Source organism: Mobula hypostoma, chromosome 2 (genome assembly GCF_963921235.1).
Source record: "Mobula hypostoma chromosome 2, sMobHyp1.1, whole genome shotgun sequence".
Classification (NCBI taxonomy): Eukaryota; Metazoa; Chordata; class Chondrichthyes; order Myliobatiformes; family Myliobatidae; genus Mobula; species Mobula hypostoma.
The window spans coordinates 125,710,608-125,998,965 of NC_086098.1; the positions used below are offsets into that span (position 1 = coordinate 125,710,608).

A 288,358-nucleotide genomic window follows, 5' to 3' on the forward strand; every position below is an offset into this window, starting at 1 on the left:
AGCAGCGAACAGAACCGGGCAGAACTGGTCCTCGCATCGCTTCCTGTCTTGACACTGACTACTCCAATCTGGCCCAGTTTTTAAATCATCCAAACCCTGAGTCATTCGTCACTCTCGGACTGCTCGGGGGCCTCAAGCCTACCAGCATGATTCGATCTGTGCCTGATCTTTCCAATTCGGCCTGCGGCCTGGCACTTTCCTCGCTCTCGGGGATGCCACGACTCTGCTTCAACCCCACCTCCGCCTTCGCTTGCCTTGACCTAGCCTTCCCTGTGCCCGTGTCTTCACCACTGCTCACCTCCGCTTTCCTCGACCATTCCTCGTCTGCACCTCCGTCTCTGACAGTTCCACCGGCACCATTAATGTAGATTGTTATCAATGAAGTGTTATTCATGAGGTATTTCAATCACGAACAAGAGAATATCTGCAGATGCTGAAAATCCAAGCATTAATGAGGTATTTAGTAATTTTCTTTATTTTGTTGCCTATAAGTAGTTGCTGGGCATCACCGGCACTGTCTTAAACTGGCTATCAGATATTGAGACATCCTCGTTCTTTTCTTTTATCTACCCAATATCGCTCAGCATGAAAGAGCTCAGAATAGAGAGCCATCTTTGGGCATGTGCAGGACCAGGTTTGTCCAGTGCAACAAACAGACTTAGGTGAGGCTTCAAAGCCAGGGTTGCTGGCCTAGGAGAGGATGTTGATATTTGTTTGCTTAGTCCTTCAAGTGGATCGTGAGGATTTTTGCAGAATCAGTATTGATGTCCACAAGACCATAAGACATGGGAGCAGAATCAGGCCATTTGGCCCATCAAGTCTGTTCCACCATTCTATTATGGCTGATCCTTTTTCCCCTCTTCAGCCCCATTCCTTGGCCTTCTCCCCATAACCTTTGATGCCATGTCCAATCAAGAACCTATCAATCTCTGCCTTAAATACACGCAACAACCTGTCCTCCACAGTTGCCTGTAGTAACAATTTCCACAAATTCACCACCCTCTAGCTAAAGAAATTTCTCTGCATCTCTATTTTAAATGGACGCCCCTTTATCCTAAGGCTGTGCCCTCTTATCCTAGACTCTCCCACCATGGGAAACATCCTTTCCACATCTACTCTGTCTAGGCCTTTCAACATTCGAAAAGTTTCAATGAGATCCCCACCTCATCCTTCTAAATTCCAGTGAGTACTGGCCCAGAGCCATCATATGACAACCTCGTATGACAACCCTTTCATTCTGGAATCATCCTTGTGAACCTCCTCTGAACCCTCTCCAATGCCAGCACATACAGTATTTTCCCAAAACTGTTCACAATTCTCATTGTGAGGCCTCACCAGTGCCTTATAAAGCCTCAGCACCACAACCCTGCTCTTGTATCCTAGTACTCTTGAAATGAATACTAACATTGCATTTTCCTTCCTCACCACAGACTCAACCTGCAAGTTAATCTTGTGTTCTGCACAAGGACTCCCAAATCCCTTTGTATCTCAGATTTTTGGATTTTCTCCCTGTTAAGAAAATAGTCTGCACATTTATTTCTACTACCAAAGTGCATGACAATGCATTTTCCAACTTTGTATTTCATTTGCCACTCCATTTCCCATTCTCCTAATCTGCAGCCTATCTGTTTCCTCAATACCACCTGTGCTTCCACCAACCTTCATACCATCTGCAAACTTGGCAACAAAGCCGTCTATTTCATTATCTAAATCATTGATATACAGTATAAAAAGAAGAGGTTCCAACACCAACCCCTGCGGAACACCACTAGTCACTGGCAGCCAACCAGAAAAGGATCTTTTTATTCCCACTCGCTGCCTCCTTCCAATCGGCCAGTGCTCTTACCATGACAGCAACTTTCCTGTAATACCATGGGCTCTTAATTTGGTAAGTAGCCTCATATGTGGCACCTTGTCAAAGGTCTTCTGAAAGTCCAAATATACAACATCCACTGCGTCCCCTTTATCTACCCTACATGTAATCTCCTCAAAGAATTCCAACAGGTTTGTCAGGCAAGATTTTCCCTTAAGGCAACCAAGTACTCCATAAGCTCATCCTTAACAATTGACTCCAACATCTTCCCAACCACTGTGGTCTTACAGGTAGTTTGTAAGTTGTCTACATTTTAGAAGCCTGCAGGAAACAGGAATTGCTGCTGCTCACCTAATGGTGTTTGAGGTCCTGAATCTACAAATTTGGCAATGACATCACTGTTGCTGGCATGCAGGAGTGAGATAGGTCAGCTCTTTGAATGGTATCACAACAACTATGCACCCAGCATCAACAAAACCATTGGACTGACTGTGAAGTTCAGGATGGAGTAGTCAGGCAAATCAGATCCAGTCTCATTGAAAGGTCTGTGGTGGAAAGGGTGAGCACCTTCCTGGGTGTCAACATCTTGGAGGACCTAGCCTGGGCGCAGCACATGGAAGCTCTCCTACTTTCCTAGAAGCTTAAGGAGATTCAGCATAATCATCAAAGACTTAGACAAACATCTATAGTTGTACAATGGAAAGCATTCTGACTAGTTGCATCACAGCCTAGAATGGGAACTCCAATGCACAGGAACTCATGGCTGCAGAGAATTGTGGCTTCAGCCATTTCCTCCATGGGTTCAACTCTCCCATCTGCAAGAGGCAATGTCTCAGAAAGGCAATATACATCATTGAAGACCCCTCCATTTCACCCAGGACCTCTTCCCTATGCTGCCCTCATTCAGGAGATACATGTGTCTGAAAATCTACATCTCATTAACAGCTTCTTGCCCACTGCTATCAGGTTCTTGAACTGACCTGAAAACCCCTAATCCCACCACAGACTACAGTATATTCCCCTCAACTTGTATTAATATTATGTTTATTTTGATGCATCTTGTTGAATAAATTCTGCAAAATGTTTGTTCATAACTTATGTAAGTTATGTTTGTCATGTTTGAATTGTGGTTCTATGGCAATTAACTTGAACTTGATTTTCAAAAAGCTTCTTCCTCTCTTTGCCAAAGATCACGCTGGCACACTGTAGGTCTTGGAGACCTTTGTCATTGTTCTCTGCCTTCGCTGAGAGGTGGCTCAGGAGAATTTGGGTATAGTCCACATTTGTCAGGGTTGCAAGTATCCTGAAAGGAAAGGTGTTGGTCACTGCTGTATCAGTGAAAGGTATTTGAAGACACATACTGTAAGAGAGATTCATCATTCAGGGTTAGGACTGGGTAGCTCACATAGCCAACAGTGTGTTAGCAAGTAATGGGTGCTTTTCCCTGCTGGGCTGATACAGGAATAGCTGTGGCCAATCCAAACCAAGACAAAACTGAGGATGGCCAATCAGAAAATTACCCTGCCACAGCCTATCTGAACCCAGTCTCATCATGGCCAATTCAAACCTGCCAATGCAAATCTGACCTGCTAGTGACTGTCTGGAGAAGAGGGTTCTCACAAATCAGAAGGAGCTTTTTAGGTCTGCAGATGACATGAAAAGTGTTGAAATCATTGATAGAGAAGAGGATTGTTAAAAGACACTATGGATCAACTGGAAAGCTGGGCAGATTGGTGGCAGATGGAATTTAAATAGATCAAAAGTGTGAAGTAATGGACTTTGGGAGATCAAATTCTGCTAGGACATACAAAATAAATGGCTGGGCTCTAGGAGCGTTGATATACATGACAACCTTGGACAACAATGAGTCCATAGCTCACTATAAATGGATTTACAATTTACAGAATGGACCCCTGGTAAGGCAATGGGAGGAGGCATGGGCTTTATTGTAAATTCTTGTTGGTGTTTGAACTCATGTTCCCCTGACTTGGAACACTTAATGGTCAAATGCAAACCATTCTATTTACTCCAGGTGTATTCATCTGTGTTCCTGACCACAGTTTATATACCTCCAGCAGCTGACTATAAGCAAGCACTCACAACACTGCACGATGTCTTCTGCAGACAAGAAACAACACATCCCGACACATTTCAGGTTATAGTCAGAGACTTCAACCAGGCTTGTCTGAAGAAAACCCTGCCCAATAATCACCAGAACGCAACCTGGGGCACCAGAGGTCCCAACGTACTAGATCACTGCTAACTAAGATAAGGAATGCCTACTGTTCCTTGCCCAGACCACATTTTGGTAAATCAGATCACTTGGCTTCCTCCTCCTACCGGCACACAGGCAGAGGCTAAAAAGGAAGGCTCCAGAGACTAGGACAGCTAAGAGGAGGGTGCGGGAGGCAGAGGAATGATTACAGGGTTGCTTTGAGTCAGTGGACTGGTTCGTGTTCAAGCACTGATCTAGAGATCAGAATGAATACACCAGGGTTGTAACAGACTTTATTAGAACAGCTGCAGATAAGTGTGTCCCCACTAAACCATTCAGAGTCTTCCCCAGTCAGAAGCCCTGAATGAACCATGAAATCCTGAATCTGCTGAGAGCCAGATTAGAGGCATTCAAGTCTGGAGACGAAGAATGCTACAAGAGGTACAGATATGATCTCTCGAAAGCCGTAATATGGGCAAAGTAGAGATTCTGGAACAAACTGGAATCGATGAGGGATGCTTGAAAGTTGTGGCAGGGTTTGAACGAGATAACCTACAAAGCTAAATCAAGTGATATGGGGGACAGCAGAGCTTTATTTCCAGATGAGATCAGTGCCTTCTATACTTGTTTTGACTGGCAGAACATGGAGAAACCAACGCAAACCCCGACATCACTCGTTGATCCTTTGATCTCAGAATCTGAAGTTGACATGTGGGTGAATCCAAAGAAAGCATCCAGGCCTGATGGGGTAACTGGCTACATACTAAAGACCGCTGCTGACCAATTAGCTGGTGTGTTCCCTGAGATCATTTATCTCTTGCTTTGGTAGTGTGTGGTACCCACCTGCTTCAAGGAGGCTTCAATTATACTCGTGCCCAAGAAGAGCATATGACCCACCTCAATGACAATTGCCCAATTGCACTTACATCCACAGTGATGAAGTGTTTTGAGGGGTTGGTGATGAAACATTACCACGCTTGCTTGAGAAGCAACTTGGATCCACTCCAATTTGCCTACTGGAGCAACAAGTCCACAGCAGATGCCACCTCATTGGCTCTTCACTCAACTCTGGAACATCTGGACAGCAAACATGCATAAATCAGTATGCACATTATCAATATAACATCTCCTCCACACGTTTCATCAGCACAGGCAGATCACAGGACTGTGTACTTCGCCTCCTGCTCTACTTGCTTTATCACTAATGACTGTGTGGCTAAGCACAGGTCTAGTACTACATTTAAGCTTGCTGATGACACCACTGTTGTGGGCCGAATCAAAGGTGGTGATGAATCGGCGTACAGGAGGGAGATTGAAAATCTGGCTGAGTGGTGTCTTAACAACAACCTCTCACTCAGTGTCAGCCAGACCAAGGAACTGATTGTAGACTTCAGGAGAGGGAAATCAGAGGTACATGCTCTAGTATTCATTGGAGGATCAGAAATGGAGAGGGTCAGCAACTTTACGTTCTTTGGTGTTACTATTTCAGATGACCTACAAATGCAATTGCTTGGAAAGCACAACAGCACCTTAGGAGTCAATGGAGATTCGGCACATCATCAAAAACTGACAAACTTCTACAAATGAGTTTTGGAGAGTGTATTGACTGGTTGCATCACAGCCTGGTATGCAAACACCAATGCCTTTGAACAGAAAACCCTACAAAAGGTAGTGGATATGGCATAGTACATCAGGGGTAAAGCCCTCCCAACCATTGAAACGTTGTAGTAGGAAAGCAGCATCCATCATCAGAGATGGCCACCACCCAGGCCATGCTCTTTTCTCGCTGCTGCCATCAGGTAGAAGGTACAAGTGCCTCAGGACTCACACCACCAGGTTCAAGAGCAGTTACTACCCCTCAACCATCAGACTCTTGAACAAAGGGGATAGCTACACTCATTGCCCATCCATTGAGATGTTCCCATAACCAATGATCTCACTTTAAAGACTCGTCATCTTGTTATTTATTGCTCTTTAGTTATATTTGCATTTGCACAGTTTGTTGTCTTCTGCACTCTAGTTGATCTTTCACTGATCCTGGTATAGTTACTAATCTATAGATTTGCTGAGTATGCCTGCAGGAAAATGAACCTCAAGGAAAATGACCTATATGTACCTCAAGAATAAAATTTACTGTGAACTCTGAAATGGCAGGGTGGTGAATAGAGCAGTGTAAAAGGCATTTGGTATACACTGAGTATAAGAGTTGCGATGCCAGATTGCAGTTATCCAAAATATTGGTTGGACTGCACTTTAGAGTATTATGTACAGTTCAGGCCACCACATGAGAACATAGAACATAGTACAGTATAGGAACAGAACCTTTGGCCCATGACGTTTTGTCGATCTTCTTAGGATAATGACACCTAATCCCTTCTGCCTGCACATGTTTTGTTCTCTTTATATTCACATGCCTATCTAAGAGCCTTTTAAAACGCCACAATCATATCTGCCTCCACAACCACACCCTTGTCAGTGCATTCCAGGCGCCCACCACTCTGTTAAGGGACAGGAAAGGCTTTGAGTGAAAATGTAGGTAAAAGGGATTAGTGTAGATAGGTATCATGATTGGCACGGATGAGGAGGGCCAAACAGGCATGTTTCTGGTACACTTCTACGAATCCATTTCTCTGGAAATTCAAGTGCTTGCCCAGGTCCTTCTTAACTGTTGGCAGAGTCCTGGGCTGCACCACCCCCTCAGCTGTTGACAGGATCAGGAATGCTCTGTCAGGAAAGGTAAGGGAAGCAGTTTCCATACATAATTTTAAAAGAGGGTGGTGTAAAGAGGATGAGGGTAAAGCCAAAATACAGAATTGATGGATTAAGCATGAGGACGAACATCGGCACTATAGGCTAAATGACCTAGTTTTGCACAACAGTTTCAATGACTCAATAAAAGGCCTGGGAAATTGACCCAGAGGCAAGTCAACAAGCAGACAGAAACTAACCGTGCACTTTCAGCACCTGATTATGATCAAGCCTCTGTCATCTTTCAGGCAGATAGATCCCTTATATTCCCACATCATTGCCATTAAATTAAGTAACAATAACAGAGGCACAATAAAAGAGCTCATTAAGAATAGCATTTCCCACTATATATTAGATGTTAGATTGAAGGATTGGGGCTGGGGGAGGTGGTGGTGGCGGGGATGGTAGGCGGCTGTAAGGTGGGGGAAGTGTGGTTGGTGTTGGTTAGTGGTGGGGGACGTTGGGAGCTGGTGGATGTTAGTGGTGGTGGTAAGGTGGGGCTGAGAATAGAGATATAATGATTGCAGTTTACTTGGACGTCAACTTTTTAACCCCTTGTGTGGAGAGGGGGAGAGGAGAGAGGAGAGAGGGGAGACAGGGGAGGGGAGGAGAGGAGAAGAGAGGAGAGGGGAGGGGAGGGGAGGAGAGGAGAGGAGAGGGGAGGGGAGGAGAGGAGAGGAGAGGGGAGGGGAGGAGAGGGGAGGAGAGGAGAGGGGAGGGGAGGAGAGGAGAGGGGAGGGGAGGAGAGGAGAGGGGAGGGGAGGAGAGGGGAGGGGAGGAGAGGGGAGGAGAGGAGAGGGGAGGAGAGGAGAGGGGAGGAGAGGAGAGGAGAGGGGAGGGGAGGAGAGGGGAGGAGAGGAGAGGGATTACTAATTAATTGGTATTACCACTGTGCCATCCCTCTTCGACACTCAATAAACTCGACATCATACAAGACGTATAGTAGCCCACTAGATTGGCACCCAATCTACAGCCATTTATTCATTCCAACCCTGACACAACGTAGCAGCAAGTTGTACCATCTACTGGATGCACTGCAGCAACTCACCAAGATTTCTCAGGCAGCACCTTCCAAAATCACGATCTTCACCAACCAGGACAAAGGTACCAAAAGCATAGGGGCACAGCATGCATAAGATGCCACACTATCCTGACTTGGAAATGTTTCTTCAATATCATGGGATAAAACTCAGGGAGAATGTGCAAACTCCACACAGACAACCTCTGAGATTGAGATTGAACTGGGATTGCTCCAAAATGAACTTATTGTTTTTCACCTTTTACCAAAGTGGGTTGATTCACATTTAAGGTAACCCATACATTGTTTAGAAACAGGATACCATTCTGTTCCTCAGCCTGGACTGACATTGAATTTGACAATGAAAGGACTGTTTCTCATCTCCAAGTTTCTGCCTTTGATCTTCCAGAGTTGGAAGTTCTCTTTGTCTCTATTTACTGCTCCTCCACATCGCCAAAGTAGACAGTTTGTGGGAAATTGTTGGGGACAAACTGAGCACTGTATTTCGCCCATTGCAGCACAGAGTTCACGTGAGGAAGTACTTCAAAGGCAGTAAAATTCTTTGGGATTCTTCAGGAGATTCTCTGTAAAAACATAGCAACTTTCTTAAGGCAGACAGGGTGAAAGTCTGCCAACTTGGCAGAGAAGATTATACTCAGTGCATGCTGTGGACCTACAGTACATGGATCAAGTAGTACATATATTTCAAATTTATAGTCTGGGCTTGACATCAAGTCAGCCCAAAGACTGAGACCTATTATTAGAACAATGGCTAGGCAGCAGCAACTGAAATCTGCTAACTCTTTCCAGCAGTATGGTGTAGTTAGTCGAACAAGATTGCCTACCTCTACATCACAACTGGTTAAAAACCAATGGTCTCCACACGACTGCAATTACAGCTTTCTCTCTCTCTCTCTCTCTCTCTCCTTTAGTAACTGGTGTTTGTAGCCTTCAGCCCGTAGCTTATGGGGCACACAGGGTTGTTTCTGTGTATACTGTGTTGTGAAGTTACTTTACTAGCATAGCATCCTGGATAAACAACATGTGCAGTGCTGTGGACGGTTCTGGTCACTGTTCTGCAAAATAAAAGATGTGGGGACAAAAATAAAACTGCAAGAGAGGTACTAGAACTGAGGGAAGGCAAAACAAGCTGGATTCTTTTCACTCTAGAATGAATAGAAAAAACATTTAAACTTCTGAGACAGTCTGAAACAAGAGGTAATACATCATGCAGTCAGTAATAAATTCAGTCAGGGAATGCAGAACAAATTCCAACTACAGAAATGAATAGAGGGGAGGGTGATCTCTCACAAGAGGTGAAAGTACCAGTCTGGACTGGAAGTGGCAGAAAATTTGAGAGCAGCATTATAGGACTGGGAAGACTAAAAGGCCAGTCTCCATGCTTAGCTTTGTATGACTCTGTGTAAAAATATATATTCATTTTTGATTCCTTTGAGTATTTTCACTAACATACCAACCTCCTGCCACTGGATATAGAACATGCAACAGTAGAATACAGGAACAGGCACTTCAGCCCACGATATTGAGCTGAACTAATTAAACTAGCAATTAACTAATCCCTTCTGCCTGCACAATGACCATATCTCTCCTCTTTATATACACTACATTCATGTGCCTACCCAAGAGAACCTTAAACACCTCCATCATATTGTCTCCACTACCACCATAGGCAGCACTTTCTAGGCACCCACTCATCTCCATATAAAACCATACCCTACTCATCTCTTTAGAACTTATCCCCTTTCACCTTAAATGCATGCTTTTTAGTATTAGACAGTTCAACCCTGGAGAATAGATACCAGCTGTCTATCTACGCCTTTCATAATCTTAAAAACTTCCATCAGGTTTGCCCTTGGCTTCTGCCACTCTAGTGAAAAAACAATCCAAGTTTATCCAGCCTTTCCTCATAGCACATGCCTTCTCATTTAGAGAGTATCCTAGTGAATCTCTTCTGCACCCTCTCCAAAGCCTCCATGTCCTTCTTATAATGGAGTCACCTGAAAAGAATACAATACTGATGTGGCCTAACTAGAAATTCAGAAAGCTGCAACATAGTTTAGACCATAGGACAATTAGGAGCAGAATTAGTCCATTTGGCCCATTGGGTCTGCTCTGCCATTTCATCATGACTGGTCCAATTTTCCTCTCAGTCCCAATCTCTTGCCTTCTTCCCATATCCCTTCAAGCCCTGACCAATCAAGAATCTAATCTTATCTATTCTTGGACTCATTGCCTTGACTAATAAAGGCATACATGACATATTTTGACCACTGTATCGACTTGTATAACCACTTTCAGCCAGTTATAGACTTGGACCCCATGGCCTCTTCTATACATCAATACTATTAAGGGTCTTGCCATTGTTCTGAAATTGTCAGTAGATATGTAATTTTAGCTCTTTCTGTCCCACAAATGGTGTTTCAGGCATTCCCACCACCAGTAAATTCTTTCTGCCATTAGAACTCCTCATTAGACATCCACTGCTTTTGTTCTGCTCTTAAGGAGAAAAGTTTTGTTTAACTACCCTTGTGAGTCAGATCATAGAGTTCTTCATGGAAACAGGCCCCATTTGGCCACACCAACCAAGTTGCCTATCTGAGCTCATTCCATTTGTCTGTGTTTGGACTTTTTCCCTCTAAACCCTTTCTATCCATGAACCTGTCCAAATGTATTTTAAGCATTGTAGTTACTCCCCTATCTACCACTTCCCTCCCTCCACATACCCATTACCCGCTGTGTGAAAAATTTGCCCTTCAGAACTGCATTAAATCTTTTCCCTCTCACCTTACACAAACGCTAATGCTGAGTTTTAGACCTCTCTACCTCAAAAAAAAGACTGTAACCTTTCACCTACCTGTGCCCCTCTGGGAATAACTTGGCATTTAATATGTCAATCAGAAAACACAACTATATCTATTTTCAAACTTTAGAAACAAGAAAATTTCTTTCACTTTAAACTGGCATTACACACAATGGTTTAGCTAATATTAGTCTGGATTGAACCTCACAGCTTCAGAGCTGTGGGTTCAACCCAGACCTCCCTCTGGCCCTGTCTGTGTGCAGTTTGTATGTTCCCCCTATAACTGCATAGATTTCCTCTTGGTGCTCCAATTTCCTCCCACATCCCATACATGTGCAGGTTGTCAGGTCAGCTGGTCATAGTAAATTCCCCTAATGTAGGTGAATGGCAGAATCTGATTGAATTTGATTGGAAAAAAAATTGGATTAGTGTAAATGCATGTTTGGTCGATAGTTCGGACCTGGTTGGCCCAAGGGCCTGGTTCCAAGCTACATGACTTCATGACATGAAATGGTAGGTAGTAATAAGAACCTTGTTCTTGCTATTTATTTATGTTTGCATTTGCACAGTTCATTGTCTTCTGCACTCTGTTTGACCTTTCATTGATCCTGTTATATTCTATTCTACAGATTTGCTGAGTATGCCTGCAGGAAAATGAATTTCAGGGTTGTATAGAGTGACATATGTATATTTTGATAATACTTTTACTTTGAACTTTTAGAATTTTGGCCTCCAGTTAGAAATGAAACAAGTTATTACTTTGCACTTTGAAGGAAAGAACCCTCTCCTCAACCCACAGAGAGTAAGGATACTATTAGGAAACAGGAATAATTTTAAAGCATTAAGGTGTAGAAATAATACTATAACCAGAGTGGAATCAATATATAAATACATAGATGGGTTTATGACATGAGACTAGCTATGGTAGGCAATTTGGTTGGCATTAGTAAGAGGAGCCAAAGGGCCTGATTCTGTGTGGTAAAGTTCTATGACTTTATGATTCCAATACCATTAATGTTAAACATCACATCCTTTCAAAGAAGAATCTCCATGAGGTGTGATTTAAAACAGAGATTTTAATTTTATTAATAGAATGTCGGAGATCATTCTGTACATAAAAGTCCAAAACAAATCCTCTGTAGTATTGTAACACATGTCCTGGCACTTTGATATATTCCACTGCCCTCGTCCCTCACCACCCGTCTTGTGATTTATTGGATTCTCCAAGTGTGGTCTGTCTCTTACCAAGAACAGCAATGTGAAGTACTTTTGCAGGAATTAATGTTCTGTGTCTTTAGCTTAAGCTGGCTTTGATTGTTGGGTAATCCTACACTTTTTGTTTCAGTCCATCGTTCTGAGAAAGAAGGAAACCATTGTGGGTTAGGATAATCTTATACAGCAGTCTTAATCCACCTAAGCAGAGCATGTCACGGGAATCAAGTCTCTGTGTAATAAAGACAAAGCTGATGGACTAAGTAATTTTAGAGTTAAAACACACCTTTAGACTCAAGTGAGGCATGACTATGTTTGGCACCTAACTTTATTTATTAATTCCAATTCTCTTCCTCAAAAGGGCCGTGTCTATGAGTGTGTGTTTTGTGTTTTGCCAGGTGATACGGAAACAGTATGGAGGAAACATTACTTCTATGCTTGATCTGCGTCTCACACATGGGAGGAGAGGGGTCCTTCAGTTACTCTGCTGAATTTAATTTTCATTTTAATTTCCCCGAGGCTCTGAGGCTGTAGTCAAATTTACATTGCTCCCCCTCATTGAATTGTATCACCACTGAAGTGAATGTTCTTGAAGCATATAATTGAAACACATCAGGTTGAGAGGAAATGTGAAATATGACGTATGGCTCTTTTACTACAAGCCAAGAGATATCGCAAAGCATCTTAAGACCGACATCTGAAGTTTATGTGCTATTATATCATACAACGTAGGAAACAGAACAGTATAGCACAAGAACAGGCCCTTTGGCCCATGATGTTTATGCTAACCATGAAGTCAAATGAAACTAATCTCATCTCCCTGCACATGAACTCTATCCCTCCATTTGCAATGCAATATCAGATTCAACACTTGAATTTCTCCTGCTTACTTGTATAATTTGCAATAGTCCAGAATGGAATATGTCAGATGTTGTTCATCGACTATAACCCAGCACTTAATACCGTCATTCCCAAAATCCTGATTGAGAAGTTGCAGAACCTGAGCCCCAGTACCTCCCTCTGCAATTGGATCCTTGATTTCCTAACTGGAAGACGACAATCTGTGCAGACTGGTGATAAACATAGCCTCCTGGCTGATAATCAACACTGGCGCACCTCAGAGGTGTGTGCTTAGCCCACTGCTCTACTCTCTATACACACATGACTGTGTGGCTAGGCATAGCTCAAAAATCATCATCTAATTAGCTGACTATACAACCATTTTTGTAAAATCTCACATGGTGACAAGAGGGTGTACAGGAGTGAGATATGCCAACTAGTGGAATGGTGCCGCAGCAATAACCTAGCACTCAACGTCAGTAAGATGAAAGAGCTGATTGTGGACTTCAGGAAAGGTAAGACGAAGGAACGTATACCAATCCTCATAGAAGGATCCGAAGTGGAAAGAGTGAGCAGTTTCAAGTTCCTGGGTGTCAAGATCTCTGAGGATCTAATCTGGTCCCGACATATCGATGTAGTTATAAAGAAGGCAAGACAGTGGCTAGACTTCATTAGGAGTTTGAAGAGATTTGGCACGTCAACAAATACACTCAAAAACTTCTATAGATGTACAGTGCAGAGCATTCTGACGGGCTGCATCACCGTCTGGTATGGGGGGGGGGGGGCGGTGGCTACTGCACAGGACCGAAAGAAGCTGCAGAAGGTTGTAAATCTAGTCAGCTCCATCTTAGGAGTACCCAGGACATCTTCAGAGAGCAGTGTCTCAGAAAGGCAGCATCCATTATTAAAGACCCCCAGCACCCAGGGCATGCCCTTTTCTTACTGTTACCATCAGGTAGGAGGTACAGAAGCCTGAAGGCACACACTCAGCGATTTAGGTACAGCTTCTTTCCTTCTGCCATCTGATTCCTAAATGGACATTGAACCCTTGGACACTACCTCACTTTTTTTTTTAATATACAGTATTTCTGTTCTTTACACATTTTTAAAATCTATTCAATATATGTATACTGTAATTGATTTACTTACTTATTTTTTGTTTTTTTTCTCTTCTATATTATATATTGTATTGAACTGTTGCTGCTAAGTTAATAAACTTCATGACACATGCTGGTGATAATAAACCTGATTCTAGCCTGTACAGTCTATATATACCAACCATCTTATTTTATCTGAAACTTGGCACATTATTCAAGAGAACCTCCATGAGGGCTAGACTTTATGCAGATTTTCTAGAGTGGGATCTAACCCACAACCTCTGGACACAAAGGCATAGGCAACCCACTGAGCCACAGCAATGGATAATCTACACTCAAAGACAGCAGTGGTTCAAGAAAACAGCTGATCACTCCTTCCTGATGGGCAATTACATGCTGGTTCAGCTTGTGAAACCCACATCCCCTGAATAAACACTTACAAAATATTGGTGGATATTGAGTCAGATCAAGCAAGAAGAGCAGACTTCTTTTTCTGCAGAACATTAGTGACCACTAATGATAGTCCAAGATACCAGTAGCAGATTTATTTATTAATTTGAATTTAAATTGCCCAGCCACCATTCAATAGATGGATTTCAAAGTTCAAAGGAAATTTACTATCAAAGTACATATATGTCACCATATACAACCCTGAGATTTGTTTTCTTGTGGGCATAAATCCAAGAACCATAATAGAATCAATGAAAGATAGGCAGCCACTGTGCAAAAGACAATTGACTGTGCAAATATAAAAGAAAATAATAATAATAAGTAAATAAGCAATGAATATCGAGAACATGAGATGAAGAGACCTTGAAAGTGAGTCCATAGATTTTGGGATCAGTACAGTGATGGGGCAAGTGAATTTGTCTCACTGGTTCAGGAGCCTGATGGTTGAGGGGTAATAACTGTTCTTCAACCTGGTGGTGAGAGTCCTGAGGCTTCTGTACCTTCTTCCTGATGGCAGTAGCAAGAAGAGAGCATGACCAAGGAGGTGGGTTTCCTGATGATGGATGCTACTTTCCTGTGACAGCAGTTCATGCAGATGCTCTCAATGGTGGGGAGGGCTTTCCCTGTGATGGACTGGGCCGTATCCATTACTTTATGTAGGATTTTCTGTTCAAGGGTGTTGGCGTCCTTGATCATATCTGAATCAAAGGTTGAGAACTCTGGCTATCAATTCACTTACTTAACCACTATGTTCACATATTCCCTGCAGTCCTAACAGAATGGTTAAGTTGTTGGAAGCTTGAAATTAAGTCCACCACAGCAAAAATATAAGTTTAGATGTTCATCTTTAACTGAAGAAAAGAGCCCATAATCATTGTCATGAAACCATCAGACTTTTATTAAAACCCATCAAGCTTACCAATGTCCTTCAGAAGAGGAAATCTACCATCCTCACCCATTCTGACCAAAATATGATTCCAGATCCACCAATGTGGTCTGACTCTCAAATAATATATCAAGCTATTCTATTCAGAGACAGAGTAATTGCTAACAACCAGCATATCCCAAAAATAAAAGAGTATTGGGCTTGGCGCAGGCATCAAGGGCTGAAAGTTACTGTGCTGTGCTATTCTGTGTGATGTTCTACTGTGGGACAATGGCACAAATGAGCTGGTCTCTGTTCCCTGAGACTGGCAATACAGATAGATAGGCTGGTGAAGAAAGCAATATAACATGTTTACCCTCATAGGTTAGGGCAGAGAATATGAAAGTTGGAACATTATGTTGCAACCTTACAAACTACCATTAGACTGTGCTTGGTCACCATACTATAGGAAAGATATGGTTACACTGTGGAGGGTTTGAGGGAAGTTGCCTTGAGTGGAGGATTTCAATCAACAAGAGAGTTTTCATAGGTTTAGCTTATTTTTCTACAGTTAAGACCTGAGAGAGCCATATAAAATTATAAGAGGCAAGGATAGGGCAGTCAGGACTCTCTTTCCATGGTAGGAGTATCAAAAGCATGAGGAAATAGGTTTAAGATGAGAGGAATCAGCTTTAAGGTGGATTTGAGGAGAATGTTTTCTTCACAGAGTGGTTGAAATCCACAACTCTGCTGGGAAAGGTGGTGGGATCAGGTAAAAAGGTGGATGTTTGTCTCATCTTCACCACAACCACCTCTAGGGCAGTGTCCATCAGGTGTGCAGCGCTAACTGTGCAGGAATCTTTCGACCCCTCTCACTGCCACCAAGTGAAGTTCTGGTGTTTGTTTGTAAGTTCTGACATGAGGCATTCTGCAAATGGCTTTGGTAGTCCGTTTGGGAACTATTCCACAGGTTATACTGCCCCTTTCTCCTGCAGATCATGCAGAATGTTCTGTGCTACCCATCGTAAATTGGGGGGCCTCTTTGTCGAGCTCCTCTGCACCATCTTGCTGGTGGCCAAACATTTTAATTCTGATTCCCATTCCGATGTGTTGGTCCGTGGCCTTCTCTTGTGCCAATATGAGGCCAACCCCAGCGTAGAGGAGCAACACCTCATCCATTTAGATACCCTCTCCAACCTGATAGCATAAATATCAATTTCTCCTTCCTTTATTCCCCACTCTGACCTTTTACTTCTTCTCACCTGCCTATTACTTCCCTCTGGGTCCCCTCTTCCTTCTCTGGTCCACTCTCCTCTCCTATCAGATTTTTTATTGGTTCTTGATCCTCCAAAATATTCCACATGGAATTTAAACTGGAGGTGGCGGAGGGTGGCCTCAAGAAGAAAATTTTTGATGAAGAAAAGCTGCCTTAAATTTAATTGGGTTGGTTCTGTGGCTGTGTTAGGTTCTTCTCCAGCCTTTCCCACCCTCCTGGCATCACCTATCACCTTGTAGCTAGCCCCCCACCTCCTGGCATCATCTATCACCTTGTAGCTAGCCCCCCACCTCCTGGCATCATCTATCACCTTGTAGCTAGCCCCCTACCTCCTGGCATCACCTATCACCTTCCAGCTAGCCCCCCACCTCCTGGCATCACCTATCACCTTCCAGCTAGACCCCCACCTCCTGGCATCACCTATCACCTTCCAGCTAGACCCCACCTCCTGGCATCACCTATCACCTTCCAGCTAGCCCCCCACCTCCTGGCATCACCTATCACCTTCCAGCTAGACCCCACCTCCTGGCATCACCTATCACCTTCCAGCTAGCCCCCCACCTCCTGGCATCACCTATCACCTTCCAGCTAGACCCCACCTCCTGGCATCACCTATCACCTTCCAGCTAGACCCCACCTCCTGGCATCACCTATCACCTTCCAGCTAGACCCCACCTCCTGGCATCACCTATCACCTTCCAGCTAGCCCCCCACCTCCTGGCATCACCTATCACCTTCCAGCTAGACCCCACCTCCTGGCATCACCTATCACCTTCCAGCTAGCCCCCCACCTCCTGGCATCACCTATCACCTTGCAGCTAGACCCCACCTCCTGGCATCACCTATCACCTTCCAGCTAGCCCCCCACCTCCTGGCATCACCTATCACCTTCCAGCTAGACCCCCACCTCCTGGCATCACCTATCACTTTCCAGCTAGACACCACCTCCTGGCATCACCTATCACCTTCTAGTTATCCTCCTTCCCAGCATCTGTAGAATCTAACATCCAAGGATCACTAGTATAGATTTAGGATTTGATTGACGTACAATGGTGCAGGCGGAAGCGGAAGCGGAAGGGGCGGGACAGAATTGTTCGCCTACCCTTGGAAGATGGCGGTGCAATCGGCAACGCGGTTTTTGTTGCCGGTTTACCGGACACTAACGACACCGTCTCTTTGGGCTTCCGGCCGGCGGTTTTTACCAGAAATTATTAGAAGCCATCGGCCGCCGCTGACTTCATGGCTTATACCAGCCCGAGGGCTGCGGGAAAGTGAGTGCAAAGGAGGGCCGGCAACACGCGCGCACTGGGTAACGCTAAAGGGGCAGGGTCCGCTTTGATTGACGGTGGGGACGCGTGGGCTGGGAGCCGATTGGCTGAAGATTAAACTGCATTGAAGCCAATTGATTGGTGGATTGGCATGGATCGTCTGCTCCACGTTCAGTTTACAGTTACAGGAGTGCGAAGAGGGGCAGAACGGGGGGAACAATGCAAGCATACCAATGTACAGCACTCAGCTGGAGAAATACTGTCATGTTTATATGCACAAAACAAAGAAAAACTCAGCCTGCATCAGCATCACAAGCACATATCATTAGAGAAACAAGAAAACAAGAAAGAATGCAATTCAGGACTGAAAAAATAACCCATTAGGTCCATTGTGTAAAGTGCCCTTAGTGTTGCTTAATTTGTTTGTGGTTATATTACTTTATGTGTTGTGTGTGTGTGTCTTAAATGTGCAGTGTTGAGCACCTTGGTCGGAGGAATGTTGTTTCATTTGGTTGTGTACGTGTACCATTGAATGACAATAAACTGAATTTGAACTTGAGTTAGGGTTGTGCTGCCATTTGAATGAAGAGCTGAGAGGGAAGTAGCTACTCTTGAACCTGGTGGTGTGGGACTTCAGGCTTTTGTACCTCCTGCCCTGTAGTGGCTGCAAGAAGATTGCATGGCCCGGATGGAGGAATGTTTACGGTAGATGTTGCCTTTTCGAGGCAGTGCTTCATTGATCCTTTCGATGGTGGGGAAGGATGTGTCCATGATATATTGGGCTGAGTCCACTACTCTTTGCAACTTCTTATTTCCTGCACATTTGAATTGTCATGCCATTAAGCCAGTGACATTTCTGCCGAAGTAGAAAAGTGATGTACCTCAAAATCAGAATCAAATTTATTGTCATACTCAATGAAGAATTTACTTGTATCAGCATCACGGACATACATTACCTGTCAAATTATGCTTCTCAATCTTCCTTTAACTTTTCAATCTGGCTTTGTCCCCTTTCCTTTCTAGTCCAAAACAACATTCCTTCTAATTTTTTTTTCATTGCTCTGAGCAGAAAAATTTACACTGCCTGAAAATGTGCAGAGCTTTAAATATCTTTTTCGTAATGTGCATACTACGAATATTTAGAATGAAAATTGAAATGCTTTTGTTTTTATTTATTAATTGAAGGGTATAATGACATTCAGTGCAGCAAAGAAAATCTTTCACATTTTGTGAACTTTTTCTCGCTTAGCTTTATTCTATCTGCATGGCAACAAAATGGCTATGTGCATGGGAGCATTTCAGTTTGATTGTGTCACCACACAATGTAGAGGGAACAGTGCCCCAAAATGTTAACTGTTCATTCCCCTTCATAAATCCTGCCTGATTTGCTGAGTTCCTGTTTGTTTTGTCGCAAATTTCCATCAGATGCAGAATCTCTTATTTCTGTTCTTGAACCTGGTGGTGCGGGGTCTCAGACTTCTGTTCCTCTTGCCTAATTGGTAGCTGTGAAAAGATGCCATGGGTCTGGTGGTGGATGGTAGATATTGCCTTTTTGAGGAGAAGCACCTCTGTGGATCTTACTATTGGGGGGTAATACCAAAGCAAAAGACTTGTAGATATCTTGAACAGGGCACAAAGGAAACCATACGGGTTAATGCAATATTATCTTTCAGACTGTCACAGTATATTTATTGCCATTAATTAACAATCTGCTAGAGGAACTCAGTGGGTTGAGCTACATCTGTGTGTGGGAAATGTATCATTGATATTTTGGTTTGAAACCCTGAATCAGCTTTCAACTTGAAGAGTTGACAATTGCTACCCCCCCCACCTCTACCAAAGTTTTAAAAGGGACCTAAAGGAAGATTTTTTTCTCACACGGGATGGTGGGTATATGGACAAGCTGCCAGAAGAAGTGGTAGAAACAGGAGTACAATTACAGCATTCATCATACATTTGGACAACTATATGGATAGGAAGAGTCTGGAGGGATATGGGCCAAGTGCAAGCAAATGGGACTAATTCAGTTAGGCAATTTGGTCAGTATGGATGACTAGGTTGAATGCCCCGTTTCTGTGCTGTGTAGATCTATAACTATAACTCAATGCACACAATATTTGTGCAGAAGTGGTAACATGATAATTGTCTTCACCTGTCATTTTCCAGCTATCGTACTTCCCCTCCCCCACCTTTTTATTCTGTCGTCTTCCCTCTTCCTTTTAATTCCTAAACAGCCCGAAGCGTCGACCGTTTATTCATTTCCATAGATGCTGCCTGACCTTTTGAGTTCCTCCAGCATTTTGTGTATATTGGTTTGGATTTTCCGCATCATCTCATGTTTCTGATTGCCTGTTTATGTTCAGTAAGGTAGGCAAAGGAATAGAAACATCAAGTTGGGCCACTTCAGCCTCATTCTTTATGTGAAATAAGCACTTGTGGAGCTGGAAATAAAGTATCTGCAGTTCTCTGCATAGATGCTGCCTAACCTGCTGAGTTCCTCCAGCATCTCCTCTGGGTTACCAGCAAATAGCTGCTTAACTATTAGCAATGGACATAATAATAGGAGTTGAATAGAAGTCTGCACAGGATGAATAAGGTTCATTGAAAGGACAAATGAACCATTGACAGTGCCCTTTCCCAGTTCAGTATCCCTTATACTGAGGTTTTAGTTACACTCAAAAATTTGGCTATGTTAGGCAGCCCACATTGCCTAACACCAGACTCCCAAAGGATGCCCTCTGTTCTCTCTATTCTGAAGAGATTATCATGTGAACAGAGGAAAAAAATGAAAACATGATATTATAACTTCCTTGTAAAAATGCAGCATGCCCAATAATTTATGAATAATTCATCCATGACTGCACTGAATGGCGGAGGATGATTCAGGATTGTATTGAGAATCTCAATGCTGAGCATTGGGAGTACACAACAGCTTTGTGTAAGCACTGGAAGGAGTAAATCACCTCACAATTTATCCAGGCCTTTTTCCTCCTCCTGCCACTTGTGTGGCAGAGTCTCCAGTTCCCATATTGGTTCTAAGCTACCTTAGAACCAACAGGACAAAATGGAAGTAAGTCTCCTTGATCCTGAAAGATTACCTAAGAAGAAGAAATCGGAATTGTGAAAACTGACAACATGACTGCGGACTGGCCTATTCTTCACAATATTTTTAGGGCAGTTTGTAGAGCTATGTATAATTTCATTAACTTCTAGCTTAACAAGTTCTTGTAGAGTACACTAGATACCCCATTGTCTTTTAATAAAGAGTTGCTTATATTCATAAAGCCCTGACATTTCCAGAACATGGGAATAAGCACCGTTTTCATACTACTAGAGAGAGGGGTGATGATAGACAACAATATCAGCAGAAGAACCTCCAGGTTTTTGTCCTGATTATTGATGCAAATGTGGAATTTTTTCAACAATATCTGCAACATGTGAAAAAATACCCATCAATTTAATGAATTATATTTGGAGAAGTTATTTGTGCTGAATAAGTATTGATGGAATCAGACCCTTTAGCTCAAGTCCATGCTGATCAAGCACGTGTCTACACCAGTCCTGCACTAATCTTATTGTTTATTCTACCCATATTCCCTTATATTCTTGTGAGAATCCTCACATACAGTACTGTGCAAAAGTCTTAGGCATCCTATATTTTTTATATGGTTTCAGATGGTATGGCCTCAACAGAGCTCTGATATCAACACCTTCAAGGCTGTCTGGGATTAACTAGAGGTACAGAAGCAAGTGAGACTGACAAAGTCTGCAAACGAACTGTGGCAAGTTCTTCAAGATGCTTGAATAACCTACCAGCTGATTTCTTAAAAGTGGCAAAACAGTGTACCTAAGAGAACTGATGCACACCAAACATTGATTTGATTTAGTTTTTTTTCTGTTTACTCTCTTTATAGTATTTTTTTGATATTTAGAAACTTCTCATTTCATTATTTTTGAAAGCGTCTTTGCTTTACAGATTTTTTTCTACGTGTGCCTAAGACTCTTGAACAGTACTGTGCACATGAAGGCAATTTGTAGTGACCAATTAACCTAGCAACCAACAGTTGTTGGGATGTGGAAGGGAGTGCCTCACCCAGTCACAGGGAGAACGTGCAATCGCTACAAACAGCAGTGGAGATCTGGATTGAATGTGGGTTGTTGTACTAAATCAGGAGTTCCCAACCTGGGGTCCATGGCGTAAAAAGGGGTGAGAACCCCTGGGAATTTCTTAAAGGCATTTCTTAAGCCTGACGGATAGTAGTGTGATTTCAGCCATCTGACTAGTGCAGTGAAGATTTTTTTTTGAGTTCACTTGATTTTTGTTGGCATTACTTGGTTCATAAAAATCTCGGGTAACTTCTATACCACAAACGTGGTTTACAACCTCTGCCTTTTATTTGTTTTACAGTTGTCCGTGTGCAGGAGGGACAGACCATCACAGTGAGTATAGCTGACTAAGGAACTCTCTTTAAAAAATCTGCTGCAGTTGAGCCATAAACCACCATTTGCCAGAGAAAATAGCCTTTCCCTTTATTAGCTGAAGCATATTAGTACAAGTATTTATTCTGCAACTATACAAAGCATGAGACCACAGCTAGAGTACTGTGATTGTATATTTCTGTGTGTGATTTGGGTCACCACATTTTAGCAAAGATATTTTTGTGAAGGAAGTAAAAGATACTGTGAAAGATCACAAAGTTGTTGCTTGGAGTAATTAGATGGAGTTTAGTTTGGTTTTTGAATTGATGAGACTAAGGTGAAATATAATTCAGCTGCATAAAATGAAGAGGGCTTAGAGAGAGTAGATAGCTTTCCTTAGCAGTGCTCACAGTGGTTTTCCTAATCTGATCTGTTCTCTGGTAACTGTTTTATTAGTGTCACATGTATTAAGGAACAGTGGAAAAAACTTTGTATGGCATCTATACAGATCATTCCAAAACATCAGTACATTGAAGGCAGAATGTAGTGTTACAGTTTTAACTAGCTTGTAGTGGTTGAAAAGTAGCTGGGTATGCACTGACATGTTAAAAACCAACAAAATAATGGACCAAAACTAGGAATTAGGTTAGGCTAAGAGCTGATTTATGGCTAAAGTAGGGACATGTTCGGCGCAGCTTTGTGGGCCGAAGGGCCTGTATTGTGCTGTAAGTTTTCTATATTTCTATGTTTTGTTACGTACCCCGTAACTGGGTTGCCAAACCAGCAGAAATGGACCACTAGTTGGAGTCTGGTTAACAGGAACTAGTGAGGTTTTATTACAGAAATAAGCAACACAGTACTCTAATCGTAAGGATGTAAATGCAACAGGTTAGCAATGATAAAACACACATGTACTCAGAACTAGGGTAATAGGAATCAACCAAGCTCTATCGCAGTCTGGGGGTAAAATGATCAGTCTCAAGTGACGCAGAGTTCAGTTCAGCTTAGTACAGTTCGCAGTAATTGCTGTTGTGCCGTTGGAGAGAGAGAGAGCGAGATGTGCAAATCTGATTCAGCAGACCTTTGATGTTCTTCGCAGTTGGCTTTTGGGCAGACCCTTTTTTATGTCTTCTGTGGTCACCGACTGTGACCCCTCTGCTCCGGAAACGACCGTTCTTCCGCGGTGAACCCAGCACCCAGGCAAGGGCGGACACACACACCAGGTTCCCGCCGATCGTACCCTTTCACCCTGTGCATCTGTGGTCGGGTCCCGCGACCAGACCTCCAAACTTCCCCCAACTTGTGGGGGCACACCGCTCTTCCAGGGTCTCGTTATCTCGTGATCTCGTGGTGTGTGTCGTGCCTTAGCGAACCTGTTCTTTTTATCCCCCTGCTGGGGTATCGCCTGTCCATCAAACTTCAAACAGTTCAGGTTCAAAGCAACCGGTCTGTCAATATTCTGAAGTGTGTTTCTTTCTTGTTAATCTCTCTCTCTTCTCTCTTATTAGCATTTTGAATGTTTCTCCATTGTCTCTCTTATCTCTCTCATCAGCATCAATCTTCTGATAACTTGGTTTGTTGTCACACCCCTATCCTTCAAAGGATTTTTACCGGGGTAAAAATTATGGGCATGAATACATTATTAGATACACACTAATATACAGGGCCATCAGCTATTCGGCTAATACAGAGAACTTTAAGTTGTCAACACCTTACCGACAGTCAGCAATCACATTTTCCGTTCCTTTTATATGTGTTATTTTAATATCCTCTAAGACCAGGCTCCAACTTAGCAACCTCTTGTTTTTATCCTTCATAGTGACCAAAAACACTAATGGGTTGTGATCAGTGTAAATTATTAGTGGTTTCCGTCCCGGACAAATATAACAAAGGTCGTCCCACACAAACTTCGCATTCTTTGGCAAGAGCTTAGTAAGAGGGAGGGTAATATTCGCAAAGTTTTTTCAAAACTTCCGATAGTACCCCACCATCCCCAAGAACCTTCTCAGGGCTCTCTTGTCCGTCAGGGTGGGGACTTCAGAGATAGCCCGCACCTTAGCCTGCATCGGTGCCATCTACCCCTGTCTTACCACAAATCCCAGATAAGTGATCTTTCCGTGGCCGAATTCACTTTTTGCGAGGTTCACTGTCAGGCTGGCTTCAAACAGCTTTTTAAACAGCTCCTCTACTGCCACAATGTGCCCCTCCCACGTGTCACTCCAGACCACTAAATGGTCAATATTTGCTTCTGCGTTCCTTAGCCCTTTTGTCCCTGAATTAATCATCCTGTAGGGGTGTTGCTTACTAGGCTGACCTGATGTGACAACAACACTATGTCCTGGCTCCTTGCATTGCCCCGGGACATTCGGACATACGTGTGCGTGCCGGTTAATTAGCTTTATCAGCGGCTCGCTCGGTTCAGGGGTTAAGTGAGAGAACTCATCAGCAAAGTTGGCCAAAACAATAGAGTTCTCCCATCTGGTCGGCACCATACTTATCTTTTCAAAATGGGTTTTCTCCTTATCAGGTGGCACCCTAGCCTCATTAATTTTCGTGATAACACCGACTAGGTCTGCTCTCTTATCGTGGCAAGCTGTTAGCATATCACTAGGCTGTGTCGGCTCACGTCTACAATAGTCAATACCATCCTTCCTGTGCGGCCAGTAAAACTCTTTCATTATTCTATCGACTGCCTTCCTCACCCCAAAATGTCCACCGAGGGGTATCTTGTGGGCCAGGTTAAGAATCTCGCCCCTATAAATTTTCGGCACTACCACCTGGTGTACCACCCCCCCCATTCCTCATCTGCGGGCATGGTGCGTGGTCTCCATTTCCTCATTAGTACTCCCTCCTTCACATAATAGCCCACTGGCTCCCTTTTTAATTCTGCTTCAGAGAGAGCTGTCTCCGCCAAAACCATCAGCTCCTCGTCTCGCTCCTGTGTCTGTATAAATTCCTTCCTTGCTAATGATAAGTCTACCTCAACTTCCGTTTCACTACGCCCCTTCTCACTTTCTAACCCCTCCTGGTACAAGGCTGGTAAAAACGTCTCAGCTAAATTTACATTCGCTTCGGCAGCCTTTCTGGACATGCGCCGAGTCACTGCGCAAACGGGATAAATCTGTGAGTCCATGGGCGGGGCCTCAATGCTGGCAGGCTGGCTTATCAGTTTTACTGCTGAGAACACATTTCCGCCGGCGAGGTCATTACCGAGTAAGACTTCCACATCTTCCATCGGTAGTTCGGGCCTCACCCTGATCGTGACCGGTCCGGAAACCAAGTCGCTTTTTAGGTGTATCTGGTGCAAAGGTACTGCTTCAGTCCCTTTCCCAATGCCTTTTATCACCCTGACCTCCCCAGTCTGGGTCTCTGAACTAAAGTCTGACACACTCTTTAAGATCAATGACTGACAAGCACCATTGTCTCTCCAGATCCGTACTGGAACCGGGTTTAACCCCTCCTTCACTGACACCAATCCAGCTGAGATAAACTTCTCGCGCCCTTCCTGAACTTTATCAGACCTCTTCTCCCCTAATGGTTTGTTTGCCAGCTCGATACAGCCAGTCGGAGTCGTCGTTTTTCCTTTCCCCGTCTCCTTCTTTGGGGCAAGGCACCTGGACGCAAAGTGACCGGCTTTCCCACAATTATAGCATACGACCCCAGGAGACTTCCTACCAAACTGCTCCCTGTCTTCCTTATCCTTCTCACTAGTGCCTGGCTTCCTTTCTGGCTTTTCCGGCGGACTCTCTCCGCCCTCTTGACTACCCTTCTGGTAGCTTTTACTCGGGGTAAACTTCGCTTTGTGCGTTAATGCGTATTCATCCGCTAACTTAGCGGTTGCGGCTAAGGTTTCTGCCTCTCTCTCATCTAGATAAGGGCCTCATACCTTCAGAGACACAACCTTTAAACTGCTCAATCAGTATTAGCTGTAGCAGTCTGTCATAATCCCCATTGACCCCTTTCGAGGCGCACCAACGCTCACAATACATCTGCATCTCACGGGCAAACTCTAAATACGTGCGGCCCCACTGCTTCCTCACATTCCGGAACCTCTGCCGGTATGCCTCCGGGACCAACTCATAAATCCTGAGTATCGCCTCTTTCAACACATCATACCTCTGGGCATCTTCTGCGGACAATGCCGAGTAAGCTTGCTGGGCTTTTCCTTTAAGTACGCTCTGAAGTAAAACAACTCACTTATCCCTCGGCCAGTCCTGACTTGCAGCGACTTTTTCAAAATGGAGAAAGTACCGATCAACATCAGCCTCCTCAAATGGGGGAACCAGCCTAACCTCCTGGGTCACCCTGAATCCTCCACCTTGGTTCGGCATGGGCCCCTGCGCTAGCGTCATCCTTAACTTCTCCAGCTCAAATTCCCTTTCCTTCTGCTTCTCTCTCGCTTTTCGTTCTAACTCTCTGTCCCTCTCTTCTTGTTCTAACTGCCTGTCCCTTTCTTCTCGTTCCAGCTGCTTTAACCGGAACTCATGCTCGAGTCTCAATTTTTCCATCTGCAGCTGTACTGCTTCTCCACCAGGTTTGCCCATAGATACCACCTCCAGCTCCCCTTGGGGAAACACACCTTTAGATACATAGTGCTCTATGATAGCTCTGTGCATCTCCGCTCTCCTCATTGTCGACTTCCCCTGAAAAAGATTCAACCGTTTGGCCACAGTTGCCAATTCTGATTTCCTGGCATCCTCTAATGCCTCCAAGGTTGGCGCCTTTAGAAATTCCTCATCCATTTCTGCTGTTTGCCCTTTCTTTCTTTCGGGAATTTTAACCCAGTCAATTTACCCAGTCCCAAATTTGGCGTTCAGAATCCTGGATGAGCCCCCACTTATGTTACGTACCCCGTAACTGGGTTGCCAAACCAGCAGAAATGGACCACTAGTTGGAGTCTGGTTAACAGAAACTAATAAAGTTTTTTTAAAGAAATAAGCAACACAGTACTCTAATCGTAAGGATGTAAATGCAACAGGTTAGCAATGATAAAACACACATGTACACAGAACTAGGGTAATAGGAATCAACCAAGCTGTATCGCTGTCTAGGGGTAAAATGATCATTCTCAAGTGACGCAGAGTTCAGTTCAGCTTAGTACAGTTCGCAGTAATCGCTGTTGTGCCATTGGAGAGAGAGATAGAGATATGCAAATCTGATTCAGCAGACCTTTGATGTTCTTAGCAGTTGGCTTTCGGGCGGACCCTTTTTTATGTCTTCTGTGGTCACCGACTGTGACCCCTCCGCTCTGGATACGACCGTTCTTCCCGGTGAACCCGGCACGCAGGCAAGGGCGGACACACACAGCAGGTTCCCGCCGATCGTACCCTTTCACCCTGTGCGTCTATGGTCGGTCCCGCGACCAGACCTCCAAACTTCCACCAACTTGTGGGGGCACACCGCTCTTCCAGGATCTCGTTATCTCGTGATCTCGTGTGTGTCGTGCCTTAGTGAACCTGTTCTTTTTATCCCCCTGCTGGGGTATCGCCTGTCCATCAAACTTCAAACAGTTCAGGTTCAAAGCAACCGGTCTGTCAATATTCTGAAGTGTGTTTCTTTCTTGTTAATCTCTCTCTTCTCTCTTATTAGCATTGTGAATGTTTCTCCATTGTCTCTCTTATCTCTCTCATCAGCATCAATCTTCTGATAACTTGTTTTGTCGTCACAGTTTCTATAGTGGACATGATAGACTGGATTGCTAGCTTAAATGCTGTAAATTTCTGAGATTTTAAAAGAGCTTTCAGGGACGCTTCATCTCATGTTCTCGATATTTATTGCTTATTATTATTATTTCTTTCTTCCTGTATTTGCACAGTTTGTTGTCTTTTGCACACCTGTGGAATGCCCGCGTTGGTGTGGACTTTCATTGATTCTGTTATGGTTATTGTTCCATTCTGGATTTATTGAGTATGCCCACAAGAAATAAACCTCGGTGTTATATATGACGTATATGTACTTTGATAAATTTACTTTGAACTTTGAGCATAGCTGTCTTAACACCATGTTCTTTGGGAATTTGCATGTTGTGTATTTTTTTTAATTGAGAAACTAGGTGAAATGTGGTTTTATAGATTGAAAGGATTTGGAGGAACAATTAAGTGAAGGTTCAAGAACTGTTTTCCTTGTGGGTAAAATTGATATACAGATTACAATACCAACAGTTGTATAGTGGTACCAACAATGAGATTACTGAACTTCCTGGCACCAGCCAGGTCTCATCACGTATGAAGTGTTACTGTTTATATTTTAACTTGTGTCATAATGCCTTAGTATTAACTTATTTGTAGTAATATTACTGCATGTGTTGTGTGTGAGTTATATGTGCTGTTGTGCGTATCTTGGTCTGGAGGAATGCTGTTTCACGTGGTGATACACATGTGTATTGTTGAATGACAATAAACCTGAACTTGAAATTTGAAAGGGAAAAAAGCAAGTAAGCATTGTGGGTGTGAGGTTTTGGAGGAATTGAGTGGGAAGCAGTATCAACATTAGTGTGTCCAGTCAAAATCAAGAGGAAGTAGAAAGAATGGCAGTGTGAAAAAAGCTCACAAACTTTTGATAATGAATGTTGGCTAACAAATGATAAGGATTTGTTCTTGGAGACACAAGAGACTTCCAATGCTGGAAATCTGGAGCGACACAGGAAGGAGCTGGAGGAACTCCATGACCAGCCAGGGTCTGTGGAAGGAAATGGACAGTTGAATTCATCCAGCTCCTTCCTGTGTCACTCTAGATTTCCAGCATCGGAAGACTCGTGTCTCCAAGAACAAATCTGAGTTGAGACTCTTCATCAGGAATTTTCAGGCATTCCAGCTATGAGTCAGAAGGAGACTTTATAAGCTGTACATATCAATTTATGTATTATTTATTTGGAGATACAGTGTGGAACAGACCTTGTTGACCCAATGAGCTATCCTGTGCAGCAATCCACTTATTTTAATCCTAGTCTAATCATAGGACAATTTACAATGACCATTTGATCTACTAACCGGTATGTCTTTGGACTGTGAGAGAAACCCAATTCCCTGATGGTTTCTTTCTCCCCAGTCTCTTGTGTCTTGTAAAGCAAAACAAAAATGGCTAAGAGTCCAAGATCAATTTATTACCAAAGTCGCTCTATACTGCCTTGAGGTTAATTTCCTTGCAGGCATTTACACTAGAAATGTAATAGATTCACTGAAAAAAATCTACGTACAAAGAATGACAAACAACCAATGTGCAAAAGAAGATAAACTGTGCAAATAAATACACAGAGAACATGAGTGGTAGAGTTGAAAGTGAATCTATAGATTGTGGAATCTTCAGAGTTGAGTTGACCATGTTTTAAATGCTGGTTCATAACTGTTCCTGATCCTGGTGTTGTGGGACCTAAAGTTCCAGTACCTCTTTCCTGATGGCAGTAGCAAGAGAAGAGCATGGCGTGGATGGTGGGGTCCTTGATAATGCATGCTGCTTTCATGTGGTGGCGTTCCTTATAGGTGTGCTCAGTGGTGGGAATGGCTTTGCCTGTGGTGGACTGTGCTGTGTTCACCACTTTCTGAGGCTTTTTTGTTCATGGGCATTGGTGTTTCCATACTGGCCATGATGCAACCAGTCAAGATGCTCTCCAATGTACATCTATAAAAGCTGCTCAAAATTTTAGGTGACATGTTGAATCCGTGCAAACCTCTAAGACAGTAGAGGTGTTGTTGGTGGCAATTACTCGCTGGTCCCAGGACAGATCCTCTGATATGATAATGCTAAGAAATTTAAAGTTACCGATCCTCTCCACCTCCTATTTCCTAATGAGGACTGGCTCATGGCATCCAATTTCATCTTCCTGTTGTCCAGAAGGAACTACAGTCCTGGGATTTTAATCAATCAAGGTGAGGGGAAGCAGTCAAACCAATTGCCTGTGTTTTGTGGACTCTGAACTGATTCTTGCTCTGAGATAATTGAATGTGAACACAAGGAGCTTCAGGTAATGGCTTGCTAAACCTGAGTCCATTCTCAGATGAGTAACTTTATTATGTAAAGTGCCAGACCTACCAAAGAAGCAATCTGTAATCTCATTAGACTCTGTCTGGACCAGTCAAAATTGAAAGGAACAAATACACAAGGCTGGGGGTTGGGGGGGGGGGGTGGCAGAACCATGAAATAATGTTGGTTGTAGCTCCGAACTAGAATCAATATGAAGGTGATTCATTTAGGTAGGATGATTTTGAGCCAGTTGGATGGAGATCAACCAGTTCAACTGATGGAACAGTATAAGAATCAGGAGCTCCAAGAACATCGTGCTGGTAACTGTGTAGGTGATTGTGAATGTGATATGCCCTGAAATGGAACTACAAGGAACATGTGGCCAGCAGCAAAAACTCCTTTTTAATAGGTAATATCTTTTCTGTTCTTTGTTCATGGAAGGTCGGGAAAACTTAGGCTATGTCCACACTACGCCGGATAATTTCGAAAACGAAGCTTTTTCTCTTCGTTTTGACCCTCCGTCCACACTGAACCGGCGTTTTTAGCCCCCGAAAACGGAGATTTTCAGAAACAGTCTCCAGAGTGAATAAATCTGAAATCTGTACGGGGTAACTGGAGCTTTTTAAAACCGCTGTCATGACGTGCCGGAACAGATGGCGGCAGCGCAGCATTTCATTGTTTTCTTATTATTATTCTTATCCTTATTATTATTACTACCCGCTATTTCATCCTCCGTCGGATCCACGCCTGCAATCGCCGTTTTTTTGACTTTGTCATGTTAGGCAAAGATCGCAAGATCTTACATCTACGGACTCCAGAGCCTGCCGGCCCCGACGCTAGCAGGCATGAACTTTCAATTGTGGCCCCTGCCATTGATCTCGGCGGCTCCAACACCTCAGGACATATTCAAAACCCGGACTCCAGCAACGACCATGGACACATTCGAAGTGATTACGCAACCACCAACTGCAACTCCAGCCTTGAACTCCGGGCCGGGTCTTTATGTGCTGCTGTTGTGACTCCCGTCTCCCCTTCCCCCACCACCACTCCGCAGCCCCGTCTTCCTCAGATCCCACAGTCAACTCCTGGGCCCTCAGAGGCTCCATCTTCCTCTCACCCCAACCCTCCCCTCTCCATTGACACCCCCAGCCTCCCCCCTCCCTCCTCTGATCCCAGCTCTCATCCGTGCCGGGTCTTTACCATCCCCTCCGACCTTCAACTGTCGGAGGCAGAATGCTCTGTTCTCAGTAAGGGCCTCACGTTTTTCCCCGTTCGCCCACACCTCAGCGAGTTCCGTGTTCGCCATGATGCAGAACTTTTCTTCCGCCGTCTCCGTCTCCGAGCCTACTTCTTCGGCAAGGACTCTTCCACCCCCACCGATGACCCCTTCTCCCGTCTTCAACCCTCCTCTTCTTCATGGACACCCCACTCTGGTCTTCTGCCTGCTCTGGATCTCTTTATTGCCAACTGCCGACGGGACATCAAACGTCTCGACTTCACCGCACCTTGTCCCCATTCCAACCTCACTCCTTCGGAACGCTCTGCTCTCCACTCCCTCCGCACTAATCCTAACATTATTATTAAACCCGCTGATAAAGGGGGTGCTGTTGTAGTCTGGCGTACTGACCTCTACCTTGCCGAGGCACAGCGACAACTCGCGGATACCTCCTCTTATTTACCCCTCGATCGTGACCCCACTAAGGAGCACTAGGCCATTGTCTCCCACACTATCAACGACTTTATCTGCTCAGGGGATCTCCCATCCACTGCTACCAACCTTATAGTTCCCACACCCCGCACTTCCCGTTTCTACCTCCTACCCAAGATCCACAAACCTGCCTGTCCTGGCCGACCTATTGTCTCAGCTTGCTCCTGCCCCACCGAACTCGTTTCTGCATACCTCGACACTGTTTTATCACCCCTTGTTCAATCCCTTCCGACCTATGTTCGTGACACTTCTCACGCTCTTAAACTTTTCGATGATTTTAAGTTCCCTGGCCCCCACCGCTTTATTTTCACCATGGATGTCCAGTCCCTATTGTTACGTACCCCGTAACTGGGTTGCCAAACCAGCAGAAATGGATCACTCAGTTGGAGTCTGGAGTACTAGAACTAAGAAAGTTTTATTAAAGAAACAAGCAACACATTAATCGAAAGGATAATAAATGCAACAGTTCAGCGATGATAAACGCACATGTGCACAGAATTAAGATAACAGCATCAATCAAGCTCTATCGTTGTCTAGGGGTAAATGACCAATTTCAAAATGACTCAAAGTTCAGTCCAGTTAGTATTTCAGTTCGCAGTAATCGTTGCCATGGCGATGGACAAGGTGGGGGAAGAGAGACAGAGAGAACAGGAACAACTGATCATTCAGAACGGCTTCACTCACAGACCAGCGGGATGGCTCACAAGCAACTTTTGGGCGGGTCCTTGGTGATGTCACCTGAGGTCACCGACTGTGACCCCTCCTCCAGATGCGGTCGATCCTCTGCAGTGAACCCGGCACCCAGGCAAGGGCGGACACACACCGGGTTCCCGCTGATCGTACCTTTCCACCCTTGTCGTTGTCTGATGCTTCTCACCCACTCGTGAGAGGCGCACCGCTTCCAGGGTCTCGTTACCTCGGGTGGCGTGTGTCCTGCCTTAGCGAACCTGTCCCTTTTTATCCCCCTGCTGGGGTATCGCCTGTCCATCACTTCAAACAGTTCAGGGTTCAAAGGGGGGAGCCGCTCCAGACAGCTATCCCTCCCACATCCCTTCATTACACATCTCCAGACGCTGCTCCATTGTTCCTTATCTCTCCTTCCCCTGAGGGCAGGTGGCAGACCAACTGCTGGTGCCACTGATGCTAGCCCAGGCCAGCAAACATCTTAATTTTATGTGTATTCTCGTAACACTTCCCCCCTTTAAGGATTTTTACCGGGAGGTAAAAATTACAAACATGACTACATTATCTGATACATACACAATATACATCTTTATCAGCTATTTAGCTAATACAGAGAATTTGAAGCTGTCAACACCTTGACAGACAGTCATCACATTTTCTGTTCCTTTTACACGTGTTATTAATAATCCCTTAGACCAGGCTCCAACTCAGCAAACTTCATAGTGGCCAAAAACACTGATGAATTGCGACCAATGTAACCTCTCATTTGGTTTTGTCCCGGACCACAATAACAAGGGTCGTCCCATTCCGACTCAATTTTCTCTCGCAAGGGCTTAGTAGGAGGGGGACAGGTATTGACCGCAGAGTTATTGCAAAACTTCCTGCAGTACCCCACCATCTCCAAGAGCCTTCTGAGGGCCCTCTTGTCTGTCGGGGTTGGGAGGTCAGCGATAGCCTGCACTGTAGCTTGCATCACTGCCAGCTGCCCCTGTGTCACCACAATTCCCAGGTAAGTGACCCTCGTGTGGCCGAATTCATTTTTTTCAAGGTTCACTATCAAACTGGCTTCAGACAGCCGTGTTAAATTGCCAATACACACCTCTGTGTTCATCAGCCCTTTAGTCACTGAATTACTCAAAAAATATGGGTGTTGTTTACTTGGCTGCCCTATTGTAACCACAATCACCCAACGTCCCAGTTCTTTGCATTTCCTCGGGACAATCAAACACATGGGTGCGAGTCGTTTAATTACTCCTTCGGGGATTAAGGGAGAGACCTTATCAGTAGACCTGGCCAAAACAATAGCCTTCTCCCATCTGACCGATCCCATCCTAATCTTTTCAAAATGGTTTTTTCCTCTTATCAAGGGGCCCCTAGCTTCATTGATTTCCACGCTAACACCGACTAGGTTTGTTAGCATATCAAAAGCCGGTGACCGTCTCAGTTCGCGTCGGTCATGATCAATAACATTTTTCCCCCTGGGCAGCCGGTAAATCTCTTTCATGATTCCACCAACTGTTTCCTCCAGCACCGCAAAATGTCCACCGGGGGGTACCTCGTGGGCCATGTTAAAAACCTCATCCCCATAACTCTTTTGCACCACCCCCCACTCCTCATCTGCGGATGCTGTACTTGATTTCCCTTTCTTCCTTAGCACTTCCTCATCCGCACAATAGCTTGTCAAGGCTGTGTCAGAGAGAGCGGTCTCGGCAAAAACCATCAGCCCCTCGTCTCGCTCCTGCGTCTGCACAAATTCTTTCCTGGCTACTGCTACGTCTGTCCCAGCTCCCTCACTACCTCTTATCTCACTACACCCTGTCTCATACAAGGTTGGCAGAAATGTTTCAGCCAAATTCACCATCGCGGCCGGGGCCTCCATGCTGGCAGGCTGACCCGTCAATCTCACGACTGGGAACACAATTCCTCCGGCGATGTCATTACCGAGCAAGACTTCCACGTCTTTCATCGGTAATTCGGACCTCACCCCGACCGTGACTAGTCCAGAGACCAGGTTGCTCTGTAAGTGTATCTGGTGCAAAGGGACTGACTCTGTCCCTTCCCCAACACCTTTGACCTCTACCTCCCCAGTCTGGGTCTCTGAGCTAAACTCTAATACACTCTTCAGTATTAGTGACTGACACGCTCCCGTGTCTCTCCAGATCCGCACTGGAACTGGTTTTAACCCCTCCTTCACTGACACCAGTCCGGCCGAGATAAACCTCTCTGGACTTCCTGGACTTTTTCAGACCTGTCCTTCCCTAGCGGTTCGCTTAACAGCTCGATACAGCCATTCAAAATTTCCGCTTTTCCTTTCCCCGTCTCCTTTCTTGGGGCAAAGCACCTGGACGCAAAGTGTCCGACTTTCCCACAATTATAACAGACGACCCCAGGAGACTTCCTACCAGACTGCTCCCGGTCTACCTTATCCTTTTCACTAGTCCCCGGCTTACTTTCTGACTTTTCCGGTGGACTCTCCCCGCCGTCCTGACTACCCTTCTGGTAGCCTTTACTCAGGGCAACCTTCATTTTATGCGTCAACGCATACTCATCCGCTAACTTAGCAGTTGCGGCTAACGTGGCTGCCTCTTTCTCATCGAGGTAGGGTCTCATACCCTCAGGGACACAACCTTTAAACTGCTCAATCAGAATCAGCTGCAGCAGTCTGTCATAATCCCCCTCTACCCCTTTCGAGGCGCACCAACGCTCACAATATGTTTGCATCTCACGAGCAAACTCCAAATACGTGCGGTCCCACCGCTTCCTCGCATTCCGGAACCTCTGCCGGTATGCCTCCGGGACCAACTCATAAATCCTGAGGATGGCCTCTTTCACCACCTCATACCTCTGGGCATCTTCCGCGGATAAAGCTGAGTAAGCTTCTTGGGCCCTCCCTTTCAGTACACTCTGAAGTAAAACAACCCACTTATCCCTCGGCCAGTCCTGACTTATAGCCACTTTTTCGAAGTGGAGGAAGTACCGATCCACATCGGTATCGTCAAATGGGGGAACCAGCCTTACCTCCTGGGTCGCCCGGAACCCTCCACCTTGGTTCGGCATGAGCCCCTGCTCGGCCCTTATCTTTAACTTCTCCAGCTCAAATTCCCTTTCCCTCTGTTTCTCCTCTCTCTCCAACTGTCTGTCCCTCTCTTTCTCTTCTCTCTCCCTCTCTTTCTCTTCTCTCTCCATCTGTCTGTCCCTCTCTTTCTCTTCGTGTTCTAACTGCCGTACCCGGAACTCGTGCTCAAGTCTCAGTTTTTCAAGCTGTACCTGTACCGCGTCTCCAGCAGGTTTTTCAATAGACACCACCCCCAGCTCACCTTGGGGAAACACACCTTTAGATACATAGTGCTCTACAATAGCTCTGTGTATCTCCTGTCTCCTCATTGTCGACTTCACCTTAGTAAGATTCAACCATTTGGCCACAGCTATCAATTCCGATTTCCTGGCATCCTCTAATGCCTCCAAGGTCGGCGCCTTTATAAATTCCTCAACCTCCATTTCTGCTGTTTGTCTTTTCTTTCTTTCGGGAATTTTAACCCAATCAATTTACTCCGTCCCAAATTTAGCGTTCAAAATCGCGGACGAGAACCCCACTTATGTTACGTACCCCGTAACTGGGTTGCCAAACCAGCAGAAATGGATCACTCAGTTGGAGTCTGGAGTACTAGAACTAAGAAAGTTTTATTAAAGAAACAAGCAACACATTAATCGAAAGGATAATAAATGCAACAGTTCAGCGATGATAAACGCACATGTGCACAGAATTAAGATAACAGCATCAATCAAGCTCTATCGTTGTCTAGGGGTAAATGACCAATTTCAAAATGACTCAAAGTTCAGTCCAGTTAGTATTTCAGTTCGCAGTAATCGTTGCCATGGCGATGGACAAGGTGGGGGAAGAGAGACAGAGAGAACAGGAACAACTGATCATTCAGAACGGCTTCACTCACAGACCAGCGGGATGGCTCACAAGCAACTTTTGGGCGGGTCCTTGGTGATGTCACCTGAGGTCACCGACTGTGACCCCTCCTCCAGATGCGGTCGATCCTCTGCAGTGAACCCGGCACCCAGGCAAGGGCGGACACACACCGGGTTCCCGCTGATCGTACCTTTCCACCCTTGTCGTTGTCTGATGCTTCTCACCCACTCGTGAGAGGCGCACCGCTTCCAGGGTCTCGTTACCTCGGGTGGCGTGTGTCCTGCCTTAGCGAACCTGTCCCTTTTTATCCCCCTGCTGGGGTATCGCCTGTCCATCACTTCAAACAGTTCAGGGTTCAAAGGGGGGAGCCGCTCCAGACAGCTCTCCCTCCCACATCCCTTCATTACACATCTCCAGACGCTGCTCCATTGTTCCTTATCTCTCCTTCCCCTGAGGGCAGGTGGCAGACCAACTGCTGATGCCACTGATGCTAGCCCAGGCCAGCAAACATCTTAATTTTATGTGTATTCTCGTAACACTATATACTTCCATCCCCCATCAGGAAGGTCTCAAAGCTCTACGCTTCTTTTTGGATTCCAGACCTAATCAGTTCCCCTCTACCACCACTCTGATCCGTCTAGCAGAATTAGTCCTTACTCTTAATAATTTCTCCTTTTGCTCCTCCCATTTCCTCCAAACTAAAGGTGTAGCTATGGGCACCCGTATGGGTCCTAGCTATGCCTGCCTTTTTGTTGGCTTTGTGGAACAATCTATGTTCCGTGCCTATTCTGGTATCTGTCCCCCACTTTTCCTTCGCTACATCGACGACTGCATTGGCGCTGCTTCCTGCACGCATGCAGAACTCGTTGACTTTATTAACTTTGCCTCCAACTTTCACCCTGCCCTCAAGTTTACCTGGTCCATTTCCGACACCTCCCTCCCCTTTCTAGATCTTTCTGTCTCTGTCTCTGGAGACAGCTTATCCACTGATGTCTACTATAAGCCTACTGACTCTCACAGCTATCTGGACTATTCCTCTTCTCACCCTGTCTCTTGCAAAAACGCCATCCCCTTCTCGCAATTCCTCCGTCTCCGCCGCATCTGCTCTCAGGATGAGGCTTTTCATTCTAGGACGAGGGAGATGTCTTCATTTTTTAAAGAAAGGGGCTTCCCTTCCTCCACTATCAACTCTGCTCTTAAACGCATCTCCCCCATTTCACGTACATCTGCTCTCACTCCATCCTCCCACCACCCCACTAGGAATAGGGTTCCCCTGGTCCTCACCTACCACCCACCAGCCTCCGGGTCCAACATATTATTCTCCGTAACTTCCGCCACCTCCAACGGGATCCCACCACTAAGCACATCTTTCCCTCCCCCCCTCTCTCTGCATTCCGCAGGGATCGCTCCCTACACAACTCCCTTGTCCATTCGTCCCCCCCATCCCTCCCCACTGATCTCCCTCCTGGCACTTATCCGTGTAAGTGGAACAAGTGCTACACATGCCCTTACACTTCCTCCCTTACCACCATTCAGGGCCCCAAACAGTCCTTCCAGGTGAGGCATCACTTCACCTGTGAGTCGACTGGGGTGATATACTGCGTCCGGTGCTCCCGATGTGGCCTTTTATATATTGGTGAGACCCGACGCAGACTGGGAGACCGCTTTGCTGAACATCTACGCTCTGTCCGCCAGAGAAAGCAGGATCTCCCAGTGGCCACACATTTTAATTCCACATCCCATTCCCATTCTGACATGTCTATCCACGGCCTCCTCTACTGTAAAGATGAAGCCACACTCAGGTTGGAGGAACAGCATCTTATATTCCGTATGGGTAGCCTCCAACCTGATGGCATGAACATTGACTTCTCTAACTTCCGCTAGGCCCCACCTCCCCCTCGTACCCCATCTGTTACTCCTTTTTATGCACACATTCTTTCTCTCACTCTCCTTTTTCTCCCTCTGTCCCTCTGAATATACCTCTTGCCCATCCTCTGGGTCACCCCCCCCGTCTTTCTTCCCGGACTTCCTGTCCCATGATCCTCTCGTATCCCCTTTTGCCTATCACCTGTCCAGCTCTCGGCTCTATCCCTCCCCCTCCTGTCTTCTCCTATCATTTTGCATCTCCCCCTCCCCCTCCAGCTTTCAAATCCCTTACTCACTCTTTCCTTCAGTTAGTTTTGACGAAGGGTCTCGGCCTGAAACGTCGACTGCGCCTCTTCCTATAGATGCTGCCTGGCCTGCTGCGTTCACTAGCAACTTTGATGTGTGTTGCTATTATTACTACTTTATTGTTTTGAGTGTACAATCATCACAACGATATTTGATTCTGCGCTTCGCAGAGCCTAACAATTTCAGAACAGGCGGCAACGAGACTGAAGCCAGAAGAGTTAGAAATGTACTCACCAAGTACTTCGACCCATAGCTTACTGAATAAATAAGTATACTCACTTTGCCCTGTTTTCTGTCCTTGCTTGTATGAAGGTAAGGACAGAAAATACCCTCCACCACCTCCAGTTTAAATTCCATGTGGAATATTTTGGAGGATCAAGAACCAAGAACCAAGAACCAAGAACCAAGAACCAGGGTGATTTACCTATTTATGCAAGTACTTCTCTGACACTAGATGTGTAACAGCCTAATGTAACATTGTATGGAAATACAAGATAACACTGACACAGTCATGTTTTATACATTTAACAAGGTGCTTTATTAATGCAACAGAGTTAGTCAGTTTTTCAATGTTCGTCGTCAGCCGGGTCATACTGTCCATGAACTGCCAGTCGGTTGCCTCCATACGCTCCAGCATTTGTTTCTTTTTAGTTTTAAGTCCTCCTGCGCGAGAGCCAAGAGCAATTCCTTTTAAGTTTTAATACTCTGTAACTGGACAAACGCGCACCAAGTATACCGTTTCAGCTTTGCTTGTTTTCTGTGTGTCCTGCGCATGCCCAGTAGGAGGAGATTCGCTCAAATATCCGTCTAACGTGGACAGAGATATTTTGAAAAATGCTTAGTGTGGACGCCTGTCGTTTTTACTCGAAACTGGCGTTTTCAAAATTATCCGGCATAGTGTGGACGTAGCCTGAGTAGGTGTGCACACAGCTATTGATTGTGTAAGTTCACGTATTCTTCTGTTGAGACAATAAAGGTACTTATCTGTGATTACAGATCTGTCTGTGCCTCTATGATCATTATTACATCCTTGTAACATTCTTATAGTTAATTAGTGTTACGTACCCCATAACTGGGTTGCCAAACCAGCAGAAATGGAACGCTCGTTGGAGTAATAAAGTTTTATTGAAGACATAAGTAATACAGTACACTAATCATAAGGATATAAATGTAACGGGTTAGCAATGATAATACACACATATACACAGAAATAGGGTAATAGGAATCAGCCAAGCTCTATCGCAGTCTAGGGGTAAAATGATCAGTCTTAAGTGAAGCAGAATTCAGTTCAGTTTAGTGCAGTTCGAAGTAGTCGCTGTTGTGGTACCGTTGGAGAGAGAGAGTGGGAGATGCAGTTGGTTTTAGGCAGACCTTTTGATGTCTTTGCAGTTGGTTTCGGGCAGGCCTTTTGATGTCTTCTAATGTCGCTGTGGTCACCGACTGTGATCCCTCTGTTCCGGATACGATCGTTCTTCCACAGTGAACCTGGTACCCAGGCAATGGCGGACACACACCCCAGGTTCCCACTGATCATACCTTTACACCCTGTGAGCCTCTGATCGGTTTCCGCGAACTGGTCCTCCAAACTCCCACCACTTGTGGGGGCACACTGCTCTTTCCAGGGTCTCGTGGCGTGTCTCGTGCCTTAGCAAACCTGCTCCTTTTATCCCCCTGCTGGGGTATCACCTGTCCATCAAACTTCAAACAGTTCAGGTTCAAAGCAACCGGTCTGTCAATATCTGAATTGTGTTTCTTTCCCGTTAGTCCCTCTCTTCTCTCTTATTAGGATTTTGAATGTTTCTCCATTGTCTTTCGTTATCTCTCATTGGCATCATCCATCCAGTAGCTCTGCTTGGCGTCACACATGACATTAGTTAATTATCAGTTTTTATGATTTTGTTTGTTGACATTGAGTGAGAGGTTGTGGAGGCACCATTCAACCAGATTTTCATTGAATGCCAATTCATTTATACCAAAATGGTGGTCAAGATGCTGTGTGCATACAACGTTCCCTTGGTTGACATTTTCTAGATAGATCACGACACCATATATTTCACTTCTTTTATGTATTTTATGCTTGTTTTTCATCTTGGATGTTATTCTGGAATTGTTGGAGTCTTTGATTTGCTGTTTGGAGATCGTTTGGGTGCTCCAGTGCTCTGCAGTCTCCAAGAGGCAGAGGCAGTGTATGTGAACTGGCAGGCTGCAGGGCAGCTGCAAGATGTGAGCCAATGTTTGTCTCCATTTCGCAGATTAAAGCTTCCATTGTTTGCCGATTAAAGTGACGAGGGAGATTGAGACGAATGCATAAGTTTGGAAGTCATTTGGGTGCTTCAGCTCTTTGTAGTCTCAGAGAGGATTGGGAGACATTGGCAGCATGGACGAACCTCATGGTGGGCAGGCTATGGGACAGGGTATGAGCCAATGCTTGTCCATTTCACCAATTAAAGCTTACATTGTGTGCCGATTGAAATGACAAGAGAGATTGAAGCATTGAGGCGAGTGTGGAAGGTGAGCGTCGGTTGCCTGCCTTTTGATCGCTGAGCATTGTTTTGCTACACGATTGGAGAGGGGGAGGCTGCTGCTGTGCCCGGAGAATGTTGCCCAGGTTTTCTGCATTTTGGATTTGGACTTAGACTATGGACTTTTTTTGGTCTTGTAGTTTTTTTGTATTCTGTGTTTCTCGTTCAATCTTTCTTGTTTTTTTGTGCGGGGAGCGGCTTTGTGGGTCGATATGCCTATTCCGTTTTGTTTCTTTTATAAGGGAGGAGGGATTTGGGAGTTGATGTGCCTGTTCTGTTTTTGTGCGGGGAAGGGGGATTTGGAGGATGATGATTGTGCAGCTTTTCTTTTCTTTCTTTGTTTCATGGCTACCTGGAGAAGAAGAATTTCAGAGTTGTATACTTCGATAGTAAATGAATCTTTGATTCACCCAGCAACAGTATTGTTTTCAGCAAACTTGAGTATGGTAATGGAGCTATACTTAGCCACACAATCATAAGTATAAAGCAAATAGAGGAAGGGGCTAAGCACACAGTTTTGTAGTGCACCTGTGCTGATGGAGATTGTGGAGATGTTATTGCCAGTCCGAACTGCAAATGAGGAAATCAAGGATCAAGTTGCACAAAGGAGTATAGAGATCTTGGAGCTTATTGATGAGTTTTGTGGGGATTATAATAGTAAAGGCAGAGCTGTACTCAATTAAAACAATCCTGATGTATGTATCCTCATTGTCCCAATGCTTTAGCGCTGAGCAAAGAAGCAGTGAAATGGCATCTGCTGTGGACCTGTTTTGATAGTAGGCTGATCCAAGCCATTCCTCGGGTAGGAATTGATATGCTTCATGACGAGCCTCTCAAACCACTTCATCACAGTGGATGTAAGTGCTATTGGACGATAGTCATTGAGGCAGGTCACCCCATTCTTCTTGGACACCGGTATGATTGAAGCTTGCTTGAAGCATATGAGTTCCTAAGTCTGCTGAAGCACTTCAGCCAGCTAATTGGCACAGTCTTCAGTGCTCGGCTAAGTAGACTGTCTGGGCCAGACGTTTTTTGTGGACTCACCCATCTGAGTGATGCTCTCACGCCAGCCTCAGAAACTGAAATCACGGGGTTGTTGTGGGCTGCATGACTTTATGAAGGTGTCTCCATGTTCTGTCGATCAAAGTGGACATAAAAGGCATTGAGATCAACTGGGAGCAAAACCTTGTCATTTATGTTGTTGGTTTTGCTTTGTAGAAGGTGATGGCATTCAAGCCCTGCCACAGCTGTCGACATTGTTTCTAGTCATTTCCATCCTCTTCTTTGATGCTTCTGCCATAACTCAATGCCTATCAACATATCTTAAGATTTTCTCTTCTCAGTATCAGTTGAAGATTCACCAGACGGCATTTTGTTTTTGTGGTGCCATGGCCAACTGCAGTTATCATGGAACAAAGTCTGCTTCCCTGATTTGAGGAAGATGTGTGGCAGATGATATATTCCGGTGGAATGCATTCCTGCTGCTGGTCATGTTTCTTGTGAATTCCTGGATTTGACTTTTAGTCCTGACTGGAGGTGGTGGGTGTCTTGTTCTCAGAGCAAAAACATGACACTGTCTCTGGAAGGGTTCCTGTCAGTAACAATATGGACAGATGTGCCTGCATCTTGATGAGAACAGTGATTGCTCCTGATCCAACTGGGCTGAAATTGTATTAAGTTTCGTCATACATGTACTCTTCATTTCCAAAAAAGTGAACTATTTAATTGGCTTTTTATTGATCTGGCCATCAGACGTGTGTGGTCTCTATCTCATCATCTCCAGTCTAATTCCTTCAGTAATTTATATTGTAGTCTTATCTCTGTAATGACAATATTGCCACTAATCTTCAAACTTGCAGCACTTGTTCAGACTGTGTGAGCCAGGGAAATTGGCAGTGGTTCTAAAGATTCCAAGGCAGAAAATGCATTCTAAAGTCATTTTGAGAAGTTTGATTATAGTAATAATCTACCTTTGGCTCATAACAATGAGGGTCTATCAGTTCCTTTGCATTAGGGTGAATTCTGTTTTTCTTGAATTATTCTGGAGAACCCAGGAGTATTCTTGACCAATAAATACATCATAATCACGTTCTATAATGGTCACATTCATCCATTCTGCTTTCAGATTGAAGGAAAAATAGTTAAAGATTCGACAGAAGCTTCTGAACCTCCAAATCCTTCAGGACAGTGTCCAATCTGCAGGTGGAATCTGAAACATAAATATGACTATACAGTAAGTATATTATCTAAGTTATATTTCTGTATAATGTCAGTTTGTGTAGTGGTAATTTTTAATGAATGACTTTCAATAATACAGCCACAGAGAGGGTGGATAGAAGGCATCCACAAGTGATTTTGCAGATGCTGGAAATCCAGAATAACATACACAAAATGCTGGAGGAAGTAAGCAGGTCAGGCAGTATATTTGGAAAGGAATAAACAGTCAATGTTTTGGGTCAAGACCCTTCATCAAGACTCGAAAGGAAGAGGGAAGAAGTTGTACAAGCTGGAAGGTGATAGGTGAAACCAGGTGAGTGGGAAGGTAGGTAGGTGAGGGAGGGGGATGAAGTGAGAAGCTGGGAGGTGGTATGTGGAAAAGTTAAAAGGCTGATAGGAGAGGAGAGTGGACCATGGGAGAAAAGTAAGGAGGAGGGGATCAGAGGGAGGCCATAGGTAGGTGAAGAGAAGAGAAAGCGGTACGAAGGGAGCCAGAATGGGGAATGGACAAGGAGAGGTGGGGGAGAAATTATCAGAAGTTCAAGAAATCAGTGTTTATGCAGTCAGGTTGGAGATTACCCAGATGGAATATGAGGTATTGATTATCAAACCTGAGAGTGGCCTCATTGTGGCAGTAGAGGAGGCCATGGACCAACACGTTAGAATGGGAATGGGGCGTGGAATTAAAATGGTTGGCCACTGGGAAACCCTCCCTGTTGTTGATGGAGTGAGGGTGCTCGACAATGTGGTCCCCCAATCTATATTGGGTCTCACTGATGTAGGGAAGGTCACATCAGGAACACTAGATATGGTAGATGACCTCGACAGGCTTGCAGGTGAATTGTTGCCTCAAGTAACCTCCACACAGAGTGCACTGGAACTTGGATGGAAGCTGGGTTGCTGGAACCGTGAAGAGGCAGTTCTACTAACTCTGTCACTTATCACCCCTAACTTAATGCGTTGAGCAGATTTAAAGATCACGGGTTCACAGGTCAGTGATCTCAGAGTTTGGGTTGGTTGAGGCCTGAAGGTCAAACCTGTGATTTGCGAGTCCTGGGGTTGATGCCCAGAGGTTGGTGAAATCCGGAGAGCAAAGCTGATGGCGGAAGTTCAGAGTTTGGCGTGTCTGGGGATTGAATGTGTGAAAGGTTGAAGACTGGATCAGTGAGACCGGGCCAGAAGCTGGAGTTGCAGGCCCGATGTTTGTGAGTTTGAAAGTCTGGGGCCAAGGACTGGTGTCATCTTCGATACTCCTCTCTCAATTAATGTCAATTGAGGGATTATTGCTGTTGCATTTGACTGGCATAACAATTATGGCTTTGCAATCATATCTTGACATTGTGATTCTTTATACAAATGCAGTTTTAATTGGATGCGGTTCATTGACATATTTTTATTTGAATAGCTAGTGCATTTAAGACACAAGTTTAATATCCCTTGAAAATGCAGGAAACTGCATAAAAGATGCAGGGTCCAAAAGGGTTGAAAGAACATTGTGTAATTGTATTCTGTTTGATAGCAGATAAGCCAGGGGTTCCCAACCTTTTTTTATGCCATGACCAATACCATTAAGCATGGAACCCCTAATCTAAACTAAATATCTGTATCTCCGTTCCTAGTTTATATCTTACACTCCTTCTGTCATTGCATCCATTGGCAGAATAGAAATAATATTGTTTCCGCAACCATCCCCAGCGCCCCTGCCCCCACAACCTGAAATGAATCTTATATAGTTTGCTCATGGATGAGTGAGGAGGGAAAATGTGACTGGATATGGTGATTGTGTTCCAGCACAGATACGTGCTGTCCTGCACTGCGCTGTCATAGAACAGGGAGTTTATCATTCCATTTATTAGGCACCTGGGTGTGTTATTAAGGTACATCGAGTACCTCTAGTCCAAATGTTTTTTGTTTCTTAACTCAAAAATTCTTGTTAAATTTTCGCCTTCAGTGGTTCTGCACTTCACTTCACTGTTTCTTGCTGTATTACATCTCTATTCAAAGATAAAAGAATTTTTCTTCTGAGAGTATTGTAAATCTTTGGCATTCTTTACCCTACAGAGCAGGAGATGAAGAATCGTTAAGTATAATTAAGGCTGAGATAGATTTTTGGATTACAGGGGCAATCAAGGGTTATGGGGAGTGGGAAAGAACATAGAGGGGAAGCTGAAGGTCAGATCAGCCGTGGCAACACTCACAACACGCTGGAGGAACTCAGCAGGCCGAGCAGCATCCGTGGAAACGATCAGTCAACGTTTCAGGCTAGAACCCTTCGTCAGGACTGAAGAGGGAAGGGGCAGAGGCCCTATAAAGAAGGTGGGGGGATGGTGGGAAGGAGAAGGCTGGTAGGTTCCAGGTGAAAAATCAGTAAGGGGAAACATAAAGGGGTGGGGGAAGGGGAAGCGGGGAGGGGATAGGCAGGAAAGGTGAAGAAGGAATAGGGGAAAGCACAATGGGTAGTAGAAGGAGACAGAACCATGAGGGAGGTGGTAGGCAGCTGGGGGAGGGGCAGACTGAAACTGGGATAGGGGAAGGGAGAGGGAGGGAATTACTGGAAGTTGGAGCCGGGGACCGCTTCGTCGAGCACCTCCGCTCCGTCTGCCACAACAGACAGGATCTCCCGGTTGCCACCCACTTCAACTATGCTTCACATTCCCATTCGGATATATCCATATATGGCCTCCTGTACTGCCATGATGAGGCTAAACTCAGGTTGGAGGAGCAACACCTCATATACCATCTAGGTAGTCTCCAGCCCCTTGGTATGAACATAGAATTCTCCAACTTCTGGTAATTCCCTCCCCCTCCCTTCCCCTATCCCAGTTTCACTCTGCTCCCTCCCCCAGCTGCCTATCACCTCCCTCATGGTTCCGCCTCCTTCTACTACCCATTGTGTTTTCCCCTATTCTTTCTTCACCTTTCCTGCCTATCCCCTCCCTGCTTCCCCTCCCCCACCCCTTTATCTTTCCCCTTGCTGGTTTTTCGCCTGGAACCTACTAGCCTTCTCGTTCCCACCCTCCATTCACCTTCTTTATAGGGCCTCTGCCCTTTCCCTCTTCAGTCCTGATGAAGAGTTCCGGCCCGAAACGTTGACTGATCGTTTCCATGGATGCTGCTCGGCCTGCTGAGTTCCTCCAGCGTGTTGTGAGTGTTGCTTTGACCCCAGCATCTGCAGAGTATTTTGTGTTCAGATCAGCCACGGGATGGGGGTGTAGGGTAAGTTTGAGGGGCTATTTGATGCATCTCTGATCCTAATTTTGTACATTCTTTTGTGATGGTAGTATGTAATCCAAACTGAATTTTACAGTTCTGCCTTCTTTGGCCTGAGATGTTAAACCAATACTTCCCCAGGCAGGTATAAAAAGTCCTAAGACATTAATTGAAGTAAAGCAGATTATCTGGTCATTTTCACTTTGCGCAAACTGACTGCAGAATTTCTTTATTACAACAGACTATATCAGGAGTGCTTTATCGGTTGCAGAACAGTTGTGGTAGTCTGAGGTCACTATAATCCCAGTTCCACTAAGTGTGTCTTCCAAGCACATATCCTGTTAATTATGAATGTCTGCCTACAATTCTGACTCCTCCCCAGCCCTAAAGCGTGCCTGCAACTGCATCCTGTGGGCAGAGACAGACAGACAGACACACACACACACACACACACACACGTGCATACACACACTTACACCCTACCAAAGCACATCAGAATCAATACATGCTTTTGCCATTTTGCCATGTCCTGGTTAGTGTCTTTATTGAAAGTACTTCACAGAAGGTCCAATGATTTTTGTAACGCAGCGCTGTCCTGGTTAAAGTATGGAAACACAGTAGTTAAATTACTGTATGGCCTGAGCTATGATATGGAGACATACCACCATGGTGGCTAACGAATTTAAATTCACTGAATTTAGAATAAAGAGCTAACATTTTTAACAGTGGCCATGAAATTGCTGGGTTCTCATGAAAATCCACCAAATCCCCCATATCTTTTGAAATTTCCAAACCTATCATTGTTACTGATACCCGCAACCTGTGAACGATTAAAAACCTTTGTGGTGTTGCAACAGACATCTTTCAGACATGATCACTCTCTTTGTTGATAACTATTGCAAGCTCAGTGAAAGCCAAGGCACTTTGTACATGAGTCAGATTTCATCAAAAGGACCATGTATAATTTGATAATTGCTATATTTCAGCCCATGGATGTACTGAGATAGTCCCTAAAATGGGGTTTATTATCAAAACATGTTAGAAGTTACTTAAAAGACACAGGAGACTGCATATGCTAGAACTTGGAGCAACACAAAAGGTGCTGGTGGAACTCTGCAGTTCAGGCAGCATCTATAGAGGGAAATGGATCGCCGACATTGGAGGTTGAGACCCTTCATCTAGATTAGAAGTAACTTGCAAAGATTTGTATATCTTTCAATATCTCAAATATTTCCAAGTCTTTACAAGAAGTGAAGTTTTTGAAGTGCAATCATATCAGTAACAGGAAAAATAATAGGTAATTTGGACAAATTGAGATACCACAAATGGCATTCTATGAATGGCCTATAATTCTTTCAAACAACTTAATTATATTAAGTTAAACATTGGCCATGTCACTAGCATAACTTCTGTGATGAGTAATAATAGCAATGGTCATTTTAACCCTAAAAATACAGATGATGGTGCAGCCTTGTCCCATCCAGAATATGGCAAGCCTGGCAGTGCAACAAAAATCCAGTGTTTTATGCTTTCGTTCCTTGAACTCACAACCTTCTGCTTCAGATGAGAATCTTATTAACCCAGCCATGGGTGTCATGGTATCACAAATTCTAGCTGGGCAGTTGATTGTGTGTTATTACATATTAATTGAAAAGCAAAGGAGACCAGTTTGTACATTAGAAGTGAGGAGCAGGGTACTGGGTGGATAATATTCCTCAGTGTTGTTCAGTAGTTTCAAATAGTTTGGGAGCTTTGGTGACATGGTAAAGAGTGCTGAGGTAAAGACCATTACAATTTACCTATTCTGTTCAAGTTCTAATTGATTGAACTGAACCAGCAAACTTCATTCACTTTGCCTCTATGCCATTGACCAAAGTTTTTCAACCCTTGTGACTGGGATGATTTGGAACTCAGATCCCAGTAGAGGACAGAAGAGCCTGTTGATCTGAATGAGGTCATATCCTTTCATGAGTGCAGTCAATTTAGAAATACTGAACTCATTCCAGTTGGCTGTTCTTGATACAGAAGCAATTTAAGCATAATTATCCTCTTAGTATCATAAATCTGATCCTGGCATTAGGAAGAGACAATGTAAAGACAGGACTAAGCCATTCTGCCATGCAAGGTGGATATGCTTTTCATTTTAATCATTTTTGCTCTGTAACTCTACCAAGCTTGGTTTTGTAAACTTTATCTTGCCCTGTGGCATGTTTTTCTGGACTTCACCATCCGAGGAAACAGTTCCTCCTGTCATTTCATTTAATCATCTTAAATCTTCAATTAGAACATGTTTTATAGAGAAGAAAATAGTGTAAGGAGTGCCAACACGGGGCTTTGATCTTGGGTATCTGTAAAAGCAAGAGTCCAACTTGCCTATGTAACTGCTTGGCCTCAGACATGAGAGCAATGCTTGACTGGTGTGGTCCTGAAACAGGATACATTTAAAGCTCTGGGATAAGAGCACTAAATAAGTTACTTACTGCCTTATTAGCACACTACAGACTTCTTCACCTTTCAGTTATCATTCACTTCAAGAAGGTCTTAACTAGATAATCAATATTTACTTCAGATTCCAGAATTTTTGAATTCTTGGAACTAAATGTCTTTCAGCCAAGATTGGCAGACACACAAGAATGTGGCCCTATTGAATGCAAAATAAATATGTTTCATTGCAGTGAACAATAGGAGCTACTTCCTTGCACAAATATTAGGTGTTGTACTTCCCTTGGCTTTTAAATTAAATTAGTATTTTGTTGGCTGAACCCTTAGATTTTTAATTACACAAAAAGGAATGGCCAAGCTATTTCAGTGTGCTTACTGCGGAAGGTGTATGGATACAGCACAGAATATACCTTGGAGAGTTAATGCAATTTGCTCAGTTACTGATCTAAAGATAGTTGGGTCAGTTACTGTGAATGGAGAACTTCAGAATAAAGAGCAGCTTGACAAGCGTATTTAAAGACAGCAAATAGTTTCACGAAAAGTTAGCACAGTGCGTGGAACGGAGGAGAACGATTTTATGAGTAGACAACCTCATTTATTGGGCAGAAGTCTTGATAACCACAGTCAGATAGCTGCATGGTTTAGTTATTGAAAAATTAGCTCATTTGGCAAATAATTATTTCAACAAGGGAGGAAAGTGTTTGCTAAATGTTGAGAGATTGATAGTATTGATGGTTAAGGAGAAGTGTGTGTGCTTTTACATAAGGCACTGAAGCCAACATGCAGGTGCAGCAAACAATAAGGAGGGCAGATGACGTGTTAAACTTCATTAGGAAAGGATATGAATGCAAGTGGAAGGAAGATGTATAAAATCTTGATGAGACTGTACCTGGAGTAATGTATACAGTTTTGGTATCCTTACTTAAAAAGTACTTGGCATAGATGGAGTGCAACAAAGATTCGCTAGACTGGTTCCAGGGATAGAATATCTTGAGTATAATGGGACTATACTCCCTAGAATTCAGAAAATTTGTAGAAACTCACAAATTTCATCCAAGGCTTTATGAAATAGATGCAGGGATGATGTTTGCCCTGTCTGGATAATATAGGACTAGGAGGCACAGGTTGAGAATTAGGACAGGGATGAGGAAATTTTCTTCACTCATAGTGATGAACATTTGGGTTTCTCTGTCCCAAAGTCTGTGTGCATTTGATGATTTTACAGCAAGGGTATGATACAGTCCTGGTGGAGGTTTCGATCCAAAATGTTGTCTATACCTTTGCTTCCTTAGATGCTGTTTGGCCTAACGAGTTCTTCCAGCAGTTTCATTTTTGTTCCAGAAATGGAACTTTTGGCTCATCATGTCCATGCTAAATAGAAACCGGAGATTGATAGTGTTAAAGGATATGGATAGTGCTGGAAAATGGCACTGCTGTAAAAGATCAGGCCTGGTGTTGCGAAATAATGAAGTAGGCTTGAAGGATCATTTAATCATGCTTTTAGTCTTGATGTTCCTCTAGTCAAAAGTGTCTCTTCCTCAACTTAAAAAAAATTATCTTATATTGAGGTGATAGTGCCCGATGTACTTTGTCTAAGCGATCAGGTTTATTGTCACTGATGTGTATGATGTGAACTTTGTTGCTTTTGCAGTAACAGTCCAGTGCGAAAACACAACAATTGCTATCAATTACTGACTAAATAAATAGTGCAAACTAAAAGAATAATGAGGTCATGGACCAGTCAGAAATCTGATGGTGTTAGGGAAAAAAACTATTCCTAAGTCATTGAATGTGGGTCTTCAGCTCGTGAATCTCCTCCCTGATAGTAGTAATTCAAAGCGAGCATGTGCCAGATAGTGAGGGTCCTTATTTGTGGATGACAGCCCTCTCTTTTGCTTTTACTTTGGCTCTGACTTCACTTGTCAGCCATGGTAGTGTCCTACTTCCATTCGAACATTTCTTCTTATTTCGAATATGTCTATCTTACACTTCTCTCATATTTTCTTTCTTTTTCCAATATTTTTATTAAATTTTATTAAATTTCATATACACAAATACATAATTGATAAGGATACTTATTATAAATCAAAATAAGGTAGCACAAAATGCACTAAATGCACAAAATGCCCATCTTGCTAGTGTCCCTTTCCAGTCAACCTTGGCCAGTTCCCCTCTCATGCCATTGTAATTTCCTTTATTCCACTGAAATACGGACACATTGGAATTTAGTTTCTCCATTCTCAAGTTTCAAAGTGAACTGTATCGTATTGTGATCACTGCTCCCCAAGGGTTCCTTAACCTTAAGCTCTCTTATCACCTCCGGATCATTGCACAACACCCAATCCAGCACAGCTGATCTCCTAGTGGGCTTAACAACAAGCTGTTCTAAAAAGCCATCCCTTAGACATTCTACAAATTCTCTCTCGAGGTCCAGTATTGGCCTGGTTTTCCCAATCCACTTTCATGTTAAAATCCCCAGCGATTATCATGACATTGCCCTTCTGACATGCTTTTTCTATCTCCTGCTGTAATTTGTAATCCACATCCCGGCTGCTGCTTGGGGGCCTGTATACAACTGCCATTAGGGTCCTTTTACCCTTGCCATTTCATAACTCAACCCATAGAGACTCTACACCTTCCGATCCTATGTCATCTCTTTCTAATGATTTAATATTATTTCTTATACACAGAGCCACACCACTCCCTCTGCCCACTAACCTATCTTTCCAAAACACCATATATCCTTGGATGTTCAGCTCCCAATGGCAGTCATCCTTTAGCCAAGTTTCAGAGATGGCCACAACGTCATATTGCCAGTCTGTACCTGAATTTCAAGATTATCCATTTTATTTCTTCTGCTGTGTGCATTCAAATTTCACACTTTCAGTCCAGTACTTGTTGCTTTCTGTTTTAACTGAACCACGCTTCTATTGCTCATATCTCATCCCACTGGCTGGGATTATGCCTCCTACCTGTCCTTTCTATCATCTCTGTTGCACACTATCTTTGATTTATTTCTGTTTTCCCTTTTCTTAGCCCGATCACTTCAGTTCCCATCGCCCTGCCAAATTAGTTTAAACCCTCCCCAGCAGCACTATTAGACCTGCTTGCCAGGATATTGGACCCCTTTGGGTTCAGATGTAAATTGTCCTTTCTGTACAGGTCGTACCTCCCCCAGCAGAGGCCCCAGTGATTCAGGAACCCGAAGCCCTGTCCCCTACACCAGTCTCTCAGCCACGCATTAATATGCCTGATGGTGTTATTCTTGTGCTCGTTAGCACGTAGCACAGGCAGCAATCCTGAGGTTACTACCCTGGAGGTCCTGCTGTTCAGCTTCCTACCCAACTCCCTGAATTCTCTCTTCAGGACCTCCTCCCTTTTTCTACCTATGTCATTGGTACCAACGTGTACCAAGACTTCTGCCTGTTCACCCTCTCCCTTCAGAATACTCTGCACCTGATCCGAGACATCCCGTACCCTGGCACCTGGGAGGCAACACACCATGTGGGTATCTCTATGAGGCTGACAGTACCTCCTGTCTGTTCCCCTCACTATGAAATCTCCTATAACTACCACATTCCTCATCATCTTCTCTCCTCTCTGTACCACAGAACCAGGCTCAGTGCCAGAGACCTGATCGCTGTGGTTGTCCTCTGTCAGGTCACCCCCCCCCCCACCCCCTCAGCAGCACCCAAAACAAGGTAATGATTACTGAGGGGGATGGCCACAGGGGTGCTCTCTACTATCTGAGCTCTTCCCTTTCCTTCCCTGACAGTCACCCACTTATCTAACTCCTGTAGCCTCAGGGTGACTAACTCCTTGTAGCTCCTATCTATCTACTGCTTGCTTTCCCTAATAAGCAGTTGGTCATCAAGCCGCAGCTCCAGATCTCTAACACGGTCTCTCAGAAGCTGCATCTCGGTGCACCTGGTGCAGATGTGGCCATCTGGGAGACTTGAAGAATCCCAGGATTCCCACATCTGACACCCAGGGCAAAGTACTAACCCTGCAGGCATGCTCTCTATTCCTCAAAAAATGCAAGGAAAAAACAAAGTCCACTTATGCACTTACCTCGCCGAAGCCTGAATGAGCCAAAGCCCTACCACTCTGCCACAGACCACTCCGTTGATGACTGCTCCGCTAGACAGTGTCTCCCTTTTATAGCTGAACCTTCCCTGCTCTGCAGCTGACGATTGGTGCACCGGTTATAGCCACATGGCAGTGGGGCCGGATAGCATCCCTGGGTGAGTACTCAGGATGTGCATGGTACAACTGGCAGGTGTGTTTACTGACATTTTTAATCTCTCCCTCTCCCAGTCTAGAGTGCCCTCCTGCTCCAAATCATCTACCATTGTCCCTGTACCTAAAAAGGTCAAGGTAACTTGTCTGAACGACTGGCATCCTGTCACACTCACCTCAAACGCTTTGAGAGGCTGGTCAAAGAATACATCTGCAGCACGCTACCACCCACACTGGATCCCTACAATTCACCTACCGACTCAACCAATTGACAGATGACGTAATAGCCACAGCTCTACACACTGTCCTTACACATCTGGAGAAGAAGGATGCTTATGTGAGAATGCTGTTCTTGGATTACAGTTCAACATTTAGCATCTTAATTCCCCCAGGCTCAACAAGAAGCTCAGCTGGATCCAGGACTTCCTGTCAGATCGCTGGCAGATGGTAAGATTGGGTTCCCTTACCTCTGCCCCTCTGACCCTCTACACAGGAGCTCCCCAGTTCTGTGTCCTGAGCGCCCGCCTCTACTCCCCATACACCCATGACTGTGTTGTCGTGTTCAGCATCATTCTGCTGATCAAATTTGCAGATGACACGACATTTATGGGCCATTTCCAGCAATGATGAGACAGCCTACAGAGGAGAATTCAATGCCCTGACAGTAGTGCAAAAAAAAACATCTTCTCCCTCAATGTCAAAAAAACAAAGGAGTTGATCATGGATTACGGGAGGAACGGAGACAGGCTAGCCCCTATTGATATCAGTGGGACTGTAGTTGAGAGGGCCAGTAGTTTCCAGTTCCTCAGTAGACATATCACGGAGGACCTCACCTGGACTGTACATAGTGGCTATGTGGTGAAAAAAGCACAACAGCGCCTCTTCCACCTCAGATGGCTGAAGAAGTTCGGCACGAGTCCCCAAATTCTCAGGACTTTCTTCAAGAGTATCTTGACTGGCTATGTCACTGCCTGGTAGGGGAACTGTACTACTCTCAATCACAGGGCACTTCAGAGAGTGGTGCAGACAGCCCAATGCATCTACGGATGTGAACTTTCCTCTATTCAGGACATTTTACAGCAGCAGGTGCGTAAAAAGTGCTCAGAAGATCATCAGAGACTGCAGCCAATCCAACCACAAACTATTTTAGCTACTACTGTCAGACACACGATTTTGCAGTATCCAGGCCAGGACCAATAGGCTCCAGGACACCAGGCCATCAGATTTATCAATACACATTGATCTGATTGCATATCTGACTGTACATTGATCTGATTGTGTATCTGACTGTACATACATGTATACAATACAATTAAGTATACAAGCTTAGTGTTTGGGCAATATCCTCCCACATATCTCCACTTTATCGCTTGTACATTGCGACAGAGATGCAACATAAAGATTTTTACTCCCTTGGATGTAAGAAATGAAATTTAAAAAAATCTTAAAACTCCGGAGACATGTCAGGAAGCACCGTAAATTCCGGTGTATAAGCCGACCATCCCCCTCCCCATTTTCAAGGTTAGAAGAAGCGACTTTTTCATGTTGCCATTGTATAAGCCAATCCCTTTTGTAGAGCTTTTTGATTTAACCAGAAAAGATCACAAGATCTCACATGCTGGTACTCAGCTTTGTCAGATCCGGAACCCGGAAATTTTGTGAACCAGTACCTGTTAAGAAAATAGGCCTGCACATTGTAGAGTGTTATAAGCGAATTCTTAATAAATAAATCAGGGAGGAAAGTTTTGGATTAGGTTCCCAATGGTAAAGAATCCTCTGAAATGTAACCCCCCCCCCCCAAAATCATTTAGTGCCCATCGTAATCTCGTTAAAACATAACATAGGGTGGCAGGATCAGTACGTGTACTCAGTATTGAGTTTGCGACCACCATGTACAAAAGGTTAAAACGAATGCGATATGATGCTGGCTTCAAGCTGAAGGTTGTTGATTTTGCTAAAGGAAGGAATAATTCTGCAGCTGCTAAGAAGTTTAGTGTAAACGAGAAACAAGTGAGAGAGTGGAGAAAGGCAGAGGACACGCTGAGGGAAGTGCCAAAGACGAAATGTGCAAACCATGGGAAAACATGCCAGTGGCCAGAACTGGAAGAAAAAGTTTTAGAGTGGGTGAATCACCAGCGATTGTCTGGGTACATTGTTACCAGAGAAATGATTCGAGTTCAGGCGTTGAAATGAAAAACACTGTGAGGTCAGCGAAAATTTCAAAGCTACGCGAAGCTGGTGCACCCAATTTATGAATAGATGTGATCTTGTGTTGAGCCAAAAAAACAAAGATTGCTCAGCAGTTGCTGAATGACCTTGAGAATAAGATTACGGCCTTCCAATCGTTTGTAATCTAGCATCAAAAGGCACATTCTTACCCGCTCTCACTGATTGGTAACATGGACGAGACACCAATGTTTGATTTTGCTGGCAACCACACTGTCAATCAGAAGGGGGAGAAAACAGTCCTTGTCAAAACAACTGGACATAAGAAGCAACATTTTAGTGTCGTGTTAACATGTATGGCTGACGTGACCAGACTACCACCGATGGTGATTTTTAAGAGGAAAACATTCCCAAAGAAAGAAAAATTCCTACGGAGTGTTGTTGTTTACATTCAAGAATGCGGTGGATGGATGAAGCGGGTTGCTTGAAGTGGGTTAAAGAGGTGTGGCGTCGACGTCCCGAAGGTTTCAGGAAGGAAAAGTCGCTACTTGTCTGGGACATGTTCAAAGCGCACTTGTCAGGTGAGACAAAAGCAGCATTGAAAGCTGAAAATACGGACATTGCAGTCATCCCCGGTGGTTTGATGTCCGCGCTCCAGCCACTAGATGTGAGTTTAAACAAGCCATTCAAAGAATTCATGCGTCGACGTGGAACGAATGGATGATATCTGGAAATCAGTCATTCACTCCAGCGGGAGATATGAGGGCTGCATCTCTAGCTACAGTTTGCGAGAGGGTAGTGCAATCATGGGAGGAAATGAAGGCCAGGTGCATTGTGAAGACCTTCAAGAAGTGCAGCATCAGCAATGCTTTGGATGGCACTGAAGATCATTTGCTTTGGGAAAAAGATGATGGAGATTTGGCAGCCAGTAAAGCTGCAAATGATGATGTTGAAGCAGAAATTGACAATCCTTACAATGATATGGTGACTGCCGAAGAATGGGACGTGATTTTCAGAGAGTCAGATAATAAAGAGTGTGAGAGGTTCAAGCTCTGAACGTTTGAGGGCAACAGTGTGTACAAGTAAATTGAGAAACAGAATGTGTTTTGTAGATCTTTTCTTTTGTGTAGATTTTATAAGTGTTTGTATTTTCTTTTGTATTTGACTGAAAAACTGCCAATAAATACGACCTGTCTTCCATGTTTTCGTTTTTCCAAAGTTGGCACCCTCTGTATAAGCCGATCCTCTAATTTTAGGACCAAAATTAAGGGCCAGATTCTTGGCTTATACACCGGAATTTACAGTATTCACATCCTGTGGAAGAAATGTTTTCTCCAAACAGTTGTAAAATACATAATGAAAATGGCCCAAATTAAGATGTATAGATTTTTTAAAGCAAATTGTATTAAGTGCAAATGTAGTAATGCCGGTTAAGTTGTAGATCAGATGGTGAAACAGATTGACCTGTTCACTTTGAGTCCCTGTAATGCATCCAGTTAGCAGTCAGCTGGCTTCTCTTGTTGATTCTGACTAGGATGTGCTGCTGCTCAGTCAGTTCATACGATCAGATGGAGGGATGTTACCACGCCGTGTCACGGGACTCTGCTTCGAAGAGCATAAAAAGATTGAAGCCTGTGTGAAGATGGCTCATCGATCTGGTAAGTCACTCTTTTGATGTGAATGCTTGAATTGGGTGTTGAGTATTAGTTTGCTTTTTTGTTGGCAATTATGTGGATTTCCTTTGTAAACTTTGTTCAGATCTATATCTTCTCCTGATTTTTCCCCTACCTACCTTGTGGACTGCTGCCTTTTTGTTAATTCAGCTTCTGCACATAACAGGGCAGTTTATTGCATCTTGTGGCTATGGTACTGCACCTTTAGCTTGTTTCTCAGGCTAATGGTCAATGTTGTTTTTATTTGGATTGTGCTTAGCTTCAGTCTGGGCTCTTCCCAGCAGAGAGGGAGTGGATATTGGAGCCTCATCTGGTCATGTACTTGCCAGTCAGTCCTTGGTGTGAAAAAACTGTATGTTGCCAGTAATTATGCAAGTAGGGAGAAGCAACAACTTGGATTTAAAAAAAGCAATCAGGGGCCAATTTCTTCTGGAGTGTTGCCTATCCCACTGGTGTTAGTATGTTACCATTGAACAGAATAAGGTATTCCAACACTTAGAGTGGAGAGCTCTGACTGGCAGAGATGTCTTCAAGTTTAACAATGGATTCACAAAGTTTGAAAACTAGACATCCATGCCCATAGTCAATAACGAGTACATAAAGAAATTGTTTAACACAAGGGTATGTCAGAATGGGGAAAATTGACATTAAGTAAAAAAGCAGGTACTTAAAGTCTGAAGGTTGGTCGTGCTGTCCACATTAAGTGGAGAAATACATTAAATTATTTTTGTAAAAAAAAACTTGAAAGCATCTACAGAGTTTATCCTGTACTATTTTTGTGCCAGACTAACACTTGTAGGAATCTATCTGAAAAATCTGCATCATTTTAATAGTTAACAGTTTGATAGATACTTCCAAAAAATTTTAATTAATTTTTAAGGATTCTGGCATTGCCAGCAAGGCCGTAAGTTTTTGTGCATCCCTAATTACCTTTGGACAGATTGGTAGTAATGGGATGAACTTCTGTTCAGGATTTAAATCCAAACACATTGATGGAAAATAGATGCAATTACAAGTGAAGATGGTACTTAACTTGGCAAATAAGCCTAACAGTGTTGGTGTTTCTGTGCACTGATTAGCATTGGCAGTGGTGTTGAGGTCATTGGTTGGGTGATGATGTTGGAGTTGACTTGATGAAAATACAAAATCACGAGGCACTCGATAGGGTTGGTAATAGGAAAACTCTTCCAATGCGGGGGTATTGAAATCTAAAGGACACGGGGTAGGGGTAAGTTGTTTCAAGGGGTATTTGATGTATTCCAGAGTAGCCTCAGTGAGGCTTTTGACAATGTTTCACATAGGTCATCCAGTGCACTGGATGCATCAGCTAAAAAACAGGATCGAACTGGAAATGTTATTACCTGACCATTAACTATTTGCTCTCACTCACTCCTTCAGTAGGAATGGGGGTATGAATTGTAAGTTTATGGATAACATCAAAATTGGTGTGGATAGCAAGGAAGGTTGTATAAAACTACAGAAGGATAGAGCTCAGACAAAAAAATTGGACCATAGTTGGCTGATAGAATTTAATTCTGACAACATTGAGGTGATCTTAGGGTACAAAGTAACCATGAGAACAGAGGGTCATTTGGGGTTCAAGTCCATAATTCCCTTAAAGTAGCAACACGGGTGGATAGGGTGTTGCAGCATGTTTGCTTCATACATCAGGCACAAATGTTATGTTGCAACTGGTTAGACCATAGTGGGATAATTGTGCGTGGTTCGGGTCATCAGACTAGAGAAGACTGTGGTAATACTAGAAAGAGTGTAGAAGCGATTCACAAGAATTTTGTCTCGAATGAAGGGATCTGAAGGGAGAGATCGGACAGGCTGGTGTGTGGGATGATGTTGGGGACCTTAGGTAGGTTTATAAAATTATGAGGGACATGGGCATGGTAGCGATAGTCACAGTCATTTTCCCAGAGTAGAGGAAACTAAAACTAGTGACACAGGTTTAAGATAGGAGGGGAAAGATTTAAGTTAATGCTGAAGGGTAAGTGTTTCACCCCAGAGGATGGTGGGTATATGGAACAGGCTGCCAGATGATACCATTGCACTGTTTAAAAGATATTTGAGATAGGCACATGTATAGAACATAGAACATAGAATAGTACTGCACAGTACAGGCCCTTCGGCCCACAATGTTGTGCCGACCCTCAAACCCTGCCTCCCATGTAAGTCCCCAACTTAAATTCCTCCATATACCTGTCTAGTAGTCTCTTAAACTTCACTAGTGTAACTGCCTCCACCACTGACTCAGGCATTGCATTCCACGCACCAACCACTCTCTGAGTAAAAAACCTTCCTCTAATATCCCCCTTGAACTTCCCACCCCTTACCTTAAAGCCATGTCCTCTTGTATTGAGCAGTGGTGCCCTGGGGAAGAAGCACTGGCTATCCACTCTATCCATTCCTCTTAATATCTTGTACACCTCTATCATGTCTCCTCTCATCCTCCTTCTCTCCAAAGAGTAAAGCCCTAGCTCCCTTAATCTCTGATCATAATGCATACTTTCTAAACCAGGCAGCATCCTGGTGAATCTCCTCTGTACCCTTTCCAATGCTTCCACATCCTTCCTATAGTGAGGTGACCAGAACTGGACACAGTACTCCCAAGTGTGGCCTAACCAGAGTTTTATAGAGCTGCATCATTACATCGCGACTCTTAAACTCTATCCCTCGACTTATGAAGGCTAACACCCCATAAGCTTTCTTAACTACCCTATCCACCTGTGAGGCAACTTTCAGGGAATCTGTGGACATGTACCCCGAGATCCCTCTGCTCCTCCACACTACCAAGTATCCTGCCATTTACTTTGTACTCTGCCTTGGAGTTTGTCCTTCCAAAGTGTACCACTTCACACTTCTCTGGGTTGAACTCCATCTGCCACTTCTCAGCCCACTTCTGCATCCTATCAATGTCTCGCTGCAATCTTTGACAATCCTCTACATTATCTACAACACCACCAACCTTTGTGTCATCTGCAAACTTGCCAACCCACCCTTCTACCCCCACATTCAGGTCGTTAATAAAAATCATGAAAAGTAGAGGTCCCAGAACCGATCCTTGTGGGACACCACTAGTCATAATCCTCCAATCTGAATGTACTCCCTCCACTACCACACTCTGCCTTCTGCAGGCAAGCCAATTCTGAATCCACCTGGCCAAACTTCCCTGGATCCCATGCCTTCTAACTTTCTGAATAAGCCTACCGTGTGGAACCTTGTCAAATGCCTTACTAAGATCCATATAGATCACATCCACTGCACTGCCCTCATCTATATGCCTGGTCACCTCCTCAAAGAACTCTATCAGGCTTGTTAGACACGATCTGCCCTTCACAAAGCCATGCTGACCGTCTCTGATCAGACCATAATTCTCTACATGCCTATAGATCCTATCTCTAAGAATCTTTTCCAACAGTTTTCCCACTACAGACGTAAGCTCACTGGTCTATAATTACCTGGACTATCCCTACTACCTTTTTTGAACAAGGGGACAACATTTGCCTCCTTCCAATCCTCCGGTACCATTCCCATGGACAACGAGGACATAAAGATCCTAGCCAGAGGCTCAACAATCTCTTCTCTCGCCTCGTGGAGCAGCCTGGGGAATATTCCGTCAGGCCCCGTGGACTTATCTGTCCTAATGTATTTTAACAACTCCAACACTTCCTCTCCCTTAATATCAACATGCTCCAGAACATCAACCTCACTCGTATTGTCCTCACCATCATCAAGTTCCGTCTCATTGGTGAATACCGAAGAGAAGTATTCATTGAGGACCTCGCTCACTTCCACAGCGTCCAGGCACACCTTCCTACCTCTATCTCTAATCGGTCCTACCTTCACTCCTGTCATCCTTTTTTTCTTCACATAATTGAAGAATGCCTTGGGGTTTTCCTTTACCCTACTCGCCAAGGCCTTCTCATGCCCCCTTCTTGCTCTTCTCAGCCCCTTCTTAAGCTCCTTTCTTGCTTCCCTATATTCCTCAATAGATTCATCTGATCCTTGCTTCCTAAACCTAATGTATGCTGCCTTCTTCCACCTGACTAGATTTTCCACCTCACTTGTCACCCATGGTTCCTTCACCCTACCATTCTTTATCTTCCTCACCGGGACAAATTTATTCCTAACATCCCACAAGAGATCTCCAAACATTGACCACATGTCCATAGTACATTTCCCTGCAAAAATATCATCCCAATTCACACCCGCAAGTTCTAGCCTTATAGCCTCATAATTTGCCTTTCCCCAATTAAAAATTTTCCTGTCCTCTCTGATTCTATCCTTTTCCATGATAATGCTAAAGGCCAGGGAGCGGTGGTCACTGTCCCCCAGATGCTCACCCACTGAGAGGTCTGTGACCTGACCCGGTTCATTACCTAGTACTAGATCTAGTATGGCATTTCCCCTGGTCGGCCTGTCCACATACTGTGACAGGAATCCGTCCTGGACACACTTAACAAACTCTGCCCCATCTAAACCCTTGGAACTAATCAGGTGCCAATCAATATTAGGGAAATTAAAGTCACCCATGATAACAACCCTGTTATTTTTGCACCTTTCCAAAATCTGCCTCCCAATCTGCTCCTCTGTATCTCTGCTGCTACCAGGGGGCCTATAGAATACCTCCAATAGAGTAACTGCTCCCTTCCTGTTCCTGACTTCCACCCATATTGACTCAAAAGAGGATCCTGCTACATTACCCACCCTTTCTGTAGATATAGTATCCCTGACCAGTAATGCCACCCCTCCTTCCCTTTTTCTGCCCTCTCTATCTCTTTTAAAGCACTGAAATCCAGGAATATTGAGAATCCATTCCTGCCCAGGTGCCAGCCAAGTCTCTGTAATGGCCATTACATCATAATTCCATATATGTATCCAAGCTCTCAGTTCATCACCTTTGTTCCTGATGCTTCTTGCATTGAGGGACACACATTTCAGCCCTTCTACCTTACTGTCTTTACACCGTTTATTCTGCTTCTCTTTCCTCAAAGCCTCTCTGTACGTTAGATCTGGCTTTACTCCATGCACCTCTTTCACTGCTCCATCGCTCTGGGTCCCATCCCCCTTGAAAATTAATTTAAACCCTCCCGAACCATGCTAGCAAACCTATCTGCAAGGATATTGCTCCCCCTCGAGTTCAGGTGCAACCCATCCAATCTGTACAGGTCCTACCTTCCCCAGAAGAGATCCCAATCTTCTAAAAATCTAAAACCCTGCTCCCTGCCCCAACTCCTCAGCCAAGTGACATCTCCTCCAATTCTTACCATGACTGCCACGTAGCACTGGCAGCAATCCTGAGAATGCCACCCTTGAGGTCCTGTTATTCAGCCTTCTGCCTAGTTCCTGAAACTCACACTTCAGGACCTCATCCCTCTTCCTGCCTATGTCGTTGGTCCCAACATGTATCACGACTTCTGGTTGTTTTCCCCTCTCATACCAGGATGTCGTGCACCCGGTCAGAGACATCCCGGACCCTGGCACCCAGGAGGCAACAAACCATGCGAGTGTCCTTCTCACGTCCACAAAATCTCCTGCCTGCTCCCCTGACTATAGAGTCTCCAATGATGACAGCTCTCCTCTTCTCCATCCCACCCGTCTGCACCACAGGGTCAGATTCAGTGCTGGAGGCCCTGCCACCGTGGCTCACACTTGGTCGGTCGTCCCCGCCGACAGTATCCAGGACGGTAAACTTATTATTCAGGGGAATGGCTACAGGGGTGCTCTGCACTACCTGTCTGCTCACCTTCACTTTCCCCCCTCTGACTGTCACCCAACGACCTGCTTCCGACAGCCTAGGTGTGACTACCTCCCTGTAGTTCTCATCTATGACTGCCTCATTCTCCCTTATGAGTCGAAGGTCATCCAGCTGCTGCTCCAGATTCCTTACACGGGCTTCCAGATCGCCCAGCCATATGCACTTCTGGCAGATGTGACTCTACAGGAGAGGGGAGTTCCCCCAAGACTGCCACATCTCACATGAGAGGCACATCACCGTCTCAGGAGGCATTGTAAAAACTAACTGGGAGCAAGCTTGTCCTCTGCCTCTTCTTGTTGAAGCCTCTCGGATCAAAGCCTCAAAGCTCCACTCCTTCACTGGCCCACTCACGCACTGGCCGCTATTAGAATGGTTTGGAGGGATATGGAAAATAGGATTAGTGTAGATGAGTGTCTTAGGGTGTACAAGAGGGACTGAAAAGCCTTTCTATGTGCTGTATTACTTAATGAACTTGGTAGAATGAACTGTTAACAACACCATATCATGTCAGGGTCATGCTGTGAGCAAAATATGGCACCACTTGGGTAGGCACGTTGCTGGCATAGTGAGCACTTCTCCAGCTTAACAGAACAAACAAAGGACTTGGCTTTGACTTGATGTGGTGTGCTTGAACATAGAACATAGAATAGTACAGCGCAGTACAGGCCCTTCAGCCCACATTGTTGTGCCGACCCTCAAACCCTGCCTCCCATATAACCCGCCACCTTAAATTCCTCCATATACTTGTCTAGTAGTCTCTTAAATTTCACTAGTGTATCTGCCTCCAGCACTGACTCAGGCAGTGTATTCCACGCACCAACCACTCTCTGAGTAAAAATCTTCCTGTAATATCCCCCTTGAACTTTCCACCCCTTACCTTAAAGCCATGTCCTCTTGTATTGAACAGTGGTGCCCTGGGGAAGAGGCGCTGGCTATCCACTCTATCTATTCCTCTTAATATCTTGTATACCTCTATCATGTCTCCTCTCATCCTCCTTCTCTCCAAAGAGTAAAGCCCTAGCTCCCTTAATCTCTGATAATAATGCATACTCTCCAAACGAGGCAGCATCCTGGTAAATCTCCTCTGTACCCTTTCCAATGCTTCCACATCCTTCCTATAGTGAGGCGACCAGAACTGGACACAGTACTCCAAGTGTGGCCTAACCAGAGTTTTATAGAGCTGCATCATTACCTTGCGACTCTTAAACTCTATCCCTCGATTTATGAAAGCTAACACCCCATAAACTTTCTTAACTACCCTATTTACCTGTGAGGCAACTTTCACGGATCTGTGGACATGTACCCTCAGATCCCTCTGCTCCTCCACACTACCAAGTATCCTGCCATTTACTTTGTACTCTGCCTTGGAGTTTGTCCTTCCAAAGTGTACCACCTCACACTTCTCCGGGTTGAACTCCATCTGCCACTTCTCAGCCCACTTCCGCAACCTATCAATGTCTCTCTGTAGTCTGGTGATAAACAAAGACTTGTGGAGCACAATGTGCAGTTCATAAAACTGTACCGTGCATACCTGCGGTACAGAAGGTAATTTCTTGATTCCCTTCTGTAAGCATAAGGCATGTCTCATTCATAGCTTTCTCAAGAAGACGATTGGTGTAGCTCTGAAAACCTGTGGCTGTGGTTACATGGGCAACAATGCTGGCAAACAATATTTTCTGCCAGGGTAATGATAAAGGGCATTTAAATCTAAAGTGCTTCCAAAAGTATGTTTTTACTTCGGAACAAAGCAGGTGTACGTGCACACTCTTGTCCCCTTCTATTTCATTAATTTTGTTATTGCCTAGTTGTATGAGCCTCAACATGTACTTCAGTTTAAAGAGCCGTTGAAGTCATTACCTGCTGCATGTTCAGAAGTTATTTTTACCCAAAAGGTCCCCCTGGCCGAGCATTTCTGATTCCAGATGAGGCCTGTCATATGGCAGCCCATACACACATTACAGTGTGTTTCATCAGCATATTTGTGGTTACTAAGATTTTGTTCCAACATTATATACAAGAGACTGGAAACAATGTCTTCTGGAACCTGTAATACATGTCTGCATTGCCTGTTGGCATTTTCCCATCAAAGGAAGTGAAGACCTGGAGTAAAGTGCTTCAAATTCATATCATAGTTTAGAATGGATGGATGGTAGGATTCTGATGAAGTAATTATCCTTGACTTTTTTTATAGAGATGGATATGCTGCGACTTTTTGAAAGAAAGAGAAATAGGAACAGGACCAGAAGGAATGCAGCAAAGGTTCAACAGACTGATTCCTGGGAAAGCAGGACCAACAGATGAGTAAAGATTGGATTGAACAGACTTTGGAAGAATAAGAGATCTCTTTGGGGAAGGAGTGGGGAGCCCCCCGAGCATACTCCAGTCTTGACCCATCTTTGATTTCAGTAACTCACTCCCATGCTCCTTGTTGCCTTTTCGTGTATAGAAAGCTGTCTTCTTTTTAAATACATTCTGTGACTTGGCTCCCTCAGCCTTTTGTGGAAGAGAATTCCATAGTGTCACAGTAGGCTCATTGAGTATAAACACATTATTTCAGTCCTAAATGTTTTATCCTGTATCTTGAGACTATAACGCCTCATTTTAGACCACCTTCCACCTCTCCAATTCTTCCCCAGCCAGAGGAAGCAGTCTCCCTGAATTCAGCATGTCAACCCCTTTCAAAAATCTGTAAGTTTCAATGAGAACACTTATTCTTTCAAACTCAGTTCAATCTAATCTCCACTCATTTGACAGTCCTGCTCCCCTGGAATCAGTCTGTTGAACTTTTGTTACATTCCTTTTATGGCAAGTATGTTCAAAGTTCAAAGTAAGTTTATTAACAAAGTATATATATACGTCACCATATACAACCCCGAGACTCATTTTCTTGTGGGCATACTCAGTGAATCCAAAGAGCTTAATGGAATCAAATTAATGACCGCACCCAACAGGATGGACAACCAGTGTGCAAAAGACAACAAATTGCACAAACACTAAAGAAAAATAAAGAATAATAATAATAAGTAAATAAACAATAAATATTGAGAACATGAGATGAAGAGTCCTTGAAAGTGAGGCCATAGGTTCTGGGAACAGTTCACTGGTGGGGCGAGTGAAGATGAGTGATGTTATCTCCTCTGGTTCAAGAGCCTGATGTTTGAAGTGTAATAATTGTTTCTGAACCTGGTGGTGTGAGTCCTGAGGCCCTCATATCATCTTCTTGATGGCAGTAATGAATCCTGAGGCCCTCGTATCAACTTCTTGATGGCAGTAATGAGAAGAGGGTATGTCTTAGATGGTGGGGGTTTACGATGATGGATGCTGCTTTTCTGCAACAGCATTCCGTGTAGATATGCTCAGTGCTGGGGAGGCCTTTACCCGTGATTGACTGGGCTGTATCCATGACTTTTTGTAGGACTAAAACTGCATACAGAACTCCAGGGTGAGCTCACCAAAACCCTGTCTAATTTTGGTAAAACTTTCACTTGTACTCAAAACTTCAAGTGGTGAAAGTCAAGATCCATTTGCTTTCCTAACTGCTTGCTGTACTGCCACATTTGTTTTCACACCAATCAAGGACAGCCAAGTCCTTCTGTACACCAATGTTTCCCAGTCTATCACTATTTAAGTAATGCAAACACGAGGAAATCGGCAGATGCTGGAAATTCAAGCAACGCACACAAAATGCTGGTGGAACACAGCAGGCCAGGCAGCATCTATAGGAAAAAGTACAGTCAACTTTTCGGGCCAAGACCCTTCATCAAGACGAACTGAAAGAAGAGATAGTAAGAGATTTGAAAGCGGGAGGGAGAGGGGGAGATCCAAAATGATAGGAGAAGACAGGAGGGGCAGGGATGGAGCCAAGAGCTGGAAAGTTGATTGACATCTTCAAATCTCTTACTATCTCTTCTTTCAGTTAGTTAACAAAGGGTCTAGGCCCGAAATGTTGACTGTACCTCTTCCTATAGATGCTGCCTGGCCTGTTGCGTTCCACCAACATTTTGTGTGTGTTACTATCTAAATAATACTCTTTTTCTCTCGCAAGTAGATAACTTCACAGTTTTCCATGCTATTTCTACGTTTAGCATGTATTTGCCAACACTTTCCATTCTCCTCGGAACCCACAATTCACCCAGTTTTGTTTTATGAACATAGAGATATTATACTCATATAGATGATTGTCATATATCTGTGACCTATGTATTTATTCTTGTGGTGCCCATTAATCATTGACTGCTTCCCTGAAAAATATATACTCTTTTTTTCTGCAACTAAGTGTATCAAGTTTTAAAATTTACTTTTGTCCATTGAGCTTTTTCAAGTGCCTTCTGAAAATTCAAATGCACTGCATGCACTAGCTCTCCCTTACCTATTCTACCTTTTTTTTCATAAAGTGGAATTACATTTGCCAACCCCAGTCTTCATGAGCCATTCAATAATCTATAGAAGTTTGAAAGATAATGTCCAATGCGTTTACTATTTCCATAGCTACCTCTTTTAGTTCTCTGGGATGAAGATTAACAGCTGTGGGGATTTATTTATTTTCAGTCCCATTAATTTCTCCAGCATTTTGATTTCACTGATGTTTGGTCCACTGGAATTTCTGGGAAGTTACTTTTGTAGGCAGTATTAATTTATTTGCTCTGATGCCTCTGTTCTCCATTATGAATTCTCATGTTTTTGACTGTAAAGGACCAATATTTGTCTTCATTAATCTTTTCAATTTTTAGTACTTTGTAAAAGATTTTGTGCTGCCATTTTATATAGCTTGCAAGTTTACTCTCATACTGTTTTTACTCTCTTAACCGATTTCTTGTTCCACTTCTGCTGAATTTTAAGTTGTTCCCAATTCACAGGCTTGCTGTGTTTTCTGGAAACTGTGTATGCATCCCCTTTGAATCTAATGCTGTCAGTAATATTTTATTTGCCATGTTTTGCATCCTTTTCTCTTTCGCTTAAGGTTATTATAGCTGGGGGTGGTAATGAGGACAAGCTCACGCTTTCTTTTAAATGCTCCAATGGCATGCGCCTCAAATAGTCTCTGACAACCAAGACCAGCTCCTGGCCTTCATGCGTGGCTTTGCTACTAAGCCTGGTGGAACCGTTTCTACTGACAGGAGGGGCAAGGGTAGGTTACTGGTGCCTTAAAACTAGTCACTTCAGGCACATTGGGCTTGTCAGCTGTGTTTGGCAGCTCATCTAGGAGAGGGAAAGCTCTGATCTCAAACCTCCCACATAAAAGTTGCTGGTGAATGCAGCAGGCCAGGCAGCATCTCTAGGAAGAGGTACAGTCGTCGAGGTTTCGGGTTACAGTCGAAACGTCGACTGTACCTCTTCCTAGAGATGCTGCCTGGCCTGCTGCGTTCACCAGCAACTTTTATGTGTGTTGCTTGAAATTCTAGCATCTGCAGATTTCCTCGTGTTTGCAATCTCAAACCTCCGCTGCCTTGCGGCTATAAGTACTCGTGGGGAAGGCTTTGGGACTAAACCCGGAGGGATAAATCCGGAGCTGGAGTCCCTAAGGTAGTCCTACATTGAGTTCAATGCTGACTGGCAACTCCTGCGATGCTGCTGGTGCCAAAATGTATCAATCTCTGCTGTGCCTTTGGGGTCATCAGATGCATGGAGAGGGGGAGCTTGCTACGTGGGCCACAGCTTGCTCTCCATATCGTACAGACCAGGCTTGTATATCTAGTTAGCCAGGACACAATATTCATGGTCAACCCTGACCAAGGGAGGCCTCAGCCACTTTTGCACCAAAAAAGTAAGTGCAATTGCTGCAGTAACTGCATTTATTTGTTTTCTAATCTCAGGCCTCTTTCCTAAAGGTTATTGACTAATCTCTTCTCATTGCATGGAAGAAGTTATTTACTCGCCGTTCCGCTGCTGGCATTTAGAGCAGTAATGAAAGTCCTCCATCTCTGTCTGCCCTTGATCATCTTCTCTGTTGTGCCCCAGGTGAGTTCAGGGTCTTCATTTCTACCTCCACAGGAAGGTGCCAAGTTTTGTCTTTGGTTTCCCGCGTTTCCTCCGTCCTTCAGGGGTTGAATGAAGTGCTGTCTTGATGATGGAGTGGGCCTCTTCTCATCACATGCCCAATCCATCTCCAGCGTTTCCTCATGATGATTGTGGCCATGTCCTCTTGATGACACTGCAGGAACAGGGCATGGCTGGAGATCTTTCTTGGCCAGAAAATATGGAGGATTTTCCCGAGGCTTATGGTGTGGAATGACGACAACTTGGCAAGGTCACTCTCTTGTTGTGTGCCAGCATTCTGACCTGTACTAGAGTGTGCACAGAACACAGCTCTGGTACAGATTCACCTTGGGGTTAGGGTTTAATTGTATTACATTATCTTACCTAGCTGACTCCTCATCCTACCATTTGAAAAACATCACCCTGAGTATAGTCTACGAAGTTATCCTTGCATATTATTCCTAATTTGGGATGTCTATTCTAGATTAAAGTCCTTCATTATGGATATCACCAATTTCTTGTTTGATGTTATTCTCTACATCATCCCTACTTCTTGGCAGCCAGTAAACGACTGCCACCAAAATTTTACATCCCTTGGTGCTTTTTAGCTCCACCTAGATAGGTTTTGCAACTTGATTTTCCCAGCCAATATTATTTCTCCCTATTGCTCTGGTTCCATCTTGGACCTTTTAACACCACCACACCTGTTTTTCCTTTGGCCAGTCCTTGCTATTATATCAACTATCCTTGACTATGCAGCTCCCAGCCTTCGTCATACCAAAGCCATGTCCCCATGATGCATTATATCACATCTATATGCATTTGTTTGCACTTACTGTAGCTCTATCATTGACTGGCATTTATTTCTGGTAAATGTTTGTAGCTTGAGGATATTCAGTGCATCTTCTGCCCTCCGTTTGTTTTATATATTTAATGAGCTTAGTGTTATTCAAACTTTTTACCTTATTAAGGTAATTAATTGTTAAAATTTGGTTAAGTGCTATTGGTTAATTTAATTCACAGTCACTACTAATCACTTAACTTTCCCTGTGACCCTGTGATGTAACACTGTAGATTTCTGACTCTATTTTTATGGCTCTCCTAATCTTCATACTCATGCTCTTTATGCTCATGGCTTCTTGATCCGGAATTTTCTGGTTTTACTTTCTGCTGTTAATTACATTTACTGGTGCACTCATTAATCTTATTTGAGCATCACCCTCAGGCTTTCATTCTATTAGTGTGAGATCCCGTAGCAGTTTCGAGTAGCACTGAAGAGTGTCCTTGCAGTTTCTTGTTTCCTGCATGCCTTGTGGTTCCTTTGGACAGCAGACCTAAAACAGAATCAAACATTGTCAGAAATACTTGGCAGCTGAGGCAGTATTTTTTGTAAAATGGAATGGTCCCTCAGCAGAACTGGAAATGTGAGGAATCCATATTTTGCAGACAGATTTTCTTCTTGCTGAGGTGGAGTTTGATCACATTTACTTTCTGAGTTAGAGAGGTACTTCTTGACTAAACAATATTGGGGGCTTCGCAAGATTAATGCAGTGGTAACATTGATTAAGGCACTGATGAGCAATTCTCTGAATTGCTTTGGATCAGTCTATCTCCTCTCTCACATCGATGTTAAAAATCAGCTAAGAGCAGGGAAGTTATCACTAATTTATTAGTTGGTATTTATCTCTCAGTTATTAATCATTGTCATTATCAAGCACAGATTTAGAATCAGAATAAGTTATGGTCACTGACATATGACATGAAATTTGTTTTGTGGCATCAGTACAGTGCAAAGACATAAAATTTCAATAGATTACAAAATAAATAGTGCAAAAAAACCATGGGTTCATGGGTCAATCAGAAATATTATGACAAAAGGAAGGTGTTTCTGAATTACTGAATGTGAGTCTTCAGCTCCTGTATACCCTCCCCAATGGTAGAAATGAGAAGAGGGCATGTCCCTGAATGGTGAAGATTCTTAGTGATGGATGCTACCTTCCTGAGGCACCACATCTTGAGGGTAGTATCTGGGATGAAGTGGCTGAGCTTATAATCCTCTGTAGCCTCTTGCAATTCTGTGCATTCGAGCCTCCGTACCAGGCTCTGATGCAGTCAGAATGCTCTCCATTGTACATCTGTAGAAATTTGTAAGAGTCTTTGTAAGAGGCCAAATTTTCTGAAGATCCCAACAAAGTAGAGCTGTTGGTGTGCCTTCTTTGTTATTATTGTAGTGCCCTGGTTCACGTCTTTATTGTTATGCTGTAGGTATTTCATTGAGCAGCTCTGTAAGAGCTGTTTGTTCTGCTTTCAGCCTGTTTGGGTTATTGTTGAAGATTAAGGGATGATGTGGAATGTGTGCCATCCATTTAGTGGGAGGTTTTTCTTGGTGAAGGACAGTAAGGTTGGTCTCGGGTTTTTGTTCAAGAGGAGATGAGAGAGAAGTTGCTGGGGAGAACCATTCATAGCATTTGATCTGATGGGAGACCCATTTGTTTGAAATGGATTGTGAGCAACTTTCGGAAGGTGGTGTGTGCTTTCAGGTTGACCAAGGGCCCAGCGCATGAGTGGCAGAGTAGTTCAGGATGAACTCCAACTTGTGCACATTTGACTGTTTAATTAGAATGGGCCCTTTTCTTTTTGTTATTCTTTACTCACCCTTTAGTTAGATTCATAAATATAATTGCTTTAATTGTTTGCAATGTACTGCCTGTTATTTTGTGGCATTAATTTGTAACAGGGTAGCGAATTACACAGCATTCACACAAACGGGGTTTGGGGCGGAGGGGCTCGTGTCTCTATCTCACACGTTTGGCAGGGCCGGAGATTGTCTTCACTAGACATATGCAGCCGAGGAAACCAGGGTATTTCATTATGGATTGATCCTCTGAGATGTTGACAAACAGGAACTTGAAATTGTTCACCCTTTCCACCACTAACCCCTCAATGAGGACTGGTATTTGTTCTTCTGACCTCCCCTTCCTGAAGTCAACTATCAGTTCCTTGTCTTGATATTCAGTGTGAGATGTTGTTGCAATACCACTTAACCAACTGATCTATCGCACACTTGTGTGCCTCCTCATCGCCTTCTGTGATTCTACCAACAATAGTGGTATTTTTCTGTTGTTTGCGAAAGCTTTCTATACACAAATTGTCTGCAGTGTAGACTGCATTAAAGTGGTAACTCTTCTAAGTTTGGTGTTCACTTCTTTCCTCTGTGCCTGTGAAAAGTACTGCATTAAACAGGCACTTTCTTTCTCATATATGCTGGGAAATCACTAGATCCTTTTTTTCAAATACCTTTTGAATTTCTATTTCCCGAAACAATGCAGACAGTTCTTAAGATTTGTCAGGCAATGTTAAAAATTAGCATTTCTGGTAATTGTTGAAATGGTCTTAAAGCTAGTTTAACTCTGCTTTACCTGATTGTTATTAATGAATATGATATAGTTGGGATCACAGAGACATGGCTCCAGGGTGACCAAGGATGGGAGCTCAACGTTCAGGGATATTCAGTATTCAGGAGGGATAGACATGAAAGAAAAGGAGGTGGGGTAACATCGCTGGTTAGCGAGGAGATTAACGCAATAGAAAGGAAGGACATCAGCCAGGAGGATGTGGAATCGATATGGATAGAGCTGCATAGCACTAAGGGACAGAAAACGCTCTTGGGAGTTGTGTACAGGCCACCTAACAGTAGTAGTGAGGTTGGGGATGGTATTAAACAGGAAATGAGAAATACGTGCAATAAAGGAACAGCAGTTCTAATGGGTGACTTCAATCTACATATAGATTGGGTGAACCAAATTGGTAAGGGTGCTGAGGAAGAGGATTTCTTGGAATGTATGTGGGATGGTTTTTTGAACCAACATGTCGAGGAACCAACTAGGGAGCAGGCTATTCTAGACTTGGTTTTAAGCAATGAGGAAGGGTTAATTAGCAGTCTTGTCGTGAGTGTCCCCTTGGGTAAGAGTGACCATAATATGGTGGAATTGTTCATTAAGGGGAGAGTGACATAGTTAATTCAGAAACAAATGTTCTGAACTTAAAGAAGGGTAACTTTGAAGGTATGAGACGTGAATTAGCTAAGATAGACTGGCAAATAATAACTAAAGGGTTGACGGTGGATATGCAATGGCAAGCATTTAAAGATCGCATGGATGAACTACAACAATTGTTCATCCCAGTTTGGCAACAGAATAAATCAGGGAAGGTAGTGCACCCGTGGCTGACAAGGGAAATTAGGGATAGTATCAATTCCAAAGAAGAAGCATATAAATTAACCAGAAAAAGCGGCTCACCTGGGGACTGGGAGAAATTCAGAGTCCAGCAGAGGAGGGTAAAGGGTTTAATTAGGAAAGGGAAAAAAGATTATGAGAGAAAACTGGCAGGGAACATAAAAACTGACTGTAAAAGCTTTCATAGATATGTGAAAAGAAAAAGATTGGTTAAGACAAATGTAGGTCCCCTACAGACAGAAACAGGTGAATTGATTATGGGGAGCAAGGACATGGCAGACCAATTGAATAATTACTTTGGTTCTGTCTTCACTAAGGAGGACATAAATAATCTTCCAGAAATAGTAGGGGACAGAGGGTCCAGTGAGATGGAGGAACTGAGGGAAATACATGTTAGTAGGGAAGTGGTGTTAGGTAAATTAAAGGGATTAAAGGCAGATAAATCCCCAGGGTCAGATGGTCTGCATCCCAGAGTGCTTAAGGAAGTAGCCCAAGAAATAGTGGATGCATTATTGATAATTTTTCAAAACTCTTTAGATTCTGGACTAGTTCCTGAGGATTGGAGGGTGGCTAATGTAACCCCGCTTTTTAAAAAAGGAGGGAGAGAGAAACCGGGGAATTATAGACCAGTTAGCCTAACATCGGTGGTGGGGAAACTGCTAGAGTCAGTTATCAAAGATGTGATAACAGCACATTTGGAAAGCGGTGAAATGATCGGACAAAGTCAGCATGGATTTGTGAAAGGAAAATCATGTCTGACGAATCTCATAGAATTTTTTGAGGATGTAACTAGTAGAGTGGATAGGGGAGAACCAGTGGATGTGGTATATTTGGATTTTCAAAAGGCTTTTGACAAGGTCCCACACAGGAGATTAGTGTGCAAACTTAAAGCACACGGTATTGGGGGTAAAGTATTAATGTGGATAGAGAATTGGTTGGCAGACAGGAAGCAAAGAGTGGGAATAAACGGGACCTTTTCAGAATGGCAGGCAGTGACTAGTGGGGTACTGCAAGGCTCAGTGCTGGGACCCCAGTTGTTTACAATATATATTAATGACTTAGACAAGGGAATTAAATGCAGCATCTCCAAGTTTGCGGATGACACAAAGCTGGGTGACAGTGTTAGCTGTGAGGAGGATGCTAAGAGGATGCAGGGTGACTTGGATAGGTTAGGTGAGTGGGCAAATTCATGGCAGATACAATTTAATGTGGATAAATGTGAGGCTATCCACTTTGGTGGCAAAAACAGGAAAACAGATTATTATCTGAATGGTGGCCGATTTGGAAAAGGGGAGGTGCAACGAGACCTGGGTATCATTATACACCAGTCATTGAAAGTGGGCATGCAGGTACAGCAGGCGGTGAAAAAGGCGAATGGTATGCTGCCATTCATAGCAAGAGGATTCGAGTACAGGAGCAGGGAGGTACTACTGCAGTTGTACAAGGCCTTGGTGAGACCACACCTGGAGTATTGTGTGCATTTTTGGTCCCCTAATCTGAGGAAAGACATTCTTGCCATAGAGGGAGTACAAAGAAGGTTCACCAGATTGATTCCTGGGATGGCAGGACTTTCATATGATGAAAGACTGGATCGACTAGGCTTATACTGTCTGGAATTTAGAAGATTGAGGGGGGATCTTATTGAAACATATAAAATCCTAAAGGGATTGGACCGGCTAGATGCTTCCCGATGTTGGGGAAGTCCAGAGTGAGGGGTTACAGTTTGAGGATAAAGGGGAAGCCTTTTAGGACCGAGATTAGGAAAAACCTCTTTACACAGAGAGTGGTGAATCTGTGGAATTCTCTGCCACAGGAAACAGTTGAGGCCAGTTCATTGGCTATATTTAAGAGGGAGTTAGATATGGCCCTTGTGGCTAAAGGGATCAGGTGGTATGGAGGGAAGACTGGTACAGGATTCTGAGTTGGATGATCAGCCATGATCATACTGAATAGCGGTGCAGGCTCGAAGGGCCGAATGGCCTACTGCTGCACCTATTTTCTATGTTTCTATGAATATACACCATTTACATTGTTCAGTATCATAGCAGTTGTTTTTTCAAACTTGAGAAAAATAGTCGTTTGTGTATTTTCCTGCAAATGTTTGCAAGACGTGTAGAAAAGGTGAAGGTGCTTCAGTGTTACTTGGAATCTTCTGAAGTACCTTAAGACCAATAATTTTATAGAGGGAACAGAAGAAAAAGTTCTCGATTTCCATTTGGTGTTGAGTGTGTGACAAGGTAGGGGTTAATAAGAGGATGTATGGAATGTGAGGGAATATTCTGAGAAAGAGCCTGCTGACTAGTTGAGACCCTGGTTATGTGAGAGATATTGAGACCAAGATGATGACCAGGGAGTTCAAGGAATAATATACAAAGGTAAAGATGGGAGAAGCCTGTCGTAAAGATGCCAAGATTGGTTTAAATTCTGCTTGTGGAGTTATGTAAACTGGGACCAGGTCCAATTCAGAAACAATAAGTAAAGTTGATCTCTGTGGGAAATGGAGCTGAATTTTGACATTCTTCAGACTTTATGAGCATACAAACTTGTACAGCATCTAGAAGAACTGTGCTGGTGGAGGTAAGCCAGGAGAATAGAAGAGAAAAAACTGGCACGATGTTGCTCTCTACTTCCAGAATTGACTAAGCTGTGGGAGAGTTGGAATTAGGAATCAGCATGCTGGTTCTAGGGATCAGCAACAACCCCAAACCAACGATATGATGTGAAGTCTAAATCTGTTGGATGAAGAATATACTTCAAAAGCTCATGATGATAACACTGGACAACAAATTTATTCAAAAGTGTTGCTTCCTCAGAATTTTTTTTGGTTATGATAGACTGCTTGAAGATGAACACAAATATAATTTCAGACTACTTGTATCACATAGGAATTTGGAGAAACAACAAATTAACTTTTATTGAATATAATGTGTTTAATTCCATAATGGTGCTGATGCTTTGCAATAGTTCAACTAAGTTAAAAATATTTTGTTAATGATTTTCATTTGTATTCACTGTCTGAGGTTTCTTGCTTAAGTGTCCAACAATAATTTGCCAGCATTGATGGATTCCAGTTGCCCTGGTATCTTTTTTCCATGACCGCAATGTCCTGGTGAAACCTTTCACCATGCTCGTCACTGACAGCACCAAGATTTGCAGGAAAGAAGTCTAAATGGGAATGCAGAAAATGAATCTTTAGTGACATGTTGCATTTCATGGTTTTATATGCTTGAAGCATTCTTTCAACCGGTTGCATGTAGATTGGTGCTCTGTAGATGCCGAGAAAACTTTCAGCAACTTCCTTGAATGCCTTCCTTGTGATTTTCTCCAGTCCCACTAGAAATTCTTCAAATTGCCTGTCATTGATGACCTGTTTGATTTGTGGCCAACAAAAATGCTTTCCTTAATCTTGGCATCAGTTATTCTGGGAAGTACCTGTCTCAAATATCAAAATCCTTCATAGAAATTTTTGTGCCTGGTGATACCAAATTCCATCCTTACAGTCCTGAACCCAATAATTATTACTAAAACCTGTCGTGCCATGCAGCAGTCGCGCTGCCTAAGCATGCCTGGACAAGATAGGAAACTTTCCAGCTTACATTGTAGGCAACATTTTAATTGACTTGAATTATGAATTGAAATAATAAAAAAAAAGTGATCTCAAAAAATGGTCCATGATAGGGAAATTTCATGGTAATTTTCATGATCAGTAGCCCAAAATACATAAGATATATCTAAAGGTATTCAGGAAGCAAGATCTTTGTTGTCCAGTGTAATTGGAGGTAGAAAGCTTAATTAGAAAAGTGTGTCTCACTTGAAGTCTGAATTACTGATTACATTGGACAGCCAAGATTTTACTTTCTGAGTACTTTTGGGTGTACGTAATGCATTTTGGGCTGCTGATCATGAAAATCACCATGAGATTTCCCTACCATGCACCATCTTTTTGAAATTGTCTGTATTTGTTATTTCAATTCATAATTCAAATCAGAGTAACTGATGACAAGATTAAGGAAGGCATTTCAAACAGGTCATCAATGACAGACATTTCAAAGAACTTCTAGTGGGACTGGAAAAATTTGTATGGAATTATGTTGCTGAAAATTTTCTTGGCAACTACAGAGCACGAAACTATGTGCAGCTGGTTGACAATATACTTCAAGCATACAAAACCATGAAGTGCAACATGTCACTAAAGCTTCATTTTCTGCATTCCCATTTAGACTTCTTCCCTGCAAAAAATGGTGCTGTCAGTGATGAGCCTAGTGAAAAGTTTTACCAGGAATATGTGGTCATGGAGAAATGGAATCAGGGCAAATGGAATCCATCATTGCTGGCTGATTATTGTTGGATGCTTAAGTGAGAAGTGTCAGAAATTGAGTACAACTAAAAATCATTAATAAAACATTTTAGCTATGCAATTTACTGTATTATATGCATAGAATTTAATTTCTTGTTTCTCCATATTCCTACATGATTCAAGTGGTCTGAATTTATATTTGTGTTCAGTTTCAAGTGATCTATCATAAACAAAAAAATTCTGAGGAAGCAACACTTTGAAAAAAATTGTTGTCCAGTGTTATAAATTATAATGTTGCATATTGCAAGTATACTTAAGCAAGAACATTACAACACAGATAAAGCCTGTTTCAACCAGACCAGTCATCACGTTCCTTCCACTCCATGTATTTTACTGAAATGACCAATATATTCTTCTATTCCAACCCCCTCTTGTTCTTTGTACAACTGGACTAATTAATCAGTGTTTTATATGAAAGGGAACTTGGTGGGTGGGTAATTCAATGAGAGACCCCAGTGCAAAGAGAATTTCAAATCAAGAAGGCAGCACATAGCCACTAATGTACTGTAGAGGCAGCCACAACTTGGCAAAGCTCATTACGAGAACTTTTAAAGAATTATTTTCTGCATAAGTAACATTCCTCAGGTTACAATATAAAAAACTGAAAAATGAAAGCAGATCTTAGTTCCATCCCTTTGTTCAAACAGTAAAAGGAATGAGTTGCTTTCTTCTGAGATAGGAGTGACCCATGTTTCTGCAGGGTATCGTGGCAACTGAGTGACACAATGGAAAATCAAAGACAGTTGTGGTAATTGAATATATCAATATATATTTGTGTGTTTAGTCTGGTTAAATAGTCAGTGACATATCTATCTGCTCTCTATTGGGTGTGTTTTCAGGTGCAGAACTCCTCCACCTACCTACACATGCACACTGTTGCATTGTATTGCAGGATGCCCCGGGTTACAAATGCCCAGCTTATGGATATAGTACTCTTAAATACAGGCAAGACCCCATAATATAACATTCAAAAGTCTGGTATATGTTGTACACTTGTTCCCACAAACAGCAGAGCCAGTTTTCTCTCTCTCATCACTGTTAGTAAATGCTCTGTTGTAAACCTTATATGCTTTTGATGGCATTCATTACAATATTGTGGAGGTATAGTTACTACTTTGAGAGATATTTGTGAATTTTCAGACATGTACACAAAATTGACTTATAGACATCCGTAAAAACGGAACCTGTTCATTACCTGAGGGCCTGCATTTGAATCTACCGATGTCATCTTCACTATCAGGATAGATTATACTGGAACATGCCCAGTGTTCGGAAACTCACAACATTATCCCTATTCATAATACATAGGAACAGAATTAGGCCATTAGGCCCATCAAGTTTGCCTTACCCTTCAATCATGATTGATTTATTTTCTCTCAACCCTGTTCTTCTGCTGCCTTCTCCCCGATCATTACGATCCCCCCCCCCCATTCTTCTAAACTTAAACAAGTACAGGTCAAAAGTCATCAGACATTCCCCTTTCATTCCTGGGATCTTTCTCTGAAACCTCTTCTGGACCCTCCTCAGTATCAGCACATCCTTTCTTAGATATGGGACTCAAAACTGTTCACAGTACTCGAAAAGTGTTCCGACTGATGTCTTATAAAGTCTCAGCATTACATACTTTTCATATTTTAGTCCTCTTGAAAAGAATTATGACATTGCATTTGTCTTCCTTACTACTGACTCAACCTGCAAGTTTAATTTTAGGAATCCTGTGCTTGAACTCCCAAGTCCCTTATCACTTCAGATTTTTAGAAAATTCCTGAATTGCATGGGCTGGATACATGAGCCTGTGTTGTTGGCTTCCATTTGGGATAGTCATGAGCCAGGAATTTCTGCGTGATGATAGGATGCTACATGAGCAGTAGGGAAGATTTGAGGTTATCCATTTTCCCTGTCCATCTGGTAATCTTGCTGTAACAGAGCTTGGAGTTGTGTGATTGTTTTGGGATTTTGGAATGCAGCCACAGGGACATATATCCATGCCCCTGATTAATGACATTTAAATTAACATAAACATGGCTTTTGTTATGTTTATTTTTGTTTATATTGTGTGCAAGTTGTGCCTAATTTATGTTAATTTTGTGTATGTAAATTATATTTGACATGTGATCTACTGCTGCCAGAAGAAGCTAATCTTTATGCCATTTATATCCAGGCTATGTATGTTCATGAGAATAAACATGACCATGGGATATGCTCCATCCCTACTCTTCCCCACCATCATCACACTTCACCTTCAATTCCTATCCACTTCAGAATATTTATCCAAACAAAGTTGAGGACTTATCTGGGGTATGTAGATGTATTGAGGAGCAAACACAGGTAATGTAGCCAGAATGCATCTTTCTGTGAGAAATAACAGAAGAGCATGTCACAGTCTGTGCTACTTGCTCATGGATGAAGAAATGAGTGACTTGATTGTGCTGGAATGTTGTCCAATTTTTATTACCATTTGACTCCTGAAAACATTTGGAACTCAAAACGGGTTTACAGTCTGTAGAAATCAGATGCTCAACATCAGCCATAGGGAAACAACAGAAATTTGTGTAAACACCAGCATTTCTGCATCTTTTAACCGCGTGTATCGTCCAGCCTCTCTGCTTAGAGTTAAGCATATCTGGCAGATGTATGTTTCAGCTGCCCTTCAAACCCCCTCAAACTTCCTTAGAGGCCCACTGGCTTTCCCCTCCTACAGTGCATGACATGCCTGTGATAGAAAATGGGTCATTGCCAAGAACACACACAACCACTGGGTTCCAGCTAAGCAAAAACAAAAGTGATGTAACCCTAAACCATGCTGGAACTGCTGGGTCTCCACGCACCCCACCCACATTCATCTTGGATCTAGATGACATTGTTACTACAAACGTACATAGATACCCACAAGGAGCCTAACACGGTATCACTCTGCAAATTGCATGTTAAAAATATACACCAGAATATGGTCCTTGCACACCAAAAAACTTCTGATTGATTGGTGTGGCGAAGAAAATTGTCCCAAAGCTGTTTCCCTATGTGTCACATTAAACTTTACCCCTTGATAACTTCTAAACTTTAGTGATATTTGCTCCTTTGAAAGCAAAGCGAAGGAACATTTTAGGATAGAACTATTTGGAAATGTTACCCCTTCAGGAAATCATTCCACTCCCTGCATTTTCTTTCAGTTCCTAATTATTGACATTTTTTGCTTCAGTTTCTGCAGTCAGAAACCTGTGGATTTGGAGGGTCATTGATTGCAGTGGTTGTGGATTGTACTTGAGGTGGAAAGTCATCTGCTGTACAGATTGAGCTAATGCAGAGATTGGCAGAGGCCCCCAGTCAACATCTCTCAAGGTGGTGAAATCTACTTGTAAAGTGAGCCTGCTCTCTTAACTGTGATGACTGATTCAAAATCGGATGAAACATGCCACCTAGAGGAAACACAAGTCAGTGAGTGGATTTCAGCTTTCAGATCTCCTAATTAAGAGAATCAAGCAGGCTCGTAACGCAAACAACAGGAATTCTGCAGATGCTGGAAATTCAAGCAACACACATCAAAGTTGCTGGTGAACGCAGCAGGCCAAGCAGCATCTGTAGGAAGAGGTGCAGTCGACGTTTCAGGCCGAGACCCTTCGTCAGGCTCGTAACGCATTCCATTTTCTCTGGAGACAGACTGTCCACTGACATTTTCTACAAGTCCACTGACTCTCATAACTATCTCAACTATACCTCTTCCCACCTTGCCACATGCAAAAATGCCATTCTGTATTCCCAGTTCCTCCATCTCCGCCGCATCTGCTCCGAGGATGAGGTTTTCTGTTCCAGGACATCTTAAATGTCCTCTTTCTTTAAGGATTGTGGTTTCCCTTCTGCTGTCATCAATGATGCCCTCACTCGCATCTCCTCCATTTCCCGCACTTCGGCTCTCACCCTATCCTCCCGCCACCACAACAGGGACAGAGTTCCCCTTGTCCTCACCTACCACCCCACCAGCCTCCAGATCCAGCACATTATCCTCCACAACTTCTGCCACCTTCAACAGGACCCTACCACTAAACACATCTTTCCCTCTCCACCCCTCTCTGCTTTCCGCAGGGATTGGTCCCTCCGCGACTCCCTGGTCCACATGTCCCTCCCTGGCACTTACCCCTGTAAGCGTAAGTGCTACACCTATCCCTATACCTCCTCTCTTGCCTCCATTCAGGGCCCCAAACAGTCCTTCCAAGTGAGGCAACACTTCACTTGTGAGTCTGTTGGGGTCATCTATTGCATCCGGTGCTCCCGGTGCGGCCTCCTCTACATTGGTGAAACCCGACGCAGATTGGGGGACCGCTTCGTCGAGCACCTCTGCTCCATCCGCCACAACAGACAGGATCTCCCAGCAGCCACCCACTTCAACTCTGCTTCACATTCCCATTTGGATATGTCCATACATGGCCTCCTCTACTGCCATGATGAAGCTAAACTCAGGTTGGAGGAGCAACACCTTATATACCGTCTGGGTAGTCTCCAGCCCCTTGGTATGAACACTGAATTCTCCAACTTCTGGTAATTCCCTCCCCCTCCCTTCCCCTATCCCAGTTTCACTCTGCTCCCTCCCCCAGCTGCCTATCACCTCCCTCATGGTTCCGCCTCCTTCTACTACCCATTGTGTTTTCCCCTATTCCTTCTTCACCTTTCCTGCCTATCCCCTCCCTGCTTCCCCTTCCCCACCCCTTTATCTTTCCCCTTACTGGTTTTTCACCTGGAACCTACCAGCCTTCTCCTTCCCACACTCCCCCCACCTTCTTTATAGGGCCTCTGCCCCTTCCCTCTTCAGTCCTGACGAAGGGTTCCGGCCCGAAATGTCGACTGATCTTTTCCACGGATGCTGCCCGACCCACTGAGTTCCTCCAGCGTGTTGTGAGTGTTGCTTTGACCCCAGCATCTGCAGATTATTTTGTGTTCATCTGTGGGCTGCTCTTGCAATCTATTTCAGTCTACCAAGAGATCTAATGCACTCTCTCCTTGCTATGTGGCAACTCCAAAGGAAATACAGGGAGGAGAATCAACCACTGTTGGGGAGGGGGGTCCTTTGAATTGGGTCTGTGGAGCCACTCTGTCAAGTATGTCGTGAGAAATTCATTACCATTTTACATTTACTTCATGATGGCATGCATTTATGGTCTTAACTAGCAGAATCAATCTCAGTGCTGACCATTGGCCCACACCTTCCTTCAGTTTCTCTTGCTGCAGCGTTGCACATCACCTCCAATAAGTTTTCCGTTGGAGGACAGATGAGAAAATATTCTGCTTGTGTCACCTCCATTTCACAGCCAAGTTACCGTAACTTTAGTTATAGAGCTCCTTCCTGTATGCCGAGAGCACCTGTAGCATCTGTATATCTAAATTCAGAAACCAAATATGGTTGGTGTGTTTACCTTTGATAGAGAGAAAAGATCTGGATCAATCTGTTCCTCCTGCCCGGCATCACCCTCTGACAATAAGGAACCACAATGGTATCCTGCAAAGCACATAGGGTTTCATATGTCTCAGGAAACACTATTCAATGAAGGCGGCCATTGATGATTAAATTGACTGTTGCCTTCATTGCACCAGTACAGCCCTTGCCACCATGTTTGAAGACCTCAGGCTCCTCAGAAAGTTCATGTTGCATCTGATGGAATGCTTCTGAGTCATGTACAACCTAGAGCAAACACCCCAAAGCACTGGAGAGATACCACAGACTCTGTCTCTGTAAAATCTTCCAAGTCCACTGGCTTGGTAATTGAACGATATCAGTATTCTGTTCCACACAAACATACCCAACATTGAGGGTCTAATTACACACTGTCAGTTCTGATAAATAAACCATGTTTGTGTGACAGGCACCAACCAGATTTCTGAATAGGATCCCTCTTCCGAGCTCTTAAACAGCTGGCTAGAGGAAGTGATTCAAGGGAGTTTTCAAAGCTTACTTGGAGAAAAAGTGTAAATTTCCACCAGCTTGTGAGAATTGCTGTCCAGTGACCATTTAAAATGGAAAAAGAGTGTTCAGAATCACTTTGAGAAACTGACATACATTAATTGGATAAATGTGGAACTCCGGAGTCTGTGGAGGAAGGAGTGCACCAACTCCCAAATCACCCACTCACTTGCCCTAGCAAGGAGTTCCTACTCTACTTGAGTCTGTGGATCATATGTCTGTTCTGTCAACCACCTCAGGGCCCACAAAATCGGGGATTGGAAGGCCTGCCTAAGATAAAAGTGGAACTTCAGTGGAGGAATTACGGGGACTTAATTGGTCTTTCTATCACAATTTGTAGCTAACTTCAAAGTCTTATCCTTACTTCAGGATAATAAGGACTTGTATTTACATTCTGTCTTTTGTTTTCTCCAAATGTCTCAAATTGTGAACTTTCAGCATATAATTACTGTGCTGAACTCAACCCCTAACAACAGCCACAACAAAACTTCTTTATAGTAATGTTGAGAAGGAAGAAAAGGAATTAAGAACTTGTGATTCTTCTTACAAACAGTACTATTGAATTCCTTCCGTTTAATTTATGGTTAAATATTTCTTCGAAATAATTCAGTGTCTGATAGAGCAGCACTCACTCAGTAGAGCGGAGCAGTGGCAATCTGGATTATGTTCTTAACTGATAAATGGGATGCAAAGTTGTTAAATTCTTCAGAATTCTCTACTACAGAAAGTTTTATGGTACATTTGAGAAATCAGTATAGGTTTGGACACCGATAATGTTAGAAGTAAATGATCACATTGAATAGTGGAGTTAGACCCATTACTGCCATTAGACCCAAGTGATCTCCTCCCAAGGTTTTTAGGTTCTTAAGAGCAATAGTCTGATGTGAGGAATCACAGGAGACTATTTATCATATTAAATCCATGCTGACTCTCTACAAAGCAAACCATACTGTTTGTTACCTCGTTTCTTCCCCCTGGAACTTCTGGTAAGATGGCAGAGCAAATACAGCTGTCTCTCAGTGGCCAACCAAGGTGCTTTTTTCTTTGTAGAATTTGTTTTTTTACGATTCAAAAACAATTCTACTCCTAGAACATCGGGTGTTGCAGGGCTACTCCTTCAGTAAGCTGCTCATTGGATTGAGCAGCTGGACTGGTGTTGGTGACGGAGCTGGCCAAGGTGTTGAAGGGGTTGGCTGAGGTGCTGAAGGAGCCGGCTGGGATGTTGGAGGAGCCGGTCGGGATATCAGAGGAGCTCACTGGGATGTGCCAATCTGGATTTCGAAGCAGATGACCCGGCTGCAGATCATGTTGCTGCCCGCTACTTGTAAACATTAAAGTTTGTGCAGTATAATCCTGGGAGATTGTCTCGGACATTTCACTTGCGATCACAAGACTCTGTTGGACAGTGATAATGTAAGTTGCTGCAGGCCTGCTGCCCTTGTCTGGTGGTGGGATAGTCGACATGGGAGCTGTGTAGCCTCGGTTGTGAGCCTCAAGCCTCAAACTTGCCTGCTGTTACAGATCAGGTGAGTGATGTGCAAGTGCTATAGCATAATTGAGCTGAGCTGGGGCCTGGCCTTGACTGTCGGTACTGCTCTCCTGTGTTTGAATGACAGGCTGGATTGCATGCGTCTGCACACTGCCAGGAGACCGAATCATCGATTGCTGGACATTGTCACTCAGGGTCTTGGACTTAAATGTCTTTTTTTTCCATCTTCTTTGCTCAAGATTTTGAATTATGTTATTCACTATTTTTGAATGTTTTGTACCGTGGCCCAAGAGGAACACTGTCTTGTTCAGCTGTATTTATGTATGATTTGAATGATAATTAAACTTGATTTAATTTGATGGCCTTTTAAATCACTTTCCCACAAGCTGCCTGCCAGTTCATTTTTAGAAGCCCTGATATCTACCACCCTTGAAGGCAGTGCATTTCAGATCTGTAAAAAAAATCTTCGGTACTATGCACTTGTGCCACTTGTTGATCACTTTAAATCTGTAACCTTTAGACTTTGAACTGCTCTGTTTATCCATTTAAACCCAAGTGTGCTGCTACCAACTGAACCAAGACTGACATGCAGAAGATTAAAATGTGTGTTGATATTGGAAAGAAAGTGATGGAAGAACAGCAGCAGAACAAACTGGGCTTTGTGGTAGCACAGGAGCGGAGATTGGATTGAATAGCCCTGACTAAATCACTCAGAACTATAAGAATAAAATTAAGGTTCTCTGTTATTTTGGGTCTCCAGTTCATTTCTGTCTGCCACCTTCGGCAAGGGCAAACCAGGTGATCGCCAACAATTTTATACAAAAGAAAATCTGCAGATGCGGGAAATCTAAGCAACACACACAAAGTGCTGGAGGAACTCAGCAGGCCAGGCAGCATCTATAGGAAAGAGTGCACTCAATGTTCCGGGATGAGACCCTTCACAACTTAGTAACTTGGGGGCAAGGAGAAAACAGTCGAGGAGAAATGGAGTGCATTTGTGAGAGTTCTTTAATGTAAATTTGCAACATACAATGTAGTATAAAATTATTTTTCTTATTGCTATTTTCAGGGAAAATGTTAACACAGGATGATCTGTAAAACCTTGTCTTCTTTTAGTTTGGCAAAGCATTCAGTTTTCGTCCAAAGAGTGCATACACTGTAAGTTGTATTTAAAACTGAGCTATGTCTATGTTGATTTGTGTTCAGACCTGAGATGGTTTAAGGAGGATAATGTGCTCCCCAACCTGCTGCACAACCCTCATTCGAAGATCACCTTCAAACAGAACCTTCAGAATGACATTCAGAATTGGAAACCCCAGTTTCATTCAGTGTGAAAAGAGCTGATTCTAAGAACTTTGCTTATGTGTGATCGAAGGCTCAGATGCAGCAGGTCAGAAGATCATGTCGCAATCCAGAGGACAGTGGACAAAGTCTACATCAACACTTTTCGTTCTTATTCTATGGTTCTGACTCTATATAAAATTGACAAAGTCCTGATTTAATAAGGTGTTAAATGAAGTCCTCATTTTCCTAGTGACACAGATATAAAAATTCCATAGCACATTTTATGCGTGGGAGTTATGAGGGCTGGTTAACCCCCACTGGTTACCAAGGTCAGTGGTATATGTGAGACTGGAATTCAAGGTCAGACAAGATCCATGTGAGTTCAGAATTTGAGGCTGAAGGGCAGACCTGTGATCTGCGAGTCCTGGGGTCGATACCCAGTCGTTTGCCAAGTCTGGAAGGCAAAGTCGAATCTTGAAATCCAGAGCATGGCAAGTCCTGAGGAAGAAGCCCAAAGGTTGAAGACCGAATGAGTCATGATGGCCTGGGTTACCACTGTTATAGGGCCATGTGTCACGAACCCCGTGACGGGTTGAAAAGGACCAGCAGAAATGGAGCACACCTGGAGTCTGGTTTACTATAAATTAACACTATATTTATTACTACTACGAATTAATAACATTAAACTGAATACAGGTTTCCCCCGCCATCGGAAGATAGAGCGTTCCTATGAAATGGTTTGTAAGCCGAAATGTCGTAAAGCGAAGAAGCAATTACCACTTATTTATATGGGAAAATTTTGTGAGCGTTCGCAGACCCAAAAATAACCCACCACATCATGCCAAATCACACATAAAACCTAAAATAACAGTAACATATAGTAAAAGCAGGAATCATATGATAAATACACAGCCTATATCAAGTAGAAATACTTCTCTACAACGATTGCCTGCACAGATCTCCGTAGCGAAAATCTCACGCAAGCGCTGTCGGCAGAAAATTAATTAGGTGCTGCCCGGCACGTAAATGGCGGCGCAGATCAGAGGCGATTGCCAATTGCATTGCCTCTAATCTGGGCTGACAATTATGTGCTAGGCGGCACCTAATTAATTAGCATGTATATTTCGGCTTTTTTCTTAAAGATGTGCTGTGTGCCTCCCGGCTACTGCTGCGTTCTTCGTGAATCAGTACAGTATTTGTCCAGGGCCCGGGTGTTGGGGTGGTGGGACACGGGGGTGTCATCTCATCGTCGATCAGGGCAGGCAGCTCATCTTCTGCTATGACTGCCCGCCTCAATGTCGAAGGTCGAGGTTCGTTGTCTGCTGTGGCTGATGTGGAAGGCTTGCTTGACTGCTGAGCCTCGTGCATTTTTCTGTCATACAGTTGTTTGTAAGCACTCAAACCATCCTGCAAATATCCCCTAAACCTACGTACCCTTTCAAAATTAAAGTCGTACTTTATCATTGCAGCGAAAATCTCACGCAGCTGCTTCACTTTCTGCATTCGGTTTCGATTGTTATCCTTTCCTCTTCCAATTGCATCAGCTCTCCATCCATCAGTTCTTGGTCATGGGATGCCAAAACCTCTTCAACATCATGTTCGTCAGCTTCCACAAGCCAAACTCACTTTGTCCTTGCTTCGTTCACCACGATCGAAAGGCTTAATTATGTCTAGTTTTACGCTAAGTGTAACACCCTTACTCTTTCAGGCTTTTCCGACACCTTAGAACTCATCTTGCTAATGGCTGCTCAGTGCAACGTGTTAAAGCAATGCCGTTCCGAATCCGGGGGAGAGCGGCTGTTCAGGGCACGCGCTGCCTTTCTTCATAACAGTGAAAACACCTTCTGAAAGCGAAAACAGGGTACTAATGTAGGTCTTTCGTAACAGTGAGGTTTTATTATTTATATATATATATATCCGTAAATGTGTGTGTGGATACAAATAAATAATAGTCCAGGAGGTAGATATCAGTCTTACGGTGTCAGATAAGTTTAAGCAGTTCAGTTCACTTTGTGTTGCGTCGAGTTGAATTGATGGAGAGAGAGAGAGTTAATTGAGTTGATGTTCAAGTTGGCAGCTTTAGTTGTTCTTGCTTCCGAAGTCTTCAGAGTCACTTCGTGTGACTCCCACACAGACACTGATGGACAGAGCCCCTTCTAGGGAACGGTCTACTAACCCACGGCACGGGTTCACCAACAGCAGACCTCCACAGGCAAGTCCTTACCCGCACTGGTAATCAGGGGTCGAAATTAATCGGTCCGTCGCCTCCACCCTCATGGTGGTCTTAAACTCCACTAGTGGTTCCTCGGGTAGCTTCCGCAGTTCTCTCGTGTCGTGTCTCCTCTGCCGTTATCAGACCGAAGGATCAACTTTTTATAATCCCTCCAAAATTCCAGCATCCGTTATCTCAACCGCTCTGAGCTATTACCATGGTGACTTCCCAGCTCGTGTCCCAGCTTGCGACGTATTCTCTCTCTCTTTTAATTGCCCCCTTGTTCATTAGACTGCTGAACTTTCTAGCAGTTTCTCACCTGCGTGACACATGTGAGGCCGGAAGTTGAGACCCAAAAGTCAAAGCAGTGAATGGCGAGTTCTGGGGCGAAATTCAAATTCACAAACACAATGTTTGTGAGTCTGAGAGTCCAGGACAAGGACTAGAAGCCAAGAGGTAGCTTTCCTGGGGCTGAAGGCTATCTGTGTCTGTGTGACAAGGAAAATGAGAGAGATGGTGGGAAAGGGGCACGTTTTGCTGCTGTTCTCTTATTTTACTGTTGTTTGTTGTTGTTTATACTGTTGCTTGTGATCTGCTGAACATTGTGGGCATGATATGTTGGTGCAGATATGAGTGGTGTCACTTGTAGGCTTCCACAGCACATCCTCAAGTGTATTGGTGTTAACACAAGCAATGCATTTTACTGTATGTTTTGATGTGCAGTACATATAATAAATAAATCTGAATCTGAAAATTTGTAGGATGGATCCTGCTAGCTTCCCAACAAATATTTATCTCTCATATCAAATTACTTGATCTAATTATCTGATCCTTATTGTTCTTTTTATGAGCTTGCTATGTACTAATTGCTACTGAGTTTTCTACTTTAGAATGGTGAGCTCATTTATATAATTACTTAGTTGGTTGTTGGATAATTTGGGATGTCCTGAGGCAAGTAAAAGACACTACAGAGACTTTCTCAGTCCTTTTTGATATCTACCATTTTACATGGTGCTGCTATACAGTTTACTTCCACTTTCTTACCACAAATGAATTTATATTCTACTCAAATTAATTCTATCAGTTACTTTGGCTAATTATTGCTTGTGTATGAGAGTGTAAGAGACACACAGGCACACACTCACTTAGAAGCCATTGGTTTATGATCTGCAAGTTTCAGTGTAATACAAGAACTGACAACTGTGGCATTTGCAGTAATTTTCAAAGGGGAGTTGGTGTTGCTGGAGAAATTGGCTTGCTCAGGGAAAGATTCACTTCTCAATCATCCAAAACTTTGATTACTAAGATTATTGCAATTGTCAGTGATGCTGTAAGATTCTTTTTGAAAACTATGCTGGCATCAGTGTTTATGTATGTTTGTGGCTGGCTTTACAGCTGCGTTTTGTGTTTCTGTGTGTGGGAACTTTACTATTATATGCACATGCAACACTTACAGTCTATAAAATACAGCTGCTACTATAGTTACCAGTGTGGCACTAATTGCTTTCTTTAGGCTTGCTGCCAGACCACAAACCTGCCCTGCCAGAAGGTCATATTCCGAAAAAACAGAAGCCTCACTTAAACAGGTAAGTGCTTTTGCTCTGAAACTTGAAGTAAGATTTGCTTAGGATTAAAAGAAAACAAAGGATTGCACTCCACAAAATTCCCTTATTAAGCACTTTTTTTTAAAGCGAGAAAAGTAACTTGTATTCCTTTGGTACCCAGACACTTTATAAGACTATCTGGATAGTAAGCATATAACAAAGCTAATGTCAGTTTGAAAGACCAGGGAATGGTACAAAGATCAGTAAAGAATGACCTGAGAGATGTAGCCACAAGAATATAGAACCAGGTTTATGCTAGTTCATATTACAAAGGTTGGGTGAGAATGGAAAATCATGGATATGCATGTAAGTGCTCTGTGGCCTGAAAGGTTAGACCATAAGATTGTAGATCATGGGTTTCATTAGTTGGTAGTAATTTTTTGGAGAATGTAGGCACTGGACCATAGAAGGAAAAGAGGTGCTATACTGTACTTAGGATATGAAGATAGTCATATTTTTAGTATCTTTTGATTTTTAAGCAAGGAAATTTTCTATTCAGTTAAACTGAGATTTCACATGCTTACTATACAAAACACAGAGTTAGAAGAGTCCTGATCCAAGAATCTGGAATGACCAGATTTGATACCAAACTGAATTTCACGGTGTTAGCCAACACATGATTTTGAGGAATATTTATAAGCCAGCTATCAAGCATGTATTTTAAATTTTTTTATTATTGAGATAGAGGGCAGAATAGGTCCTTCTGACCCTTTGAGCCGCACTGCCCAGAAACCCCCAATTTAACCCTAGCATAATCATGGGACTATTTTCAATGACTAGTTAACCTATCAACCAGTATGTCTTTGGACTGTGGGAGGAAACTGGAGCACCCAAAGGAAACCCACACAGTCACAGAGAGAAAGAACGAGCTCTTTACAAATGTGGTGGGAATTGAACCTGGGCCGCCTATACTGTAAAGCGTTATGTTAACCTCTATGCTACCGGTGTAAAAGACTCCCTCAGAGAAGGAAGAGCTAAAACATTGAAAATTTTAGTCATTTTGTGTGTGAATGTCCTTTTCATCTACATTATCAGAGAATAGAATTAGGAATAGGAGTAGGTCACTTGGCCTTCTGAGCATGCTCTGCTTCTCAGTATGATCTTGAATGATGTTCTTTTTCATTTCTTGTTTTTGCTCACTCCTCATATCCCTTGATACGTTTTGTGTCTTTCTCTTTCTTACGTGTACTCTTTGCCTTCCACAGAGAATTCTACAGGATCTCCATCCACTGAGAAATATTCCCTCATCTCTGTCCTAAGGGTTTCATATTTTCAGCCCTCTAGTTTCAGGCTCCTTCAGCCAGGGAAAAAAATCCTTCTAGCATCCTGTTCGCCAAGTCCTGTTAGAAGTTTGTATGTTTTACTAGGATTGTCTTTCATTCTTCTAAATACCAGTGAATACAGCCTAGCTGATCCAATCTCTCTTCATATGAAGGGCCCATTATCCCAGGAATCAGCTGAAAAGGTCACCCAGAACTTTTTTTTTGTTTTCATCAAAATTTCCAAAATAACACTTTCCCTTTCCATTTTTCCTACCAACGTGAGTAACTTCATATGTATCTATGTTACACTACATTTCCCATGTATATACCTTCTCATCCTACTTGTTGAGACATCTTGAAGTCTCTTTGCATCTTCCTCACAGCTCATAATCCCACCCAGTTTCATGCATTGATGAACATAAAAATACTATGTTTAGTTCCCTCAGCCAAATCTTTGATTAATATATGGCAAACAGCTGGGGCATAAACACAATTTCACTTTGCTAGCCCAGTAGTCATCACCTGCCATCCCAACAAGCCCATCTGCACCTACTCTTAGTTTTCTGTGTGTCAACCAGGCACATATCTCAATTGTTGGTTTTAATTTTGCATATTAACCACTTCTTTGAAATTTTATCATTGGCCTTTTAAAAACCTAAATGCAAAATATCAGTGGGTTCTCCCTTATCTATTCTATCAGTTAAACCTTGAAGAACCTGTAGTAAGATTGTCAAACTCAAGATAATCCTGCTGCTATATCTCCTGGTTTTATAATGGTATAAAAGACTAACTCCTGCACGAGCAGCAACTGTTGTCTGATCAAGTGCAACATGGATAGGCACAATATAAATTCCCCACTTATCTGCACTTTAATTCTTCTATGCCTTGGCAAGGCCATTCTAATCTCTGTCACATTTCCCCTTGAAATATTAGTAATCTGGTAGTCTGTAACTATCAGTGAATTAGCAGATAGGGAGATGAATTGACTTTTAAGTCTTCCTTATTGGAATGAGTTAGCTTTGAATTCAGCCTCTGGGGTTCCTAGTACATGTCAATCAGTTGAAGGGGCCCATTGAAAATCAGATAGGTTGCACTATGTTTCTAAGTGGCCCCACAGCTTCTTCAGGAGTTAAATTGTCCAAGTGTCTATCCCTTTAGCATATAAGAATTAATTAAGTTGATGAAGTGGTTAAAAATTGGAACTTGATGCAATATGTAGTAGTAGTTGAGACATCATGGTCTTCACATGAACCTAAAGAGACCTTTTTTTTTGCTATACTTTATGGATGTTTTCTTCTGGGTCTCTGTGTACATCGTTTAGTCTGGATTACTGCATTTATTGATAGAGGAAGTTTCGATATGCCATTGTTGGCACTATATATTCAGTGACCACATTGCTCACGCTTGTTGGAACCACTTGTGTTCTTTGAGACAGATAAAGTGCACGGAGTCTTGCAACTGGGTCATACATGAGCTGTTCAGATCAGACAGTATATTTAATCAATTTGTTTTTTAAACATTGCCTGCAATTTCACTTACAGGATATTAAAGTTTTCACCAGTTAATAATACATAGTCAGTTCTCATGTTCCCAATTTGTCTCTGCAGGCAACATTGGAGTTTTTATAGTGTTGGATTCCTGAAATGAAGATCAAATGTATTACGGCCCCTGGGAAGAGTATACTTTTAAAAACACATCAGCAGGATATGTCCTCGGGTGCTTTGGGTGGCTGCCCCAATCATGTGCTGAAGTACACACCTGGAAGATGCCATTCCTGTTAAATATAAATGTTGGACTCTTTTCCCTTTGTTTAATTACTGAATGATAACAAGAATTGTGCAATCCAGTAGCTAACAGACAGGTTTCATCACATCTGTTTAGAGTTGCTGGAGGTAGCATTTGGGTTTGTGTGACTATGCACTTTGAGTTTTGCCACTGCTATTGTATGCGAGTAGGTCTAAGTAGCAAGGGGCCAGCTCTAGAGTATGACCCTTGCCTTTGCTTGTCTTATTTACTCAAAGCACTGGGAGGAAGCGATTTCTTTCTTTTTAGCAGTCAGCTGGCAGCTGAAAACTCAGTTTGGTTATTAATTTTCTTTGTCATCCCACCTTGTACTTCCATTTTTTATTCAGGTTTCCTGTCATTCTTGGCTGTTGTGGCTTAGAATACAACATCAAACTGTTGTTGCAGGAGGCCAAAGTTAATATTCTGGCAAGGATGTGGCATGACGTCTCCCATTTTATTTAGTGCCTGCTGGTCAGGATCTGTCCAGAATTCAGATCAACAGCAGCTGTTGATGAGTGTGCAATTAAGTCCTTGTTTTCCTGCCTTTTTGTTTGTGTAGGAAACATGAAGGAGTAGATATAATGATAGTATTAATGTTTTGTTTTAAGCATCAAAAGGGATATTGACTTGTTGTGGCCACATTAGTCTTATGTAGGAACTGTGACCCATATTGTAGATTTCAATATTTTTCTTAATGTTTTCAAATTCCTTTTTATAGTGCTTGATCAAATTTGCTTCAATAGCCATTTGCTGTAATTCAATCAGTATTTGTATGAAGTCAGAACATAACAAATCTGCACAGATTCACAGTCATATTGCACAGAAATAACTCCTTTGGCCTACCTGGTCCATGCTGACTTCTTTGCCTATCTACAGTAGTTTCTACTTTGGCGACACATCAAAGGAGGGAGAGAGTTACCTGAACGTTATGTTTCAGGAGACTGGCACACCCATTAGATTAGCTGCCTCAAATTTGGTCTGTGGTCAGGGACAAGTGGGTGTGACTGCGAGCAAGACAGGTGGTGGAGTCCAAGAGACAATGCTGGAGGAGCCTCAGGCCTTGAACTTGTCCAACAGGTCTGGGATTCTTGCTCCCTGTGTGGATGAGAGTGGGGGCTGTAGGAAGGATTAGCAACCTCACTGTGGCACCGTAGTTCAGGGAGCCATTCAAGCGGGGGGAGAGAAGAGACATGTTGTGGTAATTGAGGACAGTATACTCATGAGAATAGACGAAGTTTGCCGCAGAGATAGAGCATCCTGAAGGAGTGTAGCTTGCTGCTGCCAGGGTTCTGGACATCTTTTCTGACCTAAAGAGGAATTTACAGTGGGAGGGGAAAGATCCAGTTGTCGTGGTCCATGTAGGTATAAACAGCACAGGTAGAACGAGGAAAGAAGTTCTGCTGAGGGAATTTGAGCAGCTAGGGACTAAATTGAAAAACAGAACCCAAAAGATAGCAATCTCTGAATTACTACCTGAGCCCTGTGCAAATTGGTACTGGGTTAAGAAGATTAGAGAGTTAAATGCATGGCTGAAGGGTTGGTGTGGGAGAAGTGGGTTTGAATTCATGGGAAACTGGGACCCAGTATTGGGAAAGGAGGGAGCTATTCCATTAGGACGGGCTGTACCTTATTTGTGATGGGACCTGGATCCTGGCGAATCACTTAACTAGGATTGTGGATAGGGCTTTAAACTAAACAGCATGGGGGTGGGTCTTACACATTGGAGAAGTATGGATAAAGTAAAAGAGAAAAGTGTGGATAAAGGTAAAGTAAAAGCAAAAGTGAAAAAAAAGAAAAGTAAAGGTGGAGTGCAGAAAAGTCAAGTGCATAGGAGACAAAGATTACGAGATTTTAAAAGCATAATGAGTGTAAGGGCACTTTATTTGAATGCCCGTAGTATTCGTAAAAAGGTCAGTGAACTTGTGGCACAAATTAGTAGAAAGAGGTATGATTTAATGGCCATTACAGAAATGTGGTTGCAGGGTGGAGAGGATTGGGAATTAAATATCCAATATGGTAATATGGAAGGATAGGCAGGAAGGTAAGGGAGGTGGGGTGGCACTCTTAACTAAGGATGAGATCGGGGTGATAGTGGGAGATTATATAGAGTCTAGGAGACGGAATGCTGAGTCCATGTGGGTAGAGATTGGGAATTGTAAAAGGAAAAAATCACTAGTGGGAGTTGTCTATAGGCCTCCAAATATTAACATTATAGTGGCACAGGCAATAAACTGAGATATATCTGCGGTGTGTAAGAATAGAACAGCAGTTATTGTGCTGGACTTTAACTTGCACATGGATTGGGTGAATCAAGTTGGTCGAGGCAGTCTTGGGGAGGACTTCATAGAATGCATACGTGATAGCTTTCTTGAACAGCATGTTACTGAACCTACAAGGAAACATGCTATCTTGGATCTGGTCCTGTGCAATGAGACAGGCAAAATTAGCAATCTTGTAGTTAGTGATCCTCTTGGAAAGAGTGATCACAGCATGATTTGAGTTCCTCATACAAATTGAGGGTGCAATCGTTTGATCTAAAATCAGTGTATTATGCCTAAACAAGGAGACTACAACGGGATGAGGGAGGCATTGGAGACGGTACAGTGGAAGACTTTCAAAGAGATTTTTCATGGTGCTCAACAAAAGTATATTCCAGTTAAAAGAAAGGACAGTGAGTATGGGGAGAGCTAGCCTTGGGGAACTAAGGAAATAAAGGAAGGCATCAAACTAAAAGCTGATGCGTACAAAGTCACCAAGGGTAGTGGGAAACTGGAAGATTGGGAAAACTTTAAAAGGCAACAAAGAACCACAAAGCGAGCAATAAAGAAAGGGAAGATAGATTATGAAAATAAACTAGCAGAAAATATAAAGATGGATAGTAGAAGTTTTTACAATTATATAAAGTGGAAAAGGGTTGCTAAAGTGAATGTAGGTCCCTCCCTTGGAGGACAAAAAGGGGAATTGATATTGGGTAATAAGGAAATGGCTGATGGGTAATATATTGAAGAGAGTTGATATGGATGGGATGGGAGGTGAGGACCTCAATACAATAGCCATCATGAAAGAGGTAATGATCAGCAAACTTGTGGGCCTAAAGATAGACAAGTCTTCTAGTCCTGATGGAATGCATCCCAGGGTACTGAAAGAAATGGCAGAGGTTATAGTTTAGGCTTTGGTGATAATTTACCAAAATTCTCTGGAATCTGGGCAGGTCCTGGTGGATTGAAAGAAGGCAAATGTCGCTGTTCAAAAAAGGATGTAGGTAAAAGGCAGAGGGGTCAGGGGTCAGTGCTGGGCCTGCAGCTGTTCATGATATACATTAACGATCTGGAACAGGAGACTGAGTGTAGTGTATCTAAGTTAGCTGATGACACCTAAATTGAGTGGAAAGTCAAAGTGTGCGGAGGATACAGAGCATCTGCAGAGAGATATACATAGGTTAAGTGAGTGGGCGAGGGTTGGCAGATGGAGTATAATGTTGGTAAATGTGAGGTCATCCACTTTGGAGGGAAAAATCAAAGATGGGATTATTATTTAAATGTTAAGAGATTACAGCATGCTGCTGTGCAGAAGGACTTGGGAGTGCTCGTGCGTGAATTGCAAAAGGTTGGTTTGCAGGTGCAGCAGGCTATCAAGAAGGCAAATGGAATATTGGCCTTCATTGTTAGAAGGATTGAATTTAAGAGCAGGGAGGTTATGCTGCAATTGTATAGGGTACTGGTGAGGCTGCATTTGGAGTACTGCATGCAGTTCTGATCTTACTTGAGAAGGGATATAAACGACAGGAATTCTGCAGATGCCGGAAATTCAAGCAACACACATCAAAGTTGCTGGTGAACGCAGCAGGCCGGGCAGCATCTCTAGGAAGAGGTACAGTCGACATTTCAGGCCGAGACCCTTCGTTTTGATGTGAGAAGGGATATACTGGCTTAGGAGGTGGTGCAGAGGAGGTTCACCAGGTTGATTCCAGATATGAGGGGGTTAGACTATGAGGAGAGATTGAGTCACCTGGGACTGTACTCCCTGGAATTCAGAAGGATGAGAGGAGATCTTATAGAAACATATAAAATTATGGAAGGGATAGATAAGATAGAGGCAGGAAAGTTGTTTCCACTGTTAGGTGAGACTCGAGCTAGGGGACATAGCCTAAAGATTCAGGGGAGTAAATTTAGGATGGAGATGAGGGGAAACTGCATTTCTCAAAGCGTGGTGAATCTGTGGAATTATCTGCCCAATGAAGCAGTGGAGGCTACCTCAGTAAATATATTTAAGACAAGGTTGGATAGATTTTTTGCATAGTAGGGAATTAAGGTTTATGGGAGAAAAGGCAGGTAGGTGGAGATGAGTCTGTGGCTGGATTAGCCATGATCTTATTGAATGGCAGAGCAAGCTTTGTAGGCCAGATGGCCTACTCCTGCTCCTATTTCTTATTTTCTTGTGTTCTATAGCAGTTTCAACTTTTTATTTAGTTTTGTTATCCTTATTGGAATTTTTCATTTTTAGCATAATTTTTAATTGCAGCTTTAATTAAAGAAATTTAGTCTGTACCAGTTGGACATTTTATACCTTGTTTACTATAATAAAATTAGAGTGCAGGAATTAGGAAGGAACAGATAGCTGATCCAAGACAAATGTAGAGATTGGAAATGGTCTTCCTCATTATTGTTCAAGATTCAAGCAAGATTCAAGATTGTTTAGTGTCATGGTCAGTACACAAGTGTAAAGGAGAAGTCAGAGAAATGAGTCAAAGTCCATTCGGCATGATGATACTCTGTGTTTGTGTATGTGTGGTATCTATTTTCATTTGGGCCATTTTTAATTAGAGTTTTGTCATATTAAATGTTGTCAAATATTTAATGAAATCCCATGTACACTATTCCCAGTCTATGCATGATCTCATTAACGTTTAAGAACATGCGTTTTTGGCCAAATTTGAACTTGAGCAACCTCTTCGAATCACACACAATCAATCTATGGAACTGTACTTTGCCAATTCTTCACTGGGTGGTATTCTTAAAAATGTTAACCAGCAATTTTCTCAGCATAATGCTGAATATGGTGGCCTATATAACTTGATGTGTCACTATTTGAACAAAGATGCAAGGCTTACTTGCATTTAGTCCTCTGGTATTAGCGATAAATTTGGTAAACCTGTGAAGTTTATAATTAACACATGTCAGTTTCTCACCTTTTTATCTTAATTCTGTTGGATTGAAGATGTCTGGAACTGGAAATTTGAAGACCAAAATAACTGTATTTGCCAGACAGCTGAACTAAAAATAGAAAATACTGGAAACACTAAACATCCTTCTGCCTGAAATGAACTCAGGGCATAGAGAGCTACATTGGACTGTGATACTATAGGCATTACAGAAACATGGCTAGGGGAGGGATGAGCTAGCAGCTGGCTAAATGTCCCAGGATAGAGCTGGAGGGAAGGAGAGGAAGATGTTGCAGTTCTGATTAAGGCAAACATTCTAGCAGTAGTCTGAAATGAAATTACTGAAGGATTGTCCTCTGAGGCAGAATGGTTGGAGCTGAGAAATAATAATGTTGGCGCTGTACTCTTCATCCCCGAATGATCAAGGGGAATTGGAACAAATATGCAGGGAGTTGGCAGAAAATTGCAAGAGTAATAGGGTCGTCAAAATAGAGGATTTTAACTTTCCGAGTACAGACTGGAGTTGCCATAGTATTAAGGACTTAAATGAGGTGGCATTCATTAAGGGATTTTAAAGGAAAGTTTCCTCAGGCAATATATAGAAGGCACTACTAGAAAGAGGAAAAAGTTTAACCTACACCCTATCCTCGTTAAATGCGTCTTCAGACAATGCGGATTCACAGTTATGCGAGGAAGCTATTTCTACCAACGTCTCGTTTTATGCGTCCAAAACTCACAATAATGCGAGGAGCACTGCTTTCCCGCCAATACAAGTCAGGTGCGCATGCCTCACAATCTCACTCCCGCCACTCTCGCATTGGTTTTGGCAAGGTGTGGATGTGCAGTCTTAAACTTCTGTCGGTTTTACCTATGTTGCGGTGATTTTGCACTTGAAATATTTAACTGTGCCCCCTAAGCGTCCGATGTCATGTCCTGGGCCGTCAGCCGAGTGGCAGAGAACCGCTTTAACACTTGAAAAGGAGTTGGAAATTATAAACAGCGCAGCGTCAGCTGAAGGTAACACAGCTCTGGGACACTACTGACAGGAACAGGATCTTGCCTTTAAAGTTCTTTTGTTGCTTGACAATGCGCCAGCCCATCCTAAACATTTGGACAGCATTCATCCTAACATAGCAGTGTGTGTCCTGCCACCTAACACAACGTCACTGATTCAACCACTCGACCGGTGTAATCCACATTCAAGGCATACGTATTTTTTTACGGCGAACTATCTCTCAGATGCTGCAAGCAACAGACAATTTTGAAAATCCCAGGAGTTTACCAGCGGTGAGGGAATGGTGGAAGTCGGAACACTTGGCACAAGTGGCGATGGACATGGACCCACGTTTAGAACAGAATCATCATTTCAGTCGTTCCCTGCCGTCAACCCTTCTTCCCTACAAGCAAATTTAAAACAAAATGCTGCCAAGCAAACAACCCTCACCACTTTACTCAAATCGGTAACACCTTCTGCTGCCGACAGTTCTAAGAGTTCTGTGAGTCTTCCTTCACCCTTTGCTGTGCTTGATATGATCCTGATGACCACAGCCATCCACCTTATCTATGTAAAGCTGCCTGACACCACAACAACCACTCATCTCCCGGAGCAAACACACCTGCCACTGTTGGTGAGTACTGTACGCCAGAGGATGTTAACTTCCTATGATTTATTACATTGAATATTACCTTAAATTGATGAAATATAATACAAATGTTGTCTTGTAGTACTGCTTTTGTGTCATATTGGTATGAAAATGTGAATAAATTACAGATAAAACATATTTAGGAAGCCCTCTGGAATGCATCCCTATTTTCTCCATTTAAATAATTTTCACATTATGCGTCAACTTCGAGGAACGTATCCCCCGCATATAACGAGGATAGGGTGTACTCTTGGGAAAAGGGCAGGACAGGTTTCTGAGATGTCAGTGGGGGGGACTTTGGGACAAGTTCAATTAGTTTTCAATTAACTACAGAAAGGGTCTGATCTGGTCTACAAGTTAAATTTCTAAATTGAAGAAGATAGATTTTGAAGCTATTAGACCGGAATTGGGAAAAATTGATTGGAGTAGTTTGTTTGTGGGCAAGTGGGTGACTTTTAAAAGTGAGATAAAGAGAGAACACAATCTGCATAGAAGTGAAAGGCAAGGCTGGCAGAACTGGGGAGCACAGGATGATGAGGGATATTGAAGCTTTGGTCAGGAGGGAAAAGGAAGTATGGGTCATGTACGGGCAGCAGGGATCAAGGGAATCGCTGGAAGAGCATAGGGGATATGTGAGTATATACCAGAAGCAAATCAGGAAGGGCATGAAATAACCTTGGTAGACAAGATAAAGGAGATCCAAAGAGATTTTGTAAGTATATTAAAGAAAAAAGACTAACGAGGGAGAATGGGGCCCTCCAAAGACCAAAGTGGATATCTATGCATGGAGCTGCAGGAGAAGGGTGAGGTTCTCAATGCGTATTTCTTCTCTGACTTTACCATGCAGAAAGACATGAAAACTTTGGACCTTGAAATAATAAATGGGGGCATCTTGGGGATAGTCTGCATAAGAGTGGAGGAGGTTTTGGAGGTCTTAAGGTGTATGAAGATAAATAAAACTCTAGTGTCTGATCAGGTATATTCATTGAATATCAAGAACATTGTGGGAAGATAGAGAAGAAAGTGCAGGATCCTTGGCTAAGGTATATAGACATAGAAACATAGAAAATAGATGCAGGATTAGGCCATTCAGCCCTTCGAGCCTGCACCGCCATTCAGTATGATCATAGCTGATCATCCAACTCAGAACCCTGCACCAGCCTTCCCTCCATACCCCCTGATTCCTTTAGCCACAAGGGCCATATCTAACTCCCTCTTAAATATAGCCAATGAACTGGCCTCAACTGTTTCCTGTGGCAGAGAATTCCACAGATTCACCACTCTCTGTGTGAAGAAGTTTTTCCTAATCTCGGTCCTAAAAGGCTTCCCCTTTATCCTCAGACTGTGACCCCTCGTTCTGGACTTCCCCAACATCGGGAACAATCTTCCTGCATCTAGCCTGTCCATATCCCTTGTAAGGATATGCATCATTACAAGCGGTGGGTGAAGTGCTGGAAGGGTTCTAATGTTGTGCCTTTATTTAATAAGGGGTGCAGTGAAAATCCTGAGGACTTGATAGGCCTAACATCTGTGGTAGGTAAGTTACTGGAAGGGATTCTGAGGGATAAAATTTAGGGTGGTATTGTAGTGTTGCAGTTAATATAATGCTGTTACAGTGCCAGAGACTCTGTCTGCAAGGAGTTTGTACATTCTTCCCTTGATTGCGTGTGTTTACTGTGGGTGCTCCTATTTCCTCCCTCATTTCAAAAACATACAGGTTATTAGGTTAATTGGTCCCATGGATGTAATTGTGGTATGGGCTCATGGAGCTGGGAAGGCCTGTTGCTGTGCTGTATTTCTAATTGAAAAATAAAAACCCTATGGGGCTATTAGCGAACTGCAGAACGCACACTCTGATGGACTGCTTATGGTCACCGGAGATTTTAACCACGCGAACCTGAAGTCAGTGCTTCCCAGATTCCATCAGAATGTGGACTTTGCAACAGGAGGGGAGAATGCATTGGACCTTGTTTACACAAACATTCTCAACACGTACCGGGCGGAGCCCTGCCCCCACCTCGGTTACTCAGACCACATCTCTGTTATGCTAGGCCCAGCATTCAGACCGCTCGTCTGGAGCTCCAGACCAGTTCAGAAGCAGGTGAAAACCTGGCCAGCAGGAGCCATCTCTGCTCTTCAAGACTGCTTTGAGCACACTGACTGGCACATGTTCAGGGAGACTGCAACCGATGGTGACTCTACCAGCTTAGAGGAGAACACGGCATCAGTGACTAGTTACATCAGCAAGTGCATCGATGACGTCACTGTGTCCAAGACCATCACTACATGCGCTAACCAGAAGCCATGGATGAGCGTGGAGGTGCGTGAGCTGCTGAGGACCCGTGACTCCGCCTTCAGAGCAGGCGACAAGGCAGCCCTAGCAATAGCAAGGGCCAAACTGTCCCGGGCCATCAGAGAGGAAAAGGGTGCACATGCCCAGCGAATCCACAGTCACTTCCAGGACAGCGGCGACATGTGGCGCATGTGGAACAGCATTCAGGACATCACCAACTACAAGACACTACCTGCCTGTGCTTGTGATGCCTCCCTCCCAGATGCATTGAATAACTTCTACGCTCATTTTAAGGCGGAAAATGACGTGGCGGCGAGGAAGACCACCCCTCCTCCAAACGACCAGGTGCTGTGTCTTACCGTGGCCGATGTGAGGAGAACCCTGTGCAGGGTCAACCCACGGAAGGCTGCTGGACTAGACAATATTCCTGAGAGAGTGCTTAGAGGTTGTGCAGACCAGCTAGCTGAGATTCTCACTGACATCCTCAACATCTTCCTGAGCAGTGCCGTCGTTCCTACGTGCTTCAAGACCACCACCATCGTCCCCGTGCTGAAGAAGTCTTCAGTGTCCTGCCTCAACGACTACCGTCCCGTCGCACTCACATCCATCATCATGAAGTGTTTCGAGAGGCTCGTCATGAGGCACTTCAAGACCCTGCTGCCCCCCTCACTGGATCCCCTGCAGTTTGCGTACGGTCCCAACCGTTCAACAGACGATGCCATTGCCATCACCCTCCACCTGGCCCTAACCCAGCTGGACAAAAAAGACGTACATTTGAACGCTGTTCGTAGACTTCAGTTCAGCATTCAACACAATCATTCCTCAGAAACTGATTGGAAAACTGAGCGTACTGGGCCTGAACACCTCCCTCTGCAACTGGATCGTAGGCTTCCTAACTGGGAGACCTCAGTCAGTCCGGATTGGAAGCAGCATCTCCAACAGCACCATCACACTGAGCACAGGGCCCCCCAGGGCTGTGTGCTCAGTCCACTGCTGTTCACTCTGCTGACCCACGACTGTGCTGCAACACACAGCTCGAACCACATCATCAAGTTCACCGATGACACGACCATGGTGGGTCTCATCAGCAAGAACGATAAGTCAGCATACAGAGAGGAAGTGCAGCGGCTAATGGACTGGTGCAGAGCCAACAACCTGTCTCTGAATGTGAACAAAACAAAAGAGATGGTTGTTGACATCAGGAGGACATGGAGCAACCACTCTTCACTGAACATTGACTCCTCCGTAGAGATCGTAAAGAGCAACAAATTTCTTGGTGTTCACCTGGCAGAGAATCTCACCTGGTCCCTCAACACCAGCTCCATAGCAAAGAAAGCCCAGCAGTGTCTCTACTTTCTGCGAAGGCTGAGAGAAGTCCATCTCCCACTCCCCATCCTCACCACATTCTACAGAGGTTGTGTTGAGAGCATCCTGAGCAGCTGTATCACTGCCTGGTTTGGAAATTGTACCATCTCGAATCGCAAGACCCTGCAGCAGAGAGTGAGGTCAGCTGAGAAGATCATCGGGGTCTCTCTTCCCGCCATCACAGACATTTACACCACACGCTGCATCCGTAAAGCAAACGGCATTATGAAGGACCCCATGCACCCCTCATACAAACTCTTCTCCCTCCTGCCATCTGGCAAAAGGCACCGAAGTATTTGTAACAGTTTCTTCCCCCAAGCCATTAGACTCCTCAATACCCAGAGCCTGGACTGACACCAACCTACTGCCCTCTACTGTACCTATTGTCTTGTTTATTATTTATTGTATTTATTGTCTTGTTTATTATTTACTGCACTTTACGCAGTCCTGGGTAGGTCTGTAGTCTAGAGTAGTTTTGTGTTGTTTGACGTAGTTCAGTGTAGTTTTTGTATTGTTCATGTAGCACCATGGTCCTGAAAAGCGTTGTCTCATTTTTACTGTGTACTGTACCAGCAGTTGTGGTTGAAATGACAATAAAAAGTGACTTGACTTGACTTGACTTGAAATAAATATACATGCATTTGGAAAGTTTGAGGTTGGTTGGGGGGCAGGGTCAGCATGGCTTTGTGTGTGGGAGATCATGTTCCTCAAACTAGATGTTTCTTTTTGAAGAAATAACCAAGAAAGTCAATGAGGGCAGGGTGGTAAATGTAGTCCATATGGACTTCAGTAAGGCCTTTCAGATTCTACAATAGTAGAATGCTTTGAAACTTGAATTGCCGGGCATCTTCAGTTAGGGCGTTAAGTATAGATATTGTGTTGCAGTTGTACAAGACATTAGCTGCATTTGGAATATTGTGCTGAGTTTTGGTCACCCTGCTATAGAAAAGATGCTATTAAACTGGAAAGGTTTTAGAAGAGATTTAGAAGGCTGTTCCTGAAAGATAGAGACTGAGCAATCTGTGAGTTTTTTCTATAGAGCATAGAATAATGAGGGGCAATCTTATGGAGTTGTATAAAATTATTAGGGGCATAGATAAGGTGAATGAGCAGTGTTTTCCCAGGGTTGGGGAATCAAGAACTAGAATGCAAAGGTTGAAGATGAGAGAAGAGAGACTTAATCGGATACTGAGGGGCAACTTTTTCCACCCAGAAGGTGGTCACTAAATGGAATAAGCTGCCAGATAAAGTGGTTGAGGCAGCTACATTAACAACAGTTAAACAGTACATGGATAGGAAAGGTTTAAGAGAATATGGGTCAAATGTGGGCAAATCAGACTAGCTTAGATGGGAATCTTGGTTGGTATGAACCAGTTGGACTGAAGGGCCTGTTTCTGTTCTATATGACTCTACTACATCCATTGCTGCAGCCTAAAACTTTCCTCCTCACTGTACCACACAGCTATTTTTTGTATCTTCTACATTCTTGTATGACCATACATTTAAAACTAATCATGCATAATGCATAACTGATAAAATAAGATTTTGAGTACTGTGAAACCTCAATGTAATAGTCTTCCATTTACACAAACAGCCATCAATCCTGGACATTTGCTTCCTGCTACAGAGCTAAATTTAGATCCAATTTACCATTGTCCCTTCGATCCTATCTTCCACTTGGTACCTTGTGAGAATTCATTTAGATTATATGAAATGTGCTGCTGTCATCAGTATTCCTTAGTACTTTTTCAAAAAGTTACTCAACTTCCTTGCATATGATCTTCAAGTAAATCCTTATTTGGATGTTTTTCGTTAATCAGTGAAGGATGACTCGTAATTATCCCGTTGTAGAAGTTAAATTGTATTCAGAGCATTAATACCATGTTGGCAATCCTTCAACTTTTTTGGTGTTCCTCTGGTAGCGAGTGAAAGTTCGTAGCTGGAGCCTTCACAATTTCTTATTATCTTTTATTGGCCTGAGTTTTATTTCATTTGGGCCTGGTAATTTGTCTAGTTGTAGAGACACTAAACCACTTAGAACTTCTCTCTTTTGGTGGTTATCTCATTAAATATTTCACCCCTCACCCTAAGTAGAACCATTGTCTCCCTTTTTTGTGAGGCTGGTGCATACTATTCACTCAGAACAGCACAGTGACTGCTTGCACTTAAACCAACCCAGGTTCAATCTGGTGCATTTTATGTAGAATTTGCACATTTTGCTCCAGATTGTCCACTTTCCTCTCACATCTGAAGGTCGTACTTGTACGTTAATTGGCTTTTGTAAATTATCCCAACTGTAGGTAAATGGCAAAAGGAACAAAAAGTTGATGGACATGTGTGAGGTAATAAATTAGGGGAATAATGGGCTGATGGTCTGTCATAATAAGTATGTCAAAAATCTTACATTCATCCTTCACCTGTTTATATCTCTAATATGTCCTACTCTTTTATTCACTTGATAATTATGTAGATAAATCTAGCTTTGCTTTGAATTTGTATATACTTTTCAATTACCTTCTTTTCTTTTTCTCATTTCCCTTTCATTTCTCTCCTCTGTTTTCTGTGCTATTAGTTCCTTGCTTGATTTTAGCTTCCCTTTTTTAAAATCTTATCCTATCCTCTTTGCAGGGCCTTTAGATTTGCCCTGATCACTCTTCGTTTTATAGGAACATGTTTACTTTGAAATTTCATTCTTAAATACCTTCCAAGACTGATTTGTCTTTGAAATGCTTCCAGTGCACATTTACTTAAATCACTTCTCAATCTAGGAAAGTTGGCCAAACCCCCAAGCTAGAACCTATCTGACCTTATACCTTTTGCATAATAAATGCTATAGAGTATCTTATTCAATTATAGTGAGTCCCACAAAATGCTCTATCCTTAGGGCTTCATCATATAATAGTTCCTAAAACTAAATCCAGAATTACTCCCCTGTCATCCCATACCTTTTGTTGGGCCTACCTAAAAAGGCATCCATTAGTCTCGTGAGACCATGGATCTGCACTTGGAAGGTCTTCACTCTCCAGGGCGCAGGCCTGGACAAGGTTGTATGGAAGACCGGCAGTTGCCTGTGCTGCAAGTCTCCCCTCTCCACGACACCAATGTTGTCCAAGGGAAGGGCATTAGGACCCATATAGCTTGGCACTAGTGTCGGTGCAGAGCACTGTGTGATTAAGTGCCGTGCTCAAGGACACAACACGCTGCCTTGGCTGGGGCTTGAACTCACGACCTTCAGATGGCTAGTCGAATGCCTTATCCACTTGGCCACATGCCCACCTAAAAGAGTTCATCCAAGTTACTTGGTAGTGTGGAGGAGCAGAAGGATCTCGGGGTACATGTCCACAGATCCCTGAAAGTTGCCTCACAGGTGGATAGGGTAGTTAAGAAAGCTTATGGGGTGCTAGCTTTCATAAGTCGAGGGATAGAGTTTAAGAGTCGCAATGTAATGATGTAGCTCTATAAAACTCTGGTTAGGCCACACTTGGAGTACTGTGTCCAGTTCTGGTTGCCTCACTATAGGAAGGATGTGGAAGCATTGGAAAGGGTACAGAGGAGATTTACCAGGATGCTGCCTGGTTTAGAAAGTATGGATTATGATCAGAGATTAAGGGAGCTAGGGCTTTACTCTTTGGAGAGAAGGAGGATGAGAGGAGACATGATAGAGGTGTACAAGATAATAAGAGGAATAGATAAAGTGGATAGCCAGTGCCTCTTCCCCAGGGCACCACTGCTCAATACAAGAGGACATGGCTTTAAGGTAAGGGGTGGGAAGTTCAAGGGGGATATTAGAGGAAGGTTTTTTACTCAGAGCGTGGTTGGTGCGTGGAATGCACTGCCTGAGTCAGTGGTGGAGGCAGATACACTAGTGAAGTTTAAGAGACTACTAGACAGGGGGAATCTAAGGTGGGGGCTTATATGGGAGGCAAGGTTTGACGGTCGGCACAACATTGTGGGCCGAAGGGCCTGTACTGTGCTGTACTATTCTATGTTCTATGTAAGTTCATAGGAATTCTTTGCCCTTGTACCTACTACAATGAGTGTATGCCGGTTAATTTTAGGGCAAACGATATACTCCATTGTCACAGCCCTTTTGCTTCTTTATGACATAAAATTTGCTTAAAGACTTGTTCTTTTATCTCCCATGATAATGTATGGACTATATAGTAAACGATGTGTTTGCCTCCTTATCTTTTGAGTAGTTTATTGCTGGTTTGAAAATGGCCTCATTCACGGATAAAAACTGAAGATGCTTTACTTCTCAGCTTCTTTTCAAATACATGTTCCAATGGTGCTGTGTAGAATCACGAGTACCTTGCTGTTGTATTCTATGGCAGCAATTTTGATTTACATATAATTTTTAATTTAAGAGGTATAAAAAACGAAGTACTGACTGCTTTTGGATGAGGAGGCTTTGGAGAGACTGCAGAGAAGATTTACTGGGATGCTACCCCATTTGGAAGATATGCTGTGAGGAGAGGATGGATGAGCTAGGGCAGCGGAAGCTGACGGGTGATTTGATTAGAAGTTTATAAAATTATGTGATGCATAGATAAGAGTTGACAGCAGGATTAAAATTGTAATACTAGATAGCATGTATTTAAGTTGAGGGGGGAAAGTTCAAAGAAGATGTGTGAGGCAAGTGTTTACAAAGGGAATGATGAGTGCATGGAATGCACTGTTAGGGGTAGTGGTAGAGTCAGATAGCATAGGAATGGTAAGAGATTCTTAAATTGGCACATCAATATGCAGTGAAAGGAGGAATATGATCAATGTTTGCAGAAGAGGGATTAGATTACTTTGGAGTCATTGGTTTAATTTGTTCAGCATAACATCTTGGGCTGAAGGGCCTGTCCTGTGCTGCAAATAACTGAGTTATACCTGCTTTCAGTGACGAGTAAAGATGCCACCAGGTCTTGTTTAAATCTTTAATCTAAGATCAATAGGTGTTGAGAAAAAAATGTTCCTTTGTTATGACAGTGATTCCAAACGCTATTAACCACAAGATTTTTTTGCAGGTCATTTCCTTTGTTGAATCTGGCCTGGTTAGTAGGCAAAAATCCATCAAGGTGTTTTTGGAAGAACATAGAACAGTACAGCACAGTAAAGGTCATCTAGCCCATGATGTTGTGCCAACCTTTTAACCTACTACAAGATCAGTCTAACCCTTCCCTTCCACATAGCCCACCAATTTTCTTTCATCCATGTGCCTAAGAGTCTCTTAAATGTCCCTATTGTACCACCACTCAGCAGTGCATTCCACGCACCCACCACTCTCTCTGTAAGAAAAGCACCTACCTCTGATATCTCTTCTATATTTTCCTCCAATCACTTAAAAATTTTTCCTCCTTGTATTAGACATTTCTGCCTTGCAGAGAAAAAAAGTCCCTTGCTGTCCACTCTATTAGTACTGCCTCTTATCATCTTATATACCTTGATCAGGTCATCTCTCATCCTTCTTTGCTCCAAAGAGAAAAGCCTAGCTCGCATGCTCTCTAAACTAGGTATCTCCCCTGCATCCCCCCTAAATGATTAGTAACTTTTTAATAAAAGTTCAGAGAGAATACGTCAACGCCATTAGTTATGCTGATGTTAATTGCTGAAGCTCATTGATGTTAAGCAATCCAACGCCGAAGGATAAGATGCACAGCATGATTTTTACACTAGAGCTTCTGATTATAGTACATACCAAATGTAGGCAGTACCAGCCTGATGATTCCCACAGAAACTAATTGGAGTAGAATTTGGAGCAGACTGTATGAAGCTAGGGTTGATGAAGTCAAGAACATCCCTTCACCCATTCCTTTCCCATTTGCTTCTTTGAGAACAAGACGTTAATTAACAGCAACAATGATTCTCACTATGGGCATAGTTATGTACTAATATATGTTGTTTGTTGTTGACAGCTTAAATGTGCAATCAATTGTCTATTTCAGTAACTGTCTCTGTAGCTCAAGACATGGTTCTTCCTTCCGGGCCAAGAAACTATGGATTTATTTGTACTGGGCTCTATAGTCCTGAACACCATTTAACCAATAGGGTGCAGTCAGAGGTATCACCTTTCACCTTCTCCGTTAAACAGATCGTTCCACAATTCTGTTCCAGCACCTCGATGGATACAGTAACAGTATTCTCGCTTGAAGAAAAGTATGCAGTTCCCCTAATGTAAATGAAAAGTACTGCAGAGGCTAGAAAGCACATAAAAACAGTGAATACTCAATAGGTCAGGTAGCATCTGCAGAGAAAGAGAAACAGCTCCTAGAATTGGAACATTAACACTTTCATCAGAATTGGGATCATTTAGAGGTATGGGGTTTTATGATGCTGACAAAGGCAGAGAGAAAAGGGACGAGCCTGGGAGAAGTTAGAAGGCAGGAAGGATTAAATAGTAAAAGAGGTGATTGCAAGGTGAAAAACACCACACACAAATTGTTTAAAAGACCCTGCTGGGGCAATTTACCAACAAATGCAAATATATCAGGATGCTGTTTATTGACTATAGCTCAGCGTTTAACATCATCATTCCTCCATAACCTGAGCCCCTGTAGCTCCCTCTGCAACTGGATCCTCGACATCCTGACCGGAAGACCACAACCTCTGCCTGTGCAGATTGATAATAACATATCCACCTCGTTGACGTTCAACAGTAGCGCACCTCAGGAATATGTGCTTAGTCCACGGCTCTACCTTCTCTGTACCCATAACTCTGTGGCTAGGTATAGCTCAAATACCATCTATAAATTTGCTGATGATACACCCAGATGGAGGTGAGAGGCCGTACAGGATTGAGATATACTAGCTAGTTGAGTGGTGTCACAGCAATAACCTTGTATTCAACGTTAGTAAGAACAAAGAGCTAATTGTGGACTCCAGAAAGGGTAAGATGAGGGAACATGAACCAATCCTTATAGAGGGATCAGAAGTGGAGACAGTGAGTAATTTCAAGTCCCTGGGTGTCAAGATCTGTGAGGATCTAACCTGATCTCAACATATCAAAGCAACTATAAAGAAGGCAAAGAGGTGGCTATATTTCATTAGCAGTTCAAAAACTTCTACAGATGTACCCTGGAGATTATTCTGACAGGCTGCATCACTGTCTGGTATGGGGGAAGGAGGCTATCGCATAAAATCGAAAGAAGCTACAGAAAGCTGTAAAGTTAGCTCCATCATGGGTACTAGTCTCCATTGTATTCAAGACATCCTCAAGGAGCAGTGCCTCAGAAAGGCAGCACCCTTTATTAAGGACCCCCATTTCTCAGGACATGTCCTCTTCTCACTGTTACCATCAGGATGAAGGTACAGAAGTCTGAAGGCACACACTTAGCGATTCAGGAACAGCTTCTTTTCCTCTGCCATCAGATTTCAAAATGGACATTGAACCATGAACCCTATCTCACTTTTTTATTATTTCTGTTTTTGTACTACTATTCTTAACTCTTTAATATATACATATACTTACTGTAATTCTTTTTTTTTTGCTATATTTATCATATAGCCGGCTGGTGGTGTAGTGGTATCAGCACCAAACTTTGAGGCAAATGGTCCTGAGTTTGAATCAGGCTGGCTGCTTGTATGTTTTCTGTAAGTGCTGGGTTGAGCATCAAGCTAGCAACTCAGCCTTGTGAAAGACAGCCAAATGCGATGGAAATGGCAAAAATGCCACCTGATGTGCAACGAGGCATGAAAAGGAACAACAACAATCATGTGTTGTATTGTAGTTAAGTTAATAAATTTCATGACATATGCCTGTGGATATTAAACCTGATTCTGATTCTCTAACAAGATTCTTAAATCTTGTTGATTGTCTGAAGATCTTCTCAATGTGAAGTGGCATTATATAAACATCGTTTTTTGTAACTACAATGTTGGCACAGCCAGAGGCCTGTTGAGTTAGCCTCAGTTCCAGGGACCCTGGTTCAACTCTGACCTCCAGTGCTGTCTGTGCAGATTTGCACCATCTTCTAGTTAATGTGTGGGTTTTCTCGCAATTCCAAAAGATGTGTGGGTTAGTGGGTTAATTGGTCTCAGTGAATTGCTCCTAGTCTGTAGGTGAGTGATAGAATATGGGGATGGGGGACATTGATGCAGATATGAGGAAGATAAAATGGAATTAATCTAGCATTTGTGTGAATGGTTGCTTGATAGTAGAAATGGACTTGAGCTAAAGCACCTTTATGTGTGCTATATGACTGTGACAATTACCAAAACCATGGGGGTACCTGAGAGTGCAGATGCTGGAACCTAGAGCGAAAAAACAAGCTGCTTGAAGAACTCTGTAGGCCAGGCAGCTTCCATGGAGGGAAAATGAATGGTCAGCATTTCGTGTTGAAGACCCTTCATCATTTTTGGTTCTATGAAGCTTCTAAGCTTTCCTCGTATTTTCTAAAGAAAGGTATCTCCCTAAATGCCTTTCCTGCATTCTTGTCGTGTTAAGCTAGCCATCCATTGCACTGACTTCAATTCTACCTCATTGCATTTCAGAATTCCTCAGCTCTTGTTTGAAGTTAGCAGTCTTGAAAGTCCATCCAAAGCTCCTTCCTGTTTTCATCCCAAGCTCACTGGTGTCTTGCTCAATTTACCTTTCTTTTCTTGCCTAGAAATGAGCATAAGATACTTTTCCCATTCTTTTGAAATGATTTCCTGCTTACTGTTTATAAGTAAAGTTATAAAACACTTTTTTTCTGAAACTTACTTGTGATATAAACTTGAATGCTCCTTTAAATATAGTGTTGCCATCCAATCATTTTAACTTATCCTTTTCTAATGGACTATGACTATCTTATTTATCCTCAAATGTTGTATGAATCAATTCATCAAGTGTATCCATCTTTGGCAGCATCTACTTTCAGTGCCAGGATTAATTGCTGTCAATGTGTAATACGCACATAAATTCTGGGGGAACTCAGCTTTCAATGTTTCGGCTGAACGGTCTCAGCCTGCAATGCTGATTTTTTTTATCCCCCTCTATAGATGCTGCCTCACTCGCTGAATTCCTCCAGCATTTTGTGTTTACTGCTCAAGATTTTTAGCTTCTGCAGAATCTAGTGTTTATTCTATCAATGGACAGAACATTTAAAAAAATTCTGTAGGTGGGGCACTTTTCTTCGCTAGTTTTTTTTTGAAGTAAAAATATATTTTACTGCTTTCTCTGTACTACTGGGCCACATGTTTCTGTTTAGTGCATGTAATAACATCTGGCTTTTGCAATCGAGATTGGCTGTCATTCGATGTGGTACAAGAACACAATGCTCTTCCTTTGTCTCTATCTTTGGAAAACAAGTTAGTGGACTTCAAAGCAAGCCATATTGAAAACTTGACTATTCCACAGCTTGTTATTTTGTTTTGGTATGTGTTTTCAGGCCCTTCCCCTCCATTCTATGGGGAGAGATTATAGTATTACAGAGTCACGAGTCATGGCCGTACAGTGTAGAAACAGGCTCATTGGCCCAACTTGCCCATGCTGACCAAGATATCTATCCAAACTAGTTCTGTTTGACTGTGTGGGTCCCTTATCCCTCTTAACCTTTCCCATACAGGTACCTGTCCAAATGTCTTTTAAACATTGTCGTTGTACCCACTACTGTGACTTATTCAGGGAGCTCATTCCAGATGTTCCGTTTCCTGTGGAAAAATTGCCCTTCCTATCCCTTGTAAATCTTTCCTCTCGCACTTTAAATCTGTGCATTCTGGTTTTAAACACCTCTACCTTGGGAAAAGACTGTGACCATCCAGATTATTTACACCCCTCAGGTTTTTATATAAAGTGGCCTATCAGCCTCCTACACTCTGTGGGGAAAAAAAATCCCACCCTACCCTCTTTTTATCACTCAAGCCCTCCAGTCCTGGTAAAATCCTTGTGAATCTTTTCTGCACCTGTTTTCAGCTTAATGACATCTTTTCTATAGCTGAGCAACCTGACCGCAAAATTTTCCAAGTGTACCCTTACCGAGGACTTGTATAGTTGCAACATTTTATCCCAGATCCTGTATTCAATAATCTGACCGATGGCAAGTGCTGTATTTCAAGCATATTCTTCACTCTGTCGACCTGTATCGACAGCTTTGGGAAATTATGTATCTTTACTCCTGGGTCTAACAAAATGTAATATACCTTGTACTTGCCAGAGTTAAATTCCATCTGCCATTACTTAGCCTATTCCCCGGTCTATCCAGATCCTACGTAATCTTGGATCTATCACTTTGTCCTATTGTGCCACCCATTCATGCATTTAAAGCCACTGATAAGTGACAAACAGAAGTCATACGACTTAAATGTCAAGCAAATGACATAATTAATAAATGGGATCACCATTGCCCAGAAACTTCATTGAACCAGATGCATAAATACAGATCTGTTCAGAGGCTGGGTATCCTCCTCTAGGTGACTAATCTCCTGACTCCTAAAGTCTTTTTATTATCTAGAAGGCATTTCAGGAATGTGACCACATACTCCACACTTACAAAGCCAAATGTCAAAAAACATTGATAATATTCTGAACATAATAGCTGGATCAATTATGTTATTCCATCCTTAACCATTCCTCCCATCCACTGTAGTGTATACCTTTCACAAAGTGCATTGAGCAGTAGGCCTAAACAGTCTTGACCATACCTAGAAGACATACAAGTTCTCCCACCAGAAGAAGGTATGCAGATTCACTGCAGGTTCCCTCCAAATGACACAACCATCATGACTTTGACCCACCATGGCTGTGCTATTCCCATTTAAAATCAGTTAGTTTGTAGCCTATGATGCTTTGGGGATTGAAGTGCTCATCCAGATATTTGTAAAATATTGTGAAACTCACTGCCTCACTCCGCAGGCAGAATGTTCCAGATTGTTGCCATTCTCTGGGTGAAACTCACTGGGTGTTTTTTTGTTTTTCGCACCATTCTCTGCAAACTCTAGAGGTTGTTGTGAATGGAAATCCCAGGAGATTAGCAGTTTCTAAAATACTCAAACAACCCCATCTGGCACCAACAATGGTTAAAGTCACTTAGATCACATTTCTTCCCCATTCTGATGTTTGGTCTGAACAACTGAACATCTTGAGCATGTCTCCATTGTCTTATGCATTGAGTTGCTGTCACATGACTGACTGATTAGATATTTTCATTAATGAGCTTGTGTACAGTTATATTTTAATAAAGTGGCCACGGAATGTACAGTACGTCCTTTGGTCATAGATATCCCAGCCATGGGGAATGATTTCTTACTATTTACCAAACCAACACTTTCCATAATTTTGTGCAGTCTATCACGCACCCCTTCAGACTCCTCTGTCCCAAGGAAACAAACCCAGCCTGGCCTATCTTTCCTCATACCTGAGGCATTTCATTCCAAGTCACCTGAACTACTCACAACTTTCCAGCTTTTACCTAACCAATATTTTTCAATTTGTGGCAATGTCTCCCTGCTGTTATGCCCCAGATTAATGAAGGTAAGCATTCTTTATGCTTTCTGCAACTTCCTTTTAGCCATGCATTATCTGACTTACCTTCTTATCTGTAGGCTAAAGGGTTCCTGGCACTGGGTGTTATCCAGAGAATACAACTTTAATCTGCTACTTAACTTCTTAAATTCATTTTGTAGGACCTCATCATTTTCTTTATATACTAATGTGTACCACAAACACTGCTTTTCACCCTTCTTCAGATTGCCCTGCGGGTGCCCTGAAACATAACTGATCCTAACACCAGGGAGGCAGCATACCATTAGAGAGTTTCATTCGTGACCTCTCCTCCTCCTCTATAGTCAGCAATGCAACTTTGAGGCCACAAACTCAATTCCCTGAGAGGCCATCCTGTCCAACATCAAGAACATAGTTTTGGAGAGGAAGATGGCTAAAAGGGATATCCCTGTAACAATTGTGGGAGTATGTCCTTGTTCCTTCATGGTTATTGGGTCCTAATCCTGGAACTCCATACTTAACTGCTGTGGTCACACAGGCTATAACAATTCTAGAAGATGACATATCCTCACCTTGTATGCAACTAAAGATGGGCTATAATTGCTGTACTGAAAGCTGTGCCCAAATCATGAAAAGCAGTGTATTTCTTGAAATAAAGTGATAAAAGTTGATGAGGAGGGGAGAGTAGAATAAGTTGAGATTAGTTTACACTAGTAGAGGAATGATTATTCTTTGCGATGGATTGATGCCATGCTAGTAAATGCAACATAATTGTAATTCAATTATTGTATTTGATGTATTTTTCCTCTTTGTATTCTGTTTGCTATTTTACCTCTTTTCTACAAAGCTGAAGAGGTAGTGGCGAGACAAATATTTGAGGGAAGAATCCTCCCAAAGCTTATTCCTCTGCCATGTCTACATATTTGCAATATTTTTGAACTCTGCAAATCAATTTTTTGCCCATTTATTTGATTTGTTGCTGTGGAGTCAAGAGAAATGGCTGGCATACAAGGATTGTTCTTGACATGTCTTGTGGTTCATGGTTTGCGTCAGAATGGTACAAAGGTGGTTGGTGAACAAGACTCTGCTTTCAGTTGTAGTCTGCAACCATATCCTATTAATTGCAATATAACTGCAGATTAAGTCCTATTACACAAATTTCTGCCTCTGCATTGAATGGCCTAATTATGTACTTTAATCTTCCCTTTGCTAACTTAAATGCTTTCAGTCATATCGAATACCTTAGATCTTTGATGTCTGTGTGTAATGACTTGCCCTGCCTAGATATTCTTAGCACTGCAAAGATCCAACTAGCCGGATAGAATTTTACAATTACTTGCAATGATTGGTAAGTGTAATGGTGTACGGTTGTAAAGTTTGAGAATACTTGAATCAGCACATCTTGTATTTTCAGTAAAACATTCTGGAATTTTATCTGGTCCCCCTTTCCCACCTTGTTTGTTACACCAAGTGTTCCTAAATTTGAGGATTGAAACATTTCTTATTTCCTTATTGGATGATAAGCACCAGTGTGGATGTAAACAGATTACATATCTGTGTAACATAAAACTTCCTCTGCTTCGCCCAGTAACAATCGTTTCACCGCAAACTTGCAAGAATACCAACTGTTAGAATGATGTATTGTTGTATCTAAATTATCTCTGGTTACCATTGTGCTTTTTCTGAAGGAGAATAATTTAAATGCTGTGAAATATGGGTAATGTAGCTGTAGCGTGATAGCTAGCAGGGACTGTCTTGAGGCTGCTATTTCATTTATTTTTATACCTTTGGATCAGGTGATGCAAAGTCTGGCTAGATCTGTTTCCAAATCCAGACATAAATTTGAGATTTCCAGTAGTGTAGAAAGCTGTACACTTAAGAAAACCAGTAAAGGCAATCTTGGACTTCATTGCCATTAGAGATCTTCCCTCCACAGTTTCCAGTCTTGTAGTATCCTACCCCTTACAGTCTGCTTCTGTCATCTGTCCCAAATTTACAGGCAAGATAGTTTGGATAGAGGCATTGTTTTACTCTTCTTCTGTTCCACTGAACTTATTACTCCCTACCTTGACTCCGTTCTTTCCCCTCTGCTCAGTCTCTTCCCAGATACTTCATTTAAATATCTGATGTCCTTTTGCACTTTGTCAGTTTCCCATTCCCTGGTCCAAGGTGACTCATCTTCACTATGGATATACAGTCCCCCTATATTTCCATCTCACAGCAGGATAGTTTGAAGGCTTCAGCTTTTTCTTTAAGATCAACCAGTTCTCTTCCACCAACACATGAAGATACCTGGCTGAGCAGATTCTGGACTGAATAACTTTTTCTTTAACTCCTCCAATTTTATCCAGATCAAGTGTGTAGATCTGATAAGTTGCGTAAACTCTGCACTTCTTGCCTGCTGCTATTCTTGCTGTTTGTGGGATGCATGAGACAATTTTTGTTTTTGCCCTACATGGACTCTCTCCCTCAACTCTTCTTCCTACAACTGCATTCATTCAGGCACAGAAAACATCATTACATTTTCTGCCAATTTTCAGCCAGCTCTCACTTTCACATAATCTATCTTTAGAGTCATAATGTTACACAGCATGGAATCAAAACATTTGGACCAACTTATCCTTCCTACCCTCCCATTTCAGAGTCCGGTTCCCCATCAGTAGGTTACATCTAATACAAACCCACAGACACCAACAGGTAACTCTTCCTCCTGAATCATGTCTTCCTCTTTACGATAGTTGTTTGAATATCTCATCTCCTCCTTGGCAGTGCAAGGATAGAGTTACCCTATTTCTTACTTTTAAACCCCATCAGCATCCACATTCGGTTACCTTAAAATAAGGGTCTCGGCCTGAAACGTCGACTGCGCCTCTTCCTATAGATGCTGCCTGGCCTGCTGCGTTCACCAGCAACTTTGATGTATGTCACACATATCTTCCCTGGTTGTTTCAGCATTCTAGAGAAACTGTTCTATCCATGACTCTCTGGTCTGTTTGCCCATCTTCACCAATTATTCAACTTCTTGCTGCACTTTTCCAGGCATCTGCAAGATAGTCAACCCCTGTCCTTTTACCTCTTCCCTTTCCACCACCAGTAGACTCAAATATTCCTTCTGGTGTTGTCTACACTGTTCACAGTGTAGTCTTGTATATAGTGGAGAAACCAAATGTAGATTGGGTAACCACTTTGCAGAGCATCTGCATTTAGTCTTTAGGGGCAACCCCAAATTTTAAGTTACCAGTCACCTTGATTGCAATAGGTACATGGGAAGCAGTGGTACAAGATAGCTGGCATGGATTCAAAGGGACTGTATCCATATTGGAGTACTCTTTTAGCTGTTGGTTCAATAATGGCTTGGATTAGTTGCTTCCAATCTAGTTGCTACTTCGAAGTGGAAAGATGGAAAGCCTTTAAATCTGGTCACAAATTCTGTTGTGTAGCTATCAATTCCATTGCTGCTTGGCCCAGTATCTAAAGTTGGTACTGATTTATTATTGTGATATGTATCAAGATACAATGAAAAACTTTGTTTTGCATGCTGTCCATGTAGATCATTTTATTATATCAGTGCATTAAGATAGTACAAGATGAGCCAGAGAGTCTGTAAATTTCCTCTCCTTTTTGCCCCTGATCTGAGCTTCCAAACCCTTCACCAAATGATGTGATACTCCTTGCATCAGTCTCTCTGGTGCTCAGACCCCCATCCAGGCTTTAGTCTTAGTTATGTCAATACTCTTCATACTGGCCTCCTTTCCTGTATCCTGGAACGTTAATTTATGTCAAATCTCTTTCACTTGTTGCTACTGCCTATCAACCTGCTTTAGCTTCAAAGTCTTGAGTTGAACATGTCCAAGGTTTTGTCTCTCCCTCAGCCTTTGAGGTTTTGGTACACTGGTTCTGTACATCCTCTTGTTTTCTTTGCTGTCTCATTGTTGACTTTCACCTGCCAAGGTATAAAACTTCGTAAATCTCTGGTTCTCTCTGCTACTTGAAGTGCACCTAAACGTGTATTCATAGCTCCCTGAAAGTAGTAACACATGTAGTCAGGGTGGTAGAGAAAGCATTTTGGCATGATTGCCTTCATCAGTTGGGATGTTGAGTATGAGAGTGACGAAGTCATGTTGCAGCAAAATAAAACTTTGGTTAGACTGCATTTGGAGTATTGTGTACAGTTCTTGTCACCTCGTTACAAAGTGGATGTGGAGATTTGGGAGAGGGTGCAGAAGAGATTCGCCAAGATGTTGCTTGGATTAGAGAGTATTAGCTATAGGGAGAATTTGAACAAACTAGAGATTGTTTTCACCAGAGCGTTGAAGGCTGAGGGAAGGCCTGCTAGAAGTTTAGAAACCTTAAGAGAGGCATCGAGAAAGTACAGGCAGGGCCTTTTTCCAAGAGTAGAGATGTGAAATCCTAGAGGTTATAGCTTTATCAGAACTAACTGAAAGAAGTTAGTTCTTTCAGTTAGTCCTGACAAAGGGTCTCGGCCCGAAACGTCGACTGTACCTCTTCCTATAGATGCTGCCTGGCCTGCTGCGTTCACCAGCATTTTCTGTGTGTGTTGTTGGTCATAGCCTTATCGTGAGAGGGGGCAAAGTTTATAGGGTGTGTGTGGACAAGATTTTTTACACAGTGCTAGGTGACTGTATTGCAGTGCCAATGGGGTTGGTGGAGGCAGATCCAATAGCAGAGTTACAGTGGAGATATGTTGGTGGAAGCAGATTTGAACAGAGGCATTTAGACAGACACATGCAAGGAATGGAGGGATACAGATAATAGAAAACATAGAAAACCTACAGCACAATACAGGCCCTTCGGCCCACAATGCTGTGCTGAACATGTACTTTAGAAATTACCTAGGGTTATCCATAACCCTCTATTTTGCTAAGCTCCATGGACCTATCCAAGAGTCTCTTAGTAGACCCTATTGTATCCACTTCCACCACAGTCGCCGGCAACCCATTCCACACACTCACCACTCTCTGCATTAAAAAAAACATACCGTTGGCATCTCTGTACCTACTTCCAAGCACCTTAAAATTCTGCCCTCTCATGTTAGCCACTTCAGCCCTGGGAAGAAGCCTCTGACTATCCACACGATTAATGTGTCTCATCATCTTATACACCACTATCAGTTCACCTCTCACCCTTCATCGCTCCAAGGAGAAAAGGCCAAGTTCACTCAAACTATTCTCATAAGAGATGCTCCCCAATCCAGGCAACATCCTTGTAAGTCTCCTCTGCACCCTTTCTATAGTTCATGTGCACGCAGATGGGATAGTTTAATTTGGCATCGTGGATTTTTGGAGTTGGACAGCAACCAATCACCAAGTGGGAGTACTTGAAGAGAGCTACCTTTTCATTCAGGTCCACACTGAAGATTAAAAAAACCAGAACATCATGGCAGTTTCTGGGAGTTACACTGTGACCAGTCTCTGAGTGGGATCAAAGAAAGGGCAAATAAAAATAATGCAAGCACAAGTGGAGCAGCCATTGTGAATGGATCAGTGTTTGGAATGGCTTTGGCTCATTGGGCTTGGAAGAGATAAAATACCTGGTAAGTTTCTCACTTTGTTCTTAATTCTTTATTCTTTGTCTGTTAGAGCACAGTGGTGCAGAAATAATGGCTCCAGGGCAATGTGAGATGTGGGAATTTTGGGAGACCTCTAGTCTTCCAGATAACCACATCTGCACCAGATGCACCAAGCTGTAGCTCCTCAGAGAACGTGTTAAGGAACTAGAGCTGCAGCTGGATGACCTTTGGCTCATACGGGAGGATGAGGAAGTGAAGACAGGTAACTGGGTGACTGTCAGAAGAAGGAAGGGAAAAGGACTGCCAATGCAGAGTACCCCTGTGGCTGTTCCCCTCATTAAGTATACCACATTAGATGCTGTTGAGGGGGATGACCTACTAGTGGGGAGCTGCAGTGACTGGGCCTCTGGCATTGAGTCTGTTGCTGGGCTCAGAAGAGAGGATGGTCAAGAGGACTGCAATGATGATAGGAGATTCCATAGTCAGAGGAACAGAGATGACATTCTGTGGGAGTGATAGAGACATCTGGATAGTATGTTGTCTCCCAGGTGCCAAGATCAGGGGTGTCTCAGATTGGGTCCATGGCATTCCAAAGGAGGAGGGTGAACAGCCAGAAGTCTTAGTACATATTCACACCAATGACAGATAGAAAAGGTGAGGAGGTCCTGAAGCGAGATTTTAGGGAGCTAGGTAGAAAGCTAAAAAACAGGATCTCCAGGGTAGTGGTCTCTGGATTGCTGGCTGTGTCACATGTCAGTGAAGGTAAGAATAGGATGATTTGGCAGGTGAATATGTGGCTGAGGACCTAGTGCAGGATGCAGGGGTTCAGATTTATAGATCATTGTTTTCTCTTCTAGGGAAGGTTCAACGTGTACAAAATGGATGGGTTACACCTGAAGCCGAAGGGGCCAATATTGTTGTGGGCAGGTTTGCTAGAGTCGTTCGATAGGGTTTAAAATAATTTGGCAGGGTGCTGGGAACCAGGGTGATAGTACTGAGGTAGTTAGTTTAGAATCAGGCAGTGTGAGTGAGGCTGCAGGCAAGGAGCCTCACTCACACTGCCTGATTCTAAACTTACTACCTCAGTACTATCACCCTGGTGATAGGGCAAAATTGCAGTCAACAGAATGTGTTGCAAAGTAAAAGGCAAACAAAACTGAAAAAGGTGAATACAGGACTGAAGGTGTTATATTTGAATGTGCACAGAATCCAGAATAAGGAAAATGAGCTTGTAGCACAGTTACAGATTGGTATGATGTTGTGGGCATCACTGAATTGTGATTGAAAGAAGATTTTAGCTGGGAGCTTAACGTCCAAGTGTACACATTGTAACGAAAGGACAGGCAGGTAGATAGAGGGGGTGATGTGGCTCTATTGGGAAAAAGGAAATTAAATCATGAGAAAGAGGGTTGGAAAGGTTTGAATTGTTGTGGGTAGTGCTAAGGAACTGCAAGGATAAAAAGACTGTGATGGGAGTTATATATAGACGCCAAACAGTAGCAAGGATGTGGTCTACAAATTATAACAAGAGATAGAAAATGCATGCCAAAAGGGCAATGTTACAACAGTCATGGAGGACTTCAGTATGCAGGTAGATTGGAAAATCAGGTTGGTGCTGGATCCCAAGGGGGGAATTTCTAGAATGCTACCAGATAGCTTTTTAGAGCATCTCCTGGTTGAACCCACTCACAGGTCAGCTATAATGGATTGGGCATTGTGCAATGAACCAGAATTGATTAGAGAGCTTAATGTAAAGGTACCCTTAAGGGTAACTGATCATAATATGATCAAATTCACTCTGAATTTTGAGGGAGAGAAGCTAAAATCAGATGTATGAGTATTATAGTGAAGAAAAGGGAATTACAGGGGTGTGTGAGAGGACCTGGCCAAAATTGATTGGAAAAGAACACTGACAGGGATGTTGGTAGAGCAGCAATGTCTGGAATTTCTGGAAACAATTCAGAAAAGACTGGATATATACATCTCAAAGAAGAAATATTTTAAAAGCAGGATGACACAACCGTGGCTAACAAGAGAAATCAAAGCCAACAAGAGGGCATATAATACAGCAAAAATTAGTGGAATGTTAAGAGTATTGTGATGCTTTCAAAAATCAACGGAAGCCACTAAAAAGTCATTAAGAAGGAAAAGATGGAATACAGAGGCAAGCTAGCCAGTAATCTTAAAGAGGATATCAAAAGTTTCTTTAGATACATGAAGTGTAAAAGAGAGGCAAGGGTGGATTAGGGCTGCAGGAAGATGATGCTGGAGAGGTAGTGATGGGGGACAGAGAAATGATGGATGAACTGAATAAGTGTTTTGCATCAGTCTTCATTATGGAAGACATTAGCAGTATGCCAGAAGTTCATCAGGATGTGTGTGAAGTTGCCATTACTTCAGAGTCTCCCACGTGCCTTCTGGCAAACTCTAGCTGAGATTTCATGTGAGTTTTTTTTACAACAGTAGCTTTCTCTTTGCTACTGTCCCATAAAACTGCGACTGGCGAAGCATCTGGGCAACAGTTGTTGTATGCGCCATCTCTCCCATGTCAGTCACTGAAGCTTGTAACTCCTCCATAGTTGTCATCAGTCTCTTGGTGGCCTCCCTCATTCGCCCCTTTCTTGGATAGTCACTCAGTTTTTGAGGACAGTCTGCTCTAGGAAGATTTACAGCTGTGCCATATTCTTCCCATTTCTTGATGATTGACTTAACTGTACTCCAAGGGATATTCAGTGACTTGGAAATTTATTTGTACCGATTTTCCGGACTTGTGCTTTTCAATAACCTTTTTGCAGAGTTGCTTGGAATGTTCTTTTGTCTTCATGGTGCAGTCAGGATACTGACTCACCAGCAGTTGGACCTTCCAGATACAGGTCTCCAAAAACAGATCTCTATGTAACTAATTATGTGATTTCTGAAACCAGTTGATTACACCAGTAAACAACAGGATTTCTGCAGATGCTGGAAATTCAAGCAACACACATAAAAGTTGCTGGTGAACGCAGCAGGCCAGGCAGCAGGAAGAGGTGCAGTCGACGTTTCAGGCTGAGACCCTTCGTCAAGACTCTCCAGTCTATAGTTCCCATGATTACACCAGTGATGATTTGGTGTGTCATAGTAGAGTGGAGGGGGGTGAATACTTCAGCAATCAATTACTTTGTGTTTTATGTTTGTAATTAATTTAGATCCCTTTGTAGAGATCTGTTTTCACTTTGACACCGAAGAGTCTTTTTCTCTTGATCAATGTCAAAAAAGCCAAATTAAATCCACTGTGATTCAATGTTGTAAAACCATAAAACATGAAAACTACCACGGGAGGGTGAATCCTTTTTATAGGCACTGTAACAAGCCCGTGGTATTACAGGAAAGATTCTAGCATGGATAAAGCAGAGGCTGATTGACAGGAGGCAAAGAATGGGATAAAGGGAGCCTTCTTTGATTGGCTGCCGGTGACTAGTGGTGTTGGGTTTGCTTCTTTTTACATTATACATCAATTACTTGGGTGGTAGAATTGATGGCGTTGTGGCAGAGTTTGTGGGCGATATAAAGATAGGTGGAGGGGCAGGTAGTTTTGAGGAAGTAGAGAGGCTACAGAAGGACTTAGACAGATTAGGAGAATAACCAAAGAAGTGGCAGATGGTATACAATATTGGGAAGTGTATGGTCTTGCATTTTGATGGAAGAAATAAAAAGGTAGACTATTTTCTAAATGGAAAGAAAATACAAAAACCTGAGGTACAAAGGGATTTTGGAGTTCTTATGCAGGATTCCTTAAAGGTTCATTTGCAGGTTGTGTCGGTGGTGAGGAAAGCACATGCAATATTTCATTAATTTCAAGAGGACTAGGATATAAAAACAAGGACGTAATGTTGAGGCTTTATAAAGCACTGGTGAGGCCTCACTTGGAGTGTTATGAGTAGTTTTGGGTCCCTTATCTAAGAGAGGATGTGCTGACATTAGAGAGGGTTCAAAGGAGCTTCACAAAAATGATTCTGAGATTGACTGGCTTGGCTTGGCATATGAAGAGTGTTTGATGACTCTGGGCCTCCTCATTGGAATTCAAAAGAATGAGAGGTGACCTCATTGAAACCTATCGAACATTGAAAGGTCTCGATAGAGTGGATGTAGAGAGCAGGTTTCCTATAGTGGGAGAGTCTACGTCCAGAGGACATAGCCTCAGAATAGAGGGACATTCTTTTAGAACTGAGATGAAGAGGAATTTCTTTCGCGAAAGAGTGATGAATCTATGGAATTTGTTGCCTCAGGCAGCTGTGGAGGCCAAGCCATTGGGTATCTTTAAGATAGAGGTTGATAGTTTCTTGTTTAATCAGGGCATGAAAGGATATAGGGAGAAGGCAGGAGATTGGGCTGAGAGGATAAATGGATCAGCCATGATGAAGTGGCGGTGTAGGCTTGATGGGCCAAATAGCCTAATTCTGTTCCTATATCTTATGTCTTACGTTCTGTACTGTATGTTCATTGGCTAAAACCTTGGTCGCTTCTGCTAATATCTCCACATGGCTCGGTAGCAAATTTATTATAATGACCCTTTAAAACATTTGGGATGTTTTTACTGCATTGAAGATACCAGAGATATACAAGCTGATAAATTGTGAACCCTAGTGAGTCTGCTGCCACAGCTCATGAACCTTCTGAATGAATCTAAACCATGTATTTCCTCACTTAGAAGGAATGGTTGGAGCCAAGCCTTTATTTTTCAACATATGATTAAATCTCTGCTGTGAGGCTTGAACTCATAACTTTCTGGCACAGAGATAAGAGTGCTATGACTACCTAATGCTGGCATCCAAGCAGTTTTGTTTTCTTGAAAGTTAATAAATTTATGATTGAAAGCTGGATCACACACAAAACACAGTTTATCTTCAATCTCACCAGAAATAAATAGTGAAGTCCAGAATAAAATTCAAATTGGGTTGCATTAAAAGATTGATCAGGAAAGGTCATGATGGTCTTATGGTCTTATGGCTTACATCAAGTCATTTGGTTGAATTGGCCCATGCGTGACTGGTGTGGAGACCAAGTTATTTAAGTATAGATGGATGTGATATATAAACAACAGGCTAAGGAATTTTATTGACAATATTTTTTACTTAGATTGAAGTATTGTGGAATCTTTTGTGTAGTCCCATCTAAAATGGAAACCAAAGGTTTTGGGTGCATGCGGAGGTATACCTTATCCTCTAGAAGCTTTCTCCCAAACTCCATCAACAGTCCCTCCCTCTGATCCTTGAATGTGCCCATACTGTTGTTTCAGCTATTTGTGTGACAGTGTATTCTGTATTCTCACCACTCTAAATTTTTCTTTTAAAGTTTTGGACTTTTTGGTGATCGCCTTATTTTCCATTAAGATGGTGGTGCATTCAGATGCAGCTGCCTCTCTGGGTCTAAACAAAGGTGTGATTATTCATCCTTTACATTCTCTTTACGGTCGCAAGACACTGCTGGTTATTAAGAACATCGAGTACTGTGGGTCTACCCCACTAGTGAGCTGGACTTGTGCGACATCATGTTACAGCTTGCTTCAGCCACCCAGGGAAGAAGGTGTCATTCGGTAGTGGTGCATGGAGGATGGTGTGGGTGAATGTCATGGATGTTATTGCTGTGATTACAAGACCCTGTTAGGCATGCTAATGTAGAATATTGTGAGTGGGATTCACCGTTTCATTGGAAAGACTGGCGGTGGGGGAGCTATGTGGCCTCGATTGTGGTGAAGACCAGGCTCTCATTCATGACCCGGGGTCGCCTTTTATGGCTGCCGAGGGAGTAGATGCCGGACTTGGCTGTGAGCCACTGAATTCCACGTTGGGTTGAGGGCTGGCCCTTCCTCTCAGTACTGCCCTCCGGTGTTTCCTTGGTCAGAGACAACTAGATTACCTCTGTCTGCTGCTGCGCTGCACGATATGAGAAACTGCTGCGGTTTGTTCTTACAGAAACATGGCTCCAGGGCAACATCTATGCACCATCATTCTACAGGTTTGACCCTCAAGGACTTGGGCTGCATTATTTTTTTTAAACTACTTTTTATTTTGTAACCATGTTTTCTGCTATCATAATTATATGTACTGTACTGTACGTTCTGCATTTTGCTCCTTGGCCCCGGAGGAACGCTATTTCATTCGGCTGTTTTCATATGTATGATTGAATGACAATTAAATTTGAACTTATCTCCCCATTAGTTCTGAGGACTTGGAATCATCTTCTGTAACCCCAACTTGTCAAATTATTTCATAACCTTGAAGTCTGAGATATTCCCTCAGAATTGATTAAGGATTATCCATATTTTGTCTATGCAAAAGCATGTCTCCCGATTTTAACTGAGGTTTTTGAAAAGGGAATAAAGAAAATTGGCATGGGCAGGGCAGTAGACGCTTTTCCGCATGGATTTTAGCAAGGCAAATGCTGATTCAAAAAGTAGTTATTTTTGATAATTTTATTTTTTTATTTTGACTTTAAAATACTTCAGACACTTGCTAGTGCCTACATAGAATGCCAGAATTTATTGTTGGAGTACAACACTATTTCATGCAGGAAGGAAATGAAGGCAGTCCACTATCTGCACTAGGTGTCTGTGCTGATTTTGTTCATTTATAGTCAATCAAATATACATGGCAATGTACACTGAAGAAATTCCTCTGACGATAACTATTAGGAACTGATACACAATTTTATAGTACTGTATTAGTATTGGCAGTGTTCTAACTTTATCTGTTTTTCATTTAAATACATAAATTGTTACATGGTTAAATAGTAGTTTGCCTTTTTTATACCTTTTCAACTATTTCCATAAAACTTCTGCTAATTGGGCCAAAATGTACTGGTCCCAATGTGTCCCAAATAATCACAATTCACTGTATATTGATGATTTAGTTGAGAATGTAGGTGGGATGATTAATAAATTTGCAGATGATACCAAATTAGAAGGTTGGTGGACAATGAAGTAGGTTAACTAGGGTTACAACAGGATCTGTATCAACTGCAAAAGTAGGCAAAGGAATAGCAGAAGGAACCTAACTCAAACAAGTATGATGTGATGCATTGTGACCAGTTAAACTGGAGCTGGATTTGCACTGTAGAATGATGGGGCTCTTGAGAGTTTTGAAGAGCAGAGGCAACTGGGGTAAAAGTACATAGTTCTCTGAAGGTGGCAACTATAGGTAGACAGAGTGGGGAAGAGGCATTTGGCACACTTGCCTTCATTGGACAGAACATTGGCGGAGCCGACTCGATGGGCTGAATGACTTAATTCTGTTCCTATGTTTTATTGAGTACATGAATTGGAACATCATGTTTCAGCTATATAAGACATGTGCATGGAGCATTGTGGGATAATATGATTCAGGTCGAGAAGGTGCAGAAAAGATTCACAAGGATGTTGCTGGATTGGAAGGTTTGAGCAATAAGAAGAAACTGGATGTTTTCTCTAGAGCAAAGGAGGCAGGGGTGTGGCCTTACAGAGGTGTATACAATTTTGAGGGGCATCGATAAGGTGAAAGATTACAGTCTTCATTCCAAGTTAGAGGAGTATAAATCTAGAGGACATAGTTTTAAGGTGAGAGGGGAAAGGTGTAAAGAACATTCAAGGGGCAGCCCTTTCATACTGATTGTGCTAGTTATATAAGAACAAGCTGCCAAAGGAAGAGGTAGAGGCAGGTTTAGTTATATTTAAAAGGCATTTGGGGCAGGTCCATGGATAGAAAGGGTTGATGCAGGAAAATGGGACTAGATCAGGAAGGTACCTTGGTCAGATTTGGCAGGTTAGACTGACTTTATTCTAGAGAACAAATCCCAAACTGCTGAATCTTTCCTGATAGGTATCTTGAGTTACTTCAGTAAACTTGTTTTTACCTTTCACCTTTCCAAAACCTGTATAACCTTTGAATAAAATAAGTTGGCAGAACTGTTCATTGTGCAATCAGTTCGTGTTGCCTGATGAAGATTAATATATAGTACCCCACCATTTGCAAAGTTATTGGTTGATTTGCTTCTGGGCTTTTAAGGCTTCAGTGAGTAGCTATCTTTAATATTCTTGGATGATTGACCTGTTCTTTACAAAGGCAAATTTTATCCCTCATTGCAGCCTATCCTACCCTTGTGTCAAATAATCAGTTCAAAAAGCCAAATTTGTGCTATTTTATTTCCCTGTGGTTTAGCATACAGAATTAACTTACGTGTAGAGTTGCTAGTAGACTGTAGAAACTAATCCCCTGTTGGGTTCAAGAAATAGCCACACCAGCCATGCTTCAGTTGATCTTGGCAGAAAGGATTAAAACAATTTATAGCACACAGGAACAGAAACATGTCCCATCTGTTTTTAACCTCATTCTTTACATACTACTGATATTTCAACGATAGGTGCACCCGGTTGATATATTAAGTAATTTCAGTGCAGATGGTTCAGAGTTTTATCGGGGAAGAGGAGGTAGTGTAAGGAAAGTAAGCCACGAATATATAAGATGTTAAATTGCTTTGCTGCTGATGGGAGCAACTTGTCCTTATAACTTCTTTGCTTTGACTTGAGTTTTCTTTGGGCCTGATCCATCTATTCCACTCTGCTTCTAAAACCCTCCATCCATCAGGTCTCTGTATTTATAAAGCAGACATCTTGTCTGAATTATTGTGCACCATGCCAGCAGCAATGCATAGGCAGACTGATCCTCAGCTAGCAAGAGGATGGGCCAGTTGTTTCTTGGATGACGAGCTCAGCATGTCACCTTGAGAGATGCAAGGTTGCTCAGTAACAATTCTACATGAAGCTCAGAGAGATTTCTTTATCCGGAGAATTATTAGAATCTGAAGCATGTTATTGGTGGAATAGTTAATTCAGGTGCACTTAGTGGAATGCTGAGTGGAGCCATTTGAGTCAAAGAATCATACGGTGCAGAAACAGACCCTGTGGCTCACCAGTTCATTATGACCAAAAGCATTCAAAAATAAAGTGCATTTCATAGCCAATGCAGAAATAGGCCCTTCGTGCACCATTCGTCCATGCTGACTTTTTATTTAGTTAGTTTTTATTTAACGATACAGTGTAGAGTAGGCCGTAATACCACAAGATCACAAGACATAGGAGCAGAATTACGCCATTCAGCCCATCAAGTCTCCTCTGCCATTCCACCATGGCTGACCGCAGATCCCACTCAACCCCATGCACCTGCCTTCTCGCAATATCATTTGATGATGCGATCAACTTCCACGTTAAATATACATTCGGACTTGGCCTCCACCACAGTTTGTGGCAGAGTGTTCCACAGATTCACTACTCTCTGTCTAAAAAATTCCTCCTTACCTATGTTCTAAAGGGTTGCCCCTCAATTTTGAGGCAATGTCCTCTAGTTCTGGATACCCCTACCACAGGAAACGTCCTCTTCTTATCCACCCTATCTCATCCTTTCAACATTCTGTAGGTTTCATTGAGATGCCAGCATTCTTCTAAATTCCAGTGAGTACCGGCCCAAAGCTGCCAAATGCTTCTCATATGTTAACCCCTTCATTCCTGAAATCGTCCTTGTAAATCGGGGGTTGGCAACCTTTTTGCCTCTGTGGGCTGGATCACGTATTACTGAGTGGATGGTGGGCCAGATAAATGCCATAAAAAACTTGAAATATGGAAATTATCCATTTAAATACATCTATTTATGTTTTGCCTCAATGAATAACGCATGCTAGAAAATCATTTGTGCTTAAGGTTGCCTACCCCTGTTGTAAATCTTCTCTGGACTCTCTCCATTGACAACACATCCTTTCTGAGATATGGGGCCCAAAACTTTTGACAATACTCGAAGTGTGGCCTGACACTTATAAAGGCTCAGCATTATCCCTTTGCTTTTATTTTCTATTCCCCTTGAAATAAATGACTTCTTCACCTCAGACTCAACCTGTAAATTAACCTTGCTTGAGGGTTCCTAAGACCCTTTGCACCTCTGATGTTCCTTCTCCCCATTTAGATGATGGTCTGCACTATTGTTCCTTTTACCAAAATGCATTATTGTACATCTCCTAATACTGTGTTTCATCTGCCACTTTTTTCCTAATCATCCAATTTGTCTAAGTCCTGATGCAATTGCATTGCTTCTTCAGCACTACCTACCCCTCCACCTATCTTTGTATCGTCCGCAAACTTTGCCACAAAGCCAACAATTCCATGATCTAAATCATTGGCAAACAATATGAAAAGCAGTGGTCCCAATGTTGACCCCAGAGTAACACCCCTGGCAGCCAACCAGAAAAGGCCCATTTTATTCCCACTCTCTGCCTCCTGCCTGTCAGCTATTAAGCTATCCATGCCAGTATCTTTCCTGTAACACCATCAGGTTTTATTTTGTTAAGCAGCCTCATGTGTGGCATCTTATCAAATGCCTTCTGAAAATCTAAATGAATGACATCCACTGCCTCTCCTTTGTCCACCCTGCTTGTGACTTTTCGAAGAACTCTAACAAATTTGTCAGGCAAGATTTCCCTTGACAGAAACCAAGCTGACTGACTTATTTTATCATTAGTCTCTGAGTACCTCGAAAGTTCATCCTTGATAATAAACTCCAACATTATCCTAACCACTGAGGTTAGGCTAACTAAATTTCCTCTCTTTTGCTTAAAGAGTGGAGTGATATTTGCAAACTTCCAGTCCTCCAGGACCATGCCAGAATCAGATGATTCTTGAAAGATCATGACCAATGCATTTGTTATCTCTTCGGCAACCTCTCTCAGAACTCTGGGATATAGTCTATCTGACCCAGGTGTCTTATCCACCTTAAGACCTTTGAGTTTGCCTAGCACTTCTTCCTTGGTAATAGCAATGGCACTCACTCCTGCTCCCTGACACTCATGGATCTCTGGCACACTGCCAGTGTCTTCCATAGTGAAGACAGATGCAAAGTACCAACTAAGTTAATCTGCCATTTCTTTGTCCCCCATTACTACCTCACCAGCATCATTTTCCAGTGGTCCAATATCAACTCTCACTGCCCTTTTTCTCTTTATATAACTGGAAAAAGCTTTTGTATCCTGCTTTATATTAGCTAGTCTGCCTTCATATTTAATCTTTTCTCTTCTTATAGCTTTTTTAGTTGTCTTTTGTTGGATTTTAAAAACTTCCCAATCATCTAACTTCCCACTCACTTTTACTACCTATATACCTATTAGCTTTTATGCACTCCTTAAGTTCGTTTGTCAGCCATGGTTGCCTACCCCTACCATTTGAGACCTTCTTCCTCTGTGAGATATATCTATCCTGTGCCTTGTGAACTATTCCCAGAAACTTCAGCCATCCCTGCTGTGCCATCATCCTCGCCAATATCCTCCTCCAATCCACCTGGGCAAGCTACTCTCTGTTCCGGTCCCTCAAACCACACTGCCCAGCAACCCCAGAACCCCAATTAACCCTATCCTACAATAATCAGTTAACCTATTCAGTATGTCTTCAGACTGTGGGAAGCAACCGGTGCATCCAAGGAAAGCCCATGCATTCCATGGGGAGGATGTACAGACTCCTTACAGAATGGCGCTAGATATTAACACCAAGCTGTGGTACACCCCAAGCTACACTGCTGTGGCGCCCAATGTTTTAGTCCATCGACCTAGTCCCATCAGCCCACGTTTGGCCCTTTTCCCTCTAAACCTCTAAACCTCTCATGTCCATGTACTTAATTAAATGTATTTTAAATGTTGCTAATATACCCATCTCAACTACTTTGTGTAGCAGTTCATTTCAAATACACACCACCCTTAACACGAAGAAATTGCCCCTGACAGAGGTCTGTACGGGTGGGAGTCACAAGACCAGACAGGTTACTGGAAGTCGAGGTCCATGCGCGTCTAGAAAGCAAGGCCCAAGAGTCAAACGTGGTGCAATCTGGAGGGCAAAGCTGAAGAGTGAAATACAAAGCACGGAGAGTCCGGAGGTAGAAATTTGATGGTCGAAGACCTGAAGGAATCATAAGGGTCTGAGTCACTCGGGTTGATGGTCTGTGTGAGTCTCGAAATTAAGGCCTAAATTTCAAATCCATGATTGGCAAGTGCTGGGGTCTAGTCCTGAAAGTCAAACCTGTGATCAGTGAATCCTGGGGAGATCAGTTGGAGGCTTAATGTCTGAGAATTTTGGTCTAAGGAATGGAGGCCCGCAAACAGTCTTTCCTAGAGTTGGAAGCCTTTCTGACTTTGACTGAGTAGGTGGGAGGAAAGGGAAAGGGGCTTGTTTTGCTGGTTATTGTCTTGTTTTGTTATTGTTGTTGCTGATGCTTGTGTTGTCCTGCAGAACACTGGGGCATCCAGTGTTGGCACTAGAATGTGTAGTGACACTTGCAAGCTGCCCCAGCACATCCTTGGGTGTGTTGGTTGTTAAAGCAAACAACACATTTCATTGTAAGTTTTGATGTACATGTAATAAATAAATCTGAATATGATGTCCTTTTTAAAATCTTTTGCCTCTGATCCTAAATCCTAAACCTAAGCCGTATTGTTTTTAACAACCCCTCCCTGAGAAAAAAGTTTGTTTTCACCCTGCCTGTGCTCCTCATGATCTTGTTTATCTCTTCTATCAGGTCATTTCTCATTCTGCTTTCAAGTTCGACTTTCCAAAGTGAAACGCTTTATACTTTTCAGGATTGAACACCTACCACTTCTCAGCTCTATCATTGTCCCGTTGTAAACTATGACAACTTTCCACAACACCAAGCTTTGCACTCTCTACAAACTTACTAACTCACCCTTCCACTTCCTCATCGAAGCCATTTATAAAAATCACAAGGCGTAAGGAATCCTACAACAGATCCCTATGGAATGCTAGTAGTCACGGATCTCTGGATGCAATACACTCCATCTACTATTACCCTCGGCTTTCTGTGGGCAAGCCAGTTCTGAATGCACGCAGTTAAGTTTCCATGGCTTTCTGTATGAGCTTACCTTTTGGGAAGTTTGTCAAGTGCCTTACTAAAATCCATATACATTGCTTATTCTACTCTACCTTCATCAGTTTGTTTTGTCACTTCCTCAAGGAATTCAATCAGGCATGTGAGGCATGACCTGCACCTCACAAAGCCATGCTGACTATCCCTAATCACTCTATGCTTCTCTAATGCTTGTAAATTCTGTCTTTAAGAATTCTCTCCAATAGTTTGCCCATCACTGGCATGACATGGTCTATAATTCTCAGGATTATCCCAGTTACCTTTCTTGAACAAAGGATTAACATTTGCCATTCTCCAGTCTTCTGGTATTACTTATGTGACTGGTAAGGATGCAGACATTATCACCAATGACAACAATCTCATCCCTCACTTGGCATGGCAACTTGGAGTATATCCTGTCTGCTGTCAGGGACTTCTCTATCCTAATATTTTCAGAAGTTCCAGTACATCCTATTTCTTAATGTTGATTTTTTTTTTGTGTGTGCCATACTCTGGCAGAGCCTTGGCGACCACTTTTCAAGTGGTTGTCCTGGAGGAAAGATTCTGTGAGTGGTCCCACACGTCCTTCTCACACACAGTTTTTTTTAACGAGGCCGAGTTGCGAGCTCGACATTCAACCCGGCACGGATGGAAAACGTGCCCGGGAGCGGCCCGACTGGATTCGAACTTGGGAACCTTCGCTCCGGAGTCCAGCGCTGATGTCACTGTGCCACCAGCCGGTTTATGTTGATATGCTCCAGCATATTAGCCTGTTCTACACTGTCCTCACATTTGTCAAAGTCCTTGCACTGGTGAATACTGAAGCAAGGTATTCATTAAGGACCTCTTCTCCTTACTCTGACACCAGGGACATGATTCCTTCTTTTCCCTGATCAGTCTTTCCTCACTCTAGTCATCCCGCTGTTCTTCACATACATGTAGTATGCTTTGAGCATTCCTGAATCCTACTCGCCAAGGCCTTCTCATATTCCCTTCTAGCACTCCTTAAGTCTTCTAACTGGCTATCTTTTAACTCTCAAGAACCCTGTCTGATCTTTACTCCAAACCTTAAGTATGCTAATATCTTCCTCGACTGAATATTCCACATGTCTATGCATCCGACCATCCTTTCCTTATTTCAATGGGTCAAACCATTCCAGAACCCCATGCAAGTGCTGCCTAATCAACCTCTGCATTCCTTGTGTGCATTTCCCTGAATAATGTTCCCAATTTACGCTCTCAAGTTCCTGCCTAATAGCACCATAATTCACTCTTCCCCCATTAAATACTTTCACATATTGTCTGCTCCGATCTCTGTCCAAGGCTGTTGTAAGGTCAAGCAGTTGTACTCACTACCTTGAGCTGCTTATCTACGGAGAGATCTCGACCAGGTTCATTGTTCAGGATAAGTTGACTGAAGGGCTTGTTTGATGCTCTACATCTTATGACTGAAGGTCTGTACCGATGGCTGGTATAAAGTTAGTTGATCTGACTAACTTGAAATTACAGGACACCTTTCATCTTCTCAACTTCACATAAATAAATCCTATCATCTGTTGTTACACACAGGAGTCAGTAAGTGACTTAAAATATACAACCAGTTAAATAGTGTGGAAATACGAAGAAAGAAGGGGTTATGAACGCATTGGACTTGTTTCCGTACTGAGTCTGATCATGGGGGTCTGAACCAAATCAATTTTTCTGTTTCTGTTATGTCGTCGTTTTTAACTAACAAACCTATATTTTAAGCCTACAGATTTTCAATCAACCAAACACCCACTGACTTATGCAAGGAAAAAAAAGAATTTGAGGATTTTGTAATCTATTTAATCAAAAATTTTCAAAGTTGCATCTCTCCTGAAGAGCTTAGCACTAATTTTACCGTGATGCTTGTTCATTGCTTATCAATGAGAAATTGGTTCTTTGTAACTGTCTTATCAAAGCCCTTAATTATGTTGGTTGTTAGTTACTAAATTATGTTATCTTCACATTTCAAATTTATATAAACCAAATAATAGCAAGATTTGCTACCCTCCCAATTTGAAGTTCTGGTATGCTTCAATGTTAGCGTAAGTGTCTTGGACTTTGGAACTTAGCACTTAGGTAGGCCACCAGAAGAGAGCCAAACTAGACTTTGAGCAGCATGTACATCACCTCTACACCTTTGTATTCTAATTCTCTTGACATCAAGAAAACTGTTCCTTCGTCAAAGAAAAACAAAATCTCTGTAAGTTTCTGGGATTGGGTGAAATAAATTACATGGTTAAATAATATTGGTGAATAAGATCACCCCCTTTACTGGGGAGCGGCTCACCAGAAATTGGTAAATTCAGTATTTGTGCCATTGGGCTGTAGATAATTCAGTTAGAATATAAGGTACTGTTCCTCTTGTTTGTGTCTGGCCTCACACTGGCAATGGAGAAAGCTGAAGACAGACAGGTTGGCGTAGTTATGGGAAGAGAAGTTGAAATGACATGCAACCAGAAGTACAGGATGTCCATTGTAGATAGATGCGCTGCAAAATAGTTGCCTCGTCTATGCTTGGTCTTTCCATTGTTCATGAGGCCACATCATCAGTAGATCAATTTGGAATACAGTAGATTAGTTTGGTGCAGGTGCATGTGAATCTCTGCCTCACTTGATAAGGCTTGTTCTATCTCTGGGAAGAGGTAGACATGTTGATAGACGTAATAACCTTGACGATCTTCAAGGAAAGAGACAAAACTGACAGCAGTAACCACATAGAGGTCTCCCAGCTACTTGCCATAGGGAAAGTCATCACAAAGGATTTTCTAGTTTAAACAGCAGAAAGAGCAGACTATCTCTCATTGACCTGCCCTGTCAAGAATCTTCGGACCCCCAGATGACTGAGTCTACAGTCACACTTTGACCTCATCAGCTATCTCAAGACACTAGAACAGGTGTGAAAGCCCGTCATTCTTGGCAGCAGGAGACTGGTGAAGGAGATAAGCAGATGACTTAAATTCAGTTAAGCTTGCAGAAGATTTGGGACTTTTTTTCTTCATCCCATCTCCACAGTCATGCACCCTTTCTGAATCAATGAGCTGCAACTTTAAACCTCTCTTTTCCCAAAGTGTTCCAGCCTATTATGCTGCTCTTTTCCAGTCTCACTGCACTGAGCAATGGATGTAACACTCATTTTCAGATCCAAAAAAGGGACTAGTATTGATTCAGACTGAATTTTAGCTGTTTCCATAAGACACCAGTTGAGCTTGTAGTTCACATGACCATGACATTTACAGCATTGTTACCATAAGAGCAGTGTTGAGTTCTTTTTTCCAATCCTGTTTAATCTTAGATAGAGGATGCTTATCCCATTGTAATAATAAATTATAAATTCTTCCAGTAGAACCCTTCGTTGAAGGGTTCATTCTCATAATAGTATCTAACAGATCAGTCTCCAATATATAAGGAAAATTACTTAAATATTTTTGTAAGAAATGTCTAACTTGAAGGTATTGCAAAAAGTGTGAATATGAAAGAGAATATTTATCAATTAATTGTTCAAAAGACAATTGTCCAAAAAAGAATTAATACCTTTATTTTTCCAAAGTAAAAAAATTGGATCACTCAAAGAAGGTTTAAAAAAGTAATTTCAATAAATTAAACTGCAAAGTTTAAATTTTTTAAGATTAAAAAATTACGGAACTGGAGCCAAATTTGTCAAGAATGCTTAGTCATAGGGTTTAGGTTTAAACAGAGGATTGGATGCGGATTTTGAAGTTGGTTAACTCTCCTAAAATTTGTGCTAGTCATTCACTGATTCAATTTAATATTGTAGATCATTTCCATTTGGCGAAGGAGACACTTTCTAAAATATTTTCTAATGTTGATAGTTATTGTGATAGATGTAAAACTGAGATAGCTACACCGACACGTATGTTTTGGTCTTGTTCTATATTGGAATAGTTCTGAAAGTCCATTTTTTGAACAATTTCTAAAGCACTTAAAATTAATCTACAACCTAATAAATTAACTGTGCTTTTTGGAATAATTCCTCAAACTATTCATGGTATTTCTGTGTCTGACCAACATGTTATTGCATTTGTTACATTGATAGCTAGGAGGGCCATTTTGCTGAAGTGGAAGGATACATCAGCTCCCATTTTGTCACAATGGTTCTCTCAAGTGATGCTATGTCTTAGTTTGGAGAAAATTAGAAGTTGGACCTTTGAATCTTTATTTGATTTTGAGAAAAGACAGGGTTCATTTGCTCATTATTATCATTTGAGCTAATTGATAGATTTTCTCCACGATCTAATTGTAAATTTTTTGGTATATTTTTCTTTCTTGCTGGTGGTTTGATGTTTATTTTCAGAAGCTTTTTGTATGACGCATGGCTCCGGGGTTGTACACCTAATGGGTTCTTTTTTCCCCACTTTTTCCGCTTGGTAGGGTTTTTTTTATTACCACAAAAATTTTTTTCAATCTTTAGGATAATGTTTTTTTCTTTGAGACATCATAAGTGTTGTTTCTTCAATGTACTCATATTATTTATTTTGTATAATACAACAGTAAAAAGATTTGAAAAGAATAAGAGCAGTGTTGTAGTCTGAGAGCTGGTAAAAGGGAAAGTGAGCACACTCAGTAGCTTGTCCATGGAGTGATTGCTTTGAGCAATATGTGTTAATGCACAATATGCCAAAAGTGGAGTGTTGGAGCCAATACTAAGTGATAATTAAAGTATAATTACATATAGTAGATGAGGGGTAGAGCCAGGTTTCATTTGTAGAGTCCTACATGGAAACAGATCCTTCAACTCAACTTATCCATGCCGACCAGGTGTTCATCTGAGCTAGTCCCATTTGCCCACTTCGACCTATAACCCTTTAAATCTTTCCTGTTGATGTACTTAGCCAGCTGTCTTTTAAATATTGTTATTGTACTTGTATCAGCCACTTCCTTTGGCATCTTGTCTATAAATTGACTATCACGTATTGCCCTGGTCTCCCATTTAAATCTTTCCCCGTCGACTTAAATCTTGCTATCTAGAACATAGAACAGCACTACACTGGACAGGCCATTCAGTCCATGATATGCCAACTATGATGCCAATTTCTACTAAATGCCCTCCTGTTTGTTTATCATCCATTTCTCTCCATTCCCCTCACATTCATGTATCTTATCTAAAGCCTCATGAATTCCACCAAATTGCCTGCTTCCATTTCTACTCCAGCAGCTGATTCCAGCAGGCACTTACCAATTGTTGTGTAAAATAATTGTCTCTCATATCGCCTTTATGCTGCATCTGCCACCCCGCCCCCCTCCATTCCCCACGACCTTAAAAAATGTGCTCTGGTATTTGACATTTCTGCCCTGGAGAAAAAAAAAATCTGACTTTCTCATAATTCGGAAAACCTCTATCATGCCTCCCTTAGCCTCTGACTGGGGAGAATCAGCTAAGTTTGTCCAACCTCTCCTTATGCCTCATACACTCCAATCCAGGCAACATCCTGGTAGATGTCTGCCGCACCCTTTCGACTGTCTCTATATCCTTCCTACAATGGGGTGACGAGAACTGCACACAAGATGGTCTGAGTAACCTTTTCTGTAGATGCAGCATGACTTTGTTACTCTTACACTAAGCATCCCAATAAGTATTCCACATGCCCCTTTAACCACCTTCTCTGCTTGCCTACTCACTTTTAGTGAACTGTGGACTTGGATCATAAGTTCCCTCTGCACTTCAACACTATTAGTTAACTATGTGCTTTGTCCTTTCGTTTGACCTCCATCATGCAACATGACACAATTGCCTAGATTAAACTTCATTTGCCACTTCTCTGTCCACATCTGTAACTGACCTATATCCTGCTGTATTCCTTGATGGTCCTTCACACTGTCCATTACTCCACCAAACTTAGTTCTATCCAATAACTTGCTAATCCAAGTCTAGTTCTTGATTCAAGTTTTCTACATTCTTCTCTAGTTTTTGATCCATTTTCCCTGGGAAAAAGGCTGTGTGCATTCACCTGATCTATGCTCTTCATGAATTTATACACCTCTAATATGTCACTCCAAAGTCTCCTATATTTCAAGGAATAAAGTCCCAGCCTGGCCAAACTCTCCCTATAACTCAGGCCTTCGTGTCCTGGCAACATTTTCATAATAAACACAAAATTGTCTTCTTCCCCATCTGTAGATATTCTGTGAGCAACCCAGCAACCAAAGGGGAGAGTAGGAAAAGTTTGTTCAAAGTAGTTGGTTTTATCTATGAATTGTACTTGCTTTAATTTAGCTAAAATTGGTGCACTTTTTACATAATGAGTTTCCCAAACTGTGCCCAACTCATTTTATGGCCATGTACAAGTTGATGACTCCGTCCACTTTGTTAATACTGGGAGTTACCTAACACTGCTCTGAAGCTGTGGGTACTTGTTCACCAGATGCTGGCATCACTACTCGCTTCAATGTTCACTGCCAGGATTATCAGAGGAAAGAGTCTAGAGTGTGAGACTGGAATTACCAAAGGGCCAGAACCCAGAGGGGACATTTTTCTGCTGAAGGAAGGATGCCAGTAAACCAGATGAGCTGCAGACAGTCTGCAGGAGGAAAGCAGCAGGTCAAGGAGCATCGATGGGGGAAAGGATTTGTTGATGTTTTATGTGAAAACATTGCATCAGGACTGAGTTCCTCCAGCAGGTGGTTGGTTACCCCAGATTTCAGCATCTGCAGTCTGTTGAGTCTGCAATAAAGCAGATGAGTTGTGACACCGTTGTTAAAAGTCAAAACAACCTGCAGATGTTAGAAATCTGAAATAAAAGCAAAAAATGCTGGAAACACTCAGCAGACCAGGAGGCAGCATCTGTGGAATACTAATACTTAATACTACAGTTTTGTATAATAAAAATCTGATGAATGATCTTCAACCTGAATTGTTAACTCCGGTTTGCTTCCACAGATCCTGCCAACCTGCTGAATATTAATTTTTATTTCATTCCTTAAAATGAAATTCCATTTGCAGTTTGGAAATTAATATTAATTCCCGATTCCACACTGAGGTTGGGATTTTGGATTCACGTCTGTGATTATAAATCCTACACACCCTTCCAGGACTTCAGTCAAGTGACCATTCTTTACTTTTATGTTAGTAAATCTGGCCGTGGTCCTGTCCCACCTTCATACTCTGCAGCAAGAATCAATGATCAGCACTGGGGAGTGACAGTGCAGTGTGTCTTATTTATTCATAGTTTTGTCATTTTTAATTTATGGAAAATGTGATCAACTGCGGTATCCGCCAGTTGTTTCTTTTGAAATGGCGCGTTTGCAAAGTTTTACAAAAGACGATCAAACAGCATAGGAGAGACTCAGCCCACTGTGTCCATGTCATTTGATGGATAATTACTTCCCATTAGCTTTTTTTTTGGAGTTGTGGAGTAAAATTTGATTATACTCCCTTCAGTGATCCTTTTTGGCTTAAGCATTTGAGGAAACATGAAAAAAGACGAATCTTCGTTCAGGTGAGGTGCCGGAGGACTGAAGGGGAGCTTATATTATTCCATTGTTTAAGAAAGGCTCTGAGACTAAGCCAGGAAATTATTGGCTGGTGGGACTGCCACCAGTAGTGGGTAATTTATTGGATGGTATTCTCAAGTAACAGATCTATAAATATTTGGATAGACAGGGATTAATTAGATATAGTCAGTGTTGCTTTGTGCATGTTAAGTCATGTCTAACCAATCTTAGAGAGTTTTTCATCAAAGTTAACCAGGAAATTTGATGAAGGCACAGCAGCGGATGTTGTCTGCATGGACTCTAGCAAGGCCTTGGACAAGGCCCTGCATGTTAGGTTGGTTCATTCGCTCAGCATTCACGATGAGATAGTAAATTGGATTAGGCATTGGCTTTGCGGGAGAAGCCAGAGTGTGGGCATAGTTGGTTACCTCTCTGACTGGAGGCCTGTGCCTAGTGGAGTGCCGCAGAGATCGGTGCTAGGGCCATTGTTATGTGTCATCTGTATCAATGATCTGGATGATAATGTGGTCAACTGGATCAACAAATTTGCAGGTGCCACCAAGAATGGGGGTGAAGTGGACAGCGAGGAAGATTATTAAAGCTTGCAGAGGGATCTGGTCCAGCTGGAAAAATAGTTTGAGAAATGGCAGATGGAATTTAATGCAGACAAGTGTGAAGTGTTGCTCTTTGGGAGGACAAACCAGGTTAGATATTACACAGTGAACACTAGGGCACTGAGGAGTGCAGTAGAACAGAGGGATCTAGGAATACAGGTCCATAGTGCCTTGAATGTGGCATCACAGGTAGATAGTGTTATAAAGAAAGTTTTTCGAAAATTGGCCTTCATAAATCAAAGTATTGAGTACAGGATTTGGAATGTTATGCTGAAGTTTTATGAAACATTAGTGAGGCCTAATTTGGAGTATTGTGTGCAGTTTTGATCACCTGCTTGCAGGAAAGATGTCAATAAGATTGTAAGAGTGCAGAGAAAATCTACAAGGATGTTGCCAGGATTTGAGAACCTGAGTTATAGAAAAAGTTTAATAGGCTAGGACTTTATTCCCTCGACTGTAGAAGAATAAGGGGAGAATTGAAAGTGGTATACAAAACTATGAGGATATAGATAGGGTAAAAGCAAGCAGGCTTTTTCCACTGAGGTTGGGTGAGACTAGAACTAGAGGCCATGGGTTAAGGATGAAAGATGAAATATTTAAGGAGAAAATGAGGGGGATCATCTTCACTCAGAAGGGTTGTGAATGTGGAACGAGTTGCCAGCAGAAGTGGTGGATGCGGGTTTGATTTCAACATCTAAGAGAAATTTGGATAGGTGCATGGATGGGAGGGGTATAGATGGGTGTATGTTGATGAGACTAGGCAGATTAATAGTTTGACACGGACTAGATAGGCCGAGGGGCCTATTTTTGTGTCGTTGTGTTCTATGACTCTTTTTCATATTTTGTGTGAACAGTGAACCTTATCACTTGCTCATGAGAATCCATTTGAAATATATCTTCATTAACACTTTCTCTTGCCTCTAAAGAATGTAGCACATTTGAAGAACTGCCCTCTGGAGTTTTCAGTGGTTTGGAGAAATATGTCAGCAGCCATTGAGCATGTCAGTTCCACCTAATGATGCAAAAGGAGTTTTTCTATAAACACATTATTGCAGCATTTTCTAAACTGTAACTTGTTAACTTTGAAAAACAAACAACCTTTGGTTTTGACATCATTTAGAGCTGCTTATGTGTGCGGCAGCCCAGAGCAAACTTGAAGCTCCTTGTAATCTTTGTGTCTGGAGAGATGTTGAACTTTAAAGCTGTTAGTGGTGAGGTTTTGAATGTATGAATTGAGCAACTGGCAAATTGCATGAATTTGCATGCCAGTAACTGGTGAATCCACTGAAATGGCAAACTCGCTGAGCTTTACATTTAAGAATAAAATAGCACAGAAGAGGTCATTTAACCTATTGTTCTTGTGCTGGTAAGTTAAAATTGGTAGAATTGGTTTATTATTGTCACAAATTGAGGTACAGTAAAAAACTTATCTTGCATGTTATCTATACAGATCCTTACGTCTGCATGGAGATAGTACAAGGATAAACAGCAACAGAAAGTTATAATTACAGAGAAAATGTAGTACAGGAGGACAATAAGGTGCAAGGCCATGATGCGGTAAATATTACAAAACATAGAAAACTTACAGCACAATACAGGCCCTTTGGCCCACAAAGTTGTGCTGAACATGTCCCTACCTTAGAAATTACTAGACTTCCCCATAGCCCTCTATTTTTCTAAGCTCCATGTACCTATCCAAAAGTCTCTTAAAAGACCTTATTATATCCGCCTCCACCACAATTGCTGGCAGCCCATTCCACGCACTCACCACTCTCTGAGTAAAAAAACTTACCCCGACATCTCCTCTGTACCTACTCCCCAGCACCTTAAACCTGTGTCCTCTTGTGGCAACCATTTCAGCCCTGGGAAAAAGCCTCTGACTATCCACACAATCAATTCCTCTCATCACCTTATACACCTCTATCAGGTCACCTCTCATCCTCTGTCGCTCCAAGGAGAAAAAGCTGAGTTCACTCAACCTGTTTTCATTAGGCATGCTCCCCAATCCAGGCGACATCCTTGTAAATCTCCTCTGCACCCTTTCTATGGCTTCCACATTCTTCCCATAGTGAGGTGACCAGAACTGAGCACAGTACTCCAAGTGGGGTCTGACCAGGGCCCTACATATCTGCAACATTACCTCTAGGCTCCTAAATTCAGTTCCACGATTACTGAAGACCAATACACTGTATCCCTTCTTAACCACAGAGTCAACCTGCGCAGCTGCTTTGAGTGTCCTATGGACTCGGACCCCAAGATCTCCTCTGATCCTCCACACTGCCAAGAGCCTTACCATTAATACTATATTCTGCCATCATATTTGACCTACCAAAATGAACCACTTCACACTTATCTGGGTTGAACTCCATCTGCCATTTCTCAGCCCAGTTTTGCATCCTATCAATGTCCCTCTGTAACCTCTGACAGCCCTTCAGACTATTCACAACACCTCCAACCTTTACCTCCAATATTGAGCTAAAGAGTCTATCTTATTATACTGGAGACCATTTGATAGTCTTATAACAGTGGGATAAGAAACTGTCTTTGAACCTGGTGGTATATGCTTTTTGGTTTTTCTATCCTCTGCTGGTGGAAAGGGGAAAAGAATAAAGGACCGGAGTGGGTGGGCTCTTTGATTATGCTAGCTGCTTTACCAGGATCCTGTTTCCATGCTGTGCTGAGCTGTGGCCACAACTCTCTGGAGTTTCTTGAGATCAAATGCAGAGTAGTTGTCATCCACGTAGGATGCTTTCTGTGGTGAACAACATTGATTTGAAGTAACACAGAATCAGACCAGTCCCATTCATCCCAAGATCATTGAATATGTTGCAGTCGCAAGGCAGTAATCGCTGGTAATGTTACCACTTCTGATAAAAGGAGTGAAAGACTGAGCAGTACTCATAGGAATGACACACTTGCCATTTTCACATGGGTTGGGAATGAATAGAATTGTAGAGACCCTTGGACTCAGTTCTGTTTGGATTGATTGTGGCCAGGTTAAGTTTTAATTTGATACTTGAGCAGAATGTACTCTTTGACCAAGCTTCTCTTCATCAGTCATAATACCTCCTGAAGTGCCAGTGCCATATTTTTTTTGACATTAGTCCTACAAAGTCCCTTTTTACTAAATTAAATGAGCTGCAAGAACTGATCCAAATTCCATTGCAGAACTTGCCTGTCACCTAGACTAGAGAATGCCAAATTGCTCAGTGGTAGTCAGTTCAGACGGTAAACCAAGGCTTTGTTTGGCTTTCCATGGTGTAAAAGATCCTGTGGCCAATATTCCTACTGATGATAGAATCTTGATGTGGGTGTCTGGTTTCCACTTTCCACAGCGATCACACTGTGTAAATCTACCAGACAATTTGATCTGAGCTTCAGAAGCCCTGTATATCCAAAGCCTGGTCTGCTTGATGAACTAATCTCACACAGCAGGGTGGGAGGCAGCTATTCATTAGTACCCCCAGCTGGAGTGAGGAACTCTTTACAGGCAATCTGTTGCTGAGTCCCGGTGGGCTTCATCTGCACAAGGGAAAGGCACAGTGGTAGAACAGTTGTCTCACTGCAGGTTCAATCCTGACCTCGGGTGATGACTGTGTGGAGATTACGTATTCTCCTTCTGACTGCATGGGTTTTCCCTTGGGTGCTTCAGTTTCCTCCCACATCTCAAAGACATGCAGGTTGGTAGGTTAATTGGCAGCTATAAATTGCCTCTAGTGTGTGAGTGTGAGGGGTAGTATCTGGGGGAACTTGATGGGAATGTAGAGAGAATAAAATTAAACAGGTGTTTGAATCTGCTAAGTGGAGATGTGATAGATTAAAGGGGGAATAGATTAATGTTAAATTAGTCTAAATAGGTGGTTGATGGTAATTGTAATTGGTTTATTATTGTCATATGTACTCACAGTGAAAACCTTGTTTTACTTGTAAACCGTATGGATCATTTCACCACATCAGTACGCGGTGGTAGTAAATGGGAAAAGCAGTAGCAGAGTACAGAATATAGCATTACAGTTGCAGAAAAAGCGAAGTGTAGGCAGACTGTAAGGTGCAAGGTCATGGCAGGGTAGATTGTGAAGTCAAGATTCCATTTTATTGGACTAGGGGAATTATATGAATGGTATAGAAGCTGTCCTTGAGCCTGGTCGGTGCACAGTCAATGGATACCATGATCTGAGGTATCCTGGAGATGAGAGGCAGTATCACAGTTCACTGTCACAATGCTCTCAGTAGCTGTGTAGTTTGTCAGTGCCCAATGTGCAGACACACTGTATATAATGAAGGAATGAATAACATGCTGGTTATCAGTTTTGGGAAACTTTGAGGAAAACAAAGACTCATTTGACGAGCTCCCTTGCAGAGGTCAACAATCTAGATGCACTGCAGAAACACACGAACACCAGCCAGAAAGTCGAGAGCAGCAATTACTTGGAACAATCATGGTCTGTGCTTGCACACTATCCTGACCTATAAATACATGGTTGCTCCTTCAGTGTCACTGGGTCCCAGAACTCACTGGGAGTAAGCTCTTTAACAGACTGCAACAATTTGAAAAGGCATCTCAACCTCATTCTCTCAAGGGCAATTAGGGATGAGCAATAAATGCTGGCCTTGCCAGTGATGCACACATCACACAAAAACAAACACACAATCTATTTTGGCACAGCTTTGCTCAGCAAATTAGAATGATTGCTGCTTCCTGACGCAAATGATTTGTTAAAGTATTTTCCAGTACATTTAACAATGCGACTAAACATACTATTAACTCATTTTGTGAAAATGGGATTTGAGCTTTCAAAATATTGTGAGAAAAGGAAAATGTTAGGTTGTTTATTATTCTATGAAGGCAACATGCCCCTGCAGTCTAATTTCGGTGCAAGCTTGAGCTACTTTCAGGCTCTTCCAGCTCAGTTAAAGGGAAAGGGACACTAGGAATTTGATGGTTCTTTCTTGGACTGTGTGAAAAGAGGCAAGTTCAGCCATTTAATATACGATTTCCTCAGTTGTTGCACTCCCATGCCTAGAAAAGGCACCTAGAGTCGTAGAGCAATATAGCAGTAAAAACAGGTCCTCAGCCCAACCCATCCACGCTGACCAAATTACCTGAGCTAGTCCCATTTGTCCATGTTTGATCTATCCCTCTAAAACCCCACTATCCATGTATCTGTCCAAATCTCTTTTAAATGTTTCAGTTCTATATTCTTCAACCATTTCCTTTAGCAGCTTGTTCCATATACCCACAAGAGAAAATTTGCAGATGATTGAAATCCAAGCAACACACATAAAATTCTGGAGAAACTCAGCAGGCCAGGCAGCATCTGTGGCAAAGAGTACAGTCGACGTTTCAGGCTGACATACCCACCACTGTACATGTGAAAATTACATCCCTAAGGTCCTCCTTTTAAGTTTTTTTCTTCTCACCTTTATAACCTGTTCCCTCTAGTTTTATACTTCCCTGTGTTGAGACAAAGTCAGACCATTAACACTATTTGTGTTCCTTCATGATTTTGTACAGTATATCTCAATAAGGTCATTCCTCAGCCTCCTATTTTGCGGGGGAAAAAGCCCCAATCTATGTAGTCTCTCCTTGTAATTCAAACCCTTCAGTCTTGGTGATATCATAGTGAATCTTTTTTACATACTTTTCAGCTCAAAGTATGTAAAAAGCTCCTTCCTATAGCTCAATAACCATATTTTAAACAAGACCTTATAACTTCACACAGTGTAGAGTTGCTTCAGAAAGCTGCTGGGGTTTGATGGTTGTTGGCCCTGTTAATGAAACACTTGTCTATTTCAAGCACAGCACTGAGCATTTATATTGCTTAGTTTCTAGGCCAGAATTTACTGCTCATCCCTGAATAGTCTGGATTGATCAGGCATCCTTAGAGGGCATTATAACGTTAGGGCTAATCCAGAGTGATAAATACACAAGATAGGATAAGGATGGCAGATTTCCTGCTCTCGATCAAATTGGTGAACTAAATTTGCTTATTATTTTAACTGCAATCTGTTAGTTTGTCTTGTGGTATCATTATTAGGAGTGTTTCCTAGAACTCCAGATTACTAACTGAATTAAAATTCAGCAGCTACTGTGATGGGCTTTAAATTCTGGGTAACTTAACTGCTGCACCATCAGTAAAAGAGTACAGGATAACAGTCGGGTTCCGTTTTTATGTACATCCATAAGATAATTTTGTCTCTAAGAAAATATATAGAAATTAATCTGTGATAACAATACCTCCACAGCATTTTAAAAGCACGTTAAACTGAATGGAAAGAATAATTTCTAAAACTAGAGAGAGAGAGGAAACCAGTTCTATTGTTGCACATTGGACTTTGAAATTAATATTAAGGGAGCTTGTTTATTTGTAGGAATGTTCGGGTGATGTATCCTGGGGTAGATCTGTACTGTGTGGGAAGGGAGGAGGATGATGGTGATGCCTTCTCTACCTCAGCATTCTGCTTAAAAACTGAACTCCCAAGAGAATCTCACCCTCTGTGCAAGTGACATCTATGGTTTGTTAACAGAAGTTGCTTCCACATGGAGATGTTGGCATCTCTGACGTCTAGAAATCATTACCCTTCTTAATTTCTCTTCAGAATGTGTGTGCATTTGCTCCCACAAGATTGCTAAATAGGGAATTCTATTTTAACATAGCAGTAGTGAAGGAGGACTTCTTTGTTTCCAAGAGATGTTTGTCAGGGGGGATATATTTGAAGGTATTTTAAAAGAGGTTATAATAGTATAGAAATCAAGATATTGTGGTTTTGGTGAAAGGGTCATTACTCTTAACTAATAGGTTGGAGTTCTCTTGAAGAAGTAACATGTTCTGTAAATAATAGGGGGATGAAATAAATCTGAAAGATTTTCAATTGTATTATTTGATGAAGTGTTGCATCAAAGGTTATTCTACTACACCTTGTCCAAGGGTGACCTGCAGGCCAGTGGAGGGAAAGAGCGCTTTATACTTCCTTTGGTAGAGACTTACCTCCTCCCTGCCACCCATTAAAATGGTTAGAACAGTTACATAAAGATAATGAGAGGATTTACAGAGAACAGCTTGCAACGAGTCTCCATGCTCCACCACAACAGCTGAGTTTGAGAATCAGAATCAGGATTAATATCACTGGCATATGATGTGAAATTTGTGTGTGTGTGTGTGTGTGTGTATGTATATATGTGTGTACACACACAGACACACACACACATATATATAAAATAAAATTAAAACAATAGAGCAAAACCAGAAATAAAAAAAGTGAGGGAGTGTTCATGGGTTCAGTGTTCATTTAGAAATCGAATGGCAAAGGGGAAGAAACTTCCTGAATCACGGAGTGTGTGCCTTCAGGCTTCTGTACCTTCTTCCTGATAGTAGCAATGAGAAGAGGGCATATCCTGGGTGATGGGGTCCTTAATAATGGACACCACCTTTCTGAGATATTGCACCTTGAAGATGTCTTGATTACTATGGAGGCTAGTACCCTTGATGGAGAACTAAAATACTCTTTATTTTAAAGTATTTTCTCTCAAAGCCTGAATATATACTCACCAACATAAATATTATCAGCAAATCTGAAAATTAATATTAATTTACACATTTATAAAGAAAAATGGATGTGTAAATTAATTCTTAGTTATATTTTATACAGGTTTGGGAGTTAAAAATAAACTTCAGTGTAGATATTAAACTTACAGAGGCATTAGAGAATATAAGTATATTTTTCTAGTTTATAATTGCAAACATATGGAGGAGATTATCCATGAAAGGAAGTTAGTCATACCTCAGATGAATAGCTGAATGATTATTTAGTAAAGAATAAACATAAATTCAGGCAGCTAAAATAAATTGGAGAGTAGATAAGGAGGAAAAAATGAATTAAAGAAGTAAAGTAAACAGTGCAAAGGAGCACTTTGTTAAACAGCAGTTATATTAAATTTCATGATTAGATGCTAGTTGGTTCAAAAGCACATTGGCTCATTACTGAAAAGGGTTTTTAAATATTTCAAGCAAATTATGCTGTAACAAGAATGCACTGCATTTTAATCAGAATATCATGACTTCTGGTTTGGTAACAATCTCAACAAAAAATGGGCTGTTAATAAACTATAACATTTTTGGTTTCACGAACATGACTAAAAATACCAGGAGATTTATATTGTTAAAGTGAAATAAATTTCATATGAATGTCTGTTTGCCTCCACTCTCACATAAAAGGTTATGTGCTATTGAATTAAGTGAATGACGCAAAATCTATTCAGGCTGGAGTTATTTCTGGAGTTATTTTTAACCACATTTGACATCTTGCTTATGAGATACAGGTAATTAGAAATTAAGATTAATTCAAATCTACTAATGCAAGAAAGCTGAAATAAAAACAGAAAATACTGGAAACACTCATCAGATCAGGCAGCAGCTGTGAATAAATAAACATGGTTAAAACATTTCACGTTGATGAACTGGGAATGTAAGGTGTTACCTTTAAGTTCCAGAGAAGATGAGGAAGGGGTTGATAGGACAAAGGGTATATGGATGGGTGGAACAAAGATGAACCACAGTTCACCTTATGGGTGATATTCTCTTTGCCCCCTCCTTCCCATTACCACCATCGTCCTGCAACCTGAAACTACCTTGTTATTTCTTCCCTAGATCTGATGAAGGGTCCCAAATCTGAAACAACCATTTCTCTTTCCATTGTTATTTTCAACACCGCACTCTCTGTTATCTGTTATGCAGATAGGTTGTGAGGAGGTGCAGTCAGAGAGTTTGACGAGCTTAAAAACTTTCCGGGGTGTATATGAGCCATACATTTGTCTAATAGTACCATTTGTCTAAATGATCAGCAACATCATTGCAGCAGTGTTATAAAGAATGATGCCTCCAAACTGCAGGATTCATTCAATCCTCCATGTTGGACAGCATAATATATTGTTCGTTCAGCAAACTGAGACTCATATAACTAATGTTAGTAATATCGTGGATGGATGGGAAATTAACACAAAACAGAATTCAGTGGCTGCTCTCTGGAGGATGGTAGATGGTGGTGTTCGTCAGAGGTCACTGCTGGGGCTATGCTTCTTGTTAATAAAAACTAATAACTTAGAGATGGACATACCAAGTTTATTTTTCAGATTTATGGAAGACAGGAAGTTTGGAAGTTTATACTGTAAGAAGATGCAGATTGGCAGATTGCACGAACAAGCGTGAGATGAAATTTAGTGTGGAGAAGAGTGATGGTGTATACTTCAGCAGAGAATAACACGTGGCACAGTTCTGAAGTGTGTTCAGCAACTGTGGGTATACAGACGCGTAGACTTCCGCCACAGCATGTTGAGGGCATGGTTGGAAAAGCAATTTGGGTCCTAGTATTCATAAATACAAAAGCAGAAAAGTTGTGTAGAACCTGGTTAAGGCAAAAGTTAGGCCACTGCTATAGTATTGTGGCCAGTTATGGTCACCTTAACAGTTGTGGAGAGAATGCAGAAGAGATTGGTTCTAAGAATGGGGATTTCATACTGGAGAGGCTGCCGATTTTCTTGGAGCAAAGCGGATTGAGAGGAGATCAGATGAAATGTTTAACTGTTGTAAAGTAGGGTAGCTGTAGCCATTAGCAAGCAGATTGAAGAACCTGGGAGCACAAATTTAAAATCTTGAGTAGATTATAGAGGAAGATTCAACAAAAATGTATTATTTTAAAACATAAAGTAATCATACTCAAGAATTGACTGCTTGTAAGGATGCTGGAGTTAGGGCCTTTACATGGGAATAGAATAGACATGACAGGGAGAGAGAGAGAGTATTGTAGGGCTTTGGGGAAAAGTTGGAGGAATGGGATTAAGAGCTGGCATAGAGGAGAGACTGAATGGCCTGTGAGTTCCAAGATTCTATTGTACACATGGCTTCTTTAGCAAGAAGATGATAAGCTGGGAATGAGATCAATTTAGTCTGACAGACTCAAGCAGACAACAGCATTGCAGTAGAAACAAATCTTGACTTGACGATGCGTCCATACCAGTTTGTTTGTACTTTAATAAAATTGACAGCGGTATACATTTTCTTCTTTGTTATGATATATGAGCTATGTCAGGCTTTGGTGTGTATTAACAATATTTCATTGAAAATGTGAGTAACCAGCTGCTTCTATGTTATTCTTAATTTATTTTTATAGACCTTTTATAAGTGCCATTAATGATCTGCTAAAGGTCATCTACATTTTAAAAGTAAAATAAGCTATTTTCACAAGTTATTAATGACTGATTTAGCTGTGAAGTTGAAGCTATTTTGAAAAACAGTCATTAATTTCAGTAATTTAACTCAGTGTACCAAACCATTGCTGACTCACTGATTTATTAGCCATTTAGGTACATCTTGCCTGGTACTCAATAAAGCTCCTGGGATAACTATCCCCTTCTGTGGATCCTTTGATGGTGGTTGAAGACATACGTCTTTCTGCTCATCTCTGCAGCCTTCTACCTGGTAGAGTGCTCATGGGTGTCACATTTTTCTTCATTAACTCACCTTATTGTTCTTGATATAATTCCAGTTCAATTTCTCTTTTCGCTTTTCCCACGTTCTCTAAACCCACAGAATAGCCATGGGCTCCAGCTGTACCTGCCTTTTCATTGGCTACATGGAATAGTCCATGTTCCAAGCCTTCCCTGGTAATGCTCCTCAATTCTTTCTGTGTAACATTGGCGACTGCATTGGTGCTGCTTCATCTACCCATGGTGAGCTCGTTAGTTTCATCAACTTTGTCTCCCAACTTCCACTGTACTTAAATTCACTTGGTCCGTTTCTGACATTTCTCTCCCCTTTCTCAATTTCTTCATCTCCATCTCTGGGGACAAACGGTTTACCAATATTATTTATAAACCTACTGATTACCATGGCTATCTTGACTATACCTCTTCGTACCCTGTCTCCTGTAATAACACTTTATCCTTTTATGAGTTCCTTGGTGTCCGCTGCATTTATTCCCAGAAAGAGGCTTTCCAGGACATCAAAGATGTCATCTTTCTTCAAGGAACAGGGTTTCCCTTCCTCTACCATTGATGCTGCCCTTAGATGCATTTCCTCCATTTCCTGGACATCCGCACTCACCCTATTTTCTCACTGCCTTAAGAGGGATAGAGTTCCTCTTGTCCTCACCTACCACCCCACAAGCCTCCACATCTGACACATCATTCTGTGTAACTGCCACCATCTTCAATGGGATACTACCACCAAACACGTCTTTACCTCACTGCCCCCCCCCGCTAGCAGAAGTGCTACTACACCTACCCACTCACCTCCTCCACCTCCTCCCTCACCTCCATTTAGGACCCCAAGCAGTCCTTCCAGGTAAGGCAACACTTCACCTATGAATTTGTTGGTTGTCTGCTGTGTCTGGAGCTCCCTATGCAGTCTCCTCTACATTGGTGAGACCCAACGTAGATTGAGGGACCGCTTTGTCGAGCACCTCAGCTACATAGGTAAAAAGTGGAATTTCCTAGTGGCCAACCGTTTAAACTCCTATCCCTATTCCCGACCCAACGTGTCAGTCCATGGCCTCCTCTTCCGCCATGATGAGGCCACTGTCAGGTTGAAAGAGCAATACCTCGTAATCCGTCTGGGTAGTCTCCAACCTGATGACATGAACATTGATTTCTCCAACTTCTGGTATTTTTTTTCTTCCCCTTCCCTCATCTTCACTCTGATCTTTAGCTCTTCTCCTCACCTGCCTATCACCTCCCCTATGTGCATCTCCTCTTCCCTTGCTCCAATGATCCACTCTCCTAACAGATTTCTTCTTCTCCAGCCCTTTATCTTTTCCACTTTATCACCTCTCAGCTTCTTACTTCATCCCCCTCCCCCCCCCGCCCCCGGCCTGGCTTCACCTATCACCTTCTAGCATGTACACTTTCCCCTCCCCTCACCTTTTTATTCTGGCTTCTTTCCCCCTTTTTTTTAGTCCTGAAGAAGGGTGTTGGCCAGAAACATCGATTGTTTGTTCACTTCCATAGATGCTGCCTGATTTGCAGCGTGTTGTGTGTGTTGCTGTAGTTAAGAGTTGCTGCTGAACCATTCTCCAGCTTCTCCCCCTTCTCCTGCACCCAGATGGCAAAGTCATTCAACAGTTACACACCTATGTACTAGTGATATGTAGTTCCACAGAAAGCATATTTCCTACCTGCACTACCTTTCAATCCCAAGCACACATGGTTTAAGCAGCATTCAGGCACTTTTATTGGAGGTTGGTTATCCAGGTGACAAACCACATCCTGCCAACTTGTATCTCTCTCATGTGCATTGATAAGCAGAAATCAAATAATTATAACCATATAACATTTACTGCATGGAAGCAGGCCATCTTGTCCTTCTAGTCCATGCCGAACTCTTACTCTCACCTAGTCCCATCGACCTGCACTCGGCCCATAACCCTCCATTCCTTTCCTGTCCATATATCTATCCAATTTAACTTTAAACAAATTCCAAAGAAAGCGCATCACCTACCCCCCCCCAACTCCAATCCTTACCCCCGAAGATACCTGGATTGTGAATTGCTTTTTTACCTTTTCCAAAGGAGGTTTATTCAGTAATTACAGGATCACATTATTCCACATATTGCACTATTTTTAAGTCAATAGCTTTATTAGTTTCAAATTACAACACAATCTGGTACACACTCAAGCCCCTGTGGCACCCACTTGTCCACCTGTCCCAGAAAGTTCCTAATGTATCCCTGGAAACTTTGTGCTCCTTCTCCATGGGCACACAAGAACGTACATAACCCTAAAAGAGGGGCAGGCAGTCAGCTTAAGCACAACCCTCGATGATTGCCACTGCTTGGACCTTTGAATGGCCTCCTTAGCCAGTCCCAAGAGCAATCGAACCAACTGATTTCCCCCGCCTCACTGGTTTTCGGCTGACTGAAGATCAGAAGCGTGAAGCTGAGAGCTATCTCCTATACCTAATTAAGTGGCCACTGAGTGTATGTTTGTGGGTTTCCACTGTAGCCCATTCGCTTCAAAGTTCGACGTGTTGTGCGTTTAGAGATGTTCTTCTGCACACCACTGTTGTAACAGGTGGTTATTTGAGTTTCTGTCAGCTTGAACCAGTCTGGCCATTCTTCTCTTACTTCTACCATTAACAAGGTATCTTTCCCTTAGAATTGGCTGATTAGATATTTGCATTAATGAACAGGTGTACATGATACACTGACTCCGCTTAGCTGCAGAAATGGCAGACAGCTAGGGAGCCTGTAAACTGACCTAGGAGTTTGTTACACGGTACAGCTCCGTGCAACACTCATCAACCCAGGTCACCAGTGTAAAGAGGCTTAGGTGTGGACAATAACCATGTGTGACATTCAACTATTGCAGTGGGTTAAGTTGCAAATCCAGCATTTTTCACATTTATTAGGATTGGCATTGATTTGCCATCCTTTAAAGATGGTGATGAGTTGCCTCCTTGTTCCAATGTGTCTGAAACCTTTGTCCTTGTTAGTGGTGAAGGGTGCAGGTTTGGGAGTAACTGCAGTGGATTTTGTAGATGGCACGCACTACAATTGGCGTAACAGGCAGTACTAACTACTCACTACAATTATTGTGTGCCACAGGCGGAGAGAAATTATGTTTCATTTCAAGTGATTATCGAAATGCTAATCAATAAGATTAGATGATAAGACCATAAGATTATAGGACCATAGGAGCAGAATTAGGCAATTTGCCCCATCGAGTCTTCTCTGCCATTCAATCATGGCTGATTCTTTTTGCCCCTCCTCAACCCCATTCTCCAGCCTTCTCCCCATAATCTTTGATGCTGTGTCCAATCAAGAACCTATCAATCTTTGCCTTAAATACACCCAATGACCTGTCCTCCATGGCTGCATGTAGTAACAATTTTGGGGAAGGCCCCAAATCCTCGGCTTTGCCTATTGCCTGTTGCCGGGGCCGGGGTTGAAGTGCTCGGCAGAGCTGGTGCTCGGTGTCGGAGGGCTGGTCAGAGGCTCTAAGTTTTCGGACGGACTCAGAGTCGGACTGTGGTTGGGTGCTTCCAGATGCTGCATCGGCAAGTTTGCAGCGCTGGAAGCTCATGGCAGGGAGAGTTTCTCCCTTCAACCGTTTGCGTGAGATGATGGGACTTTCGAGAGACTTTAAGACTTTTTTTTACCGTTCCCATGGTCTGTTCTTCATCAAATTATGGTAGTGCTTTGCACTGTTGTAACTATTTGTTATAATTATGTGGTTTTTGTCAGTTTTTTTTAGTCTTGGTTTGTCTTGTGTTTTTGTGATATCATTCTGGAGGAACAAATTGTATCATTTCTCAATGCATGCATTACTAAATGACAATAAAAAAGTCCTCATAATCTAATCTAATCTAATCCACAAATTCACCACCTTCTGGCTAAAGAAATTTCTCTGCATCCTGAGGCTGTACCCTCTTGTCCTAGACTCCTCCACCATGGGAAACATCCTTTCCTCATCTATTCTGTCTAGGCCTTCCAATATTTGAAAGGTTTCAATGGGATTCCCCCTCATCCTTCTAAATTCCAGCGAGTACAGACCCAGAGCCATCAAACGTTCCTTGTATGATAACCCTTTCGTTCCCTGAATCATCTGTGTGAACAGCCTCTGGACCCTCTCCAATGCCAGCACATCTTTTCTTAGATGAGGATCCCAAAACTGTTCACAATACTCAAGGTGAGGCCTCACCAGTGCCTTATAAAACCTCAGCATCACATCCCTGCTGTTGTATTCTAGACCTCTTGAAATGAATGCTAACATTGCATTTCCCTTTCTCACCACAGACTCAACCTGCAAGTTAACCTTTAGGGTGCTCTGCACAAATACTTGCAAGTCCCTTTGCATCTCAGATTTTTGGATTTTCTCTCCATTTAGAAAATAGTCTGAACATTCATTTCTACTACCAAAGTGTATGATCATGTATATTCCAACATTGTATTTCATTTGCCACTTTCTTGCGCATTCTCCTAATCTGTCTTAGTCCTCCTGCATCCTATGTTTCCTCAACACCTGCCCCTCCACCAATCTTCGTATCATCTGCAAACTGGCAACAAAGCCAAATATTCCATCATCTAAGTCATTTATATACAGCATAAAAAGGAGCGGTCCCAGCACTGATCCTTTGCGGAACACCACTAGTCACTGGCAGCCAACCAGACAAGGATCCTTTTATTCCCACTTACTGGCTCCTACCAATCAACCAATGCTCTAACCATGTTAGTAACTTTCCTGTAATACCATGGGCTCTTAACTTGGTAAGCAGCCTTATGTGTGGCACCTTGTCAAAAGCCTTATTAAAGTCCAAATACACAACATCTATTGCATCCCCTTTACCTATCCTACTTGTAATCTCCTCAAAGAATTCCAACAGGTTTGTCAGGCAAGATTTTCCGTTAAAGAAACCATGCAAACTTTGCCCTATCTTGTCCCGTGTCACTAAGTACTCCCTAATCTCATCCTCAACAATTGACTCCAAAATCTTTCCAACTGCTGAGGTCAAGCTAACTGGTCTATAATTTCCTTTCTGCTGTCTTCCACCTTTCTTAAAGAGTGGAGTGATATTTGCTATTTTCCAGCCCTCTGGCACCATGCCAGAGTCAAACTGTTTTTGGAAGATCATTTCTAATGCCTCCACAATCTCTAATGCTACTTCTTCAGAACCCTAAGGTACAGTTCATCTGGTCTGGGTGACTTATGTACCCCTCGGTCTTTCAGCTTGTTGAGCACCTTCTCCCTTGTAATAGTAACTGTACTCACTTCTCTTCCTTCACACGCTACAACTGGCACACTGCTAGTGTCTTTCACAGTGAAGACTGATGCAAAATACTCATTTAGTTCATCTGCCATTAGGCTGTTTTGTTGGATAGCATCAAATTGTGTGAATTGTGAGAGCTCTGCTCATCCAAGCAAGAGAGAATTCCATTATGTTTGTAACTTAGACCTTGATGCTGGGAAGGCTTAGGTTGTCAGGAGGTGTATCACTCATTGGAGGGTGTCCAATCTCTGTTTTTATAACCACAGTATGGGGCTGATCCAGTTGAGTTTCTGGTCAGTGGTGACACTAGCAGAGTTGTTGACTCTGATGGTAACATCATTGAATATTAAAATTAGTGATTAGATTCTAATGGTTTTGAGGTGCAAATGGATTTGCCACCTATCATCCAATGAATATTGTCTAGGTCTTACCGTACTCATCAGTGAACATCTCCAGTCCTTATGATGGAAGGACAGTCATTGATGAAGTAGCTGAAGATAGTTTGGCCTAGGACACTGCCCTGAGGAACTCTGGCAATGATGTCCTGAGGCTGAGGTGATTACTCTTCAACAACGTGACTCTAACTTGCAGAATGTTCTTCCCTTTATGTCCATTGATAGCAGTTTTATCAGGGTCCCTAGAACCTTCCTGGAGCAAGTACTGCCTGAGTGTCAGTGACACTCTCACCTCACTGCTGGAATTTAGCTCTGTAGTCTGTACCTGTAACAAGACTATAATAAGGCCAAGTGTCCAATGGGCATTTTGCACCTGTGAGCATGTTATGAATGAATAAAGGCCACGTAATAGCACTGTCAATAACACCTTCCATCTATCATTTTGTTAACAGATCTTAGCTGGGCAGTTTTCCACATTGTTCAGGTATATGCTAGTATTGTAATTGTACAGGAATGGTTTGGCTGGAGGTCCAGCTAGTTCCAGTATATAGCTCTTAAATACCTCAGCTGGTTGTCTGGTGAATTGGCAGAATATGATTGCTACTGCTTTAGTCTTTAGTCTCTAGTACTTCCTTGCTGGGCCCTGCCATAAATAGGGATAGGAACGTTTTTGGAATGTCCTCCTCCAGAAATGCCATCACTATTCGCAACTCAAAATGTCTAAATTCGATGTACGGGTTGATGTTCTATCTCATGCTACATCTGAGAACTTGGTTGGACAGGTAAGAATGAATTGGATCTGGAGTTACTTCTCAGCCGTCTGTTAAAGGATGAGAAATTTTGGTTTCAACAAGTAGCTTATAAGTTTTTTTTTAATTTTGTGGTTATCATTATTAATGACTGTTTTTTCATAATACAACTGCCATGGCTTTAACTCAGGCCTTGGGATTCCTAGTCTAGATTTATGGATTAGTTACCCAAGGTATACAAACTCAGCATAGACTGGGAATTGAAGCTAGTCTTCCTGCTTAAGCAGCTGCATTGTCAGAATACTTAGCTGACCCAATCATGAAATATCTATTTTAGTAAGCATTGTACAGTTCTTGTAGATGTCACACTTAAGCTGCCACGCTGAAGGCTACACACTTCAATCTATATCCAGTACATCACTGTAACATTTTTTAAAAATGTGTTTTTGCAGATACCTAACTCGATGGTCAGTCAAGTCCGTGAAGCCCATTTGGAAGAAAGGCCTTAAGTGGTGTAAGGTACGCATGCCTGTCGGAGACCCAATAATGAAGAATAACATTGTCTATGGGAAGAAACCCTACTATATGAAGCACTGATGTGGATGCTGGCAACTTTAAGCTCCTGGGCATTTTTTTGAATCCAATATTCAGAAGGGTATTCAGATAAGATTTATTTAGATACAGAGATTTCTTTGCTATTAATGTGTACATAATAATTCTGTGGATATCATCTATAATTTGACGATGCAGATTAAAGCAATAGAGGCTCAACTAAACCAAGTGTCATTGATTTTTGCTGTGGTGTGAATTCACTGGACTATCATATCATGAAAGGAAAATCCATGTTCTTCTCGCCCAGGCCCATGTAAAGGTAGCCAAACTGAGTGGTTTCCGGCACGTGGAAGAAAATGAAGCCAGGCCAGAGGAGGTTTTGGAGAATGACCAGCTTGTTGCCTCTCTCATACTGTAGAGTCCAAAACACTGAAACATAAAAAAAGCAGTCTTCAGTCTTCCATTCAAATCAGAACTCAGGCTCCTATATGCCTGCTCTAAAGGTTAATTCATTGTCATTGAAGTGCAGGGACAGAAAGTTTAAATGATAGAAATTTGATTGTGTTGAACAGTCCCTGGGATAGAAACACTTTTTGGATGGAGGAACTGTAACAGAACACCCTTTCCAGATAATGATAAATCCCGCTCGTCAGCCTATACCCAGACAGTGTTCTTCATATAGGGAAGGGAAGAGGGAGGAGGGTTAGATACAAGTTGTAATTTGAAGCTGCTTGAGACATCATCCAAGCAATATATTGAGATAGTACTGGGGTGAAAGACTTCACCTACAAGTGAGTCCAAAGGAAGTAGGGTTGTTGTTTGTCTTAGTGCATTGGTTTAAAAAGAGTTTTGATAATTGTATATAAGGAGAAACAATTCCTAGTGGCAAAAGATACTTTATTTAAAGTGATTTCAAAAGAATAAAATTCAATATGTTAACAACAGGAATTCTGCAGATGCTAGAAATTCAAGCAACACACATAAAAGTTGCTGGTGAACGCAGCAGGCCAGGCAGCATCTCTAGGAAGAGGTGCAGTCGATGTTTCAGGCCGAGACCCTTTGTCAGGACTAACTGAAGGAAGAGTAAGGGATTTGAAAGTCTTCCTTCAGTTAGTCCTGACGAAGGGTCTCGGCCTGAAAAGTCGACTTCACCTCTTCCTAGAGATGCTGCCTGGCCTGCTGCGTTCACCAGCAACTTCAATATGTTAAGATGTTTTACGCAGGAAGCAGTGACCATTAATGTAGATCTTTGGAAGCCATTTAAAAATATATTTCAAAAGGAAGCTGAATAAGTAGCTACAATGGCAGTATTTTCAGGGCTATCAAAAAAACAGGGGAGTGCGCAAACTGTATAGCTCTTTCGTAAGTTACATTGTGGGTGCAATGAACCTCTGTGGGCAAAGGCATCTTGTTGCTTTATTAATAAAGCAACAAGACCTCCTGTAGGAATGAGACAATTAGCAGCCTGTTTTTTGAGGGAAGAATGTTGGCTTGGGTACCAACCTGCTTTACAAATGGGCAGGGTGGAGGAGAATGCCCTGGTATATGCTTTCATGCAGATCACTAACATTGATGTGCATAAATAATAGAAAAGGCACTCAAACAGAGGCACTAATGTAGAGAACTGGCGTCCTTTACGTCTCAGGTCTACAGCTTAACTCAAAAGCCAGAACTTCTAGCATGTGAAAATCTTGTGCAACGTGTTTTGATTCCCTTGGGACTTGCCAGCCAAATGGCCTTGATTAAATTAAAGCTTCATTTGTACTTAGCTTAAAGGAAGAATTTAAGACTTGAAACCTTCAGAGTTGCACCTGCCACTTTATCTAATAAAACCTTGGTAATACAAAACTCTTAATTGCATAGAGAACTCCTGTCTTGTTCAGGAGACGTTCTGAAATAATTCCTACTAAAACAGATAGTCTTTTCAAATCCTGTGGCTGAAATTAAAATATATACAGGTCCCATAAAATTATACCTTTGCCATCAGCTTGCATATTAAGAGTTTTATTTTTCTGTGGGAAAGATGCTACACCTGAGTATATCATGCACAGGCTATTTATTGTGTTGCTGTAAAACAGAATATTGATTGAAGGATGATGCACCAGCAGTGGATTTATTTAATCAGCTCAAGGCTTCTTATTTCCAGTCTCAAACATAATGGATTATTGCCATTAGCAGATGCACATGTTGATAATAAGCCTTTTATATGGAAAATGTTCTGCAAAGCACTCCCTTTTGGGAACAACCTGACATTTAGAGCTGAAAATAAAAGCACTAGTACAACTTTATTTGCCAGACCCTTTACATTGATAGATATTGCTAGTGGGGTAACAAATGGAAGAAGCCACAGATGGCTTTTACTACATGTTAAACACTGGCTCAATTTCCATGCACAGTCTCTTAATATACTGAAGTTCCTGAAAGGTGGACGATGATAGGGGCAGGATGGGGAGGTGAATTTAGGAGTCCTGAAAAAAGAAGACAAAATTAATTTGTACAGAGAATAAAAGGCCATCTGTTAGAGTCAATGTGGTAAGGATGATATATCTGGCAATAAGGCCTGGGAGTTTACTTGCACTGCCAGACTAATGGTCAGTGATCCTGCTTCCGTATGTTATGCTGCAATTCTACAGGATCTTGGTGAGATGTACATACTTCTGGGTTTGTTTTTCGTGAAATCCAACATGCTTCAAATCTTTCCACCCTTGCAAAGGTATCTATGATCAGAGACTATAATTTTACGGTAAGAATAGGCTATTTAGAGGGGATCTGAGGAAGAATTCTTTCAGTTGTTGAAATCTGGCACATATTGTCGTAATGCATGATGAAGGCAGAGACTCACGATATTTAAAAAGTAAACATTTAGATAAGTAGCTGATATACTATAGCATGGAAACTTATGGGTCAAATGGTGGAAATTAGGATTAGTTTAAGGCTGGTGAGGCATAGTGGGTCAAAGAACTGTTTCTGTACTCTGTGACTCACCATAGAGTGCAGGGAAATGCGCTAGACAGATTCGCTTATGATAGGATACTGAGCAGACTAAACACATGCTTTATTCAATTAACTGAAAAGAGATATATTAACAAAATTTTCTAAAATCTTACATGGGTTGAAAGGCTGATGGTTGGGAGGTTTCCCCTTCAGCCCATCTAGTCTATATTGATCAAATTGTCTATTTGAGCTGGATCCATTTGTCTGCCTTTGGCCCATATGCCTCTAAACTCTTTCTCTCCATGTACCTATCTAAATAGAGTTGTAGTCATACAACAAAGAAACAGACTCTGTGACTGAACTTGTCCATGCTGACCAAGATGTTCATCTGAGCTAGTCCTATTTGTCTCATATCCCTCTATAAGCCAGGGGTTCCCAACCATTTTTATGCCTTGGATCAATACCATTAAGTAAGGGGTCCATGAACCACAGGCCTGAACCTTTTCTGTCTATCTACCTATCCAAATGTCTTATAAACATTGTTAGTGTACCCACTTCTCCCAGTTACTTTGGCAGCTCCATATACCCATTACACTATGGAAAAACATACTTTGCAATTGGATCTTCACTCTTCTGACCAATGGACCCCAATCATTTAGGGCAGGCAACAACACCTCTGCCATGATTTTTCTCAGCACTAGTGCCCTACAAGGCTACGTCCTCAGCCCTCTGCTCTACTTTTCAAACACTGTACCGTACTCTCTACTCCCTATGACTGTGTGGTCAGATTCTGCTCTAACTCCATCTACAAGTTTGCAGATCACACTACCACAGTGAGTCAAAGCTCCAATGACAATGATTGAATGGTTCAAGTTCCCAGAATGATCATCACTATTACCCTGCCCTGGCCCAACCACATAGATGTGATGGTCAAGAAAGTGCATCTCTGCCTCAACTTCCTCAGGAGGCTAATGAAAGTTGGCACATTCCCATTGACCCTCACCGTTTTTTATAAATGTACCATAGAAAGCATCCTATGTAGTTTTATCATGACTTGGTGTGGCAACTGCACTGCCTATGACTGCAAGAAACTCCAGAAAGTTGTAAACAGCTCAGCCTGTTATGAATACCAGTTTTTAATCCCCTTTCCCAGGAAAACTGACTATGCATTAATCCTATCTATGCCCTTCATGAATTTATACATCTTTATTAAGTTACCCTTCAGTATCCAACACCTCGAAACATAAAGCCCCAGCCTGCCGAACCCCTCCCTACGACTCAGGCCCCTGAATCCTGACAATGTTCATGTATATCTTTTCTGCACTCTTTTGAATTTTACGACGTCTTTCCTATAAGAGTGTAACCAAAACTATGCGCAGTAATCCAGGTGTGGCCTTAACATATTGGAAGCAAAGCAGGTTAATTGCACATTGAATGACAGTATTAATGGCAAATTCAGTTGCCCTAGCAGTGTGGTCAATAGTACTTGACCCTGCTGTATTTACATTCTGTGAGAACAGCTGAGAAACCACTGCACTGCCCCCCAACAACCCCAGCAAAATGGCTGGGGTTATTCTGAATGTTTAAGTGGTGCAGCTTTTGGATCCAGGCTCAAACTGCATCCACATGGGAACATGTTTCACCTTTCAATTGCAGAATTGCTTGCAGCTGAATGACTAATTATTGTCAAATTATTTTTATAGGCTTTTTTTAAGTAGTGAAAATTTAGGTAGTTAATGTTGGTTGATATATTTAGTAATGCAAAGGAGCCTGCATTTATTTGGTAGATTTTGTGTTTATCAGGGGAAAGCAAGGGAGACAGCAGATCAAAGTGCCTTTGAAATATCATCACCACCATTCAGCCACTCTTTGTTTTCCCTGTTGTTTCTTTGATAGTCTCTGAGTGAAATCTTTACTTATGACTGATTTTTACTCATGGTTCCACAGCTACATGTCCTCCATGCTGGTGGATGTGAGTTGATTTTCACTACTGTATTTTTTCATCCAACACCATCAGCACTGCTTTCAACCTGTATTTATCCAGCATTCATGGGATGTCAGGTTTCACAGAACATATATTTGGACCACAATTAATTCATGGGAAGCTCTCATCACCAGCAAAAAGTCTCCTGTTACCCTGCCAACTGGCTAATCCAGTGTATTTTAATTTTTATTTTGGCACCTTAGGTAAAGATTTACGTAGCCAAGACTTTTGCACAGTACTGTATTTGTCAACATGGAGTGTGTTTGTAAATCTGGAGAGAGCAAAGGATGTTGGGATGGTGAAGGTAGAGTGCTGTGGGAGGGTTGTGGGACAGGTGGCAGAGGATTGCTAGGAGCAGGGGTGGCGCAGGTGCAGACACACTCAGCCCTTAGAGAGTAGGTAAGTCATTTGATTCCAAACAATTGGTTTATTGATCATTACAGAATGTCTCTCTGGTTCTTCCCGCTCCCTCCTCTCTTGTTCCCTTCCCCTTTTCCCAACCATGATTCGCCTCCCACTCTCAATCCACAGTACAGACCCATATCAGAATCAGGTTTATCATTACTCATACGCCTCATGAAATTTGGTTTTTTTTGCAGTAGCAGTAGCAGTGCAATGCAATACATAATATTTCTGCAGTTATGTGCAAAAGTCCTGGGCATGTATATATAAGACTTTTGCATAGTACTGTTTAAAGTTTAAAGTGAGAGGAGAAAGAATTAAAAGGGACCAGAGGGAAAAGTTTTAAACATAGGGGGTTGTGTATCCACCTCTACTACTGCCAGAAGAAGTTATAGAGCTGGGTACCATTACAACATTCAGAAGACATTTGGATACATTCACAAACAGGAGAGGTTTATAAGGATGTGGGTGTTAGGAATCTTGGTCAGGATGGACAAATCATATAAAGAACCTGTTTTCCATGCTGTCAGGTTTCACTCCATTAACGATCTTGTATTTTTTCCCCTTTTATCATAGGAAGAGGAATTTTGGTCCAATCAATCGACACTGGTTCAGAGCAGTGTCCTAACTTCAATTTTTCCCACTTATTTCATTATAAACTCATCTGTCTCACATGCCTATCATCTCCACTCTAACTCTCTTAAGCTTTTGGCACCTTTATCATAAACCCCATTAATTTTAAGGTATCAGTTTTAGCTTATAGTCATAAACACCAAGGTGCAGGGAAATACCTTGCTCAATAGAAGCTCATAGAGTTAACAGTGTACATGGTAATAATAGGGTCAGAAGGTGGTGTAAAGTCCTGATGACTGATTTCTGTTTCAAAGTGCTACATCCCTCTGGACACAGGTGGAAAGGCACTTGCTGCCTGTGGGTTCTGACGTGGTTTTCCTTTAGTTATTCTTTCACAGGATGGGGATGCCACTGGCAATTTATTGTTCACTCCCAAATGTTCCAAAAGAGAGATAACCACATTGGTGGACCTGAAGTCACATAGGAGGGTTAGAATGGCAGATTTCCCTTCCTGGAGGCTACTGGTGAACCAGGTTAGTTTGTAAAGCATTGCAACAATTGTATGGCTACCATCACTGAGTCTGTATTTCTCAGCTACCATCATGGCATTTCAACTCATGTCTCTGAATTGATGGGCCAGAACTCTGCAGCTAGTCAAATAACTTAATCATTACACCAGTGTGGACATCAAGCATGTCACAGTGCAGGGCAGGAGGCCATCCATGCCCAGAAGTGTCCAGATGATCACAAACCTTCAAATTATCTACCAGGCTATAGCACTCTGTTTATATTCTCCCCTACCCCAGCCCAGGCTTTCTCATGCCTCCAACTGTATCTTCCAGCCTCACTAAAATTATTATGTGGGGCATTAGCAACCAGCACATTAACATAATCATATTACTGATTGGGTATTAGCATATTAATGTCATAAAAAATGTCCTGGTGAAATGGAGAAAATTTTTTCAATGCACAACCCTTGGCAGAAAAGCAGGATAGTGCAGATGTCGCATATCCAAAGTCAAAACTTGAAAATGTTGGAAATACTCAGCTTGCCAAATGAATTAGTGCAGAGAAACAGCTTCAGGTTAATCATTTCATGCATATAATCATACAGCATGAAAACAGGGCATTTGACCCAAATGATCTGTCAATCTAAGCTAGTCCCATTTGCCCAGGTTGGGCCCATAATCCTCTAAGCCTTTCCTGTCTATGTACCTGTCCAAGTACTTTTTAATGTTGTTAGTGTATCTGTTTCAACCACTTCCTCTGGCAGATCATTCCACATTCCAACCAACATCTAGGTGAAAAAGTTGCCTCTCAGGTTCTTGTTAAATATCTCCCCTCTCACCTTAAACCTATGCCCTCTAATTCTTAATTCCCCTACTCTAGGAGAAAGATTGAGGGTATTCAGCCTGTATATGCCTCATCTGATTGTAAACACCTCTCTAAAATCAACCCCTTTTCACCTATGCTCCAATTAATAAAGTCCTAGCCCGCTCAGCCTCTTGGTATAACTCAGTTCCTCAAGTGCTGGAACTTCCTCATGAATCTTATACATTTTCCAGCTTAATATCATGTTTCCTATAGTAGGATGACCAAAACTGAACTCAGTACTCTAAATGTGGCCACACCAGTGACATTATTTCAAATGTGGTTTCACCGATGTGAGAAAACAGAGGGAAAAAAAAAACAGGCAAGACCTGTCAAAGCAACACACACAAAATGTTGAGGAATCCAGCAGGTCAGGCAGCATCTATGGAAATGAATAAAGAGTCAACCTTTTGGGCCAAGACCCTTCTTCAGGACTGAAATTGAAGGGGAAGATGCTAGAATAAGAAGGTGCAGGGGAAGGGAAGGAGGCTAACTAACAAGTGATATGTGAAGCCAAGTGAGTGGGAAAGGTAAAGGACTGGAGGAGAAGGAATCTGATAGGAGAGGAGAGTAGACCACAGGAGAAAGGGAAGGAGGAGGGGACCCAAGGGCAGGTGAGGAGAGGTAAAAGGCTAGAGTGGGGATTAAAAGAAGAGGGGATGGGGAGGGAAAAAAACTTCTTAGCGGAAAGAGAAATCAATATTCATGCCATCAGGTTGGAGGCTACCCAAACAGAATATAAGGTGTTGCTCTTCCACCCTGAGGGTGGCCTCATGTTGGCACAAGAGGAGGCAGTGGACCGACATGTCAGAACCAGAATGGAAATCGGAATTACAATGTTTGGCCACCAGGAAGTTCCACTTTTGGCTGATGGAGCAGAGGTGCTCAACAAAGCGGTCCACAATTTACAAGGGGTCTCACCAGAGCAGAGGAGACCACATTGGGAGCATGAGCCCAGCAGATTTGCAGATGAAGTGCACCTCATGTAGAAGGATTGCTGGGAGCCATGTATGAGGTGAGGAGAGGAGGTAATATGCAAGTGTAGCACTTGGGCCGGGGCCACTTGCAGGAATAAGTGCCTGGAGGGAGATCAGTGGGGAGGGACGAATGGACAAGGGAATTGTGGAGGCAGCGTTCCCTGCAGAAAGTGGGTGGGGTGGCGGGTAAAGATATGTTTAGTGGTAGGAGGTGTCAAAGGTTGGCAGATAGGAGATATAAAGTGAATATAGGTGTGGGAGTGAAAATTTAGAATGATAGTGCATTCTAAAGGGAGTTTAAATGGAATACTTGAAATATGGATTAAAAGTGATGCAAATACTCAATCAGCTGCATAGAAAGGAAATATTTGTAGGGCTCTGAGTAAAGGCAGAGACTAATTGGGAAACTTTAATTCCACAGACTTGATGGGCTGATTAGGATCATGAGCTAGGATGCTAGTTCTAATGTAATGTTGCCACTGTTCAATCTAGATAATTCTTTTAAAAATGTCTCATATAATGTGCCAGTGAATTTACTTCATTAGGAGTTTGCAAAGATTCAGTATGTCATCAAAGACTCTTTACAAATTTCTATACTTGTTTAATGGTGAGCATTCTGACTGGTTGCATCATGCCCTGGTGTTGTGGGGTTCAATACACAGAATCACAAAAGGATTGTAGACTCAACCAGCTCCATTACAAGCACAACACTCCCCACTATCAAAGTAATCTTCAAAAGGCAGTGCCTCATGACCATAACCATCTACAACATGAAATCATTAACTCATTACTACCATCTTCCATCAGGGAGGATGTGCAGGAGCATGAAGACCCACATTCAATGATTCAGAAACAGCTTCTTTCCTGCTGGCAATAGATGTCCTCATGACCCATGAATACTACCTTGTTACTTTTTTTTACACTACTTATTTTTTAATTTGTTTTTTTTACTTATTGAGATGCAGCAAGGGATGGGCCCTTCTGGGCCTTTGAGCCACTCCGCCAAGTAATCCCCTGATTTAACTCTAGCCTAATCACAGGACAATTTGCAATTTGCAATGACCAATTATCCTACAAACCAGTATGTCTTTGGATTGTGGGAGGAAACCAACACTGTCATGGGGAGAATATACAAACTCCTTACAGACAGCAGCAGGAATTGAACCCGGGTCGCTAGTACTTTAAAGTGTTGTGCTAACCACTATGTTATTTAGTCATTTATGACTTGTGCACTATGCTGCCACAAAGTAAAAACATTCATGTAATTTAAGTTTGATAATTAATTTGATTCTGATTCTGATACTGAAAATAAATACTTTGGTACATTGCATATTAATATTACAGGGCACAAATTTATCACAAGGTACAGTGATAGACACACATGTTTTCTGTGAATAATCAGATTTTACTGCTCCCCTTTAAATAATAATTCTTCTGTAGTCATCTTCCACAGTGCCCTGCCCTGAACTTGCTTTTTTTTATTAATAAAGGACACGGTTGTTTGCAAGCTGAAATTAATCAAGCGTCCACAGAGTCCTTCAATTTTGGGCTTAGATTTCCCTTGGCATTTCAGCCCAAATTTAATCAAGCCACTTTACTGGAGTGCTTATGCTCTAAAAACCCCTTGTAGTATAAAAAAAAGTGTCCTGCCAAGAAAAGATTCCCAGCACTGTTACTAAGTTCTAGTCAGTCATAGCCTTTTAAATCCTGCCCAGAAAGATTATTGTCCTCCATAGTCCAAACATCTGGATAACAAAGCAAAATTTTAGAAAACAGGTCATTATTAATAAATAAAAGCTCATCAATCCAGAGATGTCCTGGAAATCTATTTTGACAGCCAACTGTTTCAGTTCATGGAAAGGTTTGATTCTCAATCAACCAATATTTCCTTAGAAGCCTCATAGATTCTACAGCACTACACGAGAAAAAGAAACCTAAAACCACATTTTTCTGCTCCCTTTCCGTTCAGCACTCGTCAGCTATATAAGTACAGGGAATTAGGAGAGGTGGAAGTTCCATTTTCTTCAACAATCACTCAGTTGAGTCATGAACTGTTTCTTAATATGTATAGGATCACATCTAGGGTGAAAATGTGTGAGTGTGGGATTGAGGCAGTGGTGATGGTGTGTACCAAAACCTCCAAGAACACTGGTTACATAGGTAGTTCATGTACAGAATATAAGGGAAGAGGAGAAGTAACCTACAGGAGTGGAACGTTCCTTTATCGCAAATTCCAAGTCAACAATGAAAACTTGCTGTGCATCGTCATGCACTTCAGATGCAGGTGCGTTCTCAAGTGTTATCAGCACAACTGGGACTTATTGTACTCACTGCCTGTTGGTATCCACTGCAAAGCCTGGGGGCCCACAATCTCATATCTTTTCAAAATCAAAATCAAGTTTATTGTCAATGCACGTATGCCATGCAAAGTTAAAAAGTTACTTACAGCAGCAGCAAAACAAGCATATAGCATCACTCACAAGAAAATACAAGCTCAAATTATACCCATCTTTCACAAGAAAGAAAACAGCAAAAAAAAAATGGCAAAGGCCATAAAGTGGTCATGGTGTTGCTATACTGTAGTGATTAAGGTTGTGCGAGAACTGGTTGAAGGGAAGTTGCTGTTCTTGAACCTGGTGATGTGGGACTTCAGGCTTCTGTACCTTCTGCTTAACAGTAGCTGCAAGAGGTTGGGATGACCCAGATGATGCGGATCTTGGATGATAGCTGTTGCCTTCTTGAGGCAACACCTCATGTAGATACTAGCAATGTTGGGGAGGCACATGCCCAACAATATATTGGGCTGAGTCCAATACTTTCTGCAGCTTCTAACATCCCTTCATATTCAAATTGCCACACCAAATCATGGTACAAACTCTAGGCGTTGAAGTTGACCTCAAGAATATTTCTCCTGATACAGTGCATACTAGACATTGTGCAGGATGTGTGGAAGAATGGGATTACATATTGGACCAGAAATCAACAGTCCTAGACTAATCCAGTGGTACCAATTGAAATTTATCCCAGCAGCCAAATAGGTGGTTTGTTTAAATGAACAGGAATAAAGAGACTAACATCAGTTATGATGGCTAAGAAAGTATGAAGTTGTCATAAAACCCCATGCAGTTCACTGCTATCCTTTTGAAAAGGAATTCTGCCTCCCGTTCGTGTCTGGCCTTTATTTCATTCCATGTCCACAGATTCGTAACTGCCTTCTGAAATATCTCAGCTTATAACCGTTGTGCCAGACTTATGAAGAGTAATAAGAGAAAAACAATTCTCAGGTCAATTTGGGAATGGTCTTACTCATGAGACCCACTATCCATGAATGACTACAAAAATATTGTGTAAGTTGGAAGTGGAGGATTAAAGCCACTTCACTCTCTTCAGGTGTTTATTGCTGGAGAGCCAGATAAAGATAACAAAACCTTCAGACAAAGAATAAATACAGAAATGTCGCAAGTATCCAATTTGTATGTCACTCTATAAATTAAAGCAAAGAAAGTTCAGAAGTTCATAGATAAGGATGAAGAAAAGTTCAAAGGTAGTGATCCTAGCTGTCAGGATGTCTGATCTGAAGTTTATCCAGACAACTCCAGTCCTCCCACTTTTCCCCAACTAGCTGAGTTATGTATGGCAACGTGACTATTGTATCCAGCAGAACCAGAAAGGAGACCCATACTACAATCAAGAAATGAAGCACACCACCTTTTTCACACAGAGGGTGATGTTCGTATGGAACCAGCTGCTGGAGGAAGTAGATGAGGCAGGTATAATTACAACATTTAAAACATTTAGACAAGTGCATGGAAAGTTTAGAGTTCAAAGAACATTTATTATCGAAGTACATATATGTCACCATGGACTATCTTGAGATTCATTTCTTTGTCAGCATTCACAGTAGAACAAATAAATACAATAGAATCAATGGAAAACCACGCACAAAGAATAACAAATGACCAATGCACAAAAGAAGACAAACTGCAAACAAGAAATAATAATAATAAATAAGTAGAAAATAAGTAATACTGAGAACATGATTTGTAGAGTCCTTGACAGTGAGCCCATAGGTTGTGGAATCAGTTCAGTGTTGAGGTGAGTGAAGTTATCCACACTGGTACAGGAGCCGGATGGTTGAAGGTAGGTTGAAAATTCTGTACTTTGTATTGTTGTACACTTCTATAAAAATTGCAGTGACACAGGAAAAAAAAAACAATGTGAGAGTCAGGGTGAAGCCAAATGGGCATCAATAATTCTTCCAGTTGGCCATGGAAAGGCAATGTACAAAGGTGCTGGAAAACAGGGGTTAGTGTGGAGCAGTTTGAGAGGAGGTCATGTCATGAATCCCCCAGACCTGACAACAGGTAGCACTGAGGCACAGACCATACAGTAATTGATGAACAGCAGCTCCTTTCAGAGTTAGCAAGACAGTTGCATCTGTTTGAAGATTTTTCTCAAGGTGTTTCAAAGAGAAACAAGCTTGCTTTGAAAAATAGCCCAGATTTGCCCACTGTCAAACAATTCAGAAAACAATAACATAACCTAGACAGTCACAGGCAGAGCAGGATTGCACACTATTATCTTTGGAAACAGAAGCCCCCAGCAAAACATTAATGTTGATAATTATTAGTGGTATATTCAAAATGTCTGATGTCTGGATTGAATGGCTCTTGCAGGAGCAATTTTGTAGTCAAGATTGTGCTATAGGATCACAGGATAACAGATAGGAGGCCAAATGACCCATTGTGTTTGTGCCAGCTTTCTGAAAGCAGTGTTCAAATTCTAACCCAGTCTTTCCTCTACGTTCAACAAAACATTTCTCTTTAGTCATTCACCTGCCTTTTGAAAATTCTTATTGAAGTTGCTTCCATCACCTTTTCAGGTAGTTAACTGATCTGTAAAAAAAAGCTAAAGAAAAATTTCTTCTTGTTCCTTGGTGAATTCACTTAGATATATGATAGGAATAGATTGGGAAAAAATAAATCAGGGTCAGAGTCATCTCCCAGTCCAATATTCTGAGCGTTGATGTCCCACTAAGCAGGCCATATGATTTGCAAGCCTGACCTAAATACCCAAAGTAGACACTCCAATTCGAGCTTTGTGGAGAGCCTCAATGCTGTGCTCAAAGCATCCTTGAAAAATTGCTACATTTCCATTGACTCCAAGAAATTCCTCACACATGAATAATATTCGGGGTGGTACCATTCTATTTAGAGACACACGCCAGCAACAGACCCTTCCAGTCCAAAGAGCCCATGCCGCCAATTACACGCACATGATCTATGGACCTGTATCCGTATGTCTTTGTGTGAGGAAACTGAAGCACCCAGAGGAAACTTACACAGTCACAGGGAGAATGTACAAACTCCTTACAGACCTGGTTCACTGGCACTATAATAGTGTTACACTACATATAATTGGGAACTAGAGGTCCATGTGTACTAAAATGTGAAAGGAAACTCCCACTCCATTCAGCTGTGGAAGAATTATAGAGACACATATCATAAAAACAGACACTTACGGCTCACTTCATCCATCCTGATCATGATGCCTTTCTACAAATATAGAACAGTATAGTATAGGAATAGACCTTATGACCCATGATGTTGTGACAAACTAACTAAGCTAATGATTCCTGATTTTATTGATCTCATCTGCCTGCACATGGTCCATTTTCCTCCATTCTCTGCATATTTATGTGCCTATCTAAGAGCCTCTTAAATGCATCTCTATGTTGTCTCCACCACCCCTGGCAACTCATTCCAGGCATGCATCACTCTCTGTGTAAAAACTTGACCCACCCATCTCCTTTGAATATTCTCCCTCATCTAGTACTAGGTATTTTGACCATGGGAAAAAGATACTGCTGACTACCTATGCCTCATAATTTTATAAACTTCAGTCAGGTCTCCCTCAGACTCCACTGCTCCAGAGAAATAACCCTAGCTTGTCCAACCTCTGCTAAGTCTGCAGTTATCACACCCCCATATCGGCTGCCTCAGAATCCACAAAAGCAGAGTGGAATCAAGTCATCCATGATCCCAAAGCACAGTAAAAGAAGAAAAATAAAGCGTGGACACTAAAATCTGAAGACCTTGAGTTACTTACTGGTTTGATGAATTAATTTAAGGTAGGGTTTTCCTGTTCACATTAAAAGATTTAAAAGAATAAATCCCACTGCTCTATGTGCTACCCTGTCCGCCGTGCAGAAAAACCTGCAGTCCCTATTTCAGTGTCTGCCACAGCTTCGGGCGTCATTTTCCACTGCCTACCATGGACTTCTCTGACATTTCATCCTCTGCCAGATCCACACCTTCAACCACTGGTTCTTCTCCTTCCTCATGTCCAGGAAAGATCGAAAGATCACCTGTTCCCAGACTTCAGCCACTGCCGTGAACCATTTGGACATCGATTCCATCGGACACCTCCAGACCAAAGATCTCACCTCCACCTCTGATTCTGACAACCCTGGATGGCTCTAGACCATGGATCCCACCATTGCCAACTCCATTTCCAACAACCCTAAATGCCTTCAGACCATGAATTATGTATCGCTCAGCTCCAGCTTCAGCCCCAAACTCAGCCAACTCCACCTCCAGACCAAGATATTTCGCACAGTTGCTAGGCCCATGGGCTCCCCTTCCCTCACCAACCCCAAGCTCCCTGTTATTTTTTTGGGTCCGCAGAGCCTCTAGCTTGCTCTTATCCTTCCTTCCCTGAACTCCAACCCTCCACTCTCCTATGACACCACCAACTCTCTTACCCCCTCTGATGCCAACTCTAATCCCTGTAGTGTCTTTATCAATCCCTCCAACCTTCTCCTCTCTGAAGCAGAATCTCTGCCCTTAGCAATGGGCTTAATTTACCAACACATCATTGAGTTCCATGCCCACCACAACGTTGAGCTCTTTTACTATCTCCAAGCCCAGTTCTTTGGCAAGGATTCCCCACCCCACATAGGTGACTCCTCAAATCTCCAACCTTCCAACTCTTCTTGGATACTTCACTCTGGTTTTCTGCCTGCTGTCGATGTTTTGATCTCTAATTTCTGACATCAACTGTCTTGACTTCAGCACTCCTCTCCTATTCGAACCTTACCCCTTCTGACCACCTTGCCCTCCACTCTCTCCACACCAGTCCCAATCTTATCATCAAACTAACAGACAAAGGGAGTGCTGTTGTAGTCTGGCAGAGTGACTTCTACCTCGTTGAAGCCGGGCAGCAACTCTCAGACACTTCCTCTTACCATTTGAAAAGGACCCCATCCACAACCATCAGGACATTGTCTCAGGCACCATCACAGATTTCATCATCTCTGGAGATGTCCAATCCACTCATAGTTCCCTTACCCAGCACTACCCGTTACTAGCTCATACCCAAGATCCACAAAACTGACTGTGCAGATAAGCCCATTGCTTCTGGCTGCTTCTGCCCTCAATGAACTTTGGCCCACATACCTTGACCCCATTTTATTCCCCTTGGTTCAGTCCCTTTCCACCTACATCTACAATACTTCTCATACTCTTGATCTCCTCAACAACTTTCAATTCCCTGGCCCTGCTCGCTTCATTTTCACCATGGATGTCCAGTCCCTAAACATTTCTATTCCCCATCAATAAGCCCTCCACTTCTTCCTCAACAGTAGACCCGAACAGTTCCCCTCAATCTGGCGGAACTGGTCCCCACACTCAACAACTTCACTTTTAAGCTCTTCCCACTTACTCCAAACTCAAGGTGTAGCTATGAGTACCTACATGGGTCCCAGCTATGCCAGCCTTTTCATTTGCTATGTGGAATGGTCCATGTTCCAAGCCCTCCCAGATAATGGTCTCCAACTCTTTCTGCTCCACGTTGACCACTGCATTAGTGCTGCTTCATACGCCCATGATGAGCTCATCAATTTAATCAATTTTGCCTCCAGCTTTCACCCTGCCCTTAATTTCACATGGTCCCTTTCTGACATCTCTCTCTCCTTGATCTCTCTGTCTCCATCTCTGGAGACAAACTGTTTACAAATATCATCTAAAAACCTACTGATTCTCATGCTATCTTGACTATACCATTTCCTATCCTTCCTCCTGTAATAATGCCATTCCCTTTTCTCAGTTCCTTGGTATCTGCTGCATCTGTTTCCAGAAGGATGCTTTCCAGGACTTCCGAGATGTCCTCCTTCTTTAAAGAACGGGATTTTTCTTCTTCCTCCATTGATGCTGCCCTCACCCACATCTCCTCCATTTCCCGGACAACTGCGCTCTCCCCAGCTTCCTGTTGCCTTAACAGAGGTAGAGTTTTGCTTGTCCTTACCACCATTTCATGAGCCTCTGTATTCAACACATCATTCTCTACAACACCTGCCACCTTCAGTGGATCTCTACCACCAAGTACATCTTTAACTGCCCCTCCCCCCCCCCCAACCTGTGCTTTCTACAGGGATTTCTCTCTCCATGATTCCCTTGGCCATTCATCCCTCCCCACTAATCTCCCTCCTGGCACTTGTCTCTGCAAGCAGAAGTGCTACACCTTCCCATTTATCTCTTCCCTCGCCTCCATTCAGGGCCCCAAACAGTCCTTGCAGGTGAGGGAACACTTTACCTGCAAATCTGTTGGGACTGTCTACTGTATCCAGTGCTCTGAATGTGGTCTCTTCTGCATTGGAGAGACCCAATGTAGATTGAGGAACCATTTTGTTGAGCACCTTTGCTCCATCCACAAAAAGCAGGATTTCCACGTGGCCAACCATTTAAATTCCAATCCCCATTCACATTCAGACACATCAGATCATGGCCTCCTCTTCTGGCACGGTGAGGTCACTCTCAGGTTTGAGGAGCAACACCTCATGTTCCATCTAGGTAGCCTCCAACCAACCTAATGGCTTGAATTTTTGATTTCTCTAACTTTCTTACTGGGAAAGGTTGGGCAAGTTGGGGTGTTATTCCATGAAATTTGGAAGACTGAATGGTGACCCTACATAGGTGTGTAACATCAGGAATCCCGATGAAGGGTCTTGGTCCGAAATGTCAACTGCTTATTCGTTTCCATAGAAACTGTCTGACCTGCTGAATCTACAGCATTTTGTGTGCATTGCCAATACAATTGTAGGTAATTTATCACCAATTAAGACTCATTAGCAATTGCTTCAGATAAACATTTTCCAACTGATGTGTGGAGTAAACAGTGGGAAGTGTGTGAAATTATCTTCAGGTATGGTGTGTAATGGTAGCAAAGGCACAGTGAGGGGTGGTGGTGAAGACAGCAGGTAATTGAAAGCCAGGAATAGAAGAGAGGAATAAGAGTATAAATGCTCTTTAATTTATTTCCAAGTTTTTCTTTCCTGTTTTTTTCCTTTTCCTATTTGCAGAAGTCTAACCTGTGTAATGGTAATATGGTGGGATTTAGCTGACTAGTTATTCTAGCATTTTCCATTTTCTTTCTTTTTTCTTAAGCTACACACATAAATCTACCCTTGTTGGACAAGTCCTACCACCTTGCCATGAACAATTTATTATTCAGGCCTGGTAGCTTAATCTGCTGATAACTGTACCCATTAGGCCACCCTCTGCACTGAAAACTCTCTCTTCTAGTTCTGATGAAGGGTCACAGACCCAGAACATTGCTGTTTCTCTTTCCTCTGATTGGCTGATCACTCCCAGCATTTCATTTTTCTTTCAGATTTCCAGCATTTACAGCTTTTCAACTTCATTGTTTTTATTTTCTCTGACTCACACTGACAGATTATGAGAATGTTCAGTGATCTAGCAGTGGTCTACTCTCAGTTTCATTGACAATTGAAACAATCAAGCAAGAGGAAGATAAGAAGTTAAACCCGGGTAGGCCTTATGTAGGAAGTCAACTCTGGTAGCACTGACATTTGGGGGAGTGTTGTGGAGCAGAGGGGCTTAAGAGTACATGTACATAGTTTGCTGAAACAGGTAGAAAGGGTGGCGAAAAAGATATTTGGCACATTGGCTCACTGGCCTTCATAAGTCAAGCATTAAGTTAGGGGCTGAAGTGTTACGTTGCATTGGTGAGGTCACAAGAGTACAGTTTTGACTACCTGGTTAGAGGGCAGACGTCATTAAGCTGGAAAGAGTGCCTTGAAAATTTATGAGAATGTTGCCAGGACTCAAGGACCTGTGTTACTGGGTAACATTGGGCAAGCTAGTTCTTTTTTTCCCCAAGAAACTTAGAGGACTGAATGGTGACCTGACATAGGTGTACAAAATCATGAGAGGCATAGTTAGGGTGAATGCACACAGTCTTTTTCCCATGCAAAGAGAATTAAGAAAGGGCTAGAGATGGGAAACAATGAAATGGGAACTGAGGGAAATTTTCTTCTTTAATGTATATCTGGAATGAGCTGCTAAATAAATTAGTTGAGGCAGGTACATTTAAAGGGCATTTGGCTATGGATAGTAAAGGTTTAAAAGGCCATGAGCCAAATGCAGGTACATGAGACTAGCTTGGATGGACATCTTGGTTGGCATGGATGAGCTGGTCTGAGGGCCCCTTTCTGTGTTGTATGACTCTACGCCTCTACAGGTTTCCCCCGCCATCCGAAGGTAGAGCGTTCCTATGAAACGGTTCGTAAGCCGAAATGTTGTAAAGCGAAGAAGCGATTACCATTTATTTATATGGGAAAATTTTGTGAGCGTTCGCAGACCCAAAAATAACCTACCAAATCATGCCAAATAACACATAAAACCTAAAATAACAGGAACATATAGTAAAAGCAGGAATGATATGATAAATACACAGCCTATATAAAGTAGAAATACTTTTCCACAATCATTACTGAACTGTTCTCCGCAGCGAAAATCTCACGCAAGCGCTGTTGGCAAGAACACTCTCTCCAGTAACCTTTAAGCTATGAAGCTGCCAAATCATACCAAATAACACGTAAAAATACACGGCCGATATAAAGTAGAAATAATGTATGTACAGTGTAGTATCACTTACCGGAATTGGGACAGCGCCAAGCACACAGATGATGGTGTGTTAGGCTGAGTCGGAGTTTGGGTGGTGCAGTGGCCCCCCACCCTCCAGGCCGCCGAGTGATACATTGCCGCGAAGCGTGCAGGGGTCCAGCGGTAGCTGGGAGGCACACAGCACATCTTTAAGAAAAAAGCCGAAATAAACAAGCTAATTAATTAGGTGCTGCCCGACACTTAACTGTTGGCCCAGATCAGTGTCGATTTCCGATAGTGTCGTCTCTGATCTGGGCCGACAATTACGTGTCGGTGGCACCTAATTAATTAGCATGTTTATTTCGACTTTTTTCTTAAAGATGTGCTGCGTGCGTCCCGGCTACTGTTGCATTTTCTGCGAATCGGTATCAGTCCATGGCCTGGGGGTTGGGGTGGTGGGACACTTGGGTGTCATCTTGTCGTCTCTTTCCATTAGAGCAGGCAGCTCATCTTCTTCTATCTCTGCCCGCTTCGATGTCGAAGGTCGAGGTTCGTCATCTGCTGTGGCTGAGGTGGAAGGCTTGCTTGACTGCTGACCCTCGTGCATTTTTCTATCACATGGTTCTTTAATAAGGACTCAAACCATCCTGCAACTATCTCCTAAACCGATGTACCCTTTCAAAATTAAAGTCGTACTTTATCATTACTCATTCGGTTTCGATTGTTATCCTTTTTTTCTTCCAATTGCATCAGCTCTTCATCTGTCAGTTCTTAGTGATGGGATGCCAAAACCTCTTCAACATCATGTTCGTCAGCTTCCACAAGCCAAACTCACGTTTTCCTTACTTCGTTCACCACGATCAAAATGCTTAATTATGTCTAGTTTTACAGTAAGTGTAACACCTTTACGAGCTCTTTCAGGCTTTTCCGATACCTTAGAACTCATCTTGCAAACGGCTGCTCACAGGCACGTGTTTCAGCAATGCTGGCGAGAATGCAGTTCCGAATCCGGGGGAGAGCGGCTGCTCGGGGCGCGCTCTGCCTTTTATCGCGCGCTGATTTTTTTCACGCACTGATTTTTTATTGCGCGCTGTATTTTTTTTTGTAACAGTGAAAACACCTTCTGAAAGTGAAAACAGGGTACTAATGTAGGTCTTTCGTAACAGTGAGGTTTCGTAAAGCAAATGTTCGAAAAGCGGGGACACCTGATATATGTGTATTGGTACCACACTATATGAAGGACATGATTAAGCTGGACAGGGTGCAGAAAAGATTCAAAAGGACTGGCTGACTTGAGTTATAAGGAGAGATTGGATAGGCTTAGTTTGTTTTCCTTTAAGTTAAGGAGACTATTAAGATTATTAGAGGCATAGATAGGGTATACAGAAAAACAAGAATATCGTCGCAAGAATCAGCCATCTGGCCCTTTAAGCCTGCCCAACTATTTAATATGATCGTAACAGGTGTATGCTGGCCACTGTGTCTCCATGGCAGGGGTGTACATAACTAGGCAGCATTGGCTTAAGGTGAGAAAGGAGAAGTTTAAATGAGATCTGAAGGGTAAATCTTCTCCACATGAAGGGTAGCTGGTATCTGAAATGAAGTACCAGATGAGGTGGTGGTGGTGGCAGGAACAGCAGCAATATTTAAGAGGCATCTGCACAGGGCATAGAGGGACATGGAACAGATGCAGGCTACTGAGATTAGAATACTGTCGATGTTTTACCTTGGAGAGATTACCATCTTGGAGGTCCTACTGTTCAGTCCCTTTCCTAACTCCCTAGCTCACAGCGCAGGATCATTTCCCACTTTCTACCTGTGGCATTGGTGCTAACCTGCTGCTCACCCTCCCTCTTATGAGAATATTCTGAGTCTCTCGGAGATATGCTTGACCCTGGCACCTGGGAGGCAACACACCATCCTGGCGTCTCTTTCACGGCCACAGAATCCCATGTCCATCTCCCTAACTACTGAGTCTCTTATCACTATCACTCTGTGTGACTTTACCCTTCTCCGCTGAGCCACACTGCAACTAAGCTGGTTGTTGTTCCTGTCCCCTGCTAGGTCATCTCCCCCAGCAATATCCAAAGAGCTGTACTTGCTGCTGAGAGGAATGGCCACAGGGAAACCCTGCACCAGCTGACTCCCCTGCTGGTCACCCACCCAATCTGACGCCTCCACTTGGGTGTGACCACCTCAGTAAAAGCTTCAGCTATGAGGTTTTCAGCTTTCTGGATGGACCCGAGTACATCCAGCTCCAGTTCCTTGACGTCGTCAGTCAGGGCTGAAGTTGAATACACTTCTAGTCATCAGGGAGACCTGTTAAGTACCCTACAATCTTACATTTTACAGGAGTAGCATTAAGCTATCTCAACTACCATCCTGCCTACACTCATTATACAAACGAGAGAAAATCTGCAGATGCTGGAAATCCAAACAACACACACACACACACACACACAAACACACACACAAAATGCTAGAGGGACTCAGCAGGCCAGGCAGCATCTATGGAAAAGAGTACAGTTGACGTTTCAGGCTGAGACCCTTCAGCAGGACTGGAGAAAAAAAAGAGAGAATATTCTGAGTCGCATCGAGACATCCTTGACCCTAGCATATGGGAGGCAACACACCTTCCTGGCTCTCTTTCGTAGCCACAGAATCTCATGACAGGACTTTTTCTCTCCAGTGCTGCTGAAGGGTATTGGCCCGAAATGTTGACGACACTTGTTTCCATAGGTGCCGCCTGACCTGCTGAGTTCCTCCAACGTTCCGTGTGTACACACGTTATACCTTTGCTTTTAACTTCTTAAGCTTAAACCCTACAAACAACTAATTCTACAAAGATCTGATTTTAAATGAATCAGCACCCTTAGCTTTGCCTGTTCTCACCAAAGCCTGTTGAGCCACAGTCTCCCACTCTAAACCTGGCCTATCCACACACAGTTGGTCACACCAAAAATGGTCACTCTACTTAAACCTCACTTTTTTTTTTATTAACCTTTGCAAAGTTACTATTAATGCAATCAATCTCCCTTTCTGCAGACAAGCTCCAACAGGTTTTGGTCACTTTTAAACCTGGCACGTAAAGTACACAAGGTTATTAAATGTCTGTAGCTCACTCCATTATCTTCCGCTCAACAGAAAAGATCCAACAGGCTCTGGATACTTTTTAAACTTGACAATATGATAAACTAGCACAGAAGAATCCAGCATAACCAACCAACCATAACCATATTGAATGGCGGGACCAAGTGGTGTCATCCCTCTCCTATGTTCTCTGACAGTAAATATTACATTTACTGAGGCTTTATAAGGCACAGGTGAGGCCTCACCCCGAGTATTGTGAACAATTTTGGGCTCCTCATCTTAGAAAAGATGTGCTGGCATTGGAGAGGGTTCAGAGGAGGTTCACAAGGATGATTCCAGGAATGAAAGGGTTATCATATGAGGAATGTTCGATGGCTCTGGGTCTGTACTCGCTGCAATTCATAAGGATGAGGGGGCATCTCATTGTAACCTTTCGAATGTTGAAAGGCCTAGACAGAGTAGATGTGGAAAGGATGTTTCCCATGGTGGGAGAGTCTAGGACAAGAGGGCACAGCCTCAGGATAGAGGGGCACCCTTTCTAAACAGAGATGCAGAGAAATTTCTTCAGCCAAAGGGTGGTGAATTTGTGGGAGCCACGTCGTTGGGTGTATTTAAGGCAGAGATTGATAGGTTCCTGATTGGACCATGTCATCAAAGGTTACGGGGAGAAGGTGGGAACTGGGGCTAAGGAGGAGATAGGAAAAAAGGATCAGCCATGATTGAATGGCTGAGCAGACTCGATGGGCCAGATGCCCTAATTCTGCTCCTATGTCTTAGGTCTTAATTAAGTAGTATTTTAGATGAGCATTTGAAATGATATTGCATAGAAAAGCTATGGGTCGAGTGATGGTAATGAAATTAGCAGATAGATACAATGGGTGGCATAGGCATAGTCAATTGAAGGACTTAATACACTTTGTCAGAACTGGGAAAAAGAGAAAGAAGTAGTTTTTAAGTTAAAAGAGGTTTGCATTTTTCTGTTCTTTTGTATTTTCTCCATCTAGCTGTCATTGTTAACTTATCAAATGGATAGCTTCATCTATGACTGTACCAGTCATAGTATCATACAGCATGGAAACACATTGTTCGGCCAACAAGTCCATGCTGACCATTGCGCCATTCCCAGTTGCCAAGGTTTGTGTCAGATCCCTCTAAACCTTTCCAGTACCTTTTAATTGTTATTAATATATATAGAAACATAAAAAAACTACAGCACAATACAGGCCCTTTGGCCCACAATGCTGTGCAGAACATGTACTTACTTTAGAAATTACCTAAGGTTACCCCTAGCCCTCTATTTTGCTAAGCTCCATGTACCTATCCAGGAGTCTCTTAAAAGACCCTATCGTATCCACCTCCACCACCATCGCTGGCAGCCCATTCGACGCACTCACCACTCTGCATAAAAAAAACCTACCCCCGACATCTCTGTACCTTCTTCCAAGCACCTTAAAACTGTGCCCTCTCGTGCTAGCCACTTCAGCCCTGGGAAAAAGCCTCTGACTATCCACATGATCAATGCCTGTCATCAACTTATATACCTCTATCAGGTCACCTCTCATCCTCCACTGCTCCAAGGAGAAAAGGCCAGGTTCACACAACCTATTCTCGAAAGGCATGCTCCCCAAACCAGGCAACATCCTTGTAAATCTCCTCTACACCCTTTCTATAATTTCCACATCCTTCCTGTAGTGAAGTGACCAGAATAGGTGACCAGAACTGAGCATAGTACTGCAACTGGGGTCCAATCAGGGTCTTATATAGCTGTAACATTACCTCTCAAACTTAATCCCATGGTTGATGAAGGCCAATGCACCGTATGCCTTCTTAACCACAGAGTCAACCTGCGCAGCAGCTTTGAGTGTCCTATGGACTCGGACCCCAAGATCCCTCTGATTCTCCACACTGCCAAGAGCCTTACCATTAATACTATATTCTGCCATCATATTTGACCTACCAAAATGAACCACCTCACACTTATTTGGTTTGAACTCCATCTACCACATCTCAGCCCAGTTTTGCATCCTATTGATGTCCCGCTGTAACCTCTGACAGCCCTCCACACTATCCAGAACACCCCGAATCTTGGTGTCATCAGCAAATTTACTAACCCATCCCTTCACTTCCTCATCCTCATAAAAATCACAAACAGAAGGAGTCCCAGAGCAGGTCCCTGAGGCACACCACTGGTCACCAATCTGCATGCAGAATATGACCCCTCTACAACCACTCTTTACCTTCTGTGGGTAATTCTGGATCCACAAAGCAAGGTCCCTTTACTTTCTCAATAAGCCTTGCATGGGGTACCTTATCAAATGCCTTGCTGAAATCCATATACACTACATCTACTGCTCTACATTCATCAACGTGTTTCGTCACATATTCAAGAAATTCAATCAGGCTCATAAGGCATGACCTGCCTTTGACAAAGCCATGCTGACTATTCTTAATCATATTATGCCTCTCCAAATGTTCATAAATCCTGCCTCTCAGGATCTTTTTCATCAACTTATCAAACACTGAAGTAACACTCACCGGTCTATAATCTCCCGGACTAGCCCCATTCCCCTTCTTGAACAAAGGAACAACATCTGCAACCCTCCAATCCTCTGAAACTTCCCCCTTCCCCATGAAGATCATTGCCAAAGGCTCAGGAATCTCCTCCCTTGCCTCTCATAGTAGGCTGCATTACATCTTGTCCGGTCCCGGAGACTTATCCAACTTGATGCTTTCCAAAAGCTCCAGCACATCCTCTTTCTTAAAATCTAAATGCTCAAGCTTTTCAATCTGTTGTAAGTCATCCCTACAATCACCTACAGCCTCTCATAGTAGGCTGCATTACATCTCGTCCGGTCCCGGAGACTTATCCAACTTGATGCTTTCCAAAAGCTCCAGCACATCCTCTTTCTTAATATCTATATGCTCAAGCTTTTCAATCTGCTGTAAGTCATCCCTACAATCGCCAAGATCCTTTTCCTGAAGCAAAGTATTTATTAAGTACCTCAGCTATCTCCTCCGGTTCCATACACACTTTTCCACTGTCACACTTGATTGGTCCTATTCTCTCACGTCTTATCCTCTTGCTCTTCACATACTTGTAGAACGCCTTGGGGTTTTCTTTAATCCTGCTCGCCAAGGCTTTCTCATGGCCCCTTCTGGCTCTCCTAATTTTATTCTTAAGCACCTTCCTGCTAGCCTTATAATCTTCTAGATCTCTATCATTACCTAATTTTTCGAACCTTTCATAAGCTTTTCTTCTGTTCTTGACTGGATTTTCAACAGCCTTTGTACACCACAGTTCCTGTACCCTACCATCCTTTCCCTGTCTCATTGGAACATACCTATGCAGAACGCCACACAAACATCCCCTGAATATTTGCCACATTTCTGCCGTACATTTCCCTGAGAACTTCTATTACCAATTTACGCTTCCAAGTTCCTGCCTGATAGCCTCGTATTTCCCCTTACTCCAAATAAATGCTTTCCTGACTCTCCAATGCTATGGTAAAGGAGATAGAATTGTGATCACTATCTCCAAAATGCTCTCCCACTGAGAGACCTGATACCTGACCAGGTTCATTTCCCAATACCAGATCAAGTATTGTACAGCCTCTCCTCTTGTAGGCTTATCTGCATATTGTGTCAGGAAGCCTTCCCGAACACACCTAACAAACTCCACCCCATCTAAACCCCTCACTCTAGGGAGATGCCAATCAATATTTGGGAAATTACGATCTCCCACCATGACAACCCTGTTATTATTACACCTTTCCAGGATCTGTTTCCCTATCTACTCTTTGATATCCCTGTTACTATTGGGTGGTCTATAAAAAGTACCCAGTAGAGTTATTGACCCCTTCCTGTCTCTAACTTCCAGTAGACAAACCCTCCATGACTTCTGTGACACTATCTCTGATAAGCAGTACCACACCCCCAACTCTTTTGCCTTCCTCCCTGTCCTACCTGCCCAGTCACTTCTTCTTGCAGCCTATTCTGTATATTGACTATTCTCTGGATGAAAAAGTTGCCCCTCGGTTTCCTATTAAATCGTCCCCCAAACATATACACCTTATAATAACCCTGCGGTTCTTGATTCACCAGCTCTGGGAAATAGTGTACACATTCAACCCATCAATGACCCTCAAAATTTTATACTCCTCTATAAGTTCACACTCATTTTTTTTTACACTCCAATTCTCACTCAACCTCTCTCCATAACTAAGTCTTCTGAGTTCTGGCAACGTCCTCTAAAATCTCCTATGCACTCTTTCCAGCTTAAGCGTTTTCCCTACAACATGTATTACTTCAGCACTTGCTGATGGCAGTATTCTAGGCCCAACTATCTTGAGGGCACATCAATGACCTGTCTTTAAATTCAAAGTTACGCTTATTATTATATGCACAAGAACATGTCTGCACAGGTGCGATGAAAACTTGCAGCAGCATCACAGGCACCTGACATCACAAGAAATATATAAACATAAATTGTACACAACTTTTGCAAGAAAACACTGAACAAAAAAAAAATAGTTTTAGTTCCAGTGTTGTTAAACTATACTGATTAGAGTTTTGTTGATTTGTTGAAGTTCAGAATGAACCTGGTAGTAAGGGTTCCTCCACCATAAAGTCAGGGAACATATTACATAGAAAAAAAACAGCATAGGGATATGAAGCAACACATGTTGAGGACCTCAGCAAGTCAGGCAGCGTCTATGGGAAAGAGTAGACAGTCGACATTTCGGGCTGAGACCCTTCTTCAGGACTCACAGGAATGTGTCTTTCAGCCCCAATGCCAATAGAAACATGGTCTTTTATCACTCATTTCCCTACTTCACTTTTTTTTTGTAGTGATGTTTGATGATGTTCAGTTTTGTTCAAACATTAACTCCTCAGCAAATGAAGCAACCCATGCCTACATGTAGCAAGAACAGGTTTTATTTACATCACTAACTTGCTGGGCAATGACCATTTCCAATCAGAAAGGGTCTCATCATCTATCCTAACCATTCCACGGTATTATCACTGCATTTGAATTCCCCACATGAATATTCAGGGGAATCACCAGTGTCCAGAAGCTCAACCAGCTAAATAAATATCATGGTTACCATGGCAGGTTAGGGTTAGGGTTTGGTTTGCTACAGTGAGTGACTTGCATTTTCAATTCCCTTGAATTCCCATTCACAAGATACAAATTACGAGGACAATTGAATTGTCTCCACCTCGCCTGAATGACTGCATCTGGAACAATTTCAAGATGCTCAACATCAACCTGGAAAAAGAATCCCATTAATTACCCAAGTATTCATTCCCTCCACCACTAATACATAATGGCTATAGTGTATAGCATTCACAAAATGCACTGTAGTTACTCATCAAAGCTACTCTGACAACAGCTGCCCATAGCTATGACCTTTACAATGCAGGTTCCATTCCAAGATCCCTCCTTGCTGACTTTGGAATATCAACAGTCTTTCATTGCCGCTGGGTCTAAAGGCTGAAGCTCCCTCCCCAACGGCACTGTGGGAGCAACTTCAGCAGAAGAACAACAGAGTTTCAAGAAGGTGAATCAGCCCTACCTTCTCCAGAGCATTTAGAGACATGCAATAAATGCTGACAATACCTGCAATGCCCAGGTCCTAAGAATGAGGTTAAAAGTTTTAAACAGTTGGGAGAAACTGTAATATAAGTAAAAGCCTGGAACACCCAGAAGCAGCTTGCAGTTGATCAGCCAGAGAAATCTGGGATACCAGTTATTAAATAGTCTGTGAAATAAGAAATTGTTTTGGAAACATTTCCTAACAACCTGAGCTTAAAGTTGCGAAAGCAAAATAGTGTAGATGCTCAAAGTTTGAAAATGAAAATAAGAACACCGAAAATACTCAGCAGGTAAGACAGGTGTCAGAATGCAATTAAAATGTTTGAACATAATAAAAGGAATCTACAGCTGAAGGAAAGAAATTTTTTATTGACAGGGTAAACACACACACTAGCAAGTGTTGAAAGTAAGGACATTAGATATAAGGGAGGCTTCAACCTGTTTCTCTCTCCACAAATGCCTGGTTTAGCATTTTCTATTTTTAAGGATTTTGAGGAATAGAAACAGAAAGTTTCAACAAGAGAATAATGGAACTGTGGGATAGGTGATCAAGATGAATCACTGAAGCAACATGTGGCTCCAAAGACTATAAATTTCTCATAACGTAACAAGTAAGAAACTCCTTCAGGTTTAGCACTTGGACTTAAAATAGCAGAGAATTAAACATACTAGAGTCTGCAATGAAACAAAAATCAATGGTGCAATGCCTTCTATCAGCTTGATCCAGGATGAAGATGACATGAGCAAAGGGAATACTTCAGAGCAGAGCTTAAGTTACTGCAGTGACAGAAGGAGGAAACATTGAAAAAACATCTGCTTGCTCCTATCAATCACAAAGATCCAGAATTTGAGTAATTGGGAAACATTCCTCTCCAAACCCACCAGCAATGAAAAAATAAACACACACTTGCCTTCTTGGTATTCACAATGGCCACCCTAGCTCTGCCTACCAATCCTTTTACGGGAGTGATCCCATGAAATTACACGTTTTGCTTTTTAAATAATATATCCAGCAAGCATTACTTACAATCCCCTAAAAAGAGCTGGATAAACTGTGCTTCTTTTGACTGATATAAAAATCCTACAAATGCAAGGTCTGTGTGTGCTCCCAGAGGGAGACAGTACATAATGTGCCAAAGTTCAGTCGGCAGCTCCCCTGACATTTGACTGTGAACAGTTCCATTATGACTGGGTTATCTCCTGAGTAACAAAGCTGAGAATGGAGCAAAACTGTATTCAATGATTAATGAGTTCCTGTGATTTGAACTGACAATTCATGTAATTCCTGTCAGTGAATTAAAGTAAATCACTTCCACTGTCAATGACAACCCCATATATGCATCCCACAGGAATGCTCTCCTTTTAGAGTAAAAAAAATGGAAATAAAGTTTGAAATTGTGCTATGACAAGAGGATTTGCAAAAAATGTTGATTTCCATTGTTTTCGCTTTGATAAATATAAACATTACAGAAAAGTGGAAGATGCAAATAAAAAGCAACAATCTTCTCCTCCCATAAATGTTGGTTGACCCACTGAGTTCACCCAGCAGATTATTTGTTGCTCCAGATTCTAGCTTCTGCAGTTTTTTATGGCTCCTCTGCAAATAAAGGGAACTGGAAATGTGCTAATGAACAAAACATAAGTTGTGCTGTCTTCTTTTGTAGGTATCTCCTGCTTCAACAACAATCTTCATTTATGCAACACCTTCAATGTATTATAACTAACATACAATTTGAATGTTAGAGAGGAGTGAATTGGTAGTACCTCAGCTTTTGACCATTGGGAACAAAATTGATTAACCAAGGGGACGCTGTGTGCTGATTAATGGAAATATGGTACACACCTCCTTCACCAGACTGTCCATACAACCTGAGGTCTTCTTAATTCACAGGATGGACCTTATGACATCCTCAGGCAAAATTAGAGGTAGAGAACACACACAAAATGTTGGAGGAACTCAGAAGTTTCGGGCCGAAACATCAACTGTACTCTTTTCCTAGATGCTGTCTGGCCTGCTGAGTTTCTCCAGCATTTTGTGTGTTGCTCGGATTTCCAGCATCTGTGGATTTTCTCTTGTTTGTGAATAGAGATAGAGAGGTCTCTTCTATATCAGCTCTTTTTGGTGCTCAGACATGACTGTTCTGGTGACAATCTAGTTGTTCCCAAACTGGATACCATGGAGGAACTGGGAGATTCTTTCCCTACTGAAGTCGAAGAATGCAGCATTCAAATCAGGTGACCTTGACCTTTAGAAGAAATCGAGATACTCGCTTCCATAAAGCAATGAAGGTGCCAACACCAGTCCATAATGGAGGCCCAGGCCAGCCATCAGTTGTGGTTGGGCTTACTTACTATAATGGGTTACTAAACAAAGTCAGGCAATATCACCAACAACAGCACATCCATTGTCAATTACCTTAACACATTCTATGCACATTTTGAACAGAGGGGGATCGGTATGTCATCACCCACCCTGAGAGCCTCCAATGCACCTAAACCCACAGTCATCATTGTGGACATAAGATCAGTCTTTTGGAGAATGAAGTTGCGGAAAGCATATGGCTTGAATGATGTCCCTGGCATGTCCTTACATCCTGTTCTTGCTCAATCTGAGGTTCCCACCTGATTTACGAAGTCCACTATCATCTCAGTACCAAAGAAGAACAAGGTAACATGCCTTAATGACAACACCAAATGGCTCTGACATCTGCTGTCATGAAGTGTTTTGAGAGGATGGTCTTGGCACCCATTAATTCCAGCCTCTCAGATAACCTTGACCCACTGCAATTTGTTATTGCCAAAAGAGCTCTCCCTTCTCTGGCCCTAAATTCCTCTCTCGATCATTTAGATAGTAAAAACACCTATGGTAAACTATTACTTATTGACTACAGCTCCAACTTTAATACTATCATTCAAAGCAAATCCATGGCCAAGCTCCAAGACGTAACACACGACACTTTACAGCCCAATCCTTGACTTCCTGACCAACAGACTGTAAGTGGTATGAATTGTCAGCAATATCCTGGCCACTATTATCCTTGACACTGGTGCTCCAAAAGGTTGTGTCCTCAGCTCCCTGTACACTCATGACTGCGTAGCCAGATTCTGCTCTAATCTATCTACATGTCTGCAGATGATACCACTGTAGTGGGTCTTACCACAAATAACAATGATACAGAGTACAGGAAGTAGACAGAGAGCTTAGTAAACCAGCCTTCCTTTCATGGACTCTGTCTACACCTCTTGTTGCCTCAGTAAAGCAACCAGCATAATCAGATACTATCTATCCCAGACATTCTCTCTTCTCCCCTTTCCAATCAGGCAGAAGGTACAAAAGACAAAGTACATGCCACCAGGTTCCAGAACCACTTCTATTCTGCTGTCATAAGACTACTGAATGGCTCCTTAGTAAGAATAGATGGACTCTGGACTTCACAATCTACATTGTTATGACCTTACATCTTATTGTCTACATCCTCTGTAGCTGTTATACTTTATTCTGCATTTTGTTATTAACTTACTTGGTACTACCTCAGTCCACTGTGTAGTGAACTGGTCTATACGAACAGTGCAAGACAAGCTTTTCACTATACCTGTACACTAGTACATGTAACAATAATAAACCAATTCCAATTGAGGGTGAATGGACCAATGAGATTCCTCTACTATGAACTCACATGGACATGGGCCGAATAGTATTGTGTTAGAAGGTTCCCGGTTCTGTCCCATTCCAGAGCCAAGAACATGGAAATCTGGCCTTTTAGAAGTTTAATATAGAAGGATATGGGTGACTTCTAAAAAAAATCCACAGGGTGGTAATCAGTTGGAAGGGTGATGGAAATAAGAGTTAATCAGGCCTCTGAAAAAGGGAGTGGGATATTGGAGAGCTACAAAGATATAGTGGGAAAATGAAATGATGGGATGAATTACTACTAAAGCTGTCTCTAAAGAGGTGCACACTAGTTGGCTTAAAGGTAGCTAAGTCCCCTGGTCCTGATGGAATGCATCCCAGGCGACTGAAAGAAATGGCAGAACTTATAGTAGAGGCATTTGTGATAACTTACCAAAATTCCCTGGGTTCTGAGCAGGACCCAACAGACTGGAAGATAGTGAATGTCACCCTACTGCTTAAAAACAAAGGATGTAGGCAAAAGGCAAATAACTATAGGCTAGTTGGCTTAATGTCTGTAGTCAGAAAATGCTTGAAGCTATCACTTAGGAAGAAATATCATGATGTCTGGATAGAAATGGTTCCATTATGCAGATATAGCTTGTATTCATGAAGGTCCTGTTAGACAAACTTGAGTTTTTTTATGAGTGTATAATGAGCACAGTAGATAAGAGAGGATCAGGTGGATTTTCAAAAGGCATTCAATAAAGCACAACATGAAAGACTTATTCATTAAGGATGCATTTAATTGGGGGTAACGTATTAGCACGGATAAAGGATTGGTTAACCATTAGAAAGCCGAGAGTTGAGATAAATGAGGGTTTCTCTGGTTGGCAATCAGTGATGACCAGGGTACCAGAGGGGTTGGGGCAGGGCCTGCAATTGTTCACAATATACATTAATAACCTAAATGAGGGGACTGAGTTTAGCATATCTGATGCCACTAAATTGAGTGGAAAAGACGCCATGGATGAGAGCTTGCAGAGAGATATAGATAGTTTAAGTGAGTAGGCAAGGGTCCACCGATGAAAAATAATGGTGGTAAATGTGAGAACATAGAAACATAGAAAATAAGTGCAGGAGTAGGCCATTCGGCCCTTTGAGCCTGCACCGCCATTCAGTATGATCATGGCTGATCATCCAACTCAGAACCCTGTACCAGCCTTCCCCCATACACCCTGATCCCTTTAGCCACAAGGGCCATATCTAACTCCCTCTTAAATATAGCCAATGAACTGGCCTCAACTGTTTCCTGTGGCAGAGAATTCCACAGACTCACCAGTCTCTGTGTGAAGAAGTTTTTCCTAATCTCGGTCCTAAAAGGCTTCCCCTTTATCCTCAAACTGTGACCCCTCGTTCTGGACTTCCCTAACATCGGGAACAATCTTCCTGCATCTAGCCTGTCCAATCCCTTTAGGATTTTATATGTTTCAATAAGATCTCCCCTCAATCTTCTAAACTCCAACGAGTATAAGCCTATTCGATCCAGTCTTTCGTCATATGAAAGTCCTGCCATCCCAGGAATCAACTTGGTGAACCTTCTTTGTACTCCCTCTATGGCAAGGATGTCTAGGGGACCAAAACTGCACACAATACGTCCACTTTGGAAGGAAAAATAACAGATCAGATTATTATTTAAATTGTGAACGATTGCAGCATGCTGTTGTGAAGAGGGACATGGGAGTACTTGGGCATGAAATACAAAAGGTTATCAAGTGCAACAGGTTATCAAGGCGGCAAATAAAATATCAGCCTTTATTACTAGAAGGATGGAGGGAGATCATGATACTGTATACAAGGTACTGGTGAAGCCAGACCTCAAGTTCAAGTTTAATTGTCATTCAACCATACACATGAATACAGCCAAATGAAACAAAACTGGGTGCAAGGAGTTGTACCAGAGAATGATAAATGTTGTTCCTTTGTTCAAGAAAGTTAATAGGGATAATCTTAGGCATTGTAGACTAGTGAGTCTTACGTCAGTCGTGGGCAAATTAATTGAGAGGAGTTTTAGCTACAGGATTTGCTAGCATTTGGAGAAGCATAGTCTTAGTAGTAATGGTTAATGTGGCTTTATGAGAGGCATGCAATGCCTCACGAGCCTGATTGAATTTTTCAAGGAAGTGCCAAAACAAATTAATGAAGATTGAGTGGAAGTTGTGGTGCATATAGATTTTAGTAAAGCATTTGACAAGGTTCCAATGGAAGGCTCATCCAGAAAGTCATGAGACATGGATCCATGGGAATTTGGCAGAGTGGATTCAGGATTGGCTTGCCCACAGAAGGCAGAGTGTTGTAGCACATGGAGCGTATTCAGCCTGATCAATTGTGTAGTTCAGAGAGCCAGCATGGGGATGATGACTTAAAAAGACTGATTTTTATGCTGCACTAGGGGAAGAGGTGGTTGCAATGGTAGCTGCCAGTCAGGAATTTCCATTTCAAAAACATTGAAACATCATAAGTGCATCAAGATCCCAAAACACCTGAAAGAACAGGTTCCTGTTCCTTGTGCAGCCAGCTTTTGCAGCAGTTACAGCCTGGGGCTTTATATATGAAGCATTAAACTGACACAATTTCCCACCCAAACTTTGGCTCCAGCCTCCTGTACTGTTACAATGTAAGCTCGAGGAACAGTATCTTATTATCCCTCCTGTCACTTTACAGCTTGCAAGACTCAAAATCAGACTCTCTAACTTTAGATAACTTGCTCTTTCTTTCTGTTGTGTTGACACTGGCCATTTCTACCTGCCTTCCCCATCCTTTTTTTTCCACATTTGTATAATCCATCCTTAGACCAGACCATACATCACCCATACCAGAACATTAGCAACAAAATACACAGGCAAGGGACCTTAACTAACCCTTCATGGTTACATTATTCCACCTCATCAGAGAAATTTCTCATATACCATCCATTGCCCTCCTCTGTATTCTCTGCTATTGAGACAGAGCTGCCTTTCCTTCTCAGTTCTGATGGCAGATCTTGACCTGAAACATTCATCTGTTCTCTTTCTACTGATGCTCCCTAATCCACTGCGTCTTCCCAGCATTTTGATTTTACATTTCAAGCATTTGCAGTAAAACAAATCATTAAATTGATTGCTTTCTTTGATAACCTTGACTGATCCGTGGCATTAGCAATTTTGCTGGCAGATATTCTAGCAATTAGGCTTTGGAGCCCTCTTCCGCAGCACTTCCAGCATTACTGTTGACAGCAAACTTCCAGCTAGCCCATCAGTCAATGTTGCTGGGTTAAATTAGGCAACTTAGCTGTTAAATTAAAAGGCAAATAGCATAATGACCTTTATTGCTAGGGAGTTGGCATTTAAAAATAGAGTTCTATTGTTACAATTGAACAGGGAGTTGGTGAGACCACACCTGGGGTACCGTGTCCTGTTTTGCTCGCTTTATTTAATAAATGATATAATAGCACTGGAGATAATCCAGAACAGTTTCACTTGGCTAGTTCTGGGATGAGACAGTTGTCCAATCGCAAATGGCTAAAAGGGTGAGACCTGCATTCTTTGTCACTTAGAAGAGGAATGATCTTATTGAGATTCTAACAGGGGATTACAATAGAGGTGCTGAGATGTTTCCATTAGTGGGAGAGTCTCTACAAGGAGACATTCTTACAAGATAACATGGTTATTTGAAACTGAGGTGCATGGGAATTTCTTCTTGCAGAAGGGCAGTCAAGTTTATTGTCACATGTTGGAAGTATTGTGAAAAACTTGCAGCAGTGTTACAGGGACATCCTGTTCTTTTCCTTTGGAATTCTCTACCACAGAGGGCTATGAAGCATACTTAATCCGATACCTATAGTAAAGGTAGATATTTTTTGAGAAATTGGTGAGTTAAGAGCAATGTGGAACTGGCACAGGAGATGTATTGAGGCCCGGGAAAGATTTGCCTTGATCAGAAAGAATGGTGAAACAGGCTTGACTGGACAAGTGGCCCTAGCAGAGATATTTAAAACATCCTTAGCGACAGGAAAAGTACCAGAGGATTGGAGGGTAGCCAATGTTGTTCCGGTCTTTAAAAAAAGCTCTAAACATATAAGCTGGTAAGCCTGACATTAGTGGGAAAGTTATTGGAAAGGATGTAAAGCTGGTAAATGGCTCTGGCAAGCTTGAGTTATAAGGAAAGAATGAGTAGGCTGGGGTTGTTTTCCCTGTAGGATAGGATGCTGAGGGGAGATGTAATAGAAGCATATAAAATCACACAAGGCATAGATAAGGTGAATAGTCTGGGTCTTTTCTGAGGGTAGGTGAGTCTAATACTAGACAGCATAGGTTTAAGGTGAGAAGGGACTTAAGGGGCAACTTTTTTTTTTGACACAGAGGTTGGTGAGTATATGGAATGAGTTGCCAAAGGAAATGGTAGAGGCATGTACAATTACAAGGTTTAAAGGACATTTAGACTGGTACGTGGATAGGATAAGTTTAGGGAGATATGACCAAAATCAGGTATTGGGAACTAGGTCTGGCAGACACCTTGATTGACATTTTCAAGTTGGTAAGAAAGGCCTATTTCCATGCTGTATGACGCCAAATAGAAACTTCACACTAGCCCAGCATTCCAGTGGAGATGCCCTAACCTGCATAATCTTTACCTGTCCTATTAATTTCTGTAATTAAGTCACATGAGAACATATCAAAGAGCAGCAGGGCAAGCCATCTGGCCCATTATGTCTGATTTCCCATTAAGTAAGCTGGCTGGTGGCGTAGTGGCATCAGCGCCGGACTTCAGAGCGAAGGCTCCCGAGTTCGAATCCAGCCACTCCCTTGCACGCTTTCCATCCGTGCTGGGTTGAGCGTCGAGCTAGCAACTTGGCCTTGTAAAAATAAGAAAGCCTGCTAAGAAAACGCCATCATGACGGCGTCCCGATGACTCTACTTGGAGTTAAGGGCTTTCTTCTTCTTCTTCCCATTAAGTAAAGTCATAGCTGTTCCTTTGTCTCAGCACCACTTTCCTAAATTAATCCCATAACCCCTCCATTTAAGAGATCAATGATAATCTATGCTCACCATTTAATCCCCATAGCCACTGAACTCTGCAAATGGTGACCTACCTTTTAATTCGTCATCTTCAAGAGAATTGAGAAAATCAATAGACTCTTCCAAATTGGCCTGCAACAGCAATGACTTCTTCTTCAGCACAGCTGGTTTAGTAAAGTGAAGGTAGGACTTCAGCTTCCCGGCTTCAGTCACTGATAAACCTGGGATCAAATACAGTTGGGAGACAACCATCAAACCAAGGTGACGAATCTAACAAGTTGCTCCTCCAATAAATAGGCATTATATGACAGAAAATGGACCTTGAAATTTTGTAAAAGCCTTTCACACCTTCCAGGTATACAGGCAATGAATCATATTTTGAAGGACAGTGACTGCTATAATGGTAACAAGCTGCACAAACCAAATTGCAATGAAATAAATAAGCAAATAATAGAAATACAAAAAATCTGCAAAAGGTGGAAATAGAGAAACAAAATAAACAGAAAATGCTGGAAATACTCAGTAAATTAATCAGCATCTGTTGAGAGAGAATCAATACCATATGACTGTTTTCTGAGAAAATAAACAGGAGGTTGCTTAATCGAAAGATAGTGCCTCTCTTAATGTAGCATTCATTCAGGTACCTGTACTGGGGCGTTATACGACCATAAGGTATAGGAACAGAATTAGATCATTTGGGCCATCAAGTCTGCTCCATCATTTCATTATGCTTGATCCATTTTTCCTCTCAGCCCCAATCTTCTGCCTTCTTCCTGTATCCCTTCATGCACTGACAATCAAGAATCTATCAACCTCTGCCTTAAATATACATAAAGACTTGGCCTCCACAGCTGCCTGTGGCAACAAATTTCACAGATTCACGACTCTCTGGCTCAAGAAATTCCTCCACATCTCCATTCTAAAAGGACGCTCCTCTATTTTGAGGTTGAGTCCTCTGGTCTTAGGCTCTCCCACCATAGGAAACATCCTCTCCACATCCACTCTATCAAGGCCTTTCACCATTCGATAGGTTTCCATTATGTCACCACTTATTCTTCTAAATTCCAGTGAATACAGGTCCAGAGCAATCAAACACTCTTCATATGACAAGCCATTTAATTCTGGAATTATTTTTTGAACCTCTTTTGAATCCTCACTAATCTCAGCACACCTTTTCTAAGGAGCCCAAAACAGCTCACATACTCCGAGTGAGGCTTCACCAGGGCTTTATAAAATCTCATCACTACATGCTTGCTTTTATAGCCTAATCCTCTTGAAATGAATGCTAGCATTGCATATGTCTTCCTTGCCCCAGACGCAACCTACAAATTAACCTTTAGGGAATTCTGCATAAGAACTCCCAAATCCCTTTGATGCCTCAGATTTTTGTATTTTCATTCCATTTAGAAAATAGTCAACCCTTTCATTTCTTCTACCAAAGTGCATGACAATACACTTCCTGACATTGTATTACATCGGCACTTCTTTGCCTATTCTCCTAATCTAAGTCCCCTGCTTCCTCAAAACTACCTGCCCCTCTACCTATCTGCATATCATCAGCAAACTTTGCAACAAAGCCATCAATTCCATCATCTAAATCATTGGCATGTAAAACAATAATTGATTCCAACACAGACCTTTGTGGAACACCACTAGTCACTGGCAGCTAGCCAGAAAAGGCTCCCTTCATCCCCACTCTTTGCCTCCTGTCAATCAGCCACTGCTTTATCCATGCTAGATTCTTTCCTGTAATATTTGCAGCTTGTAGCTTGTTATGCAGCCTCAAGTGTGGCACCTTGTTAAAGGCCTTCTGAAAATCCAAGTACACATCAATTGATTTTCCTTTGTCTATTCTGCTTGTTATGTCTTCAATGAATTCCAACAGATTGGTCAGGCAAAATTTTCCCTTGAGGAAACCAGGTTGACTATGGTCTATTTTATCATGTGCCTCCAAGTACCCTGAAACCACATCCTTAACAATCGACTCCAACATCTTCCCTGCCACTGAGGCCGGACTAACCGACTAACTGGCCTATAGTTTCTTTTTTTCTGCCTTTCTCCCTTCTTGAAGAGTGGAGTGACATTTGCTATTTTCCAGTCTTCCAGAATCATTCCAGAATCTAGTGTTTCTTGAAAGATCATTACTAATGCCTCCACAATCTCTTCAGCCACCTCTTTAGAACCCTGGGGTGTAGTCCATCTGGTCCAGATGACTTAACCACCTTCAGACCTTTTGGTACCTCAAGAACTTTCTTTCTAGTAATGTTAAGTTCACAAACTTTATGCCCCTGACACCTGGAACATCTACCATACTGCTAATGTTTTCCATAGAGAAGACTGATGCAAAATACTTATTCAATTCATCCACCATTTCCTTGTCCCCATTACTACCTCTCCAGCATCGCTTTCCAGTGGTTCGATATCCACTCTTGCCTCTCTTTTACACTTTATGTATCAGAAGGAACTTTTGGTATCCTCTTTAATATTATTGGCTTCCTTACTTTTGTATTCTATCTCTACCTTCTTAATTACTTTTTTAGTTGTCTTCTGTTAGTATTTGAAAGCTTCCCAATCCTCTAACTTCCCACTAATTTTTGTTCTATTATATGCTGTCTCTTTGGCTTTTATGTTGGCTTTGGCTCCTCTTGTTAATCATGGTTGTGTCACCCTGCCTTTAAGACATTTCTTCCTCTTTAGGATGTATATATCCTGTGCCTTCTGAACTGCTACCTGAAACTCCAGCCATTGCTGCTCCACTGTCATCCCTGCCAGTGTTCTTCTCCCAATCAATTCCGGCCAACTCCTCTCTCATCCCTCTGTAATTTCCTTTACTCCACTGTAATACTAATACAACTGACTTTAGCTTCCCCTTCTCAAATTTCAGGGTGAATTTGATCATATGATGATCACTTGCCCCTAAGTGTTCTTTCATCTTAAGCTCGCTAATCAATTCCAGTTCATTGCACAACACCCAATCCAGAATGGCTGATCCTTAGAATACCTTATCAGAGCTAAGGGTTCAGGCCTTGAGTTGGACCTGAAACCCCAACTTTGTTACTCACTTAGCCAATGCTGATAGATAAACATGCCACAGCCTTAAAAGTCTGGTTGTACTGTATAGTGTCCAGAATGGATACACTGAAAAGTATTCACTAAATACTTGAAAAAGTATTCAGCCCCTACAACTATATTGAAGTAGAATTTTTGACCTAATCTACAAAACATTGTGCATCATGTCAAACCAAAAGAAAAATTTAAAACCTGTCAACAATTTACTAAAAATTAAAAATCAAAATTGTGAGGCTGAAAATGTATTCATCCCCTTTGTAATTACTAAACTAACTTTCCTCAGTTGCAACAAATTAACTTACCAACTCACCCAGTTTGTTGGTGTAGAAAATTGGAGCATCTCCTGTTTTCAATAAATTCATAAGAATAAATACACTCTCTCTGTAAGGTCCAATGGTATGGTAGAATTTCAACAGACCAAACCAAAATGAAGACAAAAGAGCATTCAAAACAAATCAGAGAAATTATAATAGAGACGCACAAATCTGAGGAAGGGTACAAGACTATATCAAAGCCACTCAACGTAACTCAGATCTCAGTACAGTCCATCATGAAAAAGTGGAAACAACATGAAACCACAGCCACACTGTCTAGGTCAGGCCACTTAGTTGCCACAAAAGAATGGCTCTTATAAAGGAGGCCACTATGGTGCCAACAGTCACTCTAGGTGAGCGGCCAAAGTCTGAGGCTACAAATGGATTTGAAGTTCATGGCTCCACAATCTCTAAAGCCTTGCAGAACAGGGATATTTATGGAAGAGTGGCAAGGAAGAAGCCCTGGCTAAAAAAAAACAACCTATCCTTATTCGTAACGTCTTTGCAAAGCACCACTTAGAAGATGTGGTGTAAAGATGTGGAAGCAGGTCTTGTGGTCAGATGAGACTAAAGTACTGAGCAAATGGAGGGTGAATACTTTCGAGATACTGACATTTCAGTTTTTGAATTTTTTTAGGTTTTAATGCTTCATAATTTCTTTGAACTCTGCTGTGAAAAAAGGAGCATGTGGTTAACAAATACAAAATCTCAGTCAATTTGATCAACATCTCCAGTTGTAATACTTATTTACGTGAACAAAGGGTTGAGGACTGAATACCTTTAAAAGGCACAGTAAGTAATTTACTAGGACTGAAATTTTCTGGATAATTTGCATCACTCCTTGTGCAGAAGTCACTAAATCAAACTAATGATAAGTCTGCATGAGTGGTTTTAGTTTGTTTAATCATGTACTGCAGAGTCAGGAGAATAGAGGAAAAATCCAAGGCAATGCGAACATGACATCAGGAGATCTAAATTCAAACACGATTGGAGTACTGTTAATAACTCTAGTTATGAGAGAAATGGTATTCAGTTACTGGAGACATTGTAGAAAGAAGCCAGCAAGATAACACCCAAATGAGTATACTTTCTCACTTGCTGAGTGATTCAACATTCGCTGTTCTTGCCTGTGGATGGTGATGAAGTTTTAATTGTCTTGAATCAATTTGTGTCCAACAACTTGTGTTGCAAAGATTTGTGATTTAGAGGCTCAATAATAGTTATGGAGTGTTTTTCTTTGTTCTACCAAGTGAAGCCTCAACATAAAAGAGTCTTTACCTTCAAAGCTCCTGTTCATGTGGACCTCACCTCGAGGAGTCATAATAAATGCACCCCTGGGAATGATTGCAGCTTCTCTGTTTATTAGCTCAATTGTGGATGTCAAGCGTTCTTCTTCCTTCATCTTGAACTTGAACAAAAAATTTAGATACTGTATAATTTCAAAGCTCCAAATCAACAACTATAATTTTAACCTGACCTTAACTTGTCCTTACTGAGCTGTGCTGATCTTCAACAACTAGCACAATCTTCATTCTCATTTCCCAGTCTCTCACCTCCGAGCCTACCTTTCAAGCTATGCGTCATAGCTTGAAGTACACCAATTGATTCTGAGAAGGTGCAGAAGAGTTTGACTAACACTGGAGAGTTCAATTGTGTGAACAGACTGGAGAAGCTGGGGTTTTCCTCCTTGGGAAAGTGACTTAAAGTATTTAACATAATGAAAAGTATTACAAAGAGTATCGAGGACCTGTTCCCATTGGCAGCAGAACTAAGGGGCATAGAATTATGATGATGATTGAAAAAAGGACCGAGTGGGATAAGAAGAAAAACTTTATTGCATTTGAGTGCCTAGAATTTGAAATAAATTTCTGGAGAGTTGAAGAGGGAAATTGCAGCATAAAAGATGGAAGAAAAATAATCACAAGGTTATGAGGATATGGTAGTAAAGAGGGACCAACCAAATTGCTTTTGCACAGACCATGATGAATTGAATGTGCCAATGGCTTCACTGTATGCTATATAACCTTTCAATGATTTTATGAGGCAGAAGATCACACAGTTTTGGACATTCCTTACCTATAGCCTAAGCAGCTGAGCTGCCAAACTTAGAATACTTTCCCAAAAAGATCTGTTGCGAATGTTTAGTTAAATTTTATTTGTTACATGTTCCACTCAGCCCGACTACAGAGACATATGTTGTTAACCTTACACTTTACTAAATGTTTTAAGTCATTTATAAATTCAGGAACTGAGCCCTGTACATTCAACTGTAAGTTAATTCAAAAAAAATCAGAGTTATCCTAGTACCTATCTCTGGCGAATGTCATTGCACACTTCGTTTAATTTGTAAAACAACTATTTACTGCTACCCAGTTTCCTGTTTCTTAGGCAATGATATACCCTTGTTGATACTGTCTCTCCTCTTCCGTGACTTCAATCTCAATGACACCAATTATATTGCACTCTTCATTTTGTCTTTTTTTTAAAGAAGTCCATTTATTGTACATTGCATCAGCTATACTTCCTGCGTCAAAATAAAATTTTAAAAAGTCTGCAGTTCTGAAATAAATGCAAAATCAATACTGGAAGCACACAGCAGGTCAGGTAACATCTGTAGAAAGAGAAGCAGAGTTAATTTTTCAGACGGCAGACTCTTCCTCTGAACTTCTGATGACCTCAGTGACCCCCTCCCCGATTTCATTATCAAAAAACTGTATTATTCATTCACACTAATCTAATTAAAAAGATAATAAATAGAAGCAGGAGTGGGCTACTTGGACCATCAGGCCTACTTCACCTTTGCAATGATCATGGTTGATCATCCATTTCAGGGCCTGTTCATTGTTCAATCAGTTTTGTTCACTAATTTGTAATTCTAATTTTGCAGGCTAGATCCATTTGTAACTCATGGAAATTCTTCTTCTTCTAGTTGACAAATTTTACCCTTGAGTAATCCATATCCCTTTTCCACAGCTATTCTAACTTCTATGATAATGCGATCATTATTTCCCAAATGTGCCACCACTGATACTCTCTCCGGTTGGTCCATCTCACTTCCCAAAACCAATTTACAACATATACCAATGTACAGTAAAAAAAATGTCTCCTTCCTTATTCCACTAGAATCTTTGAGTTCTCAGAAATACTTCTGGACATTTCAAAAGTTCCTCCTCCTCACTGACACTAATATTATTATTACTCCAATCTACATTAGTCTTGTTAAAGCTGCCCATTATCATCACCCTTATGGCTTTTCACCTCTGTTACTTCCTGTAAAATTGTCTTTAATTGCTTTTACTCTTTAGTGGCCAAGAAAATACATTCAGTAATGTAATCAGATCTCTGTTGCATATGCACTCCAGTCATATAGATTCTGTACTGATTGTTACAGAATCTTCTCTCTTAGCATTGCAGTATTCTCCTTATGCCAGCCAACCTTCTTAAATTTCCTGAACATCTGGCATCCATGAACATTTAGTAATTGCTATTAAAAAACAGGTCTCTGGTTGTTGTCACAACATCACAATCACCTATAACTCTTCAACCTTATTTAACATACATTATACATTTACATATAAGCATCATAAACCTATCCTATCCTTTCTTGTGCCCTTCATTATCCAATTCACTCTATACCTGTACTACCTCTTGCACTTGAGATCCCTCTCTCAAACATTTGTGCAGCATTTTTCTGCTTTTCAGTGCTAAATTCGAGCCTTCATGTCCTTGGCAAGTAAATCTGTGGCATCCCTCTGCCACTGTTATCCTTAGTGCCTTTACTTTTCAGCAATTTCCATCGATTATAAACATTTGCTTCTGGTCAGAAGTCTTACATCAATGTCCTGATCAGTCTGTTCTTCATTGACCTTCTTAACTACTGTTTTCTCGTATTCATGAGAAGGGTCACCCATGAAGCGACCTTTAATGAGCATAGATCTCACTATCATTTCATCTGTGGCTGGGGGAAGTAGCTTCCAGTCCATGCAGTTAAAACTGTAAAAAAAAAACAAAACAGTCAACAGATGTTATTTTAATCGTATTGTGGAGGAGGGTCACTAACTAAGAGCAACGTTACTGAAGAAGTAGTGAATTTGTGGTATTTATTGACACAGATGCCTGTGGAAGCCAAGCTATTTGGTATTTTTAAAATGGAGGTTAATAGGTTCTTAATTAGTATGGGTGTTAAAGGTTATGGAGAGAAGGAGAATGGGATTGAGAGATAAAATAAATCTGTCATGCTCAAATGGTGGAGCTGACTTGATGGGCTGAAAAGCCTAATTCTATGTCTTACAGTTTTATGGACAAGGCAGATCTCACAAAGAAGGCTGCATTCAAAATACTTTTACTGTGTTTATATGGGTGATAAGAGACCTGCTACATATTTACAGGATTCACAATATTCCATGTTAGAATTGCATACCCTTGTATAGCAATCCATCATCTCCCTTCTCCACCAATCACTGCCATTCTGAATCTTTGCCCTGGGCAATACAATCCCACTGCTAGGAAATGTCTTCGCATTTATCGTTTATAAGACAAGCATGCACTAAACACAGAAAAACAGTAAATTGCTAAGATCAATTAATTGCATTATCTGTATACTTTGGATAAGATTAGGGGCTAGATTAGCCTTATTAAAAGCTTTAAAAATAACCACAAAAATAGTACAAAATAATTCTAAAAAATGGTAAAATATCAAATGAACACAGGAATTTTATATGAGGCTACAATTTTACAAATAAAAATAACATTTTCAATGAGATCTATCTACATTCCAGAGTGGGACAGTATGCAAGATTTTGAAACAGTACAAGTAAAAACACTGAGTGTTGCTTTCTTATTAAATCACTGGAGTCTCATATTATGCATAATAGTCAAAATTAATGTGAAGTTTTCAAGCATGGATAGAAGCTGAGGATTGTTGGTGAAAGGGAAAAAGCAGACAAAGGCATGATGGCAGGAGCCAAGAATGAGGTGGTGGTGTATAGAATAGGGAGGAGGAGCCTATGTAAAAAAAAGGGGACAATTAATTCAGAATGAACAGAAAGAAGAAAGAAGAGCGAGGGCTGATGGTAGGTCTCATCTGGATCTATCAGTCTCTCTTTAGTCTGCCTCCAGCATATCCTTAGGTTGTGTTGGTTGTTAACGCAAATGACACATTTTACTGTATATGTGATAAAAAAATCTGAATCAATTTTATACCTTTTTGATAAACTTCCACCTCTTATAAACAATCCTCTTTTTGGCGTAATGTAATAATCTGATTTTGCACTTCCACTGCATCACAGGCCTGCAAATGATACAGAACTCTGGAATGACGTAGAATGGTAGCAAACAGAGTGAAAATAGGCATACTGGTGAATTGGGCAATCACAGATTAGATTTAATGCGGAGCAATGTGAAATATCTCCTATTGGAAGAAAGAACGCAACAGGAAATAAGTAAATAGGATAATTTTAAAGCAGGCAGGGCAAGTTGAAAAGTCTGTTTATGAACAAAGTATCTGGAATCATGGCTGAGTAAGTCTTCCTGACAGTGCATTGGGCTTTGTCAAGATTGTACAATGTGCTTATCAGCAGAATTCTTCACCATGCGCAGTGACCCCTTTCACATGTTCATGATACACTACAACTCTTTCCTCTGGCCTCTTGTCCTTTACCAATCACATATTGCTCATACGGCACAGCCACCTCACTTTTCCCGTTTTCCCTTACCACTCTAATTAACATACGGGATGGTGTACACTAGATACATGTTGGTTTAGTCTTCATCACCATTAAAATAGATAATGAAAGGGTATAGAGGGAGGAAATTAAAACAAGATGAAAAAAGGTACTAAAATCCATTATAGCATTCAGGACGTGACAGTAGGGCACTTAGAAGATCAAAAGGCAATAAAGCAGAGTCAACATGTTTTTATGATAGGAAATATTGTATACTTGACGATATAGGGTATAACAAACAGGGTGATGAAAGAGAAACAAGTTAATGCAAGGTATTTGGATTTCCATAAACTATTTGATAAGGTGCTGCAGAAAAGGTTATTGCATGAGATAAGAGTTCATGGGGTTGATAATAATACACTAATATGGATAGGTAAATAGCTAACAACCGATTGGGTGCTACAGATATCAGTGAAACTCATAAGCTATAATTATTGACTTAGATCAAGGAACCTAGTACACTGCAGTCAAATTTGCTGATGATATTCAGATGGGCGGTTTAGCAAGTCATGAAGAGAGCACAAATAAACTGTACAGAGATATAGACAGATTATGTGTGTGGTTAAGAAGTTGTCAGATGAAGTATGATGTGGGAAAATTCAAATATTGAAAAACAAATTATTGTTTAAACAAAGTTGCAGTACAAAAGGTTTAAAAAAAACACAAAAGATAGCATTTAGGTCGGGCAAGTAATTAGGAAGGTTAATAAATGGTGGACTTAATCGAAGGCATATGGAGTATAATACTAATAGACTTTGATGCAACTTTAGAGGGTGCTGATGAAACAGTAGCTGGAGTGCTGCGCAGCACTCTATGTCTATATTGATTGCAGTACTGTGCAGACGCAACAGGAGTGTTCCTGTGCAGGTCCAACAAAGATTTTCGACAGGAAATCCAGTCTCTATAAAGGAGAGGCACTGCTGAGCAGAACGGTCATCATGGGAGCGGCCGGCATTGCAGTAGTCTGAGGCAGAGTAGCAAGGCTTTGGCTCAACGGGGCTTCGACAAGAACAGGTGAAGGCAAGGTAAGTAGGTAAGTTCATTCCTTATTTCTTATTTGAATCTTGAGAGGATAGTGGGTATGTCTTCAGAGTCACTGTTTTGCTCTGCATGTCAAATGTGGGATTTCCAGGAGACTTCCAGCATCCCTGATGGCCACATCTGCACCAGGTACATCAAGATACAGCTCCTTAGAGACTGTGTTAGGGAACTGGATCTGCAGCTTGATGGCCTTTGGATTGTTAGGGAAAGTGTAGCAGTGACAGACAGGAGCTACAGGGAGGTAGTCACCCCAAGGCTACAGCAGACAGATAAATGGGTGACGGTCAGGAGAGAGAAGGCAGAACATCAGATGGTGGAGAGCACCTCTATGGTCGTCCACCTCTACAATGTACTCAATTTTGAGTGCTGTTGGAAGCGATGACCTACCTGGGGGAAGCAACAGCAGCCATGCCTCTGGCACTGAGTCTGGCCCTGTGGCTCAGTAGGGTAGGGAACTGAAGAGGATGGCAGCAATAACAGGGGACTTTATAGTCAGGGGGACAGACAGGCAATTCTGTGGATACAAAGAGGAAACACAGATGGTAGTTTGCCTCCAGGTCCCAGGGTCCAAGATGTTTCTGGACACATCCATGATATCCTGAAAAGGGAAGGAGAGCAGCCAGAAGACCTAGTACAAATTGGTACCAATGACATAGGAAGAAAAAGGGAGGAGGTCCTGAAAAACGAATATAGGGAGTTAGGAAGGAAGCTGAGAAGCAGGACCTCAGGGTACTAATCTTGGGACTGCTGCCTGTGCCACAATGAAAGCATGGCTGGAGAATTGGAGCAGGGAGCAGGAATTCAGATTTCTGGATAATTGGGACCTCTTCTGGGGCAGGTGGGACATGTACAAAAAGAACAGGTTGCACTTAAATCCGAGGGGACCAATATTCTTGAGAACAGATTTACTAGAGCTGTTGGGATTGGTTTAAACTAGTATGACAGGATGATAGAGCTGAGGATGAGTCAGCAGATTTACAAGTAGATGATGGATGTAACATGAACATAAGGAAGGACAAGCCAGTGATTGAGTACAAATGCAGACAGAGCAAAGAGTTAAATTGTCTCACAGAGGCAAAATCAAAAGGGCAAAGAATGCAGGACTGAAGGTGCTGTATTTAAATGGATGTAACATTCAAAATAAGGGGGACAAACTCGTGGTACAATTAGAGATTGGTCGGTATGACGTAGTGGGCATCACTGAGTCGTCGTGGAAAGAAGGCCATAGTTGGGAGCTTAACATCAAAGGATCAAGAGGACAGGCAGGAAGGCATAGGCGGTGGTAAGAGATGACATCTTTAGATAGAGGTGACATAGGGTCAGAGAACGTTGAATCTTTGTCGGTGGAGTTAAGAAATTGCAAGGATAAAAAAAACATTACGGAAATCATATATGGGACTGCAAATAGTAGCCAAGATGTGGGATTGAGATTGAGATTGCAAAGGGAGCTGGAAAAGGCATGTAATAAGGGTAATGATACAATTGTACTGGGGGACTTCAATATGCAAGGAGATTGGGAAAATCGGGTTGGTATCGAATTGCAAGATAGGGAATTTTTTGAATGCATACAAGATGGCTTTTTAGAGCAGCTTGTGCTTGAGCCTACTTGGGGAAAAGTTAGTTTCAATTGGGTGTTGTGTAATATCCTAGAACTTATTAGCGAGCTTAACGTAAAGGAATCCTTAGGAGGCAGTGATCATAATGTGATTGAATTCATCCTGCAATTTGAGAGGGAGAAGCATAGCTCACATGTACCAGTATCACAATAGAATAAAGGGAATTACAGAGGCATGAGAGAGAAGCTTGCCCAGGTGGATTGGAGGAGGATACTGACGGGGATGATGGCAGAGCAGAGATAGCTGCAGTTTCTGGAAATAGTTCACAACGCGCAGGATAGATATGTCCCACAGAGGAAGAAGTTATCAAATGGCAGGGGTAGGCAACTGTGCCTGACAAAGGAGCTTAAGGACTGCATAAAAGCCAAGGAAAGGGCATATAAGGTAGAAAAAATGAGTGGGAAGTTGGATGATTGAGAAGCTTTTAAAATCCAACAAAATGCAACTTAAAAAGCTATAAATAGGGAAAAGATGAAATCTGAGGGCAGACTAGCCAATAATATAAAGCCGGATACCAATAGTTTTTTTCAGTTATATAAAGAGTAAAACGGAGATGAGAGTTGATATTGGACTGCTGGAAAATGACACTGGTGAGGTCATAATGGGGGACAAAGAAATGGCAGATTAACTTAATGGGTACTTTGCATCTGTCTTCACTCTAGAAGACACTAGCAGTGTGCCAGAAGTCCGTGAGTGTCAGGAAGCAGGAGTGAATGCCATTGCTATTACAAAGGAAAAAGTGCTAGACAAACTCAAAGGTCTTAAGGTGGATAAGTCACCTGGGCCAAATGGACTACATCCCAGCCTGAAAGAGGTTCCGGAAGAGATAACAGATGCATTGGTCATGCTCTTCAAGAATCACTTGATTCTGTCATGATTCCAGAGGACTGAAAGTTTGCAAATGTCACTCCACTCTTTAAGAACAGAGTAAGGCAAAAGAAAGAAAATTATAGGCCAGTTAACCTAACCTCAGTGGTTGGGAAAGTGTTGGAGTCTATTATTAGATGAGCTTTCAAGGTACTTGGAGACTAATGATATAAATAAGTCAAAGTCAGCATGGTTTCTATGAAGGGAAATCTTGCCTGACTAATCTGTTAGAGTTCTTCGAGGAAGTAACAAGCAGGGTGACAAAGAAGCAGCAGTGGATGTCATTTACTTGGATTTTCAGAAGGCATTTGATAAGGTGCCTGACAAGGTAAAATCCTATGGCGTTACAGAAAAGATACTGGCTTGGATAGCAGAATGGCTGGCAGACAGGAGGCAGCGAATGGGAATAAAAGGGGCCTTTTCTGGTTGGCTGCCAGTGACTAGAGGTGTTCCTCAGGGGTCAGTTTTGGGACTGCTACTTTTCACATTGTTTGTCAATGATTTAGATAATGAAATTGATGGCTTTGTGGCAGAGTTTGCAGATGATACAAAGATAAGTGCAGGGGTAGGCAGTGTTGAGGAAGCAATGCAACTGCAGTAGAACTCAGACAAATAGAAAAATGAGCAAAAAAGTGGCAGATGGTTGGGAAAAGGATGATAATGCATTTTGGTATAGGCACAATAGTGCAGACTATTATCTAAATGGGGAGAATGTTCAAACTTCAGAGATGCAGTGGGACTTTGGAATACTTGTATAAGACTCCCAGAAGATTAATTTACAGGACGTGTCTGTAGTAAAGAAGGCAAATGCAATGTTGGCATGATTCCAAGAATGAAGGGGTTAACATATGAGGAGCGTTTGGCAGATTTTGGGCCTGTACTCAATGGAAATTAGAAGAATGCAGTGGTGGGGGTGACCCCATTGAAACCTACCAAATGTTGAGAGGACTTGACTGGGTGGCTTTGGAGAGGATGTTTCCTCTGGTGGGGGTATCCAGAACTAGAGGGCAGAGTCTCAAAATTGAGGGGTGACCCTTTAGAACAGAGGCAAGGAGGAATTTTTTTAGCCAGAGAGTAGTGAATCTCTGGAATGCTCGGCCACAGACTGCGGTAGAGGCCACGTCTGTGCGTACTTGTACGGTGGAAGGTAATCATTTCCTGATTGGTCAGGGCACCAAAGGATATGACGAGAAGGCAGGTGTATGGGGTTGAGTGGGATCCAGGGTTTTATGCTATTTTATGGACAGCTGCAATTCTATTGTGACCTAAGCTGCCTTTCCTGTTTTGCACTTTGTTCAAACATTTTAAAAAATATTGTTTTTGTTATTTGTTGTGCACTTGTTGCTTGTGGCTTCCTTTCAGCATTTACTACTGGTAGTCACCAATGTCCCTCCTGAAGGTAATCAAGAAGTTGTGGAGAAAACAGTGGAGAAGTCTGCCATTACTGTCTATTTCCCTCTCATTTCCACTGCAACTTTTCTTTTTATAGGACAAGGTGGTAGATTTGTGTTTAACACCCAACTTGGAGGATTGGGGTATTTATTTCATCTGCATCTCCTACTCCACAGACCAATCTGATGAAAACCCCTCCCAGCCCTCCTGGGCAATCATTCAAAAATGCACACTGTTACACCACAGCAAGGCAGAGACACCAGGTGACAAGCCAGCCAACCAATTACCTGGCTTAATATCATCCTCCATTGCTACCTCATTGAAAGGACAGTATTGCTGTCTCCAGTACTCCAGCTGCCTGGTGTAATGTCACCCTCCCCCATTAACTAGTTTAATGGTCAGTGTTGCTGTCATGCAGATAATTTCATCACATCAGTTAAATTATTAACTGACTTATTGGCCCAGCACCCCAATATCAGCTTTGTTCAGAGCTGCTCCATTCAATATCCTCAACCACCCCCATCCACTGTTCTCAGACATCATTCCCGCCTCATCAACCATCCTCATCCCCACATTCTGCACCCAGCCACTGTCTTCAGCTCCTACCCATGTACCATCTTCACACCCCATCCTCACCCCAGTCACTCTCCTCTGCCCCCATTCCCTGCCCCATCCACCTTCACACCCCATAGTCACCCACCATCCTATCCCAGCCCCATCCACCGTTCTCACCCCTCAACCCATCCGCAATCCTTATTCCTCCCCCTCTGGTTACCTATAAAGGGTTTTCCTGCTCTTAAGCTCATTCAGATCGACACCGTGTATGATGAAGTAGTCGGCGCTCAGGCCCAGCACCTTGCCCCAGAAGTAAACCTGGTGGAACTTGTAGTTTCTGCGGACAAGCTCCAGCGAGACCTGAAGTGCAGCTTTATGTTCGGGGCTCAGCACTAGTCCCTGACTTGATACATAGTCCAGGTGCTGCTGCAGGTTGTCGGCCTGCATGACTGCGTCGCTCCGAGGCTCCAATTTACCGTAGTGTCCCAGGCCTGGTTACCGGGGCAACCACTGCTCCGCGCTGGCGTCGCTTCCTTGGTTACTGTTGTCAGGCAGGATGAGAACACAGAATACTCTGCAGATGCTGGGGTCAAAGCAACACTCGCAACACGCTGGAGGAACTCCGCAGGTCGGGCAGCATCCGTGGAAACGATCAGTCAACGTTTCGGGACGGAACCCTTCGTCAGGACTGTAGGGGGATGGGGCAGAGGCCCTATAAAGAAGGTGGGGGGAGGGTGGGAAGGAGAAGGCTGGTAGGTTCCAGGTGAAAAACCAGTGAAGAAGGAATAGGGGAAAACACAATGGGTAGTAGAAGGAGGCGGAACCATGAGGGAGGTGATAGGCAGCTGGGGGAGGGGGCAGAGTGAAACTGGGATAGGGGAAAGGAGGGGGAGGGAATTACCGGAAGTTGGAGTATTCTATGTTCATACCAAGGGGCTGGAGACTACCCAGACGGTATATGAGGTGTTGCTCCTCCAGCCTGAGTTTAGCCTCATGTAGAGGAGGCCATGTATGGACATATCTGAATGGGAATGGGAAGCAGAGCTGAAGTGGGTGGCAACCGGGAGATCCTGTCTGTTGTGGCGGATGGAGCGGAGGTGTTCGACGAAGCGTTCCCCCCCAGTCTGCGTCGGCTCTCACCGATTCAGGATGAGAGGTCAGGCCCGTGAAATATTCCGTATTTTCATTGTTTCTGCTAAATTCTTCTCGTTATATTGAGAAATTGTCCAGTATTTTGTAAAATTAAAACTTTTATTTGAACTTTTATTTTCGCCTCCTTGGTTTTTGTCACTTTGCTTCATAATCCCAGTTTGAATTTAATTTTCCGTTCCCTTAAATCTTATTACTCAACATTTAGATCAACACTTTTAGATCATTCGTTTTCCAGTTTTATTTTAATTTCAAAGAATCATAACAATGTACAGCGCTGAAACGAACTCTTTTAGCCCATCTTGGCCATGTCCACTGAGGCGTCCTCCTGAGTTAGTCCCATTTGCCCATATCTGTTAAACATTGTAGCTGTATCTGCCTTAACCACTCATCCTTTCTATATAACCACAACCCTCTGAGTGAGAAAATTTGCCCCTTTAATTCCCCCCCCCCAGCACAGTAAACCTGTGCCCTCTAGTTCTGCCCGTGGAGAACACATGCTGACAATTTCACCTATGATATTATTTCATAAATCTTTGTAAGATCACCCCTCTACCTCTTGCATTCCAATGAGAATAAACCCAGCCTACCCAATCTCTCCTCATAACAGCATTCCTCCATTCCAGACAATATTTTAGCGAATCTCTTCAGCACTTTCTCTATTCAGAGTCTAAACTCCATAGTTCTTAGTAATTGCACGTAACTTTGTGTTGATCTTTTTATGGGTCAAGAGGATCATGCAGTCATACAGCATGGGATCATGCCCCTCGACACATTGCCTTTCTGCTGACCAACAGCAACCCATTTATGCTAATCCTTCATTAATCCTGTTTGTACTCTGTCACATCTATCATTGTCCAGCCATCCATTTAGACCATGGGCAACTTACAGTACCAATTAACCTTATAACACACGTGTCTTTGGCATGTGGAGGCACCCAAGGGGAATCCCATGATTAAGGGGAGCGTGTGCAAAATCCACACAGGCAACACCCAAATTGGGACCAAACCCAGGTCAAAGGAGATGTGAAGCAGCAGTGCCAACCATTTGCACACCTCTGCCACTATCATTCTACCTGTTGTTACCTTGAACCATAACCCCTTCTGTCATTCTCTCCTGCCTTCCACAGATGTTTTTGAAAATAAAATCTGAAACTGCTGGAAACAATCATCAGATCGGCTCAGGAGAAAGGAGTTCTCCTTTTCAGGTTCAGGCTGTTCAAGCTGTTCAGGTTGAAAACTCTTTATGAACGCTGGAAAAGAGGGAGAACAAACAAGTTAATTTTAAGTTGAAGGCCGCGTGAGATAGGGATGATAAGACATGTCTGAATATATCTGATAGGAAGAGGCCAAGATTAGCAAGGGGATAAGTTGGTATAATTGGTAGTGGTTTATCATTGTCACATGTACTGAGAAACAGCAAAAAACTATACGTATGTGATTGTACAGATATATCAAAACTATATGTATGACATCATTCCAGACATAAAACATATTGAGGTCTTACAAAGGGAAAACCTGTAACAGAATGCAGAGTAAAGCGTTACAGTTACAGGGAAACTGCAGTGCAGGTACATAAATACGATGCACAAGCTACAATGAGATAGATTGAGAGATAAAGAGTTCATTGTTGTACAAGAAGTTCATTGAAGTGCCGTATAACAGTGAGATAGAAGTTGTCCTTGAGCCCGGTGGTGTATGTTTTCAAGCTTTTGTATCCTCTGGCTGATGTGAAGACAGAAAGAACACGGACAAATGAACATGAAGTCTGGACAATGAAGACGTATAGTTCATGTCCGGCAAGTCTGACTATACTGGTGGACGGTAGGATATCTGAGTCAGTATTACAAATGGATGGAACTAGCCATTGTGATGAAAAGGGAGTTACTCGAAGTTGTAGACTTCGATATTGAATGTGAAAGGCTGCAATATGCCCAAACAGATGATGTGGCACTACTCTTTAAACTTATGTTGGGCCTCATTATAACAGTACAGGAGGCTACAGGCAGACCACTTAGAATAAAAGTAGAATTAAAGTGATCGGCAACAGGAACCTTGCCCCTGTGGAGTGTGTGCACATGTGTCTCCATGTCTTTGGCTCTCTGCCAGATTTTGGATTTTGTGTTTTGCTTGTCAATGACCTATCAGGTCATTAAAGGGCAATAGATATGCAAGCTGCCGACAACACGTTGTTGAATTAGCCAGGCAATTGTAGGAGGAGTCTTCAGCAACATTCCCATCTTTAATTGTAGTAATGCTGAAGAAAAACAAGCATCTATCTTTAACCTGAAGTGCCAAGTGGCTATTCCAACTCTATTTCTGATCAATACCAAAGCCAGTCCTCAGCTTTTTTGATGCAAACCATATAATATCAATAAAAGCCTGCATGAGCTGTGCAGGTTACAGGTGGTGACAACATTTAAGGAAAATCAATTTATTATTATCATATTTACCAAGGTACAGTGAAAAGCTTGTCTTGCATACCATTCATACAAATTCATTGCAAGTGCTTTGAGGCAGTACAAAGTAAACAGTAAAAACTCTAATATTTACAGAGAGAGTGCAGTGCAGGTAGGCAATAAGGTGTAAGGTCATAACGAGATAGATCATGAGTCAAGAGTCTGTTATTATACTAGGGGACTGTTCAATAGTCATATAACAGGAATTGACGCTTTCATGCTTTCCAGCTTTTGTATTTTCTGCCCGCTATGGGTGGGGGGGAGGGGAGAAGAGAGAATGACTAGTATGTGTGGGGTCTCTGATTATGCAGCAAGAAGTGTAGACAGAAATCTTGGAGGGGAGGTTGATTTCCATGACATTCTAAGCTATGTCCATAAGCAGGTCCCTGTGGTCACGGGCAGAGCAGTTGCCATACCAAGCCGTAATGCATCAGATAGGATGCTTTCTTTGGTGTACTAGTAAAAACAGGTGAAGGTCAAGGGAACAGGCCATATTTCGTTTGCCTTCTGAGGAGGTAGAGGTGCTGGTGAGCTTTCTTGGCAGTAGCATCTTCATGGTTGGACCAGGCAGGCTATTGCTGATGTTTACTTCTAAGAATTTGAAACTCTCTGTCACAATCACAGTTTCGGCAGCACAGCAGATATGGCAATTGCACTTGTGAATATGCATGTGTCAGCTAATTATTATTTCATTGTGATTGTGTTTAACCCCATAAATTTCACATTTCACATTTAGACAGAGACATAACATAAAGATTTTTACTCATGTACGCGAAGGATGTAAAAAATAAAGTCAATTCAATTCAAAAATTCAAATTCATTCTTTTCATCGTAGTGCTTGTCGAAACTTGAGCAAAGCACAGCAACATTTCTGTGCCTGCTTGCATTCGGCCTTGCCTGAGAAATTGGTCTGTCGTGTCAGCTAACTCTGAAGACTAGTGATAATCATTTTGTATTTAGTTATTCCTTTCAGCCGCAGTGTTGGCTTCGTTTTCCATTTGAGAGTCTTAGTTAATGGCCTTGTTAGCCCTAATGTTTATTGTTTTCTTTTCCCTCGAACTCTGTTCGCATTAAAGTCTGTGAACTATTGACCCACTTCAGTGTCTCTCACTCTGTACTTGGGCCATATCTGAACGTAGTGACACTATTAACACTTTCGACCTCAGCATCACTGATGTAAAGAGGGTGATATGCATAATCCCAATGACCAGCTCTTTTGTTTTTCTAACATGAAGAGAAAGGTTGCTCTCATGACATCATGACACTAGGCTCTCTTTCTCCTTCCTAAACTCTAACTCATAATTATTTGGGATATGGCCCACTAAGGGCGGTAACACCTGCAAACTTGTAGAGCAGAATCTGACCACATAATTACGAGTGTACAAGGAGTAGAGTAGGGGCTTGAGGACATAGCCTTGTGGGGCACCAGTGTTCAGAATAATTGTGGCAGAGGTTTGCTGATTTTCCTTACTGATTGCAATCTGTTGGTCAGGAAGTCAATAATCCAGTTGCAAAGGAAGAAGTGGGGGAGATTCAAACAAGAGGACATGAGTTGAGAGTTAAAGAGCAAAAGTTTAGGGGTAACTTGAGGGGGAACTTCTTTACTCAGAGAGTAGTAGTTGTGTGGAACGAGCTTCCAGCAGAAGTGGTTGAGGCAGGTTCGATGTTGTCATTTAAAGTTAAATTGGACGGATATTGGGCAGGAAAGGAATGGAGGGTTATGGGCTGAGTGCAGGTAGGTGGGACTAGGTGAGAGTAAGAGTTCGGGATGGACTAGAAGGGCCGAGATGGCCTGTTTCCGTGCTGTAATTGTTATATGGTTATACGTTGAATCTCAGGTCTAGGAGTCTGGAGATGAATTTGCTTGGAATTATAGTATTGAAGATGGAGTAATCATCTGAATCAGTAAGTCAATAATCAATAGTTTAATGCTGGTGTCTTTACTGTCCAGATGCTCCAGAAATGAGAGTTTTAGGCCAGAGGAATCTTGCTCACTGTAGAACATAGTGATAAGCTAATTGCAATGAGTTGAGGTTGTCTGGGAAGCTGAAGTTAATGGATTCCATGACCAGGCTCTTGAAGCACTTCACATTGGTGGATGATAGAGCCAAGTGTGGAAGTCGTTAAGGTATGTTACTTGTTGCTCTTGGGTACCAGCATGACAGTGGGCTTCTTAAAGCAGGTGGGAACCTCAGACTGAAACAGGGAGAGGTTGGAAATTTGGCAAATACGCTGCCAGCTGATCTGCACAAGCCAGATGCTTTCCATGGGCTCACTCTCCGGAAGACTGATTTTATGTTCGCAATGGTGACTGTGGGTTCAGGTGCAATGGAGGCTGTCAGGGTGGGAGGTGAAAATAAAATGGTATAATAGGTTTCCATTCACATGTTATCTGGGGCATTTTCAATGTTCTAACAGCAATTATACTGAAACAACTTTACATTGCTTTGGAATGTCTTCAAAGGGAGATCTCTGATCTCTTAATATGTTAGTTTTTTGCTTGAGTTGCAAATAAAAGCTGTGTTTTTTCAAAGAATGTTTTAAAATCTATACTTTTCTTGAGGCAAGCAAAACTAACAAAAGAACGCCATGCTGGTTGTGTAAGATAGTGGTTTAATAAAAAAGTCAGTGGTTTGTATTGTGGTTGGGCTGCAACGTCAGTTCATCTCAGGTGACCATTTATTCCCCCCACCTCCATTAGATCCCAGTCTGTAATCACTCCCAGGTAGCCATTAGTCCACATATAAACTCCTTGAACAGCTGATTCAATTCCAGTTGTATTAACTCCTAGCTGTCCATTATTCTATATATACAGTAAATCATCTGAGCTGCTCAATTAGATTTTGGTTGTAACCACTCCTATAATTCTCTTTATAAACTTCTTGCACTCCTTGGTTTGATCCCCAGCTGTTATCACCCTGGGTATCTGTATATGTTCTATATGTAAATCATTCAGACTCTTTATGTAGATCCCTGGAGTAAATATTATTATGTCATCTATTAAATATCTGAATTATTAGTGCTAATTACTGTGCCCCAAATTAAATCAATCCTTTTCAACTAAGTTCTCCATATTTTTCAGATACATGTAACCCCAAGGGAATGATATTTGTTTTTTAAGTGAGGTTTGGAGATTGTGCACAGTGGTAAGTCAGGTGCGGAAACATACTGGAGTCGCGTCAGAGCACCACAACTCTGCCTTCAGGTTTGTTTGGTCTAGGCAATGGTTTATAGTTCAATATGACATAGTGTTTTCCAGCATCTGCAGATTTTCTCTTGTTACTGTTCTCTAATTCATTTTTGCAAACCTGTTATACAGCCAATTAAATGATTTTTTAAATGAAAGAACATTTGTACTGTAGAAAATGCAATGGTCATTTTCTCATATGGCATTAATGAGTTGCTATTTTTAACTGGCTTTGAGTAATGAGTAAATATTGGTCTTATACTGGTGTGCCTCCGTTGTTGTTCTTGAAAATGGTGTTGTGGGATCTTTTATATCTTCTTGCAAAATGACGCCAAGCCTCAGTTTAACACCTTCACTCAGCCTCTGAGAGTACAACACACAATAGACTTCCTGTCCTGTTTATTTTCTGTTTGTCTGTGCAGTGGGAATAGCTCAGCACTCTCTAAAGAAAATTCGGAAAATCCTCCCAGATTTGTGACAAGCCATCTGTTGGAGGAATTCAGCAGATTAAGCAACATTCTATAGGAGGATGGTTGGGGTTGACCATGCATGTTGGGTCCTTCCTGTGATCAAACCCTCTCTACACAGCTGATGAATCCAAAGGAGGGGCAGAGACCGATATGGTTCGGCACCAGTGGCATTGCAGGAGTTGCCAGTCAGCGTTGAACTTAATGTAGGACTGTCTTTGAGGCTCCAGCTCTGGATTTTTCCTCAGGGTTTACTCCTGAAACTTTCCCCATGCGTGGGTACAGCCACAAGGCAGTGGAGATTTGAGATCAAAGTTTTTCTTCTCCTAAATGAGCTGCCAACCACAGCTGACAGGCGCCATCTGCCCGAAGCAACTGGTTTTAAGACAATAGTAATCCACCTTTGCCCCTTCTCCTGTCAGTTGACAGTTCCACCGGGTTTAGTAGCTCAGCCACATGAGAAAGCCAGGAGCTGGTCTTGGTTGTTAGAGGGTATTTCAGATGTATGCCATTGGGAGCATTTATAGGTAGTGGGAACTTCTCCCCTTTACCCCACTCTCCCAGCTATGACAACCTTAAGGATCCTGTGGGAGGAAAGGAGTTATTAATTTTTCAGATTTTTTTTCTGCTTTAAATTCCAGCATCTGCACTCTCCAGTGTCTCCATTTTGTTAAGGAAGTTTGGACTGCTGCATTAGAAATCATATTCATTCTTCTCATTGTTTCCGACTGTATTCTCTCTACTTCTTCCCCCTAGATCCCAACGCAGGCTCTAATTTAAACCCTGAACCATCAGCACAGACCTCTCCAATCTTGTAGTAAACATGTCGCATTGTCTGCTTTTATGTGACCTGTTTTTTGAAGAAGTGGTGCAGGTCCCCTATATCTCCAGTTTCCCAACTCCACACGTTACTTTCTCAGTGTATTGGATGTCTCAAACTCACACACCTCTTTGAACCCTTCAGGGACAGTCAATGCATCCAATCAACACCTACCATCTTGATCCCCATCACATGCCCGCATCATGCCCCTTCCATTAGAAGGCCTCATTTACTTTCTTGAACAAATTAATAACATCTGTTCTACAGTTACCACTTCAAAGCAATGACAGTCAGCTCCTCCCACTTCATTTTGCTACCTTTTCTCCCTTATCCATTTCTCAATCTGGAAGGCTGTGAATGCACTTGCCTCTGCTGCTTGTCAACAAGCTGACTACCAGTATTGCTAATTTGATTGTTATCAGCTCTTAGACCCACTTAATTTGTGTTCAAAATATCTCCAAAAGAAATACAAGCCTTTCAACCTATACAATATCACGCCAAAAAATTAAAACAGTCTCAACTATCTAAGTTTTGCATCAGACAAATTTATATCTGTACTGAAGCTACGGACTTTCAAATGATGGGGATTGCGTGTATGTGGTTTAAGATATGATTCAGCCCTCCAGCTGGCTTGCATTGTCCATTGTCTAAATCCCTGCAACTCAATGCACAGGTATATGACCATTCCCCTCAATATACCGTTTTGGATACTGTTGAGGGGGGATGTCTCCATCTCATAGCAAGAGGGGAGACATAAAAAACAACTTGCTAGTTTACGATGTTAAAAGTCTGTTGCATCACTTTTTCCGAGCTCTGTGCCCAAAGATCTCGCGTCTCTGGGCACATAGCCTTAGATTTTTCATCTCCAACGACACACCGGTCTTTCTGTTCAGACACCGACTTCCGATTCTCACCCTCCCCCCCGCCCCGGTCTCCAGGGCCATGAAAACTTGGTCCTCCAAAGGTGAGTGGAGCTCTTACGCCAAGCCCTTGGCATGCCGAACAACGGCCAGTTGTGAAACCCCAAGAGCGGGTCCCATTCCTGCAAAGAACCGTAGTCAGCGTATAACTGCAGGTCAGGGTTTTCAAAAGAACCCTGAAAGGGAAAAATAGAGATATTAAAATAGAGCTGTTTCCGAAGATACAAACAAAGGAGTCACTGCTACGTGCAACCAACCCTCCAAATCTCTGCCTTCATAAGTTCAGAGACCCGGTTACTGCCACTGAGATTGGGCTTGTGGTGCAGAAGGGAAAGAGGGAGAAGAGGGGTGCAGTAGTGGCAGCAGACTCAATAGTCAGAGGTACAAACAGGAGATCCTGTGGATGGGAACAGAACACCCGGATGGTACGTTGCCTCCCAGGTGCCAGGGTCTGGAACGTCTCGGATCACGTCCACAGCATTTTGGAGGGGAAGGGCGGGCAGCCGGATGTTTCGGTACATTTTGGTACTAACGATATAGGAAGGAAAAGCAAAGATGTCCTAAAGGGAGAATTTAGAGAGCCAATCTGAATGCTGAGAAGTAAGACCTCCAGGGTAGTAATTTCTCGATTACTGCCTGTGCCAGGCACCAGTGAGGGTAGAAACAGGATGATTTGGCAGATAAATGCATTGTTGAGAAGCTGGTGCAGGGAGCATGGCTTCAGGTTCTTGGATCATTGGGATCTCTTCTGGGGGAGGTATGACTGGTATAAAAGGGACAGGTTGCACCTGAACACAAGGGAAAACAATATTCCTGTGAGAAAGTTTGTTAGAGCTGTTGGGGAGGGTTTAAGTGAATTTGGTAGGAGGATGGGAACTGGAGTGAAGGGACTCAGGATAGGATGGATGGTAAAAGAGCAAAGGTAGCGTCCAGTCAGACTGTCAGGAGGGGTAGGCAGTTGATGGAACAAAAATGCAGCCAGCAGGGTTAGTATCAGTGTGTTAGGGCTACAGAATCAAAAAGGGTAGCAAATACAGTACTCAAAATGCTACATCTCAATGCATGGAATATAAGAAGTAAGTGGATAATCTTGTTGCACTAGTACAGATTGTCAGGTATGATATTGTGGCCATCACTGAATCATGGCTGAAGGACAGTTGCTATTGAGAGCTGAATGTCCAAAGTTACACATTGTATCGGCGGCATAGGAAAGTAGGCGGGGTGTTGGGGGGCGGTGGTAGAATGGCATCATATCATTAGAAAGATGTGATATAAGATCAGAAAATTAGAAAGATGTGGGCTGAGTTAAGAAACTGCAAGGGTACAAGGACCCTGATGGCAGTTATACACAAGCCTCCAAACAGTAGTTGGGATGTAGACTACAGATTACAGCAGGAAATAGAAAAGGTGCGTCAAAAGGGCAATGTTACAATAGTCATGGGAGATTTTAACATGCAGGTGTATTGGGAAAATCAAGTTGGTAATCAATCTCATGAGAGTGAATTTGTTGAATGCCTATGAGATGTTTGAGCAGTTTGTCATTGAGACTACTAGGGGATCAGCTATACTGGATTGGGTGTTATGTAATGAACAAGAGGCGATTAGGGAGCTTAAGGAAAAAGGAACCTTTGGGAGAGTGATCACAATATGTTCAACTTTAAATTTGACAGGGAGAAAGTAAAGTCTGACATTGCAGTATTTCAGTGGAGTAAAGGAAATTACAGTGCTACGAGAGAGGAGCTGGCCAAAGTAGACTGGGAGGAGATACTGGCAGGGATGACAGCAGAGCAGCAATGGCTTGAGTTTCTGGGAAGAATGAGGAAAGTGCAGAATACATGTATTCCAAAAACAAACAAACACTCACTTACTAAGACAACTGTGCTGTTCCAAAGAGCACTATATGAGGTCATTCATATCATTAGGCTCTAAAATGAGTCAATCTATAGCCGGGGAAGTGATGAACCCGCCTATTAAAATGTTTGAAGCAGCTTAATTTTTATACTTTCTTACTTTTCTTCTAATATTTGTATATCTGTGCACTTATAATGCTACTGTGACACCATAATTTCTTTTGGGACCAATAAAGTACCTATCTATCTATTTATCAATCTAAATGGAAAAAATAGTACAACTGGTGCTGACAAAGGAAATCAAAGCTAAGCTAATGTAAAAGCAAAAAAGAGGGCATAAAACAAAGCAAAAATTAGAGGGAACACTGAGGATTTAGAAGCTTTTAAAATCCTACAGAAAGCAACTAAAAGAATCATTGGGAGGGAAAAAATGAAGTATGAAAGTAAGCTAAGAAACATTATAAAGGCAAATAGAAAAAACTTTTTCAAGTATATAAAAAATAAAAGAGAGATGAGAATGGATATTGAGGGAAAATGAGGCCAGGGAAATAATAATGGGGGACAAGAAGATGGCAGCTGAACTAAATGAGTATTTTGCACCATTCTTTACTGTGGAAGCCACTAGCAATGTGGCAGGTGTTGAAGGAAGTGAGGGAAGAGAAGTGAGTGCAGTTGTTATTATTACAAGGGAGAAGGTGCTCAAAAAGCTGAAAGACTTAAAGTACATAAGACACCTGGACCAGAAGAACTGCACTTGAGAGTTCTGAAAGATGTGGTGGTAGAGATTGTGGAGGTAGTAGCAATGATTTTTCAAGACTCATTGGACTCTGGTATGGTTCCGGAGGACTGGAAAATTGCAAATGTCACTCCACTCTTTAAGAAAGGAGGGAGGCAGCAGAAATGAAATTAGTCAGCATGGTTTCCTTAAGGGAAGTTATTGCCTGATGAACCTGTTGGAATTCTTTGAGAAGATTACAAGTAGTATAGATAAAGGGGTATGCAGTGGATGTTGCATATTTGAATTTTCAGAAGAGCTTTGACAAGGCGCCTCTCATGAGGCTGCTTACCAAGTTAAGAGCCCATGGTATTACAGGAAAGTTACTAGAATGGTTAGAGCATTGGCTGATTGGTAGGAGGCAGCAAATGGGAATAAAAGGATCCTTTTCTGGTTGGCTGCCAGTGACTAGTGGTGTTCTGCAGGGGGGTCGGTGTTGGAAGCGCTTCTTTTTATGCTGTATATCAATGATTTAGATGATGGAATAGATGGTTTTGTTGCCAAGTTTGCAGATGATATGAAGAATGGTGGAGCGGCAGGTAGTGTTGAGGAAACAGGTCGGATGCAGAAGGTCAATGGCCAAGAAAATGGCAAATGAAATATAATGTTGGAAAATGCATGGTTATGCACTTTGGTAGAAGAAATAAATAGCAGACTATTTTCCAAACGGGCAAAAAATCCAAAAATCTGTTATGCAAAGGGCCTTGGGAGTCCTTATGCAGAACACCCTAAAGGTTAATTTGCCTTGAGTCAGTGGTAAGGAAGGTAAATGCAATGTTAGCATTCATTTCAAGAGGTCTAGAACATAAAAGCAGGGATGTGATGCATGAGGCTTTATTGGGCACTAGCGAGGCCTCACCTTGAGTATTGTGATTGGTTTTGGGCTCCTTATCTAAGAAAAGAAGAAAAGATGTGCTGACATTGAAGAAGGTCCAGAGGAGGTTCACAAGGATGATTCTGGAAATGGAAGGGTTACCATATGAGGAACTTTTGATGATTCTGGGTCTGTACTCACTGGAATTTAGAAGGATGGGGAGGGATCTCATTGAAACCTTTTGAATGTTGAAAGGTCTAGTCAGAGTAGATGTGGAAAGGATGTTTCCCATGGTGGGAGAGTCTCAGACAAGAGGGTACGACCTCAGGATAGATTTATAACAGACATGTGGAGAAATTTCTTTAGCCAGAGGGCGGTGAATCTGTGTAATTTGTTTTTTTTTAATTTTTTTAATTATGTGCAATCGTGAACAATAGCCAGATCAGAAATACTGATCAAATCAACTAGTTCCCAAAGAGAACTCTGATAGGCCAATTAGATGGTTCACTGCTGCTCAGCGATAGAACACAAAAAAAAATCATTTGTACAATTAAGAAACATTAAAAAAATAGTAGAAATACTGCAGTCATGATGATCATGATGAAGTCTGCTGGAGAGAGACGTTTATACACATGCATAATTCAAAAGAGATTGAAGGATAAGGTTGCAGGGTGACAAAACGTGGTAGGAGCACTTGGAACTAAAAACTAATCCCTGCTGGGAGAGAACAGCACCTGTTCTTTCTACACTGTTCTCCAGCAGTTTAAGGACTAAGTCCAGCCGGAACATAACTCACAAGTGCTCTTGAAAGTCAGGTATTAACCCTACCTACCAACAACCAAGCATTTCTCTCCTGATCCCCTTCACGATAGCTTATGAAGAAGCATGTGACTTCCCTCCCAGAGATGATGGGTGTTTGTGCACTCCACTCTTGAAGGCTTGGACCCCATCGTCGCAGATGTTTCCAACCACAGCATCTGGAAGGCTGTTCCAAACTCTGATAGCACAGTGAAGGAAGCTTCTATCCAGTGTGTAGGTTCTCACATCAGGCATAGAAACAGCATGAACAGGCATAGATAAACTTGATCGTGTGGTGCGCCGTCTCTCATAAGATGAAGGCAGCATGGCGCGAAGGTCTGCAGGGCTGTGGCTGGTGTGCATTTTGTATAGCACAGTAGCTGCAGCAACCTGTCGTCTGTGGTGTAAGCTACTGATGGCAGCTTCTCACGAGCTGTGGCTTCATCTACACCTATAATCCTGAGAGCCTTTCTTTGAATGGAAACAAGCTGGCTGAGGACGCTGTGAGGCATTCATCCATGATAAGCAGGCATACTCCATGATACTTCGTACCTGGGCTTTGTAAACCGTGGCTCTGCCCTCTTTGTCTAGTTTGGATGCTACTTTCTGCAGAGCTTCAAGCCTTTGTCCAGCCTTGTTTGAAATGGTGGAAAGGTGTTTATCCCACACCAACTTGCTGTCATATTAACTCCAAGGATTACTAGCTCCTTCTTTAAATCCGGTTTGCAGTTCCCAAAATACAGATTGGTGTTAGATGGATTCCTCTTCCTAGACATCACCATCGCCTTGCACTGAGTAGGCTCAAAGGTGACATTCCAGTCGTCTGCCCAGGCTTTCATCCTGTCAAGATCCCTATTCAGGCCTGCTGCCACTGTATTACTCTCTCCTGCTCTAATTGGTGCAAATAGTGTGGAGTCATCAGCGTAAAGGGATAGCTCGTTACTGCGTGCATCAACCAAGTCGTCAATAAAGAGGGAAAACAGAAGCGGCCCAAGTATTGAACCCTGTGGTACAGATGCATTGATGGTTGAAGAATCAGAAGCCTGACCAGAGATAACAACTGATGGTCCGTCTATGAAGGTAGCTCTGCAGCCATCTAAGCAGCTTTCCAGATATTCCTTTGGATCTCAGCTTAACACAGAGTCCATTATGCCAGACCTTGTCAAATGCTCCTGTGATATCCAGGGCTATGACACACTTCTCCACCTTTGTCTAAGAAGGTGTTCCACGTTTGAGATAAGGTGGTGAGGAGATCGGCTGTACTGTGATCAGGTCTAAATCCATACTACCTACTTGAAATTAAGTTGTTACGGAGTAGGTAGTTCTGAACTTGTTTGTGGACTGCTGCTTCCATTACCTTGCTGATGACACTGAGTAAGGATATGGGGTGGTAATTTGTAGGATCAGCTCTGGAATCCCACTTGTGTACTGGTGTTACTGATGCTATTTTCCATTGTTCTGGGAATGCACCACTCGAGAAGAATAGCTGGAAGAGGTGGCAGAGAGGACTTGCAAGTTCTGCACTGCATTCCTTTGAGACCCTAGCTGGAATCTGGTCAGGGCCAGATGCTTTATCAGGCTGAAGCTGTTGCATAATTTTCCTGATGTCTTTAGGTTTGAAGATGATTTTGTTTAGCGAGGTGGTAGTAACTTGCTTGACATCTGGTGGTTGGTCATTAGCATTTGTGAGCTGACATTTATCTGCAAAAGCCCAACAGGAAACATTGGCCTTATCCTTTGCTGTTGTATGTACAGACCCATTGTGCTCAATGACAGGGATGTCAGAGTGGCCTGTTCTTCCGGAGAGGGAGTACACAACATTCCACCACTTCTTGCTGCTAAGGTTACCACTGGTTAAGTTATTTTTGAGTTTGATGTTATGATTTCTTCTGGCCTGTCTCTCTGCTCGATTGTATGACTGCCTAGCCTGTGCAAACTTCTCCTTATTAGCAAGGGCGTTGCACTTCTTTAGGTGGTGGTAGAGATGACGTTTCTTCTTTGCTGCTCGTCTGCACTTGTCATCAAACCATACTTTATCGCCGGTTTCTTAGTAGCAATTTTGCTGGGAATGTGAATGTCCATGGCCTCACATATAACTTCTGTAGGCTTGGTGCAAGCCTTCTCAGGGTCCTTGTCTTTGAGAATGCTAGACCAGTCAGATGATGAAAGATGACCACGCATATCCCAAAAGCTGGCTTTGTTGTAACACCAAATTTTCCTGTTGTATGGCTGGTCACGGTAAACTGGAACATCCAACTTCACTAGCACGGGGTTACGGTCTGAAGAACCCACTTGAGCCATTGCTGTTGTCTTCACGGGTGGGTCCGTCATAACAAGATCAAGGATATACTCCCCCCTTGTTGGGTCTGACACAATCTGCAGCAGACCAAGACTATCAGCTAGTTGTAGTGTGCGCTGGCCAGCATTGTCAGTTGTTCGGCTGCCCAGCCAGTCTTGGTGATGGACGTTGAAGTCCCCTATAAGTATCACAGACTGTGCACTGAACTCCGTCAACTTGGGGAAGGTGTTACTGTCCAGGTATTCGAGGACGTCATTGTTGGCACTAGGAGGTCGGTAGACAGCACCAATTAGTAGTTTCTGTGATTGAAGAGCCACGGTGAACCACATGAGTTCTAGGTCTTTCGGGTCTCTCCTGGGGTTATGGTGTATCGCAATACCACCTCCTGATATTCCCTCCTGATCTCTGCGGCAACACATTGAGTAGCCAGGGATGGTAACCTGGGACTGATGAGTCGAGAAATGTTTCAACAACAATAATGTTGGAAGGTTTCTCTTCAGTGCACAGGTTGGCAAGTTCACCTATATTTGATCAGAGTCCACATATGTTTACCTTCATGGTTCGCAGTTCCTTATCACATTGTCGATGGGTAGGCGTAGGTCATTTCTGTTTAGATCCGTCCGTTTGAGGCTTAGATTTATAACTCGTAGCAAGTACATAGAACAGGCACCAGGGTTGCTAGCCCCTGTACCCCAGAAACACACCTGAGCGGTGTGGCGGAGGTATGAGCTATGCATGACCTGATCTGAAAGCATCATGTTGAGTCATAACAGATCATGTTCATGGTGGAACAGCTTAGTCAAGGATGGGGTGATCAGCACAGATGGACAAAATTATACCTTCACTACCCCAAGCTGTGGAGCTGTGGAGGCCAGGTTGTTAGGCATACTTAAGGTGGAGTTTGATATTTTCGTGATTGGACGTAGCATCAAAGGTTACGGGAAGAAGGCCGGAGAGTGGGGCTGAAGAGGGTTAAAAAAGGATCAGCCATGAATGAATGGTGGAGCAGACTCGATGGGCCAAATGTCCTTATTCTGTTCCTATGTCTTATGATCTTATGGTATATTTACTCCAACTGTTTAATTAAAGGGATACGTAAGACTGTTCTTCACACAGTTCTGCTGTCGTCCTTTTGCATGTTTATTTTGCAGCCTCCTAGAGGCCCTTTTCAACTCATTCATGTTGAAGACAGCATTTGGATTATTTGCAATTGCACAGTCTTGTAGGGAGAAGAATATGTTGCTTGTACTGCTACCATGTAAGTAAGCAAGATTCCCCTCTTCTCCTTCATTTCAAAAGGCCTATTTATTTCTGTTCTGTTCAAATGTTTCTATTTTTTTCCAACAACCTCCATTAGTGCTGCTAGCATGAACCTAAATGATGTGAGCAGCTCATTTTAGAGATGATTAGAACTGTTATGTGGGCTAGGTAAGGGAGGCACAGAATCAGAGAATTTGCACAACAGATTCACTGTGCTTAAGTCCAAAACGGGTTTCCTTCCACAATGAAACCCACCGAGGCTTTTGGAAATCTGCAAATTTCCTTGCTAATTTCTTTGTTGATGGTTCACAAATTTATTGGGTTCATACTTTGGGACTTAAACTTTGAAGCACTGGATTGCTAGAGCTGGCTGTGGCTTTGTTGGTAGCATTCTTGCTGACAATTCAGATGGTTGTGGGTTCAAATCCTGATCCAGCTTCAAACAGATATTCTGGAATGTTGGTGAGAGAGTGTGTAGATCAGATGTGATGTTGAGATGAGGGTCTTCAAGATTTTTCACATCTTCCCTTGGTTTGATATGAAAGATCTCGAAAAACAGGGGCTTCATCCTGGCAAAGTTGTTTCTTTGACCAACGTTATTTGCCAATGCCATCATATCCTTTATGAGTGCTGGCTGCGTGCAGATTGGATGGTGAACCTTCTATGTTAAACCACCTACTTCTCATTCACTGCATAGATGCCATAGAATAAATTATAAAAGGTGTCTTATAAATCAAAGGTATTATTTATTTTTTTCATTTTGACTACTATCTATATTCACAGAATCAAATACAGAGTAGAGATTCTACGCTTGAACAGTTCACTGAAAGACTAACAAAAAAAAATCTCTGAGATCTGTATCAAAAGCTTTAATGTAGAATAAATTGCTGGAGGTGGTGCAGACATTCATTGGCAGTATGTGTGCAAACAGAACAAGCTTCGTTTAGGTTGCAGAATTTTTGATTTTATGAGTGATATTCAAGAAGCATGAGCTAAATGGAAGTAAACTGGTTCAACTCCTGAGTTCACTTCTACTTAAGGGAATCCAATTGTTATTTGAGGAAATTCCATTGCACACAAGGAGTCATGTTCTGTCTGACGAAATTTTATTGTCCTTGAGGGAATCTTATTTCCTGAGAGAATGCCATTATATATAAGGGATAGTTATATTTCTGTATTTTATATATGAGAGGTTCTTTGATTGCTGCTCTAAAATTGATGGTTTTCTTGTTCTAATTGTGTTCTTTCTCATAAAAATAGCATATAATTTATACCTAATCTATGTTTTTCTTGGGAGTGTTGCTTATCTGATGCTAAGAGCCTATGATGCTGCTGCAAATAAGTTTTTCATTACTTCTCTGCATACATGTACTGGTGCATATGACAAAACACTCAATTTTCATTTTCAGTCATGTTCTATCAGAGATGGCAGTTTGTTAGAAATCCCTTTCTACCTAAGGGGCTTAGAGTCTTCTCAAGAGAATTCTGTTTTACTGGATTGTCTTTTGATTTTGTATGGGTATCTAACCAGACTTCATTAACATTCATGCAACAAATAGAAGGTATTTTTTTTATATATTATATTTATTATTATATTTATAGGTGCAGGAGTAGGCCATTCGGCCCTTCGAGCCTGCACTGCCATTTATTATGATCATGGCTGATCCTCCAACTCAGAGCCCCGCCCCAGCCTTCCCTCCATACCCCCTGACCCCCGTAGCCACAAGGGCCATATCTAACTCCCTCTTAAATATAGCCAATGAACTGGCCTCAACTGTTTCCTGTGGCAGAGAATTCCACAGATTCACCACTCTCTTTATATCAATATTATATCAATATTAGGGAGTGTATAAATGTTTCATGTAAATTCACTTTTAGGGGTTCTGAATAAAGCAGTAGGCAGCTCTCTTACTTGATTAAAATGTTCACATATGTAATCAGATGTATTGATCCATCAAATTCACAGGATTGAATACAGGATATTCCATACAAGGACCTGAACCACATTACAATATATTGTCATTACATCAATATTCTTTGAGCAATTAGTCCAAGTTTTTTTTACATGGGCTCCGTCCCCTAAATGTGCACTGGTGGCAATGCCTTAAACTGTAGCTTTAAACAACAGATACTTTATGGCAGCTACACAAAGCAATAGTACATCCTTTATAATGAACTCAGCAGATCGGGCAGCATCCGTGGAAATGATCAGTCAACGTTTCGGGCCGGAACCCTTCGTCAGGACTGAAGAGGGAAGGGACAGAGGCCCTGTAAAGAAGAGGGTGGGAAGGAGAAGGCTGGTAGGTTCCAGGTGAAAAACCAGTAAGGGGAAAGATAAAGGGCTGGGGGAGGGGAAGCAGGGAGGGGTTAGGCAGGAAAGGTGAAGAAGGAATAGGGGAAAGCACAATGGGTAGTAGAAGGAGGCGGAACCAAGAGGGAGGTGGTAGGCAGCTGGGGGAGGGGGCAGAGTGAAATAGGGATAGGGGAATAGAGGGGGAAGGGAATTACCGGAAGTTGAAGAATTCAATGTTCATATCAAGGGGCTGGAGACTACCCAGATGGTATATGAGGTGTTACCACCCACTTCAACTCTGCTTCACATTCCCATTCGGATATGTCCATACATGGCCCCCTGTACTGCCATGATGAGGCTAAACTCAGGCTGGAGTAGCAACACCTCTTCAGTCCTGACGAAGGGTTCCGGCCTGAAATGTTGACTGTTCGTTTCCACGGATGCTGCCAGACCTGCTGAGTTCCTCCAGCGTGTTGTGAGTGTTGCTTTAACCCTAGCATCTGTAGAGTATTTTGTGTTTAGTGCAGCCTTTATCATTTGTACTGGACTGTGCATTGCGTCGTTCTGCAGGGTTGGGTTATGGACAGCTCCTTGCACTGGTAGACCAACAACATTCAGACAGACCTCGGCAAGTTGATAACCTTACAGCAGCTAGCCGTTGGTCTTTGTCTTAGTGCTCACCCTTACTGAACACTAAGACAAAGATCAACAGCTGGCTGCTGTAAAAACTCTGAGTCTTCTGTTACCCAGCTGCATGGGATGAACCATAGCAAAGACCAATGCTTCTCTTCTCCAACTCAATGTCAAATGAATAGATGGCCATCTCACCCCACAACACAGCCAATGAAGGCAGGGTGCATTGGTGCTGATACTCAAGCATTGCCTGAAAGAGTCAATAGCCAAGCAAGGTCATTGAAAATATTCACTGCATGTAAGGATGTTGCAGGCTGACACTCTAAGAAATTGGTTGACATAATCAATACAGTCAGTTTCAGTGAATGGCCACAGTCTTTTCCCCAAGTTAGGGAGTCCAAAACTAGTACAATCACAACATTTAGACAAGTGCATGGATGGGAAAGATTGGGCTGAGTACAGGCAGAGTTCTTTACATACTGCAGTGCAGTCTGAGTCTGAAGTTTAGCACTCAGACTTTGCAATAGGCCTCTGACACAGAATCTTGTGATTGAAAGACTACCAGCTAAACCAGAGCTGACGGAGCGAAGGCAAGACACAGTGAAATCAGATGGCTCAGTCATGTGTTTGGGAGCATCTACATGTTCTTTCTCTTTCACACAAACACCTCTCTCTGGAATGCCTCTAACTTAACCTGCCTCTGAATTGCACAGCATATAATAAAAGTTTTCATTAACCAAAGGTTTAAAGCTTTGCTTCTCCCAATAGAAAGACACACACAAGGGCATCCATGGGAGAATGCAATGGTTCATTATAATTTACAAAAACATTCTGGCATTTCTGATTTCTTATGGATATTTCTTAATGCATTCCATGGAATTACAGTATACCCTCCCTTGAGGCCTGCCCTCATATCCCTTCCTTTCATTGCAACAAGTCTGCTGAAAACATTACTGTTGTTTAGACTGCATCTTTCCTTTCCAGATGTTTGAGTTGTGGAAGGCGCTGCTACTGTTTAGTGGAGGGGTTGAAAGGCTGTGAAAGCATGAAGACAGGGAGTTCTTTAATAAATTCCACCAAACCCACAATCCCCAGAGTACTTCTGCTGGGGTTAGCATTTGGGCGAGCTCCAAACCAGTGAGCAAGGTGGAATATTGCACAATCATCAACTTTATTCATTATTATCATCCCACTTGTTGAAAAGACAACGAGATGGAAACTGGTGTCAGTGATATTTGTTTAAGAGACTTAGTGGGGTGGACAGGTGTTAGTGTTAGCATATTGAGTCCCACTCTTCACTTTGAGTCATAGAGAGAGCATCATTCTGACAATTGTGGAATGTAGGCAAACAGTCAACTGGAGGGCTACACAGGTGAAGGAACAGTCTTTTGGAATGAAACCTCGAAACTGTCCTGTCAAGTGGATGAAAAGTACTCCCATGTTACTATATTATATTTCCTTTCTCCCAAGAACAACTGGTTAACTACTCCTTTGTCACATTCTGTTGGAGGAACTCAACAGGTTGAGGAGCCTCTGTGGGGGAAATGTGGGAATGGGTGATCAATGGTTAGTGCAGGCTAATTTGCTGACTGTTCCTTCCCTCCACAGATGCTGCTTGATTTGCTGAGTTTCTCCAGCAGATTGTTTAAAGTTCCAGATTCCAGCAACTGCAGTTTCTTGTGTCTCCTTTTCATTATGCTGATCACAGTAAATTGTTGCAAATATACACCGAAGACACTTCACTGTTAAAGAGCATAGAAGGTTGACTATCCTCTGTTCACACCCGAAGAATGGTTTTCTTAGTCCAGGGGGAGACTGGCACAGAAGATTTCAGCGATCAGCTTGGTAGTCATGTACATCTCATCTCAGGCTGGTGAAAAACAGGCTGTGGATGAACTGAGCAACAGTTCAAATGGATTTTGAACATTACCTCACTACTTTTTTATTTCTATTTGTTGCACTACTTATTTAATTTAATTATCTTGTTTATCTATTCACAGTTTTTTTCTCCTTTATTATGTATTGCATTGTACTGTTGCTGCAAAGTCACCAAATTTCACGACATATGCCGGTGATATTAAACCTGATTCTGATGTGTAAAACCTGCTGTCCCATGGGTTGAAGGAGAGACAGTATCAGCAGTAGGTATTCATGAAATGATTGTTAATTGACTTATTATTGTTACGTTTACCAAAATACACTGAAAAACTTTTGTTTGTGTGTCATCCGGGCAGATCATAAGTACATCAATGCAGTGCAAGAGGAAAACCGAATGCTTAATATTGTGTTACAGTCAGAGAGAAAGTGCAGTGCAGGTACAGGAAATGGATACATTGATTTATTATTGTCACAAACACATATAGATCATTTCATTACAATAGAGCATTGAGGTAGTATAAGGAAAGCACTAACAAAATCCGGAATGAAGTGTTATAGTTACAGAAAAAATCCAATAGACAATAAGCTGCAAGGCCATGGTGACTTTGACTACGTTAGCAGTCAGATAGCCAGCTGATACTCCTGACCAATGCTCACGCGTAAAGAATTTTCCATTTGGCTATTAGAGGCGACCTTTACCAACCTGCCCAGTCCCATAGCACACTTCCCCAAAACAGACAGTTTAAGTGGGGAAAGTTACAGAAACAAAAATCAGGGACAAAATTAGCTGCCACTTGGGCAAGTGAGGATTGATTGGAAAAGGCTGGAATGTACTTATGCAGTATACAGTAAACTGTGTCTAACCAACTTGATAGAGATTTTTCAAAATAAAGTGACAGGAAGAGCCATTGAGGGAAATGCTATTGATGTGTTAAAATGTTTCTAGAAGGCATTGGATAGAATGCTAGTTAACAAGCTTGTTGGCATGATTGAAGCCCATGGAATAAAACAGAAGTGAATGTTTTAGAGAGACAATTGATTAATTGGTTGTTTTTGGACTAAAGGGAGTATGCAGTGGAGTTAGAGTGTGGCGGTAATGCACCATTAAGCTGGATGCCAACCGCCGTAAAACAAGATACAGACAGACAGAATAAAGATTTGTACTAGGACCACTGCTTTTCACAACAACATTAGTATTCAGTCCACAACTCCCAGATTTGTAGAGTTCGAAACGTTGAGGTGCAGTCAACTGTGAGGATAATTATAAAGAGATATAGACAGGCTGGTGGGATGGCAGATAGGTGGCCGATGAAATTTGATACTGGCAAAACTGAGTGTCTCTATTTGCTAGGAGGAAGGAAAATAGACAATAAAAACTGGAGGGTGTAATTTTAGAAGGGATAACAGAATGAGGAGTATTGGGGGTATATGTCAGCGTGGTCTGTAGAAGGAAAAGTTAAAGAAACAGGTCTTTGGGATCCTTGGCTTTATAGTAGAAGCACAGAATACAAGAGCAAGAAAGTCAGAAGGAACCGTTATAAAAGATTGGTTCATTGGGAATATTGTGCTTGATTTAGGGAGCTTCATTTTTAGGAAAAATAAAAAGGTCTTAGAGAAGGTGGGGAAGCAATTTACTGAAATGATCCAAGGATCAGGCATTTTAGATGTATTCACTTTAGAAAAGAAATTGTAGCAAGGGGAGCTAATAGAGGTATGTAAAATCATGAGGGATGTAGACAGAATGGACAGGTCTATGGGACATTGAAGGTAAGTGACTGGCAGAAGAACCAAGGATAATCCAGCTCCCTCGGGGTGTTGGTGGTGTCAGACTGAAGGATTTTCTGTGCTATTGGATATTATGATTAATGTGCCAATATATATTTAATTTATCTAACTTTTAGCTAGTTTATGCTGCAGTTTTTTATAGTTATTAAACTACAAAACGAAACACATATTTTACACACCTTAAACATTTTACACATCAGATTTGCTCGGGTTGTTCTGTTAAATGGGCAGATGTAAACCTCAACACAGCTATAACAAGAATATCTGTATAAAATTGTGAATCTGTAAACTGCTTAAACAGGGAGCCCAGTGATGGGTTTTCACCTCTTCCAAATTATCCGTCTTGTTACATATTTTATTGTTGGTTTGTGGGGGGAAGGGAAATGGAAGGAGGGAGAAAGTTAAAAGTTACATCAAGTCCCAGGCTTCAACTTGGATGGTTAAAATGTTAATTATTTTTCCGATGAACATGGCATGTAGGAAAGTGAATGTGGGAGGTGACTTTGGTGTGTTTAGAGAGACTGTGAAAACGAGCTCCCGGTGTGTTAGATTGTGGTATAGGAGTCAGTATGAAAATGAGGCCTTGTTGAATTGGATGCTGAGTCATCAGGATTCCAAAGGGACAGCAGATTATCAGAGTCTTACTAGCAAGGTTTAGTAGAGGCAGATCCCATTGCAGAGTTAGAAAGAGAGCTGGGAAAAATACGGGGCAATGGATAAAAGGAAATGGTGGATTGCTTTTACACAGACCTAGAACAGACTATTGGGCTGAGTTGCCTCCTATACCATAACAATTCTCTCAGCAGGGTAACCACTCATTACTGACTTGATAAACTATTAAATGTATAATTCAAATTTAGATCCTCATGTTACCACAATGGAAGCAGAGTACATCCACGATCTCCTCTACTGTCAAGAGGAAGCCACACTCAGGTTGGAGGAACAACACCTTATATTCTGTCTGGGTAGCCTCTAACCTGATGGCATGAACATTGACTTCCCTAACTTCCGTTAATGCCCCACTCCCCTTTGTACCCCATCCATTATTTATTTATTATTATTATAATATATTTTTTTTCTCTCTTTTTTTCTCCCTCTGTCCGTCTCACTATACTCTTTACCCATCCTCTGGGATTTCCGCCCTCCCCCTTTCTTTCTCCCTAGGTCTCCCATGATCCTTTCATATCCCCTTTGCCAATCAACTTTCCAGCTCTTGGCTTCATCCCTCCCCCTCCCCATCCCACTTTCAAATCTCTTACTATCTCTTCTTTCAGTTAGTCCTGACGAAGGGTCTCGGCCTGAAACGTCGACTGTACCTCTTCTTAGAGATGCTGCCTGGCCTGCTGCATTCACCAGTAACTTTTATGTGGGTTACATCTCTGGTTCAGCAGCCTAGACCTTGGAATCACTAATCCAGATATTTAGGCACTATGCTACAAAGAAGTGGCAGAGGGCAGAGGAGGGGGGAAGTGAAGTGAGAAGAATGAACTTTCAGATACTCCCTACACTCATTACAACATCCGTAGACTGGATGCACCCAGCCTTGAAGCCTATCATTAAAAATGTTAATCAGTTTACAAGAACACAGCATGATGAGAAAGGTCACCTCTCCATTCCACTGTAAAGATATGAGGATTTAAATCTTAAATATTACCTTTATTTGTCACATGTACTTTGAAATATAGCTAAATGCTAATGCAAATAGCTTTTCTACTTCTTTTGCAAACTTTCCTTGTACTGTGATGTGGCTTGCTTAGCAGATTTGCGCATTTTGTCGGAAGTCTCAACCTCATAGCAGCCTGTGTCAATGAATTTGCTAATTTTGCAAGACATCAGATTTACAAGTGTTTTGTAAGACAGCTGAATTCTGTCTTAATGTGACGCACCATGCTGAATGCCCTTTCTACACAATTAGAATTTGGCAGCACCAAAAGCAGCTTCATCAACTGGCAGAGCTCTTTGAATCTCAACTGCCCTGTGCTCAGAGATTTTACTTTGGACAGCTTCCCCCGGAACTCAACTGGCAAAGTTTTGTAGTTTGGCACCAGTCTTTCAAGGTTAGTTGAGACATAATCCAGGACTTCCAAGTGGAGATGCTCTCTCTGTCATTCTCTTGCTACGTCTGTCACTCGTCCTCTGTGTATATGTGTCTATCTTTCTCCCTCTCGCTCGCTTGCTCTCAAAAAAATCGATTTCCGGGATACTGTATATAATTTGCAGGTGTTAGGGAGCCGCTATCAATATGCAGGAGACTCCCGGATCTTCCGGGAGAGGTGGGATGTTTGGAATATACCGTGGAATCAGAATCAGAATCAAGTTTATTATCACCGGCATGTGCTGTGAAACTGGTTAACCTAGCAGCAGCAGTTCAATGCAATACATAATATAGAGGAAGAAGAAAACAAATAAAATAATAATGATAATAATAAATAAATTAATTAATTAATGACAGTATACATATATTGAATAGATTAAAAATTGTGCAAAAACCAGAAATAATATATATTAAAAAAGACAGGTAGTGTTCAAGGGTTCAATGTCCATTTAGGAATCGGATGGCAGAGGGGAAGAAGCTGTTCCTGAATAGCTGAGTGTGTGCCTTCAGGCTTCTGTACCTCCACAGTACCTCCTCACCAACACAATCCGAGGATATGCTGGGGGCAACTCACAAGGATCACCAATTTTCCGGCGCCAATGTATTAAACCTTACTAACCTGTACAGCTTCATAAAACATGAAGAATCCGGAGTAGCTGGAAGAAACCCACATGATCACGGAGAGAATGTACAAAGTTTTTGCGGACAGTGGCAGGAATTGAACCCCAATCATTAGCATTGTAAAATATTATGATACTGTACCAGTTAGTCTAATTTAATCCTCTAAAAGTTAAACAAAATGCCTTACACTTCAAACAACATCTTTCACAAACATGGGGCAGGCTTTATAACCAATGCTGTGATTTTGTAGTGTAATACAACCACTCTGTGAGCTATCTCATTACTGATAATGTAGTCTGCAACAATACTATGCCTTTCCAGTCTGCAATGTATTATGATGGATTAAAATAAGCAGCGTGCATCGAAAAATCTGCTTTTGTTTTTTTCTCCCATGGCCTTTGCCCTGCAGACCAAGAGCATGTTTTAACATTTTAACCTTTTCCAGAGCTAATACTGAAGGATTAATGCAAAGAGTATTGCTCCTATAGTGGCTTTAGTCAATGAAGAAAACATCTGATGTAGCCCTTCTGATGTAGCAATAAGTCAGAGGAATGAGATATGTCTCAGGGTTGACGAGAATTCTCTGTTGTCCACCAGAAATCTTGACTTGACCTGTTCATTAATATCAGCACATTAGAGGGGAAAGTGGCATATTTTCAAAGAGTCTTCCCTATTTTCCTGATCATCATCATCTTATTGAATGGCTTATTCCTGTTGAAATTCCATAAGTGTGTTGGGCAGGAACATAAGGTGGAGGATCCGACATCAATTATTGAAAAATGAGCAAATAGCAAGGGCTCAGTGACCTTGGATACTTAAATCACTGTCACCAAAATGGGCGTAAAACAGATTACATCCAATTTATAACAGGTGATTAGATTGCCTGAGGAATCTTCTTGACCATGGTTGAAAGAGTGCAGGAAACCAAAAGGCAGGAAAGAATGAAGTGGGGTGGGGTAGGTAGCAACTTTTACCCATGATCCTTCAGGTAAGTGATAGAATATCTGCAATGATTACTGAAGTGAAGAAGTTAGCACAGACAAGGCATACTAGGGAGAATTGCACAATCCATGTTTACCTAGCAGTATTGTAATTTTCCTATCATTTCTAAATGTAAGCTGATCTCGAACATAAATTATACATTATTCTGATAACAATATAGAGGGTGGCTTATTCTTGTATGTTGTGTGTTATTTTCCATAATTTATATTGTGTGTCTAAGTCTCCAAAACATATAAAGACTTAAGTGACTTAGTTGTTACAGTATAGATAGTGCTTATTACTTCCTATAACATATCCTTGTGTATTTTTGTCTATAATACAGGGTATTATAAGTTTAGAGCTGTCAAAATGGTTGTTGTGATGTGTCTAGTGTGGTAGTGTAGTGGGTAGTACTAGTCACTCTCACCTTTAGCTTCTGGCACTGGCTAGCAGTCTTGCAAAAAGGAGAGCTGAATGTGTAAGTCTCTCCCTGCCAGTACATAGCCTCTCCGACAGCAAGCCTCATATGATTCCTCCTCACTGGCGGCACACGAAAACTGAACTCCTTTCAAATTCAAGCTGAAGTACAGAGGACAGGAAGGAAATCTGGTCCCTGTACACGTAGCAAGCAGGCCCACCAGTGTGTAGGCACGGTCTAGTGCTCATGAACCAGATCCCCAGCTGTAGGTAAATAGCCCCACTGCCTTGTGGGAGCCTTGGGACAGACAAAGGCTATGGGAGTAAACCCAGACAACAAATCCAGAGTGGAGCCCCTAGGGCGGCTGGACGTCATTGAACATTCTTCTGGCAGCTCCTGCAGCCAAGCTCGTGCCAAACATACCGCTTCAAGGCCGAGAGGGGGTTCTTGACGACTGGGCATCAAAAGATCTCCATATCTTCTGCCTAGATGATCATTGTTCATTGTCTTCGAGACAGATGGATGCCAACCATCAACCACATAAGTGTAGATATACATGCCATGTAATTCTCTATTGCATACAGAGTACAGTATTGTCCATAGTATATATAGAATATTTAAAATTCTATCCTATGTATCTCTATAACATACACATAGTATGTTAGTCATTATAACCTATACAAACATTATTTCATATAAAATATGTTGTTTTTGTCTATGATATAGAATGTAGAAAGGTACTGCATAGGAAGAGGCTCTTCAGCTCACGATGTCTATGCCAGCCATGATACAAAATTGAACTAAACCTAACCGTCTGTATGTGATCCAAGTACCAAACGATACCATTGTGTCTGCTTTCACTCTCACCCTTGGCAGTGTTTTACAGGTACCTACCACTTTCTGTGCAAAGAATTTACCAAACGTCTCATTTAAACTGTCCCATCTTATTGTAAATGCATGCCCTCTAGTATTTAATTTTTCCACCCGGGGAAGGAATCGGACTATCTACCCTAGCTATGCCTCTCATAACTTTATAAACCTCGATCGGATCTTCTCTCAGTATCTGACACTCCAAAGAAAAAATCTGAGATTGTCCAGCCTCTCTTTACGATACTGCCTAATCCATCAGCATCCCAATGGACCTTTACTAAAGGCTACACATCCTCCCTGTTATGGGGAAACCAGATATGTACAAGATCTTTTTTCTGCTTTATGTTAGATGTATAGGACATGTAATTCTCCATTACATGCGGGGAGTAGTTTTCTCTACAAAATATAAAGAATATAAATCCCTATTCTTATGAAGGGTATGCAGTTCTCCAAGCATAAAACAATACATTATTCTAAATCCAAACATTATAAGGCAAGGTTATAGAAACTATAGTTATGTTTCCCAGAATTTAAAAGATTTGTTTGAATTTTCTTTGCTGTAAAGGGAAGTTCATGGATTCAAAGGAAAACTATTTGGAGTGATCAAAGACTAAGAAGCAGAGTCTAAAAATCAGAGCAAGGCATTTCAGGTGAAGCAGGGAACATTTCTACACTTAAAGTAGAAATTTGGAATACTCTTCCAGAAGCAACCATTGATGCTGAGTCAGTTGCAAATCTTACAAGTGTCTGTTTTGTCTATTGTCTTCTGAATATACAAACGTAAATGGGTATGAGTGAGGCGACGAGTTTATTGTTCAGGACTTCATTAAAAAGCAGAACAGGTGCAAAGATATCCTGTTTCTGTATCTTTTTGTTTTTTAATGATCACCATTCCAATTTCCAAGAAGAAACTCTAAAGGAAGAAGAGGGCATTAAAATACAACTGCGTTAACACCTAGAGTAGTAATTTTAGCTTACCAGCTCTCTGCTGACCACCAACCATACATTGACACTAATCCGACATTAAACCCATTTTCTTATTCTCACAATCCCAACAACCACTCCCAGACTCTGAAACGGAAAATCTACAGTGCCAGTTAATCTACTAACCTGCACGTCTTTGGAACATGGGAGGAAACTGGAACACTTGGGAATAACACAGCAGTCTCAGAGAGACCCTGCAAGCTTTACACCAACAGCAGCAGAGGTCAAGGCTGAGCCCAGATCCCTGGAGCTGTGAGACAGTGATACTATTAGCTGTGTCACTATGATGTCCATGTTCAATAAACTATATTAACAAATAGCTACTAGTCTCTGGTTTGACCATAGTTGGAGTATTCAGGCTTTCTTTATAGGTAAGGCTAGGAAGTTCATTGAGATGATCAGAAAGAAAGGAGAGGGCTGGGAAGACTTCTGAGAAAATGTGGGTTAGGAGTGGGAGTTGTTGGGGGAGAATCTAATGTTTAAAAGGTAATTGTGTATAAAAGTGGCAGGTGGTAAGAGTGGGCTCCCTCACCTTTGCCCCTCAGCCCCTCAACACAGGTGCCCTTCAGGGCTGTGTCCTGAGCCCTCTCCTTTACTCTCTGTATATACTTGACTGTGTTGCCACCCACTGCTCCAATCTGCTAATTAAATTTGCTGACGATACTACATTGATTGTCCTTATCTCAAATCCTAGTGAGGCAGCCTACAGAGAAAAAGTTATGACCCTGACACAGTGCTGTCAAGAAAACAGCCTCTCCCTCAATGTCACAAAATGAAGGAGCTGGTTGTGGACTACAGGAGGAATGGAGACAGGCTAACCTCTATTGACATAAGTGGATCTGAGGTTGAGAGGGTGAACATCTTTAAGTTCCTCGGTATACACATCACTGAGGACTTGGTTTGTGCATACTGACTGTGTGGTGAAGAAAGCACAACAGTGCCTCTTTCACCCCAGACGGTTGAAGAAGTTTGCATGAGTCCCCAAATCCTAAGAACTTGCTACAGGGGCACAATTGAGAGCATCCTGACTGGCTGCATCACTGCCTGGTATGGGAATTGTACTTCCCTCAATCGCAGGACTCTGCAAAGAGTGGTGCGGACAGCCCAGCGCATCTGTAGATGTGAACTTCCCACTATTCAGGACATTTACAAAGACAGGTGTGTGAAAAGGGCCTGAAGGATCATTGGAGACCCGAGTCACCCCAAACACAAACTGTTCCAGCTGTTACCGTCCAGGAAATGGTACTGCGGCATAAAAGCCAGGACCAGCAGGCTCCAGGACGGCTTCTTCCACCAGGCCATCAGACTGATTAATTCACACTGATACAATTGTATTTCTATGTTATATTGATTGTCCTGTTGTACATACTATTTATTACAAATTACTATACATTACACATTCATACGGAGATGTAATGTAAACATTTTTACTCCTCGTATGTGAAGAATATAAGAAACAAAGTCAATTCAGCTCAATATTTCAGCTAATTGTTAACGTCGAAAAGCACCAACATTGGACACTGCTGAAGTACATTATTAGAATGGCCTACAGTGCCTCAAGGTGGTGACAGAGACAGCACCCAGGGCGTTCAACAGAGAACAAGATTCAAGATTACTTCATCAACCTTGCCTCCAACTTCCCTCAAATTCATCTCCCTCCCCTTTCTCAATCTCTTTGTCTCTATCTCTGGAGACAGCTTGTCTATTGATGTCTACTATAAACCCACTGACTCTCACAGCTACCTGGACTATACCTCTTCTCACTCTGTTACTTGTAAAAATGCCACCCCCTTCTCTCAATTCCTCCCTCTCTGTTGCATCTGCTCTTAGGATGAGGCTTTTTATTCCTGAACAAAGGAGATGTCCTCCTTCTTCAAAGAAAGGGGCTTCCTTTCCTCCACCATTAACACTGCCCTCAATTGTATCTCTTCCATTTTGCACACATTTGCCCTCACCCCATCCTCCTGCCACCCCACCAGGGATAGGGCCCCTCTTGTCCTCCACCAGCCTCCATGTCCAACACATAACTCTCTGTAACCTCCGCTATCTCCAACGGAATCCCACTACCAAGTGCATCTTTCTCTACCCCCACTTCCTGCTTTCTGCAAGGATTGCTCCCTACGCGACTCCCTTGTCCGTTCATCCCTCCCCACTGATCTCCCTCCTGGCACATCCTTGCAAGCAGAATAAATGCTACACCTGCCCTCTCTACCATTTAGGGCCCAAAACAGCCCTTCCAGGTGAGGCAACACTTTACCTGTGAGTCTGTTGGGGTCATCTACTGTAAGTGGTGCTCCCAGTCTGGCCTCCTTTGTATTGGTAAGGCCTAATGTAGATTGGGAGACCACTTCACTGAGCACCAACGCTCCGTCTGCCAGAAAAAGCAGGATCTCCTAGTGGCCATTTCTTTAATTCCACTTCCCATTCCCATTCTGACACGTCAGTCCATGGGCTCCTCTACTGCCCCAATAAGACATGTCAGTCTGTGGCCTGCTCTACTGCCCCAATAAGACATGTCAGTCCGTGGCCTCCTCTACTGCTGTGAAGAGGCCACACTCAGGTTGGAGGAGGAACACCTTATATTCTGTCTGGATCGCCTCCAACTTGATGGCACGAACATCAACTTCTCTAACCTCTAGAAATTGCCCTCCCTCCATTTCTCCTTCACCATTCCCTATTCCCATTTCCCTCTCCCACCTTATCTCCTTACCTGCCCATCACCTCCCTCTGGTACTCCTCCCCCTTCCCTTTCTTCCATGGCCTTCGATCCTCTCCTATCAGATTCCCCCTTCTGCAGCCTTTATCTCCTTCACCAATTGACTTCCCAGCTCTTTACTTCACTCCTCCCCTCTCCCAGTTTCACCTACCACCTGCTACCTTGTTCTTCTTCGACTGTTTACACTGTTCCATAGATGCTGCCTGGCCTGCTGAATCCTCAGCATTTTGTGTGTGTTGCTCAAGTTAGCTTAATATCATTTCCAATGTGCAAGGGTAAAGGAGAACAAAATACTTGTTACTCTGGATCTAATGAAGCACAAAAAATGCCCAATAGAATAAAGAAAAAGGTAATTAAAAATAATAAATATAAACATATATACATAGATTGATTGTATGTCCATAAATTGATGCTAGGCACAAGGATGTCTGTACATAAGGTCAAACAACCAGTAGTTATTATCTCCTAATGTAAGTTATTTGGCCCCTCAAGCTTGTTTTGCATTATATAAAAAGCAGCTTTTTCCTTGTCCAGCTTTCCACAGACCTGCACCCTAGTGTCCAAAATCTACCTAATTGATGCCTCCTTGTCTTTCCAGGATAGATAATTCCAACGATTAACAAACCCTTTGCTGAAGAAATTCTTCCATTATTTCCGTCCTAAGTCTCGGTGGCCCAGTGGCTCAGCGATTGCTGCTGCTGCTGCCTCGGCACCCTGTGTTCAATCATGACCGAGGGTGGGGTTTGTATGTTCTCCCTTTGGCAGCATGAGTTTCCCTCAGGTGCTCTATTTTCCTCTTGTGCTCACATGTTAATTGGTTATTGTAAATTGTTAATTGTAGAAAAGTGATAGGAAAATTATGTGAGGGTGGGGGATTGTGGTCTGGGGGTTGGGGAGTGGGGGGTGATTAGCATGGGAGAGTGAATAGGTTACCTGGAAGTAAGTGAGGGAATAGGACTGATATGGTTGATCTGAGATCTAGCATAGATTCAGGGGGTTGATTGGCCTTCTGTGTTGTAGGGTAATATGGAATGAACTATCCTCGTTTAATTCACTTGTTTAACCAGCCAGTCCTTGTCTGATTTGTTTCCACCTCATGTGAATCACCTAGGGATGGTGGACTTGACTAAAGTGACCATACAAATGATAGCTGTTGTAGCTGATGCCACTGAGTCCTGGAATCCTTCCCAAGTCCTCTCTCCATCTACTCCCTCCTTCCTTTCCAATCCCCCTTGCAGCCTTCTGCTTTGACAAAGGTACTGGTCATCTTTTTGACATCCTGACGTGACAGCACATCAAATTCTGTACTATAAGCACACTGCCTGCATTAATGGTGCTCTATTAATGGAGGTCACTGTTGTTACAGTCCTGCAGATAAAGTTACATATGGTTGGTGGTTAAAGAGTAACATAAACACCCTCAGCTCAGGGTTCTGCACCAACTTCCTCCTACACCAGGCAGAACTACATACCCCTGATGATAGAAGCTCAGGATGACAGCAGAGTAAAGGGAGACACCTCTCAGTGAAGACAGCCATTGGTGACTGTCATCTGGACCTGCATAGCCTTTGTCCAGCAGAGAAAAAGTGTTTGTAGATCAAAGCCTCACACCTGGAAGAAAGCCCAAGGTCTACGAGTAGCAGTAATCCCTGCCCAATGGTACATTTTTGAGACATGGGTTTACCTACAGCAAGTATCTCATATCAGTAACATTGGCTGACTCCAAATCCATTGGCAGGATAAGTAAACCAGCGTCAGCCCCTCTCCCAGTCCAATATTGAGATCCTCTTGCTCTCAATCATTTCCAATGGACAGGCTGTCTGACAGAGCATATGATCTACTTTCAACACCATTATGGACAGAGGACAGGTGCGGTGAGATACAGGTGTAATGAAATTCTTGTTTACAGTAGTATCACTAACGCATCGATTCTGACAAAGCAGAAAACATAAATTTTTCATAGATTATGCACAGATTCTACCAGACAGTGAAAAGAAAGGCTGTGCAAGGCAAGAGCCTTGACTGTGTCTACACTTGCGACAGCCTGTAGCTTTAAAAGTGTCGTATCAGGCCATGCTGCGACTAGTCAAGATACTGTGTCTTGCAGTTAAGGTGCTGCACTGGAAGGTCGGTAAACCCCAGGGATTTGGGGCAGGTTGAAATAATATGGTCAATGTCGCCCTCTCACATCAGTAGAAGGGAACTGCATCTCACCTCACCGTTTGTCTCAGGCATTTGAAAAACTGGAAGCATGTTCAATCCTGTTTTTGCTGTTTAGCTAATCTGATCTTGCTTTCCAGCTTCCAGGCTCCCTCCACATGTAACAAATGCCACAAACTATCTGCATGCTGAGGCATGTTTTGTGTCTGAGGAGACTATTTCCCTTTGTACTGCAGTACAGCATTCTGTGAGAACCCACTTCACAAGGAAATCTAAACTAAAACATTATTGGTATTAGTTCATTATGAAACATGTACTGAGATACAGTGGAAAGTTGAGCTTTCATGCCCTCCACAGGTTATTTCAAAACAGAAGTCCATTGGGGGAGTAATGGGCTGTAACAGAATGCAGGATATAGTGTTACAGTTACAGAGAAAATGTCATGCAGGTAGATGACTGCAGGCCATAACAAGCTAGATTCTGGGATAAGAGTAACAGTGGGACAGAGGATGTCCTTGAGCATGCTAGTGTCTATTTTCAAGCTCTTGCATCTTCTGCTTGATGGAAGGAGGGAGAAGAGAAAACGTCTGGGGTGGGAGAGGTCTTCGATTACGCTGACTGGTTTTCCAAGTCAGTGAGAGGTGTACACAGAGTCGATGGGGGGAGGGCTGTTTGTTGTCATAGTCTAAGCAGTGTCAACACCTCTTTGCACTTTCTTGCAGTATTGGGTAGAGCACCTGCCATACCGAGCTGTGACGTATCCAGATAAGAAGCTTTCTATGGTGCGTCTATAAAAACTGGTGAGGGTGGATGGGGACTTGTCGAATTTCGTTAGCCTTCTGAGGAAGTAGTTTTTGTGTGCCCTCTTGACAGATCTAGCCATGGCTGTCGCCGTCTATCCTTACTGATTATGATCTCTCAGCCTTGCTCTATAATTTTCCAGATCTACATGAGAAAGGACTGCTGTAGATTACATGATATTGGGTGCTTTCAGGAATGTAAGGGAATAGGGTACGGAATACAAAGGTGAAGATATGCTTGTATGACGAGCAATTGAGTAGACTAGACTTGAGATTAGGAGGACAAGATTCGAATCATAGATCCACAGAGTCAGACAGCAAAGAAACAGGCCCTTTGCCCAACGCAATCATGCTGAAGGGGTTGCCCTGTGAGCTAGTCCTACCTGCTCACATTTGGCCTATAGCCATCTAAAACTCTCCTATCCACGTTCTTATCTAGATGTCTTTCATATGTTGCTTTAGTGCCCACCTCAACCACTATTTCTGGCAGCTCTTTTCAAGTATGCACCACTCTTTGTGAGAAGCTGCCCCTATGTCCTCTTCTCTGATATTAAACCAATACCCACTTGATTTAGTATCTCTTCCGTGGCAAAAAAAAAGACTATATGCTTTAACTGTGTCTATGCTCCTCATGATTGCACTGTACACACCTCTATCAGGTCAACCTTCAATCTCCCACACTGCGGGGAATAAAGCCCCAGTATTTGCTATCTCTCCTTGTAATTTAAATCCCTCATTCTAGGCAGTCTCCCGGTAAATTGTTTCTGCACTTTTTTGTAGTTTAATAACACCTTTTCTGTTTACTGGGTGACCTGTACTGCACAGCGTACTCCAAGTGCAGCCTTACCAACACCTTATATAACTGCAACGTTACCTTCAACTCCTCTACTCAGTGCCCTGACTGATGAGGGCCAGTGTACCAAATGTGCCTTCATCACCACCTTATCTAGCAGTGATGTCAGATTTAGTGAACTCTGCACGTGCACTCCCAGGTCCCCCTGTTCTGTAACACTCCCTAGGGCTTTACCATTGTCCGTATAAGCTCTACCTTGGTTTGCTTTCCTGGAATGCAATACCTCACATTTATCTGGATTGAAACCCATTTGCCACTACTCAGCCAAATATCTAGTTGTTCAAAATGTAATTTTCCACAGCCTTCTATGCTATTTATAGCATTAGCCTCTTTAGTCCCCTGAAACCCACCTGTAGCCTGAGATGAAGCAAAAGTCTCTGCAGGAACCTTTGCATTTCTTCTTTAGCTTCCCAAGGTCTGACAAGCACTAGGTCAGGCCCTGGGGTCTTATCCACCTTAATACACTTCAAGGCCTACAATACCTCTTCCCTGTGAATTTTATGTGGTCCAAGACAACACCACTCATTTTCTCCATTTCCCTCGTTTTCTCCCAAGTAAAATCTGAAGAGGTTCCACATACAGATAACCATGCTGATCTTTAAGGGGACCTATTTTCTCCCTAACCACACTTTTACCTATAGAATTTCTTGGGATTTTCAATCACCTTGCCTGTTAGATCTTCCTCATATCCTTTTTCTTGCCCTAGCAATTTCTCTCTTAAGTGAACACCTGCACATCAAGATGTTCACTAGTTCCTAACTGTTTATGCTACAATGCATGCTTTTCTTAACCAAAGCCTCAATATCTCTCGTCAACCAATGTTGCCAAACCTAGCAGCCTTGCCCTTCAACCCAGTAGGAACATGTCAGCTCTGAGCTCTCAATGTCACATTTTTAAAGGCATTAGCAGGCATCCCCTTAACTGCAACTGATCACACTTAATAAGCCATTGAAAGTTCCTACCAAAATTTGCTTTGCCCCGCTGCGTGACATTCACCATTATGAGAAAACTGGAAAAGTGCAAATGTCACTCCACTCTTCATGAAGAGAGAGAGGCAGAAGAAAGGAAACTGTAGGCCAGTTAGTCTGACCTCAGTGGCTGGGAAGATGTTGGAGTTGATTACTAAGGATGAGGTTTTAGGGTACTTGGAAGCACATGATAAAATAGGCTGTGGTCAGCATAGTTTCTTCAAGGGAAAATCTTACCTGACAAATCTGTTGGAATTCTTTGAAGCGGTAACAAGCGGGATAGACAATGGCGAATCGATTGATGCTGTTACTTGGATTTTCAGAAAGCCTTTGAAAAGCAAGGATGTAATGTTGAGACTTTATAAAGCACTGGCGAGGGCTCGCTTGGAGTATTGTGAACAATTTTGGGCTCGTCATCTTAGAAAGATTGTGATGAAACTGGAGAGAGTTCAAAGGAGTTTCACAAAATGATACCAGAATTGAAAGGTTTATCATATGAAAAGCATTTGATGGCTCTGGGCCTGTATTCACTGGAATTCAGAAGAATGAAGGGTGACCAAATTGAAACCTATGAAATGGTGAAATGCCTTGATATAGTTGATGTGGAGAGGATGTTTCCTATGGTGGGAGAGTCTTAGACCAGAGGGCACAGCCTCAGATTTGTGGGGCGTCCTTTTAGAACGGAGATAAGAAGAATTTCTTTCACCAGAGAGTTGTGAATCTGTGGAATTCTTTGCTAGAGGCTGCTTTGCAGGCCAAGTCTCTATGTATATTTAAGGCAGAGATTGATAGATTCTTGACTGGTTAGTGCATGAAGGCAGGAGATTGGGGCTGAGAGGAAAATTGGATCTGCTATGATGAAATGGAAGAGCAGATTTGATCTACCAAGTGGCCTAATTCTGCTCCTACATCTTAAGGTCTTAAGGAAATCATTGGATTTCTGGATGTTAAGGAAATCAATGCTAGTTTCATTCCAGAGTGGAGATGGTTATGGATGTAACCAGAGTTTGGATTGATTTTGTTCTGGATTTGGAGCTGAAGCTGAAATAATTGGGAATGAGTCTGTAATGAGTTTTGATCTGGAGTGGAGCTGGGCTTGGGGATGAACAGGACTGTATTTAGGATTGGAGCAAGATTTGGTTTGAAGACATTTGAAGCTAGTTCTGCTAAAATAGTTGGCTAGTTTAGGAGATGGAATTGGGTTAGATTAAGTACAGAAATATGGCATAATTGGATTTGTTGATATTGGTTAATGTATTGTTCAATTTGTCTGGGCTTCAGGTGCACATCTGAAGATGGAGTAGGATAAAGTTTATGAATTGAAAGAAGATTGAGTTCAGAATATAGAACATAGAACAGCATAGCACAGGAACAGGCCCTCAGGCCTGGTGTGGGTATGTGTGCCAAATATGTTTGCAAATTAAACTAAATCTTTTCTGCTTGCATATGATCCATATCCCTCCATTCCCTGCATATTCCAGCACCTGTCTAAAATCCCCTTAAACGCTATCATATCTGCTTCCATGGCCATTCCGGCAGTGCATTCCAGGCATTTACAACTTTACATTAAAAAAACTCACCTCATATATTTCCTTTAAACCTTCCCCCTCTCATCTTAAATGAGTGCCATCTAGTATTCAACATTTGTGCCCTTGGTAAAAGACTCTGACTGTCTACTGTATCTATGGCCTGTATGATTTTATAAACTTTGTTCAGGTCTTCCCTCAGCTCCTGATGTTCCAGACAAAACAACCTAATTTATCCAACCTCTCCTTTCAGCATGTGCCCTCTGTTCCAGGCAGAATCCTGCTAAGTATCTACTATACCTTTTCCAAAGCCTCTACATCCTTCCTGTTTTGAGAATTGAGCACAGGTTGGTTTGAGTGTGTAGCAGGGCTGGGATTGGAGCTGAACTTGCACTGCAATTGGGATGGAGATAAAGCTGTAGAAGCTTTGAAGATAAAAGTTCTAGACCAGGTGTTCCCAACCTTCTCTATGCCACGGACCCCTACCATTAACCAAGGGGGGTCTTGTGGACCCCAGGCTGGGAACGCTTTCTCTAGACTGATCCTTTAATGTAGTGATGAGCGTGTAATGCGTTGCCTGGTAATTGTTTTATTAATGTCACATGTACTGAGAAACAGTGAAAAACTTTGTGTGCATTCCAGACAGATCATTCCTTACATAATTACACCAAGTAAGTACAAAAAGAAAGAACAAAAAAAATACCAAATATAAGGTGTTACAGTTATAGAGAATGTGGAGTAGAGGCAAACAATAAGGTGTGATGGACATGTCAAGGAAGATTTAGAGATCAAGAGTTTATCTTTCTCATCTGTGGTCCATTCAAAAGTCTTATTGCAATGGTGTAGAAGCTGTCCTTGAGCCTGGTGGTACATCTCCTCGAACTTCTGTATCTTCTACCTAATGGAAGGGGGCAGAAGATAGTATGACCTGGTTGGGAGGGGGTGTAAGTTATCTTAGCTGCTTTCCAAAGGTAGTGGGAAGTCTAAGTAGATGCATTGGCGAGGAGGCTGATTTCTATGATGGAATGGGCTGTACTCACAACCCTGCAATTTGTTATGGTCTTGGGCAGAGCAGTTACCATATCATGCTGTTTTGGATCCAGATAAGAAGCTTTTGATGGTGCAGCTATAAAAATTGGTGGGGCTCATCGGGACATACTGAATTTCCTTAGCCTTCAGAGGAAGTAGAGGCCTTGCTATGCTGTCTTGGTCACAGCATCCACATTACTTGACCAGGACAAATCATTGATGAGATTTACACCAAGAAATTCAAAACTCTCAATCATTTCTGTCTCAACACCATTGATATGAGCAGACACCCATTTTGCCCTCCAAGGTGAACTCAATGATATTACCTCAGAGAAGGACAGAAGTATTTTCTGGTGTCCTAGCCTGAGAGGTATCTCAACCAAAACAACAAAAGTAAATTATTTTGGTGACATTCAATTTATCTCCTGCTACAGCAACTACCTTTCTAAAGCACTCTATTGGGTGTGAATGTGTTTGGCATGTCTTGAGACTGTGGAAGTTGCTATGGAGAAGCAAAGTTTTCATTGTCATGGCCAATCTGTACATTTATTCTGTATTACTCCCTGTCCTTAAGTAAAGATCAAGGATTTTTGCCTGTAAGTCTGAAGCATTAACCTTCCAGCTGCTATCAGATAAGTTACCTAGTCCCAGCTCTTCCCTTTCCATTTCATGATTATTTTATTGGTTTTTCCCTCTTTGATTTTCTTTTCCTCTCCCCTGTTTACAATGAATATTGAGAGTAGATTGGTGGGCTCCCAAGTCATTGTGACAGAGGTTCTAGACTTGGCCAGGGATGAAGAGTTTAATAACATCATACTGTGGGAAAGAGTATATCAAACTATTGGTGTAGGAGGGAGGCTGAGCAACAGGCCTATTGTCAAGTCCAAAGATCTGGATGTTCATTCATTGCTTAGAGATGGAATGATAGGATAATAAACAGTGATAGGAGCCAACCTAAGCCGCAAAATCACTAGACGTAGTTACAAATCCAAATAAACAAGGTTGGTGGCCAGATAGTACTTGATGAATGTAGACACTTATGTGATGTCATGCTACAATGGGCTACAAAACAAAACCAGGCAGCATTGCAGACAGCGGCACATCCCTTCACAATGACCTTAATGCATTCTATATTCTATGCACATTTTCACAGGAAAGAATTGGAATGTCACCACCCTCCACCCCCGCCCTCCAATGCACCAAAATCCAGCCACTGTTGCAGAGGTAAGATCAGTTTTCCAGAGAGTGAATCCGCAAAAAGAATCTTGCCCCAGATGGTTTTCCTGGCCGCGTCTTTAGATCCTGCAATGATCAACTGTTGGGGGTATTTGCCAACATTTTTAACCTCTCCTTACTTCAATCCATGGTTCTCGCCTGCTTTAAGAGACTACTATAATAACATCGGTCCCTGAAATGTACAAGGTAATGTGCCTTAATGATTACCACCTAGTGGCTCTGATATCCAACATCATGAAGTGATCTAGCCTCCCAGAGAAATCAACCCACTTCAATTTGCCTACTGCTGAGACAGGACTATGGCAGATGCCATCTCCCTGTCCGTATACTCATCTCTGAAGCATCTGGACAGTAAAGACAACAGTGATAGACTATTATTAATTGCCTACAGCTCCACCTTCAGTAGTACAATTCCAGGTAAACACATCTTTGAACTCCTACACCTGGGCCTCAGCAGTTCCCTTTGCATCCTTGACTTCCTTGTCAACAGACCACAATCAGGAAGGATAGACATCAACACCTCTGCCAAAATTAATCTCAGCTCTAGTGATCCATAAATTTGTATCCTCAGCTTCATAATCTTCTCCACATATGTTCATGACTGCAGGCCCAGATTCTGCTTGAACTCCATCTACAAGTGAGCAGATGATACCATTGTAGTGGGCCATATCTGAAATAACTGTGAGTCAGAGTACAGGAAGGAGATAGGAAGCTTCGTTTCATGGTGTCCTGACAGCAACTTTTCCCTCAATGTCAGAAAAACAAAAGTGCCAGTCATTGACTTCAGGAAGAGAAGTAGTGCATATGCTCTTGTTTGCATTAACAGTACTGAAGTTGAGGTGATTGAGAGTTCAAATTCTTGGGATTGAACATCACCAATAGCCTGCCCTGGTCTAAACACGTAGACTCCGTGGCTATGAAAGCTCACCTTTGCCTCTACTTCCTTTGGAGGCAAAAGAAATTTGGCATATCTCCTTTGACCCTCACCAATTTCATCAATGCATCATAGAAAGCATTTAATCTGGAAGCATTGAGGTTTGGTACAGAAACTGCTCTACCATTTCCCTGGTATGATGAGATGGACTTTTGACCTCACAACCTATCTTGTTCTGGCCTTGTACCTTATTGTCTGTGTGCACTGCACTCTCTCTGTAACTGTAACACTTCATTCTGCATTCAGTTATTCTTTTCTCTTGTGCTACCTCAGTGCACTGTTGTAATGAATTGATCGATATGAAAGGCAAGTTGTTCACTTCACCGTGGTACATTTAAAAATAAAAACAATTTAATATCAATTGACCAATTTATAGCAAACACACAGCTATTTCTGTCCAGCAGATGGAATGTGCTAAATATAAATCATCTCCTGACCACCCATAGTCCTTCTTGAAGCATCACCTCTTGGAGATTTTTTCAGTTTTGTAACGGTTGTGCCTGTGATGGAGCTGGCTACATCTATAATGTTTTACAGCCCTGTATATTCCTGTGTATTGGAGTCTATACCAGGCTGTCTGGCAACTAATCGGAATGCTGTCCACTGTATGTCTATAGAAATTTACAAAACTTCTGTTGACATGCCAAATCAGCAGTCAATTTGTCATGCCAATACAATCGGCTACTGCAGAAGGGAAGCCATGTTTCCTGAAAAAGAAAAAAATATCTTGGATATCCTTGAGTAGAAGGTTTCATCTTGAGAATACATTTAGCAGAGATGGAGAAACTGAGAGAAAGGAATGGCAACCTTACAAGAGAAGTAATGTAGTCAAGATAGCTGTGGAGTCAATAGATTTGCAATAAATGTTGGTGGATAGTTTGTCTCCTGAGATGGAGAAAGGGAGATATCAAAAATGGGGACAGACGTGTCAGAAATTGTTCAAATAAATGTGAGGCCAAGGTAGGAATCGACACCAATACAGTCATTTCTTCAGCAGAGAAAAAGTTGGGAGTGGTGCCAGAGCGGGCTTGGAAATTGTGCTTACCCTGAATAATGAAACTTGTGCATACTCTGAACAACTTTTGACTTCTCTCACTTCCTACACATCAGAAGGGTAGGCTCCATGTACATGGTGTAGTCTTTGTTCCAAACCTACTCTGGGACAGCAGTACAGCAGTGTGACATTGTACTGTGATTGTGCCTGGATATGTAACTGCACCTTTCTTTACATTGAAAGCAGGTAATTACTGGAAAGTTATCTGGATTAGAGGAATCTTATGATCTGTGTCCATAGCTCCTTGAATAAGTTGAAGTGGGCTAATGAAGAGATATGACATGCTTGCCTTTATCATTGTAGATTTACAAAACTCTAGTTAGGATGCATCTGGAGTATTACGTTCAATTCTAGTTGCTCCATTATAGGAAGGAAGGCTTTGGAGAAGGTGCAGACGAGGCTTACCAAGATGTTGCCTAGATTAGCGTGCGTGTGATTTAAGGAGAGGTTAGACAAACCTGGACTATTTCTTTTTCCCGAAGTGCGGAGGCTGAGAAGTAACCTGAAAGAAGCTTATGAGATTATGAGACACAGGAAGCCAGTATCCTTTTCCAGTCAAAAAGTCTAACACTGGAGGGCATCCATGTAAGATGAGAGGGGGACAGATCAAAGGAGATCTGCAGGGGAGGTTCTACACAGAGGGTGGTAGGTGTCTGGAGTGCACTACCAGAGGAGGTGGTGGAGGCAAATATGATTGAGGTGTTCTAAGATGCTCTTAGATATGCACACGGGTATGCAGAAATAGAAGGATATGGGCCTTGTGTAGGCATTAAGGGACTAGTTTAATTAGGCATCTAACTACAAGCTCAATTAGTTTGGCACAATACATGGACTGAAGGGCCTGTTCCTGTTCTATGTTACTGCTGCCCAGTGGTAATATTCCAAATGGAATGGCAAACACAGAGATTTTATAGTTCCATTATTCCTAATGCAAAAGTCTCCTCCACACCAGTTGTGATAAAAAAAACACACACAGAAATGGGTTAAGTGCACTGAATGCAACTGGAATCCATGCAAAATTATAACTCAAACCATGACCTAATCTCCCAAAGCAACTGTGCCTCTGGTTAGAAAGCTGTGGGTCCAGGATCCAATCCAGAGGCAGCCAGACTCTCTAGCTCATTGCAGAAGAGATGCTGTTTTGCAATTTTGAGGGTAATGAGCACAGGCCGGTCCCTCTCTGATGGACGTAGAAGATTCCCAGGAGCTGCTTTGATGAATAACAAGGAACTCCCCACAGTGACCGAGTGATTAGATGCCTTACTCGACATTACTGGAAAGCAGACTGTAAAGTCATTATCATTTGGGGGATTTTGCCACACACAAAGCGGCTTCCATGTTTACAAAAGCTACTGTCTTGAACATGCCTTTTTAAAATGTGCATTAAGTACATATATAGTGAATATTTAAGCATGGAGACACTATGTATGCGTATCTGTTCATATTGTGATCCATTTAGACAGGAGAGCCATGTGTGTTTCATTCCTAACATTGTTGCAGCTAGCCTGAATCAACTGCTTAACAACTCAACATGTCATGACTCAACTAATTTAAAGTGTGGCTTGTTGCAAGCAAACTACATGAAGACATTGCATTGCTCCTCTCAGTCATTCTAATCTCATGCAGCACTGTAACTCTCCGAACTTTCCACACTCTCCTGGCCGTTTGCCCATCTCTAATTTTAATAGTTCTTTAATTTGTATTTATCTTGAATAAATATCTCCATTACTCCATTTCCTCCCCTCTCCTCATGGACTCTTTCACAACCAAACCCTATCGCACTCTCATGTAGAAGCCTTCAATGAATCTTGTGGCTCTCACTTACTGTTCATGCTTAAATAAACCCTCAAGCACAGAGGTCAAAGCTCCTTCGATTTAACTGCCAGCCCACAACCTTCCCCAAGGTACCTGTTCCCTGCATCTGATGAGTGAAGATGAGCTCTGGGGATGGAGGTGGTAGGAGTGTGAGGGAATTTGGATGACCACAGCCAGGTTCAATTGGAAGCAGCTGGCAAAACGGTGGTGAACTCAGGGTCCAATCCAGAGACAGAAATGCCACAATGTAGGCAGACTCTCCAGTGTAGTGCTGAAGAGATGCTTACTGTCAGAGTGCTGCTTTGTAAGCATCAGGGTAATCTGAGGCATTCTCCACTCCCTCTTGGATGGATGCAGGAGATTCCCAGAGTTATTCTGATGAATCACAAGGGACACTCTCCCTTGTAACCAAGTGATTAAGTGCCTCCCTCCACATTACTGAAAGCAGACTGGTAAAATCATTATCACCATTGGTTGGAGGATATTTGCCACACACAAAGTCACTGTTGTGAGTTTACTACAGCTGATATTTTAAAAATGCCTCATTAGTCTCAAGGTGATATTGCTGTACAACTGCACAGATTTCTTATACAGTAAGGTAACACTGTTTGGCTTTCTAGATTGTCAATGTCATATTTACAAGGACATGATTCCCTGAAAGTGGTGTCACGGGTAGACAGGGTGTGAAGAAGGTGTTTGGCATGCTGATCATCAGTCAGAGCATCAAGAATACAAAACATGGGTAAGGCCAAATTTGGAATATTGTGTTCAATTTTGTCACCCTGCATAAGAAAAATGTCATTACTTTGGACAGAGTGCAGAAAATATTGATGAGAATGTTGTGGGGACTCAAGGGACTGAGTTACAGAGAGAAGCTGAGCAAGTTGGGACTTTATTTGTGAGATTGTAGGAGATTGAGGGGTAATCTTACACAGGTGGATAACTCCACAAGCAGTATAGATGCACAATCCTAATCACTACCTCTGTGTAGCAATACTGTGACCACGTTGACCACTTTGCACTACAAAGGACTGTGTTAATTTTTATTCTAACTTTCCTTTCTTGTAAAAATTGTGTATAATTTATATTTTAAGTATGTGCTTTTCTCTTGTGAATGCTGCTTTTCTGCTGCTATGTGGTTGTAATGCTGCAGCAAATAAGTTTTTCATTGCACCTGAGTGTATATATAATTGTGCATATAACACTAGACTCAACTTTGACTTTGAATTTGCACAAGAGATTGTGGACATCTCTGGGAATGCTTGCATTTATTGCTCATTTCTAACTGCTCCTGAAATGAGGCAATTAAGAGGCAACCACATTGGTGGATTTTGGAGTCATATATAATGAAAGGTGAGTTTTTCCTCTGAGGCACACAAGTGAAATAAAAGGTTTATTCTGACAATCTAGTGGCTTTGTTGTTACTTTTACTGTTTATGTGGTTACTTTAACTTAAATCCTCCCACTACTGTGGTGGGATTCAAACTCATGAACTTGAATCAAGAACACGAAAGCAGGAGTAGACCGCCTGGCTCCTTAAGCCTGCACTGCTATTTGGTATGATCGTGGTTATGTATGCTCACTATAGTTCCCCTTCTGTGTCTTTTCTCCATAACACCAATTAATTGATAATTCGATATTATCTACCTCCACCCTAAGTACATCTAATAATCCAGCCTCCATCACCCTCGGAGACACAGGATTCCAGACATTCACTACCATCTGAGAGAATAAATTTCAGTATTACCTCAGTGTTAGATGACAGGCCTCATAATGCACTGTTATGACCCCTTGTTTGTGACTCTTCCACTGTTGGAATCACTTCAATAGGTACCCAGGTAAAATTCTTTAGGATCTTAAAACATAGAATATCAAAGAGTACAGTACAAGCACAAGACTTTCAGTTCAAAATGTCTGTGCTTGATGATGCCAAATTAAACTAATCCCTTCTGCCTGCTGATGATTCATATCCCTTCATTCCCTGCGTATTCAAGTCTCTATTAACAGCAGTTTAAATATCACTATTGTATCTGCTTTAACTACCCTACCAGCCATCTACCACTCTCTGTGCATAAAACATGCTCCACACAACCTCCTTAAACCTTCCCACCCCCTCACCTTGTAGTCAAGCCCTCTAGAATTATTCAATATTCCTCTCCTGGGGTGAGGTTTCTGACTGTGGGTGGTGTAGCGGTTAGTGCGATGCTATTACAGCTCGCGTCATCTGAATTCAGAGTTCAGTTCCCGCGTTATCTGTAAAGAGATTGTACGTTCTCCCTGTGACCAAGTGTGTTTCCTCTGGGTGCTCTGGTTTCCTCCCAGAGGAAATTGTCCTGTAATCCAGGCTGCATCCTGGTACACCTTCTCTGAACCCTCTCCAAAGCCTCCACATCCTTCCTGTAATGGGGTGACCTGAACTTCATGCAATACTCCAAGCACAGCTTAAAAAAAATGTTTAGAAACATAGAAAACCTACAGCATGATACAGGCCCTTCGGTCCACAAAGCTGTGCCTATCATGTCCTTACCTGAGAACTACCTAGGCTTACCTATAGCCCTCTATTTTTCTAAGCTCCATGTATATATCCAGGAGTCTTTTAAAAGACCCTATTGCATCCACCTCCACCACTGCTGCCGGCAGCCCATTCCACGCACTCATCACTCTCTGAGTAAAAAAAACTTACCCCTGACATCTCCTCTGTACCTACTTCCAAGCACCTTAAAACTATGCCCTCTTGTGTTAGCCATTTCAGCCCTGGGAAAAAGCCTCTGACTATCCACACAATCAATACCTCTCATTATCTTGTACACCTCTATCAGGTCACTTCTCATCCTCCATCGCTCCAAGGAGAAAAGGCCGAGTTCACTCAACCTATTCTCATAAGGCATGCTCCCCAATCCAGGCAAAATCCTTGTAAATCTCCTCTGCACCCTTTCTATGGTTTCCACGTCCTTCCTGTAGTGAGATGACCAGAAATGAGCACAGCACTCTAAGTGGGGTCTGACCAGGGTCCTATATAGCCTTAATATTACCTCTCAGCACCTAAACTCAATCCCACGGCTGATGAAGGCCAATACATCGTATGCCTTCTTAACCACAGAGTCAACCTGTGTAGCAGCTTTGACTGTCCTATGGATTTGGACCTGAAGATCCCTCTGATCCTTCACACTGCCGACAGTCTTGCCATTAATGCTATACTCTGCCATCGTATTTGATACAACAAGTTTAATACAACTGCATCATTCGTCAGCTCCATCTTGGGTACTAGTCTCCATAGTCTCCTTCAAGGAGTGGTGCCTCAGAATGGTAGCGTCCATCATTAAGAACCCCCACCACCGAGGACATCCCCTCTTCTCACTGTTACCATCAGGTAGGAGGTACAGAAGCCTGAAGGCACACACTCAGTGATTCAGGAACAGCTTCTTCCCCTCTGCCATCTGATTTCTAAATGGACAGTGAACTCATGAACATTACCTCACTCCTTTTTTTTAAAGTTTTGTTTTGCATTACTTATTTTATTTTAACTATTACTGTACATACATATATTTACTGAAATTCAGTTTTTTTCTATATTTATCATGAGTCTGGAGGTCAAGTTTGTGATTGGTGAGTCCTGGCGTATATAGCCAAAGGTCAGCAAAGCCCAGAGGTTGAAGCCAGAGGTCGTAGTGCAGAGGTTGGTGAGTCCAGAGATTGAAGCCCAAAGGCTGAAGACTGAAGTCTGTGAGTCCAGAGGTTGAGATCTGAAGGTCAAAACCTTTGAGTTGGCGTGTCTGAAGGTTGGAGGCCTGAGGTCTGTGAGTCTGCGAGACTGGGCCATGGACTGGAGGTCATAGGCATGTTGTTCGCGGGTCTGAGAGTCTGTGGCCAAGAACTGGAGTTTGGAGTCCTGGAGGCGGCCTGTCCTGGGGCTGGAGGTTTGTCTGTGTGTGAGAGAGTTGGTGGGAAGGGGGCTTGTTCTGCTGTTGCCGTTGGTGTTGGTATTGTTTGTATTGTTCTGCTGAACATTGTGGGTGTGCTAGGTTAGTCACCTAATGTGTGTTGACACTCACAGACTGTCCCAGCACATCCTTTACATTGTGTTGGTTGTTAATGTAAATGACACATTTCACAATGTTTCGATATACATACATAGAACATAAAAATCTACAGGCCCTTCAGCCCACAATGTTGTGCCAACCATGTAACCTACTCTAGAAACATCCTAGAATTTCCCTAATGAATAGCCCTGTATTTTTCTAAGCTCCATGTACCTATCTACGAGTCTCTTAAAAGACCCTATTGTATCCCCCTCTACCACCTTCACTGGCAGCCCATTCCACTCACCCACCACTCTCTGTGTGAAAAACTTGCCTCTGACATCCCCCTTGTACCTACTTCCAAGCACCTTAATACTGTGCCCCCTTGTGTCAGCATGTGATAAATAATGTCTGAATCTGACACTAAATTCCAAGGATATCAATCTGATTACCTCTCACTACTGTAGTCAGTTCACCAGCTATCCCCTCTACCATTTGCAATGCTTGTGTGCAATACCCAATGGTTGGAGAAAGATACTGGGGGTCTGCAATTGCCATGCTTGTGATTTTCTTTTGCACACTGTCTAATCTGTCATTCTTGAGGGACTGGAGGCGATACTTGAGCCAGTACTGGCACATGGGAAAGAGGCTGGAGATGCAAGTATTAAGTGATCACGAAGCCACAGGCAAAGGCATGTTCAGTATTGAGTTAGGTGATGTACCATACCAGCCTTCCCCTAGATGAGCCGTGCCTCCTCCTATAATGTAAAGCAGCCTGTCCCCTTCCCTCTGTAAATTCGCATTAGCAGCCTCTCCTATTTTGTTTATGTTGTGCCCTGGACTTCCTCCAGCTCTTGGGTTCTTGCCTGACCTCAAGTTACATATCAGCCTTTCTCACATTATACTTCCCCTGACCACTTATCCCACACTTGGCTCTTCACTCACTAATCGCCCACACGGGATATCCTATTCCCAGGACCCAACATGATGCTGCCAAAATAAATTGTTTCTCAATTGACCTCCACCTTTGGTCTCAGCTTTCAATCTTGTCTTCCCAATTTGTATAAAAACGTAATCTTCTGGAGAGCGAGAGAAAGAGAGAGAGAGAGAGTTAGTTGTGGGCTGAAGAGGGATTGAAGAGAAAGTGTGAAGGGAAGAGTAAATGGAATAAAAGGAAAGAAAAGAACATGAAGGGGAAAAAGTTAAGAATGAATGATAGAAAGTGAAATGAAGGAAGAAAAGGAAAAAAGAACAAAAGCAACGGACAGAAGGAGTAAGCAAAGAGAAAGCTCAGGCAGCACACGCAAAATGCTGGAGGAACTTCACAGGCCAGTCGATGGATAAAAGTACAGTTGATGTTTCGGGCCGAGACCCTTCATCAGGATGGATGATCCTGAAGAAGGGTCTTGGCCCGAAATGTCGACTGTTTACTCTTTTCTATGGATGCTGCCTGGTCTGTTGAGTTCCTGCAGCATTTTGTGTGTGTGCATGGACTTCCAGCATCTGCAGGTTTTCTCTTGTTTGGAGAGCAGCAAAGCTCTGTTGGAACCTCATTAGCCTGAAAAGTCTGAAAACACCAAAGACTGCATTTGCTGGAATCAAGAAAAATGTGATCTGCTGGAGGAGCTTAGTGGGTCAAGCAGCATCAGTGGAAAGAAAGAAATTCTCGACATTTTGAGTCAAGCCCCTGCTGCAGGACTCTGATGTATTAATCTCTTCCCAGATACAGCCTTAACTGCTGCGCATTTTCAGAATTCCATTGAAAATTTGATTTCCACAGCTCCTTTCAGAACAAATGAAAGCAATTTACAACCAAAGAATGTTTTTAAATTGTTGTTATTGTTGACTAAACTCCCACAAACTGGAACAACCATGTCATCAGTTTTGAGCGATGATAAATATTCTCGTCTCTTGGTCTTATGCGAAACAATGTGCGGAGATTTGTCTTCCGTCTAACTAAGTAACTAGTCTTGGTTTAACAATGTAAGGGAATGACAACAGAACAATGTGCTGCCACAGCACAAGAACAGCAGGGTTGGAATAGACACTCCAGTGTCTTGAGCTGGACGTGTACCCATGACCCTCTGTCAGAGAAGCAAGAGCACTAGCCACAGAGCCAGAGCTGACAGCTGGGGCTTTGGAGCCAAATCACATTTAGTTAAGAAAATAAACTCTTGCAGCCATTCTTTCTTGTGCTCACTGAGAGTTCAGCAGCTGTTTCCAGGGATCTCAGTTCTCCATTTCCCTCTGTGCTACTTTACAGTCTGCTTGACTCTTGTGAAATTCTTGGGAATTTTGATCTGTAGTGGATGGCACCAGAAAATTTGGCAAACACTTACAATGGGTGATCTACAAATCTTTCTTATATTTCCCAGCTGTTATTTCCATCCATGGGAAAATCTTGATAGATGCTATTTGGCAGAGATATTATGGGTCAAGGACTTAGAACCCACCCACTCAGAACTTAACATTAATATTCCCCTAAGGCAGGACTTTAAACAACTCTTTTATTTTCTTTTGTTTGCCTTTTTGACATTTTCAAAATTAATTTCAGGTATTTAAGGAACACCTCCCCTATTTCTTGAAGATTCCGGTTGCATGTCATTTCAACTCCCCTTCCCATTCCCACACCATCCTGTCTATCCTCAGCCTTCTCTACTGCCATTGCCAAAACAAACTCTAAGAACAAAACCTCATACTCCACATGGGTCGCCTACACCCCAATGGTATGTATATGGAATTTGCCAACTTCAGTCAACCCACACTCCCCGTACTGCTTTCTCTGTCCTGGTTTTCGCCACCCAGTCACTGTCAGCTCGTTTCATTCCCCTTCCTCGCTCTATTTCCATCTGCCTATCTCCCATAAGCTACACATTCTCATTCTCCAGTCCCCTTCCCTACCTCGTTCTACCTGCCCCTCACCTCTCTCTCATCTGGTTCCACTTGTCATCTTCATTACTTCTCAGATTCCGTCATCTGCTGCCCTTTGCTGTCTCCCCTCACCACTTTCCAGCTTCTGTCTTTATCCACTCCCTTCCTTCCTCCTACGAGGCTCCATTTACCCACTCTTTTTTTTCTGTTTTGTAATCTCTACCTATTACCCACTATCCAATAACACCATCCCCTCCTGATTCAATTTTTCTCATCATCTCCACTCCTCAACTGGTTTCACCTATCACCTACCAGCCCCATTACATCTCTCACCTCTTTATCCTCTCTTCTGCACTCCCAGTTCTGATGGAGACTCTTAACCTTTCCTTTGCCTCCACAGACATTGCCTGGGCCTTTGAGTTTCTCCAGCATTTTGTTTAGTTTTTGCCCCAGACTGCAGCACCTGTTCTGCTTAGTAGGCCTCTCTTCCACTTAGTAGGTGTTTTGTGGAGTAGGGGGCACTGATTCAAAATGATGCACAGAGCATATAAGGAGGTTGTCAAGAAAATATTATTTAGTTTTGTTCTGAAATTCACTGTGTGCAATAGTGGTAAAGATGGGTCAAGTCGAGATCTGGAATGAGAATTTGGAGGGCTATTTGTGAGGCAATAACTTGTGCGACTACAGGCAAAGAGTGGAGGACAGAACAAATTGATTAATTTACAGAGAGTCAGCATAGGCTTAATAAAATGGAAAGTCTTCTGCTGAGGTAGAGTGATTCACGGAGTCTCGGTTGTGCAACTAGGTTAATTCCTCAAGAGTACTGAGGTAAACTGAGCTCAAATATAAATGACCAAAGCTCACTCGGTATGACCCTAAGGTCAGAAAGATAAACTATAACCAGGGTTTTAGGCGAGACCCATATATTTCACAAATTGTGACCAAAATAATTGTAGCTTTCAAGCTCTTTATCCGGCTGCAGTTCTACAGTCAAACAGATGATAAATTCCAATCCCAAGGGTAACACTCTTTGAAAGCAACGATTTATTTCCCATCTTTTTGTCATTGTGGGATCTTACCATGTTGAAAACGATTTTCCCACATTGTGACAACTCTTTATCTTTCTAAGTGATCTTTTTGTTGTAAAGTTCTGTTGGTCATCTTGTAAGGGATGTGGAGAAATTCAAGCTTTGCCCTGTTTCTGGCAAATAAAAATAACAATTTTGTTTTCATTTATGCACCAGTTAACTTGCCAGGAATCAAATCAAACAGTTTTATTTTTATTCCAATCTGAGAGTTGGTTCTACAGACTCATTGGCTTCATCTGCCCTCAAATTGGTTGGAGTTTGAAAGAAGAGATTATTATGTTTGTTATAAAACTATGCTACCCTGAAAAGAGGGTCAGGCAATGCCCTTTGCATTCTTGGGCTTCTGATACCAATCTAAAATATATTTCTGGAAAAACAAATTGATATTGAAAGGAGTAAATAAAAATGTACCATGCTCCTGTCTCAAGGGGAACCAGCTGCCAATTCTTTTCACAGAGCCCTCAGAAAAGGTAAAAATAATTCTGAAAAATAAATTATTGGCTCTTGGAATGATAAATGTTTATCCTATGAATTGGGAACAGGAGTAGGCAGTCTACCCCTCATGCTTACCCAGGTGTAACCAGTCTTGTTTATTCCCAATGACCTACACTGCTGTATTCATCGAAAGTCTGTCCAACTCTACCTCACAGTTACTCAAGATTCTGCTTTCTCCGTCCTTCAGGCAAAATGTTCCAAAGGCTCATGACACCTTGAGAGAAAGTTCTGATTCATCTCCCTTTTAAACACTGATACCTATTTCTAGACTCACATGAGGAAAGATCCTCTGCACAGCCACTCTGTCAAGATATATTTTAAATGAGTAATATTAGCCAAGGTTGACTCACCCGCTGACTGATCGACAAAACAGCAGGCTTAGAATAAAGGACTTTTGTAGTATTATATTTTCTTTTACACATTGACAGCATTTGTAATGTTTCCATCTTTATTGTGGGCTAAAAACAAAAGGTTGAGTATAGGTGTGTAAAATCAAAGTGGGTTGACAGAGAGCTAAGAAAGCAATCAATGGGCATGTGTGAGAGAGAATATACTGCCACTAGGCATCATAAAGAGAGTGAGGGAATGATACTGATGGGGTTCCTCTGCCAAAAACCTGAGGGGCCCAGTTGTGTCCTTCTGTAACAAAGTAAGCAGTTCTGGTTGCCATAGTACTGCAGAATCTGATTAAGCTTAAGAGGGCACAGAATATATTCACATGGATTTTGTGGGGTGGGAGGGTTTGAATTATAAGAAGATTTGAATAGGCTGGGTCTATTCCCTCGGAATGAAGGAGGTTGAGGGGCTGACATTACAGAGTTCTGCAAAAATTTGGGAGGCATAGATAATACCATAAGACCACAAGATATAGGAGCAGAATTAGGCCATTTGGCCTATCGAATCTGCTCTGCCATTTCATCATGGCTAATCCAATTTTCCTCTCAGCCCCAATCTCGTGCCTTCTTCCATATCTCTTCATCTCCCGATCAGTCAAGAATCTAGCAACCTCTGCCTTAAATATACATAAAGACTTGGCCTCCACAGCTGCCTGTAGCAAAGAATTCCACAGATTCACCTCTTTGTGGCTAAAGAAATTCATCCTCATCTCCGTTCTAAAAGGACGCCCCACAAATCTGAGGCTGTGTCCTCTGGTCTTAGACTCTCTCACCGTAGGAAACATCCTCTCCACATCTACCCGATAAAAGCCTTCCACCATTGGATAGGTTTCATTCTTCATTCTTCTGAATTCCAGTGAATACAGACCCAGAGCCATCAAACATTTATCATATGACAAGCCATTCAATATTGGAATCATTTTCATGAACCTTCTTTGAACCCTCTCCAGTTTGGCACATCTTTTCCAAGATAAGGGGCCCAAAAATGCTCCTAATACTCCAAGTGAGTCCTCACCAGTACTTTATAAAGTCTCAAAATTACACCCTTGCTTTTATATTCTAGTCCTCATGAAATGAATGCTCACGTTGCATTTACCTTCCTCACCATAGACTCAACCTGCTAATTAATTTTTACGGAATCCTGCACAAGGACTCCCAAGTCCCTTTGCACCTCAGTTTTTTGTATTTTCTCTCCATTTAGAAAAGAGTCAACCCTTTCATTTCTTCTACCAAAGTGCATGACTATACACTTCCCGACACAGTATTCCATCTGCCAATTCTTTGCCCAATGTCCTAATCTGTCTAAGTCCTTCTGTAGCCTCTCTACTTCTTATGACATAGAGTTCAAGGGTACCAAATAACACAGCAACACTGATGGCTTGTCACATCTTCCACTATTGGCAACTGAAGTAGAAAAGTCTTCATACTGTGACCCAGCAGAAGTGTTCCACACCGCACTGGTGGACCAGTTGCCGGTAACAAATTCCGAAATACAAAGTGTATCAAGGAATGACCCAACATTGTCAAAAGTCTGAAATCACCATGCAAGGATGGCCAGCTCATGGTAACCCTACATTTCCAGAGTTCTCAGTGAGATGAGACCAACTGTTGGTATGTCAAAGAACACCAATGTGTAGATCTCGTGTTGTGGCTCCCTCTAAACTGTGCATCAGTGTTAGAAAATCTGTATGAAGAGCACCTGGGTACAGTCAGGATGAAGAGTCTCACCTGGAGCTACAGACTGAAGACTTGACCAGAAGCTATTTGGAATGCCAAAAAGTTCAAAATGCCCTCACTGGCACCATTACACCTGAGAGAGTGGCTGTCATCACCATGGCAAAGAGTACATATTGACTTTGCTGGGCCTTTCATGGACTCCATGTTTCTGATTGCTGTGGATGCTCATTTGAAGTGGCCAGAGGTTATACCAATGAAGTCAACCACCTCAGCCAAGACTGTCTCTGCCCTGAGGCTTACCAGAACAAATTGTGAGTGACAACGGACCATAATATACGTTAGAAGAATTCCGACTGTTCATGAAGAAAATAGCATCAGACATATCAAGTCAGCTCCTCACCTCCCTGCAATGAATGGGTTAGCTGAAAGGTTTATCTAAACCTTCAAGAAGTCCATTACATGCGATTACATTACATTAGAAGTCTATGCGATGACAAATCGAGGAGAAGATGGCAGCGCAACAGCAGCGCGCGCGGCCTCTCCGGTGATGAATATCTGTTATCTGTCAAGTAGGGGACCGTGCACAATTCTGATTTAATGGAGACGGACATGAGAGTACAGAGGAACATCTGGAAAACTTCTGAAATGGCCGCTTCACTGCCGCTGTTACTGTGTGGTAACCGGAATCTCCAGAGCAGAAGGCCCCGAAATCCTCGGCTTTGCTTGTTGCAGCGGCCGGGGCGAGGTCGAAGGCGCTCGGCAGAGAATGGCGCTCGGGAGGTTGCATCAGAGAGGCTGGTCGGAGGCTCGAAGTTTTCGAATGGATGGACTCAGTGTCAGCTGTGGTCCACTGCTTCCAAGGCATTGGCAAGTTGACGGTGCCTGGAGGTTTATGGCAGGGAGTTTCTCCCTTTTGCCGCCTGTTATCGGGGACCCAGGAGTCGATTGACTTGGGGACTTTTGAGACTTTATTTACTGTGCCCATAGTTTGTTCTTCATCAAATAATGGTATTGCTTTGCACTGCTGTAACTATATGTTATAATTATGTGGTTTTGTCAGTGTTAGTCTTTGGTATGTCCTGTTTTCTGTGATATCACTCCGGAGAAACATTGTATCATTTCTTAATGCATGTATGCATTTCTAAATGACAATAAAAGAGGACTGAGTGTTCTCATAATCTAAAAAAAATCAAACATCTGCAATGCTGTTCATGAACAAAAATCTGAGATCTTACATTGATCTCCTGAAACCAGATCTATTGAGGGAAGGGCAGAATAAGCAGTTCAGCCAGTCACTAGTGAAGCAGCAAGGAGCTTTGAGATTGGATAGGAAGCTCTAGTGCGTGATTACCTAGAAGACAAGAGGACAACCGGTAGGGTAGCTACAAGAACTGGACCACTGATGTTCACAGTGGACATTGGAGATCAGACATGGAGTCGTCACGTGGACCAGATACTGGATGCTCAACCAAAGAACGCACCTGAGTCAATTGCATCCAACAAGACGGACACATTACAGTCATACTTCTCAGTGATGATCACATCACTGACAGCAAAATGACTCTGGAAACCGAGAACGTTGTCTTAGACCAAACCTGATGTCATTCCACAGGTCCAGAGGCATGATCCTGAAAGAAACAGAGAGCCACCTAAAAGTCCAAACCTTTAGAACTTGAAGTTAGTTATGGATTGTTATTGTGAAAGCATGTTTATTTAAAATGTGGGTTTTTGGAAGGGAAATTGAATGTTTTGTACCGAGACAATTTTATGTTTCATTAATCTAAAGGGAGAGGAAGTGTAATGTATGGATCTATTTCTATTTCTTTTCGAGCAATGACCCCCTCCCCCCAGCACTGTGTATTGATCTGATCAATCTGTTGTCTGTGCATGTGCTGTTGTCTACACATGTGCATTGTTCTCTCTCTCTCCCTCTCTCTCCCTGTCCCTCGATGCAATGTGAAGACACCAGTTAAAGCCATCTCCCATGTGCATACTTCTAGCTAACAGACACAACACCGGCCACTGTGACTTTCCTCAGTTAGGTCATCTCCCCCCTCTATGACGTTATCCAAAGTGATATACCTGTCGTTGTGGGAGCTGGCCACAGGGGTACTCTGCACTGGCCCCTTAATCCCTTTCCCCTTCCTGTATCCTGCACCTTGGGTGTTACTGCCTCTCAATATGTCCAATGTATCACCCCCTCAGCCTCCTGAATGTTCCAGTTCTATCTCCAAATCCTTAACGTAGATTGTTAGAAGCTGCAGCTAGATGCATGTCTCACAGTTGTAGTCCACATCCCACAAAAGCGGCATTCCACTATCCTGCTTTGCATCCCTACTGTCCTAGCTGAGCAGATATAAGAAGGGAAGAAAAAAAACTTGAACTAGAGTTTTCTTTTCTTTGCCTTCTTTGATTGAACCCTCTCTTTGTTGAAGTCTCAAAGAGCTAAAGCCTCAAGATCACCACTCTGACAGTGGCAGCTGCACTTGCCCCTGCCTTCCTTTAATTGGCTCTGGCTAATCAGTCCCAGATGCTGATTGGATGCTGGTTAAAGCTGCTTTTCACTGTAGCGGCCTGCTCCTGCCTTTTCTACTTGAGCCTGATTAAAGTCCCCTCCTCTTGAAACTTCTGATGTCCGGATTGGCCACTGGTCAAAGCTCTTTTAAGAGAAGATTGGTAGTCTGCTTCTCGTGGTAGGGAGTACAAAACCAGAGGATGCTAGTTTAGGAGGGAAGAGTTTTAAAGGGGATATGAACTGTAAATATTTCACACAAAGTAGTTTGTATCTGGAATAAGCTGCCGGAGGAAGTGGTAGAGGCTGAGAAAGTATCAACAGGTAAGTGGCACAGACAGATTCCTAAATGAGCAGAGCACAGAGTGATATGGAATTAATAGAGGCGGGTGAGATTAGTATAGATAGGCATAATACTCAGCACAGAGGACAATCTAAGGGAAAAAGCCTTAGCCTAGCCAACCTTTCCTGATAACTCAAGCCATCAATCCAGGTAACATCATTGTGAATCTTTCCTGCCCCCTTTCCAGCTTTTTAGAGCTAGGTGAATAGAGGGGACCAGAACTGAACACAATTCTCCAAGTGTGGTCCAACCAGAGTTTTATAGAGCTACACATTACCTCATAGCTCTTGAACTCAATCCCCTTACTAACGAAGACCAATACATACAGCATCTTAGCCACCTTGTGAACTTACACGGCAGCACTGAGAGTTCTCTGGACCCCTCGGTTCCTCCACACTGCTGAAACTCTTGCAGTTAACCCTGTACTGTACTCAGCCTTCAGCTAAAACTTAACATAACAATAGAGTTAAGCAGGGGTGTATGGGGTGTTGAGGGAGGGGTAGAACCTCTGAAGGGGTTCACTGTGTCCTTTCCAGAGCAGCTCACTCACCACTGGGCCCCACCGGACACTCAGTTCTCACCTGTAGCTCCAACTAGGGGTTTGTATGTCACAATGGCTGCACCCCAGTACACTGCTTCGACGGAAGGGTAGCTGGTGGCCTCACACCCTGGTGAGATAGGGACATGCTTGTCCTAGCCAGTGAAGTCAGCTCCGGCAGGCTGGGTGGATGAGATCTGCAGTGAGATCCAATGGCCAGGAAGCCGGTAACGTAAAGCTCCGTGGAGAGCAAAGGGCGTGACTAGGCACAGAAAATGCCACGGTCATCCACTGCAGTCAAGGAAGAATCCTGTGTGTGATGCTTGTTTGAACCACTGGAACCAGCTTCTGAGGTTGAGAGAGGGGAACCGCCCCACTGCACCAGCTTTTCCCACTTTAAAAACTCTCCCACACAGGCTTCCTCTCGTCATCAGACATGAGGGACGACTACTACAGAGTTAAGCAGATGCAAGTCCATTCCTGTTTTGTGAAGTAAAGGCTTTGATCATCAGGATAGAACCTCTGCTTACAGTGCCTATAAAATGTATTCAATTCCCCCACCCGGAAGTCTTCGTGTTTTATTGTTTTACAACATTGAATCACGGTGGTTTTAATTTGGCTATCAACAGAAAAAGACTCTTTCGTGTCAAAGTGAAAACAGATCTCCACAAAGTGATCTAAATTAATTACAAATATAAAACCAAAATCAAAATTGAGCTTTCTGGCCATCAGACTAAATGCTATGTTTGGTGCAAGCCAAACTCTGCACATCTTCAAAAACTCACCATCCCTACCGTGAAACATGGTAGTGGCTGCATCATGCTGTGGGGATGCTTCACTGCAGCAGACCCTGGAAGGCTTGTGAAGGTAGAGGGTAATATGAATGCAGCAAAATACAGGAAAATCCTGGAAGAAAACCTGATGCAGTCTGCAAGAGAATTGCAACTTGGGAGAAGATTTGTTTTCCAGCAAGACCACGACCTTAAGCATAAAGCTAAAGCTATCCAGGAATGGCTTAGAAACAACAAAATTAATGTCCTGGAGTGGCTCAATTCAATTGAGAATTTGTGGCTGGACTTGAAAAGGGCTGTTCACTCATGATCTCCATGCAATCTGACAAGGCTTGAGCAGTTTTGTAAAGAATAATGGGGAAAAATTGCAGTGTCCAGATGTGCAAAGCTGATACAGACCTATCCACACAGACTCAAGGGTGTAATTGCTGCCAAAGGTGCATCTACTGAATATTGACTAGAAAGGGTGAGTAATTATACAATCAATTAAGTTATGTTTAATAAATTTAGACCAAATTGTAGAAATTTGTTTTCACATTGACTTTTCTGTTGATCAGTGTCAAAAAAGCCAAATTAAATCCACTGTGATTCACAGCTGTAAAACAGTAGGACATGAAAACTTCCAAGGGGGTTGAATACTTTTTATCGGCTTTGTACTTCACATCCCAAAGGCCACAGTTCTGTCAGCTGCATCAATGTAGACTTGCCCGCTCAGCTCCTTAGAGTGGGATGAATCCATAACCTTCAGACTCAGGAATGAGTGTGCACCCTGAAGGTCATAAATGGTGCGAAATTGTTACTGTGGAGCTCTTGGTATTGCAGCCTTCAGCACGTAGAAACTGGATTACCACCTACCACTTTGGGATACGGCCTAACTGGAGACCAGCAGAATTGCCTTACTCATAGAACTGCACTCAGACCGATGAAAAATACAAGACATCTTATGAAGAAATTAAGGTTCAGACAACACTTGCACTGCTCCATTTAACTCAGAGAACCAGGGGATTACCATCCTTATTTGGGGCTTTTACTGCGGCTTTGAGACAACAGACAATGAAATGTTAAAGACTGACGGCACGAGCCCAAAGGTAAACGATGCATTCTGGTCTAATGTATACCTGTGCTATCCTGTTTGTGAAATACCGATCCCCTGAGGGTTTGTGGAGGTAGAGTCAATGAAAGGGAATACCACAAGGTTGTGTGTTTGATTTATCATCTCACAACGGAACAAGGGAAGATATGAGAAATGTCAAAGAGAAGGCATAATCATTGCAAAGGATTTGCTTTCTGACAGACACATTCTTAACTTTGTTGTAAACAGATATAGCAAACAGAAAAGATCCTACGACAAAACCTGGACAAAAGCTGAATTACTGGCCGTCAGTTCATATTGCTTTGATGATTTTAGCAAAATAAGGAGCTGTCAAAAAATGCAGTAAGTGTGCTTTGAGTCGGAATACAGTGAGTCACTTGGATCTGTTAACAGTGTCATTATGATATTAAGAGAATCAAAAGATATGGGATTAGCGAGTTGAGGTAATGCTATGTCAGAAAAATTCTTATTGAATGGCAGAGTGAGGTTGAAGCACCAAGTGGCCTACTCCTCTTTATAGACTCATCGAGTTATACAGCATAGAATCAGACTCATCAGACCAACTCATCTATACCTAACAAAACGTCTACCCATGCTAGTTCTATTTGCCTGTAATTGATCCATATCCCTCTAAACCTTTCCTGTCCATTTAACTTTTAACAGTGTAAATGTCTAGCACTTCCCCTGGCAGCTCATTCCATATAGCCACCATCCTGCGTGTGGAAACATTTCTCCTTACACTTGTGGCCTCTAGTTTTGGATTCTCCTCCCTGGAGTAAAAGACTATGATCATTCATCTTATCTACACCCCTCATGATGTTATATAAGATCGTCCCTCGGCTTTCAAGTTGCAGGGAAAACTGCCTTAACCTAACTCAAGCCCCCAGCCCAGGCAACACCTTTGTGAATCTTTTCTGCATCCTATGGGTGGGTAAACAGAACTGCATACAGTCTGCCAAATGTGGTCTCACAAACAACTTGTACACCTTCCATATGAAGACCCAACTTCTGTACTCAGTGCCCTGACCTGACCTAGGGTGTCAAATGCCATTTGCCTGTGTTGCTGCTTTCAAGGAACTATGCAACTGTACATCTAGGTCTCTTATTACCTGGGTTGTGCTCATTGTTCTTGGCTCTAGACCTCACTGTGGTCTAGATCCAGTGGGAGGGAGATGAGAGGAGAGTGTGATGGCAAGATTGCTATGAAGGAGACAGAGAGATGATTTGTTAGTGGGATTTTACAGTAATCCAAAATATTGTGGTTGTCCTCAAGTTCCAGTTTAATTTTTTTTGTCTGTTTCAGATTGGCATGGGTAGTGGATTGGATTATAGTTAGAAAACATGAAGGAGGAAATGCAGGAGACCAGAAGCAACCTGACACCGTACCACAGAGGCAGAAATGAGGACCCCAAACCACACCTGGGGCACAATAGAGAAGATGGTCAAGGACAGACAGATTGAGGAGCTTCTTTGCTGCCCTAAGTGCCAGCAGAATTAACAGATGTAAGCAAGTACTATATAAATGAAAAAAAGCCTGGAGCACCAAGGGACTTGGAGGTCCTTGTGTGTGAAATACTGTTAATGAAAAGGCTAGCAGAATGCAGACCCTTATTTTGAGGGAGTTGGAGTATAAAAGGAGGGAATTCATTCTACAATTGTACAACCAACTAGTGAGACAGCATCTAGACACTGAAAATAGTTTTTAACTCAATTAAAAAATAGATACCATTTCATTGGAGGTTGTTCAGAGAAGATTCACCAGGATGATCCCAGGTTTGGTTCAATTGTAAACGTGGAAAGGCGAAACCAGTTGGAAGTGCACCTACTGGAATTTAGAATGAGAGGTTATCTTACTGAACTGTAACATGCTTTCGGGTGGTTAATATGGTAAATAGTGAATGGTGAGAAGATGTTTCTTCTAATGGGAGAATCCAGAACCAAAGAACATGGTGCCAGAATAAAGATAGTGATGAGGAAGAATTTCTTCTTTCTATCTTTGGAACTCCTTGTCAGAGTCTGTCATGTGTAATCTCACTAGATTCTTGTATAACGCAGCAAAGTGAATGGCCGTTATTGAGCTCCTTGGCACTCCTTCAATAGGTTTAGATGATCCTGCTCAGTTTTGGCCTTCTCTCAACAAATCCACAATGCTCAGCTTGTGCCTTCTGAAATAACAAGTGTGGTCATCTTTCTGATTTTTCCCAATAGTTTACCAAGTACCCAAAGTTCCTTCCACTTTTTAGATAAGTCAACCTTAGCAAATTTTCTGTAGTCTAGCTTCAGAAAACGGTTGTCAGAACCTCTACCATTTTCTCTTCATCTTCTTAGAACTACCTGAGATGCACTTCATTTACACTGCTAAGTAGTTAGAGTCAGAGAGTGGTCCACAACATCCTTGCTGACTTTTTGCCCAACTATGCTAATTACATCTGCCCGCATTTGGACTGCATCCTTCTATGCCTTGCCAATTTAAATGTCTGCCTAACTGCCTCTTACACAGCGATTGTATCTGATTCCAACAATTCCTTTGGCAGTGAGTTTGATTTAACAACTGCACACCAGGTAAAAACTTGCCTCTAAGATCCTGTTAAAGCCCAGTTTCTCAGTTTAATACTACGCTCTCTTATTTTAATACCCTACCATAGAATGAAGATTTCCTCTCTCTGCCTCCCATATTATTATATATTACTTTCAGGTTGCCCCTCAGCTTCTGTCACTTCAGATAAAATGAACTCAGCCTATTCAAACTTGCCCACAATTTAAATACTTCATTCCAGGTAACGTCCTGGTTAATCTCGTCTGAATGCGCTCCAGCATGTCACATGACCTAATTGAATAACTGAAGAGGTTTGAAAGGCTGAGTAGCCTACCCTGCTTTTCTGATCTGTGATTTGTGTTGATAAAAAATAGCTTGCATGGGTTGATGGATTATGTGGCTCTGTTCAAGGAAAAGATGTTGCAAAAAATTAATCAGTGTATTTTGGTTTGATTGCAATTTCTCCATCTGTGAATGGGCAATGCTGTTCCACACAATAGGTGCTAATGACTTAGAATGGATTCAGCTGCCTGTGGGTTCTCCCAAACATTTTAACCATGTCGAAGAAGTGGTTTAATTCAGGATTAAAATGCAGAAAAAAATTGATGTCTTAATTCCATGTTCCAGAGACTAAATGAAGGATATTGAAACATAATCTAACCTTTGTGCAGTCAAAGGTTCTCATAAATCAGGAAATTGTATTTCAGGCCCTATTTTTAGGAGCATAAAGATATTGCACTGGTGCAAACACCTGGATCACTCCTCCACACAGATATTGAGTAACTAAACACCTGTTCGTAACTCAGTGACTTCAAAAATAAAGGGCGACTTGATAGCCTTGACTCCTGTACTGCTTTATATATATGTGCACTGACCACTTAGACACATAGATTGCTGGTTCTCGCTCTTGATTATTTTGATTCTTTGGACTATTGTGCCTTGAAAAGCTGCCACCTATTACTGTCAAAGTTGAGTTTATAGTCATATGCTCAAGTATATGTATACAGAGGTGAAATGGAAAAACTTACCCCCAGCAGCATCACAGGCATATAGCATTAGAAAATATGAATAGAGCATACACTTATACAGCTTTTACTAAGAAATAACACAATTAGAAAACAAAAACTGTCCAGTTTAGTGCAAGGTGGTCAAAATGATTTACTAACTTGTGGAGATTAGGCTTGTGCAACTTTGTTCAAGAATTGAATGGCTGAAAGGAAGTAACTGTTCTTGAACCTGGAGGTGTGATACTTCAGGCTATTGACTTCTGCGAGAAGATGAAATACTATCAGTCCCTCAAAGCTAAACAAAACTAAGTAAGACCTAGGGCTTGATACCTCCTTATGCAACAGGATGCTTGATTTCCTCACTTGCAGACCCCAATCAGTTTGGATTGGCAACAATATCTCCTCTGCAATCCTCAAAAGGCTGTGTGCTCTACTTGCATTATATTTATGACTGTGAGGCTAAGCACAGCTCCAATGCCACATTTAAGTTTGCTGATTACACCGCTGTCATTGGCCAAATCAGAGATGGCGACGAGTTGAAAATCTGGCTGAGTACTGCCACAACAACAACCTTTCACTCATTGTCAACAGCACCAAACGGCTGATTATTACTGCAGGAGGAGGAAACTGCAGGTCCATGAGCCATCGTTATCAGGGGATTAGAGTTGGAGAGTGTCAGCAACTTTAAATTCCTCTGTGTTATCATTTCAGATTATCTGTCCTGGCCCCTGCACATGTGCAACTACAAAGAAAGCATGGCTGGCCTCTACTTCATTGAAGTTTGAGAAGATTTAACATGATATCTAAAACTTTGACAAACCTCTGGATATGCATGGTGGAGGGTATACTGACTGTTTGCGTCACAGCCTGCATTTGGAAACACCAATGCCTTTGAACAGAAAAGCCTACAAAAAAGTAGTGGATACAGCCAGTTCATCGCAGGTAAAGCCCTCCCCACCATTAAGCACATCTACAAGGAGCACTGTCACAGGAAAACAGCATCCATCATCAAGAAGCCCCACCACCTAGGCCATGATCTCTTCTCGCTACTGCCATCAGGAAGGAGGTACAGCAGCCTTAGGACCCATACTACTAGGTTCAGGAACAGTTATTACCTCTCAACCATCAAGCTCTTGAACCAGAAAGGATGACTTCACTCAACTCCACTTGCACTTACACCAAACTGTTCCCATAATTTTATGTGACTCTCGCTTCAGCTAGTGGCTTAAGGTAGGGGGTGATAGCCCATGGCCTGGCCAAACTTAGGAAATCTCCATTGGGTGGCTGCTGTGCGATGTGTCCCCTGTTATAAATCAGTACCCCAAAATAACAAACAGTACACAATATGCGATTAAACGATTAAGCTTTATAGTTCTTACCTTGACTATATGATTAGTAAAGAAATGAAAAAACCAAAAAAGGGCCCAATTTTATTAAACAGTCTGTTGTGCAATGTTGCAGCTCACTGATAAGCCGATCATCCACCATCGACCTCCTCCGATCGTCGCTGCCCTATGGACCCTTGCTCCAAGTCCACCCCATCCGGCAGTCTATCCGTTCTCTCCATTCGCGTCTTCGCTCCTCATCTCTCCCCGGCAAAAGACCACGAAAATCTCTCTTCCAGCTCACAAGAAGGAAAAACAGCATTCCAAACCCCATTATCTCTAGTCATAACCCAAACATTGCTGCTACAGAGAAACTATTACATTATCAGTGAAACCTTACAGCATGTTATACAGCAGTGAAACCCTACAGAATGTTACAGTTAGTTTTCTTTTCTTTTTGTATTTGCACAGTTTGTTGTCTTTTGCAAACTGGATGTTTGTCAGTCTTTGTGCCTAGTTTTTCATTGATTCTGTTGTTTCTTAGCTCTATTGTGAGTGCCTGCATGAAAATAAATAGATCTTCAGGTAGTATATGGTGGCATTTTGTGTACGTACTTTGATAATAAATTTACTTTGAGTTTTAACCTTTTGAACTTTAGCCTGGATGGTGGAGATCTTTTGATGATGGATGTTGTTTCCTGAGACAGTCCCTCCTGTAGATACACCCTGTGGACCTGCCTGTGATCTACTGGGCAAAGTCCACTACTCTCTTGCATTCCTGTGCATTTGACTTGCTGTACCAGATCATGATGCAACCAGTTCTTGTGCATTTGAATAAAATTAAAGCCCCTATTTCTAATCTCCTTATTGAAAATGGGAGGGTGTAGAAAGCAGGAAACTGCGGCTAGTTACCTTAACATCTGTCACAGGCAAAATGTTCAAAGCTCTTATTAGACATAATTTAATAACATGTTGATGATTCAATCTGCCTGGAGCTTTGGCATGTTGATCTGGCAGATTTTATTAGATGTTATCTCTATTAAAAGTATTCAGCTGTGTACAGTGGTACAGCTGGTAGTCACTGCCTGACAGCACCAGAGATCCAGATTCAATGCTGACCTCTGGTGCTGTCTGAGTAGAATTTGGACATTCTCCCTTTGATAAAGTGATTTCTTTCCAGTGGCCTGCTTTCCTCTCTCATCCAAAAAAAAAGTGTGAGTTGGGAAGTTAATTGGCCACTGTAGAATATTACAGTAATTCTAAGTGAGTGGTGGTATCTGTGAGGATTTGTTGAGAATGAGGGAAGAATAAGAATAGTATTAGTGTAAATGGATGGTTGACGGTCAGAATGGAATTGGTAGGCCTTTAGGCTTGATTTTGCACTGTACCATTCTAATACCTCAATGTATTTTCATTTCACGTTTTACAGATGCTATATTGTTTTATCATAGCTTTTGCAAAAAGCTGAAAATGAGTGGGAAGGAAATGAGAACTGGGGCCCGTGAATGAAAAGGGCACACTGCAAACACCACCTCATGAGTCAATACTGAATCGTTGGATTGAGGGTAATTGGAGCTTTATTGCAGGAGCAGGTCGTATAGAAATATTCAAGGTCATTGGTTAAACTATTGTGGTTTATGAAAAGACCATTTTAGACCAGTACAGCCCAGGGCAGGTTCTTCAGCCCACGATTCCCATGCTGACCATGATGCCATACTAATGATTCCTTCTGCCTGCACTTCCCTCTATTTTACATACTGTCTCAAAGCCTCATGAATACCACTGCTGGATATGCTTCCAGCACCACCCCTAGAAATAGGTTCCAGGCACCCACCATTCTTTCAGTGGGGAAAAAAAAAATCCCCTTTAAACTTTTGGATATCAGAGGGAAACAGAGCACTGAAAGGAACTCATGTGAACTTGAGCTAAGCCCTCCAGTATTTGATAATTCTGCCCTGCGGGGGAGAAATCTGGCGGTCAAACCTATCGGTGCCTCATAGTTCAATAAACTGCTATCAGGTCTCCCGTCACCCTTGCCCTGCAAAGCTCCAGAGAAAACAATCCAAGTTTGTTTAGCCTCTCCTTATGCCTATTTACTCTGTCATGATGAAATGAAATATGATATTTATAAAAAGAAACCCAGTCCTAGATTTCCAGAAGGCGTTTGATGAGGTGTCACATTGTGGCGACCCACTTTCTACACAAGCGAACCGGCTCACTAAATAGCCCGCGCGCGGGGGGAGACTTTTGTAATGCACCTCTGACGTCATTTCCGCCCGGAGAGGGCTGGAAGGGAACTGCTTAAAAGCCAGTGCCGCGAAGTTTGAATAAACGAGTCTCGAGTGCGACTTACAGACTGCGTGTCATTATTTCTAGCTCTGTGTGTAGCACTTCGCTACATTGGTGACCCCGACGGTCCAGACGGGATTTGGACCAAAGATGATCGACTCTTCATCTGTTCACGCAGTTTCGCTAAAACTGCCAACTTTCTGGACGCTGCGACCGCGCGTGTGATTTGACCAAGCAGAAACCCAGTTCCACATTTGGCTGGTATCTTCTGATTCCACACGTTACTATTACGTGGTGAGCTCCCTTGACCAGGAGACAGCCACACGGGTTGGGGATTTCATACAGTCACCCCCCGAAGAAGGCAAATATGCAGCATTCAAAGCGCTGCTCATAGAGACCTTTGGCCTCTCACGGTGTGAGCGAGGTGCCCGCTTGCTGCACCTGGACGGTTTGGAAGACAGGCCGCTGTCAGCATTAATGAACGAGATGCTGGCCCTGGCTGAATGACACAAGCCCTGCCTCATGTTTGAGCAGGCATTCCTAGAACAACTGCCTGAGGACATACATCTGCTGCTGGCCGACGCAGATTTCAGTGACCCTCGGAAGGTGGCGGCCCGGGCAGACGTGCTGTGGAAAGCCAAGAGGGAGAGCGGGGCGTCTGTCGGACAGATTACCAAGCCACGTGCCCAACAGCAGGCCAGACCAGGCCCGGCAACGGAGCGCACACAACCCAGAGGAAGGGGTGAGGAGGCCAATGAACAGTGGTGTTTCTACCACCAGCAGTGGGACACAGAAGCCCACTGTTGTCGCCCGCCCTGCAAGTTCCCGGGAAACGCCAGGGCCAGCCGCCGCTGATGGCTACGGTGGCTGGCCACCAGGACAGCCTCCTGTACGTCTGGGACAAACAGTTGGGACGCTGCTTCTTGGTCGACATCGGAGCGGAGATCAGCGTCTTACCCCCGACGGGGTACGACACCCGCAACAGGGCGACGGGACCCACCCTGAGGGCCGCAAATGGTGCACAATTCGGACCTATGGCACCTGCACAGTGCAGCTACAGTTCAGCTCCAGCCGGTTCACGTGGGACTTCACACTGGCCGCCGTGGCCCAACCACTCCTGGGGGTGGATTTCTTGCGAGCCCACAGCCTGCTGGTCGACTTGCAAGGGAAAAAACTGGCCCATGCCAAGACTTTCCACACATTCTCCCTGGGTGAAGCCAAGTTGCCAGACCCACACCTGGACTCCATCATGCTGTCTGACAATGAATTCACCAGAATCCTGGTGGACTTTCCATCAGTTCTGGCACTGCAGTTCACGGCAGCCATGCCCAGACACGGAGTACAGCATCACATGCCAACCCAGGGACCACCCCTCCATGCCCGCGTACGAAGGCTCCCCCGGACAAGCTCCACCTGGCGAAGGAGGAGTTCAAGAGGATGGAGGAATTGGGGATCGTATGGCAGTCCGACAGCCCATGGGACTCCCCCTTGCACATGGTGCCCAAAGCAGCCGGGGGTTGGAGACCATACGGCAACTACTGCAGACTGAACGAGGCTACAACTCCAGACCGCTACCCCGTGCTGCACATACAGGACTTTGCAGCAAACCTGCATGGGGCAAGCATCTTTTCCAAAGTAGACCTCATCCGGGGGTACCATCAAATTCCGGTACACCCTGAAGACATCCCCAAAACAGCACTCATCACCCCGTTCGGCCTGTTCGAATTCCTCCGAATGCCGTTCGGCCTGAAGAATGCCGCACAGACGTTCCAGCGACTAATGGATGCGGTGGGACGCGACCTGGACTTTGTGTTCATCTATTTGGGCGACATCCTCATAGCCAGCAGTAGTTGTCAGGAGCATCTGTCCCACCTCCGCCAACTCTACTCCCACCTGAGTGATTTCGGCCTCATGATCAACCCAGCCAAATGTCAGTTCGGACTCGACACCATCAACTTCCTGGGCTGCAGGATTACCAAAGATGGGGCAATGCCTCTGCCTGCCAAGGTAGACGCGATCCGCCACTTTGCCGGGCCCAACACAGTCAAAGGCCTGCAGGAGTTTGTTGGTATGGTGAACCTCTACCATCGCTTCCTCCCCTCAGCAGCCCGTATCATGCGCCCTTTGTTTACCCTGATGTCGGGTAAAGGCAAGGACATTATTTGGCACGAAGAGGTCGTGGCCACTTTCGTTAAAGCCAAGGAAGCCTTGGCAGACACCGCGATGCTGGTGCACCCCAGAACAGACGTTCCAACCGCTCTCACAGTGGATGCATCCAACACAGCAGTCAGTGGGGTGCTGGAGCAACTCATCGAGGGGCGCTGGCAACCCCTGGCGTTCTTCAGCAGGCACCTACGGCCACCCGAACTCAAGTACAGTGTCTTCGACCAGGAGCTGTTGGCACTATATCTGGCAATCCGGCATTTCAGGTACTTCTTAGAAGGCAGGCCGTTCACCGCGTTCACGGACCACAGACCGTTGACCTTCGCATTCCCAAAGGTGTCCAATCCCTGGTCGGCCCACCAGCAGCGACATCTGTCCTACATCTCCGAGTACACGACGGACATCCAGCATGTCTCGGGAAAGGACAACGTTGTGGCGGACGCACTATCCAGACCAGCTATCCAGGCCCTGTCCCAGGGGGTGGACTATACAGCACTGGCGGAGGCGCAGCAGGCAGACGACCAGATGCCCAGCAACAGGACCGCAGTCTCGGGTTTGCAGCCGCAAGACTTCCCCGTAGGCCCAGGTGAGAGGACCCTCCTGTGTGACGTGGCTACAGGCCAACCTCACCCCATCATCCCAGCAGCGGCGAGTTTTCAACTCCATACACGGCTTAGTGCACCCATCTATCAGTACAACCATCTGGATGGTCTCCAGCAAGTTCGTGCGGCACAGACTTTGCAAACAGGTCAGCCAATGGGCCAAAACGTGTACGCAGTGCCAAAAAGCCAAGGTGCAGTGGCACACCAAAGCCCCGCCACAGCGGTTCGAACCCACCCGCCGGAGGTTCAACCACATTCATGTGGATATCATGGGGCCCCTGCCAGTGCTGCAAGGAGCACAATACCCCCTAACTATTGTAGACCAGTTCACAAGATGGCCAGAGGCGGTCCCGCACACCGACACCACCGCTAATTCCTGCGCCCGAGCGCTGATTGCAACCTGGGTAGCATGCTTCAGGATACCAGCCCACATTATCTCTAACAGAGGCGCCCAGTTCACCTCCAGCCTGTGGTCGGCTGTGGCCAGCCTGTTGGGTACACAGCTACACCACACAACTGCCTACCGCCCACAGTCGAACGGACTAGTGGAACGCTTCCACCGTCACTTGAAGTCGGCTCTCATGGCCCGCCTGAAAGGGCCTAACTGGGTGGACGAACTTCCCTGGGTCCTGCTCGGAATCTGCACAGCACCCAAAGAGGATCTGCACACCCCGTCGGCCGAGCTGGTGTACGGCACACCCTGGTCGTCCCAGGAGAGTTCATACCAGCCCAAAGGGGGCAAGAGGAAGAACCCGCAGCAGTCCTGGACAGACTACGTGAAAGGCTCGGCAACCTGGCCCCCGTACCGACTTCACAGCACAGACAGATCCCAATCTGCGTACCCAAAGACCTGCAGAACTGTAAGTTTGTACTCGTACGAAGGGGCGGACACCGGGCACCGCTACAGCGGCCGTACGAGGGGCCGTTTAAGGTGATCAGTAACAATGGGTCCACATACGTTCTGGACATTGGGGGGAAAGAGAAGGTTTTCACGGTGGACCGACTCAAACCGGCCCATGTGGACTTGGCGCAGCCGGTCGAGGTTCATGCACCGCGGTGCAGAGGCAGACCACCCAAACAGAGACTGATCCAAACTGTGGACATTGGGGGTGTATCGCCGGTTCTGTGGGGGGGGGGGCATTATGTGGCGACCCACTTTCTACACAAGCGAACCGGCTCACAAAATAGCCCGTGCGTGGGGAGAGACTTTCGTAATGCACCTCTGACGTCATTTTCACCCGGAGAGGGCTGGAAGGGAACTGCTTAAAAGCCAGTGCCGAGAAGTTTGAATAAAGGAGTCTCGAGTGCCACTTACAGACCGGGTGTCGTTATTTCTAGCTCTGTGTGTAGCACATCACTACAACATCAGTGATTACTGTAAAATATAAAAGCCAGGGGAAACAATATTTTGGTGTGAATAGAAGGTTGTCTAGCAAAGACTGAACAGAGTTCATGTAGAAACAAGTCTCTTTCTGACTGGCAGCACCTATAATGTTGTGTGTGCAGGGATGGGGCTGCAGTTAACAGGTGATTTGGTTAGATGCAGCAAAGGTGTGGCAGCTAAATCGGCTGTTGATGCAAAGATAAGTTGTGAAGAGGATGTATGAAGAGGACAAAGCAACTGAAAGAGCCAGCAAGGTGTGGAGTACAATGTGTGAAGATGTGGCTTGTCATTTTTGTCATTAAAAATTAAAAGTTTGAAACTAAATGGAAAGAGGTTGAGATGTCATAGTTGCTGCTCCACAAGAACTCCATGGTTGCAGCTGCAGGAAAGCTGATGGAATATTATTGTTCATTTTTAGAGGAATAAAGTACAAGCGTACGGAGGAAAAGCTCCAGTTGTATAGAGCATCTGGATTACTGTGTGCTATATTAGTCTCCTCATTTAATGAAAGATGTGCATGCTTTAGAAGCAGTTTTGGAAAGGTGTACTAGACTAATACTGTGAGTGGGCTAGTTGCTTTGAGGAGAGGTTGACGACATAAGCTGGCATCCACAGGACTGAAACATAAAAGATCCTTACAATGAATGTTTCATCTTGTGAGACGATCTAGAATTGTTTAACAAATAAGATATTGTCTATGTTAGGCAGAGATTTGGTAAATACTTTCTCTCGGGTATGTGTGAGATTTTGGTTCTCACCTCCACTAAGGTTGGTAGAAGAAGCACCTTTCAATATTTTTAAACCAGAGGTAGATGAGTGGTTGATCAGAAAAGAGGTAAAAGGTTACCACTGGTAGGTGAGGCTACAATCAAGTCACTCAGATATAAACATACTAAAGCGCTAAACGGCCACCTCTTGGTCACAATTCATAGAACCATGCAGCAAAGAAGTGGGCCTTTGGACTGCCGACCTTTGTCCATTCATATTAATACTAAACGGCCATAATAGGTCTGCATCTTCTATGCCTTGCCTATCAAATTGTTTACCTAAATATCGGTCAAATGTATTGATTACATTTGATGCTGCAGCCTCTCCTGGCAGCAAGTTCTGTTTATCAATCAATCTCTGTGTAAAAACACTTACCCTTCAGATCCACTTTCAATTTCTGCTTCTCCTCCTCAAGGTATGCTCATTTGTTTGTGATAGCTGGGGCAGCCCAAACTCTTTAACAGTACCAAAATATTTTTGAAGTGTTGTCGTAGTATTTTGTGACTTATGATGTCAGCTTTTTTATATTTCAAAAATAAAATTTATTCGTAATAGCAATGTACATAAAGGAGTAAGCGGTGCAAAACACACGTACTTTCACGGTCAATGCGCTGCAACTGCTGCTCATGATTGCCGTCCCTTCCATCCTGCCTCTGCAATGGAGGGATTGCAAGAGCAAGATTCAAGATTTTCAAGATTCAAAAACTTTATTGTCATTCTAACCATACATCAGCTCTGCAGGGCAGAATGAGACAGCGTTTCCCAGGGGCAGTGCAATCAAACATAACAAACACAACACTAAATAATGAACATAACAATAAATAGTAAAACACAACAACCACATGTCAGTTAAATCAGTTATAAGTGTCCAGTGCAAGTTAAGAGTGTCCAAAGCAGAGTCAGGTAGAGCAGCTATTTAGCAGTCTGACTGCCTGTGGGAGGAAGCTGTTTAGTAGCCTTGTGGTTTTAGTTTTGATGCTCCTGTAACGTTTGCCTGATGGCAGAAGAACAAACAATTCATGGAGAGGGTGTGAAGGGTCTTTAATGATGTATCGTGTCTTCTGGAGGCACCGACTCTGAAAGAGGTCTTGGACAGAAGGTAGGGAGACCCCAACACTACAGACAACTAGCTCCTACAAGTTCAATGTGATAATGAGCAGTGCAGTATAAATATAATTTATTTCCCAACAATAACTTGCATTTCTATAATGCATTTAACCAGGAAAGAATACCTAGGCCCGGGGGGGGGCATATTTGAACAGCATTAAAGTATTAAACCACAGGAGGAGGTATTAGGACTGGTGGTCATTGGATTGGTGGAAGGTTTGGGGACGATCACAAAGGAGGAAAGAAGTGGTGGTGTACAGAGCTTAAGATAAGGAATTTGAAAACTTGAAGGTCAAGAGATGAAGCAAATAAATTTGGTGAGGAGATTAGAATTGGAAGAGAGCATGGTAAACTGTGGGATTAGTTTGAATTAAATTAGTTTTGACTTGGTTTATTATTGTCACATATGCTGAGGTAGAGTGAAGAGCTTTTTCTGCACACCGTCCACACAGATCATTTCATTACAACAGTAATAGTAATAACAGTAAACAGATAGAACAAGGAAAACAAGAACAACACAGAGAAAGTCAGACAATAAGGTAGAAGGCCATAACGAGATAGATTGTGAGGTCAAGAGTTCATCTTTTTGTACTAGGAGATAACTCTATAGTCCTATGATAGTTGGATGTAAACTGTTCTTGAACCTGATGGAATGTAGTTTCACCTTCACCTTTAGTATGGTTTGCAGAATGGAGAGGGGGAGGAGACAATGCCCGGGTGGGATGGGGACTTTGATTATGCTGGCTTCTTCACTGAGGAGTGCAGACAGAGTCCATAGAGGTTGGCCCCTGTCGTGTGCTGAGCTGTATCCACAGTTCTGCGATTGCAGCAGGACTTGCATAAATTGGAAGAATGGGCATAGAAGTGATGGATGGAATACAATGTTGGGAAATGTATGATAATGCATTTTGGTAAAAGGAACAATGCTACAGACTATTATCTAAATGGGGAGAAGGTTCAAACATCAGAGGTGCTGGGGGACTTGGGAGTCCTCGTGCAAGACTCTCAGAAGTTAATTTGCAGTTTGAGTCTGTGGTAAGGAAGGCAAATACAATGTTGGCATTTATTTCAAAGGGAACAGAATATAAAAATAAGGAGATGATGCTGAGTCTTTATAAGACATTAATCAGGCTGGATGTATTTTCATTGGAGAGAGTCCACAGGAGGTTCACAATGATGATTCCGGGAATGAAGAGGTTAACATATGAGGAGCATTTGGCAGTCTTGGGCCTGTAGTAACTGGGATTTAGAAGAAGGCGTGGGGATCTCATTGAAACCTACCGAATGTTGAAAGGACTAGATAGGGTGGATGTGGAGAGGGTGCTTCCTCTGGTGGAGGTATCCAGAACTTGAGGGCACAGCCTGAATATTGAGGGATGACCTTTTAGAACAGACGTAAGGAGGAATCTTTTTTTAGCCAGGGTAGTGAATCTGTGGAATGCTCTGCCACTGACTGTGGTGGAGACCAAGCCCGTGTGTCTATTTAAGGCGGAAGTTGATCATTTCCTGATTGATCAGGGCGTTAAAGGATATGGCGAGAAGGTAGGTGTATGGGGTTGAGTGGGATCCGGAATCAGCCATGATGGAATGGCAGAGCAGACTTGATGTGCTGAATGGCCAAATTCTGCTCTTGTATCTTGTGATATGCCAAATTCTTTAGCCTCCTGAGAAAGCAGAGACACTAATGAGCTTACTTGACCATGCATCTACATAGTTGGACCAGAACAGGCAATTGGTGGTGCTTACTCCTAGGAACTTGAAACTGTTACAGAGATACTTAGGGAGAAAATTGAAAATATGGTTGAACATTTACAGAGTTTACATGGATTACAGTTGGAATTATTTCTTGGAGGTGGCTTCACATGGGTGACCTATTGTTGGGAAATATGTGCAGAACTGAACTTAAAAACACACAACAATGTGTGTTTTCTTTGCTATGCAGTTTGTTCTCGAGTTAATAGTTAGTGGAAGAGAACTGCAACAGGTCTTGCCCTGTTTCCCAATGGAGGTTTTGATTCCTTTGGTTTCTTTCTCTACCACTCTGATTGCGTCTGAGCCCTATGTCACATCTGGTGCAGGGAAGCACCCCCTTACCAAACCAGTCTATCAGTCTGACAAATTTGCGACCCAAGCAACACCTTTCTCTCTGCCATAACACCCTAATGGCTGTTTTGAACCCTGGTACAGGATGTCCCTGGGTTACTAATGGGTTCTGTTATTAGAGGCTTCAAATTGTTGATTTTATCTGTAAGTCACAAAATACACAGAATCACTTAATACTATAACCACACCTCCAAAGTATTGAATCAGAGAGTCATACAGCAGAGAAACAGTCCTTTCAGCCCAACTCGTCCATGCTGACCAAAGCAGTCACCTAAGCTAACAAGAGAAAATCTGCAGATGGCTGGAAATCCAAGCAAAACACACAATGTGTTGGAGGAACTCAGCAGGCTAGGCAGCATCTATGGAAAAGAGTATACCCGACATTTTGGGCTGAGACCCTTCAGCAGGACTGGAGAAAAAAGGATGAGGAGTCAGAGTTAGAAGGTGGGGGGAGAAACACAAGATGAAGTAAAGAGCTGGGAAGCTGATTGGTGAAAGAGATACAAGACTGGAGAAGGGGAAATTGAATAGAAAAGTACAGAAGGCCATGGACGAAAGAAAAGTTGGAGGAGCACCAGAAGGAGGTGATGGGTAGGCAAGGAGATGAGGTGAGAGAGGGAAAAGGAGAGGTGGGAGGACATTATCTCCTGGTTTCACCCATCACCTTGTGTTTCTCCCTCCCCTCCTCTCCCCCACCTTCTAACTCTGACTCCTCATCTTTTCTCCCCCAGTCCTGTTGAAGGGTCTTGGCCTGATACATCACTGTACAGTTTTCCATAGATGCTGCCTGGCCTGCTGCATTCGGCCACCTAAACTACTCCCCTTTGCCTTTACTTGACCCATATCCCTCTAAACCAACTGTCTTCTAAATGCTGTATCTGCCTCAGCCACTTCCTCTGGCAGCTCATTCCATGTACTCGCCTCCCTCTGCGTCACAGACTTACCCTCGGGTCCCTTTTAAAATTTCCCCCTCTCACCTTAAACCCATACACTCCAGCTTTGGTTCCCCTTCCCTGGGATGAAAGACTGCACGTATTCACCCTATCAATGCCCCTTTGTAAGATCACCCCTCTGTCCTACTTTTCAAGTAATACAATCCTAGCCTGACAATCTTTCTCTGTATAACTCAGAAGTCTACTTTGCAACCTTTCCAGCTTACTGGCAACTTTTCTTTAACAGGGCAACCAAAACTAAACACAGTACTTCAAGTGTGGCCTCACCAGTATCTTGTACAACTGCACATAATGTTCCAACTCCTACAGGCACTATCCTGAATGATGGTTAGTGTGCCCAACAACTTAATCAGCACCCTGTCTATCTGTGACACCATTGTAATGAATGGTATTAATGACAGCCAATTAAAGTGAACATTTATCGTCTGCTCCTGCCTAGTTGCAATGGTTCAGGATGTTCCAATGGTTTCAATGGGCTTGGGCGTTGCATTGTCTAATCAAGCATCATTGCACACGTATCAATAGAAGCAAATGCCTGTCAGTTTCTAAAGCAATTCATTTAAGTGCCTTCCTGCAGGCAGAATGTTCCCTTAACGGACTGAGTACTATGGGCAGGTTCATGTAACCAGGAATATTTTCAACACTGTTTCTTCTTTAAATTTAATATTGCTTATGAGAGTTCAGTTGTATGTCCATGAGTCAGGGATGGGAGGTGCAGGATCACTGGGATGGTGGGAAGCTGTGGAAGTGTGAAGCGTCATGAGTGAGGAGTAAGGGTTAAAGGTTTTGGGGAGGCTTGGGGCAGTGGAGGGTCATGGAAAGGGTGAAAAGTGAGGGGGAGGGGGTGCACGGAGATTTAATAGGGATCTGTGGGGTTAGTTTCCATACAGAGAAAGGTTGATATCTGGAACATGCTGCCAGAGCAGGTAGTAGAATCAGATAAATAGGATATTTAAGTGACATTTAGAGAGACATAAATAGACAAGACATGGAAAGAGCAACAAACTATCTTCTGGGGGAATCTCAGGATCTCAGCAGGCCAAGCAGCACCCGTGGAGGGAAAGGAATTGCTGATATTTTGGGGTGAAACCCTCCATCTGTTATGATGCAGGTTTTAGACAAGATGCAGAAAGGTCCATTCCTCAGTCTGGCAGATGGAATTGGTGTAGATGGACAAGAGGGTGAGCATGGATTTGGTGGGCTGACGGGCCTGTTTCTGGGCTGAACAATTCTGTGAATCTATGACACTACAAGGACTGGAGTTAGTTGTGTTGGGTTCTGGTATGGCATGGTAGAAGTTGTGTTTTGCATGGATAAGAATGGCTTCCCATTCTGGAGGGGGTGAAATTGCTGAAGACTGCGCTGAGCTTGACTGCATGTGTATGGTCCTTCAAGTCAGTCATGGAGTTATACAGAACCTTCACTCTGAGAAAAGTGATCAGCAAAGCTAGTCCCACAATTTGTGTTTGGCCCGTATCCATCTAAACCTTTCCTATCCATATACATTCAGTAGCCATTTTATCAGGTACACCTTGTTAATGCAACTATCTAATCAGTTAATCATATGGCAGTCACTCAATACACAAAAGCATACAGACATGGTCAAGGGGTTCAGTTGTTGTTCAAACCAAACATCAGAATGGAAAGAAATATGATCTAAGTGACTCTGACCATGGAAAGATTGTTAGTGCCAGGTGGGGTATTTGTGAAGAAGAAGAATTTCAGGATGTATATTGCATACATTTCTCTGACATTAAATGTACCTGTTGAAGTATCTCAGGAACTGCAAATCTCTTGGGATTTTCGCACACAACTATCTCTAGAGTTTACAGAGAATGGTGCAAAAAAACAAAACAAAAATCCTGTGGGAGACAGTCCTGAGGGCGAAACACCTTGTAAATGAGAGAAGTCAGAAGAGAATGATCAGACAGGTTCAAGCAGACAGGAAGCTGATAGTAACTCAAATAACCACATGTTACAACAGTGGTGTTGTGAAAGCACCTCTGAATGCAGAGCACATCGAACTTTGAAGTGGATAGGTTACAGCAGCAGAAGACTAC

At 42.6% G+C, this 288,358-nt stretch overlaps 2 protein-coding genes across 2 annotated transcripts; one reads left to right on the top strand and one right to left on the bottom strand.

The window, feature by feature from the left end:
• Positions 1 to 17,436: 17,436 nt before the first annotated feature.
• Positions 17,437 to 158,930, top strand: mrps18a (mitochondrial ribosomal protein S18A). Its single transcript, XM_063040634.1, has 6 exons — positions 17,437 to 17,626; positions 22,032 to 22,063; positions 43,132 to 43,239; positions 56,815 to 56,938; positions 89,737 to 89,809; positions 158,620 to 158,930. Exons 1-6 carry the CDS (start codon positions 17,467 to 17,469, stop codon positions 158,762 to 158,764), a joined length of 642 nt encoding a protein of 213 aa, XP_062896704.1. The 5' UTR covers positions 17,437 to 17,466; the 3' UTR covers positions 158,765 to 158,930.
• A 52-nt stretch (positions 158,931 to 158,982) lies between these two features.
• On the bottom strand, positions 158,983 to 210,275 carry rsph9 (radial spoke head component 9). The gene is made up of 5 exons (XM_063040633.1): positions 210,015 to 210,275; positions 202,434 to 202,593; positions 199,879 to 200,008; positions 195,292 to 195,438; positions 158,983 to 159,148 (listed from the first exon to the last, which is right to left on the bottom strand). The coding sequence occupies exons 1-5, from the start codon at positions 210,239 to 210,241 to the stop codon at positions 158,988 to 158,990; spliced, it is 825 nt and encodes a 274-aa protein (XP_062896703.1). The 5' UTR covers positions 210,242 to 210,275; the 3' UTR covers positions 158,983 to 158,987.
• Between the last annotated feature and the right edge of the window lie 78,083 nt (positions 210,276 to 288,358).

Bases quoted from the DNA above. Each gene is read 5' to 3' on its own strand.
- mrps18a (XM_063040634.1), top strand. From the start codon at position 17,467: ATGGCGGTGCAATCGGCAACGCGGTTTTTGTTGCCGGTTTACCGGACA. The intron at 17,627-22,031 runs GTGAGTGCAAAG...TTTGTTTTACAG, and splicing joins AGCCCGAGGGCTGCGGGAAA to TTGTCCGTGTGCAGGAGGGA. The intron at 89,810-158,619 runs GTAAGTGCTTTT...GTGTTTTTGCAG, and splicing joins CAGAAGCCTCACTTAAACAG to ATACCTAACTCGATGGTCAG.
- rsph9 (XM_063040633.1), bottom strand. From the start codon at position 210,241: ATGCAGGCCGACAACCTGCAGCAGCACCTGGACTATGTATCAAGTCAG. The intron at 195,439-199,878 runs GTAAAGACTCTT...ATTTGATCCCAG, and splicing joins CATGAACAGGAGCTTTGAAG to GTTTATCAGTGACTGAAGCC. The intron at 159,149-195,291 runs GTAGGTCACCAT...TTTATGTTTCAG, and splicing joins TGAAGATGACGAATTAAAAG to TGTTTTGGACTCTACAGTAT.